At 46.3% G+C, this 279,009-nt stretch overlaps 19 protein-coding genes across 31 annotated transcripts in view; 8 read left to right on the top strand and 11 right to left on the bottom strand.

Annotated features, from left to right (window-relative positions):
• Positions 1-8,649, top strand: part of LOC115782391 (carbohydrate sulfotransferase 8-like) — a 66,781-nt gene extending 58,132 nt beyond the window's left edge. For both annotated transcript variants that reach the window (XM_030732574.1, XM_030732573.1), the window contains exons 3-4: positions 4,830-4,870; positions 5,400-8,649. In XM_030732574.1, the coding sequence (XP_030588434.1) occupies positions 4,830-4,870; positions 5,400-6,428 (1,070 nt within the window). In that variant the 3' untranslated portion in view covers positions 6,429-8,649. The remainder of the gene's footprint in view (positions 1-4,829; positions 4,871-5,399) is intronic.
• Positions 8,650-11,564: 2,915 nt separating this feature from the next.
• Positions 11,565-19,059, top strand: LOC115781947 (BTB/POZ domain-containing protein kctd15-like). Of its 2 annotated transcripts, XM_030731900.1 has the most exons (6): positions 11,565-11,898; positions 13,943-14,118; positions 16,312-16,456; positions 18,253-18,555; positions 18,701-18,871; positions 18,905-19,059. In XM_030731900.1, the coding sequence occupies exons 1-5, from the start codon at positions 11,872-11,874 to the stop codon at positions 18,860-18,862; spliced, it is 813 nt and encodes a 270-aa protein (XP_030587760.1). In that variant the 5' UTR covers positions 11,565-11,871; the 3' UTR covers positions 18,863-18,871; positions 18,905-19,059. The 2 variants fall into 2 exon arrangements, with proteins under 2 accessions (XP_030587760.1, XP_030587759.1); XM_030731899.1 differs by having other exon boundaries at positions 18,701-19,059.
• A 700-nt stretch (positions 19,060-19,759) lies between these two features.
• On the bottom strand, positions 19,760-43,907 carry LOC115781945 (transcription initiation factor TFIID subunit 4-like). 2 transcript variants are annotated; one of them, XM_030731893.1, is made up of 15 exons: positions 42,113-43,907; positions 39,019-39,185; positions 38,686-38,772; positions 37,934-38,125; positions 37,707-37,829; positions 37,531-37,620; positions 37,253-37,447; positions 35,891-35,954; positions 35,371-35,479; positions 33,118-33,287; positions 32,227-32,357; positions 31,683-31,808; positions 29,773-29,829; positions 27,600-27,716; positions 19,760-21,851 (listed from the first exon to the last, which is right to left on the bottom strand). In XM_030731893.1, exons 1-15 carry the CDS (start codon positions 43,230-43,232, stop codon positions 21,690-21,692), a joined length of 2,910 nt encoding a protein of 969 aa, XP_030587753.1. In that variant the 5' UTR covers positions 43,233-43,907; the 3' UTR covers positions 19,760-21,689. The 2 variants fall into 2 exon arrangements, with proteins under 2 accessions (XP_030587753.1, XP_030587754.1); XM_030731894.1 differs by having other exon boundaries at positions 37,934-38,122.
• Positions 43,879-57,609, top strand: lsm14aa (LSM14A mRNA processing body assembly factor a). 3 transcript variants are annotated; one of them, XM_030731895.1, is made up of 10 exons: positions 43,879-44,197; positions 45,067-45,230; positions 45,855-46,011; positions 47,271-47,363; positions 47,890-48,096; positions 49,407-49,589; positions 49,820-49,985; positions 51,884-51,925; positions 52,016-52,259; positions 55,102-57,609. In XM_030731895.1, the coding sequence occupies exons 1-10, from the start codon at positions 44,077-44,079 to the stop codon at positions 55,123-55,125; spliced, it is 1,401 nt and encodes a 466-aa protein (XP_030587755.1). In that variant the 5' UTR covers positions 43,879-44,076; the 3' UTR covers positions 55,126-57,609. The 3 variants fall into 3 exon arrangements, with proteins under 3 accessions (XP_030587755.1, XP_030587757.1, XP_030587758.1); XM_030731897.1 differs by having other exon boundaries at positions 43,880-44,197; positions 51,887-51,925; XM_030731898.1 differs by lacking the exon at positions 47,271-47,363 and having other exon boundaries at positions 43,882-44,197.
• A 1,359-nt stretch (positions 57,610-58,968) lies between these two features.
• Positions 58,969-68,848, top strand: gpia (glucose-6-phosphate isomerase a). Its single transcript, XM_030731054.1, has 18 exons — positions 58,969-59,213; positions 60,098-60,188; positions 60,428-60,496; positions 62,104-62,223; positions 62,311-62,394; positions 62,473-62,619; positions 63,276-63,347; positions 63,558-63,602; positions 63,961-64,014; positions 64,462-64,522; positions 64,809-64,852; positions 65,300-65,452; positions 66,360-66,489; positions 66,683-66,759; positions 66,891-67,019; positions 67,291-67,366; positions 67,639-67,705; positions 68,485-68,848. The coding sequence occupies exons 1-18, from the start codon at positions 59,095-59,097 to the stop codon at positions 68,606-68,608; spliced, it is 1,662 nt and encodes a 553-aa protein (XP_030586914.1). The 5' UTR covers positions 58,969-59,094; the 3' UTR covers positions 68,609-68,848.
• A 1,999-nt stretch (positions 68,849-70,847) lies between these two features.
• Positions 70,848-78,964, top strand: hsd17b2 (hydroxysteroid (17-beta) dehydrogenase 2). The gene is made up of 4 exons (XM_030730937.1): positions 70,848-71,151; positions 71,762-71,947; positions 76,722-76,859; positions 78,577-78,964. Exons 1-4 carry the CDS (start codon positions 70,848-70,850, stop codon positions 78,927-78,929), a joined length of 981 nt encoding a protein of 326 aa, XP_030586797.1. The 3' UTR covers positions 78,930-78,964.
• Positions 78,909-82,000, bottom strand: mphosph6 (M-phase phosphoprotein 6). Its single transcript, XM_030731766.1, has 5 exons — positions 81,562-82,000; positions 80,694-80,806; positions 80,371-80,461; positions 79,884-79,984; positions 78,909-79,436 (listed from the first exon to the last, which is right to left on the bottom strand). Exons 1-5 carry the CDS (start codon positions 81,607-81,609, stop codon positions 79,313-79,315), a joined length of 477 nt encoding a protein of 158 aa, XP_030587626.1. The 5' UTR covers positions 81,610-82,000; the 3' UTR covers positions 78,909-79,312.
• A 1,392-nt stretch (positions 82,001-83,392) lies between these two features.
• On the bottom strand, positions 83,393-87,051 carry snx20 (sorting nexin 20). Its single transcript, XM_030732098.1, has 3 exons — positions 86,411-87,051; positions 85,695-85,837; positions 83,393-84,181 (listed from the first exon to the last, which is right to left on the bottom strand). Exons 1-3 carry the CDS (start codon positions 86,466-86,468, stop codon positions 83,510-83,512), a joined length of 873 nt encoding a protein of 290 aa, XP_030587958.1. The 5' UTR covers positions 86,469-87,051; the 3' UTR covers positions 83,393-83,509.
• An 843-nt stretch (positions 87,052-87,894) lies between these two features.
• Positions 87,895-91,256, top strand: LOC115782091 (apoptosis facilitator Bcl-2-like protein 14). Its single transcript, XM_030732099.1, has 6 exons — positions 87,895-87,991; positions 90,228-90,369; positions 90,451-90,528; positions 90,671-90,729; positions 90,798-91,058; positions 91,162-91,256. Exons 2-6 carry the CDS (start codon positions 90,234-90,236, stop codon positions 91,183-91,185), a joined length of 558 nt encoding a protein of 185 aa, XP_030587959.1. The 5' UTR covers positions 87,895-87,991; positions 90,228-90,233; the 3' UTR covers positions 91,186-91,256.
• Positions 91,257-99,728: 8,472 nt separating this feature from the next.
• Positions 99,729-108,374, bottom strand: tph2 (tryptophan hydroxylase 2 (tryptophan 5-monooxygenase)). Its single transcript, XM_030730914.1, has 11 exons — positions 108,132-108,374; positions 105,466-105,600; positions 105,186-105,369; positions 104,816-104,916; positions 104,348-104,415; positions 104,072-104,268; positions 103,805-103,940; positions 103,568-103,694; positions 101,734-101,829; positions 101,423-101,556; positions 99,729-101,288 (listed from the first exon to the last, which is right to left on the bottom strand). The coding sequence occupies exons 1-11, from the start codon at positions 108,294-108,296 to the stop codon at positions 101,114-101,116; spliced, it is 1,518 nt and encodes a 505-aa protein (XP_030586774.1). The 5' UTR covers positions 108,297-108,374; the 3' UTR covers positions 99,729-101,113.
• A 4,322-nt stretch (positions 108,375-112,696) lies between these two features.
• tbc1d15 (TBC1 domain family, member 15) lies at positions 112,697-123,063 on the bottom strand. The gene is made up of 17 exons (XM_030730913.1): positions 122,911-123,063; positions 122,220-122,318; positions 121,812-121,886; positions 121,085-121,232; positions 120,601-120,808; positions 118,887-118,989; positions 117,260-117,454; positions 117,001-117,129; positions 115,968-116,071; positions 115,654-115,748; positions 115,410-115,526; positions 115,198-115,298; positions 114,319-114,418; positions 114,141-114,238; positions 113,926-114,042; positions 113,557-113,643; positions 112,697-113,190 (listed from the first exon to the last, which is right to left on the bottom strand). Exons 1-17 carry the CDS (start codon positions 122,932-122,934, stop codon positions 113,011-113,013), a joined length of 1,980 nt encoding a protein of 659 aa, XP_030586773.1. The 5' UTR covers positions 122,935-123,063; the 3' UTR covers positions 112,697-113,010.
• Positions 123,064-126,381: 3,318 nt separating this feature from the next.
• On the bottom strand, positions 126,382-144,222 carry zfc3h1 (zinc finger C3H1-type containing). 3 transcript variants are annotated; one of them, XM_030731370.1, is made up of 36 exons: positions 143,566-144,222; positions 142,190-142,588; positions 141,370-141,492; positions 140,604-140,752; positions 140,069-140,504; positions 139,480-139,691; positions 139,267-139,390; positions 139,098-139,189; positions 138,823-139,014; positions 138,556-138,714; positions 138,248-138,385; positions 137,925-138,043; positions 137,702-137,848; positions 137,256-137,430; positions 136,828-136,956; positions 135,267-135,896; positions 135,047-135,156; positions 134,779-134,910; positions 133,187-133,308; positions 132,877-132,978; positions 132,670-132,798; positions 132,218-132,395; positions 131,950-132,136; positions 131,631-131,819; positions 130,845-131,082; positions 130,652-130,757; positions 130,095-130,293; positions 129,701-129,795; positions 129,512-129,619; positions 129,277-129,381; positions 129,037-129,202; positions 128,703-128,803; positions 128,338-128,439; positions 127,876-127,915; positions 127,707-127,769; positions 126,382-127,195 (listed from the first exon to the last, which is right to left on the bottom strand). In XM_030731370.1, exons 1-36 carry the CDS (start codon positions 144,086-144,088, stop codon positions 127,070-127,072), a joined length of 6,345 nt encoding a protein of 2,114 aa, XP_030587230.1. In that variant the 5' UTR covers positions 144,089-144,222; the 3' UTR covers positions 126,382-127,069. The 3 variants fall into 3 exon arrangements, with proteins under 3 accessions (XP_030587230.1, XP_030587232.1, XP_030587231.1); XM_030731372.1 differs by having other exon boundaries at positions 130,845-131,061; XM_030731371.1 differs by having other exon boundaries at positions 141,370-141,489.
• An 839-nt stretch (positions 144,223-145,061) lies between these two features.
• Positions 145,062-155,335, bottom strand: LOC115781619 (leucine-rich repeat-containing G-protein coupled receptor 5-like). Of its 3 annotated transcripts, none has more exons than XM_030731376.1 (11): positions 155,126-155,335; positions 151,375-151,446; positions 151,199-151,270; positions 148,803-149,018; positions 147,897-147,968; positions 146,632-146,700; positions 146,284-146,355; positions 146,116-146,187; positions 145,975-146,028; positions 145,780-145,832; positions 145,062-145,414 (listed from the first exon to the last, which is right to left on the bottom strand). In XM_030731376.1, the coding sequence occupies exons 1-11, from the start codon at positions 155,302-155,304 to the stop codon at positions 145,194-145,196; spliced, it is 1,152 nt and encodes a 383-aa protein (XP_030587236.1). In that variant the 5' UTR covers positions 155,305-155,335; the 3' UTR covers positions 145,062-145,193. The 3 variants fall into 3 exon arrangements, with proteins under 3 accessions (XP_030587236.1, XP_030587235.1, XP_030587237.1); XM_030731375.1 differs by having other exon boundaries at positions 145,159-145,631; XM_030731377.1 differs by having other exon boundaries at positions 145,159-145,409.
• Positions 155,336-158,621: 3,286 nt separating this feature from the next.
• LOC115782070 (uncharacterized) lies at positions 158,622-162,181 on the bottom strand. Of its 2 annotated transcripts, none has more exons than XM_030732063.1 (11): positions 161,811-162,181; positions 161,434-161,518; positions 161,060-161,212; positions 160,805-160,959; positions 160,576-160,712; positions 160,379-160,469; positions 160,175-160,286; positions 159,870-160,096; positions 159,324-159,495; positions 159,118-159,245; positions 158,622-158,968 (listed from the first exon to the last, which is right to left on the bottom strand). In XM_030732063.1, exons 1-11 carry the CDS (start codon positions 161,868-161,870, stop codon positions 158,651-158,653), a joined length of 1,638 nt encoding a protein of 545 aa, XP_030587923.1. In that variant the 5' UTR covers positions 161,871-162,181; the 3' UTR covers positions 158,622-158,650. The 2 variants fall into 2 exon arrangements, with proteins under 2 accessions (XP_030587923.1, XP_030587924.1); XM_030732064.1 differs by having other exon boundaries at positions 159,118-159,182.
• An 11,526-nt stretch (positions 162,182-173,707) lies between these two features.
• On the top strand, positions 173,708-211,419 carry ptprbl (protein tyrosine phosphatase receptor type B, like). Of its 2 annotated transcripts, none has more exons than XM_030731416.1 (33): positions 173,708-174,099; positions 181,036-183,167; positions 185,024-185,306; positions 188,684-188,977; positions 190,758-191,021; positions 192,491-192,754; positions 192,939-193,202; positions 193,519-193,785; positions 193,891-194,157; positions 197,144-197,407; positions 200,284-200,547; positions 201,023-201,286; positions 201,850-202,113; positions 202,210-202,479; positions 202,708-202,971; positions 203,092-203,358; positions 203,652-203,942; positions 204,026-204,304; positions 204,389-204,538; positions 204,848-205,124; positions 205,347-205,462; positions 205,570-205,675; positions 205,760-205,840; positions 206,646-206,660; positions 206,746-206,827; positions 206,999-207,089; positions 207,174-207,250; positions 207,751-207,885; positions 207,974-208,096; positions 208,209-208,372; positions 209,127-209,262; positions 210,837-210,930; positions 211,060-211,419. In XM_030731416.1, exons 1-32 carry the CDS (start codon positions 174,048-174,050, stop codon positions 210,924-210,926), a joined length of 8,157 nt encoding a protein of 2,718 aa, XP_030587276.1. In that variant the 5' UTR covers positions 173,708-174,047; the 3' UTR covers positions 210,927-210,930; positions 211,060-211,419. The 2 variants fall into 2 exon arrangements, with proteins under 2 accessions (XP_030587276.1, XP_030587275.1); XM_030731415.1 differs by having other exon boundaries at positions 206,643-206,660.
• Positions 211,420-213,510: 2,091 nt separating this feature from the next.
• LOC115781226 (fibroblast growth factor receptor substrate 2-like) lies at positions 213,511-226,427 on the top strand. Its single transcript, XM_030730749.1, is given in 8 exon segments — positions 213,511-213,907; positions 217,687-217,755; positions 217,846-217,937; positions 219,718-219,904; positions 222,015-222,149; positions 222,501-222,664; positions 225,133-225,486; positions 225,488-226,427. Coding segments are annotated over 6 exon segments (1,575 nt in total). The 5' UTR covers positions 213,511-213,907; positions 217,687-217,755; positions 217,846-217,871; the 3' UTR covers positions 226,157-226,427.
• Positions 226,428-231,396: 4,969 nt separating this feature from the next.
• Positions 231,397-243,704, bottom strand: nup160 (nucleoporin 160). The gene is made up of 34 exons (XM_030730743.1): positions 243,575-243,704; positions 243,035-243,143; positions 242,762-242,972; positions 241,172-241,394; positions 240,910-241,100; positions 240,587-240,823; positions 240,403-240,500; positions 240,159-240,243; positions 239,996-240,064; positions 239,824-239,907; positions 239,567-239,737; positions 239,292-239,391; positions 239,044-239,209; positions 238,092-238,225; positions 237,842-238,002; positions 236,906-237,042; positions 236,673-236,743; positions 236,353-236,503; positions 236,169-236,238; positions 235,528-235,626; positions 235,331-235,450; positions 235,110-235,205; positions 234,938-235,032; positions 234,624-234,720; positions 233,459-233,564; positions 233,206-233,366; positions 233,070-233,130; positions 232,696-232,806; positions 232,497-232,620; positions 232,325-232,423; positions 232,072-232,213; positions 231,866-231,991; positions 231,676-231,771; positions 231,397-231,594 (listed from the first exon to the last, which is right to left on the bottom strand). The coding sequence occupies exons 1-34, from the start codon at positions 243,663-243,665 to the stop codon at positions 231,496-231,498; spliced, it is 4,191 nt and encodes a 1,396-aa protein (XP_030586603.1). The 5' UTR covers positions 243,666-243,704; the 3' UTR covers positions 231,397-231,495.
• Positions 243,705-254,734: 11,030 nt separating this feature from the next.
• slc13a1 (solute carrier family 13 member 1) lies at positions 254,735-264,654 on the bottom strand. Its single transcript, XM_030730744.1, has 15 exons — positions 264,522-264,654; positions 263,597-263,725; positions 262,601-262,737; positions 262,318-262,484; positions 262,086-262,125; positions 261,865-261,964; positions 261,601-261,761; positions 261,318-261,437; positions 260,239-260,337; positions 259,382-259,483; positions 259,125-259,216; positions 257,358-257,452; positions 257,030-257,191; positions 255,538-255,675; positions 254,735-255,118 (listed from the first exon to the last, which is right to left on the bottom strand). Exons 1-15 carry the CDS (start codon positions 264,639-264,641, stop codon positions 254,975-254,977), a joined length of 1,806 nt encoding a protein of 601 aa, XP_030586604.1. The 5' UTR covers positions 264,642-264,654; the 3' UTR covers positions 254,735-254,974.
• Positions 264,655-277,611: 12,957 nt separating this feature from the next.
• The window catches only part of LOC115781224 (carboxylesterase 5A-like), a 10,087-nt gene continuing 8,689 nt past the window's right edge, over positions 277,612-279,009 (bottom strand). For both annotated transcript variants that reach the window (XM_030730745.1, XM_030730746.1), the window contains exon 13: positions 277,612-277,947. In XM_030730745.1, coding sequence (XP_030586605.1) covers positions 277,758-277,947 — 190 coding nt within the window. In that variant the 3' untranslated portion in view covers positions 277,612-277,757. The remainder of the gene's footprint in view (positions 277,948-279,009) is intronic.

Below are 279,009 nucleotides of genomic sequence, written 5' to 3'. Positions count from 1 at the left end.
TACTCTTAAGTATCTTAGGAACCACAAGTAAGCCAGCAGTCTGAGAGTGAAGTGCTCTGTTGGGGTGATATGGTACTGTGAGGTCTTTGAGATAAGATGGGGCCTGATTATTCAAGACCTTGTATGTGAGGAGAAGAATTTTAAATTCTATTCTAGATTTAACAGGGAGCCAATAAAGAGAAGCCAATATGGGAGAAATCTGCTCTCTCTTTCTAGTCCCTGTCAGTACTCTAGCTGCAGCATTTTGGATCAGCTGAAGGCTTTTCAGGAAGCTTTTAGGACAGCCTGATAATAATGAATTACAATAATCCAGCCTAGAAGTAATAAATGCATGAATGAGCTTTTCAGCATCACTCTGAGAAAGGATGTTTCTAATTTTAGAAATATTGCGCAAATGCAAAAAAGCGGTCCTACATATTTGTTTAATATGTGCATTGAAGGACATATCCTGGTCAAAAATGACTCCAAGATTTCTCACAGTGTTACTGGAGGCCAAAGTAATGCCATCCAGAGTAAGTATCTGGTTTGACACCATGTTTCTAAGATTTGTGGGGCCGAGTACAAGAACTTCAGTTTGATCTGAATTTAGAAGCAGGAAATTAGAGGTCATCCAGGCCTTAATGTCTTTAAGACATTCCTGCAGTTTAACTAATTGATGTGTGTCATCTGGCTTCATTGATAGATAAAGCTGAGTATCATCTGCATAACAATGAAAATGTATGCAATGCTTTCTAATAATACTGCCTAAGGGAAGCATGTATAATGTAAATAGAATTGGTCCTAGCACAGAACCCTGTGGAACTCCATAATTAACCTTAGTGTGTGAAGAACACTCCCCATTTACATGAACAAATTGGAGTCTATTAGATTTACTGGTCGATCTACGTCCCTACCCTCACCTATGGTGATGACTGATAGAACAATTTCGTGGACACAATCAGTGGAAATGAGCTTCTTCCATCCGGAGGTTGCTACTCTTCCTGCTCAGCTGGTCTCTGAACTCAGGAAATTCTTTCCTAATGAGTTTATGGCCTCAGTCGCTGCTTTTAGATCTGACTGAATAAAACATGAAGTCCCTTTTGGTCCCATTAGAGTCAGAGAGGAGCAGGAAGCAGGCAGGATTTAGGGCGGAGCTACACTGGGCGATAAGTCTCAAATGTACGAGTGAGCGGCATCCCTCAGCTTCTCTGTAAGGTCCATTCCTCACTCATCACATCCGGTTTGAGAGCGCACAGATGATCAAAATGCTTAGCTTGAGATGGTGCTTCAGCTGGTAGGTGACATCACAGCAGCCCTGACCATCATTTATACACAGCCTGTGGTTTAGTATTTTAATATCACACCCCTCTGTTACTTTAGATTTACACCTCACTGCCAATGTTAGTGAGAACTGTGAGCACATTATTAAGTAAAATATGTTTTTGCACAGATATTGGTGAGACGGCCGAGCTCTGCTGTAGAAGATCAACGTCGGAGCTGGTTTGGGTTTTAATTGCTTGGATATTTTCAAAAGAAGCGAACTACAGAGGAAACATAGCCTGTGGGTGCAGATAAATCAAAGAAAAGAATAAAAACAAAAAGAAACAGCTGCTTAACTTTCAGAACAACCTGTGAGAAAGGAATAAAAACAAAACTTAATTTTTTATCGTGTACTCTCAGGAAATGCAAACAGCTGAGTTTAGGCTGCGTTACATAAAAACACAGTGAAACTCAGTCCCGGGTGCTTCCACACAGCTCTGACCTGTACCCTCTGTTAACACTACGACAGAATAAAGATGGCTTCAGGGTCTGAAAAGTGCAGCCTGCACTGAAGTGCCTTAAATATGCATTCTTTCTAATGGCCAGCAGGGGGTGATCCAAGAAGACTTCAGATTGTTTAGAAGTCTATGAGAAAATGAGTCTTCTTCCCACCTGATTTCTGAGTTCAGTAAACCCTTTCCTGATGAGTTTATGGTCTTAGTTGCTGCTTTCAGGTCTGATTGAATAAAACATGCTGTTCATTTTGGAGATTAAACTCCTGTTATAGTCAGAAAGGACAGTAATCTAGGGAATTCTCACTGGCTAACAAGTTTTGTTTAACAGGTCGTAAGTCAATGGATGTGTGGTTTCTTAGTTGGTTTCGACCTTTGCTTGTCAAATTTTATTGGCTAAGTTCATCTTTCATACAGGTGAGTAATCCACCAGGTGTTCAGGTCCTCCAGTGCTGCATGAAGATTTTTGTGTTTGCTCTGCAGAGAACAACACAACATTTGGCTACAATGTTTGAGTCAGAAATAAATAAAAACTGTGAGGTAGACACAGTATGATTTTTTTAAAATGATGCTCGTATTTCTATTAAACTGGTATGGGGATGACATGTTGTCAGTGTCATGCACTGCATTAAAACGCCATCAGAGGGCGATCTCTACTGCTCGACTGTCCAGCTGAGCTCAGTGAGCTGTGAGACGTGATGAGTGTGAGCAGTAGACAAAGGGAAACTACTGTGTGAGTGTTTTGGGTTGATAAACGTGAGTCAGCCAACATGGACACAGCGTGTGTGTTTGTGCGCGTCCTCATGAGGACTCGGATTAGTCACATGTTTGCTCTGTGTGTGTGTGTGTGTGTGCGTGTGACAGTGAGATGCACTCTGGGTAATAAATAACCAGGAGCTGCAGCAGGATGCCACCGCCGCTCACCTTCAGTGTCAGGAAACTGCTGAGAGGCCATCTGGACCTGCCACCGCCGTGTGTGTGTGGACGAGCATTACATGTTGTAGGGACACACACCTGTTCACGCTGTCTCTCTGCAGGGACTCTTATAGGAAACAAAACAACAACAAGTCCTCACAAGGTCAGCCAGTTCAGGGAGAAGGATGGTTTGGAGTTAAAGTTAGTTTAAGATTTGTTTAAATTATGGGTGACGTTGGTTTAAATTTCAGACAGCTCTGCCCTGCGGGGACATTTAGTCCTTAGTTTCACACGAGCTTGGTTCTGGGTCCTAGAAATGTATCACATGACTGAAGGTCTTCACAAAGCAACATAGACATGTATGTGTGTGATGCATGTTCTGGGGAAATTGTGACTTTGAGACAGTATATTAGAGTGTGTGTGTGTGGTTTATTTTGGCCGTTATGAACACACACTCAAACATACCACAAGAAGCTGGTGTGATTTCAAAATAAGATGCCCTCCTGTGTCTGAGACACTGGAGAGTTCAGAGGTCACACCTTTGAAGAAGCAGAGGGGTTTATGGGAAGTGTGCTTTTATTTTTCCAGCAATGTTACCACTGTGTTTGACCAGGTGACACTCACACACACATGCAGACTCACACACGCATGCAGACTCACACATGCATGCAGACTCACACATGCATGCAGACACACGCGCATGCAGACTTACACATGCATGCAGACTCACACATGCATGCAGACACACGCAGAAACCATGTGACTCAGACTGTGGGTGCCCTGGATGGAGGCCTGGGATACGTCCGGCTGTTTCGTTGCAATCACTGAAACTTGAAATACTTCGTGTGCCATCGCTGGTGCCTACAGGTCATGTGATTCATTTATTTTGCAGTATTTCTGAGTGTCTTTGAGACCTGAGCTGAATAAACACGATCAAACCTGAGCACACCGACTATAAAACATCCAAACTCGACTGTTTCCAGGTCCACCGCACAAATGCTCAGGTTAACGGGTTTCTAGCAGGCTCATTCATCCACAGGATGATGAAGGTCACAGCAAATGAGTCACATCATCTTCATCCTCCTCAGAGCATTCAGAGGATGAAGGCAGCGTCACCCTGTGGGAAACTCAAATGTTTCATCAGGAAGCTGAAAAATGAGTTTGTACTGAAGAAGCTGCTGGACCTTGAACTGGATTCAACATTTATCATGCACACTCACACAAACACACACTCACAGAAACACACAAACGCACACTCACACAAACACACACTCACAGAAACACACAAACGCACGCTCACACAAACACACACATGCTCTGAGCTGCTGGCTTTCTGTAATATTTCAGCTCGATGCTGTGAGCTCGTTTCCTGCAGGACGTTCAGCCCATTCAAAAACATCACCACAGTTAAAGTCTCCTCCTTTTTTCTTTCTTATCCTAAAAAACACAAAATAATAATAATAGGCAGCACGGTGGCGCAGTGGTTAGCACTGCTGCCTCACAGTTAGAATACCATCTGGAAGGCCTGGGTTCGATTCCACCTTGGCCCAGGCCTCTCCCTCTCTGTGTGGAGTTTGCATGTTCTCCCCGTGCTTGCGTGGGTTTCCTCCGGGTACTCCGGTTTCCTCCCACATTCCAAAGACATGCACTTACTGGGGTTAGGTTAATTGGCTAATCTAAATTGCCCATAGGTGTGAATGAGAGCATGAATGTGAGTGTGAAAGGTCGTCTGTCCCTCTGTGTTGGCCCTGCAACAGGCTGGCGACCTGTTCAGGGTGTACCCTGCCTCTCGCCCTATGACAGCTGGGATAGGCTCCAGCCCCCCCGCGACCCTTAACAGGATGTGCGGAAGCGAATGGATGGATGGATGGATGGATCCTAAAAAACACAAAATAATCACTTTTTTAGTCAGTTTTATTCTCACACATGCAGCAATGTGTTTTCTAAACCTCTGCTCTGATAAATATGAACCTTTAACCTCCTGATGAATAAATCCATTCATGTGTTATTTATGTGTTTGTCCTTCAGTGTGAAGCTCTGCACTTTCTGAAGGAGCTTCATTAAACAGCTGAAAACTGTGTACGCGTCCACATACTTCTGCTCCTGATAACGCTCTCTCTCTCTCTCTCTCTCTCTCTCTCTCTCTCTCTCTCTCTCTCTCAGGTGTGCAGGTGTTGGAGACTCCCAGGTGGCCCTCAGAGAAGGTAAGTGCAGCTCAGACTCCACTGACAGCTGCACAGCGACACCTGCTGGACTCACACAGCAGCACATCGCTTGTACAGTTCATCTCGTACAGCATTTAAAAAAAAAAAAAAAGGGATAAACAATCAGATAAAGAAGAAGATAAAATAAAGATTAGAGCTCCATCCAGTGTCTACAGCCAGTATTACTACATCTCTGTTCATATCATAGTCCTCTGTGAGATTCATGCATGATTTATATTATAAGTACGAAAGAGCCCATTCTGTTTCAGAACTGTATACAATAAGTTAGTGAATCTCAGTTTTTCCAAAGCTCTGATTTCGGTTGGTGACTCCTGATAAGTGAGCCTCCTGCTGAAACAGCTCCTGTCTACGCACACAAACAGGTTTGCTTGTGTCTGCCATAAAATGGTGCTGACTATAAATAGAGTTTACGTGCAGAAAAAGGTGCAGAGTGCAGGTAACACTCTGCATGATGGGAAATGGTCGCTGGTGAAACACCCTCTGTTTCCTCTGTGTGTGTGTGTTACAGGAAGCAGCATCAAACATTGGTGCAGCAGTCTCTCCTCCTGCACGCCGTCTGCAGCCGTCCTCGTCCTCGCTGTTCTCCGACTCACTGCTTGGCTCCAAACAGCCGCTCACCAAACGCCACAGGAAGCTGCTGCTGAAGAGCAGCGTGGCAGCATCCAGTACCCCCGCGGGCCAAGAGGAGGCGCTGCTGCAGCAGTGGCTGGTGAGGACGCAGAAATCGCGGCGCCGCCTGCTGACTGAAATCTGCACCAAATACCAGCCGGGCGTGGACGGTCAGCCCGTGTCACAGCGGCAGGTGTCACGGATCTACGTGGAGGAGCGGTCCAGGCTGTTGTACTGCGAGGTGCCCAAAGCCGGCTGCTCTAACTGGAAACGGGTGCTGATGGTGCTGGGCGGCAGTGCCAAATCCACACAGGACATTCCCCACGATGTGGCGCATTACGCCAACCACCTTCAACGACTGGACAGATACAGTCACGCCGACATCGCTGAGCGACTGCGCTCCTACACCAAAGTGCTGTTTGTCAGGGAGCCCTTCGAGCGCCTCGTGTCAGCGTTTCGGGACAAGTTTGAGAGCCCCAACTCGTACTACCACCCCGTGTTTGGACGCCCCATCATCTCTAGGTACCGAGCCAACGCCACACGCACCGCGTTGCGCACTGGTACAGGTGTCACCTTCAGGGAGTTCGTGCAGTACCTGCTGGATGTGCGGCGGCCTGTGGGGATGGACATCCACTGGGAGCCGGTGAGCTCGCTGTGTAACCCCTGCCTCCTGCAGTACAACTTCATCGGGAAGTTTGAGAGCCTGGAGCAGGATGCTAACTTCCTGCTGCGCTCCATCGGGGCACCCGCCAACCTCTCGTTCCCAGACTTCAAAGACAGGAACCCCCTGGCAGAGAGGACTTCCTCCAGAATCACACAAAAATATTTTTCACAACTGAACTCCACTGAGAGGCAGAAGGCCTTCGACTTCTACTACATGGACTACCTGATGTTCGGCTACCCGAAGCCTTTCGACGACCTGCACTGAGCCGCCGCCGCACTCAGCTGGTGATGAGGAAGGATCTGGAGGAAGATGTTTTGGATCTTTTAATGTGTCCGAGCGGCCAGTTAAAACCTGAAGAGCAGCTCTGATCCCGCTGCAGACTGAGCGCTGACACATGGGTGGTAATGGTGGTGGGTGATAATCTGTATATTTCAGCTTGTTTTTACCTGTGCAGGTGGAGGTGTAAAAAAGCTTCAGAAATGATCTTTATGTTTGTGTGTCTGTGACCGCCTTCTCTTTAACGACTTCTGTGAAGTTTGTGTTGACTTTTTTCCTCTGATGCCCGTGCTCTGAGACGTTTGAGCCGTTTCCAGCAGAGGGAGGAGCTCCAGGGTTCATACCCAGAAAGCTGAGAGCTGCTCCGAGCGACCAAATTCAAAGCAAATTCTCAGAAATGTCCATTTTTCTAAGATTAAAGCAGGACTCACGTGGATGTGATTCACACTTGAACAGGACGACATCACGCGTCATTAATTTTTAATTCGTAATTTGAGAGAAATTGAACTTCTGAAGCAACGGTGCATACGTCAGCCAATCAAATCACAGTTAGTCAAATGGTCCTGCACGGCCATTAGAGAGGCTGAGATGGTTTGAGCATGTGCAGAGGAGAGAGAGATATACTGAACAAAAAGAGGAAGACCTCAGAGGAGGGTCATGGATGTAGTGTAGGAGGACACGCAGAGGGTTGGGAGGATGGATGGGGGGGATGAAGTCAGATGGTCCACTGTGATGACCCCAAGATCCCAAGAAGAAGATGCAAATATCCTGAGAGAGCAGCTTGGTTCTTTGTGCAGTTCAGCATCGAAAATGTCGAAGTTCACCGTCCTCCACCATCGAGCACTGAAGCGATGCATCCCTGTGAATTACGTCGTAGGACTGAGGAGGGAGCCGCAGAACGACTCCGGGAGCCGCCGGTTTCCTGTGAGCAGCTCACTGAGTTTATTTCTTGCTTTCAGACGATTTGAAAGAGCAGGTCGACCTTCAGGTCCTGCTCGAGTTTCTCCGAGAGCCTCCCTGAACCACTGATGAGCGTCCAGCTCTCAGGAGATTCTGGATGTTTGTGAGCAGAGAATAAAACCTTCCTGACAGGTGAGCAGACAGAGCAGGTGAGCTGGAGCAGTGAGGACAGTCAGCTCAGGTTAGTGCCAAATATGAAACAGAAGATTCCTGCAGGAGAAGAGGAGCAGACGCCGTTTAATGAGCACAATTTGAATGTTTTTAATTCATCAGTGAGTCAGACACAGAAAACAGATCAGCTTGTTTTTCACACCTTTTGTGAAAAATGTGACCAGAACAAACGGATGCGGTTTGATTTTAATAGTTAATCTGAATTTATGACAGGAATTTTAAATTTTCCAGGAAACAGGAAGTGTGAAGTCAGCTACAGAGGAACTGAACTCTGGATTATTTTAATATTTTAACACAGATGAAACCTTAAATCTGAAGGACGCTCAGGCAGGTTCATCCTCACTATCTCCTAATCAGGAGGAGGTCATCTCACCAGCTGCAGGAGGACTCCTGCTAAAGATCAGCTCATTTTAAAGAAAGGATGAATCATGTTTGTGTAATATTTCCCTGTGAGCAGCTCAGCTCGGTCTGATCTGATCTGAACCATTTACGTCACAGTTCATCACTCTGTAACATGGAGGAGGAAGAAATCCCTCTGCAGCCTGAAATTTGAGATGAAGCTGATCCTGGCTCTAACTTTATATCCACTCACAGTAAAAAAGGTATTTTTCGTTCTTTTATGGAAGCTCACAGACTGTATATAAAAATGGCTGTTACACCTGCATTCTTTCCAGTGTCCAGCAGGGGGCGACTCCTCTGGTTTGATTGTATTGAGGGTGAGAAAATGAGCCTCTGACCTCAGTAACACTGACCTGCTGAGTTTCCAGTCTTAGTGGCTAGTTTCAAGTCTTATGGTCCCATCAGAGGCAGAAAGGAGCAGGAAGCAAGGGAGGACCTGAGGGTGTAGTGGCTACGTCCTTCTTTTATATACAGTCTGTGGGGTGGCCTAGTTTAGCGCTGAAGTTTAAACATGTCGGGTTAAAGTCAGAGAGGTGCCTGAGACTGCATCGAGTCCCGTCTAAAGCATGTTTTCCAACAGGAACACAGGAAGTGAGGAGGCGATGCTGTAACCATGTTTGAGGTGATTTTCAGAGACGACCTCGAAGCCTTAACACTGCCATCTCACCTGATGTATTTACTCTGTTTCTGTGAGCACAATAAATGTGTGAAACTCTTTGAAAACCTGGAGGCTCTGCTTTTATTCTGACACATACAGCACGGTTAGGTTGACCTTTGACCCTCATGTTCAGTGTGTTTTAATTTCAGGTCTGTCAGAGAACAGGTGTGAATCCTGTTTATGAAGCTTTTGCCCAAACCAGCAGCTGAGACAGTGGATGCTCCTCAAACTTCACACGCAGTAAATCAGAGTGTTTATGATTTATTGTTATTTGTCTGGCGTCATTAAAACTTATTGAAACTGGAGCTCTTCACCTGAGGCTCAGACTGGATACCTGAGGTCCACCTGCAGCTCTGTGAGAACATCTAGTGGCTACAGCAGGAACTGCAGCTAAATCACTGAAGCAGGTGAGAACACCTGAGCAGCTGCTTTTCCATCAGAGAGACAGATGTTCCTCTTTCTGTTTTTATGAACAGCACCTTCAGTTTACAGTCTGTCTGATCCGGGGCATGAAGAGGTGACCCGGCGCATTTTGTGTTTCATATTTTCTCTCTGAACAAAAGGAGAAAATTCACATGAATTTTCATAAAAACAAAGAAATGCGCTTCAGTCTGAAGACAGTAAAAATATCTGGAACATCTGCACACTGACTCAAATCAGGCCCCAAACAAAAAGGCCTGATTTCATTACAGGTACAAATAAATAAATATTTGTTGCACAAAAATTAATGAGTGAAATTTGAAGTGAGTTTAACACATCTGACTCAGACTGTCACCACCAGGGGGCAGACTTTTACCTGTGTGTGTATACAGATGCTTCCAGATGTTGCTGCTGTAATCACCTTTTCATATTTACTTTTAGCTCCGCCTCCATTTAATCCTCAGAGCTCCTTTACACAGTGCTGTGAGAAAGTAACCGTCCCCCTCGTTAACTCTGATTAAACATGTTTTGGAAAGCTGAGTTCAGCCTCGCTGCCACACTCAGACCTGATCACTGCAGACCTGCTAAATGAAGAAATCCCTTCAATAGAAGCTGTCTGACAAAGTGAAGCTGAAAGATCTCAGAAAGCAGCACATCATCCACGATCTGAAGCAGCAGCTGAGGAACAAAGTCACTGACATCTATCAGTCTGAAAGGGTCACAGAGACATTTCTGAGGCTTTGGGACTCCAGAGAACCACGGTGAGAGCCGTTATCCACACATGGAGAAAACTTGGAACAGTGGGAACCTTCCCAGGAGCGACCAACCTACCAAAATTGCTCCAAGAGCATCGAGAACTCATCCAGGAGGTCACAGAAGAACCCAGAACATCTAAAGAACTGCCAGCCTCACTTGGCTCAGCTAAGGTCAGAGTTCATGATTCAACAATCAGAAAGAGACTGGGCAAAAATGGCCTCCATGGGAGAGCTCCAAGGAGAAAACCACTGCTGACCAACAAGAACACAAAGGCTCGGCTCACATCTGCCAACAAACATCTGGATGATCCCCGAGACTTCTGGGAAAATATTCTGTGGACTGACGAGAGAAGCTGAACTTTCTGGAAGGTTTGAGTCCCGTTACATCTGCAGAAACTAACACAGGGTTTCATAAAGAACACCAACAGTCAGACATGGTGGTGGGAGTGTGATGGTCTGGGGCTGCTTTGCTGTCACTGATGGAACCATGAACTCTGCTACCAGAAGATCCCGGAGGAGAACGTCCGCCCATCAGTTGGAGCCCTGAAGCTCACTCGGGTTATGCAGCAGGACGATGATCAGACACACAGCAGCAGGTCCACCTCTGAATGGCTCAAACTAAATGAAGGTTTTGGAGCGGCCGAGTCAAAGTGTGGACTTAAATCAGACTGAGATGCTTTGACCTTAAACAGGCCGTTCATGCTGGAAAACCCTCCAATGAGGCTGAATTCAAACAATCCTGCAAAGAAGAGTGGGCCAGAGTTCCTCCACAGTGATGAGAAACACTCACTGACAGGTATCACCAACACCTGACTGCAGCTCCTGCTGCTGAGGGTGGACCAGCCAGGTATCAGGTTTAGGGGTGATGACTTCCTCACAGGCAGGTTTGGATAGCTTAGTTCTCTGAATGAATGAAATCATCATTTAAAAACGGTATTCTGTATTTACTCGGGATATCTTTGTCTAATATTAAAATATATTCGATGACCTGAAACATGTGAGTGTGACAAATATGCAAAAGACTAAGAAATCAGGAAGGGACAGATACTTGTTCACAGCGCTGTAACTGACTCGCCTGGTTGAAGGAACTGCAGTAAACGCAGTGAGTCAGTATAAACTGTATGTAACCAGCTCATTTTTATTTACAGTGACAGTCTGAGAATATAAAAAAAGATAAAAATTAATTTGGAAATTTAAACAGCAGCAAACATAAAATCAACATACCCACGGGGAAACCACTGCCCCCTAGTGGTGACCGTTGGAGGTTAGAGGAACTACAAAAAGCACCTTTAATCGTTCAGCATAAGACAAATACAGCAGAATTCTTGGATATGTTCATTATTAAAATGAATGTGACTATAAACCGTGTTTGGGTTGTTTTTACAGCAACACGCTCTTTAAGTCCTCATATTTCATCCTCAGGAGGTTTCTCTGTGATGTCTCTCAAACCTTTCTCCATCAGGCGGCAGCTGATACGGATCCAAGCTCACACGTGTAGTGGAGTACTCCGTTACTCTCAGCTCTGAGTGTCCGTGCCGGATGGAGGTCTCTGTGCGTAAACCCGCGCGCTCTGCAGCTCAAAATGGTTCCCGATGAGCGGAGCGGAGCTTTCCTCTCACAGCAGCACAATAAAGCAGCTCTGTGTGCGCAGCCTCGCGGCGCACATCTCCATCTACCAGTGCGCAATAATTGAAATGGCGCATTTGGCTGCGGGCGGCTGGGGGGGCATAATGCATGACGATAGACGTCATTTGGCTCCGGAGCCGGAGGGATGTTTGATGTTGCTGAAATACAGGAGCTGTCGGGGGGAGGAGAGCGGCCCACACTGCAGGATTTCACCTTCCTCCGCGCGGCTGGCAGGGACGGATCGGGACGCCCTGTAACCTAATCCTGGCCCCCGGGGGGTCTGGAGGGCCCCGGGCGACACTCCTCTCTCAGCCCTCCTCTTTCTGGAGACGCGGACGGACTCGTTTCTCCTCACACTCACACCAGAGGACGCGCAGCGAAGACCAGCCGGGATCTAGAGATCTGAAGCCGTGGGACGGACCTTTCTCTCACGCCGCCCTCCATGTCCTCTGTGTCGGTCTCCTCTCAGGTAAGCACGCTGCGGGGATGCTGGACAGGTGCCTCTTTAAGACTCATTTGCAAAGTTTCAAAGTTTACGACGTGAAAACTAGAAATTCAGACACATTTCTGCCGTTCCGACCAGCTCCACTGCTCAGTCCTCACCGACAGACTCCCATTAAAAAATGCCGGTTTTAAATGTTCCGTGTTACCGGTGACAAACGCAGCTACCACAGAACAAAACGTTATATTTTATGGCAATGCTATAACACGGTGTTTAATTCGGCACAGGTAAATATTTCGAAATTGAAAATGTTTTTAACATAATCGGAACTTTTGCTGGTAGCTCGACTGTTTTTCTGCCATCTTTACCGGCTGATCCGCTGCTTTGGACGAAAGTTATCTCCGTAATTTTGTGGTTAAAGTTAAGATTATTGAAAATCAGCCGCGCTTTACTGAGTCTTCGTATCCAGATTTCACCAAAAGACCGCAACCTGTGGAGAAGAAATCTTTACTCAGGTAAGGAGACACCTGACTTCTTTTGATTAGCGGGGACACGTTAAATGCTGGCTTTTTCTAATGGAGTCTGGCGTGTGGTGGTTGAAGCGAGAGCTCTTCTAACTGGGACTGAAAGCGGTTTGTTTTTTCCGGACCGGACCTTAAAGCTGCATGTGGATTTAAAACACCTGACCTCACGTGCAGGTCACAGGTGAACTCTTTATTTCGCGGTTTGCATTAAAGTGACGGACTGCTCCTTTAAAGACGCGCCTCCTCAGCTGATCTCAGGTCTGATGAGCTGAAAGCTGCAGAGAAAGTGGCGTCTGCGCTGATTCTTGACATTTGAACGCACCAGTTTCCAGTGGACAGACGGGCAGACAGGCAGGCGGCAGGCGGGAGCGGGGGCGGGGGCCGGGTTCTGCGCCGGTGTGACCCGGGGCGGTGCGCCGGCCGCGGGGCGCAGACCGAGCTGCAGCCTCCTGTTCACCTTTCATGCTTCAAAGATCCGCTTCATATCCCAGAGACAGGCAGGGGAGGAGGGGGTTAATCCAGAGTGTGTCCCAGCAGACCCCCAGGTCATCACGTCCTGTGTTTCATCACCCCCACCCCCTCCATAATCCGGCTCAGCTCCATGAATGACAGACTTCAGCCTGAACGCCGCAGTACCGGCCTCAGTTATTAAAATCAAACTGAATAAATCTTTTTAATAAAACCTCTGCTCAGAGATGAAGATGGAGCTGACTACAGAGCTGCCCCCTACCCTGGTACACTAAAGCGGGTATTATACTTTCTCTCCGCCTGGAGTGACGGTCAGGAGGGTACTGAGGATGAACACCGGCCTTCCAGTTTTTTGCTTTTTGTTTCTGACCACAGGGACCTGTCCGCCACTGAGTATGATCAGGGCTTTATAGCTCATTTATTACTACTAAAGCACTTGGTGCTTTAGTAGTAATAAATGAGTGGAGAGCAGTTTCACCACCTAAACACTGGTTGGTGGTGGATCTCCAATCTTATTGTACATCCTATATAATGACAATAAAGGCATTCTATTCTATTCTATTGGAGTTTCTTTTGTAGTCGGTTTGAAAAACAGCAGAAGCAGCCAATCATTGTACAGGCAGTGCACATCAGATTACAGCGTAACTTACAACATAGGGTTTCTGAGGGTTTTGCAGTTACAGCACCTGTGGGGCAGGTTTAACATGACCCTACTGGTCATGTGTGGTACTGCAGTTTGGGGAATAAGGTGCTGGCCATAAGCTGTATATAAAAGATGGAAGTTGTCATTATGCAGCCTTGAGCTGAGCATTTTCATCCACACTACCTTGGTGTAAAAGTTTTAATTTGACCCAGAAGTCGGGGCTTAAAGCGGTGGAACAAAAGAAAAAGCTTATTTCACACAGTTTGAGATAAATGATTATTTTGTACCGTGAATCATGCAAAGCTGCTGAAACGAGTATAATAAGATAACCTGTAGCTTTGTAACCTTAGTTGGACACACCTGGTTAAATCCAGATGAAGCCTTTTCAAAATAAAAAGCATGTCTCTTCTGGATTTTGACCTGTTACTTGTGGCAGGAGGGGCGGAGCATGTCCAGGATGTCTCTGAGTCGCTCACCTGTGTCGCCCATGACTGCCCAGGGCATCCCGTCACCCGCCCAGCTCACCAAGGCCAACGCCCCTGTCCACATCGACGTGGGGGGTCACATGTACACCAGCAGCCTGGCAACGCTCACCAAGTTCCCCGAGTCCAGGTGAGACACATAAGTCAGAACAAGCCAGGAACACCTGGGCTTGTAAATGTGTTTACTGGAGGTGAAAGGCATTCTGGGTCCTTGGGTGAAGATTGTGGGCGGTCCAAGAGGGACCAGAGGACAGTAAGGGGAAAATAGTGGGTGGGGTTCAATAAAGTGTTCGAGCCAATCAGCAGAGCCAGGTTTTGGTGACCTGCAGACATCTGGAGGAGAGCACAGGAAGTGTTCGTAGAGACATAAAGGAGGGTGTCATTGGCACAGTAACAACAGAATATATGCAGTTTCTTTACAGACCAGTTTGTATGGGATTGATTCTGATTTTTAGGGTGTAAAAATGTCACGTATTCATTTCTGCCCTAAAAATCCACAATCGATGCGGCTCTGCTCAAACAAAAATGATAAAGAAACAAAAATGTAGCATTTCTGCACCTCCTGCACCCACTTCAAGCTGTTTGCAGCATCTGTCAGCTTATATAATAATAATTATAACTCTGCAGGATTTTCTATTATTGGTTAAGTCACTGTGAAACAATAAAATACATCTTCTGCCATTTTGTTGCCACATTACCTCATCACCACATCATATGTACCTTTTTTATTTACTAATTTTCATATATGAAGTGCTTTTTTTCATATTTACTGTGTAAATGACAATAAAGGCTTCCAATTATTTATATCTCAAACAGTTAAATGACAGAAATTAAAAACATTTAAAGGAAATTCAAATGAAAATCTAATAAAGGAAGTGACTGAATCCACCCACCTGATCATCCTGAGCCAGGTACATATTGACACAGATCTATGTTAGGGGAACGAGGGTTGGATGGTTTTCCTTCACCTGTTTCTGTCCCTGGCACTTCCTGTTTCTCTAAAAACCTGAACTCGGGTTTCATTTCCCACTTAAAAGAAAGGCTTAAAACAAAAATAATCATAATGTAACATAATAATAATAATACTAGCAATAATAATGAAAGTAATTTAGACTATTATTAAAATTATTAAAAATATGAGAAGCAGAAGAACATGGATGGATGGAGGGTGATACATGTGAATACAAACATGCAGGTGTAGTTTCAGTTTTTTTAATAGGAGTGTAACAGGAAGTTTGACGGTGGCGTCCTCGTTCATCCTCCGCTGAGAGGGAGGCAGAAGAGCTTTAATTGGCTTTTGGAGGACAGAGGAGGTGATGAGGAGGCCTGGAGGGAGGAGGAGGAGGACGAAGAGTCAACTGATTCACCAAGAGAAGAAAAAGCGATTCAGCCTGCAGAGAGGCTCCACAGAAAGCTGACCCCAGGTCAGAAATCCTCCTGCACAGTTTATATGATCCGCCTCACTGAGCACGCTCAGACTCCTCCTCCTCCATCAGCAACACATCATGTTTCAATCAGCCAACTTTATTCGTCCTCTCAGTGACTCACAGCATTTAGAGCAGAGCTTCAAATGAGCGTCCTCCAACACCACACGGCGCCTGTCACTACAAAAACTAATGATCGAGGGCGGATCGATGACATCATCATCACTAATCAGATTCATGTAACACCTTTGATTCAGATGTTCTCCATTAAACACATCAGCACAAGCCCCAGCATGAACCTGTCCTGCTCTTTAAAACCAGTCTGAGTCCAGAGAGATCCCAGTCTGGATCAGAGTTTGGATCTGATCCCAGTCTGGATCCAGTTGTTTCCTTAAACCTGCCTGCTCGGCAGCTTTGCAGCCAGAATCATGATCCGAATGTTGCGTTAAACACATTTGCTTTTCCAAGCTGAGCTCTGTAAGGTCCCTGCAGGCTCCTCCGGTTAGTGTTTTTCTTTTATGGATTCATTTCTGTTGTTGTTGTTCGTGAGTGTGTTTTATGGCAGAGCTGATGGGAAGAAAAAAGAAGAAAATCAAGTTTGAGTTTATTGGATAAAAACAGGATTTTCTACATTTACTGATTAAAAATAAGCCAGAAATGAGGGTTTAAAGTTCAGTTTGTTCCTTTGACAGAAGAAGCTTCTGGTCTCAGAGCAGGTCAGGAGGTCGGTCTGGTGTTTCTGAGTCTCCTGAAACGGTTCCTGAGGTGGAATCGATGTGATCTGGATACATGAGACCAATACAAAACCTGGAACACTGAGACATCATCCTGGCCTCAGTGAAGCCTCAGATCTGCCGTTATTGTTGTTGACCTTTGACCTCTCGTGTTGGTCTCCGCAGGATCAGCCGGCTGTTCAGCGGCGCCGAGCCCATCGTGCTGGACAGTCTGAAGCAGCACTACTTCATCGACAGAGACGGGGACATCTTCCGCTACATCCTCAGCTTTCTGCGCACCTGCAAGCTGCTGCTTCCTGAAGACTTCCAGGTAAGAACCTGCAGCTTCCAGGGACAGGTGAACACCTGCAACCTGTTGTGTGTGAGTTCATGTTTTAGACCAATCAGATTATCTTTAAAGCAGATGTTGGGAAATCCATTAGCAGAGCGTGAGATAACTGCATCCAGCTGAGAAGAAACAAACGTGTGCGCTGTGGCGCCGTTTGTCCACGCAGAGGTTTGTGGGGCTGCACGGAAACCTCAGCAGAAACGTCTGTGCAGAAATCCACAAACCAGAAAGAAGCGCGACGAGACGCTCGCCGTGTCCTCCCTCCTCCTCTGTTCAGAGCGCCCTCGAGCTAAAGGTCACAGGGAATCCTGCAGTATTGATCCTTAATTGGAAACCAGTGGTTTCCTTCAATGTTCAGGGTGTGAACAAACTGAGCACAACAGCGAGACGAGGAGAGAATAATTTCATTTTTGATTTCACTGTTTCTGTGGAAACGGCTTCTGAATGTTTACATTCATGGGCAAAGTTCACAAATTTAAAGTAAGTCACTGTTTTTTGTGAATTATGCCAGAACTGAACAGTTCATCAAAAAAAATTCCTGAGCTGATCGATAATGAGGATGGAGACAGAACAGCCTAACAGAAGATCTTAAACCAGCGTTCTCAGCTCTCTGGGACCATCTGTGGATTCGATCATTCGATCAATAAAACATTAGGAAACTGTTCAAAACTCCAAAAATGTGAAGTGCTGTTTCCGATCGCTTTCCTGCCGAGGAGGGAAACCTTAAAATGTAAAACAGGTGAGCCAGGTGAGCACGCACCTGAATGTCTGAGGAGGAGCTTTGAGCTGCGGGTCAAACGTCTCCGAGTCTTCTAACTCGGACTCGGCAGCGCAGCGCTGACGCTGGCGGCGGCGCAGGCGAGTGTGTGTTTTACTAAATGAAAGCGGGAGGTGTGTGTTTGCAGCATATTGCTTCCCTCTCATCTCTGTGCATGTAGTTAGTGAGAGTTATTCTGCTCAGGATGAGTCAGACGGCCCGCGGACACACCGCCTCTTTAGAAAAACATATCCGCCCCCCCACACTTCCACCAGGAGCAGGAGGAGGAGGAGGAGGAGGAGGAGGAGGAGGCGGCTTTGATACAGCAGGAAGCCTGAGGCAACAAGGGGGAAAAAAAACCTCCATCTGAGTGTCAGAGAGAAAGAGTCAGAACAATGAGAGGGAAAGGAAATAAAGTGTGCTCAGGTTTTCAGAATAAAAGCACCAATAGAGTCAGGAAGTAAAGGTCAGGAGATGCGTTTAGGAAATGAGGGGAAGGAAAGAAAGGGGAGTGGAAGAAAGAAGGAAGAGAGGAAATAAAGAGAAAAAGGAAGGAAAGAGAGGAAGTAAAGAGACAGGACAGAAAGAAGGGAATGAAAGAAAGGAAAAAGGAAGAGGAGGTGGAGAGAAGAGGAAGGAGAAAAAAGAGGAAGAGTGTAAAGAGACCGAAGGTAATGTGGAGCTCCTCTTCCTGCTGCACTTCCTCTCTCTGATTGTGTGGATCAAACCTTCATGTGGAGCTCTTCTGGCCTCCAGCTGTGAAACGCTGATCTGACCGTTTGCAGATGGTCGGGCGGACAGGAAGGCTCAGTCAGATCTAAACCCACACAGGAAACGTGCAATAAGTTCATTTATGACGAGGTCATGTGGTCAGATTGCTGCTGTCCTCGATCTCCTTCAGCTGCCCCCTCTGTGTGGTGCTGCAGCTGGTAGTCTTGTAGGAGCGCTGCAGCGCCACTTGGAGGAGATGGAGGAGAGGAGGCTGATTATTGTCACATGGTCTTGAATTCTCCCCCCTCAGGACTTCCCCCAGCTGTACGAGGAGGCTCGGTACTATCAGCTGACTCCGATGGTCCGCGAGCTGGAGCGCTGGCAGGCGGAACGCGAGGCCCAGCGGGTGGCGCCCTGCGAGTGTCTGGTGGTCCGAGTCACGCCCGACTTGGGCGAGAGGATCGCGCTGAGCGGTGAGAAGGTCCTCATCGAGGAGATCTTCCCCGAGACTGGAGACGTCATGTGCAACTCGGTGAACGCCGGCTGGAACCAGGACCCCACCCACGTCATCCGCTTCCCTCTTAATGGGTACCTGAGGCTCAACTCGGTGCAGGTCAGTCCGCTCGCGTCACAGAACTTTGACACGCTGACCTCACTGTTAGAAACTTTCACCACGTCCTCAGGAAATGAGGAGAGGCAGATTAGTTCTTGCTCAGGTGGCTCTAACGTCTCACCCGAGTCTCCGTGTGTCCCCGCAGGTCCTCGAGCGTCTCTTCTTGAAGGGCTTCGGCATCAAGGCGTCCTGCGGCGGCGGCGTCGACTCGTCCCAGTTCAGCGAGTACGTGCTGTGTCGTGACCTGCGGCACAGCCAGTCCGTCACCAGCACGCCAATCCGTATCAAACAGGAGCCTCTGGACTAAAGCGCAGCAGTGACTGTGTCACCTGTGCACACCTGAGCACAGGTGAAGCTGAGGCCTCAGGAGGCGGAGCTCAGCTGTCCTGTAAATACAGAAAGCTCCATTTTCTAAGTGAACGTGTAATTAGATTTTTTTTATAAAGTGCTGTTTGTACATTTAATGTCTTTGTAGCCCACTCTGTTGTTCTGATAAAAAGAAGCCACACAGAGCTCCGCCCTCTTTCTCGTTTTCTTTATTTCATTTTTTTGCAAAGGTACAAACGACTGTAAAACGGCCTGAAAGGCGTCAGGTGTGAATACAGAATGTAGGAAATATAAATAGTCCCAAAAATGCTGTCCTTCAGGTACAGTTCATAGGGCTCCACGCCATCGCGACAGACGAACATTAAAGCGTTAAAAACCTTCCAGAAACTTTCAAACTGCATTTCAACCACAGAGCTCAACATCCAATCACACGCAGCCGCCGTGAAGAGGAGGAGGAGGATTTCCTGTTTGACCTTCAATAAAAGGGACAGTCCGTCAGTTTAGCTGCTGAGAGTCGCACGTTCAGACCCACCGACTCCAAATGAAACCGCTCGTTATCAACGTCCTCATCTATCAATACATAAACAGGTTTCACATGTTTTCAGAGTATTTACAGTTTGATTAGAGCTGCAGCCAATCAGTGTGATTTATTGATTGTTGGGCCTGATATCAAAGTTTTTCTTCTCTAATAATTTATTAAGAAAAAGCTGCAGATGGTTTTTATTTATTAACTGTAATAAATGTAACAAACTTACTTAGCAGCTGAATTTAAACATGGAGCTCCACCTTCACCATTTATGGCATTAAAAAAAAAAAAAAAGAGAAACTTTTTCGGGGGGGGGGGGGGGGGGGGGGGTCACTGACCTGAGTGACTGAGCAGTTAACGGGATTATTTTTTCATTTCTATTTTTTTAACGGAGTACTGATTACTGGTGAAAATAATCAGCTGGTTAAAATTTTTTTTTTATTTTTTAAGGTCACTAAAACGTGATTTTTTTTTCTTTTTGATCAAAAAGTCAGAAAATGTTCAGTTTGTAAAATCAGGAAACGTTTGAGTGAAATGATGATTCGCTGTTGGACATAACGAACTGACTGAATCTGGAGCAGCAGTTTACGCATGAATTTAAAGCGATGATGTATTTAATAACTAATCGTTTCTGTTTCACGGCTTTGGCAGCTGTTCAGCATTTCTGAGCTGCTGGTTTAAATTTTAAAGACATCTTTGACTTCTTTCTAGACTTTGATGTTTAAAAAAAGAAACTAACCAGCTGACTGTTTGATATTAATTTAATCAAAAATATTATGAGCAGAAAACAAAAGAGCACGATCTCAGATTTGTGTTTACTTGAAGCGGCTTCGATTTGGCGGTGCTGAATGTCCGACTCTCACACAGACGAGGATTCATCAAAACGTTGAACTGTTCCTTTGAGCCTTCGCAGTCCTGACGAACATCGACAATGTGAACAGAAGCTCCTCCCATCACGTGACGTGACAGCTGATCGTGTGACGGCATCAAGCCGATGTATCTGAGCATGATCAGAAATTTTAAAAAACAAAGCGAGGAGCCTGGCGTCCTGAGTGGGCCGACAGGAAATCTAAATGAGAGGTCGGGAAAGATTCGACTCGAAGGCACCTGTTCAGGTACAGCGCTGGAGTCCGGAGGCGCTCAATCATCCTGGCACCTCATCTTACCAAAGAAGCTCAGCATCACGCCACACACTCTTCATTTTAGCTCGCTTTATACCGACGTCACAGGAACACTCCACCTGAAACTGACCTCGGAGATGCTTTACTTTTTTTTCAATTAGCTAATTAATTATATGAGTAATCTCTCTGCCTAAGAGAAGCCGTTAATTAAAGGTTTCTGGGTGAGAGAGAAACCACAGCATCATCTGCAAAGAAAGTGTCAGCTGCCAAACATTCAGAGGATCATTGGAGAAAAAAAAAGGACCTACGATTGAGCCCTGAGGAACTCCACAGAGAGCATCAGTTTTGTTTGGGGATGAAACCCAGAGGCTGAGCTTTGCAAAGAAACAGTTTTTGCTTCAACAAGTAATCTACGAGCATAATTACATGAGATGTTCCTCAGGATGGTTTCATCTGCAAAGAAAATCTCCAAACCAGCTCTTAGAGGTCCAGCTGGCTTGTGGGTAATGGAGGGGACAGACTTAATAAGGCAGTTTAGTTCCTGGTCACAACATGATTTAAAACTTTAAAACAATATTTAGCAGCAGTTTGTTCCACCTGAGTCGCCATCAATGCTGGATTCACTCATAGGGGTGACATCACAGCATGGGCATGGCCACAGCTTTGATAAAAGCAAATGTTTCTAGTTGAATACAGGCCAAGTTTCACGGTGCGTTTGAGACCATATCAACGAACAGCCAAGCACTAAAACCATTTCTGACAGTCAACAACCGAGCCTTAGAGCCAATTAAAATCCAAAACTGTCCGATCAGCTAATTTAGAGCAGCTGTAACCTGTGTGTTTGGATCTGGATTCAGAAGCAGCTACTCAGCTTGGAAACATGCTGCTTTCCTGATGTTTCTCCATGAGTGAGTCCTGATTGGCCTGATCTGAGTGCTTCTGCTGATGGTGGAGTGCTCCTCTAACAGACGCAGAGCCGAGACGTGACGTGCAGTCTAAAACCGGACGAACCGACTTAGACGCCTTTTTCTAAAAATAATTGTAAAAGCAGAGCTGAGCGTTTGGGTGAAAGATTAAAAGGTGCTGCAGGGACTGAAGAAGACCAGAATGGAACACCTCCCCTTGAGGACTGGGGCGAGGATGCGGCGGCAGCTCCCTCTTCACTTCAGCAGAGCCTTGTAGAGTATCAGAGAGCGAGCTGTGGGGCGATCATGCTCCATACAGAAGATTAAGTCCCTGAGGTTAACTCGTGTGATCCGCTGACGGGGCTGCTGGCGGGAGGAGGCGGCCGCGGAGGAGCCGGCGGCCGAGCCCGAGGCCACCTGGAGGAGAGGAGGTGGGAGACAGAGGAGGTGGAGTCAGGTGAGCAGAAAACAGACAAGGAAGAAAAATAACAAGGAGACATCCTGATGAACTAAAGCTGCTTCTTCTGCAGGCTGTACTTATTCTTCTACTTGCTGTGATGGTCACTCTCACCTTCTAAAGAGCAGAGAGGAAAAGGCCTCTGACCTCTAAAATAGTTTCTAATTTTTCTCCTGTTTGGTTAATAATTTGGTCTCAATAAGCGCCTGAATGAGCTTTTTTTTAATGAGGTAATCTTAAGTGTGAGTGTGAGCCAAACACTGAACACAGCATTTCCTCAGAGGAGAACCTGGAAAGGAAATCACCCACACTGCGTTCACAGCAGAAGCTCACAGATGGAGAGTCACCGCCCTGTGTTTGTGTGATCCACCATCCGAGCTCTCCCACGCTGCTTAAATCTCTCACTGAGTCCAGACCTGCAGCAGCATCGCCACACCTTCGTGCGGAGGGTGCGTCGGCAGCTGGAGGTCAGGTGACTCCCAGCCCCGCAGCGACCGCTCAAACCGCTCAGCAGCTGCTGCTCCGACAGGCCCGCCCTCCCCCCGCGGCGCATGAAACAAACAGCTCGCCGCACGCCCCGAGGCCTCTGACAGGAACCGCTGCTGGCAGATAATGCATGTGAATGAGCCGGAGGTGACCCGAGGGGTGGAGATGATGAGAGAGCGCGGCACTGTCGGGCCTGTGGGCGGGGTCTCCGATCCCTGGAACAAAGCCAGTTTAAATGGAGGGATAAGGTGTGTGGCCCAACAGTCGCAGGAATGAACCTTTTCCACTCGTGGAGCCGAAGCTCAGAGGTGGAAACGATCACAGAGAGCTTTTATTTCCTGTCAGAGCAGCGCCTGCAGGCTCAGACAGCACGAGACCATCAGAAACCAGACACACCGCTTCACCTTTCATCACTCCAGGCAGCGAGCGCTGGCTCTCTGCAGCTTTAACAACACTTTTATACAGTTTAAGATCAGCCATTCAGGTGATCTGCACCATGCATGCACTACTGAACAGAGTTCAAGGCCTCTGTACGAAGAGCCAGTTACATTCAAATATCCAAAGAGAGACAAAACAAGACAAAGTTACTACTAAAAGACAAAAACACCTGAAAAAGTCAGCTCAATAACTAAATAACTAAAAAAAAAAACTAACCCCCACAGGCCAAAAAAAAAAAAAAAACCCACCCACAAAAACCTCCACATCCTTCCTAATCCCCTCTGAGGCCTCCTTAAGGAACTTCACTCAGTGAAATTACAGTCAGCAAAATTCACCATCAGATGAGCTGCAGCTCTGCCTCCCCGGAGGAGCACGCTGACCTGGTTACTGAGGCCTGAGCCTGAAACCTGCTCTGAATCTGAGCTCTGCAGAGCCTGCAGGCACAGCTGACTGCAGAGCTCAGGAATGAAGCTCCAGGTCCACACAGGAACCACCACATGACGAGGCCACGCTCCTGCAGGCAGCGCCACGCACACACCTATACAGCACTCACAGCCGGGCTGTAACCATTTGGACTGATGAGTTTTGTATACCGTCACAGTGGGACCAAATGAAATCAGCTTCAGCCACTGTTGATGAATTGGACACAAAATCCCCACAAAGACCCCAAAAGGCCTCAAAAAGATTTAAAAAAAAAAAAAAAAAAATCACTCCAAACAGACAAAAAGACCACCACAGACATGAAGAACCACCACAGACAGACATCAAGCTTTTCCCTCCTCTGTTCTTCATCATCCTGCTGCAGGCTCATCCTAGTTTGATGAGTCCACAGCCTGCTGTTCCAGAGCTGCTCAGCCTCTTTTTACAGCTTTTTAAGGTCTAATCTCTGGTCCTGAGGATGATGGATGCTTTGAACTATCTGGATTTGCTCTGTGATTCTTCTTGGAAAATGAGACGTCTTCCTCCTGGAGAGTCTTCCTCCTGGGATGAAGAAAAGGATCCTGTGGTCTCCTGTGGATGTCAAAGACTTCTGTTTGTCTGAATGGACCAAACTGATGCTCCTGCTCTCTGACGGATCTGTCTGAGGACTTCCTGTTTCATTCAGAGCTCCTTTCATTGTAGGCTGGAGCTTCACAGAAACTTCCAAATACAAAAACACACTTGAAACCATCGGCTTAGCGGACAAAGAAATAATGAAGTTCAGCCTTTGGATTACAGTCAGTGATGTGGGAACGTTGTGAGACGGATCATTGTCCGTCTCACAACGTGTCTCTCCAAACACTGAATCACTGAGATAACACACATCCTACTGTCCATGCCCGGAAGTTTCCTTTGACCTTTACCTCCAGGTCAAGGTCGCTGAGATTCAGATTTTCAGCAGATGCATCTGTTCTCAAGTTATCGTGTTCACAAAATTTTCAGAAAACTTGACCTCTGACCTTGACCCGATTATGGCAAAAATGTAATCAGGTGATCTAGGGGTCACTGGCCATCTTCCATGCAAACTGGGTAGTTTTGCTGTAATATTGTTAACAAGCCAACAGATGAAAACAATACCCAGTTCCTCCCTCGGGGTGTGTGTGTGTGTGTGTGTGTGTGTGTGTGTGTGTGTGTGTGTGTGTGTGTGTGTGTAATAAACTAGTGCCTGAATGCCTCCTGCCCTTTGTGGAGGTGTTAATATTCCCTGGCTTGACAGCAGATTTGTGCACATACAGGACAAAAAGAAATTTCTACCTTTTGCACACAAACGAGCACAAAAAGGTGAGTTCAGCACAGAGAGCAGCCTCCTTCCACACTCTGAGGAACTTCTGGTCCATAAAGTCTGCACAGAGATCCTTCTCCGTGGTGGAGGTACCACTCCCTCTCAGAGACTCGACTGGAAATTTCCACCACAAACTGATTTCTGTTGCAAGCCTTGCTGGCTGCCTCTTCTATCTAATCTGCCCCGGAGCTGCAGCAGTTTGCCCTTCAGCCTCCAACTGCAGGCCCGATCAGGCTTCAGATAGTCCCACCCGCCCTCGCCACCTCGGGGCTGCAGCCTGCTTTGACTACACACCTGCAGAGCCAGAGCTCAGACGACAGCAGGCGACGGCAGCGTTTCACCTGCAGGTTCACCAACAGGAACCCCGATCCACCATCAGACTCTGTGTGTGTGTAAAAATGCTTCCTTTTATTCTGGTTTCTTTGTTTTCCCATAGCACTGTGGTATTCATCAGAAGACCTGAGCAGGTATTACAAACACCGACCCTGCCAGCATCAACAAGCAGAAGCTTTCACCAAACTGAGAAACTGAAGACATTTGTGCCACACAGTGTTTCCATTTGTCTGAGTTCATTTTTCACCTAAGAAATCACATTTTCAGCCTTAGATTACCATAAACTCTGCTAACATCCCCTTGTGATCTTCAGTGTTGGTTTGTAACATCAGACTCTCCCACCAGCAGGTCAGTAAGAGTCCATTTCTGTCCCCTACACCAATGCCCCCCCGGGGGGTCAATTACTGGACCTCAGGGTGATTACAGGAGGTTTTGGCATCTGTAGACATCTGTGTTCAGACATTCATATTACTGCAAGATTTGAATCTTTATGCTAATTGAATGTCATACCAGTGGCACAGCATCACAAAGGTTAAAGGTCGTCTTGCAGGTTGAAGCTTCGTGTCCACATGAGCTGAGAGATCACAAAGCCAAGTTTATCTCAGCTCAGGTTCTACATAACCGTGATCTTAATGTTGTCTTCTCTCCCATAACTGAGCTCATCGAGAGCAGAAAGATCACTGCACAGACTCTATTAATGAATAATAATGTAATAAACGAGTTCAGGTGGCAGGCTCAGTCTCTGTGAGCTACAAACCTGCCAACATTACAGCAGCAGGATGTCAGAGACAAGCAGTTCCTCTGAAGGTCCAATCAGGAGCCTCACTTCCTGAGAAGAGGAGAACGTCTGACAGCTGCAAACTTGCCTGGAAACATCTGGAAGCATCCAGCCCTCCTCTTAATCTCTCGTCCAACTCAGAACCAATTAACTGATTAACCTAACGAGCATGCGTTTGGATGATGGCACCAACACGCAGTTACTAAAACATGAACAGCGCGCATTCATTTATATTCCCATCTCATTCATTGATTTTCTAATGGAATAAATTCCTTTCCGACCTGCAGGGGCCCAGAGCATACCCCTGTGTGACACCCCCCCCCCCCGGTCCCCGAGAGGCGCTTACCGCCAGCTGCTCTGTGTCTGTATGTTAAACGACCCCAGAAATGCTGGATTTCTCTGCAGGGTCTCTGCTTTGTTTGGGACTGCTGGGGGGTGAGCCTCGGGCAGGACGTGAGGGTGAGGGTGGCACCCCACCCCCACACCCCCTCCCCTGTCTCAGTTTATTTCTGCAGAGCTGAAATGTATGGCTGCCCCAGAGGGGGAGGGGGAGGAGGAGGGAGGGGAGTCACACCCTAACAATCCCCTAGGCAAACACTGACCCCCTTCACTCAACTCAGCTCACATTCACAGCCTGGATTAGAGAGTGTGTGTGTGTCTGTGTGTGGTTGATTTTTTTGGGGGGGGTGGGGGGGGGTGTGTGGAGAAGGTCAGGAGTATGTTTGTACACGCATGCATGCACGCGCACACGCACAGATCAGATAAACTGAAGGTGGAGCCAGTTCTCCACTCTGTGCCTTTAAGGTGCCGTTTACACGAGACCGTTTTCATTTTGAAACGGTGTCATTTTGATGCGTTTCGGCCTTGCGTTTACACGACAACGGTGTCGTTTTGATGCGTTTCGCCCTTCTGTTTACACGACAACAGAGTGAAAACGATGTGTTTCAGAAACGGGGTCCAGAGTTGAGCGTTTCAGAAACACACCGGCTTGCGTTTTCGTGTAAACACTTGAAACCGGGGTGATTTGAAAACGCTCGACTCGCACATGCGCACTATGGTTGCGACGGCCAGTTTTTCGCGCACGCGCAAACTGATAAACAGTACTCGCGGATTCACGAGTGCTTCTTATGCTTTTCCTGTGTTTTTACCGTTTTGTAATTCAGCGTTGTGTGCAGCAGCGATCCAACCTCATCATCTGTCCACACAAAACCTCTCACATTGGCCGTTTTGTAAGTAATGAACAATTTGCCGCACTACCTACTGTGTCACTCCACGCATGCGCGTCTTGCGTAAACAAACTGCAAAGAGAAAACCAACGCCAACTTGTGGCCTGGCATGGGAACTACATCGTTTTCATCGTTTCACATGTCCTCGTGTAAACGCGGATCGTTTCTGAAACGCCATCGTGTAAACGAAAGGCTGAAACGCATCAAAACGACACCGTTTCCAGTGAAAACGGCTTCGTGTAAACGGCACCTAAAAGTGCAGAAGAAGAAATTAGAGCTGCAGTTCCTCTGGTGTTCAGCAGGGCGGGAGCAGTGAGTCCGTCCCCATAGACTCCCATATTAAAACTTTCCAGCAGAAATAAACACGTTCACACCCTGATACAGAAACTGCTTTAGTCTCTGGATAATTTCCCCCTTTATAACAGCTGTATGAGGGAGGATGTTTCTGTAAGTCTGGATTAAATTTTGCATCATTATGAGCAGACCTTCCCTCTGCTTAACTTTTAGCCCTCCCTGTTTTTGGTCTAATTTATATGCTGCAGGATAAAAAGCTGAACTAACTCCTGACATCATCATGATGAGTGTTATGATCCTGCTTCTGATCTGCCTGCTGTTTCTCCTGTAAACCTTGAAGTCATGTGACCAGGTGAGGCGCCACAGCCGGATGTTTGCGCAGGTCTCGTACCTCTGTGCCGGCTCCGCCCGGCGAGTCCAGCTTGCGTTTCTTGCGCGGCCCGATGGCGGCGAGCGCCGTGAGGTTGGCATCTCTCTGTCGCATCTGAGCGAGCTCCTGCTGCTGCATCTGTGAGGGAAACAAACGGCACATCAGGACCTGCTGGACCATTTGAAGGTGTCAGAGAAAAAAAATATGTGATGGTGCAACATGAAAACACTGCCATATTGTCCTGCTGGAGTCATCTGAATCAGTGAGCTAACTGGATAATCAGCATACTGTCCCACTCATCATCAAGTCATATTACACACTGCATAAAAATGACAGAAGCACAACAATGATGACAGATGTCACAGTATGGGTGTGAGGAACATGGGAGCATTAAAAAAAAAAAAAAAAGTATAACAATATAACTCAAAATAAAACAATAATGAATACACTGCATGGGCAGAAGCACTGGGCCACACAGTCCCTTCATATCTGAGTTCAGGTGTTCTCAGTCTGATTGATACAGTGTATAAATCCAGCCATGCAGTCTGTTGCTCAGTTCGAGCGTGGTGCGGTTACACGACTCCGCCACTGCAACAGGTCGGTTCATGAACGCTCTTCCCTCCTGGATGTTCCACGATCACGTGGAAGCGTTCAGGAACCACAGCAGCTCAGCCAGGAAATGTCAGACCAGGTAAAGTTACAGAGGAGGGCCTCCAACGCTCTGACTGCCTCCTCTGGCAGTAACATCAGCACAGACGCTGCGTGCCGGGAGCTTCGCGGCTGAGCCGCTGCGTGCAAGCCTTACATCAGCAAGAGTTTGATGGAGTGCTGCAAAGCACGCCGGAGCAGTGGAAATGTGCTCTGTGGAGGGTCTGACAGTCGGGGCTTGGTGAATGCCAGGAGTGCATCACCTGCCTGACTGCCCTGTGCCACGTCTGAAGTTTGGTGGGGGAGGCATAATGATGGGGGGCTGTTTTTGGGGTGGACCTCTTGGTCCCAATACTTCAGCTTACAGAGACATTTTAGACAATTCTCCAGCTTCAACTTTGAGGGAGCAGTTTGGGGAAGAACCTTTCCTGCTCCAGCATGAGTGCATCCCAGTCCACAGGTCCATGAGGAGACTGGCCTGCACAGAGCTCTGACCTCAGCCCCATCTTTGGGATGAAGCAGAATTGAGACTGTGAGCTAGACCCTCTCACCATTTGAAAGGCGGGACCAACTCCATGTTAAAGTCCCTGGACTTAGGATGGGATGCAATAAAAAACTCCTGCAGGAGTCACATGCTGGTGGCCCGATACTTCTGCACAGACAGCGAGTTATCACTGATCTCCATGAGTCTGAAGGAAACTGAAATCTGTCAGGCAGCTTCTGCAGGAAAACTCAATGAGATGTGACAGGAGATGTGATCTGAGGCAACACCTCTCCCGTCTCATTAACGAGCCGTAAGGTTAATCAAACAGGAAAGGCGCGTGGCGAGCACGCACGCACACACGTTTTACCCCTACGAGGTACCTTTGCCTCCTCAGTAGGATTTTCTGCCCCCAGTTTAAAGTTTATGTCACACAAACAAGAAAAACATGGACTCAGATTGGAATGAGCCGGCAGTGAAACACTTCATGTTAGGATTTCACCTGGAAAAGCCCTGCGGAGCGACCTGCTCTTCCTGCTACACATTATGGTCATTTTATTTCAGCTCTTCTCATATCGCTCCTTCATAAAGCCACAGTGAGTCCAGGTACATCCACCTGTTTGAGTGCTTCCAGGAGCTCAAATCAAAGGAAATCATTTTGTTTGCTCCTCCTAAACTTGTGACACTTCTTCACCTGGATGAGACTTTCTAATAATAAAACATAATGTGAAGTCTGACTGTCTCCTGGCAGGTGTAACATACCATTTAATTTGATGCTAATGGCATTTATAGGACAGTGGGAATGATGAACTATGAAGTTAAACTGATTTTTACACTTTATAATGTCAAATGAAGACAGAGACACAGACAGACAGGCAGACAGACAGAGACACAGACAGACAGAGACACAGACAGACAGACAGACAGACAGACAGACAGACAGACAGACAGAGACACAGACAGACAGACACAGACAGACACAGACAGACAGACACAGACAGACAGACAGAGACACAGACAGACAGGCAGACAGAGACAGACAGGTGGGCAGGCAGACAGACGTACCTCTTTAGCTTTCTGTTTGAGTCGAGCCTGTTCAGGATCTTCTTGTCTGGCGCGACTCTGGAAGTAAAAGCACAGATCAGTCGTCTGGATTAATCGGCTCACCTTTAGTCAGACACCTGCTCACAGCCGGGATTTCCCCCTTTGTGAACTGACAGGTGATGTTAGGATGCTTTGGGCTTAACTTAACAAAAAGGTGGATAACACCATGGAGGGTGGTGTGATACTGATATTTTCAGCCTTGTTGTTTGGGTTTTGTTAATTTTCTTCTCATTTCATCACACAAAGACACTGATGGGTCACATCATGACAGCTGCGTCCATCTTTTACATACAGTCTGCAGAATTAAAGGTAATAAAACTCCAAACATCTTCCTGCTTACGGCTGCACTCAGCCTGTGACTGAAACACTGACTCAACTCATCCAAATAATTCTGTTTTCCTTTATTTAAAACTCTGACTGCTGTTCTTTCAAAATAAAGCGTACAATCTAGAGAGGGTAAAGCAGCATCGAGCGGGCAGCTTATTGTTCGGCGTCACCGCGTCAATGATGTCCTGTGAAACATCAAGCAATTAGCAGAGAAAGAGACTCCCGAGGGGAAGACATGCTGCATTAAAGCAGGGATAATTACAGAAATGACCTTTTAAAGATGCCATTAGACCCACTAACAAAGGACACCTTTAAATGGGAACCAGCAGTTTTCTGAAAGCTCTAAGCAGGAACCAGGACTGCAAACCGAGGCAGCTTCACTGTACTCTGTGATGGTTTAAGTTCATGCTTTAGTTTGGACTTCCTGCAGCAAGCACACCTGAAACTAAACCTGTCTGCACTTTGAATCGCCCACTACACTCCGCAAGGGTTCAACCTCGCTGCAAATAAAGCTTAAGAGCCTCCTCTTTCTTTTTGGCAGCACATACACTGTTTTAGAAACCTGTGAGTCAGCATCTGCTTCAAACTGTCTGCTTTAGATGTGAACTCCTACTTCTGATTGGTGGAAACACTGAGCCAGGATAAAGCTGGCCAATAAAAAAAATAAAAATAAAAAAATCACCTGACACAGTCTGCACTGGACTGACCGAGCCATCGGGTCAATGTGATTTTCTGCCATACTGTATTTTAAGAACGTGAACGTCCATACCCGGGGGCATTTTGGTGAGGAATTTGCATAAGAAGTGATAACCTGTAAAAATCTTTTCAGGAGAAAAGGTTTTTTTAAGCAGGCCTTATCTTTTCATTAAACATTACACTTGGAGCTCCACAGGGCTCTGATCTTGGTCCTCTGCTGTTTGATATCTACAAAAAGACAAATATCTGAACACTATCACGCAGGCGACGCATCGATTTCTGCTCTCAGAATTGTCCCGATGGCCCTAAAAGTTTGAAATCTTAGTTCAGTTGCTACCAAACGTCAGAGCACTGCGGCAGAGTCTAAAATGCAAAAAGCTTCAGCTGCCCACCCAAACTTTTAATCACCATACAAGTGGAAAATGAAGAACTTCCTTCCTGTTTTTCAATGGCTCATTTGGAGCTCTGATGATTTATTAGTTGTACTTGGTTCCAAATTGCCAGCTTTACTTTCCAAATTAACTCCTGTCCAACTAAGAGTGAAACACGAGATGAGCTCAGGATCCAGAGCAGGCCCAAAAAGGACATATAGCAGGAAGCTAGCTCTTTTTAAACCCCATGGCTTTATGTCATTAGTTCGATTTCTTTTGAAACAAAACTTTAAAGAAACTTTAAACTAAACCTGATTCAATTTTAACAGATAAATGTATTTGATTTAAGAACCAATCCCAAAGGATTTTATCTCGGAGACTTCACACGGCGCCTGCCTGTGTCTGTACGTATCGTTGGTCTGTAAAACCTTTATTTCCTGATCATCTGAAGTCCTGTCGTGTTTCTGCTCTGCGTACCTTGGCGGCCTTCAGCAGGATCTCTCTCTCTTGCTCGTCTTTCCTCTGTTTCTCCAAACGCTCCAGTTGCTCAAAGAAACGCAGCTGAGAGCGAACGTCTGACGTCTGCTCGTGACGCTCTTCATCCTGATGGAAGACGAGTGGAGAAGAGGAGAAGGGGGTGGAGACAGAAGGGTGAGGAGAGGAAACACCGCAGTTAAACACTGCTTAAAGTCAGCTCACAGGTTCCTGCTGTCCGTGGCTGTTCATCCTTTCATAAGTGAAACTGAGACAGCATTTCTACTCTCACAGGACCAGACTGCATTCAAATATCTGCTAATTTAACACCAGCCTGCACGGAGGCGACCACGCAATCATGAACTTACAGCTAAATATTTACAGAGCAGCTGATGATAAACACCATTAAAACAGCTTCTAACACTTTGACGTCCTTCCTCATAATCAGCAACAAACTGTGCAGAACATCCATGGAAAGATGCTGAAACAGCCAGACGCCGGCTCAGTGAGCGATTTAAACGAAGGTGACGTGTGCGTGCGTTCTTACCTTCCCGCCGTCCGTGCGGTGCTGAGCGATGACTGAAACCTTTTCCAGCAGGGTGCGCAGCCTGGACTGCGTGGCGTGGGAAATGAGGTTCACTACTTCCGGCGGGACCTCCGTCACACCGAACTTCTTAGCTGAGGACGAGAAAACACACAAACCGTTAAGACAGGAAGTGATACTCTGCTTCAGCCCGTCCAGGGCTGACTGACAGGAGCGCGTTCTTCTCCTGAGCTGCAGCTGATTGGACAAAGGCCTCCTGTGGGCGGGCCGCTCCTGCACATGCCATCACATTCATTTTAAGTGTTTCACAGGTTTGCAGCAGCCTCGTGACAAACCGATGCCGCGGATCTCGAAATGCATCACCGCGCTACAGGAGTGCAACACGCTGGACATGAAGCACGTGGAGGTGAACTAGCCATGTCTGCTGGCCTCCAGCACCAGGTTGTTTTCTTTAGGATGATGACCTGAAAGCCCTGGCTGCTTTTTCTGGTGAGTGTTTCCTTTATGAGCTCCTCTTCAGCACTGGGGCTCTCCTTCTGTCCTTGGACTAATTTTAGACTCCTCTCTGCGTCCTTCCACTAAAAACAGGCAGAAACACCGGAGGCGAGTCTGACTTTGGATGAGTGACGAGCAGACAGCCATCAGAGAGACGCGAGAGGAAGACACTGAAGAGCTGTAAAGGCAGAGGAGTAGGAGGAGACCCACAGACTGACTGACCTGAACTTTTATAGAGTTATGAGGCTGAAGGATAAACAAAGTGCCCTGTGCAGAGTTTTAGACATTAAAACCTCCACTATTAAAGCAGACTGTAGGGTAACATAAACCCTCAGACCTCCTCTGACAGCCTGAGTTGGATTTCTGTGTGCAGGACTCGGGGTCACTAAACAGACAGACCTGTGTCAAGGATGCGGCGGAGCAGCAGGCCAGTCGGCAGGAAGGACTCGTCTTTACACGAGCGGATCTTCGTACCCACGAGCTCAGAGCTGGTGGCGAGGATTCGGGCGTTCTCCTCGTTGAGGTTGACGCCGGCCATCGAAGCCACATCATTGATGTCGTCGTCATCTCTGCGGGTTAAGAAAAGGAAACGTCAGGGAGAATTTAAAAGGACCGCCATCCTTACACATCACAGCCAGCCTGAGACGCCTGCAGTCATTCAGTTTTTCCTCTTAAAGGAGAAGTAACACATCAGAGTTCAGTCTCAGGAAAATAATGCAAAGATATTTCCTGTTTATCTTTTATCTTAAAGTGCACATTTTTAATGAACTCTCTAATTTTTATTTCTGTTCATTAAAATGTGTTTTTAAATTCAGGTTTCATTCATGATGGTAACCCTGCTGTGCTGACACACACTGCCCCCTCCTGGTTCATCTATGAACTACACGTCCAACACTAAAGCCTCAATGCCTCTGTGTCAGGTCTTTGCGGGGCTTCCGTACATAACCGTAACCCCCCCCCAAACCCTGCACGGTGATCGCACTCCTTCAGGGCTGCGTCAACCCGATGTGTGGTTACAATTCTCGAGAGGTTCGCGTGAGGTTACGGCGTAGGGTTCACAGGGGATTACGTAACTAGGCCCCTTAAAGACCCGACTAAGTCTAAATCAGGCAGAACTGGTCACCAGTACAAACCAGTTTCTGTTTACTGGTTGCTTCATGTGCTGAGCTGTGGTAGGGTCAGGGTATCACCTCTGTTTGCAGAGCAGCTCTTAGTGCCCTCAGCCAAAGTGAGTCATTATGACCCCTCTGTTTTTGTTTTCCCGTTTTTTTTTTTTTTCTTCTTCTATCAAGTGAAGACAGACAGGAAATGGGGAAATCAGCGACAGGCCAGGACTCGAACCTGCCCCGCCCACGCTGCACCGCGGAATATGCATGTGGTCGCCTGCTCTACCACTGAGCCACCCGTGTGCCCATTGTGACCCCTGTGAACCCAATCAGGAAAAAAAATCAGGTCGCTGGACTCCCCCATCAAAATAAAGTGGAATATTTAAAGGAGTTCAGAAGAAAAATATTATTCCCACCAAATCCGTTTCTCATAATTAAAACACTTTGGACTTCTCGTCATTTGGACTTTGAGAATTCCAGGTCACTGCTTTCAGTTTTCTTTCTCTGATGAAGTCACATGATGAAGGATACGGGGTCATTCCATCTCCGTTCATCCCTCTGAACATCTCAGATTAGCCTGAAATGACTTCTGAGGAAAAACTACACTTCTTAACATCAATTATAGAACATTTCAGCTCCCTGCTGTCCTTCGTTTTCACAAAAAAAAAAAAAAAATCCTGTAAGGGATGAATGGGGGACATTTCTGTAGCCTCATTTTTTTGAGTGGCCATTTTAAATGTAAAAATATTCTGAGCCTTATATCTGAGAAAGTGAAGCTCAGATCTCAGCTCCAACCTGCCAGCTGTGGTTTCTACTGAGCTCCAAAGCTGCTACCACAGATCACACCTCCTTCATAATCACTGAGCTCCTCTCCTCAGAGTCCACAGGAGCAGATATTCACCCTCAAACACCTGAAGCTCCACCAGCTGAAGTGATGACAGCAGGAGCTGAAGCTTTGAAGGGTTTCTGTTCAGAGGTGGATCTTCAACCTTTTTCAGGCTAATCTGAGATGGTCGGGTGGTGGGAGGACCTCGGGTGACTTTTTTTTTTTTTTAATGAATATCACCTGTGTTCTGACCGTTACCCTTCAGCTGCAGGTGAGAGGACCCACAACCATCCTCAGCAAAAGTTTTCAATTTCAGTCTTATACACTCACTAGAGTGAGCGTATAAGAGCCTTTACTGCACTCTGTTTTAGAACTGATTTTAATATCTGGTTTTTGGACCCCGCGGGGCCTCCGTACGCCGTTTGTACCTTCAGCTGCAGGAACATCTGACTGGATCCTATCAGGTTTTCTCCAGCATGAGTTTAACCATCATTTTATTTCATTTCTGCTTCTTTTATCTGTTTTATTTTTTATAAGGTTATTATAAGGTTACATCATTTCATTGCTCGACCATTTCTACTAGTCACCCTGGTTTCAAATGATCAGTCTCATTATTTCTAATTCCCCTGCTTGTGCCCCTCTTCAGTGTCACGGCCGCTCCTCCGCTTTGTGCTTTATAAATAAAGTTTTGCTTACTTTGACCGGGCAAATCAAACTCACCTGAACGTGCCGCCCCCCGGGTCACTCAGCTTCTTCTGATTGGCCTGAGCTGCCAGGTTCACAGGACTTTTGCTGATGATGGTCGTGGGTCCTCTCACCTGCAGCGTAGCTGAACAGAGAAGAAAAAACAAACATCACAGGTGACTTTCATTAAAATTAAAAAAAAAAAGAAAGATCACCTGAGATCCTCCCACCAGATGTGAAACAGGTCCTTTAAAGGCTGATAAAGCTGCTACCTGCTGCCATCTGGTGGTGAAGCTCAGCAGCTCACAGTCACTGAAGCTTTGCAGAGCTTGAACAGGTCAGATCGTAGGTATTGGGACAGTTACACCTCATTTTAAACATGCTGACACTCCATTAGAGATTTAATCTGAGCACAGAGAGAGCTGTGTGGGAGGCTCAACCCTTTAAAACAAAAGTAAGTGGACACTCAGTGACTGCAGGAGCTCTGCAGGAGCCCCCAGCGGCACGCTAACTTAATATTTACAATTAATCGGCTCGTTAAATGGCCATCACTCACCCGGAGGTCTGAAGACAACAGGTGCACGAGGCTGCATGGTCTGCACTCCAGGTCTGCACACAGGCTGCAGGAAAGAGAGGCTCATCATCATCATCATCATCATCCCAAAGAGAAGGTTTATCCTCAGATACATCATTTTCTGCATCAGATGAAATCCTGGACTAACGGCACAGATGCACCAGGGTACGACTTCCCTCCGCATCAGCGAGTCCGCTCAGATTCGAGCATTTGTTTCTCTACACGACAACAAGCGCCACGCTCGTGGTTACCTGCTGGGAAGCCTCCACCTGCCTGCGAGCTCCAGGCGAGGAGGGGACCTTGGACTCAGGCCTCTTTCCCACCAACAGGGAGCCGGTGCCTTTATTTGAACCGTTAGGCGGGTTTTCCATCACGGAAGCACTTGATGCTCGGCCGAAAAACAGGTTCAACTCCACAAGCTAGCTGGTCTCAAACCAAGAACGCGTGATGAAAGTGGCAGAGGGGCGTGACTGCCGTCTCAACATCAAGTTTTCTACCATATTACATGTGTATTACATGAGAAAAGCGAAGCGATTTTCACGGCTGTGAATTAGGTTGGGCTCTAAGGCTGAAGTTGCTGCTTTGTATCAGTTCATATCACAGATAAAAGGACACAAAGTGCGTACTTGCTGTCTTGCTCTAATCGCTGTCTGTGTTTCCCTTTGTGCTGCACACAGATGCTGCAGTAGTTTGGTTTGGACCCTAAAACGTGTTTGCAGCATGAGAAAGGGGAGCGTGTTCTCCCACGTTTGTGCGCTTCGACTTCCCTGTCCAGACGAGGACCCGCCCACACTCATACGTAAAGGAGCAGTTCACAGAAACGCGGTGGGAACGCGGGCCCGTTCTTAAGCGGTTCATTGGGAACAGCGCGTGAACCGGCTCCTCGGCGGTGGGAAAGTAGCATCAGTGGTTAAATGAGCTCCTTTTTCACTAAAACTAAGACTAAAAAACTAAAAGAAGCATGTTTATTGAAGTTGATCACATTTACAAACTCCAGCATTTCCTGCTCCGACCTGTGGGGACATTTCCTAAATATTAGGGTTAGGGTTAGGTACCCAGTTATCTGCCCTGCAGAAAGGCTGTGTCATGAAGACTACAACCCAATCTAATCGCTTAAAAGGTTAAAGGTCAGAAAATGGATCAAAGTGGGATAATAATCTGTGAAAGTTCTCCTCTTTCTCCATCCACTGAGGAGCGTGTGAGGAGCATCCACCCCTGTTTTTACTTCACTCTCTCTTTACTTGGTTTAAAGTTTTCTGATTGGTCTCCTGTCTCTCGTATTTTTGTTGACCTTTAACCTGTGACATGTACAAACACCTGAACTGTGAAGGAGATTTTTCATACCAGAGCTGCCGTGCTCGCGATGGGTGGGTTCAGACGGACGGTGGTGCCGGCCGGGCTGATGGGCAGCCGCGGCCTGATGGCGGCGGTGGCGACGGAGCTGGGGGCGGCCACAGGGGTTGCTGAGGTGCTGGGGGGGACTGTCATCAGAGACTGCTGGCTGTTGAGCAGAGTCTGCCGCAGGGCAGGGAGGCTTTTCTGTGGAGACACGCACGTTTAACACTGTACTAACAGTTGCAGTACTAGTAATAATAGTAGTCCTAAAGGTAGTACAGCGGTACCTTGAGGAAGGGGATGAGGTAGGGCTGCGGGGAGGACTTCAGCTCAGCCTGCAGCCGAGTGGTGAATTCCTCAGGCTCGATCTTGGCATCCTGAACACAAGAACACATGATCACATGACCACACAGCTCCATTCAGACAACAGTGAAGCAGAGGAAGAGGACGACGAAGAACTTACGAGCAGGTCCTGCACCAGGGCCTTCACATTCTTAGAGGTATCTGGGGAGGGGGAGTTATGAGATGCCAGCTTGATGAGCGTGGCGAGGAAGTTCTTGCATTTCTTCACGTTTTCTTGCATCTCCTGTTGAGGATGACAGAACATCAGAGAGGAAGTTCTCGCTCGTCACAGAAACATTTCATCTCATCCTGAAAAAAGAACTCATGTCTGAATACACCCGAACCCACCTGGGACACCACAGTGACTCTGGAGGCGGCCGAAGGGGTGGGTGCGGATGTGGCGCCAGTCAGGGGGGTGGACGGCACGCCGGCAGGCTTGGCGACAGGCGTCCCCCCCGCCGCGATCACCGTCGTCGGCTTCTGGGGGGTCGTCATCTTTACCGACACCGTAGCACCTCCAGGCGCCACTGCGAGGGTCTTCTGGAAAACAGCAGCAGATGGAGACGCCACATCGGTTACATCACTGCCATCAGACTTTTTTTTACTCATCAAACAGGTTTTCATCCCACGATAGACTTTTGACCTCACCAAAAAGACTCTGCTCACATAATCTCAACATAAAGATTTCGTGTTATCTTGAACCTCGTGTCGAGGATGAAAATCTGACTCTTCATCTCATAATCATGTATTGCATCTGCTGGAGGACCATCATGATGCTGATGCTCAGCAGAGGTTTTAAAGCTCCGTGAGCTGCAGTGTGAACACAGAGCTCTCAGCTGTGTAGACCTATCGTGATTTTAAACCTTTCTCTGGCTGTCAGGACTCGTGATGCGTGCTCATATGTGGAAGCAGCTGCTTCCAAGCTGTGACTTTTAAAAAGAGATTTAGGTCTAAACTCTTTAAGAACACAAATTAAAATACTGTTGTTCTTCATCATGTCCAGTGAAGAACAATGAGACCATAGCGTGTGACGTACAGCTGCGCGCTCCTCTAAAATAAAACTCAGGTGTCACATGGTGTGGTGCAGACAGGAAACAGACCTGCACTGCGGTGGTGGTGGAGGGAGGCTGAATCATTCTGGTCTGAGCAGGCGTGGCCAGGCGTACCGTCTGAGGCGTACCCGGCACCTGCAGACAGTGAGGAGGAAAACACACCATCAGGTAACAGCAGCTTTATTGTGGCGAGCAAGAAGGACTCACGGGATGAGCTCCTAGACCAATTAAAAATTTAAAAAGGACTTTAATTCACCTGTGTGTGTGTCTCAGTGAGAATTAAAGATTTTTAAATAATTAAAGCCCACTCCAAACCTTTAAAAGGGGAAGGGGCTTTACCTTATTCAGTGTCGCCCTGCAGTCTGTGGGCAGTGAACTTACCGTGGTGGCGGTGCTGACCCGGATTGTGGCGCCGGCTGTCGGCGTCGCTGGTCTCTGCGTGATGTTGGTCACTGTCTGGCTCTGCTGTGTCTTGCCCTGAGCCTGAGCCAGGACCTGCTGGTGGACCAATACCAGCTGGCCTGTCTCAGTCCGGACCAGAACCATACCTGCAGGAGGAGGAGGAGGAGGAGGAGGAGGAGGAAAGGTGAGCTCAGACTGAAGGTTTGAACTGTTCACTGCTTCTGTACAGTGAACACATGCAGGTGAGTGACAGCGGGACCTCAAAGTAATATTTTTATGATTTTCTGGTCCTGGCATCTCATTGAGCCACTGAGTGGCTGCTGGAGGTAAGGCAGCAAAAATATTCTAAATAAAAGGTCACACTTTAACTTCTACTGATGAACTTCACGCTGAGAATGCAGAGACTTCCTGAAGTCTCTGCAGCCACAATCAGAGCTGCTGAAATCTCCGAAAGCTAAAGAAAGCACCTTCGGAGCTTCCTACATTACCTCCTTTAGCAGAGGAGACACTGGCGCATCCTTCATGAAAGAAGAGGAGATAATTACATCCCATAATTCATGGCAACACACTAAAAAGTCAATGAGGAGGTGTCCGTGAAGTTACGGTATGAGCTACAGTTACGATGGACCTACAGCGTAGAGTCAACCAGTCAGCTTCCCTCTCTCTAAACATTTGGCGTAAAGAGGCCTCCACGGAGGAAGTGACCAGCGGCATCCAGAGCCCAACCGGAGACGACAGAAACGCAACAACATGACAGCAGCCAGTGAAAACCAAAATCACCAACCCTCTGAGGGCTGGAGGCCAAAACACTCCCAAAGCCAAACAGGCCTGGGTCCCAACAACATCTGAGTATGCTCCTGATGAAATGCTGGAGGATCTCCTCCAATTGCATCAACGCCTTCCAAGAGCTAAGACAGGCACTGTCCTGCACCAGCAGAAGGTCTGACAGGGAGTCTGAGGAGTTCCTCCTGGTACCTAAGGCAGTCAGGGTAACAGGTTGAGGTCTGTGTGACCCTCCTAGGAAAAGCCTCCTCAGATCATCACCGACCCCCTGCCAAACAAGTCATATTACATGATGCTGCAGGCATCATGACATTCGCCACAGCTTCTTCTTCAGTGAACCTGCTCTCACCTGTGACAAGAACCAATGAATGGACAGTGCATTTTCACTAAGCTGATAAAGTTCCAGTGGAGCCTGATATTTCCTCACACTTCACAGTTCTAGGCTGGACTATTGTAATTCATTATTATCAGGCTGTCCTAAAAGCTCCCTGAAAAGCCTTCAGCTGATCCAAAATGCTGCAGCTAGAGTACTGACAGGGACTAGAAAGAGAGAGCAGATTTCTCCCATATTGGCTTCTCTTCATTGGCTCCCTGTTAAATCTAGAATAGAATTTAAAATTCTTCTCCTCACATACAAGGTCTGAATAATCAGGCACCACCTTATCTCAAAGACTTCATAGTCCCATATCACCCCAACAGAGCACTTCACTCTCAGACTGCTGGCTTACTTGTGGTTCCTAGGAGACTTAAGAGTAGAATGGGAGGCAGAGCCTTCAGCTTTCAGGCCCCTCTTCTGTGGAACCAGCTTCCAGCTTGGATTCGGGAGACAGACACCCTCTCTATTTTTAAGATTAGGCTTAAAACTTTCCTTTATGATAAAGCTTATAGTTAGGGCTGGATCAGGTGACCCTGAACCCTCCCTTAGTTATGCTGCTATAGGCCTAGTCTGCTGGGGGGTTCCCATAATGCACTGTTTCTTTTCATTCACCTTATTTACTCAGTTTATACCCCACTCTGTATTTAATCATTAATTATTATTAATCTCTGTCTCTCTTCCACAGTGTGTCTTTTGTCCTGTCTCTCTCCCCCCTCAGCAGATGACCCCCCCTCCCTGAGCCTGGTTCTGCTGGAGGTTTCTTCCTGTTAAAGGTTTTTCCTTCCCACTGTCACCAAGTGCTGCTCATAGGGGGTCGTTTTGACTGTTGGGTTTTCTCTGTAATTATTGTAGGGTCTTTACCCACAATACACAGCACTTTGAGGCGACTGATGTTGCAATTTGGCGCTATGTAAATAAAACTGAATTGAACAGAACATCATCTTCATCAGAGAGGAAACAGGTGATTGACTCTCGTACTGATCAGGACTCGATATCTGCAGATACCTGCAGCACGCTGGAAGACATGGATCAACGAGTCCCTTGTCTTAAACTTTGCTCCCGAGAAGCTTAGAGTACATTTGAAGTTCTCTTTGCATCAGAGGATCATCGCTGCAGCTCAGTCACATGACAGACGTCCCAAAGTCAAGGTAAAAACTGCTTCTTCAATTTCTTCATTAGCATCATCACATTTCCCTAATTTTAACATCTGATTCTTCACTTTGTGTCTCAGGTTTGACCTTTGACTTCTAACCCAAACAAAGCTGGAAATCACACAGTCAATCAATTGTTCTCAATAATCTGCCGATTATTGTCACATGATCCTGGGAAACAGAAAGTAGTCCAGGGAACTATGATTTAATTAACAAACTGATAATCTCCCTGCCAATCAGCTTACTGATAATCTTTTAGGTTCAATTCTCAGTTTAAAGAACAAAAACATTTAAAGTTCAGTCTGCAGAAATGCAACTAACAATATCTGCATTATTGATTGTTTACTACCCATATTTAATCAAGTCAGCGCATAAAGGGCCAATGCGATGCCTTCAAACACCTTCTGTGGTTTCCTTTGACCAAAAGTTCTGATTAGTCGATTAACCAGGCAGAAAACTGATCAGTTGATTGGTTCACGCCCAGTCTTCATTTGGTGGGAAGTTATGAAATAATCAGCAGATGATCACTAATGGAACAGCATGAGCTCTGCCTTAAAATTAATCCGTTTTTGGTGACACAGGAAAGCAAACAGCTCATAAATTAGTAAACTACTGATGAATGTGTTTCTGTCAACTAATCAATCGTTCAGCTGAAAACCTGCTGATGGTGCAACATCTGTAAGGCCTTCTGTTAGTGACCAGGACAGACCCGGGCCATCTGGTGACCTGTGGGGTCACCTGATGTGTGTGTGCGTGTTCTTACCTGGGGGAATGGTGAAGCCCTGGGGCAGCTGGATGGTGGCTTGTTGCTGGGGCCGGACAGCCAGCGAAGACTGCGGGGCGGTCGCCCGGGTGGCGTTGGCCACCAGGCCGGGTCTCTGCTGCTGGATGGAGGTGGCCACCACAGCGGGGCCCGGCGGCCTCACCACCGCCACGGCCGGCTGGGACACCCCGTTAACAGCGGGCTTGGCCCCGGCGGAGGGCGACGTGCTGGTCCCGGTCTGAGGGTGGCTGATGGGGGACTGGGCCGGAGGGGGGGTCCCGGTCAGGATGACTGAGCTTCCGGCGGCGGGCTGGCTGGGCACGAGCACCTTGGCGTGCATCAGAGGGCTGCTGTGGTTCACGACCTGAGAGGTGGAGGCGGAGGGGGCCGCCGACGGGGCGCCCTGCGGGTCGAGCCCGTTCTGGGCCACGCTAGTCACCGGGCTGGGGAGCCTCTGCAGGGTCGCGGAGGGAGAGCCCCCGGAGGTCTGAGGTACAGGAAAGCCGGGCTGCGAAGAAACTGAGGCGACGATCGCGGAGCCTGCCCCGGTGGGCGGAGGAACACCCGGAGAGTTCATCAACTTCGCGGCTCCGGTGCCGCCGTTCAAACTTTGTAATCCAGGGGGAGAGCTTCTGACCGCCTCCGCCGCGGGAACCGTGGCGGCGCCGGGAGCCGCGCTCGGACCCAGGACCGCAACACGGGAGAAGCTAGCGACGGCAGCTTGAGCGCTCAGAGGTCCCGGTCCGGGTGAACCGGCGGGCGGAGGCGTTCCGACCGTGTGTAGGCTGGCTCCCGCGGTGACCGCGGCGCCGGCGGGCACGGCGGAGGTAGACGAGGTGAGCGGTTTGCCGGAGAGCGACTCGTTCGCGACGGGCTCCGGTGTCAGCCCCGCTCCGGGATGCCCTTGTTGCGGCTGCTCCGCGGACTCCGCTCCGCGCACTTTCCCTGAGAAGTGGCCCGCGGCGGGCGGAGCCGCGTCCCGTTTCCCGACGGAAAAAGGAGCCGTAGGAGGCTTTCGGTCGCCCAGCTGAGACTCCAGAGAACCGACCAGGTCGCTCACCGCCTTCTCGTCCACCTCATTGAAGAGCATGTCCTCCAGTGGGTCGGAGGCTCCCGCCATCTTTGATGCTGGACCGTTGTGCAAATCGTATTTTAGAATGTACGCATGCGCCGAGGATCCGGCTCGCTTCCGAGCATAGAAATAGAAGAGGCAGGTTTTCCATCAGCGCCACGGCTCTTTGTGTACAGGTGAGTGTGCAGGTGAGAGCAGAGTCCAGGCACACACAACTTTATTGAAACACAGATGGTTAAATCCAGCCTCCACGCTACATAGCCGATGCCAAAGTTATCTAAATGGAACTTGTAAAGAACAAAAGTGGAGTAAAAACAAAGATTTCTTTCTTCATGAAAGGAGCCGCACCGCTCCAGGTCAGATTTCACATAAAAATCAGATTTGTCAATAATCTGATCAGAACGTCTTGCTGATTTTATTCCGCAGGGAGCTGAAATGGTTCGGATCAGGAGGAGCTTCCTGGAGGTCCAGCTGAGAGGGACCCGGGTTGGAAATATCCGACCTGGGAACACTCCCCAGCGGAGAGTTGCAGATGGAGGAGGGGCAATGAAGAATAAATAAAAAACAGAAAGGCAATCAAAGAATATTGAGTTTACTTTAAATGGACGCTGATAGAGCAGCGCTATTGTTCCTGATCAGAGGAGCAGCGTCGGTCTCTTCTGTCCTCCACAGATCTACAGCTGACCGAGCTGTGAAATCTCGCGATGATGTGAAGTCTCGTTAGCCCCCGCGCGCAGAGCCTCGGATGGAGGAGGTGGTAGCCATGTTGTAGCTGCGGAACGCCACAGAGTCAGCAGACGCAGAGGCCCCGGAGGACCGTTTCTGCTTCTCACGCGGCTCACAGCAGTTGCCCGTTCGTTTCTCCGCGAGCAGCGCCCAGTCACAGAGCACCATGAGCGGCGGGACGCCCTACCTGGGCAGCAAGATCAGCCTGATCTCCAAGGCCGAGATCCGCTACGAAGGCATCCTCTACACCATCGACACCGAGAACTCGACGGTGGCGCTGGCTAAAGGTACGGCCGGCCGGCCCAGCCGAGGGCACGCTACCGCCCTCTGAGCGGTTTAAGCTCTATTAGTGTGATCGAGCTGCGGCTGCGCAGTGTTAGCCGAGCTTAGCACACCGAGCTAAAACCCAGCGTAATACAGCGTTATCTCGGCTAACGAGCTAACGTTACCAGCAGCATATTTAGCTGAGTTGTGCCTGCAGTGACTGCACGGGAGGCTAAAAGGCGGCTAAACTGCGCTGTGTGCAGGTACAGCAACAGGTGACCCAGCTAACCGGCTAACGTTAGCCAGGAGGAGGCGGGGGCAGCTGACAGCAGTCCAGCTTCCGGTCAGCTTCACCTGCTCCTAGGGCTGTCTGACATCACCGAGTGTGCGTCATAGCCCGCTCTGGGCGGAGCTTGGGCAGGTGGCGTACAGGGTCACGTGGTTTTATGATGTGACGTCATATCAGCAGGAAGTACAAAGCTTTATTATGGTCAGTGTGTGATGCAGGGGTAGGAGGCGGGGTCACGTGACCTGACGTAGGCGGAGGAATAACTGACAAACCCCCTCACTCACACAGGCATCAGGATTTATCCCCATCACACTCACACACGCACCAGGCTTTGAAATCGTCTCTCACACAGTGTGAGGATGGTGTTTTTCCTCGGAGTATCCAAGCCCTCAGCTGGTTATTCCGGGTTCTTTCCCAGCTGGGGCGGGTTTTCTGGTCCCAAGGAGCTCCCAGAGGAGATGCTGAACCGTGTTGGAGCGTTACTCTGAGCTCACCTTGACTGCTGCTTTGCCTCTGATTGGCTGTTTGGGGGTTTTAGGTGTCAGCACCCAGCTCTTTGACCCGTGATTCTAACGCAGTGTTCTGTTTCCTCCTCCCCAACAGTTCGCTCCTTCGGCACAGAGGACCGCCCCACTGACCGGCCCATTCCACCTCGAGATGATACCTTCGAGTACATCATCTTCAGAGGCAGCGACATCAAGGACCTGACAGTGTGTGAGCCACCCAAACCCACCTGCTCGCTGCCCCAGGACCCGGCCATCGTCCAGGTACGTCTTCCTGTCATTCTGTTTTCTTTTGTTTCTGCTGAGGAAAATAGGGCGTTAGGTGTTTGGTTTATGGATCATCAGGTAGGACTTGGGTTCCTCTGATCTGAGGGTTCTGTTCCTGATCTGATCCACTTCCTGCTAGTTTTACTTTGTAATATTATTTCCTGATTTCCTGACGGTTTCACTCAGACAAATGCTTCCTGTGTTGTAGCAGCAAAAATCAAACAGTGACCCTCCAAATACAGATGAACATGTAAAAATGTAAACTAATGCTATCAGTGTATAAATATAGTATTTAGTATAGTATTATCTTAAGAGGGTTTTCATGAGTGTGTGATTAGGCGAAGGCTGCCCGTGGATGAAATCAGCTTCATTAGTGCCATAAGTGAGACTTCCTGCACAGAAATGTTTCATAATGAACGGGCTGCTGGAAATCTCTTCGACCTTCTGTTAGTCTGGTCTGTGTCTCACAGGGCTTTTACTGTGAAAGGAGGGTACAGGATCGGGTTTCCTGTGGAGATCGGGCCGCAGCATTTGTTCTCGTGTTTTAACATTTGTGTTCTGTGAGAAATGAAACGAAGAGCTGATCTAACCATTAACATCTTTCTCCTCGTTCTTCTTCAGTCGTCAATGAGCTCCAGCTCTTCGTCCGCCGCCGCCGCACCGACCCCGTTCCAGTCCGCCGGTTCCTACGGCCTCTTCAGCCGAGCCCCGGTTTCCGCCTACAGCCAGTTCAGCAGCAGCACGCTGGTGTCGCCACAGCTCGGATCTGTCAGCGTGGGTAAGCACGGGCCGCTTTCTTGCCGGGCATGAAATCCAAGGGTTCGGAGTCTGTCTGTGACTCTCGTACCACGTAACTCATGCAACAGGAAGTGAGGAGGGGTGGTTTGTGGCGGCGGCGGGACTCTGAACCGTCGAGCCTCCACTTCCTGCTCCACATGGTATCCGCTCAGCGGTGACAGGCTGTGCCCATCGGAGCCCCTGAAGTCGGTGACAGAGGAATAAATGATAAAATCTGAGCTGTGATCATAAAGTTGATGTTTGGAGAGTGGTGACAGCTTTTTATTCCTGCGTGGCGTTCGTGTCACAGTCGCCGAACGTAATCGTTATGACATCATAGACACTTTACCAACAGAGGGTGGATGTTTGGTACCTTTTCAAGCTTTCACAGCTTCCAACCCCGTTCCGTCCGGTTATGTCATCGTTTATAATAACTAATAATTTATTATTATTAGTCCTTTTTTTTTTTTTTTTTTTTTTTTTTTTTTTTTTTTTTTTTTTGGAAAAATCTTGATCTTATTTTTCCTTATTCTACTTTATTTCTATGATTTTCTTAGTTTTAGTTTTATTATTAGAATTTTTAATGTAATTTTAAACATACTTTGGTGTATTACTTTTATCTATGTATTATCAGGGGTTTACATTCTGAAAGATTCCTGGTTTGATCCCGAGAGGAGACACAGATCCATGTGTGGTCATGTCAGGAAGGACATCCAGGCAACGAGGGAACAGAATTATGTTTTTTAACTAATGTTGTTCCCTTTTTATTTTGTTTCATTTATATTTCATGATTTTTTTAATTTTATTTTATATATTTGAGGTTTGACTGTTATGTGTTTTTTTTTTTTTTTTCCTGTATCCATGTGACTGATGATTAAAGATTTGCGTTATTATCTGATGAAGAGCAGGCTGACAGATCTTTGTCAGATACACGAGTTCAGACATCAGCAGAAGATCCCGTGCTGTGTTTGGGGTCACTGGCTAAGACTCGCTGCCATCTGCGAGACTGAAAAATCTCATTTTAGAAACAAGAAGCAGGAAAACCGACGTGACCGGCAGACGAGCTGCGCTGAATCGATCGACTCTGAAACCTGCTCGTTTGATCAGTTTGGGCTCTGCAGCGATCTGGGTCGAGCTGGGTTTGCAGATGGTTCTCGTTAGCTAATTGGCGGTATCAGCACAGCCCCGGCCGTCACGCAGGTTTTCCTCTACCTGAGCTCGGTCAGTCACCGCTCTGTTCCTGCTCTTCCTCCCATACAGGACGCACGGCGCCTTCGTTTGTGAGCAACACGAGCGCCACCTCCGCTGTTGGCTCTGCCCTCCCCCCTGACTCAGGGTCTCTGGGGATCGAAGGTAAAGCTCTGGACACAGACTCAAAAGGGGATTACTGGCCCTGTTCACACCTGGAGAGGTCATGTGATCACAGCTGGGAGCTCTCAGTGCCCGGAGGACGAGATAAGCTGAACTCCAGCAGACGTGTGTGTTTTTAAAGTACTGTCAAGGATGAACACAGCTTTATTTCACCAACAGAGCAGGTCGGTGTTCCTGATTTGTTCCCACCTGAGCTCAGAGCTTCCACCTGTGATCAGGTCACATGATGCACGTGAAATCCAGCTGTGAACAGGATCTCACACCTGTGTGTGCTCACCTGAGTGGCTCAAATGAAATCCACTAACACACTTTAACTTTGTCTTTTCTCCATGTCTGAGTCTCAGTGACTTCCTGTCCTCCTGCAGGGTTTGCAGCAGGAAGTCAGGAACGCTCACTGCACGTCCTCCTCGACCGCTGTGATACGGCTTCTAGTCGGTGTGATTATTGACGAGTGATTGGCCATGAGGGGCGTGCAGCACTAACTGTGATCTGTGTCCCGGTTCTGCAGGCCGAACCAGCCCCAGCAGCCTGGACCCTCTGAGGAAGAGTCCCGTCCTGGACCAGGTGATCCCCGGCACCTCCTCTGCTGCCACCGCTACCACCGTTCCAGCCCCCGGCCTAGGACGCAGGAGCCCCACCCACGGTCGCACAGCCGCCTCAGGACAGAGCAGCCAGAAGGTTCAGCACGTGCAGGACAGCGTAGACACCAGGAGGGGTGAGACTGTGAGAGCGGCCTAGTCTGTGTTTACAGCATTAGCCGAGCCAATCAGAGCACTGAGGTCTGTCCTCACGGCGTCTTAAAGTTTCCTGTCAGTGAGCAGTTTTTTATTATTTTAACATTACTACTGTCCTAAAATGAGACCCGACCTTCCTCCACAAATGCCTTTTATCACCTTCTGTTAAACACAGCAGCGTTTTTCAGCACTAAACAGGCCTTTATGGCAGGCCAACACCACAGTCGTCCCTGAAGGGTTAAATCCAAACGTTCCTGTTACACTGATCGTGTTAACTAAACGGTTAACCCTTTATTACCTACCATAGAACAAGTCTTTACATTTTCATATGCTGTAGTGCCATTTTTTAAAAAGTACAATCTTTATATACCAAATTCTAATATGTATGTAAGAAGTCCATAGTAACTAAGTAGCATAAAAGTGCACTAACCCACTAGAAATTTTATAATGTCATAGCTGTATGCCCCAAAATTTTGCGCAAAAGCCTTTCAGACCACAGAAAATTAATTTTGAGTGTTAATAAGGAAATTGGAGAAAGATACAGGGGAAGACACGCGGGCAAATCGGCGACGGGCTGGGGCTCGAACCCGCGCCGCCCACACCGCAAGGTGGCATATGCATGCGGTCGCCTGCTCCATCACTGAGCCACCCGGGCACCCAACTGTGATGTTTTTATGTGATTTCTGCAAACAGCACTCTGGGAAACATTGAATGTGTGCAACTGTAACTCCTCCGGCTTTATGTGCAAAAAGAATTATTGCTCGCTTACTTGGTTGCAGTTCTACCAGCATTACAGAACAGATCTGTGAATGGGAGCGTGGGCACTGCCGCCGCTCATAAAGGGTTAAAGTCTTTTGGTGATTTTTGTTCACAGACGTCCAGAAAGGCTCCAAACCGGAGAGCGAGCAGGCGCAGGCCAACAGCAGTAAACGCTCCGCAGGTTAACTCCTCCCCCGACCATCGTCAAGCTGCATGCCGCTCTGCTTTCCTTTCAGACGAGGGGGGGGGGGGGGGGGGGGGGGGGGAGTGTCACACCCACCTTCTGCTAGTGTGTGTGGACTCGGTGCCGAGTCGAGTGTCACCTGACTTCCTGCTCCCTCCATGTCTGATTGCTAACATGTGACACCACGCTGCTCACCTCCAAACGAGCTCGTCTGCCATCGTGGATGTGTGCCTCAGTTTACAACCTCATGTTTTTGCCATTTCGTGTCATTTTTTTTTTTTTTGCTCCTCACTTCCTCTTAAATCCTTTTTGCTACCTCACACTCCTCCTTTTTCCTCTGTCGCTCAGCTGCTGCTGGCGCTCCACCTAACCGGCGCGGCCGAGGAGGAGGTCATCGCGGCAGAGGACGCTTCAGCGTGCGCCGAGACGGCCCCATGAAGTTCGAGAAGGACTTTGACTTTGAGAGCGCCAACGCCCAGTTCAACAAGGAGGAGATCGACCGCGAGTTCCAGAGCAAGCTGAAGCTCAAAGGTTTGTACCGGAGAGGACTCGAAGGTTCACGGGGACGCATCGGGTAAAAATGACGCCGCTGGATGAGCACGCTCTTAGCAGGGCTGCACCTGAGCGCGGCCTGAAATACGCCAGGCTGATTCTTCAGACGTTTTTGATCATTTTTCTGGCTGAAAAAGGTTAAATACGGTATGATATACATAAGCTGAGCTCCACTCTGTCTCCTCTGCTGTGTTTTTGTGATCTCGTAGATGAGAAGTCAGAAAAGGCGCTGAACGGCGAGGATAAAGGCGACTCTGGTGTGGAAACTCAGAACAGCGAGGGCAACGCCGACGACGAGAGCGACCCGCTTGGCCCGAACTGCTACTACGACAAATCCAAGTCCTTCTTCGACAACATCTCCTGCGACGACACAAGGTACAAGTGTACAGAGCACCGTCAGACTGCGTATGGGTGTGGCTTCTCTAAACTGATGATGAGGGTCATTAATGAACCTGATAAACAGGAATTACACAGACAGTCACTCATGTTGTTTCTGGAAGGCATTCAAAAATGCACATTTTACAGATATCACAGACATTGCATTACATCACCACCTGATGCGTTTGTGACACGGGGCCGGGTGTACGCCTGTGTCTGCGGCTCCTCTTCCTGCGGATTTAAAAGCTTTTACTTTGAATCTGCTGGAGTGGGGTAGATTAAACCTGCTTAAAGAGAGGCACATATTTTTTCCTTTAGTCTGGAAGGTCAAACCCTCTTTAACGTGAGCAGAACCCTGAGGTGAACTCCTCCATGTTGGGCTGCAGCTGCTGGTAATCTCGGTTCTCTAACCAGAAGCTGCAGCAGGTGGAGGGCAGGTCTGAGTGAAGCACTGCAGGGGAACAGACTGAACTGTCTCAGGTGGATGAATGGGCAGCCGTCAGTCTGTGTGTGGCGTCGCTGTTAAAGCTTCAAACTCTGATCAGCTGTTTCTGGTTCTGAGACCTCCTGATCGATGCCAGTGTCAGATCAATAATCTGCACTCCTCACTGTCAGGACTCTAAAATGATTTTTAAAAAAAACATGTAAGAATATGAAATTAGTGAGCTCTGTTAGTAAAAATTAAAGGTGAGTAGGATCAAGTGTGAGTTTCTCCTGCTCTCATGGAGGAGCAGAGACGTTCCTCCTGTTCCACTGATTGTGTCGGGTCGTGGTTGCGGCTCTCTCCCGCTGCTCCTCTTACCAGGCGGAAGTGAGACCAATGAAAGCAAGTGCACCTTGATAGTAATTCCACACTTTATAAAAACTCACTGGAGATGAGCAGGTTTCGTTTCCAGGATTTATTTAAGCACAAAGTTAAACAAAGCACAAGAAAGCAAAAAGCCCTCCCGGGAGTGTGTGCCTTTGGAGCCGTTACAAAGGAGATAGGAAGAGCAAAAAGTGCGCTAAAAGGAGCCAAATAGAGCCAAAAAGAAAAAGCCCTCTCCCAACTTTGCCTCTGCCCTTTATCACCCAAACTCGCACCTCCCCCTGCTGTTATCAGGAACAATGGGCATAGAAGGATGCTCCCAATCCACTATGAGTTTGATCCTCAAGCAGTGGCTCCAACACTGTTATCTGGGCTGTCATAAACAAACAACTTTTCCCACGTGAAAACACCTCCCACCAGAGCACTTCTATCCATATTTTCACATTACTAGAAACACTTTTAGGGCGGTCTTATCTCAATACACAATTTCTCCCTTACATTAATACAGTAGCTCAGGAGGGACTTCAACTCCCCTTTTCAGGACACACACTCCCCGCTACCAGACCTTCACTCTGGCAATACTGTGTCAAAAGTGCACTGTGTACAAAGGTGAGCCTCTAAATATGAATGAGTGCAGTACTACCAGTGGAAAAAACCCAAGGACCGGGCTTAGGAGGCCTCAGTCCTTCCCACTCACCTAAAGCATGCAGTGTTCCAGTGTGTTAGTGACAATATAAGTGGCAAATAATATATAATGTGACCATTAATCCAGTGTGTGTGATTGATATATGTGACAAATAATATATATAGTGTGACCATTAATCCAGTGTGTGTGATTGATATATGTGACAAATAATATATATAATGTGACCATTAATCCAGTGTGTGTGATTGATATATGTAACATTACATGATATAAAAAATATTGATAGAAAATACTGATGTCGAATGATAAAAATACACCACAATTGTATGAATTCAGCTACAGACGCATGATGTTGCAGTAGGAATGAATGAAGGCTCGTCCTCGTAGCTCCTGCCTCCTGTAATGACTGAATGAACTGAAGTAAATCTGTTTTCTGTCCAGCAGGAAGACAAACGACAAGTCTGGAGGTTCGGGGTTCCTGAGGTGAGCTGCTTTAACCTTTGCCCTGAGCACTTCCTGTCGATAGTGTGTTGGTTTACTCTCCCTCACCGCCTTCTCTTTGTCCTCCCGCAGGGAGCGGAGGCAGACGTGGGCAGAGGAGAGGCGGATGAACGCTGAAACCTTTGGTATCCCGCTGCGTCAGAGCCGAGGACGTGGAGGCTACCGCGGCCGTGGCGGCATGGGCTACCGCGGAGGTCGGGGTCGCCCGGCCAGCCGAGGCTCCTTCGGTCCGCCGCAGGGAGGCGGCGGCGGCTACAGGGGAGGATACAGAGGAAACCAGGCCGGCCGGGAGTTTGCCGACCTGTCGGCATACAGGGTGAAGTCAAGTTTTAATGTTTTTAACTTGTGGTCACAAAGCAGGACGAACAGAACTCAGAGGGAATATCAGAGTGTAGGACTCCGACTCTTTAAATGTATTTATTTTTGTAGGAAGGAGTTGGTGATGCGTCACAGCACGGCCTGCAGAGTCTGGGCTGCTCTGCAGCACAAAGCATTACAGCAACACTGGGAGATTCAAGTTCCTAAATTGGTACATACTCCCTTATTATCAGACTGACGATGGTGTCCTGATGATGGCTGTGGACACAGGTGGAAAACGTGTTTTGCAGATGAAGGAAACGAGACTCGCCTCTCTGAAGTTGTACACATTCAGCCTGAGCTGAATCTAACTCAGTGTGGGGTAATACTTCTTCTCCTGGACTGGCGGCTCCCAAAGACCTTATTGTTTTTGGTGGTTCGTGGTTCAATCCCCAGCTCCTGAAGTATCCTTGGGCAAAATATTGAACCCTAAGAAACACAGAGGCATATACCCGTGTTTGTTTGTGTGGATGCAGCAGTGTAAATAGTGCTGTAATGTAAATCCTGGGAGATGGCAGAGAGCAGTAAGCGTGGGTCAAAGAGCTGGGCGGCACAGCGCTGCACCGGTCACCTCACAGCAACAAGGTTCCAGCTTTGAACCTACCCAGGCCTCTTTCCCACCAACAGGGTTCCGGTGCCAGCATTTGAACCATTCAGCGGTTTTTCCACCGGAACGCTCTCGGTGCTCGGCCGAAAAACGGGTTCAACTCGGTTCCCGCAAACTAGCTGGTCTCAAACCAAGAACGCGGCAGAGGGGCGTGACTCTGCCGACTCAACATCAAGTTTTCTACCATATTACATATGTATTACAGGAGAAAAGAGAAGCGATTTTCACGGCTGTGGATTAGGTTGGGCTCTAAGGCTGAACTTGCTTCTCTGTATCAGTTCATATCACAGATAAAAGGACACAAAGTGCGTACTTGTCGTCTTTGCTCTAATCGCTGTCTGTTTCCCTCTGTGCTGCACACAGATGCTGCAGTAGTTTGGTTTGGACACTAAAACGTATTTGCAGCACAGGAAGGGGAGCGTGTTCTCCCACGTTTGTGCGCTTCGGCTTCCGTGTCCAGACGAGGCCCCGCCCACACTCATACGTAAAGGAGCGGTTCACAGAAACGCGGTGGGAACGCGGGCCCGTTCTTAAGCGTTTCGCTGTTTCATTGAAACCGGCACGAGCACTGACACCTCGGTGGTGGAAAAGTATTACCAAAGACCTGCCTGTCAGGTTCACTGGTGACTCTAAAGTGGCTGTAGGTGTGACGGTTACCTGTCTGTGTTGGCCTCTTTAAAAGGATAGATGTGACAGGTGTTTTCTGAGGAGGTTTTGTGCATAAAATGCTTGAATTTCACTGAAGGTGACGGGAATAAACTGGCACCTGATGGATGCTGTGTGCGTCATCGTGCTATCAGAGGGGTAAATCCACTGTGTAGCTGCATCATCGGACCACTGCACCAAAATGACATGAGCAGTTACAGTTGTTTTTGTTTACTTGAAACAAAAAAGCTCTGAAGACATCCTGAAGTTATAAATGTGACCTGCTCATAATCAAACTCATATAAATCAACAGTAAAACCTCTGAAATTTACCTGGTACCTAAAACTGTATCCTAAGATGGAGAAGATCCACTTTTGAAAGCTTTTCAGTTTCTGCTGCACTACAGGTGGTTTTAAAAGGCCCGCACAGACAGGACAAAAGGCACAGACTGCAGCACCGACCCGCTCAGGATCCAGTTTGAGGTCTGCAGGTCCGGATCTCTAAACCTCTGAGGAGCCTGACCACAGCAGCAGTTACACTTGAGTTTACCTGCCGGGCCTAACGGCACAGGGGTAGTGCGATGGCCCGATCGTCGGGACCGCAAGATTACGGAGCACAGCGAGGGCAGGGGGCGGGTCTCAGCACGTTCTGGGGATTTAACTGTGGTCTCCCTCCCGCTCTCCTTCATCCTCCATGTATGGAGGTTTTCTCACTTCGAAGGTTGAAGGTCGTCTTCACTGCATGGAGATCATGTCCAGAAAAAACAAATTGGTAGATAAGAGGCTGTGACTCCTGTGACAGTCACCGCCGTCACGGCTCGTAGACCGTGGCGGGAAAGAGGGAGACCAGACGAGAAGGTGACCTAGAAAGCTGAAGGGTCGGGAGGTCGGTGTCTGATTCAGACTTCTGCTCTGAGTCTGTGTAGAGCTGTGGCGTACCCTGCATAAGTGACCTACATGGCCGGTATTCATTCCTGCAGGTGCATTGTGGGCTAATGTGTCCTGATGTTTTAGACGTGGTGCCGGCCAACAGAAACAAATAAAACACTGGGACTTTGTTCCCTCCTGTTCCTCAGTTTTGTTCTTCGTTCAGCACCTCACATCCACTCCTAAGTTTCAGCAGTCTCCCATCTGAGAGTCCTTATATCGATGCTGTGATTATCATTCCTCACACTGAGACGCTGATTGGATTTATCAATGAGAAAATAACAAACACTGCAGCAAAAAGTAGCCAGAAATGCACGGGAGAACCATCTGTGCTGAGCAGGCCGATCACAATCGTAGGGTGCTGCTTCGACCTGACGTGTAGTTGCATTCATAGGGAGGTGCACGTAGGTTAGAGTGCAGGCTTCCTGCTGAAGCATAATTCCCCAGGAAAGCTTGCACGGATGAGCAGCGGGGTGTCAGAGCCGGTGCCTGCAACTGCAGGAAGGAGGAGCAGAAGCTATACCTGTGATACCGCAGTACTGATGCACTTTGATGTTAAAGTCTGAGATGATGCTCGTCTCTTTGCGCTAATCTTGGTGTATTTGTTCCTGTTTTTCTTGCAGAAGGACAACAAAGTGGCGGCGTAGTCCCAGCGGGTGGAGTCCTCTGCACAGAGGTGGAGCTTCTTCACGCTTCAGAGGAAGACAAATAGTTGTGGTTGCTATTTTGTTGATGAAAATAATGAAGATTGTCTACTAGTTGTATATTTGTCACCAGCACTGGGGTAGACTGCTTGAATGCAACGTAACTTTCCATATCTGTCGGCGGCAGCGGCGAGAAACCCTCGCAGGCGGCTGAGTTGAATATTGGCGAGGCGTTTCCCCGACGCTGTCTGTGATTACCGACTGATGCTCGCTGACGTAGCTTTACCGGGGATGTGGGTTTAGACTTTCCTGTAACTTCAGCGCCAAAATGGCCGCCAGCTCACTCTCACCTTTGTAACATGTATTTTTCTACTGCCGCGTAGACTTCCTGCGTCCTGTCGCGTAGTCAGCCTGCTCGCCCTCACACGTTGTGACGTCCTCTCCTCGGACTCGCTGTTTCTCCATGTTTCCTTCGATTTGTGGCGTAGCTTTGGCGTTTCCTCACTCGGTGTCATGTTCTAACGTTGGCATCGCCGCTAGCGTGCATACTGCACCCATTTTTTCTGGTAGTTTTTAACTCCCGGCTCACACTAACTGAAAGGTCATAGGTCACATTTCTGTCGCTGTTTCGTTTTTTTCTTGTCGTTTTTTTGAGTTTGAGGCTCTGCAGGACTCACATATACGGAAGACATTTAATGCTTAAATTAAACTCAAAAACCGTATGCATGTATTTTTTCTCATGTGCACTGGCTGTCAGAGTTAAATGAACATTCAGTTCAAGATTTAACATAACGGCACAGTAAAAAAACAAAAAATTTCGGTTTTAAGATTCAGAAGAAATATTAAAGCAAAATTAGGTGATTTTATGTTTTCCTGGACATGTTTACAGTCATGGCTAAAGTTTAAAAAAAAATTAATTCATTAAGAATGAAATAAAATAAACAAAGACCAATGGCCCCAGAACAAAACCCTTCACAATTAGAAATGAATTTTTTTTTTTTTTTTTTTAAATTGACATCTGGCACATTGATGCACACAGGAGTTTGTATGGCTACTTTTATTTTTCAGGTGTCTAAGTTCAGGATGATTTCTTATTAGATTCTGAGAAATAAAAAACAGGAAAAAATTCCCCCAAAATGGAAAGATTCAAAATACGTAATTAAAAACACAGTAATGCATACCACAGGGGACACACGCACATGCAAAAAAAAGCTTAAATTTGGCACTATATGTCAAATAAATATGGAAGATTTTCAAATGAAAGAAACCTCATGTAAATGGTTTTATTCCTTCTTTTTTGTGGGTGTATTCACAATAGTAATAGTTCAGGAAAAAGTGCTATAAAATTGTCCTAAATTCTGCACATTAATCCTTAAACAGAAATTTCACTTTAGTTGATTTAGAGAACTGAAACTGCATTTGTTTGCCGTCATGAACTGAAGCAGTAAATACATCAGAGTGCTGTAATGAGCTCTAAATTATTCCAACTAATTGTTTTATTAGGTTCTGACACATCAAAAGCACCCACAGGAAAAAATGAATATGGATTTAACTTCATTGGAAATGTTTTTTGTTTGTGTTTTAATTTTGGCATTTAAGGTCTTCCGTAGTTGAGGGCGTTTTGCACTTTTCTCCGATGTGATTCCACTCATTGTAAACTCATTCATACACTAAATAAGTCTGCTCTAAATTTACCATGAAACTCAAACCTGAAGCCACTGGCGTCCCGCCGCACTGCAGGAAGTGATGTCGAGTAGAGTAGAACACGAGCTCACTGTAGCATCGTAGGTTAGCAATATTCAAACTCTGGATCTGAGGCTGCAAAGGAGTCGGCGCTGCCGGGTTTTTGGTGGAGCGGGAAAAACTGAAGGCGTTTCCTGTGAATGAGTCCTGAGGTTTATTCGGCTGACGAAGGCATTGATGCTGATAACTGACTCCGCCCCTCACAGGAGGGGGTGTGGTTTGACCTCAGAGCTGCAGCAGAACATAAATTCAGGGTGATTTTTTTCTTTTTGGTAAATTAAAGTCAGATTCCAGCTTCAGATCCAAAGATTTTTTTTTTTTTTTTTTCAGTTAACTCGGCGTCGCCTTGATTTGAAGTTTTATTTTTGCCGCTGTAATCGGACCAAAAAGTCGATTAATTTGGAGAATAAAACTTGTTGATTTAAAAACCTGCTGATTCAGCCAGCGTCCAGTCACAGATCAGACATAAACAGGAAGTGAGAAATTTTGGACTGTATTTTGTTGAGTGACTCGCTTTTCTTCCGAATGTGGTGGAGGTCGGTACGGGAGCACATCAGGGCCATTGAACGCGTGAAGGAACGGAGCTGGATGAACTTTTGGTGACCTGCCGAGGGCCCTGATGGGCCTCCGTAGATTGGGAGCTGCAGTTTGTGTTTGGAGTGATTCGACACACCATCAAACTCTTAAATAAATTGGATTTTTAATGACGCACAATGATACGCAAAATAAAATGAACACACTGAAGTGTCAGTTTCCTCATTTTGTCTCCTAAAGGTCAAATGTGAATGTCCTCTGGGTGGGTGGGTCTGCTGCACAGGTAAATTCAGAACAGTAAAACCACTAAAATCCAGTAGAAACAGAAAAGGTGTGCCTGTTCTCAGGTGCTGCTTGTATCCTGGGAGAAGTTCTGAAGTTTTCACTTCTAAAGGGAAGAACCAAAGTCTTCATCAGTAAAAATTTAATATAACGAAAGCAGGGTGGGATTTTGGAACGGGACCTTCTACGGGTTCTCCTGTTCTATCAGACACACCTCAGAGAACCTTTAGTCTCAGGAACTAAGCATTTCCTGCACATCTCTGGCTGGCTGACACCGTACCTACTAATATTCAGCTTATATTTTAATACATCAGGATCTCCACCAGTCAGCCACATTTTACTTCAAAGACTTCTGAACATGCAGGAGGTAAAAGTTTCCTCTAGCTGAGCTCCAGAGTTAAAGATCATGAGGGAGCTGGTGTTTTAGATGTGTGAAAAGGTGATGGCAGAGTTTGTGAACTCCACCCTGCGATCATCCAGAGGTTCATTGTGGTTGAAAGTGCAGATGTTTGGCTGGTCGTCCACGGTCTTGTGAAGAGCTGAAGGAGGTTCCTCTGAGCCGACAGCCTCAGAGGGCTCAGGTAGAGGGTGCTCCTCGTGTGAGCTCCAGGTGTGGAAAAAGTGTTTAACTGGGATTTGGATCACGATTCCATCGAGGTTAGCTTAGAATAAAAGGTTCTTTAAGAGGGTGGGGCCTGTGGGCACGTTAATCCAACCCTGCTCAGAGCTCCACGTCACGTTCAGGCTGAGCTGGGTCTAATAGATGTGGGTGGTACAAGTGGAGTAAATGAAGGATGAAGGTGGTGTTTGCTTCTTCATCTCTGAATTCTCATCCACAGGTTTATGGGTGATGGCAGCACAGCGCCTCAGCAGGTTTTAATTCTGAAAAAATAAAAACACACACCTACGCTTGGGTGTATGTTCTACAGGCTCAGGTTCTGTACCACAGGCCCTGGAGTTTGAGGGTTCTGACTGTACACAGTCCCGGCTTACATAAAATAGGACGTACATGAAATCAGCTGCTGTATTCTTTATTTTTATTTTTTGTTAAATAAAAATGTCTATGGAGACCACAAGTATTTTATAGTTATTTTCAGTATAAGTAATTTAAATAATACATTTAAATTTTTTATTTATGTAGGAAAATCTGGCTCTGTCGTGTGTATAATAGTGGCACTCTTCGCCTTCCATACAGCAGCCCTGCAGCCTGTGTGGACGTGACCGCTCAGAGCTGTGGGCGGAGCTACGGCGGCGCGTTCTGTGCTGTGATTGGCTTCTTCCTCCGTGGTGCTCCCGTCCTCCTCCTCCTCCTGTCCCCGCTGTCAGTCAGTCCAGCGCCGGCCACGGAGGTTCGAGTGTCACCGGCAACGTCCGCACCGTCTGCAGCACTGAGAACCGAGCACCGCCGCCATCATGGCTCTGACAGCCGACGCAAACTTCCAGAAGCTGCGGCAGTGGCACGAAGCGAACGGCGCAAGCCTCAACATGAGGGCCATGTTCGAGTCCGACAGGGAGCGCTTCAGCACGTTCAGGTGAGGGGGCCGCGGGGCTCGGGGCTCGGTCCGCCCGGTTATCGATTTCCCTTCACGGACTTCGTCACCTCCAAGGTCAACGCTCCGCTCTGCGCGTTTCCGGTTTAGCCTGGCACTGACAGGCCTCCGTGCTCCTGTCCACGCACAACCTCCCCTTCCCGGTACCGGGCCTCGAAACCCGCAGACAGGGGGGCCGGGCCCCGGCGCGTCCCTCCACTAACGAGACGGGCTAACGTTAGCTGCTGTGCTAAAATCGCGGCTTCTATTATCGGACAGGCTGAAGGGATTTCCCGTTTGTAAGGAACCTGCGCACGTGTTTATCAAACGTTCACTCAGACACCACGAGCGGGGCACAGGTGTGTCTTTTACCTCAGTATTACGTTTACTTAGTTATCTGACACTCCGCTGACTCTGACTGCGCGGCTGTCCGATAATGTAAGCATGTGAAGCGGATTCCGCGGACGGAAAGCGGGCACCGGAGGCTGTCTGCGGCTACGTGTGCTGCGACACATCCGCACAGATTGCGGAAGCCGCAGAGAACAAGGTGTGAGTCATAGTGGGAGTAGGGTCCGTGCTCCTCCGTGGGGAACCTCCGCAGAAATTAAACGTGACTCCATCCAGGAGAAGCTGCTGTACTCACATCTGAGGAGGCTTTGAATGCTGAAGACTGGCTGCAGGGTTTTAGTGCGGCTGAGCTTCAGCAGAGGTCCTCCTCAGCTTTCAGATGTTTAGCACATGAACGGTTGCACCTCTTTACTCTTTGAACATTTGTTGCTGATCTTTCATTTTTTGTTCAGGTTTTGCGTTGTTGCTTTATTGTTCACCAGCCTGTCAGTGAAACCTGGTTTAAATAAAGGTGATATTTTTTCTGTGCCTGCTGACAGCACGACTCTGCAGACTGACGATGGTGACATCTTGATCGACTACTCCAAGAATCTGATCAACCAGGATGTCATGGCCATGCTCGTGGCCCTGGTGAGAACCCGTCCTTTATTCTGAAGAATGAGCTGTGAGGTTCAGGTAAAGGTGAAGGGAGGTGCCGTGCCTTATCTGCTGGAGAAACTCTGCTCCCAGCTTCAGTGAAACAGGAAGATTTCAGCACTTTATTTTGAAAGAAAACCGTTGAGCCACAGCGTTGTGTTGACATGTGACCACTTCCTGGTGAAGAAATTTGCTGCATGAGGTCACCCGACCCTTCTGTTTTCTGTGTCCAGGCCAAGTCTCGGGGTGTGGAGGAGGCGCGGGAGAAGATGTTTTCTGGAGAGAAGATCAACTTCACCGAGGTAACTCTCCCTCACATGTTCAAGTAGAAACTGGGGGGACCGTTGGTCACGTGACCGCTGTGGTTCGGTTTGACTCGCTGAGACTGGTTTGAGTGAGCGTCACATCTGGGCCTGTGCTATAGAGCAGGTTCAGCTGATCCAGGTAAGCTCTGAGGGATCTTCAGAGCTTCCCTGATCTGATCTTCAGAACTGCTTTTCACAGATCTGATTGGTCAGCAGGTTGCAGTTTTGTACCTGTTGATCTGGAACAGAGCAGGGCTGCAGCATTAGTTACCATGGTGATGCTTAAAGCTCAGATATAACCACGAATCCTGCTTCACAGCACAAAACGTGAACACGCCGTACCTTCAGTCTCACATCTGAAACCGAGCAGCCAGAACTAACAAAGATGAAATATTAATACCAAACTGAGACCCGCCGGGTGCATTCGGCATCTCTGCAGCAGAGGACACATCCCTGCAGAGCTCTGAGGATGAGGAGCGTCTGCTCCTCGCTTCCTCTCGACAGGCTGCAGCTTCAGTCACGTCTCCACCCGTGGAGGTCTGAAATCACCCACACACTCAAATGCACCACGATGGCTATTATTTTGGTTTAGCCTCAGACGACTCTTTATCATCCCCCATGTGATCGCCACTCAGTCTCCATGATGGCTGAGTGCTGCTGAGTCACTCACTCACACACACACACACACACAGACTGATGAGCGAGCTGATCTGAAATCTGATGGATAATAATCGAGTATTTCACAAATGTGCAGGCAGTTAGTTTGGACTCAGCTGGAGTCTCCTGCTCTGAGACTAAAACCAGGATTCAAACCCAGACTGACTGACCTGAGGTCAGCAGCTACCAACAGGTGTGCTGTTCTAGGATCAGATGTTAACGCTTGCAGAGTAATAACATAAATTTTAAACTGCAGCCAGCAGGTAAGATGAAGGAATAAAGCTGCGTCTGAGAATCTGTTTTTCTCACTGATGATCACAGAAACCTCAGACGCTCCTGCTGTCAGAGCTCTGAGGGAGCGATCTGATTGGTCAGTAATGCATCTGGTACCATGGTGATGTACCCTGCTAAGAAGAAAACCCAGGGTTAAGCCTGAAGTTACCTGAGTAACATGAAGGCTTCAGGTAACCCGGGCTAAAAGTAATGATTCGATCACCTGCTGCTGGGGCTCCAGGTGACCATCAGAAACGGTCACGTGTCAGCGTCGCGGTTAACCCGCCATGTTCAGTGTTTCTCGCTTTACTGTAGTCTCGTTTCTGTTTTCGTGACTACTTCCTGTAAACCTGACCCAGTTTAAGCAGCGCTGGTTAGTCTGACCTTCAGCCGCTGTAGGTGCTTCATCCTTCATTCGCCTGATTGTTGGAAGTGTGCAGCCTGTTTCTGACACTCAGCATTCCAGGCAGTCGGGATCATTTTAAAAATAATAAAATCATTTCAGACCAGGAATCGGTTAATTTTTGTACTCCGTTTATGCAGCGTTACATGCATTTTATTTTGAAAGTTACCCTTGACAGCACTTATGCGTAGCTTCCTGCCTGAGCTCCTGTCTGCTCTTTGGTGTGTGTGTGTGTGTGTGTGTGTGTGTGTGTGTGTGTGTGTACTCACAGGGCCGTGCCGTACTCCATGTCGCTCTGAGGAATCGCTCCAACACACCGGTCCTTGTCGATGGCAAAGACGTGATGCCAGAGGTCAACAGAGTTCTGGACAAGATGAAGGCCTTCTGTCAGGTGTGTGTGTGTGTGTGTGTGTGTGTGTGTGTGTGTGTGTGTTCTCTGTGTGTGTGACACGTTGTGACCTTTGCGTCATGTTTACAGAGAGTTCGCAGCGGTGATTGGAAAGGCTTCAGTGGGAAGAGCATCACGGACGTGGTGAACATCGGCATCGGAGGCTCCGACCTGGTGAGTGACCTCTGACCTCTCGTACACGCTTCAGCTTTCAGCGGTCATGTGACTGTGTGGGTGTCGTGCTGCATTCAGGGACCTCTGATGGTGACCGAGGCTCTGAAGCCGTACTCGGCCGGAGGACCAAATGTGTGGTTTGTCTCCAACATCGACGGGACTCATATGGCCAAGACCCTGGCCCAGCTGAACCCGGAGACCACGCTCTTCATCATCGCCTCCAAGGTTTAAACACACACACACACACACACTTCTGTGTCTGTGAGCATGCTCAGTGACTCGTGGCGTTCCCTCGGTGCGTCTCTGTTAGACTGGAAACGCTCCGTTTGTTGCTGGTTTTTGTTTCTCTTTCATACGTTTTTGGACGTTTTTAGAGAGTCTCGGTTGTTTTTGATGTTTTGGGTAGTTTGATTCTTTTGGACAGATCTCCCAGGAATGGTGGGGCACAGGTTGGGAACAGTTTAGGGATTTATGGTCCATTTTTTTAAAAAGGTAATGGGCACTTTGGGAATGTTTTGCAGTTGTTTTGGGGGCCTTGCCTTATTTTGAGACATAAGGAGGTTTTGGACTGAGGTGAGGACCTGTTCTTAGACCTTTTTGAGGAGTGTTTTGGACCTGCTGTCAGGGACAGGTGGATCTGTCTGTCTCTGGTCTAATGCATTCTCCCTGCTTAGCTTTGCATAAGCCTGAATATAACCTGACCCCTTGAATGGTGTTTAGCTGCTAAAAATGTTCCCCTCAGAGTGTGAAGTCAGAAACAGTTCAATTGGTTCATTTCAGTTCTGTCCTTTCTGGGCCTTCGATAAGGGTCGTGTGACCTGATATTTGACTCTGAGCGGCTGCTGTGTTTCTCAGTCTGGCTTCTGTTTGACCTTTTTCAGACCTTCACCACCCAGGAGACCATCACCAACGCCGAGTCTGCCAAAGACTGGTTCCTGCAGACGGCCGGTGATGTGAGTAGACATAAACCTGCAGGCTAACGGGCTGATCTGCTGCAGGCGGTGAAGAAGAGCCTCAATCTGTTTACTGTCAGGGATGGGAGATGAAAGCAGCAGCAGCTCTGAAACACATGCAGATACTTTAAAATGGAGGTCAGGCAGGGTCAAGGTTCAGGGTTGGCTGGTGATCACCTTCATGGGCTTCTCTCCTCTCATCCTCCACAGAAATCTGCTGTGGCCAAACACTTCGTGGCTCTGTCCACCAACGCAGTAAGTATCCAACACACACAGATTGATTAAAGTAACCCGATTAGCTCGTGATCAGCTGGATCGACGCCGCGGACGTTGCTGATGTCCGGTTATTTTCCACAGTTGTGTTCCTGCATCAGAAACGACAGTTTGAACAGGACTCGTTCTCCTGCAGCTCAGCTGAGCTCAGTACACGAGTCACAGCAGTCTCCCACAGTCTGCGTTTGACTCTTTGTTCCTGCTGTGCAGACACGTTTACCTCAAAGCTCCAGTTAGATCAGATTACACCAATAATCCCTTCATCAGATTATCTGCCTGCATGTTTAAATCAGAGGCATTCCTAAAAACACCCCCTCTTCATCTCCCTCCTCCTCTTCAGGCCAAGGTGAAGGACTTCGGCATCGACACGGCGAACATGTTCGAGTTCTGGGACGTAAGTGCGCCTGTTACTGTGATGATGATGATGAAGTCACATGCTGTGTGTGGCTCTGTGAATGCAGCATGTGACCCGGATGGTTTTCAGCGGCAGTTTGGTGACGTTTTTGCTGAAGTAACGAAGTTGCGCGTTCCTCTGGGGTATCCGGTTTTTGGGGGGTTGATGCTGCTGGCTCTCAGTGGGCTGCAGATTATTTTGGCTCACAGATGGTTCGTTTTTAATTTAACTTTATAGATTTTGCCATCGATCGCACACCTGTCGCCGGTTCCCGTCGGTGAGGTGAGCTCGTGGTTAACGCCGCCGTCCTGCCGCTGAAAACAAACTGAAAGCAGCTCGGTACAAACTCGCTGCTGCCGGTTGATGCTTTTATTTTGATGAACTGCTACCCTGCCTGTGCTCTGATTGGTGGAGTGACTGTGTGATGTCGTGTTTGCTCGTCCTCAGTGGGTCGGAGGTCGTTACTCACTGTGGTCGGCCATCGGTCTGTCCATCGCTCTGCACGTAGGTACGTCTGCTGTGATCGATCACCTTTGCTCTAACCGGGTATGGATTGCTGAATCATTGATTAACAATGATTACTGGTGCCCAGCTCTCATAGAAGATTATTCTGAACTGAGAATCATGCAAAGCTGCTCTGCACTGTTGGCACTCAGAGCTTTATCAGCCTCTGGTCTTCTGTTTGCGCTGATTTAAACTGTAGAAATGAGCAGCCGGCGTGGCTGCATGATTCCAGTTAACCGTCTGCACCATCGTTACTGTGATTAAAGTCTGATTTGTTTTCTCTGTTTCAGGCTTTGAAAACTTCGAGCAGCTTCTTGCAGGAGCTCACTGGATGGTACGAGAGCTTCTCTTTTTTCCCTTTAACCTCCTTGTTTGAACGAGTTTCCAGCTCTGAACAAAAAGTGATTTCAACACGTATTATTTGAGCCGGCTCGCTGTTGTGTCACACTGTGAAATACCTTCACGTTTCCTGCTGAGTGACTGAACAGGAAACTTTCACAACTCAGGTCTGATGATAGACGAGAGAATAGTGCTGTTTACTTAAGAGCCACACAGACGGGCGCCAGATTAATGTTTGTGTGTCTGCACATGCTCCGTGCAGTCATGTCAGAAAAACAGGAAACGAGAAAGAAAATCAGAAACAAACCTGTGACGCTGAGTTTTACAGGTACAGACACTCTGCTGACTGCAGGTAAAGACCTCACCTGGAGACAGCATGGTGACTGAACCCTGACAGCAGCAACGTGAACCTAAACCACCTCCTCCTTCTTCTCTTCTCCAGGACAACCATTTCCGCAGCACCCCCCTGGAGCAGAATGCTCCCGTGCTGCTTGCCGTCCTCGGCGTCTGGTACATCAACTTCTTCCAGGCCGAGACTCACGCCATGCTGCCCTACGACCAGTACATGCACCGCTTCGCCGCCTACTTCCAGCAGGTCAGTGACATGGGGAAGGGAGGGGCACCATCTGTTCACAGGGAGGAGGGAGAGGACAGCAAACGCTGCGCTGTGTAAAGCCGGCTGCAGCATCACATGATGGCAAACAAAAAAAAGGAGCCAAAGCTCAAAAATAACACCTCGCCGTTCCTCCTGTCGGGGGGGGGGCTGATGTCAGGGTGGAGCTCCTGATCCCTGTGTCACTTCCTGTCCCAGTAGATGGTGTTAGAGACCACCATTAGATGTCTGTTGCTGTGTATCATGTGGAGCCCACATTGAAAACATCACACATCTGTTGATGCGCCTCACACAAAGCTGATTTTTCTCTGGCTCGCTGTCACTACGCACACGTCAAAGGTGAAGGTGGGTCAGACAACAACTTCCTGCGCTGCGGTGAATTAAAATTCATCAAGCTCTAGCATCAGCAGCATCTTTAGTCTAAGTAGAGCCTCTGGAGCATCTGGACGTTACTTGCATGCACCAGATTTCATGTATGTGAAATGCAGCTTCAGGCGAAATCTCCTGAGGGGTCGAGTTCAGGCTTCAGAGCGGAGTGATCGATCACCTGCTCAGGTTCTGCTCACAGTTACCTGACACCTTCAGCTTTGAGGTTAGTCTTCAGCAGCTCAGAGAGGAACCAGAGGAGAACGTCACCTGAGGTGCAAAGATAATGGCGATGAGCATCGATTGATTGTTTAACCAAAAATATCCACAGTAATAAACGTAACTGAGGAGAGCGGCGCAGTAACATTCACGGCCACCGCTCTCTGAGAAGGTACGAGAACCTCCTGACGGAGGGTCTTCAGGTATCATGGAGCAGATCATCAGAGTGCAGCGCGACGGTGGGGCGGGGTTTTTGGGTTCCTGATGAATTTCAGTGCCGATGACTCATATGTTTGGTCTTCAGGGCGACATGGAGTCCAATGGGAAGTACATCACCAAAGATGGCGCCCGTGTCAACTACCACACCGGACCAATTGTGTGGGGCGAGCCAGGGACCAACGGGCAGCACGCCTTCTACCAGCTCATCCACCAAGGTGACGCTCCACATGCTCACTGGTTTACACTGGTTTTAGTTTGTTTCCGGCCTGAGAGAAGTTGGAACTCGTTTAATCAACTCCAAAATTTAATGCTTTCATTTTTGGGAATTTTCAGCCTGTGATAAATAACCAGTTGATGAATAATCAGGACCATATGAGGTCAGAGGTTAACCAACTCCTTCCTTCTCAGGTACTCGTATGATTCCTGCTGACTTCCTCATTCCTGCTCAGTCTCAGCATCCAATCAGAAACAACCTCCACCACAAGGTACCGCCCACTCTGCACCTCTGGTGACTGTTAACAGGTTAACTGATCAGGCATCAATCAGAAAAACTGATAGCCAGGGAAGCGCACCTGGATGAGGTAAACCTCTCACAGATGATGTGTGGTCTCTGCAGATCCTGGCAGCAAACTTCCTGGCTCAGACCGAAGCTCTGATGAAGGGAAAGACTCCAGACGAGGCCCGTAAAGAGCTGGAGGCCGCCGGCATGACGGGAGACGCTCTGGAGAAGCTGCTGCCTCACAAAGTAAGAGCAGTGCACACCTGGAAACACCTGTAACGGTGGTCCATCCAGGACACTGAGGCTGGTTTAGTTTAGAAGAGCTCCTGCGTTAGAGCATGGGCCCACATCTGTCCACATCTGCAGGACCATTCAGTTTTCTTCACACTGCTCATAGGAAGGTGCTGGAAGGACAGTAGAAGCAGAGGAATGCAGTAGAAGAAACAGCAGCAGTCAGGTGACCTTTATTTAAACATGGTCAGGTTTAAATAAAGTTTTTCTTGTCTTCTGTTCGCAGGTTTTTCTGGGGAACAAACCAAGCAACTCGATTGTCTTCAAGAAGCTCACCCCGTTCATACTGGGAGCACTGGTCGGTGAGTACTGGCAGCTTTAACTTATTTACAGTGTCACCATCAGACAGGAAGTACACACACAAAAGGTAAATGTGCCGCTGGGGGTGGAGTCACTATAAGTGATCTCAGTTTATTGTAAACTTAAGCTGCACTAATAAAGTCAGGTTAAGACGTCTCCTTTCAGACCAGAGGAAAAAAAACTGCCAAGCTTCTGTTAGAGGAGGCGGAGTCTGAGACAGCTGAGGAGGAGGCGGAGTCTAATACAGTTGCTCTCATTTGGTCTCTTCTTTCAGCCATGTATGAACACAAGATCTTCGTCCAGGGCGTCATGTGGGACATCAACAGCTACGACCAGTGGGGGTGAGTCACAGTGGGGCTTCCAGGTTTAGGCTTTCTTGTTCTTGATGGATGTGCTGGATATCAGATCCGAGAAGCTCCGAGGCCGAGTAACAACAACCTGTTTCCTCTTATTTCTGTGTTTCTTCAGCTCAGTGGTATGAATGGGCCTCCTTAGATTCATTATTTTTATTTCGATTTTTTCAAACTTTCCCCCCCCCCCCCAATTCACCTTAAATTCCATTCCTGTATTGCTTGATCTACTGGCACAAATGGCCTTCCATACAATTTTTCTTTTTTTTATATAAATTTGTTTTTACTCTGTTACCACTCTTCATTGACACCATTAGGACCACCATATGGAAGGGTTAATTTAAATCAAAGTTGAATTTTTTTTTTTCTGTAATGATGTCTAGTTTCCAAATTCCTTTTTTTTTTTAATTCAAATATTTAAATATTCATTGTTTTTTTGTTTTTTTTTTTTTATTAAAATAATTCACTGGCACTAATGGGCCTCCTAATTGCTTCTCCTTAAAAAAAATTTTTTTTGAACGACTTTCCATATGCTGTGTACGCGTCTAATTTGAGTGTGTGTGTGTGTGTGTGTGCGTATATAAGAATTTTTTTATTTATAATTAAACTGTTGCTTTGCTTACATTAATGGCCTTCCATACAGTTTCTCTTTAAAAAACTTTTTAAATTTTAGTCTCAGCTGTTGCTGTAGTCTGGCATTGACATTGCCATATGACATTGTGTTGCTGCATAAAGTTGCGTTGCTGACCCGGCCTTTCTTCCTGTTGCAGGGTGGAGCTTGGGAAGCAGCTCGCCAAGAAGATCGAGCCGGAGCTGAAGGACGACTCGGAGGTGACCTCCCACGACTCGTCCACCAACGGCCTCATCAACTTCCTGAAGAAGAACTTCGCCTGAACCCCGAGCCCATGTTAGACGACGTCATCCTCCACCCTGATTGGTTGAATGATGTTTGTCTTGATATGCGCTGTGAGCACTTCCTGTCTGTGATCTGCGTGCTAACGAGTCTTCGTGTGTAGATGTGTCCATCCTGAAGGAGCGGTCGATGTCCCGTAAAACGTGCACATTTGTGTAGGTGACCTTACCCCCACGCTTAGTGAGCTGACATTCAAAATAAAAGCCCATTTGTCACCGATACTGTTTGTTTTGGGTTTTTTTTGGGGGGTTGATATGAATGATAAATGGATCGGTTCTTATAGATCGCTTCTCTGCTCTACTTTGTTTGCACACATTCATAAAACCACTTCTTTCTACATCTGAGTGCTTTCTAATGTTCACACTCTGAACACAAGGAGCAACGCAGGGTTCACTATGTTGCCCAAGGATACTTTGGCACAGACTGGAGCAGCCAGGGATGGAACCATCAACCTTCTGATTAGTAAATGACAGGCTCCAGCTCCTGAGCCACAGCCTCCTCGATGTTTGTTACACTTTTTCAGCATTATGATATAAAGTTCATATCAGCAGTTTGAGGCAGTCAGCTGTGATTATTGGTCTTTTGTCAGAACTGTTGGCAGTGAATCAGTTTTATATCCAGGAATAAAAACAGATCTTTACAGTAAACCTGCTGAGCCTCTTCCTATTTCTGTACTGCTGTACCTGTCCAGCACAAATAAACTGTAGAACACACCTGCTGGCAGGAGTTCAACATACTTGTGTGCAGGTGGCTCAGGGTGGGCAGGGCCTGCTGGGACTGGCCCGTCCTGCTCAGACTCAGGCAGACAGTTGGAGGATGGAGGTGTGGGCGGCAGCAGTGGTGGCTCTCTACATCTTCACCGTGGCGTGGAAGCTCAGAGAAGTGTGGCACATGGGCGTCAGGTGCAACGGGGCCAATGCGTTTGCTGTCACTGCTCTTGCTTTGGCCCTTGTCCTGGGTGGGGGGGCCTCTTTGCAACTCACCGTGTGTCCAGATTTCTATGGGGGGGCGCTGTTAGGCTGCAGCCTCGCTTTGATGTTTGGGATGGAGAGACGGGAAAAGCTGCTGCTACCGTCTGGCAGAGCCGTGCTGGTAACAGGTGAGGAACAGGTAACGCACACACCTAACGTGCATCAGCTTTCATACTGACGGTACTGATTTTACACACCTGCTCTGATCCTGTCAGCAGTGCATATGCACCTCAGGTGGTTCAGGTTCTTCAGGTAAATCAAAACAAGCCTCTGGGTGCTTTCATTGAAACAGTGACTCAAAGAATCCTGAATCTGTAAATGGAGCAAGGTGTTTGACTTCCAACAAAAATATATTTCAAACGTTTTCTGGGGAATTCAGCAAACTTTACACCTGCATCAAATTTAAACAGGTGAGTTACAGAAACATCCTCCCCTCTACAGTGGGTTTGAAGGGGGAACTTGGCTGCAGATACCGAAGCAGTTTTTCCATCAGGCTGTAATCATGTTTATTTCTGCTGGAAAGTTTCAACATGGGAGTCTATGGGGACTGACTCACTGTGGCACCTCTGCTGGACTGCAGAGGAACTGCAGCTTTGGAGGCTGATGTGATGAAAGGACCTGAGACAGACCGACTCTTCCTTCCCTAATCTACATGTGGCTTTGCTAATAAAGACTAATGTTGGAGCTGCTCCTTTCTAGACTGTGCTGGCTGCTGTCGGGTGACGCTTCTTTAAGATAAAGAATGATTTTAAATTAAGGGACTCAGCAATCATTTAATCTTGTGTGTATGCTGTGGGCTTTTTGAAGAGCCCCCCCCCCAAACAAATACGTCACTTCGCTGACCACAAAAATTGGAAATGAAGCTTCAGAAAAGTAGAGTTCACACCACAAGTGCATTAGAGTTCATAAGTGTGCCTAATAAACTGGCTGCCGTGCAGGGTCACGGCGCTGCACGAACAAGTTGTTTCAGCTTCAGTGAGCATCAGACTGGAAGAGCAGGAAGCGGCGCCAGGATCAGATTTCTGATAACAGCGGTTTATCCTCAGGATGACTCAGCTCCAGCTCAGCAGCCCAACAAAGTCGCCGTCAGGTGTGCAGGGGTGTCTCCGGGGATTAGAAAAACCACCTGGGGTGGGGATCCACCAGAAGCTCCTCTGAGAGATAAAAACCAAATCCATCACACAGACTCAGTCTGACATCATTAAACATGAAGAGGTTAAACAGCTGGAGAGGCCGGAGATGAGAACAGATGAGAACCTTAGGTTGGAAACACATAATCACACCCCCGCCACGCCCTGCAGGGCGCTGTTTTTGTGAACATGGCTGTTTCTCCTGTGCAGGCTGTGATTCGGGATTTGGGCGCGCTCTGGCGGTCGCACTCAGTCAGCAAGGCCTGACGGTGTTTGCCGGCGTGTTGGACGAGAACGGAACCGGAGCTCGGCAGCTTACTGAGCGAGGAGGCGACAAACTGAAGGTGCTGCAGCTCGATGTCACCAACAGCTCACAGACAGAAGCAGCGCATCGCCACATTCACACCTGGGTCGGTGACGCAGGTGAGACTTACTTTCCAGGGCGGGGCGTTTCTGACCCAGCTCCTGTGCGCCCACGGACACTATTGTGTTAGATTCAGGGCCGGTAAATGACGAGCGGATCAATAATCAGTACTTATCTGTCAGAACCTGATGGGCTTAAAATAAAGCTCAGAGACTGATAGCGGAGGGGGGGGATTAGTGTTGTTTCCACCACAGACTGTATAGAAAAGATGGAGGTAGCCACTGTGCCAACACTGACTCCACCGTAGCAATGCTGGTGTTTTGAAACCTGATGAGATCAGTGAGGGGGGGGAGCTGAGAAATTCTGCAGAATGTCAATCACCATTTAGCCCCGCCTACTTTAATGGGACCTTCGAGTTTAATCAATTAGACATTAACATCACCAGGAAATCAGTCGTCGCCCCCTGCTGGACATTAGAAAGAATGCAGGCTTAAGGCGCTACCTCCATCTTTTGTGTACAGTCTACCGCAGACAGACAACGCTGTGGGATTTCGTGACATCACAGTTCCTTTTTTTAAAACACTTATGTCCTAAAAACAAACCTGCTGATTGGTGGAACTGTGGGTAAATGTTTGCCGGTTTGGTTCTGGTTCTGGTCGGTCTCTGCAGGTCTGTGGGGGCTGGTGAACAATGCGGGAGTCCTGCAGTTCCCCGCCGACAGCGAGCTGCAGCCGCTCGCGGCCTCCAGACGCTCCATGGACGTAAACTTCCTGGCTGCGGTCCACCTGTGCCAGGTATTCCTGCCTATGCTGCGAAAGGCTCGAGGACGCATCGTCAACGTGTCCAGCATGGCAGGTAGGTTCAGGACAGGTGGGTTCAGGCGTCCGCAGGTTTGCGCACGCGCTGCTTTTAATGAGTTAAAGGCTTCTGGTGTTTCCTGCTCTCATGAACACCAGGATTTGTTTTTCCTGCCGGGATCAAACCTATGGAGGACCAAAACTGACATAATCAGAAATAAAAGCAGAAATATATATATAGTGTATATATCTTGTTTTTCCTTTTCCTTATACATGCGTTTTCATCAAGAAATGTATAAATTTTCTTTTTCCTTTTCCTTACACATGCATTTTCATCAGGAAATGTATATATTTGTTTTGCCTTTTCCTTATACAAGCCTTTGTTCTTTTTACATTTCCTCGTCCGCTTTTCCTTTACCACATGTATTTCTGCCTGCTCTTTTTCCTTTTCCGTATGCATTTCTGCCTCATTATGCAAATGAGGAGGGTTGTCTTCTTGCTCCAGCTCCTCTACTATTGGTCAATAAACAGGAAGGAGCAGGATCCATGTGCAGATCGATTGTGCATGCCTGCGCCTTTGGCCATATGTCTATGGCCATGGAGTTTACACAGTCTAATATGGTTTTAGGATATGCTATGACATGCAGACAAGTTTTCACGAACAACACGTTCACAACTGGACAAAGGCTACAAATTCTTCATTGAACATTGAACACAGGTACGTGTCTTTGTCTTTTCTAGCTGTTAATTAATAGACTAGGATAGCATTAGTCAATTTGTTTGCTAGCTAACATTACGTGACCTTTCTGTTTTGCAAATAGAACATCTTTAGGCTCTAATCTTGATTAGATCCTTATAGTATAGACTAGGGTTGCCGCCCGTCACGAAAAATACGCAATCGTTTGTTATTTGGAAGTTAAATGTGGTTTCCCGGTGCTGCCTGAGCGTCCTGCAGTTTCGGTTGCCTACAGACAGACACCTGCGCATTTTTTTACTGTCCACCCGCTACTGCACCACGTCCTAAGAAATTAAACTCTTGCAAAGATACAGACGTGAGTAGGAAGACGCTCATCCCAGGCTGAACAGCTTCAGCGAGGATGAAAGGCGCACAGTGAGCCGTCTGATGTCAGGAGATAAACACTGCAGACCAGGGTTATTATAGTTAACGAAAACGAACGAAATAACGAAAACTGAAATTGAAAAAACATTGTCGTTAACTGAAATAAATAAAAACTATAATTAAAAGGAAAAAACGATAACTAATTAAAACTGAATTGTGAGTTTACAAAACTAACTAAAACTAACTGAAATTATCGATAAACTGACTTTCATTTTAAGCCTTGTGGATTGATATGAAATCATTGTTTCCGCTCTCGGAGTTTAAGCTGGGAGCGCCACAGGACAACTGTGTGAGTGCGCATGTGCGTGCGCTCACCGCGCTGGTCCGCAAAGTAATTGCTGCGGTCTGCCGAGAAAGCGGCAGAGTCCCGTATGGAGGTTCTTTGAGTACAAACACCTGCACACGACCACAAGGTAATAACACACACAATCCAGCTACACAAGCATAAATGCGGACATGAGGTCGGCAACTTCTGTAGGTTGTGTACAGAGGCCGCAAAGACCCTGCAGGTTTAATTAGCAGCATCTAACCAAGCTAGCTCCTAAACAGAAGCAGCTTCAGGTGGTGAGAACATCAGGATGCAGATGGATTTGAGCTTTGACTCCTTCAAAGAGTTTGTTTTTGTTTAACACCACATGTAGGCGTTATTAATCTGCTGCACTGATGCTGAAGTTTATTGTGGAGTTTATTGTAGAATTTATTGAGTTTGGGAATTCATGTTTTTCTTTGTTTCTCCCTGTTGATGTTCATGTGTGTCCTTAATATTACACAAATTTAGCATGTAGTTCTGCTGTCTTGTGAACAGCTGGTTGTTGAATATATTTCTTTAAACTGTATCTTTTGTCAAGTTTTCATTACACAATAGTCACTTTTGCGCCTTGAATCTTGCACCTGATTAGGTATGAAAATACTAAAACTAATACTGAAACTAACTGAAACTAACTAAAACTAAGCATGAAACCAAAAATAAAAACTAATAAAAACGAGCAAAACCACTCTGAAAACTAATTAAAACTAACTGAATTAGAGAAAAAAAAGTAAAAACTAACTAAAACTAAACTATAATGTAAAATCCAAAACTATTATAACCCTGCTGCAGACAAATAAGAACCTAGAAGACCCAGGCAGCAGTCACATTCATTCATCCCCCAGTCATCTAAATGGCTATTTGAAGAACAAGTTATGCTAATAGATTAACAGTAAAAAAATAAATATTGTCAAAACATATATATAAGCCCCCAGCTATTCAAAGATGGTAATGCATTTCTAACATAAGAGTGAATAGTATGTATGTAATAGTATGTACTGCTTTTCATATATGCCCTCTATATTATCTTTATAATAAAATTTTACTATTAAAATTTGCAGCAGCTTGAACTATTAAAGGAGTTATTTTTGCATTACAAACATGTACAGGGAGGTGATTAGTCTGACCGTCATAGTTTGCAAGGTCACATGACATAATGAAATCTATGTTAAAATTGACATATCTCACTTTGCAGGTCCTCTTCCAGATCCTCACATCATGGCCAGCAGGGAGAAACCGAAGGACACACGTCCACAGCCAGGGATATGCAAGCTGCTGCATGGAGTTGAAGGGGATGAGGAGCTGATCCTCTCAGTGAGACAGAGACTTGATCATTTCTATCATGACATCTACATGGATGTCTTCTTAAGTTGAAAACCCTGAGAAATTTATTTAGTTTAATGTTGAAATGCAATTGATATGCCTTTCATAAATACATTTTCTCTGCCAATGCAAAATGGACCTAAATTGTGTATGTACTAATATATATATTTTTTACCATCACTGCTCCATGTACAGTGTTTAATATAATTAATAAATGTTTGCAAGAAACTGCCACAAACCTTGTTTCTTTGTTCCACAATGGAAGCTTTAATTTGAGCATTTTTTCTCCTCCATGTGCTCCATTGCCAAATGTGTAAAATGTACAAAAATATGCAATTTAAATGTAAAAGATGTACATATGCATATCACTCAAGACAAGCTATTTACAAAACATTTTACAGAATTCTTCACATCAATTCATTCATTAATAGCTATTTTTTTTAAAAAGCACAGGTTAGATGTACAGAGAGATTTGATTTCCAACACAGCTGCTTGCAGTAATGAATGTTCATCCAAGAAGTGTGAGTTGTAGGGAGGCTCTGACCTGGTTTGTCTCCTTTCAGACACTGTCACACACTGTCCTCCTCCACAAAGGATTTTAAAACTTGGCCCTCATCTCTCCTGATCGCTCTCCTTCAGACACGTATTTCTGTGTCCACTGGAAAATCGTGGAAACTCAAATACCACTAGTTTTTTGTTCGTTATTGGAACAGCATGGCACACTGTAGTAACATCTTGATGACTGACATGCTTGTTAGGTGGGCTGCTGCTGAGAAAGATGGACACAAGAAGAAGGCAAAAAGAAAATTATGAATCACATCAGAACATGGAAATGGTTTGACATATAGCTTTCAGGTCAATATTTAAAACACTATTCTAAACAACAGTGTTGGAAGATGTCACTGAATTTTACATTAATATAGAAAGTAAACCTTTTAACATTACAGCACTGACAGGCAGCAGTATATATTTTAGCTACCTGTGGCTAAAGTTGATGTTAGCTTACTTTCCAATCAGAGATTGTTTCTTTTATACGCAGATACAGAATGATAAAATGACAATGCTGGATAACATTACCACGGCTAACTAACAAGTAAATACTGTTATTGTTAACCTTACCTTTCGCTATATCATAAAGATGATGAGCATCCGTGAATTTTCCAGGTCTTGTCTCAGACAATTGCAGAAGAATTCAGTCACCTTGCTAGCTTAACTGAAAGCAATACTGTCAGTGATGACTATTTATTGTTTAGTGTAGATATTTTTGAATGAGAGGCTACTGCGTTTAGCTGCAGACATGGATAATGAAGCTGACCCATTAGTTCTCCAGATTTTGGAGGAGGTGGCGTGTCGCTTGCACAAGTCTGTACCACACAAGAACTGCTGGGAGACCTGGATATTTGCTGCCCGCTGATGCCTTGGAGTCGTTTTTGCTTGCGAGTGTGTCAGTTACGGATATTGCCGAACTTTTCGGGGCTGCTAAACTGAAGTCAAAGGCGCAGGCATGCACAATCGATCTGCACATGGATCCTGCTCCTTCCTGTTTATTGACCAATAGTAGAGGAGCTGGAGCAAGAAGACAACCCTCCTCATTTGCATAATGAGGCAGAAATGCATACGGAAAAGGAAAAAGAGCAGGCAGAAATACATGTGGTAAAGGGAAAGCGGACGAGGAAATGTAAAAAGAACAAAGGCTTGTATAAGGAAAAGGCAAAACAAATATATACATTTCCTGATGAAAACGCATGTGTAAGGAAAAGGAAAAAGAAAATTTATACATTTCTTGATGAAAACGCATGTGTAAGGAAAAGGAAAAAGAAAATATATACATTTCTTGATGAAAACGCATGTGTAAGGAAAAGGAAAAAGAAAATTTATATATTTCTTGATGAAAACGCGTGTATAAGGAAAAGGAAAAACAAGATATATACACTATATATATATTTCTGCTTTTATTTCTGATTATGTCAGTTTTGGTCCTCCATACAAACCAGCGACCTTGTGCTTGTTAGACTAATGAAAGTGGTTAAAGCAGCAGTATACCGGCGCTTCCTGTCTGAGCGCTCTCGGTCTCTCCTGCAGGTGAGGTGCCCATGCCCGGGCTCGGAGTTTACGGCGCGTCGAAGGCCGCGCTTGGCCTCTTCTCCGGAGTCCTGCGGCTGGAGCTGGCCGCGTGGGGAGTCAAGGTGGCCTTAATCCAGCCTGCAGGCTTCAGGACGAGTAAGTCTGAGTTTGATCACAAGACACTGACACGTCTGTGACCTCAAAGGCAGGAAGAGCCCGCGCTCTGACAGGCACAGGTAACGCAGGTGTTTGACGGACTGAACAGGTGTAATTATTTATTATTAACACTCACACCGTTATTCTGACCCATTTTATTTTTAGGATTATTTTACTTTGTATTTCTCTACATTAAAAATCACATTTTTTTATATCAACCTGAACTCCAAAAAGCTGGAGAATGTAAACAACAGGATGCAAATCTCATAAAAACCAGATTTAAACATAGAAAACAAGCTCAAAGTGAGAAAATGAACCATTTTAAAAGAAATCTGAGCTCATGGTGAATTTGATGGCAGCGACGGTCTAAGAGCCGCAAAAAGGTTCTAAAGAGAACATTTTAGAACTCATGAGCTTCACAGGCAGCAGGTCAGTAACATGGCTGAATAATAATGTTCCTCACTGTGAACATCTCATCTGTAATCTCCCCATTGTGGGATCAATAAAGTATCATCATCTCATGATCTACAGTAACCTCATCATCACAAGATTCAGAGAAATGTGTGTGCAGGGACGAGGCTGGATGTCTGTGCCCCTCAGGCAGCACTGCAGTAAAAACAGGCCTGTTCCTGTCCTGGACATCACTGCATGGCCTCAGAACACTTCCAGAAATCACTGACCTCAGCTCAGCGTGCCGTCCACAGGCACAGCTTAAAGAAGCCACATGTGAACATGATCCAGAAACAGCGCTCTCTGAGCCAAAGCTCACTTAAAATGGACTGCGGCAAAGTGGAAACTGTTCTGAGGTCAGATTAATCCAATCATGGACTAAAGAGCAGAGGGACCATCGGGCTGTTCTCAGGTCAGAGCCTGCATCTCTGATGGTATTGGGGGGGGGGGGGTTCAGAGCAGCATGTGCTCCCTGAGACGTCTTCTTCAGGGAAGGCCTTCATGTTTCAGCAGGATGACGCTGAACTGCATCCAGCAGCTATTCCAGCAGCACAGCTTCACAGCAGAAGAGTCTGAGCTGAACCGGCCTGCAGTCCGGACCTTTGACCAGCAGCTGCTCTCCTCAGTTCCAGATGTTTACGGACTGATGTTAAAGGAAGAGCGGATGCTGCACAGCTGGAAACACGGACCTGTAACAGCTTTAGAGATGAGCTGCTGGGCTCATTTTCCTAAAGTGGTTCATCTCCTCAGTTTGTTTCTGTGAATGAAATCTGGATTTATGAGATTCCGTTTTCATTATTTTACAGAGAACTGAAGTTTTTGGAAATGAAGCTGAATTTATTGTGAACTCTCCTTTTAATTTGATGAGCAGCTGCCTCAAGGTGCTCATCAAAGGGAACATTTTATTTTTTGCATTTGTAATTGAAACATGACTTTATTTACTGGTTTCTCCACAGAAACATTCTAAAAGTCATTTATCCCGACTAAAATAGTTCTTTTTGAATATTTTCAGTCATTTTCTGATGTTTTAAAACTTCATTATTATTTTTATTTAAAATGTTGAGTTATTGATCCGACTTTAAATGTAGTCATTCTCAAAGACACACTTTAATTCTCATATTGATATTCAGAGTTATTAATAAAATTGTTTTCATTTTATTTTTATATTCAATCATTTTCCATTATTGATTGATTTCTGTTGAACAAAAATCAATAATGGAGGAGCTGAGTCGAAGCTTCGCGGTGTCTGATCTCTTCCTGTTTTCAGATATCTTCGGGAGCAGTGAGTCCGCCGCTCGCCTCAGAGACGAGCTCGTCGCCACCGTGACCCCTGAAGCCAGAGAGGATTATGGGGAGGCGTACATCTCATCCCTGCCGGGCAGGCTGGCCCGCATGTCCCAGCAGTCGGCCGAGGATCTGTCTCCCGTGGTGGACGACTTTTGTCACGCTCTACTGTCGACCCGGCCCAGACCGCTGTACACCCCCGGACAGATGGGCTGGCTGCTGCCGTTCCTCCACCGCTGCTGCCCCACTGCCGCGTTCGACGCCATCGCCGGCCGCCTCTTTAAACACACCGACTGTCGGCCGGCAGGACTCCAAAGCCCGCAGTCTCTAACTTAAACAGGATTCAAACGCTCTGAAATAAATGCAGTCTGACCTCAGCTGTGTCTCCATCTTTTATATACAGCCTGTGTTCCTGGAAGATGTTTTTGCAGGACGCCCTGTCTGAATTAACCTTCATCTCTGCTTCATCACGAGGAGAAAACAGGTGCAGCAGGCAACAGGTGATTTTAACATTCTTTATGATCATCATCAAAAAACCAAACAACAGGTAACAAAAATGCAGCTCACAGGAGCTCCGAAACTCTGCTCACATCTGAAGTCCTGTGAGCTCCGAGGAGGGTCGCTCCTCCTCCGAGTTAAAAGCAGGATGTATAACATCCAGAGAACTGCTGCTCCACGGCAGCCACAAACATCTAAAAACATCTCTGACAGGAACATCGTCAGTCCTGAGGCTTCACAAACGCTCTCTTCCCGTCATTCTGGTTCTCGTCGTCTGCCTCCAGCGCCGCTCGCTCTCGCTTCTTTGCGAACTTTTTCTTCATGCTTCCGACTAAACTCTCATACCTGGGGAGAAAAAGCACAGATCCTCCTGAACTTTCGCACTCAGGTATCTGCTCACCAAAATTATCTAAACCAGTTAGAAACCAGTTCCAGGACCACTTCAACACCCCCCCCACCCCCGCCCCCCATATCCACAGCGTCTCAGCCTCGCCTCTCCAACCCGCTCAACCTGAGCTGTCCCTCTGATGCATCCCGGTCACTCCCAGTGACAATCTGAGCATCTGGGTTTGGGGGATGTGTGTACTGACACTGTGTGTGTGTGTGTGTGTGTGCGTGCGTGCGTGCGTGCGTGCGTGCGTGCGTGCGTGCGTGTGCTCCTGATCAAAGAAACTAACCTGAAACGAGTGAACTCTCAGACTGACCTGCAGCATCATCAGCTGTATTTCTAACATGAAGAACAGCTGAAAACAGCGTCAGAGGAAAAACAAACTCTCCGTTTTCAGACTGTACCTCAGAGCCATTTCTTCATCTGTGACATCCGTCTGCATCCGGCTCAGGTCCTCCTCTTCCTCCTCCTCTTCCTCCCTGGGGTTCATCAGAGCCATCAGCTTCTGCAGAGACAGGTTTTCACTCGAGTTACAGCGGCGCTTCAAACACCGAAACAAACTGAGCCGAGGAGCCGCCCGAGTACAGAAACACTGATTCCTCAGTATCTGAAACCTCAGCACCCCCTCAGTATGCCCCCGGGCATACAGGCTAATGCGTCATTTTTATTATTATTATCATCATTATTAATAGAATCTTAAAGTTGGAATTGAATGAATGAACTGCTGTCTGTGAGGTTTCACATTTACCATCAGATATGACATTTATTGCTCAGATTTGACTCTTCCTGTTTGGTGGAGGAACTGCTGCGGGGGCGGGGCTCAGAATTAAAACAGGAAGTAAACAGATGCAGACAATAAACATAGATGGAGCAAAATGAAGTCAGACGCACCTCGACTTCAGGATTGAACCCTTTGAAGGAGAGACGGCCGTACTTCAGATCCTCACAGGGAACAAAACTCTTCTCTTCTATGATCAGGTTCCTGAAAGAGCACAAGCACCACAATATTAGGAACACCTCCAGAGTAACTCATTATCAGCCTCCATCATTAGATGACCTCTGACCTTAAAACAAAGTTCACTGCCTGTTCAACTCAGTACATAAAACTGCTTGTTTAGCAGACAGCTACATGAAGGAAAAGTCTTTGAGGACCCCAGGAGCTCAGGTGATCCGAGGAACACAGTCAAAGTGGGCGAAGCCTGAACGGTACCTACTCTTTAGCTTTGAGCTCGGGCAAGTCCAGGAACCAGTGCTCGTCACTGATGATCCTCCGCTCGTCTTCTTCCAGCTGCTTCTTCGTCTCTGCATCCAGACGCCTCTGCATGAACTGTGGAGACACACGCACGTTAGGCCACCTTCATCTGATGTTTCTGTGGTGTTTGAACCACAGTGTGCTTCTCCGCCTGCTCTGATGGATGAGATCTTCTGTGGCGGGCCTCAGCTCACAGCTTCCCACTAAAGCTTCTGCAGAAACTCTCAAATCTTCCACACCTGCAGACTAAACGTTTGGATAGATGAATATTACCAAACTTCCTGGTTCGGCCTCTCAGGGCCTCAAACCAGCAACCTGCAGCTTACCGTCTCAGTCTGCACGTCATATCCGGCCTTGATCCCTTTTATAAAGTTTGAATTTCAGGCGTCACAGCCATACCTGAGTATCCCCGCCTGTTCAATTTAACATCACGTGACAAATTTTTTTTTTTTTTTTTAAGAACTGATCTTTAACTTTTCAAACTGGCACACTTCATTTTTTAATCACCCGGATCAGCTGCGGTTCAAGTCTGCACTCGCAAACTGATCCCATCCATTGATTACAACACTCATTAATACCAGAGGACCATCCTTTTATTAACTCAGCTACAGGCCGAATTACACTCTGGATCCAGCGCTACACGAACGTAATAACAATCAGCATCTATATGTGATTTTAAGCTTTCGCTATGGCAGAAAACTTTAAACTGAGATTTCAGCGAGGAGTTTTGCGCCGGCGCATTACGAAGCTAGCGTTCTGCTAGCTAATGGCTGCTAGCTGTCCTCGCGTGTCCATAAGCACGTCCGTTTCAAACAAACCACCTCACTCACCTTCATGCGCAGCAGGTTTTTGGACAGTTTCACCGAGTCGCCCTCCATCTGTACCCCGATAACAACGCGACTGAACAGCCGGAGGGAGCGTTGGTATCGCTACTAACACAAGCTAACGCCACGCTAAACACAGACAGAAACAGCCGAGAGCCGAGCTGCCTGCACAACCACACAGCCCTAGTAATCGAGCTCTGATATCACTGATGTCCAGCACGGATTTTCTGTTTCATCAATAATGCTTTAAGGCATCGATATCTGTATCTTATCAATCAAACATTAATGGTGATCTGCGCATTTCCAGCTTCCAATTCTTGGCCTCTCAGTAGATTGTGTTTGAGTTCAAACACTCACAGAGGGCAGCTTTTCCTGCTCCCTGTTCAGGTAAACACACCACGAGGCTGAGGAGCATCTCTGAACTGCTCCTTCAGCCTTTCCTCCGGCTGCAGGTCCCTGTTTTTGTGTTAGTTTACTTCCTTTTCAAACTGACTTAACAGTTTCTTTCAGTGTTGCCAGATCTTGCGACAGAAACAAGCAACCAGCTCTATGAAAACAAGCCCAAAAGAAGCCCAACTGGCAACCCACAACATTGTGTAAAACTGAGGCCGATTTTAAACAGTATAGCTCTATAGTAGTATAGCTCACTTCTTTGTTTTGTCTCATTGTGTTTTGAAGCAGTAAAACCAATGGTTCTTAGCCTCATGGAAGAGAAGGGTGCACAGTTGGTTTTTTTTTTTTTGTGTGTGTGTGTGTGTGTGTGTGTTGAACTAAATCAGCATGGTGAGCACATATTTCACACTTGCAAAATCTGGGGAATGCCTTTGGTACGTCTCCCATTAGGACTGCAGCTACTTTCAGAGGTGTATGCAGACACAATTTTTTTTTTGGGGGGGGGGGGGGGGGGGGGGCAGGAGCACAGGGGTGCCTAATCAGCGCCGTTCCTCTGTTACTGATCATTTCATATGCACAGCTGTTAAATACAGAAAATGCGACTAGAGAAATAATTTCGCCGCATCGTGTTGGCGCCCCTATGCATGCATATAGTGTATATCCACTTTTAGCGCCACTGTCTCCCATCGGAGCTCGGATCCATTCTGTAAGTGCGCTCTCTTTCTCCCACTCTTTATTATATTTTTTCTATATTTCCCCCGCTTACTGGAGCTCATTCTTGCGCTGCCTCCTCACTCTGGGCTGTTATGAGTGTTTGTTTGGGTGTACGCCCGGTCAACTTGGGCAGGAGCGATAAACAGGAAACGGGGGCTTGGAAGGGACAAACTACCTACCACTCGTTTTTTTGCTTTATTATAGGGCGCCGAGAGATATTCAAGGAGTTTCACTCGGAAAGAAAGTCAAGCCCAAATAAGCAACTCCACGTTCAAAAACAAGCCCAAAAAACCGCAACCCGCGACTCACGAGATTTGCAAGCGACTTTAGAAAAAAACAAGCCCAAAGTCGCTTATAATAAGCGGACTTGGCAACACTGGTTTCTTTGCCAGAGCAATCACCAGCCTGAACTCGCACACTCACCTACTGTGTGCAATACCCACGTCTCTGTGCGATATTATATTATTCATACTGAACAACATCTATCACCCCTATATTGTATAATATCCAACATTCATTCACCAAGTGCAATACTCACCATCTTCATTATATGTATCTACTTATTTTTATTTTTTACGGTGTATATATTTTTATACATTCTGTTTTATCCTGGTTTAACTCGCTCTGGGCCTGTATGCAGCCCGTGATAATAACGTTTTTATATCATCATACATCAGGCACAGGAGCCAGAACACTTTTTAAATACTTTATTAAAGGATAGTAGTGCAAAACTTTGATTCACTGCAAGAGATTTGCGTGGTGTTACGCCCCCCGCTGACGGCTGACCTCTCCGCTCACCTCCTCTTCTGCTCTCTCTCTGTCAGCTCTGGTCTCAGCCTCCTCCTCCTCAGATGAACTCCTGGATCACCACCTCCTTAAGGGAGCAGGAGGACGCCTCTCCACGCTCGGCGTCTCTCAGAGCTGTCAGCTCCTCTTGCAGCTGAGCCACAGGACGGCCCAGCTGGTATCCCAGGTCCACCAACAGCTCCAGCAGTGGCGGTCTGTAACGCTTCAGTCCATAGCGTCTCACCGGAGGTAGCGCTCTCTGAGCGATGGGGAACGCCCGCTCTGGTTCGTCCAGGTCCCGGTAGCAGACAGCGAGGGCGGCGAGGGTCGGTACGAGGAGGGTGGGCTTCTGCCACGGTAACAGCTTCTCCTGGATGTCCAGCACTGTTTGCAGCAGCTCTAGGGCCGCCCGGAACTGCCCCGCCCGCAGCAGGCCGTGGGCCCGCCGCTGCTCCTGCTCGGTGAAGAACGCTGAGAAGTGAGGGCAGTGTCTGACGCAGCGCGTGGCGTACAGCTTCGCCAGGTAGTCCTGCAGCCCCAGGCGCCGCTCCGAGATGCTCTCCGGGGAGAAATTCCCCGTCAGCAGTTTGCGGGGCAGAAGCACCTCCTCCAGCTCCTCGTTAAACTCCTCCAGCAGTTGGTGGTGGAAACGGGAGAAGTCGCTGTAGCGGCGCTCCACCGAAACACGGCGGGAATCGAAACTGCCAGAGCGCATCACCACGACCTCATAGAGCTGGGAACAAACAGGAAGTCAGCGTTAGAGTCTGGAGGGATCAGGGGGAGTCAGGTCCACATTTACCCAGGGCCCAAAATCCATAAGTCCACCCCTGACAGCCTAAAGGTCAAAGGTCAAGCAGATTCTTCGTCTACAAAGAATCATGACGTTTTCACCCTAAAGTCTAAACTAAACCAGGAGAAGATAAAACAGTCAGTCAGAGAGCTGCTCAGGTGTTTTCAGTCTGCAGACATTTGTACTGTTTGAACTTCGCTTTCATGCAGAGGCTGGACAAAAAAAAGGAGAACAGGCACAGAGAGCATGGACCTCGGATATGGAAGGAGATCTCCACCGTGACAGCAGCTCTTTACCCCATGAAACCCTGCAGGTTTGTGTGTGTGTGTCTGTGTGTGTTTTTAACCTCACACCTGCTCTGTTAGTTCAATTCAGTTTTATTTATAATCACAACAGTCACAGCTTTCATGGTTTACAGTGCAGGTGGAGACGCTGCTGAGGTCAGCCTTCGCTCCCTGTATTCACTCTGCTGCTACTCTCACTGCTGCCACTCCTCTTGGATTGTATGTAGTGTGGTGCTGCTCGACAGGTGAACACTGTGCAGGCATCTTTTCTCTGATGAGTTTGAATCTCTGAGGCGAGTTTCAAACTACAGCTTCAGCTACCACTACAGCAACAAACAGAAGCACAGCATCAGCTGTTTGTTATCTCTGGGCCACCGTAGGCGTGCAGGAAGTTTCAGGTGTCAGTTGGAATAATTATTTCCTTTGTTCTCTTTTTGCCAACACGTGATGGAACGGTTTAAAATACATGTTTGCACATCACAGGGTCGGGTTACCACCAGTGATCCGCTGGACCTCACTTCAGCTGCTTTACTGAATAAGGCTGCAGTTTAACTGTAGTTTCACCTGGTTTAAGAAGATAAGCTCCAGTGGACACATCTGACCATCACAGGTGGGGTCCAATAAAAAGGCTGGAAGGCTGCTGGGACTGACACAGCAGGCTGAAGTAAACAGAACCAGCAAGTGTAAAGGTGAGTGCAGACAGGTGTGTTAAAGCTGGTCAGTTTACTTAGATTACTTATTAGCTAAAATATGTCCTCATAAAGACCGCATGACCCAGAGTGCAATTTTTCTGTTTACTGCTCAAACAACCACTCCTCCTCCTCAGGTTAAAACTCACCTTTCCTGAACCTGAGCTGCTGCTTAGAAATGTTTAAAGGTGAGCCATTCTGCCCCTCAGCTTCCCGTGTCTGAAACAAGCTGCTTCACCCCCCCCCCAATACTTTCTTCTGATTGGCTGGGCCTCACAAACAGAAGATCTATCACCTCTCTGACATCACAGAGCCAAGAGTGTGAAAAACAGTGGTAAACTGAGTGTTTGGAGCAGGAGATACATGAAGAAGCAGTTGGGTCATCTCTGAGAAGATGTTTGTGAATGGATTCAACCACTGGGTGGCGCTACACTGAGTGAAGGAAGCATATAATACAGGTGCCGGTGTGTTTCGGTGTCTCACCACATATTTATGCACAGTGTGCTCAACAATCCGAGTCGAGGGGATTTCAAACAGCAGCCTGACGGGTCGCTCTCGCTGCTTCACCGCCCTCCAGTTCTGCTGAAGCTCTTTAGTGGTTAAACTGGAACAGCTGGGAGACTCCTCTGAAACACAGGAAATCATGCATTTAACAAACTGAGCATCGACCTGTGGGACTGTCCTCCCGTGTCAAGGGGCGTGGCCTCTTTGACTGACAGGTGGATGGCTGAGCATGCTGCTTTAGCAGCTGCAAGCCACTTTGAAACCCGCATCCACTCCAGCTCGTCTTTTCATTGTTCCTGATGTAATCACAGGCTAAAAACATTAAATATCTGACATAATAAAGCTAATAAAGTGTTTTTCATGTCGAGTTTCCATAAAGCTTGATGGATTCACTGCTTCAGACCTCTCTGCTGTTCAGGTAATTGATCAGTGACACACTGGACAGATTCTCAGGCAGCTTCTGAACCGTTTGTGGAAGATTCGCTTCAGCATTTCAGACATGATGGTTTCTTCTGTGAATCTAAAGTATGAGTTTCTTGTCTGAGTTCAGGTGTTTTTGCTCCTGAGCTTCATGTTTTACTGAACAGAGAGAAGAAGGGCTCTCACTACATGCTGAACTGCCCCTTTAGCAGAAAAGGAAGGAGGGTTAAAAAGGTGAAAGAGGACAGGACTACATGATAAAACAAGAGTAGAACCTGGAGTCTTTGTTTCCATCTCAGTCAGGTCTTCAGCTCCCCTCTGTGGTTCTGCCATCAGGTCCAAACAGCTGATCCGAGACCAGAGAAGCTCAGTTATCCTCCTGATGTTCACTCAGTGATGTGCAGCTGTGTTTTCAAGCTTTTCTTCATTATTTTTGACTGTTGTTCATCTTGCAGAGATAAAAGCTGTCAGTGTGGCTCCTGCAGGTCAGTGAGAGGTTAAAAAGCTCCAGCAGCCCTTCAGAGTGCCCCTACAATATGCAGAAGAACATGTAGCCGTTTTGCGTGCTGACAGACGAGTGCAGGCAGGAGGAAGTTGACTTGGGGGGGGAAGTGAAAGCAAAGAGAAGTATGTGGTAAACTGTGTGGGAGAGAGGCACTTGTTTTACAGCTCTAGGAGCAGCAGGCGGGTGGGGTTAACCAGCTGAAGGCGGCGTGTGTGCTTCACATGAAGCTCCTCAGTGGGAGGCACTCTCAAAGCTTTAATGTCCACCTTAAGGTGAGCACAAGGGCAGGGAGGAGCTTAAAGGTCAGAGGTAACAGTCTCATGTGGAGACATTTTACGCCACCCACAATCAACGCACTCATTTGCCACTTTATTAGGTACACTGTCATTTCAAACTCCACCCAGTAACACAGTGCTGTTCTAAAAATAAACTTTTAGTAATTTAACTTTATTTCCATCAGGTCAGGGTGCTTCATTCTGTAAGGAGATCAGACAATGTTAGAGAGAAGCCACAGATGACCCTGTGAGCGGTTGGTGACAGTGGGGAGGAAGAACTTGATTTTAACAGCAAGAAACCTCCAACAGAACCAGGATCAGGAGATTAGAGGTCATCCACTTTAGCTCACAAGCAGCACAGTCCTCTACATAATAGCAGCTGGCCTTTGACCTAGAGCAGGGTTCTTAGAGTGAACTAAAACTAAACTAAAAATAAATCCATCCACTCTCTTCCGCTTTACTTTTCAGGGTCACGGATGGGGGTGGGTGGCCGGGTGCTGGAGCCTAGAGGCAGCCGGGTACACCCTGTACAGGTCCCCAGCCTGCCACAGGGTAACACAGAGACAGACAACCATTCACACCTATGGGCAATTTAGAGTCACCAATGAACCTAACCCCACTAACTGCATGTCTTTGGACTGTGGGAGTAAACCCACGCAGACACTGGGAGAACATGCGCACTCCACACACAGAGGCCCGGGTGGTTTGAAAGGTGGATTCGAACTCAGACCTTCTTGCTGTGAGGCAACAGTGCTAACCACCGCGCCACCTGCTGCCTAAAAATAAAACGACGTGGAAAAAATAAACATTTTAGTAACTGAAATAAAAATGAAAACTAGACTTCAGAAAAAGATGAAAACTGATCGCAGAACTAAAATAGTTTAATTAGCTCCACCTTCCCGCTGCTTTTTTCGGGTCGCAGCATGAGGAAGCAGATCGGCTGTTCTTTAGCGACAGGAAACTGAAAGTGAAACTGGTCGCTGCTTCACCCGGTTCACCTCCGATCTGATCCCTGCAGGCACTTTGAGCGGACGCTGAACCTTCACTCCTCAGCCTCCGCTTGTCTCCTGCAGACGGTGAGTCGGGATGGCGAGCTTTACTTTTACACTTACCTGCCCGATAACCTGTAATAACGTCGGGGACAGTATAAGACACGTCAGAGGTTCCCTGCAGCTGTTTTCTAGCTGTGTGGAAGTTTTTCGGTGATGAAGCTGATCCGCGGTGGTGCTGGAGGACTCTGATGAAGTTTCACTGCTGATACACCGTCAGAGGTCCTCTGAGAAAAGTTTAAATTCAAATTTAAAGGACCTCCCAGGTCAGACAAGCGTCACCTGTGACTGTCTATAAATTTGATCTAAAGAGCTTTTTGTCAAGCAGCTGATCTCTGGAGCTGTGGTTGGAGAACAGGTTGTTGTTGTTTGCTTTTTAATTCATTTATTTGTATTTTTAGTATAAAGCCCGTTGGTCGTAAATGTGCTGTATTAATCAAATTTACGTGCTTAGCATCTTCATGTGTGCGCTGTCCCGTGAGATGAGTCAGCACTGTGTGGAGCGATGGCGTCCTCTGGGGCTCTGAAAGCGGACTGATGATGCCGGGGTGCCGGTGTTGTGCCAAAAAGTGATCGTCTGCCAGAAAGTGATTTTTGATGTTTCTGTGTGCTTTTATGTGTAATGTATTTGCTCATATTGGTGAATAGAGTGTAGTCAATAAGATTTATAAAGGGCTTAGATATAAAATGAAGAAATGACCTGTTATTCAAGTATGTTTATGACTCTGAGTTATTGCACGTACATTATAATAAATCCAGTCCTCTTTGGTCACTGAAAATATCTTTATAGAGTGTAATGTCATATTTGTTCTGATTTCTGCTGCCCTCTTGGCCAGATTTCTCTTTAAAAATCTGGCCAATCGCAGTTTTTACCCTGATAAATAAAGAATATATAAAAGTCTCTGCCAAAAACTGATTGCAGCGTCTACCTTGTGACAGACATGTTGTTTCTTACTCAAAATGACTTGATATCATTCACGAGAGAAATGTTTGACATATTTTTCACAGATTATAGGTCAGCAAGTCATTTACAACAGTTTAAATATGGGCAATCATTTTCTGGCGATCATTTTCTGGCGATCACTTTCTGGCAGACGATCACTTTTTGGCACAACACCGGCTCTGATGGATCATCATTCGTGTTGCTGATGTTTTTCTTTTTCAGCACTGGCACAATGATGACTTTAAGCCCTTAAATGTCTATTTTTAAACCTGAAATGTTTCCTATAATGGCCTCTAGCTTTTCAGTCTTCTCAGGAGCTGCTGTGTTGGTGTGGTGAGGATGATGGAAAGCTGTGTGAAATGTTGGTCTGCGTTTCACTTTAGAGGCTTTTCTCAGTGGATGATGGCAGATTTCAAACCTTTAAAATATTTCCTCATGTCCAAACTACAGCTTGGTCGCTCAAGAGTTCAACCGTACTGCATGAACTCCTTCTGCCTATGTTCTGCATCAGAACTCCCTGCAAAGGTGAGAGCTGAAGCTTCTTGTTCCAACTTGTCGACCTGCAGGCCTGTATCGAGGCTCTGAAGAAATGTTGTTTGTTAGCTTTGCATGAATCAGTTTGATTGGATCACATGAGCCTGCAGGAGGACAACTTGAGACTGAGCTTCAGGTCAGTTTATTGCATTTGTACAGAGAAAAGCTGGTGCAGCAATCAGGAAACAAGAGGAAGTTCAGTAGAATACAGTAAGTACAGCATAGAGTAAGATAAAGTCAATGTGGTAAATAAGTGAGTTCATTATGAGTCTTATTACTGATGAGAGCTCAGAGACAAGCAGCAGATTTAGTGGTTCGAACTCAGAGATGCCGGTATGGCGATCAAACAGACCGCTGGAAGGGTCGGTGAGGTCACAGCAGGTGATGTCACACCCATGCTGGATGCAGCTGGGTGCTGAAAGTGCTCTCAGCACCCAGCTTTTACCAAACTCGTTCAGTTCATGATGCCCTCTGAGCGTTACAGCAGGAATAAATACCCTAACAGGCTTCAGAGTGCAGCCTGAGCACTGAACCTGCAGCACAGACAGATGCTGCTGAGCAGATTTACTCTGATGAAAATCTGTTTCATCGACCATTATGAACCCTCTCAATGACCCTGCACAGGCTAACAACATTCATTAAACACATACCAAACTCGCAAACACGGCTTTTTCACTCTGACTGGTTTTATGCAGAACCAGGATCAGCTGATGTTGGATCTCTGAAGCTTCCTGTGGAGGACGGGCTTCTGAATGTGGATGACTTCTTCTCTTTGTCTCTAAGCAGCAGAAAATGGCGAGCAGAGGAGCCAAAGATGATGCAGGAAGCAGTGAGGTGTTCCAGCTGCTGAAAAAGTACTGCAACAAGAGGTCAAAGCAGGTGGTATCTGAGCAGTTCATGCTCTGCTCCGTGAAACGTGTTTCTTCAGGTTGGTTATGGAAATGACTTGTTCTCACAGGAGATCCGTCTTATTTGGCTCGTCTCATTGACTTGTTGGTTTGTTCCTCAGCTGAGCCTTCCACCTATGATGTCGTGCATAACAGGATGTTCCGTTGCTCAGAAATGAGCGCTCAAGCAAACATGGATGGTGAGTCTCCAAAGCTACAGCAGGAAGTTCCCGTGAAGCATGCTGATATTTAATTGGAGGAAAACAAACTGAGTCACATGGTGAGGATGTTTGAATGCTTTTGATTCAGTCACGTTTTAACGAGGGTCTCGCTGTGCTGCAGACATCGTTCAGAGACTGGTGGAGCTGATCAAAGCGCAGGGAGACTACATCGACAAGAAGGTGTGTTTAATACGTAGATGCATCCAGCAGATCAGCACAGTACTAAACACCAGTGTGTTTCTGCGCAGATCAAAGACAGCATAGACCTCCAGGACCTGAACTACAACATGTTTAAGAAGCTGACCTCCAGCGTGCAGAACCTGGTTATCCAGACAGACCAGGCAGAAGCCTCGGAGGTTCAGATTCAGAGGCAGAAGATCGCTTTGGCCTTCGAGGTGACCAGCAGGCTGTCATCCTTAAATATTGTCCACCAAAGGAGGTTGCTGAGCTTTGGAGCACAATACATCGAGGAGAGCCACTCTGCCTGGGTCGAGCAGCACGGGGGCTGGGTGAGGCTGGCATTAGCAGGGCTAAAATTAAAACTGTCACTGATGTTAATGTTATTTCTGTGATTTAAAATTAATTCTGGGTGTGTCGTCTCTCTCTGTCCAGGCTGAAGCTTTCAGCGTTGACTGAGCTGCACGGACCTCCACAGAATCTCCAGGTGGAGGTCACCATGCTGTGAATTCCTAAATATTTGAGCCAACTGTTATATTTTTTTGTATAAATAGAATTTTTTTAATGAACTTTTTAAATAAAAACTCAAATGCTGACTCGGTGAGGGTTCTCTGAGAGTCTTTGTGTATGAAGCTGACTGTAAAATCCCAGAATCTCACTCAGCAAACTGAAGCTCCGCCTTCTTGGACGTTCTGTTAGTCCCATGAAGCTGCAGCAGCCATATTATTGGTCAGATAATTGCATTAAAAATGCTCCAAAAGGCTCCAACAGCACAAACACAGTCCAGGAGTCCAGTTCAGGGACTCCAGTTAGCTGAGGTGAAGCCTAGCAGACAGCTAGCAGCTACAGCCGCCTGTGTCACCATCCGCCTGTCAGTCAGAGAGGCCACACCCCTAATGCAAAATTTAAGCCTTAATCTAATTTAAACAGATGAGTTATAGAAACATCCTCCCCCGTACAGCTGTTATGAAGGGGGAAACTATCCACAGAGACTAAAGCAGTTTCTGTATCAGCTGTAAACATGTTTATTTCTGCTGGAAAGTTTTAACATGGGAGTCTATGGGGACTGATTCACGGGCTGCCGCCCTGCTGGACGGCAGAGGAACTGCAGGTTTTGGTGCCTTAGAGCTGCCTGGTAGAGACCAAAAGCAGAGTTAAAACAGGTAAGACTCACCAGGTGGGTGATCATACTGTTTACAGCTGAAGGACCAAGAATCGAATACTGGGGAACACCTCGAGATTTACAGATGCTTAAAATGGATAAATGACCTTAGATGCTAGCTACAGGTGCATGCTTTTAATCCAGGCTGTGATCTGTTACTACCTTACCTTACGAAGTCAGCAGGTGAAAACAAAATGATTCAGAGTGGAAAAATAAGGAATCTCAAGTGGACGTTAGAGGAGCGAGGACGAGCGCTGTTCTGTCAGCCTGTATTTCCAGTTCACTGAAACGAAATCTCAGAGGTGGAAAACACTAAAACACTTCAGTTTCACAAATAAAAAAACTACCATCTGTACTGTACCAACAAAATTGTCCTTAGTTTCAGTTTGGGGTGAATTTTGTCAGTGTTTATGAGTCACGTCTACCATTTAAATGATTTTTACAACTCTTTGACGCACCAGAGGCCAAACTGTCAGAAACAGGGTCAATTTAAAGGAAGCACCTGCCAGTTTAAACTGCACCTGTGAACACTGAGAATAAACAAGCTGAAAGGAGGTGACCCACTAACTGAAAACAACAATATTAGGTCAAAAATACACAACATATCTATCCACACAAACCACAGTCAGTGAGACACACCTGACGTGGAGTGTGTCTCTGTTTCTTTGGTCTTGTGTATCCTAAAGGGCACTAAACAAAGTTTACAGGTTGCATCTGAAAGAGCATATATATATACCTGTTTTTAACGACTTGGTTAAGAATGCTCAAAACGATTATTTTACAGTCCTTATTTCATCTAGTAAGCAAAACTCTCAAATCTTGTTGGATTTCATCAACTCAGCGGTATCGCCTACATCTCCACATACAGTATACCCGTTTTTTCAAAATAAGACTGTGATGCCTCAATTATTTTGTGAAAAAAAAAAAGTTGGAGCAAGCATTTCTCCTCCATCTGGCCTTCCTTTTGATGTCTTGCAACATGCAATGGAGCTTGTATCTTTCTTAAAGACGCATAACATTTTTGATAAATTTGAACCAGGTTAACATAAAATGTATTCGATTGAAAGTTACAAATGATTGATGGTTGCAGATGGTGGTGATTGCTCTGTGTTGGAGATTAGCCCAGCGTTTGATAGAGTGAGTATTCCTGGTCTGCACTGGACTGGTTCTCTTCATATCTTTGTTTTTTTGCATTTTTGGCCACAGCGGCTTTTATTGACCGCCCGCACCGCAACGTGGCATATGTATGTGGTTGCCGGGTTCACCACTAAGCCACCCAGGCGCCCCGTCTCTTCATATCTTACTGACAGTTTTTCAGTCTGTGTCTGATAAAGCAACATTGTCCTGTGGGGTTCCTCAGCGTTCATCTTTGGGACTTATTTTCTTTTCTCCATATTTGCTGCCACTCACTCTAACTGGCAATTTTGATAACATTTCTTACCATTTTTATGCTGATAACTTTCAGCTGTGTTACTCTTTGTGCTTTCTACACTTTCCTTTTGACTGACTGTTTATCGACTATTAAGGATTGGCTAGCTATCCATTGGGTCTTTATGTTCTTCTGTAACCGTCTGTGAGCAGCCTGGTGTTGCACTGGAAAGTTCTCTGGATGCTCACGTTAAGCGGTTGACTCATTATTCTTGTTTCTTTCTGAGGAATATTACTAAACTGAGATGGAAATCATTTATGCTTTCATTTCATCTTGTTTAGATTCCTGTAATTCTGCTTATCTGTCTTAACAAAACGTCTTTAAATTGGCTTCAAACTGTTCAAACTAGTGTCAAAAGGTGTGAGACCCCCCCCCGCCCGCCCTGCTTATCTCGATCCAAGAGTGCAACAAAGGACTGAACATTCAGCCATCTTATGGTTAGAGTAACACAGAGCACTATAACAAAGTGTATCTGTATGTGATTTTGCTAATAGTTAATCAATTCTAATCATATTAATTCTAATCGGGTATAAATCTAATCAGTGTAATGAGAAAATATAAATTAGTGAAGATGAGCTGTGCTGATCTGTGTGTGGAGATGAAAAGAGGAAGTGCAGGGAGCCCTGTTTAGGCAGAGAGTGTGATACAGGAAAGTCCTGAATGTACTAATAGGAAAGTCTGCAAGTTTAAATTGTGTAACTGTGACAGCAAAGGAAACCTTGTGGATAAGTGTTACATCTCTTCAGTGGTTCTTACAGGTTACTGCTGGCCTTAAAATGAACAGATCCCTGTGGCCTGTTCCTTTCCTGGCCACTGAAGTGTAACCTAGACAAAATGACCAAAGACGAGGACCGCAGAGGCAAACCGCCATTAATGGGTGTCCCTGAAGAGTCACTCAGAGGAAGTCTGAATATAAAAACCTTTTTGTAACAGGTCTGTTTTATTTATACAGCACATTTAAACAACAGAATCTGACCCAAAGTGCTTGAAAGACGGCACATTTACGCCCCAGCTCTGCAAAAAAAAAAAAAAAAAAAAAAAAACAGTTTCAAAAGTATCGGCCACGCTGGCCCCGTGGTATCGGATCAATGCCCACATCTGCAGGATCAGTGGTAGCAGCTGCACTGTGGGTGGGTCTCGCCTTTATTCTTCACTCTGCTGACACCGAGGCCACGTTCACATGCTGCTCTTTCCACAGAGCTGCTTTATGTTTCACTTCCTATGAATTAAATTCTGTATTATAGACCTTTGTCTGTGAAAAGTGCTATTCAAATATATTATTGTTATTATTATTGTTGTCATTGTTATTATTATCATGATCATTGTTATTATTAAAGGAGATAAGAAAGGAAGCAGACAGACTTCTACCATCACAGCTCGGTCGCTCTAAAATCATCACATTTTCAGAACGTTTGAATCAGGATCTGTACTGTGGGAGTACTTCCTGTTTACAACATCAGAAAAATGAAAGTCCCACATTTCAGCACACACTAATAAAAAAACTTCACACTGCAAAAAGACAAAATTACTGAATGGTACATGTATTTCACTATAATCCAAAATGAAACCTGTTGAAACCTTTAAAATACTTTAACTTTATATTCTGGGTCAAAAAAAATGAAGAAAAATGCCATTTTCATTTCATCACTTTCTAAACATGCTCATTGGCCTGAAGAAGTCACATAATTCAGGCTAAGTTTAAAAAACACAGATGAATAAAGACACAAAGATACTGATGCAAAATATTTCGTACGTAAAAACAAATATAGCAAAACAATTAAGAGCAATGCCGGTGGGATCAGTAGCTCATTTCAGGTGAGTTGTCCTGACAGGCCAAGCTGCAGTGTCCACCCTAACCCTCATACCTGCTTCAGCAGCAGGATCAGGTACTCTGTATGCCAACTGCTGGAATGAATGCTACAGGAATTGTAATTTATGAAAATGCTGTATTGTTCATTTTTTAATTCATCCATCCATTCACTTCCACTTATCCTTTTCAGGGTCGCGAGTAAATTTACCAGTTCAGGTAAATTAACTTTTATTTATATATCCCCAAATCACAACAACAGTTGCCTCAAGATGCTTTATATTGTAAAGACCCCACAATAACTACAGAGAAAACCCAACAGTCAAAACGACCCCCTATGAGCAGCACTTGGTGACAGTGGGAAGGAAAAACTCCCTTTAACAGGAAGAAACCTCCATCAGAACCAGGCTCAGGGAGGGGGGTCATCTGCTGAGGGGGGGAGAGACAGGACAAAAGACACACTGGGGAAGAGAGAGAGAGATTAATAATAACTAATGATTAAATACAGAGTGGGATATAAACAGAGAAAAAAGAGGTGAATGAAAAGTAACAATGCATTATGGGAACCCCCCAGCAGCCTAGGCCTATAGCAGCATAACTAAGGGAGGGTTCAGGGTCTCCTGATCCAGCCCTAACTATAAGCTTGATCAAAAAGGAAAGTTTTAAGCCTAATCTTAAAAATAGAGAGGGTGTCTGTCTCCTGAATCCAAGCTGGGAGCTGGTTCCACAGAAGAGGCGCCTGAAAGCTGAAGGCTCTGCCTCCCATTCTACTCTTAAGTATCCTAGGAACCACAAGTAAGCCAGCAGTCTGAGAGAGAAGTGCTCTGTTGGGGTGATATGGTACTATGAGGTCTTTGAGATAAGATGGTGCCTGATTATTCAGACCTTGTAGGTGAGGAGAAGGATTTTAAATTCTATTCTAGATTTAACAGGGAGCCAATGAAGAGAAGCCAATATGGGAGAAATCTGCTCTCTCTTTCTAGTCCCTGTCAGTACTCTAGCTGCAGCATTTTGGATCAGCTGAAGGCTTTTCAGGGAGCTTTTAGGACAGCCTGATAATAATGAATTACAATAGTCCACCCTAGAAGTAATAAATGCATGAATTAGCTTTTCAGCATCAGTCTGCTCAGGACCTCAGACTGGGCTGAAGGTTCACCTTCCAACAAGATAATGACACTAAGCACACAGCTAAAATAACAAAGGAGCGGCTTCAGGACAACTCTGTGACCATTCTTGACTGGCCCAGCCAGAGCCCTGACCTAAATCCAACTGAGCATCTCTGGAGAGACCTGAAAATGGCTGTCCACCAACGTTCACCATCCAACCAGATGGAACTGGAGAGGATCTGCAAGGAAGAATGGCAGAGGATCCCAAATCCAGGTGTGGAAAACTTGCTGCATCATTCCCAAGAAGACTCATGGCTGTACTCGCTCAAAAGGTGCTTCTACTCAATGCTGAGCAAAGAGTCTGAATACTTATGACCATGTGATATTTCAGTTTTTTTTTTTTTAATAACTTTGCAAAAATTTCTACATTTCTGTTTTTTTCTGTCAGATGGGGTGCTGAGTGTACATTAATGAGAAATAAAATGAAATTTTTTAGCCAATGGCTGCAATGAAACAAAGAGTGAAAAATTTAAAGGGGTCTGAATACTTTCCGTAACCATGGTACAACACATTTGCATTTACCCATTCATACAAGCAGTTCCATCTGAATCTAAACGAAGTGCTCACTGTCTAACATTCACACACATTCATACTCCAACGCTTGTGTTGGAGAACAACTTGGGGTTCAGTATCTTCCCCAAGGATACTTTTGCATGCAGCCCAGAGCAGCCAGGAACCGAACCGCCAACCTTCTGATTAGTAGGTGACCTGCTCTACATCCTGAGCCACACCCACCCATATTTGTTTAATATGTGCATTGAAGAACATATCCTGGTCAAAAATGACTCCAAGATTTCTCACAGTGTTACTGGAGGCCAAAGTAATGCCATCCAGAGTAAGTATCTGGTTTGACACCATGTTTCTAAGATTTGTGGGGCCGAGTACAAGAACTTCAGTTTGATCTGAATTTAGAAGCAGGAAATTAGAGGTCATCCAGGCCTTAATGTCTTTAAGACATTCCTGCAGTTTAACTAATTGATGTGTATCATCTGGCTTCATAGATAGGTAAAGCTCTGCATAACAATGAAAATGTATGCAATGCTTTCTAATAATACTGCCTAAGGGAAGCATGTATAATGTAAATAAAATTGGTCCTAGCACAGAACCCTGTGGAACTCCATGATTAACCTTAGTGTCTGAAGAAGACTCCTGAATCATCAGACTCATCCAGGGCAATGTGCATATCTATAAAGTTGGTCTGGAAAATGAAAAATATGCATCATTTAACAAAATTGTTTTCTCAGAATTATATTTGATATGTGAAGCTAAAATTTCACCGCAATTATTATATAAGTCTACATTTTAAACTATTTTAAACTATAACTTTTAAGCAAATCAGAGATGGTCGAGCGGAAGGGCCACGATAATCTGAGATGGAATGATGATGGACTGGGGACTGGGGACAAAGTCAAATGCCTTCTCCAAGCCCACAAAGTGCATGTAGACTGGATGGGCAAACTCCCACGCACACTTAAATATCCTCAAGAGGATAAAGAGCCGGTCCAGTGTTCTGTGACCAGGATGAAAACCACATTATTTGTCTTGAATCTGAGGTTCAACTAACAGATGGACACTCTGAGCAGCAGCCTCAGCAATGGAGGTGCAGAACATGGTCCATTTGAACTTGTCCTCAGCCTCCCTCGGAATGCTGTTGATGTTCTGTTGGAGGTGGGAGTGGGGGCCTCTGCCAGGTGTTCCCAGCACACCCTTACTATACGTTTAGGTGCACCGGGTCTGTCCATTATCTTCCCCCGCCACCTGATCCAACTCACCACCAGCTCAGCTCCTTTCTTCACTTGAGTGTCCAGAACATATGGCCGCAGATCTGATGATATGATTACAAAATCGATCATTGACCTGCGACCTAGGGTTACCTGGTGCCACGTGCACTTATGGACATCCTTATGTTCAAACGTGGTGTTCATTGTGGACAGTCTGTGGTTTACACAGAAGTCCAATAACAAAACACCACTTGGGTTCAGATCAGGCAGGCCGTTCCCCAGCCCGAAGTCACATGGAAACAACCCTCTCGTCCTCCAGTGAAAACTCCAATGCACCAGCAGCAAGCCAAGGGGATACAAGAAGACCCACCCCAGCTCACCGCCTCTCACCGAGGGCAACTCCAGACTGGAACAGAGTCCAGCCCCTCTCCAGGTGCCTGGTTCCAGAGCCCAGGCTATGAACTGAGGTGAGCCTGACTATATCTAGCCGGTATCTCTCGACCTCACGCACTAGCTCAGGCTCCTTTCTTGCCAGAGAAGTGACATTCCATGTCCCAGTAGCCAGCCTCACCAGCTGGGGATTGGTCTGACAGGGCCTCCGCCCTTGGCTGGTACCTGATACACATTGCACCCAATCCCTACAACACCTCCTGTGGGTGGTGGGCCTACAGGAGGGCGGGCCCATGTCTTCTTTTTGGGCTGGTGGGCACCACGGGGCACCAGACGCTCTCCCTCAAGCTCCCAGGTCCGGCTCCAGGGTGGGGCCCTGGTAACCTTATCCCAGGCAGGGTAAACTACTCTCTTGATGCATTTTTCATAGGGGTCGTTGGAATTGCTCTTTGTCTGGCCTCTCACCCAGGACCAATTTGGGAGACCCAGCAGTTTGCTTCAAAGGTGATAAGATGTCCAGAAAAAGATGTCCTCTCCAAATGTGGTCTAACAGCTCCCGAACTCCTCTGCAAACAACTCAGACAAGCAGCCGAACCAAACCCAGAGCCTTCTTACATGCTCAGTGCTGCAAGGAAGAAGGCCAGTGCAGCTGGATGTTATGTGGCTGTCAAACGTTACATGAAAAACTAAACAAAGACATGAAGGAGCAGCTCCACGTGATGAAGACATCTGTACAACTTTCACTTCTCATCCAAATGAAGTGTGAAGCTGAAACATTCAGGTTCTAATCAGAAATGACTTGACAAAACAACTTTCACCTCTGACTTTTCAAAGAGATTTAGCAGATCTGACCTAGAAACCATGACCATGGACATCTGCTGCTCCTGGACCACTGCTCTCAGTTAGGCTGGTCTAACAGCTCAGCTTCCTACCCAGATTAAAAAAACAGAAGATACAGACTGAAGTTTATGCCGTGTCGCTTTCCTATGTGTTGGTGGAAGGTGGGTGTCAGAGGAGTTAATGTTCAGTCTGAAAACAGGAGAGAACCTGAAGTGAAGACACAGCAGTGTCAGCACACCATAATGTTGGACTAAAAGAGCTTCAGCTTCCTTTATATGCTCATTGTTTCCTCAACAAGGGAGACAGGAAACAGCTGTCCTTCCTTAATGCCTGACCCGCAACCTGCAGCTTTTTTTAAAGGTAGATAAATCCACCTGTCGGACCACCTCTGTCCTACATTCAGCTCTCCCTGTGCAGGTGTGATGTTCTCACTGCAGACCAAAACCAAATGAAGACACAGACATCTGCTGCAGGACAAACACTCAGGAGCTTTAATGGTTCATCGTTTACAGGCGTGTACAGAAGCAAACACAGCAGCACCTCAAGCTCAGTCTTCCTCATCTTCATCTCAGCCTCAGTGAGATCACATGATTCACTGAAACTCAGAGATGTTCAGTCGCATCACATCAATACCTGAAGCTCGTCAGAGGGCAGCACCTCCAAACTGTTCAAACTGAGCATTCGTGCCAAACACGAGGGGAAGTTTTCACACAGTGACATCACAAACGAAGCGTACGCAGTGATGCAACATAAAGAGAGGCGAATCCGCTTTGATGCAATCTTTGAATTTAATCAGCTGATCCTGCTGACAGGAAGCTCAGAGGGACGTGAGAGGAGTCACTGGACTTCCTCCTCCTCGTCCAGTTGACTTTCAGGAGCGAATAAGGATTCACGTTTTCTCTCCTTGTTTGAGCGGACGACGTCACATGTTGCTGAACTAAACTGTGGATCTGTCACTTTGCTTTGGTCGTACTGCCTACAGAGCGCCGCGGCCGCCTGTGCAGTTTGGCGCCAAAGTGAAGGAGAAGCTAAAATCTAGCGAAACCAAATAACCAATACCCAAAAAAATCATTTTTCCATTGAACAACAGCTGACTGGTGCGCTTTTGTTGATGTTACAGTTCAAAAATCCAAACTGAAAGACAGGTGAATGGATTAAAAATGTTTAGTTTGGAAAAGCCGGCTGTTAACTCTAGTCTCTGTACGTGGAGAAGACGGTGTGGCCACCTACTATCTTCGTCTATTCTACATTGAGACAACACCAACTTCCCTCTGTCAGGAATGCCCGTGTTCAAACTCTGGAGTGACATGTGGGCGTGAATGCTGCATAAGGCAAGGTGAAAGATTAACTTGTGGTTAGTGTGAACGCAGCTTTGGAGGGGAGTCTGATGGGCCTAAGGGTTGTAAAAAACCCACTGCTGACCGACTGGATGAACGCTTTGACCTCACTGGTCACGCTGCACCGTGATCTGGAGCTTCTGTCATCAAACTCAATGCTGGGAAACAGTTTGGTTGAACTTGAATGTAGTTTCAGGGAGATGGAGCTGGAGGAAGGTCCCCAAAAATGCTCCTGTAGATGGTTTCGTGTATTCCTGTGGATTCACACTGTCCTGCATCTGCCTTCATGAGGTAACATCTGCAGCTGCCTGTCTGAACAGGGTCTCACTGACGCCTGAACTGGTTGGTAAATCATCGGTGAAGGATTCATGAAGCTGTGATACAGACTATGACCCATTATGAGAGCTGATACCTTCCTGTGGTTGCTACACTCGACTCAGAGGCATAGATGGATGTGTGATGGTGGCTGATGTCCTGTAGAAGCATCGTGGTGTGTCACCGACCAATCGGTGCTCACAGGGGAAGTGGGTCAGCTTCAGATGCCCATGTAAGTGTTCATCTTCCCCAGGGCATCACACACGGTGGTGAGGTCACTGCGCAGGTCCTGCACCACGTCCTCAATGCTGCGCGTGTCTTTGAGCAGGTCGACGCTCTGAGTGTACGGGTTGTAGTACACCGAGAATGGACGCTTTATCGTCTTTGCAAACTCCCTGTGGGACAGGAAGCATGTACAGGAAGTCACAATACACTCGGTCCAGATGGGAATTTAATTCCTGTTCAATACTTTAAGATACTGGTTTAACCACGATGCATTCAGGAACCACTCTGCTGCTGCTGCACTTACCTCATCTTCTCCTTGGCCTCCTCAAAGCTCTCCGACACAAAGTAGACCTCCTGGAAGGTGGTGATGAGACACTCCTGGTTACAGGTCGTCTTTGGGTCAAACATCTTCACGCACGCCTTTTCTGACAGGGCGTGCTGGGAAAAATATCAAGTCACCGGTTAGTGAGCTCACAGAAAAGTCACTGGAGAAGATCACTTCCATCATATGTGTGTGTGTGTGTGTGTGTGTGTGTGTGTGTGTGTGTGTGTGTGTGTGTGTGTGTGTGTGTGTGTGTGTGTGTGTGTGTGTGTGTGTGTGTGTGTGTGTGTTACCCTCAGCTCTCCGATAGATGACAGTAAACCGGCTCCATAAGCTCTCAGCTGACCGTCCTGTTTGCACAGTCCAAACTCAATGGTGAAGAAATAACACTGAAACACAGGAGGTTTGATCAGTTATTGATCAGTTACTGATCTCTTCAAAAAGGATTTTGTAGAGCTCTTAGGTCTGGGGGTCCTCCTATAACCTAATGTCCAAACGTTAAAGAGATACCCGCTGAAGTTCAAATGAGATGGTACTTTTGTGTAATACCAGTATGTACCACAAGATGGCAGAGTGAGCACCTTTAAAGGTGACCTGCTCATTTCCAGCTACATGTTTTTATTCTGAAATCCTTCTTCATCTGATCCTGCCCCTCCCTGAGCCTGGATCAGCCGGAGGTTTCTTCCTCTTAAACGGGAATTTTTCCCTCCCACTGTTGCCAAGTGCCAGCAGGGGTCGTTTTGATTGTTGGGGTTTCTCTGTGTTATTGTAGGGTCTTTACCCACAATATAAAGCATCTTGAGGCGACTGTTGTTATTTGGCACTATATGAATAAAATTGAATAGAAGCTCTGAACAGCAGGTGGGCAGGGCCTCTGTCCCATCACTATGACATCACGGAGATCCAAGAGAATAAAAAAGTGTTTAGAGCTCCTCTCATCATCATTGTTTCCGTTTTCCAGGTGTGCTCAGTTACAGTGCTGCAAAGTAACCGAGTACATTTACTCTATTACTTTATCAGAGCAGATCCACTTTAATGCGACAGCACACTGAAAAGATGTGAAACATGATTTATTGATGATTCAAAATGTTCTTGTAGCGCCACCATCAGGTGATGCTTCATCATGAAATAAGGTGAGAATCAGACTCACCACTACCCACCAGGAACCACGCCCTGACCTTTAACCTTTTCACACGTCACTTATAGCTTGACTCATGCCTCACTCAGTCTGGTGATGTCACCTTAAAGTTAGGGTGAACCCACAGTGAGGATGATGAGGATGAAGGAGAGGGCACGCTGAGGGCTGTAATGATCACTCCGACCTTCAGAGGGCGTGACCACATGTTCAGTATTAAAACTATGGAGGACAGAAAGGGCCAAAACTAAATGACAAAACTAATTAATTTAAAAATAGCATTAAAATCACCAAAATGAAACATCATTGTAGAAAACAAATTTCTAAAATCAACCCCAAAATTATAATCCTATTTTAATTTGCGTCTATTTTTTTAGTTTATTTACTTTCCTGTTTAATATTAACAGTGTGTATTTATTTATGTATTTTCTTTAATTCCTGCAGTAATTTATTCATGATTAAACATTTTAAAATTTCTGTGTTTTAATCTCTGTATTTGATTTGCTTTTCACCCCCCCGTTACTTTTATTTATTTCAGTTCAGCCAAAAGATGAGACTTTGCAAACTAAAGAAAAAAGGAAGTGCAGAAATGGAAAGGCTTTGAGAAAACAAAAAGAAAATAATACAGAATAATTAATGAAGCCATGACTAGATTAAAAAATGGAAATTTAAGGGAAAAAAAGAAGAAAAACATACAGGAAAATATATAAAATAAAAGCAAATAAAAGTAAATGAAATCAGAAAATGGTGCATTTTATAAATGAATACATAAATAATAATGAATACATAATACTGTGTAAAATTATTCCTAAAATATGTTTGGAATTTTAAGGGCATAAACTTTGTTATTATCTTTAATATTACAGAGTGATTTTTTTTTGTTCTTGTTAATTTTAACTTATTTGGAGCTTCAGTCTTCCGTATTGCTCCCACACAGCTGAAGCCCCTCAGAGTCTCACTGTGACCGATGGTGTGCAGCAGCGGACACTCACTGTGGCAAGTTTCTGAACATCCTCGTCAGACGCTCCCAGCGAGGCCAGACCGATCTCCTGGGAGAACTGGGCGAACTTTGGATCAGCCAGCAGGGGGACGTGACCCAGCAGCTCGTGACACGTATCTCTGAGAGCAGGAGGAGCAAGATCACAGGTGAGAGGTGAGGTGAGGTGAGGTGAGGTGAGGTGAGGTGAGGTGAGGTGAGGTGAGGTGAGGTGAGGTGAAGGGGTACTCACGGCTCAGGGGTGTAGAGGGGGTCGGTGCTGTGGCGGACGTACTGAGTGCAGTTAAACACTCTGTAGGCCAAACCAGCCAGGAAGTCTCTGGGGGACAGGTAACCTGCCACCGGTCGAACAGTGAAGCCAGAGCGTTCTGAAACACACCGGAAGTGAGGTCATCAACACGTTTAGCTCTGGCACATCCCTAGCCGTCTGAGCAGTGATATTACACAGCCTTTAAAGGTCGTCTACCTGAATCCAGGTGAGCCAGTCAGTGATACAGACCTCTGAGGAAGAGCGAGACGTCCTCCAGCTGGGGGATGTTGTCCTCTCTGTAGCCGCAGTGTTTGGTGAGCAGCGGCAGGTTCTTCAGGTATTCTTTGCAGGCGTGAGTCGGGTACAGTTTGGTCAGCTCTCTGAACACCACCCCCCACGTCCTTACCTCCTCCTCGGTGTACTCGATGCGAGGGATGGGCTGCCCGCTGGGAGGAGGAGGAAACAGATCTTCTGTCACAAACATGTCAGAGGTTAACATGAGCACACAGAGACAAGCATACTTACAACTTATAATTCATGGCCACTTCCACAAAGTACTTCCTGCGCTGGCGATAAACGTTGTCTTTAAATCCCTGACAGGAAGGAAGAAGACAGAGTCAGAGTAAAAAACACATCCCATGATGCTCGGGAGTTTGGGGAGTCAAATAAAAGGCGGGATATTTAGCCGAGCTCCTCGTGCCTCGAGTGTAGGAGGACCCCTGATCTCATCGTCATATCATCGTCCTCTAAAGCAGTTACAACACGTGAACGACACCTGTCACATCATTCGATATTGTGCCTGTCAGCTGTCTTTATCACTGCATTCAACTGACTTTTATTCATCTTCAGCTCTTCACGTTTAACTTTGTGAAAATTTACTTTGTTGTGGTTGTAAAAGCTTTGATTTGTTTGCTTGTTGCGTGAAGCTCTTTGGGCTGCAGACGTGTTTTTAAAAGGGCTTTATGAATAAAGTGGAACTGAAACGAGGCTCACAGGATGGTCAGCGTCCAGCTCGGATCCGTACATCAAGACTCTGTGAGAGCACTGATCCAACTCGGAGATCTTCATGGGAAACCAGGGAACCTCGTCGTCATCTGAGAAGAACACGGAGAAACAGCACAATGTTCAGATGTTTTGTTTCTGTGTTGGTCTGTCAATAAAGTTTTTACATTTGGATTTGAACTTTAAATCAAACCCCCAGGACTGCAGTTCCTCTAATGTCCACTAGAGGGTACCACAGTGGGTCAGGCTGTTACTGTGTAAGTGAAGTAAATAATATCACAAACTGAGTGAAATCAGCTGATAAATACTATGAACTCCAGAAGTCCAGGTGTGTGTTACGTGTATGTGAGTGTGCTCATACCTGCTTCAGCACACCACACGTGTACGGGCGTGTTGAAGGACATGATGTTGACGTGGTCTTTGAGATGCTGCAGCAGCTCGTTGAACTCCTTCTTGCTGCAGCTGCAGTCTGCAAAGATCTCCACCTCGTTAGGAACTCGCTTCGACATCCGAGACTCGATGTGGTTCAGGTTCACGTGCTTCTCCTGCAGGAGGAGGTGAGGACAAAGAAAGGGTGAAGGGTGGAGGAGGGAAAGGGGGTACAGGTCTGAACGTGGGTCTGTTTCTGGGGACTTCCTGACCTGGAACAGTCTGAGAGCTTTGACCAGACAGCCGACCTCGTTCTTCAGAGAAAACACCACTGCCGTTTTCCCAGAATCCTCTGCGCCCTCTTTATCCGGCCTCTCGTTGATAGGACAGAAGGACGGACGCCTTGACTAACAGAAACAAACATGGTAAAGACCAGGATGGGGGGTTAGTGAAGTAACTCTGGGTGGGTCAGGGTCAGGACACAGTGAAGTTCTCAGTTCTCAGAAAAAGCAACATTGACTCGGTGCTGGGGGGCCTCATTAGCCACTCCCACTTGAAGGTACTGCAGGTGGGCTGCATATGTTACTGCCACTTTATACTTGAGGAAGTGACAGTGAGTCAGCCTTCAGTCCATGAAATAAACAGCAGCAGCATCTTGTTCCTGAAGCTCCAGGTTCAAACTGAAGCTCTGATCAATAATCTTCTCAAACACTGAGCTGATATCACCTGTGTGCTCCTACCAAAGCTGGGCTGCAGAGGTATGAAAACCATTCAAATCATTTTAATAAAGATGAAGGTTTTCAGCAGATACAGTCACGCTGAATGAAACAGGTTTAACGAGCCTGAACTCAAGGAGCAGAGGGAGTGAAGGTGGATGAGTTTAAATACCTGGGGTCAACCAGCAAAAGAGGGGTGAAGAAGAGAGTGCAGGCAGGGTGGAGCAGGTGGAGACGAGTGTCAGGGGTGATCTGAGACAAAAGGAGAGCAGCCAGAGTGAAAGGGAAGGTTTCCAGGATGGCAGTGAGACCTGATGGATGGTTTGGAGATGGTGGCACTGACACAAAGACAGGAGGCAGAGCTGGAGATGCTCAGATCTTCACTGGGGGTGAGCAGGATGGACAGGATTAGAAATGAGACCATCGGAGGGACAGCTCAGAGTCAGAGAGGCTGAGGTGGTTTGGACATGTGAAGAGGAGGGAGGGTGGAGATACTGGACAAAGGAGGATGAAGATGGAGCTGCTGAGCAGGAGGAAAAGAAGAAGGAAATTCATGGATGTAGTGAAGGAGGACATGGAGAGGGTTGGTGTGACAGGAGGATGCTGGGATAGGGGGAGATGGTGGCAGATGGTCCTCTGTAGCACCCCTAAAGGGAGCAGCTGGAAGAAGTAGAAGAAGACATTAGTAGGATTTTAGGTTTGCACTTTTACCGGGGAGTGGGCTGATGTGCTTCCAGGTGTGTGCCGCTGTTGAATTTTCCATATTTCTTTTTGGCTCGTTGCCTTTTCCCAGCCTGCTACTGCCACTGTCAGTTAATTTAAATTCTGCCTGCAGGAGGTCAGCTGATTTTTCTTTACTTTGAACACATTTTTCTGAGAATATTTGACTTTTATTAGAGTATTTTTCCACTGGGTACACTGAATAAACCAAAGGATCAGACCATCGTCCACTGCTGATGATGGATGGATGGTAACACAAACACTCGGCTGCTATCAGTCCCATCAGAGTCCATGTGATAAGCCAGGCTTAATAAAGGTGTGGCGCTGTGCTGTGTTATCTGATGCCGCCGGCAGTAAATTTCCTCTGAGCTGCTGTTTAAACACACGCAGCAGCCTCTGACAGCTGTTAGCGAGCTGCTGCTGATGGACCTGCATGGACAAACAGCCGCAGGTCTCCGTTCCTGAGAAACATCACGGAGAACAAAGAGCAGAACATTCACTGAAGGACTTTAACTGCAAAGGACGATACAGAAAATGCACAACTGTGTCCTCTGTTATCACTGTGTCTCTGCAGCCTCTGAGCATTTCATGAGTCGGCGCTGATGGATTTTTACCTTCAGTCTGCTTCTCTGAGCGCGGCCTGCAAGGCTGCATGCAGGTAAAATTTAACAGTTAACCTGAGGGCCTCAGACAAGAGAGCCGGTCAGCTGACCTCTTAAACATGCCCCAAATACAACAATTCATATTTCTGATTTAATCTGCTCCTAAGTTCACTTCATTTGGTTATTTCCCCCATCTATGGCTGCATATTCTTTAATTTTCAGTTTTATTCATAAATTCATTCTTCTGCACTATAAATGTATACATTTATCTTTTTATTTTAGAGATTTTCTGTTACTAGACAGAAACAAATCACAGTTTGTGGAAGTAAATAGAGAGAAAAGCAGAATGCAACAGGAACAAAATCATACAGAGATAAATACTGAAATAAAAAGAATAAATAAATAAAACTCAACCAGAATAAATACAAAAATCAGAAATATTCATTTACGTCCAATCTTATAAATTAATTAATTCCTAGCTTTTTAAAATTGTGGTGCATTTATTGATTTATTAGTTTTGGCACTTTTGGTCCTCCATAACTAAAACTACTGCAGTTATTGAACTGATCGCTCTGCTTCTGTCAGGAGAAATAAAGACTGATTGATCTGTTTCTGCTGCCTGAATGACGCGCTGAGCTGCCTTGCTCAGAGGGTCCTCGCTCTAATCTTCATCACTTCTTGATTAGTTTTGCTGATCAGAAGCTTTAAATTACATTTGCAGCAAAAGTTAAAAAAATATGTTTTCTTAAAAAGTTTTTGACTCGGATTATTTTCTACTGATCATCAATCAATAAAGTCCTGACAGCTACAGTACTCGAGTACATGTACTCGGTTACTCAGACAGATGTAAGCCTAAGAGGAGCCACAGAGAGGAGGAGGAGGATGAAGAGCAGTCCTCACCATCTGACCCCCGGTGTGCCGCTGCCGCTGCTGCTGGTGGTCGAACATGGCCGAGTCCAGCGACAGCCCCCGCCGGGACCAGTACTTACTGGAGAACATCATCATCGCGGGCTGCATCTTGGGCACGGGCTCTGGGTCGTCCTTCATCACGTGGCCCGACGCCATGGGGAACCAGTGGGTGTATGAGTACCAGGACTCCAGCCTGCCGCTCTGCTGATGCCGCTCAGAAGGAGGAGGAGGAGGAGGCTGCTGCTGAGGCTGGGGGAGCTGTGAGCAGCGGCCCGCCCGCCTCCTCAGAAATACTCCCGCAGGAGGGAGGGAGGAGGAGAAGCTCCACCCACATGGAGACACACGGGACAGCATGACGTCTCATCATCAGAGCTCACACGCGCGCACGCGCACGGAGCTGTGAGCAGCTCAGCACGAGCAGAAGATTCGAGGATCTGCTGAGTGAACGAAGGAGAACGCAGGTGTGTCAATGACACAGTAAAACACCTTTTATCGGGTGGCCACGCCCCCTGGCTGCAACCTGAGTGATTTCCTGCTGATGTTTACCTGAGCATCATGCGACAAGAAGGACTCATCAAAGAAGTGAAGAACTAGTAACCAGGCTTGATCATGTGATCAGGGTGGAGCCACACAGGTTTGCCAGGTGTGACCTGGTCAGGTCATTAGGAGCCCAGACAGGAGGCACTTCCTCTTATTTGGCCCTGGAAAGTTTAAAGGAGGTGCTGAATAAGCAGGTGTGAAGCCAGAGGAAAACACCTGGAGCAGGAATCCACCTCAGCTCATTTCCCTGTCTCACCTGCATGGGGGCGATCGTCATCCTGGTTCCTGCTCTCTCACACGTTAATTACCTTCCTGTGCACTCATCAATCCTGCTCCTGTGGCCCAATCACAGCTGGTCCTCACCCACAGAAACTCATCATGTGATCAATAATGAAACTGATCATGTTTGGTGATTGGTTCCTTTCACAGGAGCCTTCTCCTGATCAGCTGATAACGTCCTGACCCCATGACCCCTACTTAGAAATCTGACATTTGAAAGCTGATGAAGCACCTGACGTCATTTTATGGTTTCCTCCTCAGACTCACTGACGGATGGAGGCTGGAGAGCAGCCTCCTCCTCTATTAAACCTGTGCGGGGGGGTGGGGGCTGATGGACGGCTGATGGTCGGCTGATAAATGATGGCGGCGGCAGTTATCGGCGGCGTGCTGAGACAATTTCCTGCCATGCAGGAAATGAAAGAAGCATCAGGCATCAGGAGGAGCTGCAGCTGCTTTGTTCCTGCTCTGAAGCAGCTTCATGAGCTGATACCTTCATCCTCCTCCTCCTCCTCCTCTGATTGGAGATATTTGGTGTTGAAGGCGAAGAGGAGGAGTGGGGGCGAGAGGGGACATCCATCAGTCACATGAAAGCAGCTGAGGTGACATTTGGAGGAAACAGGAGGAGCCGTGACATTTATGAATGGAAGATGAATCAAATCATTTCCTCATGTTAATGGAAGCAGAGCTGAGCTGGGTGGAGGTGCTGCCCACGGCTCCACCGCCCCTCCCACTCTGTTTACAGGTGCAGCTCAGACCTGCGGGAGCGTGGACGTTTTCCTCCTGCTGCTCTGACCATAACCGCTGAACTCCAGAAATAATTCAAACATAAACTTCACTCGTTGTCTGAGCACAGCAGGTCAGCCCCAAAGACTGTATATGAAGATGGACGGTGCCACCATAACACCCAGTAGCTAAAGAAGTCGTGTTTTTAGTTTTCATCGTCACCTCCTGACAGCCATCAGGTGACCTGTGACCTTTCCAGGGTTAGGTTTGGTTAAAGCGACGGCTTCAGGGAGCGAGTTAAATCTGATCAGCAGTTTAATACAAAATGCTGTGAAGTGATTTCAGTTTTCATGATGTCCTGATGCCACAGAGATAAAGTTTCAATCAGGTTTCTCTCCCAGGGAAGAAAATGTGATAATTTTCCCTCTGAGATGGAGAACGATGAAGGAACCTGAGCAGGTGAAGACTGATGCTCAGCATCTTCTGATAAAGCAGAAATACTGACCTTACCTGTAATGCATTCATTTCAGATTTTTGAATGAGGTGTCAGATCTGTGTATGATGCTGAAGTTCTGATAATCTCATGGTATAACTACCACCAGTGTGGCGACTGAGTGTGAAGAGAAGTGGCTGCACCTGAGAGGTGGGTGTGGCCACAGGTAAAAAGGCTGCTGTTTCTTCACCGCCGTGCAAGTTTGTTGGGTCATTTTGGTTTTTGCATCCTTCAAAACCCTGCACACATTTACCATCATCCACGCGCAGCATGCACTGATGCCCGACGTGAACGCCTCACTGCACGGTTACTTAAACTGGTCTCCTGAACCAAACGTCCAGTTTATAGTGATAAACTGTGGTCTCCATGGTTACTGATGGGTCAGGTCCTGTAAGTCTGCAGCGCTCCATCCTGAACTGAGACTTATGGATGGAGGCAGAACTATCAGGGAGAAGCTTCCTGGAGGTTTTTATTTCACGCTGACCTTTGAATGAGAAGATGAGATGGTTCAGTAACAGGATGTCTGCTCATGTTCTTCGATCAGGATTTATTATTTTTAGGACAGGATAAACTTTGCATTGTTCTTTTTCTGCTGATGTAATGACAGCTGATGTCTGTGTGCACCAGGGACAATAAAGCTCATCTATGACAAGAATTTAGATTTTTTTTTTAAAGAAAAATAAATATTTCAAACTTTTTGAGAGCTTTGAGGTTCAATTCAATTCAATTCAATTCAATTTTATTTATATAGCGCCAAATCACAACAAACTGTCGCCTCAAGGCGCTTTGTATTGTGGGTAAAGACCCTACAATAATACAGAGAAACCCAACAGTCAAAACGACCCCCTATGAGCAAGCACTTGGCGACAGTGGAAAGGAAAAACTCCCTTTTAACAGGAAGAAACCTCCAGCAGAACCAGGCTCAGGGAGGGGCAGTCATCTGCCGCGACCGGTTGGGCTGAGGGGAGAGAAAGACATGCTGTGGAAGAGAGCCAGAGATTAATATCAATTAATGATTAAATGCAGAGTGGAGTATAAACAAAGTAAATAAGGTGAATGAGAAACAGTGCATTATGTGAACCCCCCAGCAGACTAGGCCTATAGCAGCATAACTAAGGGAGGGTTCAGGGTCACCTGATCCAGCCCTAACTATAAGCTTTATCATAAAGGAAAGTTTTAAGCCTAATCTTAAAAATAGAGAGGGTGTCTGTCTCCCGAATCCAAGCTGGAAGCTGGTTCCACAGAAGAGGGGCCTGAAAGCTGAAGGCTCTGCCTCCCATTCTACTCTTAAGTATCCGAGGAACCACAAGTAAGCCAGCAGTCTGAGAGCGAAGTGCTCTGTTGGGGTGATATGGTACTATGAGGTCTTTGAGATAAGATGGTGCCTGATTATTCAAGACCTTGTATGTGAGGAGAAGAATTTTAAATTCTATTCTAGATTTAACAGGGAGCCAATGAAGAGAAGCCAATATGGGAGAAATCTGCTCTCTCTTTCTAGTCCCTGTCAGTACTCTAGCTGCAGCATTTTGGATCAGCTGAAGGCTTTTCAGGGAGCTTTTAGGACAGCCTGATAATAATGAATTACAATAATCCAGCCTAGAAGTAATAAATGCATGAATGAGCTTTTCAGCATCACTCTGAGAAAGGATGTTTCTAATTTTAGAAATATTGCGCAAATGCAAAAAAGCGGTCCTACATATTTGTTTAATATGTGCATTGAAGGACATATCCTGGTCAAAAATGACTCCAAGATTTCTCACAGTGTTACTGGAGGCCAAAGTAATGCCATCCAGAGTAAGTATCTGGTTAGACACCATGTTTCTAAGATTTGTGGGGCCGAGAACAAGAATTTCAGTTTTATCTGAATTTAGAAGCAGGAAATTAGAGGTCATCCAGGCCTTAATGTCTTTAAGACATTCCTGCAGTTTAACTAATTGATGTGTGTCATCTGGCTTCATTGATAGGTAAAGCTGAGTATCATCTGCATAACAATGAAAATTGATGCAGTGCTTTCTAATAATACTGCCTAAGGGAAGCATGTATAATGTAAATAAAATTGGTCCTAGCACAGAACCCTGTGGAACTCCATAATTAGGTTCCTGATGACATATCAAACAACAATTTAACTGTGTGTGTGTGTGTGTGTGTGGTCCAGATGTTCCAGCTGTGGTAACAGTTGAGACACTGTGCTCACGTTGCAGGAAACAAACTTTATTTCTTTGGTTTGTTCGCCGTCGTCATGGAGACAGAAGCTGATGAAGTGGACTCTTTAATCTGATCTCAGTACAGAGAAAAATCTCAGTGAGCTGACAGGAAGAAGAAAACAGACACTTCCTGTCAGCGAATAATGCGAGCTCCGTAATTCAGCAAATCTGTAGAAACATTTTCAGCACACCTGGCAGAGAAGGAGCTCCTCCCTCTGTCACTGCACAGCCAATCAAGGCTCATGTGGGCGGAGCTTTCAGCATCCAAAGCCTCATTCAGACACAGCATCAAACCACAGCTCAGCTTTTTTTTTCTCTTTTTTTTTTTTAAATTAAATGCACAAAGCCAAACAGCTGCTCCTCATCTTCAATGTTTAGAAACAGGTTTAGGTTCTGTGATGTCACTCAGGAGGAGGAGCCAACATGAGACTGAGCAGTCACATGTTCACATCCTCCTGCTCCTCATTGGTCTGAATGAGGCTTCAGAGACAAGCAGACGAGGAATGACTGGATCAGACACCATATGGTACAAGAAGTTACAAAAATAAGATTTTCAATAATCTTTTTACACGCCTGTGTGGGCGGGGTGTATGTGTGGCTCCACCCACACTTAGTCCATCTCCACTCTTCACTACGATATGAAGGCCACTCCGCAGCTCTGCTCGCTGCTGCTTTCTCTCAAGTGTCCATTGGAGACCGCGTCCCCCCGCCGAGCCGCTCCTGGAGCCGCGGCCGATCCACAATCCGTCGAATCTGAGCGGCGAGACTCATCGTCGAAGCCCAAGATGACGGCGACAGAGCGAGGAAGGTCCTGAGGAGGAGCAGAGAGATCGGGGTGAGGGTCTGAGGAACCAAATGCCGAGTGAAAAACATTCATCTCCTGCTTTGATGAAGCAGGAGTGGATCTCCATCAGGCAGGATATGCTGCTGATATCCAGCAGAAGTCATGAAGTCAGTGACACTCTGCACACATTTGATTTATCAGCCAATTAAAGCCTTTGGCTTTTTAGGCCCCGCCCTGAAAAGCTAACTCTCCACAGCAATTCAGCAGTGAGGGGGAGGAGGCCCTGAGAGCTGAAGGAGCACCTTCATCAGGTAAGCTAAAAGCTCCTCAGCCTCCTTTAATCAGCACCCCCTCACCCCCCCCCTCTGACCTTCTACACCCTGCTGAACTCACCTTGCAGCTCCTGATCTGCAGACAGATGCCCTCAGCTTTCTGCAGGATCTCCTCGATGTCCAGTTTCATCGAGAGCTCGTTGATGTGCTGACACACACAAACACACATACACACACACACAGTCAGTCTGATTGCTGTTTCTTCTTCTCTCTATAATAACATCACTAATAAACTGACAGGAAGTGCTAATTAAAGGTTAATTAAGCAGCTATTAGGCAGTAAAGCTCCAGCCTTTTCCTGTGTGGGAATATTTGGTTTGTGAAGCAGCTTCAGATGAAGTTTAAATGTGATGTTTAGAAAAGATTCACAGATCAACTGAGTTCTCCTGAATATCCAGAAGTCCCAGCATTCAGCGTGAGGTGACCTCACCTTGAGGATCTCGTTGAAGCCGTAGTTTTCCTCCATGATCTTCTGCTTCTCTGAGTCCAGGATGGCGCAGCAGACCAGCAGGTGGAAGTTCTCACAGGGTAGCCCGGTCCACATCACCTGAAGGGGCAAACTACATGTCAGACCACAGGAAGAACCAGACCCATTAGACCCATGGAGGACATGCAGACAGCCTCATCTCCTGGGGAGGCACTGACCTCCCAGAGCCGCAGCACGTCCACGAAGCTGAGCTCTCTCTTAAACCTGATGAGCAGCCAGCGGAAGCAGAAGTACAGATATCCTGAATCCTGAGACTCTGAGACACAAACACACAGGAGTCATTCAGAGGCTGCCGGCAAACACGGCAAACACACGGAGCGCCGCGAGCTCTCATACCGAGGTAGTTCCAGAAGGCCAGGTCGAGCAGTCTGAGCAGCGTGCTGAGCTGGATCAGCTGAGTCTTCATGCCCTGCATCTGCTCCTCAAAGTTGGTGTGCTACAGGACAGAAAGACAGAGGGTGCATCACTCCACAGCTGCACGTCAAAACCATTCATGACACTTTAAATGAAGTTCAGCAGCAAAGCTCTGGATAAAAATGTGTTTTCATCTCAGAGAGCACAGAAAAACTGAAGTCTTCTCACTGAGTTCCATCAAACGTATTTTTATTAATATGAAATGAAAACCCGACATCTGAAACACACGGCCGGCTTCACCGCCTTCAACCGCCAACACGTCCGCTGCTGCTTTTACGCCACATTTTAATCCATTTCCTGTTTTCTGTGGTGACGACCCTCAGACGTGTCTCCTAATGAACAGCTCACCTAATAAAGGAAGTGAGCTCACCTGCTCAGGAGCCTATATAAGCTGGTTTCCCTCCAGTCCCTCTGCTCGGTTTTTGCTGTGATTGCTGCAGTGATTTGAGCCTCGACTGCTCGTCTTTCCGACTCGTGGTTAATAAATTTGGACCCTGAGTCGCCGTTTTTCTGCAGCACGTTGAAATGAACTTTCTGCCAACCCATGTAAACGTTAAAAAACACTCAGTGCCATCTTCATGGTTAATGACCTGGATTCATCTCTTTAACCACCTGTTCCTAATAAAGCGGCCATCGCCTGACCACAAACAAACCAGCTGCTGATGGAGTGCAGAACAATCTGGGTTTCAGGTAGCATGAAGGACTGCAGGCTGGAGGTCCAGGACCTGCTCACTGTTCCTGCCCCATGACCTTCTAACCACAGGCACAGCAACCCTCTCACAGCTCCTCAAGTAAACTCACCATCTGGTCCATGAAGGCCACAAAGCACCAGAAGGCATCCACCTCGTTCTCCATGACATAGAGGATGGGTGAGAGCAGGTCACTCATCCCCTGAACGTAACCTGCAGGAAGCACACACACAGCTCAGGTCAGGAAACAGGAAGCGTCCAGACTGAGAAGCAGGAAGTCCTCCTTTAATGTGTGAAGATGAAGTATTCCTGCGTGTTCCTCACCCAGGTCGAAGTCGTACATGCAGTAGGTCATGAGGATGTCGTGCAGCAGGACCAGGCCCGGGTTGTCGATGCCTTCGTAGAAGCGGTTCGTTCTGTCTGTTCGGTTCACGTCTTTCTCTGAGAGCAAAGAAACAAATGGGCATCATCACATGACCTTTAACCACTGAGAGCTTTATGAGCTAATAGAAGAAAAAAAAAAAAAAAAAAAAAAAAAAAGTCGTGTTGCGTTCAGGTTCCTGCTCACCGATCAGACTCCTGTAGTCTCTCAGTCTGGAGTTCCGCCTCTCCTGCTCCTCACTCACTGATTTCCACTGCAGCTTCATCCTGAAGTATTCGTCACTGCCAGACACACACACACACACACACACACACACACAGTGTTGTTTCAGTAAGTAGAACACTCCAACAGCTGATTTCCTTCTTCTGAAATTTGTCTACAACTTTAATTCTTTAATAAGCAAAATAAAACTGCACATCAAAGAAGCTGTGAGCTGAGATATGATGAATCAGCGTGACGGGGCCCTGAGGTGTGCGTGACGCCTGATGTGTCCTTCATACATTTTTTCTCTCTGCAGAGTCTTCCTCTCCTCGTGCGTGCTCTCCCAGGGAAAATAACCCAGCAGGAACTTCCAGGCCTCCTTCCTCACAGCGTGATACAGACCCTGCAGAAGACACACAAACACGTCAGGGCGTGACCTCTGCTGCTGAGGATTGTGGGAAATGAAGGCATAACACTTCATCCTTGCTGATGTTGAAGAGTCAGCTGATTGGCTTAACAGGTATGAACATCGACTGTGCCAGTGCTCAGCGAACAGTCAGTTTACCGTAGCGCTGTCCTCCTATCATAAAGCTGCGAGTCAGACCGACACACTGAACCAGGAAGTAACACCATCAATAGCAGAGGCTTTGTGATATGCTGCTCATATCAGGTTCTATAATTTAGGGATTATTTTTCCTTTGGTACTTGTGTTAAACAGAAATCCTGATTTTTCCATATGAGAAATCTCAGTAAACTGAGCTCTACAGTTTCTAAACAGGAGCAGGAGATGCTTCTGTTTTCTTCACCCAGTAAATACATCCTGGATGATGCTGCTTTTCAGCTGCTGACTAGATCCAATAGATGGTCCCCATCACCCCATGGGTCCCTGAGCATCCAGGATCCAGTTTAAAAAACCCTCACCTGCACTCAGGCTGCTTCCTGTGTGGCCAAGCTTATTCGAAGTCAAATAATCAAAAATTCCCGTTTGCTCTGAGCACCTGTCTGAGGACACGCGGTGGTGGAGTCCATGAATCGCTCTGCTGCTCACCTGAAGTCTGCTGAACATCTAAAACTGTAGTTACAACATCTGTGCACTCCTGGTTTAAAGCTATTCGGCTCATTTCCAGCAACACATTCTTGTTCTAACAGAGCAGCTTTGCATGATTCACTGCTGAAAATAATCCTTTATGTGATGCTAGGCCTGGTGCACCCCAGTCTGAAACAAGCTGCTTTAACATGTTTAAAATGGATGAAGATGCTGCAGATGAGCTCTGCTTCATCCTCTGCACATCTCTAACACACACACACACACACACACACACGTGTACGTGCCCCTTTGAAGATGGCGTGTTTCAGGTCTTGGACGTCCTTCATCCTCCCGTCTGGATCCTGGTGTCTGGCCCAGTCGTCTGCAGACAGCGGTGCCTTCCTGCTTACCTCAGGCCTTACTCCCAGATCAATCTGACGGGGTCAAAGGTGAAGGAGAAAGTGTATCACAAATCTGACACCAGCACCTGGATGTGTGCCTAAAAACAGTCCATCACGTTCACTTCAGACCCCCGACTGTCAGGACTAACGAGCTCCGCCTCACCCTGGTGATGACCTCGAAGCCCGGCTCCTCCTGCTGGTTGATCTCCAGCCCCGGGATGATCTCGCCCAGCAGGTCTGCCACCTCCTCTGGGGGGCGCTGCTGCTGCTCTTCTGTCCCCCGCAGGGCGTCGAATAGGTAGTTTGTGACTTTGGAGAAGCCGCCCAGCGTGGTGACATACGGGTCCCGTTTGAACTTCTGCAGGAGAAACGCAGAGCTGAACAGCTGATCACAGATCAATAAATCACTGAACACAGTGACACATCTGTGCGTGACACATGAAAGACGACATGATAGATCCCAGGAAGTGAAGTTTGTGTGGTGCAGCTTGATCAATACGTGTCTGTGTGAATTGGAACACCTTCGGTCACAGCGTTGGAGTTATGACGTTAACAGACGCTGAAAATGTGACGAGAAAAACAAACCTGATAAATAATGTTTTCATGTCAGTAAACACTCCAACAGTAAATATTTAGAAAATGGGATTTTAAAAAAATTATTTAAAAAAAAGAGAAAGTCATGTGATCCATCCAAATTAAAACATGAATATATCTGAGAAAAGTGCTGCTGGGGTTAGGCCATCTTCAGCTCAGGTAAGAGCTGCAGCTCAGAACGAGAACACGCCCACTGAGTCTCGGATTTCTAAAGTTTACAAAAAGGAGCCTTTAAAGCCTGAAGTCCTTTTTAACGCACAGCAGCTTCTAGAGCAGGGCTCCAGGTCTCCAGGCCTCGAGCTCCAGTGTCCTGCAGGTTTTAGATGTGTCCCTGATCCAACACACCTGAATCAAATGGCTGAATTACCTCCTCAGTATGCAGTCAAGTTCTCCAGAGTCCTGCTAATGACTTCTGTATTTGACTCAGGTGTGTTGAAGCAGACACATCTAAAACCTGCAGGACACCGGAGCTCGAGGCCTGGAGTTGAAGAGCCCTGTTCTAGAGGACCATCGGTGTGTGACGATCACCTCAGAGGGCCGTGACTACAAAGTGAGATTAATATGTTAGCGAGCTGTGTCATGACAGTGGCTCATTTTACCTGCTAAATCACCATGGTAACTGATGCTGAACACCTCACCTGGTCAGGAGCAGGTGATGTCAGCATAAATCAGCTGGAAGCGTTTACATCCAGCGTGTTCTCAGAGTGATGCAGACTCTGCTGGGAGCTCGTTTCTATGAGCAGCTCGTTACTGAACGAAGCTGTGAGGTCACAGCAGCTCAGACTGAACCTGCACGGATTCATGTGCTGACGCAGGAGAAACCTAAACGTTGTTCTGCTCGATTCTGACCTGCTGCTGAGTGTCTGCTGGAAACAGACACACACCAAGATCACCTGCTCATACCTGCTCAGTCACATTAATCTCACTCTGATCTGCGACAGACTGAAGCGATTTCCACGGCTCCTTCATCAGGCTGTGGGACCAGAAGCTTTAATGAGTTTAAAGTCTCAGAGTCACCTTAGAAATAAGAGAGCGACTCAGATACACAATCATTCACTGCAGTTCAGATCTTTGTTTTACAGCTGTGTGTGTGTGTGTAATTCATGCTCATCTCTAAATGCAGTTCGAGCATCCAGACAGCAGCAGGACACTGAGTGAGACAGAGATGCAGTAAAGATCAGGCATCAGCGTCTTACGTGAATCAGGCCGAAGTTGTTGTCGTCCAGAAGGTTCTCGAAGGACTGGGACAGAGCTTTGTTTGGAGTGCTGACCAGAAGACACGTGTTATCGCCTGGAGCCCTGCAAACAGGAAACATGTGACCTGACTAACAGCTGAGAGGGTGAATGTGAGCTTTCTGATAACAAATGTGTGCTTATTAGTTGGCGGTGATTCAGAGACCAGAGAAAGCGAGGCCTCTTTGGTGTGTGCAGATTCTATCAGCCAATCAGCAGCCGGCACACGGGCAGGACGTCAGAGGACTTCATTACGAAGCCTGATAAGAACTTTAATAACGGCTATCTGCCCTCCGCCTCACCCGATATTTGGATCAGAGAGACGGAAAACGCCGCCGCATGCATGTGGGAATCATCGATTAGCATATAAATGACCCGAGTGAGCGGCGCCCATCCTGCCCCCCCAAGAGGAAAAATAGAAGAGGGAAGGATTTATACGTCTGCCTCACTGAGTAAGACAATTCATTCAAATGCTTCTGTGAAACAAACCAACAATTTTATTGATAATGAACACAATCTGGATCAGAGCTGATGGAGCTTCAGCCCCCCCCCCCCCAATTCAGATGGTTCAAACTGAGACACCACCACCACCACCACCACCTCTCCTGCTGCAGCTCACACTGACAAACAGGATTTTAAAACTAGATCTTTAAAGCCCCCCACATGAGTCATTACACACAGACAGACACACAAACACAGACAGAGACACAGACAGACACAGACAGAGACACAGACAGACAGAGACAGAGACACAGACAGAGACACAGACAGAGACACAGACAGAGACACAGAGAGACACAGACAGAGACAGACACACAGACAGACACACAGACAGACACACAGACAGACACACAGACAGACACACAGACAGACACACAGACACACAGACAGACACACAGACAGACACACAGACAGACACACAGACAGACCTTCCTGATTTTTAAATTTGAGATTAATGTTTGTCGTGTGGGGGATATTTAAGAAACTTCTCACAGATCCTTGCACACCTGCACAGTAACAGAGGAGTCTGGCAGTGAAGGATCTCCACCTCACCGTGCTGCAGGAATTGTACCCGTGACCCTCAGACCTCTTTGCCTGGTGGGGTCTCATCAGGCAAAGAGGTCCCATAGGAGCAGCCAAACTAAGAACGATTCAAAAACCGAAAAGCAGATCGGACGGGTACGAGCTGTACTACCCAAAAATAAAAGGAGTCAGCTCATGCGGTTCAGCATCCAATGAGGATGCACCCAGAACGCCCGGGACACCAAGCTAGGAGGAGAACCCGGGCCCAGAATCACCTGGAGATTCCCCAGGAGAAACCTTTGCTGCCACCATGACCTTCATGACTTCAGATAACAGGAAGAAAACAGGACGTCGTGACGTTCCTACAAACTGAAGTCTGCTCTGCGGTGGTTTGAGCAGCTCGACTCTTAGATCTGAAGAGCTCCTGCCGGCTCTCCACCTTTAACGTTGACTCTTCACCCGGGTTTGTTCCCCACGCTCACACGGAAAATTCCGTGTGACGCTCCGTCTGATTGGAGCTGCACATTTACCCCCAACATGAAGTGTGTATTCTTTGGCGTGTCTTTTCCTTCAGTCTAACCGACGCCAACACGATGAAGACCACAGCTCACCTTCACCTGACCTCACAGTTAAACCGACTGCGCTGGGACTCACTCGGTGAGCAGAGCGAATCTCCTCAGGCTGTCCAGGAACGCTCTGCTGCCGCCCTGGTGGAAGTGCAGATGTGGCAAAGGGGTGGAGGCGTCCTTCAGCTGGAGGATGAGGAAGGTCCACCCCTCCTCCCTCACTGTGATGGAGCGGAGGTCGCTGACGCTGAAGCTGAACGCCCAGCGGCTCTTCTCGTGGCTGGTGTTCAGAGAGCCTGGGAGACAGGATGCAGACAAAAAAAAAAAAAAACAAAACACATGGATTTCAAAATAAAAGCAGACACAAACACCACAACGAGACCAGCACAGAGAGACTCCACAGAGAAGATTGGCTCATCTGAGGACTGACAGATTCTTCAGGACCTGCAGATCCGGTCTGACAGCTCGAGGCGCCGCTGCAGTTTAAAGTATTAAAAACCTTAAATCGCTGTCATCTCTGAGCCACATAAGTCCAACAGGCCAAGCAGGTTAGCAGGTAAAAACACACTCACCTTCAGCATTGGAGCTCCGCCTCTTCCTGAATGACACGGCGTTCACCATGTCCCACTCAGTCTCGTAGCTCAGCTGGGTCTCCAGCAGCTGCTGAGACTGAGGGCGGTCCCCCGGACACTGGGCCCACCCCACCACCGAGCTGGAGTCCTACACACAGACACAGAGACACACACACACAGAGACACACAGAGACACACACACACACACACAGAGACACACACACACACACGCAGTTAAGTAAATTTTTGAACATGATTTCTTGTCTGGATCTTTCATTTTGTTCATGTGGAATTTTTGCATAAAGTTACTTTTCCTAAAATGTGATTAATCTTTTTTATTTTATTATAATTCATTTTTCCATCACAGACTGTTTTTAATAATCAGTTTTTTTTTTTATATTTTTGGAAAATTGTACCAATATTTAATCTGATGTTTCTGATGCTTCATTTGTTTTCTTGGAAATTTTATGTTTTTTAAAAAAAAAAAAAATCAACACTTTACATCAATATTATATTACCATTTAATATTTGTTTTTCTTTTCCTGATCATTCCCAAATCTTTTTGGACATGTTATCATTATTTTACTGAATACTTGTTGAGGGCTTTTTTTGTGTAATAAATTTTATTTTGCTGCTGCAGGGGTTCAGCTGGAATCAAATAAGGAAACTGAATTTATTTATAATTGATCAGAGTCAATTTAAACTTTATTGAGCAGGCAGGACAAACCTTTCCAGCACACAGCATGTTTGAGGGGTCTACGGTGTCCTCCAGAGGTCTGTACTCCACCACGATCTCAGCGTCCTGAGGAGCACACACATCGAGGTCATCAGTCACAATCAATCAATCCATCTGTCCAATAACGGTGAACATTCACATCAGTGTTCAGGAAGAAGTGAAATTCTGCTATGATCACCATGTTGATCTATAGATCAATAACAGTAGAAGACAAGCGCTGCCTCACTGTCCTGTGATCACCCTCAATGTCCCGTACCCATTGGCTGACCAATCAATCTGATTATTCCGCTCATAAACCTCAAATGCGCTGCTGGTCCTTCCATCCAAGAAGCTCTCAAAGACATTCATCGAACAGACTGATTAATCGATCCCTGTGCGTGTTGGGACTTGGTGCTTTACCTTGTCAAGGATCCGGAGGGATCCTGAAACCAGGAAGTCTGGTTCGATATCTTCATCGCTGCCGGGATGGAGGAAGACTCCCTCATGTTCAAAGATGACCTGTGGAGCAGAGTCAGAGTGAGGTCAGCTGAATCTCTGAGGGATCGATACAGCAGGCAGGAAGCCTGATCACAGATTACATCGATCTGTGTTCGATGATATCTGAGGTCTCGTGAGATTGGGGGAAAACAGCCTGCTGGTACACCTGTTCACACCTATTCCGCCAACAGTCAATACTCCTGACAAGACACTGACCTCAAACACGGAGACCTGAGGCGGTCACCTGAAGTTCACCTGTGTGCCCGGTAGCATGCTGCATGCTTGCTTAGACCTGTCTGACCCCCGTTAACCCCCCGGTCCTCATTCCTCCAACCCCCGCTACTGTCTGCTGGGAGCACCCGACCCCAGAGCGTCCGCACCAAGGCGCACATTTCAGGCCGGGAGAGGCGCACAGAGGCCGGCTGAGAGCCGCCTCCTCAGGCTGCTGCCTACGCCGCCAGCTGCGGCTGAAGTCGGTGTAGCTCAGTGGCTAAAGCAGCTCACCGAGTGGCGGCGGCGCGGAGCGGGGGGGCTCTCAGCCTGGCTCGGGCCCCCCAGCCCCGCACCGGAGCGGGCCTCCCGCCGGATCACGGAGACGCGGGCGTGTTTTTACCTTGGGCGAAGGCTCCGTCGCCATGTCTTTGCTCTCCCTCCCGGTGACGACTGCACCTCACGTGACGGCCAACCTCCAAAACACTGCCGACAGCTCAGCTTCCGGTTTAAAAAGGTCGGCTTCCGGTTAAAACCCCGCCCATTTTGGTGGGTCAGCTGACATAAACAAACAATTTTCAATAAAAAATAAATTAAAAATCTAATAAAAATCAACGAATCAATATATGTGAGCTTATCGTGAAACTGCGATAAAAGTAAAACAACAAATGGGTAAATGTCAGTTTACAGCGTTTTCTTGTATTTATATCGTAGAGTAAAAACGTATGCGCGTTGCTATGGTAACAATTGATAACCAATGACACTGTTCACAGCAGAACTGAAACCTGAGCCTTCATGTCCGGATGTTCCGCAGGAGAAGAGCCCGCGAGACCTTCACAAGGTGTTCAGAGATCCTTCATCTCACCTGGGGTCCAGGAAGCAGGTGTAGCTCCAGCTCTGAGTTTAACCCTGAGCTGAGTCAGTTACCATGGTACCCTGACCTGGTAGGTTATACCCATCAAACTCTGAGCGTCTCTGTGACTCCTCCCCTCCTGCTGCACCTGAACCACCTGGACCCAGTATGCAAGTGTAGCAAACGTCTCTCTGCCTCCTATTGGCTTTAGACACAGAACACACTGATCAGTGATCAATGATGGATCATCGGTCGTGTTATAAAAGGTCACTGATGGAAAAATGTCTGATCCTGGAGATGATGTGAATGTTTGAGTGAAGATGAGGCTGAAATGATTTTAAGACTTGAAAATTGAACTAAATGTATTTAAATGCATCAACATTTTGAAAGTTCTGGTGTCTCAAATTCAGAGTATGAATCTCTACATATTTTCCACTGAAAATCATGTAAATCAGTCTCAGTGGGCTGACCCAAAACTGGAACGGTGATTGACCTCTGACCTTTAACAGTAACCCAGTGAAACATCTCTGCTGGGGCTGTCAGAGAGTTGTCATCCATCAGTGAAGCTGATCTCAGATCAGATTAGAAACTCTTAAACTGGAACATTAAAGCAGTTTTTCTCTGATCTCATGAAGCATTTTTATCCAGTCATGGCAGAAATAATCAAATTTTCCATTCCAATAAATAAATAAAGGGAGCCAGATTAAATTTTACTGAATAATAACTGAAACAATGAAATGATCATAAACTGCAGGTGAACCAGTTTTCATTTAATCATAAACTGACCTGAGGTCAGCACTGCTGCTGTAATATTAGAGCTCTGTCAGTAAACTGGCTCTGATGTTTCTGCAGCTGAATCAGGTGATGATGATGATGACAGAGAGACCAAGCTCATTAAAAATCACTCTTTTCTTCCCTCCTGTTTCTAAGATGAATATCTCAGTCACCATGCTGTGAAGCTCATCTGCTCTGGAACAGGTGAGGTTCCAGATTAGAGATCACCAGGTATGAAATCACCACCTGCTGACCAATCAGGTCATCAGAAAATAGCATCACCGTTCCTGGAAGATCCCTCAGACCTCTGCCGGGAAAGCTGAAGTCTAAAGTCTCTGTTTCCCGATGAGTGTCAGGAAGAATCAGATTCTTTATTCTCTGATTTTTTTTCCCCATTGGCAGCAATTTTTTATTGTTCTGTAAGTGTTCATACCTGATCCTAAAACAGGAAAGCTGCACTGTACTCAGTGACCTTTGATCAAACCTATCTGTACACTGAGCCTATGTTTGAATTCTGCTTTATATGTAACATTTAAGAAGAAGAATAACTTTATTGATCCCAGAGGGAAATTCAGCCTGATATTTCATCTGCTATTTGTATGAGAACTGAAAAACCTGAAGGCTGTGGGTACGAATGATTTCCTGTCTCTGTTTGACAGCAGAGTCTTCTGATGTTTTTGTTTCATAAAGATGTTATAAAGTAATCAGAGTTGTGCAGGATGGCTTTTCCCTGACAGTGACATGTGCAGGATTGCACCATCTCTGGTTCACAAACAAAGCCAGAGCAAAAACTTTCTTCTTGTCACCAGCTTTAGCATCTCTGTCTGAGAGGGTGAAACCTGGTAGATCCACATTAGAGTCGAAGATGTTTTGATTCAAACATGTTTCAGTAAAATTCATTAGACTGAACTCATGGTCTGCTTTCTGAGTCTTAACCAATATCTGCAGCTGATCACTTTTGCTGGGCGTTTTTTTTTTTGCTTTGGTTTGCTCTGAAACCCTCAAACAGCAGCGAGTCTGCAGCTGAGAGGATAAAAACTAAAGCCATCAGCAGCAGGTGATGTTCAGAATGTCTGTTTAAAATCAGCTGGAAGCGCCACGTTTTCCCCGAGTCTCTTATGTCCAGCGTGTTCTCAGAGTGATGCAGACTCTGCTGGGAGCACGTTTCTATGAGCAGCTCTGAATGAAGCTGTGAAGTTACAGCAGCTCAGACTGAACGTGCACGGATTCATGTGCCGATGCAGGAAGAGTCTAAATGTTGCTCTGCTTGAGTCTAACCTGCTGCTGAGTGTCCGCTGGAAACACAGACACACACACCAACATCACCCGTTTTCCCATCTGTGCGAGAAATCAGCAGTTTTCTTCTGCTGTCCTGCATGTTACTGTCATAGTTTAATGCTCTTTATTGACTTTTAATCACTATGGGATAATATCTCTGGTGGAGGCAGCACAGGGATCATCTTCTGTGGAAGAAAAGTCATATAACCTGTGAAATAGCCCTTTTAGATTGGTCCAATCCTGCCAGCCCCGCCCTTTTCAGGTGAAACCAACCAGCTTCATTTTAATCTTGATGACCAGTGTTGGAGTAAGAGGATCCAGATGAGGGAAAGATACCCTGGGTATGCTGTGCAGGGCCCAGGACTGATGTGGAGATGATTGCTCTTTAAAGTTCTTCTGTTCCAGCTGGATTTGAACCCTGGTAGAACACACAGGAACGTCTCTTTGGCTTTGACAGGTGTGCTCAGCGTACACAGCTGGATGCAGCTGCTATGGAGGAGCTCGGTGGACTTCATTTCAGGATTAAACCGTCTGTCTTTAATGCGTGACAGTGTTTAGAGCGAGGACATTAAATCATGTACCTATACACTCACATTTCAAATTAAAAGTCTTTAGACATGATAAAATCCTCAAAAACTTTGAAATATGACCAAAAGGAAAAGCTGTTAGCTCATCTGGTGCGCCAAACTTTAAAACATCTTCCAGCCTTTAAATGTTTATTTTGAAAGTCATTCTAAAAGGTCTTAAGTTATCTTCAAATACATTAAAAATATATATATATATATTCAAATGAAGGCACCAACAAATCTGTTCAGCTTATTTTATGGCCGTCCTCTTCGGGCACTTTATGCTGAAAGGCGAACACACCTGTGAGCTCAGACAGGTGGTTTGAAGCCACAGGTGAGACACCTTCAGGGTAAACTCAAAGTGATCGATATGAGATATGATTGATTTGCATATGAATCACTTCCTGGCTTTCTGATGGGAAGCGCCTGCAGGAGGAAATGAGACGCAGACACAGTGAAGAGCCGCAGACGTTCATATTTTAGAAAATAATTTAATAACATGAATGTAAAAAACACCAGTGGCAGGGCGTGCGTCTCCTCTGCGTGCTAATACTCTTTAATCAGCTGATTGACAAAAGAAAAACACATTGCACATGAGCAGAGTCTCAAAGGGGAGGTCCGTGGCCCCGCGGCGGGCCAGCAGGGGCCGCGCTCGGTCCAGTCTCTGTGTCCGGGGCTCGCTCGCTCTCACACTCACTCAGCCAAACAGAAAAAAGGCCGCGTCGCCTCATCAATACTCAGTTTGTTTAACTAAACAGTCCACAGACAGACGGCGATGGCAGCATCCTCTAAACACACACACGGGGGGGGTCAAACACACCCTCACCACCCCCTCCCCCCTCCCGAGCCCTCCCCATCAGGTAAATGAGATAAAAGGGAGGGAAATGACTCCAACTGAAAGGTGAGAGGAACTAAAGAAAGGTGATGAAGAGTGAGGGCGGCACTCAGCTCTCGATACTTACACTCACACCGAGGAGCTCCCGGAGGGGGCGGAGCTTCAGGAGCCGGGGAGGGGGGACGTCTGGCTTACCTCGTCTGCTCTCACTCAGTCACCTACAGCCTCTCATTAGTTCTATTATTGATCAGTCCGATCAGCCGTCCTCAGCGAGCGACGGGCCGACTCCCCCGCTCACGCTCACCCCCGCCTGCTGACAGCAGTCCCACAGCCGCCGCAGGCGCTCCGAGGCCCCGCTTTCTGCTGCCTCCAACAGCAGCCGCTGCAGGGGGGGGGGGACAGAGGGGGAGGCAAACAGAGAGGGAGGGAATGGGGAGGGGGGGGCAGAGATGAAGGGAGCGGAAACATGCAAGAGGGGGAGGAGAGGGAGGGGAGGAAGGGGCAGGTGAACATGCTGTATACAGGTGAGTGAAACAGTTTATAGTCACATGGTGGGAGGATCAACGCGAGGCCATGCACACCAGCTGATCAGCACGAGCCAATCAGAGCAGGCCGATCGACACGTGCCGCCTCCCTCAGTGTGCAGTAAAGCTGAACTCAGATCTGATTTACCAGGTTCACACACACACATTCTGACCAATCAGGTTCCAGCACTTTTTCTCTTCCAGTCCATGTGAGTCCAGATTTTTCAGGACCACATGGACCCCCCTGGTTCAGATCTGAGAGCAGCTGTCCAATCACAGCTCCTGTAACATGATGTCAGCCGCAGACAGGAAGTCAGCGAGTGTCTGTGTGTGTGTGTGTGTGTGTGTGTCTGTCTGTGCGTGCATTACATGTTTCCACAGGGCAGCACTCAGTGGGAGATTCTGCAGGGCCTGCTGGAACAGGAGACACACCTGAAACACAACAAGGATGGACTCAAAGGGGGCGGAGACAGACATCACTGAGGGCTCTACAAGGCTCCGCCCTCTTTTTGCTTTGATTAAGTTGCCTCAGACTCACCTCAGCTCGCTCCTTTAGCACCTCCTCCACGGCGATGGCTCTGCGTGCGCAAACACACCCACGCACACACACACACAATTATCAGGCTGCAGTAATCGCATGGGTCATTTGGAGCCAATCAACATTTGGGGGGGGGGGGTCAGAGGTCATTGTGGGAGTTTGCATTATTTTCTGCTCAAATCTTTGAAATGTACACAGTGAATTTCGGACTTCACGAGCTGAGATTCTCAAAGCTCAAAGGCACTTCAGAGGAGTTAAACAGCTCGTTGACTGCAGAAGATCAAAGCTGATTCTTCTCCGCGTGGAGATCTTTGGAGAACCAGATCATTATTTTTAATGGAACCAGAGGTGAACGCACAGCTGTCTGTGAAGTGCAGCCGGCTTCAGATTTGCTCTTTTCAAAGGGCTCAACTATGTCCGAGCCACTCGAGGTAAGTAAATCGGACTGCAGGAGTCACTCACATCTTCCAGCTGGACAAACACTTCGGAGCATTACTCGTCAGCATCCGAGCCTGGAACTTCAGGTGCTCCAAGTTCCCATCCAGCCACTCCTGATGCAGCAACCTGGGCAGCAACACAGGAAACAAAAACACTGACAGAACCATCAGAAACACAGCAGAGTGTCTGAGGGCTAAATCCAGACTCCTGCAGGGCTGACATCACTGGTGTGGGCGGAGCTAAACATTCCCTGTGATTTAAATTTAAACCTGCTTTAAGATGATGTCTGAAAAACAGGAAGCCAAGTTATTATACAGCTGATCAGTGGATTCAAACCAATGAACAGACAGGTGCCCACCTGCTCTGTGTGTGTGTGTGTGTGTGTGTACCTGAGGCCCAGCTCAGTGTTGTTTGGCATGGTGTAGCACAGTCTCTCCAAGACCAGTGCATGCTGGGATGGCGGCAGGCAGCTCAGGTAAAGGGCGACCACCTGAGGAGGGAAATCAATATCAGCACCCTGTGCTTGGACTACAGAACTGCTGTCACTGAGCAAGGCAGCAAGCACCTTTAAAGCAGAGCTTTCAGCTTTTTAGATGACTGCCTTTAGTTTGACATTTCTTTCATTTTGTCACTTTTTGTGCTAGTTTGTAATTATAGTGAAGAAGCAGTGAGGAACATGCAGACACTATGACACTCTAGTAGCCAGACTAGACTCTGTCTTACCTTGTTGTGGAAGCGGTAGCAGCTCCAAAACTCTGCGGGGTTGAAGGGAACCTCGAGTCTTGAGGGGACGGTGTTGAGGCAGCGCTGCACCAGGTCTGAGAACATCCTGGACTGAGAGGAGGCTGCGGTGGCGCGGGCCTGTGGGCTGCAGCTGAACGTCAGGTAGCTGCAGAGAGAGGAAAACGGTGAGCGGCCAAGATGTGAGGTCAGAGCAGACGTACCTGCAGCAGGTAAACTCACTCCATCCACAGCCTGTGAAGATCCTCCAGCTGCGTGACCGATCCCAGGGCTTGCTCAAACGCCTCCACCGTGTCCTCCACGGAGCCGTGCAGCCACTGCCACCGACTGCAATGATGACAAGCACATTAACCAGAGCACCCGAGCACGCCGAGTCACCTGTTTTCATCACATCAACAGTATGACGGACATTTCTGAGTTGCCACAGAGGATGAAAAACTAACTGAAAGAAACAGACCAGTGAACCAGGTGGAGGAAGGACGTCTGCTGTCCGAGCTGCTCCTGAAGCTCCTTCTTGATGACAGGACCTCTTAGCAGCTCCTCGGAGAAAAAGCCCAGGATGTGCCTGAGGGGAGGAAAAACAGACTTCAGCTGCCTGTACGACTGTTCTGATTACAACAGCGAGAACGGAGGAAGCAAGACGTACCGCAACACGTCCACGGGCTGCTTCTGACTCTGCTCGTCCTCACACAGCGACAGGACGAAGCCTCTGAACAGAGGAGCGATGGCACTCGGCTTCTCCTGTGGAGACACAAACAGGGTCCACAGTGAAGCTGAATCAGTCACTTTTAATGACCCAGTGGAAGGTGTGCATGTGAGAAGCTGCTCCTTGTACTTCCAGAAACACAGCGACAGATATTAAACTTTATTTATATGGAATCTTTAAAGGCTGCGACTAACTGGCACAGAAAGCCAAAGAAATGAGATAAAGTTAAGGTCAATCTGACACTGACTGATGCTCCAGTCACCAGAACTGCAGCGTTTCATTAAAGAGGCCCACGGTGCACATGTGACGGCCGCCGTCTCGGGACCGAGCTCACCTGAGTCATGAGGAACTTGCAGGAGTGGTAGAAGACCTCTGCATTGTGGGGGCACTCTGCCAGAGCATGGAGCCACATGCTGACCGCAAGGTCACCGTTGCCACTGTGGAGGTGGAGGTCAGCCAGAGCATCTCGCAGAGCGCACGACTCAGGACAAGAATCGAGCAGAGACTTGCACAGAGCGACACCCTCATCATACCTGCACACAGAAAAACATCACGTCAGTCTTTGGTGACAATGAAGTCGCCTTCATTTGATCTCTTGATGCTATTTCAGGAGAAATGCTGCATCAAAACCAAACATTACAGTTAAGTTCAGTGAGTACAAACATGAGCCCTCCATCAGCTCTTCATTTATCAGCTTAACTCACTGTTTATCAGGGTTACTGTTTAAAAAAACAAACTCCAAACTCTGTCAGCTGTTACACAATCACAGAGCCGGTGGGCAGTGATCTCTGACAAACAGCCAAATACTTCCTGGCAGTGTGTCGCTTCAAATGGCCATCCCAGCCCCTCCCTGAGTGACATAAGCTGTGATGACAGCAGCAGCGAGCTCACCTCTGCAGCAGCCTGTACAGGAAGATGAGGTTTGTGTGCAGAGGAAGGCAGGCCAGCGTCCTCTCACTGTCAGTCACGCACTGCTCGCTGCACTGAAGGATGGCATCTGAGAGGAAACAATCACACAATCAGAGGGAAAACAGAGCCAGGGCGGTGAGAAACCCGTCTGTCCGGCCGGGTCGTGATCCCATACCTTGGAAGAGAGCGACGAGAATGTCGGTAGGCGTGCTGATGTCCCGCGCCGTGCTCCAGGGCAGCAGGAACGGCTCCCTGCTGACCAGGCGGGACGGGCCCGACTCCGCGGGGTCGTACAGGCTCGCCGGCAGCCGGTCGAACTCAGTCAGGTGGATGTAGGAGAGCCAGAGCAGCGCCCGGTCAGCAGGCGTCAGGTGTTCGGCGATGCTCCGGTCCTGAGGACATTTCAGAGCACTCTGAGAGGATAAATACAAAGAGAGGGGAGGCACTCAGGAAACAGAGATCATGTTTGGAGTGTGCTAGTCAGCCCCGCCCTCTGGTCTACAGGAAATCTGTGGGGTGTATGTGTGTGTGTGAGATGGAGGGCAGAAACCAATAGCCAACCAACAGCTTGGCTGCACGCCACTGTCAAAGCTGCAAACATTAGCATCCCTCCCACACCTGCCAAAACCTTTCAGTTTTCACTTCCTCTGACACATCCTGCTGACCAAAATCTCCTTCTGCCATCTCGGCTCAGGCCGAGTTTGAGCTTTCAGGGAGAAAACACACTGCTGTAAAGGGCGGTGCTTCAACAAGAGCTTCATAGTGACAATAAAGGCTAAAATCTATTTGTTTTACCCTCATCTAGTTTATAGAACTGTTGGAAGACAACAGCTTCATTGAAATGAAAGCTCCAGGATGAGGTTTTTAAACCTTTTCAAAGACCCCTGAGGGGACTACACCTGTGAATCTGAGCTTAATAAATCAATACAAACCAGCCCGCTAACCTAAAGTCATATCTCACCTGCAGGATGGCGAGCGCGCTCTCCAGCCGGCCCGTGAAAAGGCTCAGCTGGATTCTGTAGAGCAGCGCTTCCATCAGCTGGAAGGACAGTTTCTCCGTGATTCCAGAAGACGCCTCGGCAAGAAGGAACTGCAGCAGACGGTCACACACGTAGTCCTTCCCTTCGAATGAGCTCTCCAGGTTCAGGTACTGAGGAGCAGAGGTCAGAGGTCACAGCAGCTTCATTAATCCATGGTGGTCTTTCTGACGTTTTACCTTCTGTTGTGATTTGGAAGTTTATAAATGAAACTGCTCTGGTAAAGAGGGCTCGAGGACTTACGTTCCACCACACTCGGTAGCTGGGGGCGTGCTCCACCGCCATCTCGCACATCTCCTGCACCTCCTCGCGGCTGCCCCGCCTGGAGAACAGGGACAGGTAGTGGCTCCACACCTCGGGGTTGTCGCAGTTACTCTCCAGAGCGCGGGACAGCGTGTTGAGAGCGGCTTCCAAACACTCTGCTGCAGAGCTGCAGAGGACAGGCCACAGGTTTAAGTTCACAGGGGGAGGAGCTTCCCAGCACAGATCAGCAGGTTGTGGAGGGACTTACGTCTCACTCTGATTGAGGTATCTGAAGGCGAGTTTGATCCACAGCTGAGTGTCTCGAGGACTCTCCAAGACGCTGGCCTCCAGGTTTGATATGTCGTCCGTCTCACTGATGAAATAGCGCTTGTCCTCGGAGGTGACGCATACGTCCAGAGCAAAGAGGCTGGTCTGAGCGCCATCATCTGGACACACAGAGACAGACCATGAGGTGGTTATCTGCAGCTGATCAAAGACCAGAAAGGACAGACCACGCTACAGGAACATCCCTCAGATGCTCTCGCAGCTTGCCTCAGACTCCCGTCAACATCAAACAGCAAACTTCCCTGAAATATCCTGACATCATTTTGAGGCTGTACCCCCCACCCTGACTGAGCTCCTCGTCTGTCAGCTGTGCATCCACAGAGATCAATCAGCCCTCACAGAGGATGAAAGCTGCTGTTTTCCACATTTACTCACCTCTGCCAGGTGTCGTGTGACCAGTCGCCACCCCTTCACCCTCGCTGTCATCTTTGGCGCCGAGGATGCTCTGTGTCGATGGCTTCAGCCTCCATCTCCTCATGTCCTTGTAGGTGGTGTAGGGCGGGACTGAAGAACGAGGGGACAGGTGAGAAGTGTGGAAGCGGCTCCTGTGACGAGCAGAACGTTACGGGAACGTTTACCTACCGTGGTGCTTGCTTTCATTCACTTTGCTGACGAGGAGGACGGCCTTCTGATCGATCCCCATCCGGTCCTTGTTGGTGCCAAACAGCTTCTTCATGTACTTCTCTGCAAACACAAACACATGGTCCTGAATGGCCACCTGTTTCTTAGAGGGAGCAGTCCAACGTTTCACCGTCACGTCTGTGTGGTGAAGCTGCAGCGCTGTCCTGTGACAGACGCGCTGCTGGATCACAATTACAGCTGAGGAGGAGGAGGAGTCACTGCACACCTGAGCAAGTCTCAACCAATCACGAGCCGTTTCTTTTAGACGTACCTGTGGCGGCACCGATGTCCTCGTCCGAGCTGCTCTCAGAGCAGCCGATCAGCGACAGATCGTAGGACAGGATATCCTGGAAGAGCTGATTCCCGCTCAGAGTGCAGTTCCTCATGTGCTGCCTGCAGTGGGAGACACAGCAAACATTAAACAGGAAGAGGAAATGCCAAGTTAACAGGCCATGTTCTCTCAATACAGGAACACTGAGACGTACAGATAATAAACTCAGGCATGTAACCTGCACTCAGGTGCACTTCCTGTTTCTCTCTGTGCTGCGTCCTCGCCGTTACTGTCACGGTAACAGCTGGAGGACACGTCACACAAACAAGCTGCTGCCAAACCTCAACCAGATCGTCTGTTTGTATCTCCAAGCCTTTGTTTCACTGACACGTGAGTATGTGGTTTCGTGCTGGTGTTACGTCACATCCATCAGCGACTCATTTCCTGCTTCATTCCAACTGGATGCAGGACTGGAAAATGCTTGAAAATTAGGGGAATTCCAGCATCTTCTACACTGCCCACAGTGGGGATTTACACACTGAGCTGGAGAACCGTGTTATGCTCTAGTTTCGCTCTTCTGTGTCTTACAAACCCAGCAGCTGATCTCACTGCTAAGAGATCGAGCCTGAAGCTCGTCTTTGGACTCTCAGATTTCACCTCACTAACACGTCACTGGCACTGCCGTTTGTCTCACTTGATGATGTTTCATATCTGTAAGAGCTTCAGGTGTTGTCCAGGTTGGACGTCAGCCCCCCCCCCTCTGCAGCGGTGTAACATTGAAGGTTATCTGACTGCTGCGACTATGTGAGAATCTGCTGGTTAAATTCTAGCTGTGGTCAGATGTTTCCACTGATCACGGCCGTGATCGTACAGCGTACATCTCTAATGACTCAAAAACAAGTTTGAATTTATTTGGGATTTTCTCGGATCCATGTGGGATCAAAAATACCCCCCCCACTAATATCTGGTCAAATGTCTCCTAGCAAGTTGCACCTGAATCAGATGCTTTTGGTAGCCATCAACAAGCTTCTGGCATAATCCTGGCTGGATATTTGACCGCTCTTCTTGGCAGAGTTCATTTAAATCGATTGGTTCCTGGCACAGACGCTGCTTTGGGAAAGTCATTCCAGAAGCTTAGTGTCATCCTGCTTTATCCGTTCCTAAATCAGTCCTAACTGAGTTTGGGATCATTGTCCTGCTGGAACACCCAACTCTGTCCAAGTTTCAATCGTCTAGCTGCTGATCTGAGGTGAAGTTGAAGCGTTTGGAGGTGGTCCTCCTCCTTCATTATTCCGTCCACTTTATACAATGTACCAGCACCACTGGCAGCAGAGCCTGATGCTGCCACCACCATGGCTGACAGCTGGTACAGTGTTCTTAGGTCTGAAAGCCTGACCTTTACTCCTCCAAACGTCAGGAACATTAGCGCTGTTACAGGAAGCCTACGAACGCTGACATATTTGCCGGCGATATCGACCAGGGTTATAAACCTCAAATTACCGTCCATGGTGACTGTATGGAAACTTCTGACCACAGCTGCACGTGCAACCCTGAACTTTGGCCTGGTCTTCACAGTCATTCTACAAACTCACCATCTGCAGCCATCGTCGTTGCACGTTCCTGTGAGGTCGAAGCGGCAGAAACATTTCTTTGGTTCAATGGCGTTGCTGTACGTCACAGAGCTCAGAGATAACTTCTCCTTGGTCCTGTAGTAAGGGCTGAACCTGACAGGGAGGACATGAGTTCACAGATCTGTGAGCAGGTCTGACCACAGTGACGAGATCAGGAGCTCTTTGGGAATAATTCATCATAATGCTGAGACACTTATTTTGACAGCTGCTCTTAGTATGAGGAAGCTACCTGTAAGACCTGAAGACCAGCAGAGGGCTGTGATACGGTCCAAAGGGAACAGGCCTCAGCTCCGAGCTGCCTGATTGACTCGTGCCCGTCTCCACCTCAGCTGAAAACACCTGGACAGAATTGTGAACACAGATACACATATATCATGTACTTTGATCATCATCAAAAAAGACCTCTGGGACCTTCAGCTGCTCTTTCACCCCGGACAGGTTCTGCTCACCTGTGCAGTAGGTGTGGAGTCCACATCCTCCCCCAGCACCTGCAGCTCTGTCAGCAGCAGCTCTCCCAGTGGCCCCTTCTGCTGGTACTGCCGCTTCAGTGCATCCACGTCCAGCCCTGCACACATCTCAGCAGGAAGTTCTGAGCTTGCTGCGCTGCCGGACAATGCTTTTGCCAGCTTGGTGGTGGCAGTGCCACTGACGTCTTTAGGTGAAACAGAGCTCATGGCGTCCAGGTGGGGCTTGGTGAAGGAGGAGCTGGACTGGCGGAAGGAGGATCGGCGGCTGCCTTTGGCCACAGCGGCGGGTGCGGGTTCTGGCTCTGGCTCGTGGTCTTCGGCCTCTGCGGTGTCCTCGCTGTCCAGTGTGAGTTTGTCCTGGGAGAGGTCGTGCAGAGAAGGCTGCGGCAGCTGGATCTGCGGGTCTGGAGGGGTGGCAGCTCGTGACAGCGGCTCCGGGGGAAGCTCTGACGGGACGCCCTTGTTTCGAAGCGCCTGCGCCTCCTTCAGCTTCTGGATCTTCAGTGCATACTCAGACTCGAGCTGCTGCAGTCGCTGCTTCTGAGCGATAAGCTCGGCAAAGTGACGCTCGGAACCACGGGGAGCTGCGTCACGCCGCTGCAGCTTACTGACCTGGAAAGGAAAGGGTTCAACAGGTTAAACACACCCATCCTAAAAACGGGTCCTCCTCTTCCTCCTTCAGAGCGTTACAACTGCAAACCCCTCTGAAACCCTACAGCGTAACCTAGGCTGTGAGGAGCTGTGAGCAGAAACGTCCTCCCTGTAATGAGTCTGAGTAAACCTGAGGAACCTGAGGAACTGTGACTTTAATTTAAATGAATTGTGGGCTTTAGCTGCCCTTACAGTCTCAGTCCTTTTATTTAACCCTCCTGCGCTTAGGCTCTACCTGTACAGGTGCTTCTTGATAAAGAGACCTACCTGTATAGGGTTTAATAATAGTAATGAAGTTAGTTTAAACCGCCTCCCACACCTGCTGTGAAGCTTTCACCACAGAGAAGACAGAACTGCTTTATTTTAGCTTTCTGGTCTCACAGCAGCTAATAACTGTTAGCTAACAAACTTCCGCTAAGCCTGAGTCCCAACGTGGAGCTGCTGCAGCAGCTTCAACCGCTCCAACCATCCATGCTAGAGGTGGAGAGCTTCTCCTGGACCTAACCACTAGACCAACAAAGGAGACTCAGCAAATCCAGGAGGCATTGGTCTCCTTAGTTAACTGACAAAAGCCAGCTAAACCTGTTCTAATAACTGATCAGTGATCAGTCATTACCTGTCAGGTTAAATCCTTTAAACTAGATTCTGAGCCACCTTAAAGCAACTTCTATGAAAAGAAAAAAAAAAAAAAATCAGTTTTTTACCCACAAACTGATTATTGAGTCTTTAAAAGTTTGTTTATTCATTTCCACTTTTCCCTGTTCCTCTGTGTACAGCAGATCAGGATTACCAAGGGTCATAAATAAGTAAATATAGACATAAATAAGGATCTGTGTGAGGACGCCGTGTGCTGTGAGACCTGTAGGGTCCACAGAGAAACAGGAAGTCTCACCTGAGTCTGGCTGGAGTCTGCTCGCCGTTTGGGCGCTCTGCCGGAGGCCAGCTGAGCCTGAAGCAGCTCCTGTTCCAACCGCACCGCCACCGTCTTCTTCATGGAGACCCGCTGCTCAACCCGGTGGACCTGCAGGAGGCGGTCAAACAGAGAACAGAAGAAGATGAGTCCAAAACAGCGACGAGGCGTCTGAGCTTCACCTCGGTGCCTCTAAACCTTCTGACTGAACAGGTAATACACCACCTGGAGACTCACCCCTTGCTTCAGTAAAGTCACAAACTGAAGGTGTTTTCTAAAGACTCTCAGACTGCAGTAACTCCAGCTGAGAGTTTGACCTGAGCAGCTTTTCCAGCAGGACTTTCTTGTGGCTTTAACACACCTGTTGGAGTTTGTGTACGCAGCAGCAAGTTAAAGCGAGGTGAGAGTACCTGCTCGCAGAGCTTCCTGAGGAGCATCTTGTTGGCACTGACGATCCTCTCCGACGCCTGCAGCTGCTCCCTCAGTTTGGCCACTTTGGCCTCGGCAGCCTTCAGAGACTCGGTCTTCTTGAGCTCCTGCTGCAGCAGGTGTCTGAGGACGGCCTCGTCTCTCTGCAGCAGCTCCCTGAGGGACAGAAGACACCAACGATCACTTTGCTCCACAGCTACAGGACAAAAGTGGCTTTATTTCAGTTTATCGAGGCCGGATTTTGAAGAATTTTCTCTGATTCTGGATTCATGAAACTTGTTCTGAAAAACATCTTGTGTGTTTAAAGCAGCAGAATTCAGCTTCATGCTGCCTCTGTGCTCCTGCTGAAGCCTGACCTCAGCCTGAAGCTCGTTTGCTTCAGTCTTAACGCTGACTCCAAGCTCGCAGGTGTGTTTTCAGGTCTCACCTGTGTTTGCTGAGCTTCTGCTCGGCCTCGCTCAGTTTCAGCTCTGCAGATGGTTTCAGGGAAGAATCGACAGACTCAGGAGGGGCGGGCGATCCGGAGCTGCGAGGACTTGGATTCTGTTCCTTCATCATCCTCTGCTTCTCCCTGCTGTGAGCACACGGACATCAGCCAGGGTTTTATAGCAGCTGTGTGTGCGTGTGTGTGTGAGAGATCATGTTAGTACCTGGCGATTTCCTCTTTGAGCAGGCGGTACTCGGCTTTCTTGGCTTCAGGCAGAGCCTCTGGAGTTCGGACAGGGTTGTTCTCCTTCTCACAGCCTGACGCTCCTTTAGGCTTCGCCGCCTGAAAGACATCCGTGGGTCAGTGAACCTGACAGGAAGCTCGGAGTCATCGGGACACATTACAGCTGCACGTCAACCCAAAGTAAGCTGAAACTTTAATGCTGGACTTTAATGAATGTAATCAATCTGCTGACATGTTAAAAAAAAAAAATCCTCTTTTTTGAATCTTCGCTCAGCAGCTTCCAGTGAAGGTGAATGCACTGACCTCCACCGTCCTCCGGGCCTCTTTGATCATGAACTCCAGACCTCCAAACACCGCCTGTGACGAGCTGCAGGCGTCCGTGTCCGAGTCGCTGTCGTCGGAGTCGTTGAGAGAAACCACCACCGACTTGTGTCTGGGTAGCTGGACAGACAGGTGAGATGCAGGTGAGAGGCAGCAAACTGATCCTGGAGCTGCTTTCATGGCTGCGCTGTTTATAACATCTGACTGAAGGAGCAGCTGAGGCTCCATCTTTGAATCTAAGCTCCAGGTATGCTGGTGTTCAGACAAACGGCGCACAGCGAGCTTCTTACCACAAGCGGCGCTCTGACGGCGAGGTGCCCTCTGGCAACCTTGCTGAGGCGTGGCTGAGGCACTGTGTTCAGACTGACTGTGCTCAGGTTTCCTCTGGTTGGAGGCGGAAGATCTGTGGGAGGAGGGCCGCTCGGAGAAGGAGGACCGCTGGAGCTCTTCTGCAGAGAGGAGGAGAAATCATTATCATCATCATCATCATCATCATCAGGAGCACAGGTAGAGGGAGAAACGTGATGTCATCACATGACATGAGATCAAGAACAGACCTCTGAGGCTGCCACCCGTTTGTTGGCCATTGACATCAGGCAGGTCTCCCTGAGCAGCATCTCCTCCTCCTCCTCCTCATCAGCAAATGGAGGTTTGGGGGGAGGCTCCAGCTCATCTGGGGGAGGCGGGAGGGGAGGAGGTGGGGGAGGAACAGCAGAGAGCAGGGGGGGCAGGAAGGGCTGAGAGAAATCCTGAGGGGCGGAGAGAGAGACAGACATCAGCGAGCTCCTCAGAAAGTAACTGTGGTGATGAAGAGGAGAGAGGAGGGGCGTACCATTCCAAAAGGAGCGGTGTCAGCACCAAATGCGTGAGGGAAACACGCTACTTCCTCCACAGACAGCAGGTTGTTGTGTGTTGGTGACGGCACTGAAAGACAGACGGAACAAGTTTAAACAGGAAACAGGAAGTAAAAGGCGGGTCAGGTTCACCTCCCGCTCCCTCACCTGGCGAGCCCGTCTCGCTGTCCGTGTCCATTGCCACCTCGTCGTAGTTGTCATACTGGTAGAGGTTCCCTGAGGCGTCCAGGCCTGGCTTGCCTGCAGACTTGCGGTGGTCCTGGTCCCTGGACTGAACGCAGACACAGGTGAGTCGACACAGGTGAGTCAGCGCAGGTGAGTCAGGTGAACACACCTGAGTGTGAGGATACGGCACCTTACCTTACTGCGCATCCTCTTCCTCCCGCCCACCAGTTTCATGAAGCGGTTGTACTGCTCGTCCTGGTTGGACAGGTCGCGGATTCGCCGGATCTCATCTTCCCGCTTGCGCCGCTCCTCCTCCTCCTGCCGCCGCTTCTCCTCCTGCTCCCTCTGCTGCTGCAGCTTCCACGTCCTCACCTGCTGCTTTCTGAATGCCTGCTTTGCCACCGAACCTATGAGACACATTTATGGACATCAGAGAGTGTCAAACAGGTGAGCTCTTTACAGAGGTGTGTCTAACTGGGAGCCAATCAGAGGTTCATTAAGAAAACTGTGCACTCATGTGGTCCCTTCAGACCTGCTGAAGATGACGAGATGTGAAATCAGGGGGAAACTATTAAGTTAAGCTCTACTGAGGTCAGCCGACTCAACAATCCCTAAACCCCATCAGAGGTAATCGATCAATCAGAGCCAACAGGTGCTTCGATAAGCTTTCTGCTTCAGCTTCTGAGCATGCTCACATTATTGGAGGCGTTTGAGTTTTTTTTTTTCCCCTTCAAATTGTGAAACGTGGTCTTCATGTAGACAAGAGCTGAACCACCTGCCTCACCTGGACTGATCTTCTTAGTGATGCGAGCCTTTCCTGGAGTCCGGCCCCTCTCCAGCGGGGGTTTGGGTCCAGCTTTGGGAGTCAGTTTAGGTCGCTCTCTCTCTGGGACTCTCTCTCTGTCCCTGTCCGGAGGTCTGGGCCCAGCCTTGGTCCTGTCACGGTCCCTGTCCTGAGGTTTGGACCTGGTTCTGCTCCTCTCTATAGCAGCAGCAGCAGCAGTGGCAGAGGAGGTGGACCTGGTGGTGACCCTCTGCCTGGTGGGCGGAGCGGCCGCGGGGCCCGGGTTCTTCTCCTGGGCGGCTTTAGTGATGCGGTCTTTGCTCTTCCTCATCACCTGCTGCTCCTTCTGCTGCCACTTCTTACTGGCTGACTGCAGAGCGAGGAGACGCAGCTGCAGCTCTGACAGCTCCTCCTCCTCCACCACCTTCCCCACGGCCTGATGGCACACAAACAAGATCCCAGATGACGGAAACTGAATGCCATCAAAACAAAGGAATGAACCTTTTACCCAGAGGAAGCAGCAGCTCAGCCTCACCTTGTCAGGAGAGTCCTCGCTGGAAGCCGATGACTCGCTGCGACACGCCTGTGGCGGTTTCTCCTGCTCCTCCGTGCTGCTCTGATCACACGGCCCCTCCTCTGTGGGTTTTCCTTGTTCTTCTCCTGCAGCTCGCGGTTCTCCTTCACCTGTTCACACATTGCACAGGAAGTGAAAACACTGCTCCATACGTATATAAACCTTCAGCTTCCACCCAAAAAATAAGAATTATTTTAAAGGTGACCTGTTCTGCTCATTTACGCTTCCATGTTTTTATTCTTGGACTTTACAGCAGCTTTGCTTGATGCACAGTTTAAAATAATCCTTCTTTGCCTTATTCTGGCCCTTAAAAGTCTAAACCTCATGTTACAGCAATGAATTATGAGCGCGTCAAACACATGTAACCCTTTCATACTGTCGTATGTTACAGCTCTTTTTTTAAAGTGGGACCTCTCTGCTTCTGAGGACCTCCACTGACTGCAGACGGGGAGTGTTCTCCTGGTCTGTGTATTTTAGTTTAGCTTAGTTTGGTCGAGCATGTCTCTTTAGTTTGGTGTGTTGTCACTATTAGGAATCAGGCAGCGCCACCCGGTGGGAGGAGAAAAGGCCTCGTTCACCCTGTATGAGTAATTTGCCTCCAGCTGATTAGACAACTATTGCAGAGCTAATAAACCTCTGGTTCGGGGACCAGGCACGGACTCTGCAGCAGAAGGAAATATCCTTTCAGTGGACAGATCAGTGACTCTGCAGCTTTGGTTCAGTTTACCGTCTGCTGAGGTCGTGTTAGTTCGCTCACTGCTGCTCTCGCATGTCCTCTCTTTGGCCTCTTTGGCAGCTTTTCCTTCTGGTTCTGCTCCATCATCCGTGATTGGCTGATCTCCTTCACCTGCTGACACACAGAACAGGACGCTCTAAAAAACACAGTGCTTCACACAGGAAACAGGAAGTGATTTCTGACAGGCTAAGTGAAAACACGACTCAGCGGCAGTCCTGCTGAAGTGGACCGGCTCTTCTCGTTTCCTGTCATACAGCTCCCGCCTCGATGCTTACGTTAAAGTTTCTGATAACGAGCTCAGTGTATGTGCAGTGATCCCTGTGAGCCCAGAGCTCAGGCTGCGACTGGACCTGCCTACAAGTAGCTGAACTTTATCACAGCTTCTGCTACTCTTGGATTTCTATGATGTCATAGAGAAGTGAAAGAAGGCCCGCCCACCTGTTCACATCTTTTAATTACCAGTGCCTGCACAGGCATGTCAGATAAAAAAAGGATTATTAGAGATCAACTCCCGCTCAACCAATAAACCAAAGGTTTTATGTAATTAAGCTGGTTGAGGTGAACTCTCAGGACTGCATTTTACACTCACTAGTTTCTCTCCTCTGCTCTCTGTTTCACCGCCTCTCCTGGCACAGAGCAGAGCAGAGCTCAAATCAACAGTCTAAGCTAACAGCTGATTTTTTTCTTTGAGAGAGGCCAGCAGATAAAAAAGGGTCCACAGCTGGGATGTGAAACTAAACCTTTGGATCATGAGCCAAACACCAACAGCAACCTCTCTTCAGAGAAGCCACCTCACAGTGGCTAAACCTACCTCCATCTGGCTCCGCCCACTTCCTCTGCAGCTCATCCAGGTCGGCCGGCGTGGGGAGTTTCTGACGAAGCGGTTTGATGTTGAAGGCCTGGAACACTTTCTTCCTCTCCAGCTCGGACGCCGCCTCCGCTGCTGCTCCTGGACTCAGAGCTGATTCCGGTTCAGGTCTGGTGTCTGTTAGAGCGGCGGCGGCGGCGGCGGCACGGTCCACCGCGTCATCCCCGACGGGCGACGTCTGTGGCTCCAGGGCCATCGTCTCCTCTTTGCGGATGCACTCGAGTTCGATCTGGATCTGTTTGTACTTGGACAGCAGATCCTCGAAGGACTCGTCAACACTGTTCTCTGGTCTGGAAACGCTGTGAGCTCCTTTCCTGAGCCGGTTCCTGCCGAGAGGTTTCTCTGAGGCCCGCGTTAAAGAACACTGATCAATACCACCGAGCATCCATCAATCACTCTGATTACTGTTTCATTTATTTATTAAGATTTATCACAGTTTGTCTTAAAAATATTTTAAATGTCTGCTGTGTTCAAAAATATCTCAAAGTAGAATTTCCCAAAGTATTTATGAAATCTGACAGAAATAAAAACTCAAATACCAAAATACTATCATCAGGTTTAGATTTTTTTTTGTAGAAAACTATAAATGTGTAAAAAAGGTCAAAATAATAAAATGTAAAAATATAAACAAATACATAATTAAACTCTCCCAAACACGATTTAAAAAGAATACAAAAAAACTTAATAAGTTAGAGAGTCTGAGAAATTTCCCGTAAAAGAAGCAATATGACGATATTGATCACATGCGGAGGTTTTCGTATGACCAATTTATCATGTTATTGATCAGTCAGTAAAAACCTCTGAAAATTAAGCAAATGTTTTTAATGCTCAATCATTTTAGATAGCAGGGTGTGATTTCAGGAGCTTATTATTCCAGTTATATCAGCTGATGATCTGATTAATGATTTTTGGGTTTTCACTGCTGTCTCATGGACACAATCAATCAATCAATCACCGATCATATACAGAGCCGGAGGGGCCACATAGCGGCTTTATTCCCGCTACCAAACCCGATCTGCTGCTGCGGTCGCGTCTCGATAAGCATCAATGAGGACAGCTGCAGCTGACAGGAAGTTCTGCGTCATCACCGTGCAGGTTTCGTTTCCTGCTGTCACACGCCCGCCCGCGCGTGCGTGTGTACGCACACCTGCTGAGGTGTGAACCCTTGAAACTGTCGAAGCACGTCATAGAAAACCGACTGATCAATAAACTGCTGATTTTAAACTAAAGCTTGTGATCAGGTCCTCACGGGTCCCCGGGGCGCCCTAATTCAATCAGCTTCCCCGGGGGATTTCCACGTTACTCAGCAGAAAGGATACGCTTCCTCGCGGGAGAGCTGTGACTCTCTCCGGGCAGGTACCGACCGGGAGGAGCCCGGCTGTTTCCCCCCCGGCCGCCCCGGCTCCAGCTCCCGGGTCCTCCGTTCGGCATGCCGCGGTGCCTGAATCGTCCCAGTGCGCCGTGGCTCCGCTCCCAGAAACTGGACCGCGGGCTGGGCTCCCCGTGCGAACCGAGCCCCGGCGGCTGCGGCAGTGGCGGAGGAGAGGGAGGCCGGTCGGGCCCGCTCGGTCCGCACTGCTGCCGGTGAGGAGGGGGGAACGGCCCGTGAGGTCCGAGGTTGTACGGCATGAGGTGGCGGAACTCTGGCGGCGGGTGGCTCAGGTGTGGCGGCATGCTGTGCGGGTGCTGGTGCGGTTTTCGTGGACGAGGAGCTCCACCGCGGGGCCTGCTACCATCCCCCCGCCGCGGCGGCGCTCTCTCCTCAGTTTCATCATCGCAGATCTCTCCGTCTTCTAGCTCACCGTCCTCCGCGGGGGATCGGTTCGGAGCGTTTAGATCCATGTTAAGGTGACCGCGGTAACCGTCTCCAGCTACCGGCCGGCGGTGAACTCAGTGGCGGGTCGTGGCGCTCATTCCGCGGCCGTAACGCAGCTTCGTGGAGGATCCCTCCGCTCTGACCGTTAGCTCTGTGCTAGCTCCGCGGCTATCACCAACTACTGCGATAAAACGCGAGACTTCGCAGGACTGGATGCAGCCCATATTAGGAAAGCATGGCTTTTCTTTCCGGCCGGAAGGCGTGACCTCCGCTGACGTCCTGCGTGTCGTCCTTATTTTATTAATCATTTTATTGTTTGCTTTTATTTGTTGGTTTCATTGTTAGTTTTTCTTTATTATTTTAGTTTGTTTTTATGGTTCGTCAGTTTGTTACTGACCCGCTGTGATTTGGAGCAAAAAGCGCTCCTATAGTTTCAGCTAATTCTCTTCTTACATCATTAATTTTAAACAAAAGTGAGAAAACCGAGACTGAACCTGCATAACTTCAAAAATATCCATATATATCAAAGAAGACTGGAGAGAAATGAAGGCGTGAGCTAGCATGCAGCAAATATTAAACAGCAGCTGCTGCTCTGATTAAACCCTATCCTGTCTCATTAACTCTGCAGTCAGCTCAGCCCTCTGTGTCACATCACATCACTCTGTTATCTGAACTGCAGCAGCTCAGCTTCCCTCTCTGTGTTTCTGTGAGTGAAGCTGTCCACAGCATCAAGATCAGCTCTGATCACCATCTTATTGTGTAGAGTGAATTTGGAGGAAATTTTCCCTTCAGCTCCCTGGTGGAAACGTTTCATCTCCTCTAAACCACTGTGATCCCACCGTCTGCACCAACACAGACACACTAACAGGTGAAGTAATAAAGTGAGACTGGCTTCTTTGTTAAGGAAAGGTTCTTTTTATTAGCGCTGCAGTGACTCTGAGTCTTTGCACACACGTAAGGAGAAAACAGAACAAATCTCAATTCTGTACATGCAGTTTTTACAGCTGCTGACATTAAAAATAAAGATAGGTGAGACCTGCTTCCGGAAGGTCTTTCTCATCCCATTTTAAGGCGAGTTTCTCTAAGTGAACCACGTATCATGAATTCAATATTAACTCACAACAGAAAAAATCAAATACAGAGCTGCAGAATGAAGAAAAGAAAATGACTGAAATTCAGTTTCAAATAAACTGGACTGCAGCTGATGCTGATGTATTTCAGCCTACAAGCCTGCAGGCCGCGACCTGAAACCCGCCACCATCGTGATGAGGACGCACACCTCAAAGCAGAAGAACAGGAAGCTGCTGATCCCAGAGACCATCTCCAGGTTGGATCCCCAGAAACCATCTGTGCTAAGGACAATGGAACCACAGAGAGCTGTGAGAAGGTGAAACCAGACGAGGACGGCGAGGAGACACAGTGAGGAGGAGGAGGAGGAGGAAGGTGTAAGAACTGAAGAGAGGAGCAGGAAGGAGAGCAGGACCAGCAGGTTGAGGAGGACAGAGATAAAGAAGATGAAGGATATGTTGAAGTGGAGCAGGTAGTCTTCGTGGGTGGTTCTGGGTGGAGCTGCAGGTGGACACAAATCAGGAAGGTGGCCTCTATCAATTAATCAATAAAACTTCAGTTCTACATTTTAAGGAACAGGTGAAACAGAGACAGGTGAAGCAGCGACAGATGAAAGAGGGACAGGTTGATGTGACTCAGTGCTTCTTACAGCTGCTCGATGGCTCCACAGACTGATCACACAGAGGAACGACGTCCAGCATCCTGAAACGAACATAAGACACACCTGTAACCTGGCTGTGCTTTCTGGTTCCTTTACCTATCTGTGTGCTGCTGTTGGTGAGGCTTCAGAGAGCTTCTTAAAGTTTTAGAGTTTCAGTGGGCAGTGGATGTAAAAAGGACTCACGGTGTTTCCTTCCTGCGCTCAGTGAAGTGTGAGAAGATGCTTCCCCTCCGAGATCTGACAGGACAAACACAGCACAGTTTTATGATAAATCTACCAATGAGTTCAGAGCAGTGATGCTGACATGAAACCATGGTGACGTACAGACTTAGCGGGTCAGAGAGCAGGCGGAGGGGCAAGTGACCCACAGTGTGAACAGGATTGTTCCGGATGTTTCTGTCAGAATGAAAAATGAAAACAAAGTTTCACTGCCAGCCTGAAATGCTTTGGTATGACAGCTGAAAATGGTTGTGACTGATCTGATGGGCCCACATGGAGAGGAGCGACGGGTTTCCGGTGAAGGCGTTTTCTGGGAGGACTGGGATGTAGTTGTTCTGCAGGTTTCTGCAGGAAAACATTCAACAGTTTTTAAATCAGAGCCAGAAACATCATGCAGAAATCCCAGTGTGGAAAAACTGTTCATGAATGTAAGGTCCCAGCAGGAGCTTTAACAGGGGAAACAGACAGTATCCAAATACATTCATATAAGTCATATTTGATTCTGCTCACTGAGCCGCTGACATACCAGGCCAGGTCTTAGAGCAGCAACAGGCTGCTTACTAGCTGAATACCATGTAAATATGTGTTATGTTGTGAGTGTGTGTGTGTGTGTGCTCTCACAGATCTCTCAGGTGGCTCAGATGTCTGATGGCTGCAGGAAATCTGTCGATCCTGTTGAAGCTCAGATCTCTGCAAAGGCACAAAACATCACAACTGATCCACACTGAACCTGCAGACAAAGCTGAGGCCGTAAAAACTCATCTTCAAAAACAACAGAACACCCAAAGATAAGATGAGCTGCACTGCTGATCTATGCGCAGTGTCCTGAGCAGCTGGATGTTGAAGCACCAACATTATGCAGACAAACCCCAGATTGATACCATGCTCCTGTTGCTGAAGATGCAGATGGATGGATGGATGGATGGATGGATGGATGGATGGATGGATGGTGGTTGATGGATCAATGTGGTGATTCTGTTTATGTTAATGTTGAATAGAGTATGGATGGATGGATGAGTGAGATGTCAGATAAATTAAATGCTGAGTTGAAGTAAAGCAGCTCTGAACTGTTTGCTCCTTGTGTGTCGAGTCAGTTTCGAATTGAATCGGTTTGGCTTGAAGCTTGTTTCCAAAATAAGAAAACAATTACATTTTCCAGTTAAAGTGCATGCTGGCTCTACTTCTGTAATTTTCTGTAATTCATTCTGCTGATAGGGAGCTCCTCAGATTTGAAGCGTTGCAGTAAACTTTATTTTAATGAAGGGACCTCAGAGCCTTTGATGAAATAAGGTGGGGCTTCTCTGCTGAGGGAAACAAAGAGACCGCAGGCCGATCTATCTCCTGCAGCGCCACATTCTAACAACCAGCCAAATGCATTTATGCTGTAAAGACACCACAGTGAAGCGTCACACAGACACGCTGATAACAAACACCGAGGCTGGGACGCACATTAAATTCACATCCATCTGCTTCAGTTCAAAAGGCACATCTGAACATTTAAGCATTTATGGGACATAAATACATTAAAACTCAGGCTGCAGTCGCAGCAGAGCTTCTGTTAATTATTTGGCTTCCAGCAGGAGGAGCTGCTGTGGCAAACACCAAGTATGTACCAGACAAATACCAGATAAAAAAACGGCTTCATACCAGGCAGATGAATAACAACCAAGTATCAAATAATGACCAAGTATATACCAGGGATAATAAATACTGGGTTAAAAAAGTAAATACCAGGATAATATTATGTTAATACCAGGTAAATGCCAGGGGGAAAAACTGCTGAAAAATGATGCATAACAAACAAACATGTGATACATACCAGGTAAAAACCAGTTGATGCAGATAAAATAAATATCTATATCTGTATGACATAAAATCTAACTTACAGCATCTCCAGATTCTTCAGTCCATCGAAGGACCTCCTTCCCACAGAGTGGATACGGTTCCCATGGAGATGTCTTTTAGAAAAGAAGCAGGAGTTGTGGAAAGAGAGATGTATTTATAATGTGAGGATGTGAAAATTTGACATCCACCAAAGAACAATTTTATTTGATGTTTATCATTGGTAATTTGATGGGGATGGGGGAGGCAGCAGAAGGAGCCTCTTGTTGCTTATGGAGTAGGAGGGAGGAGCTGGAAACCAGAAGGAGGAGATGGGCAGTGACTCAGCCACCACTGCTGACCCCCCCCATCGAGAAGGTGTTAAGGCTGAGGGTCAAAACACCCAATGAATGATGGTTACCGCCTGATGACATCAACTCCTTCTGGCCAGGTGAATGAAGGTGAAGATGTATTTGTAATTTTATCAGAGATCACCTGTCAGTGAAACCACCTGAGGGAGTGTACATGTGCTTTGTTCCTGTGTTCAGACCCACGTCTTCAGTGAAGATCACTAAGATACATGCTTTATTGTGGTTAGGGGGGCATCATAGTTATAGTAACAAACAATATCAGTTTTATGTACTTATATTGTGTTAGCTCTACGTGCTGTACTGAGTATACTTGTGTATACAGTAAGGAGCACCTCTGCAAAGACCCACAGGTCTGTTAAGATTCCTTAATCTCAGATCATTATTTCAGTTGTGTTGTGCTCACGCTTTGATCCTTGTTGATGTGCGATTTGGTTTCCACTGTTTAAAGTTTAGCTGTTAACATACCGCCATGACTGAGACTCCCGCTCGGTGTTCATGCTCATGTTTGCTCAGATTTTAATAAAACCAGTGTAACACATGGAGCACAGGAACGTGCAAATGTGATTTCAGGAGATCTGGTCGTGCATGTGAGTTACTCACAGCACCAGCAGCTGATCGAGGGAGGCGAAGGCTCGGTCAGGGACGTGGCTGATGGTGTTGAGGGCGAGACTGAGAGCCTGCAACTGTGTCAGAGCCCTCAGAGCAGCGACAGGAACCTCTGTCAGGACGTTTTCATCCAACCACAGGTGACACAGAGAAGACAGGCCTCTGAAGGAGGCAGCTGGCAGGCGGGACAGGAAGTTAGCATCCAGTCGGCTGGCAGGGGAAACAAAACATGTAATGAATCAGTTCTGAGCTGTTTCATTTGTGTTAGCTGTGGTTATTTTTCAGGTGTTGTTGTTATCCTTCAGTGCAGAATAAAGCAGGAGGATGCTGTCGTCATGTGAGGTTTTACCTTTCTGGTCTACAGACTCCAAAACCGCACTGAGCTGAAATCTGGTATATGTGTTCTCTTCAAAGATGAGCACCGTGATGTTCATATTCCTGGATGTTTAGTACCCTTTGTTACACTTTGGCTGTTTTTATCTGAAGTGGAGAGTAAACAGCATGGGTGCTAATGCTATGATAATATATGCTGATGATATGCAACCTCCTTCTCATGTCTGATTGGCTTAGCCTAATCTTTTGATCATGGTGTACTGTGCGATTGGCTATACCTACTTGACCATTATGCAGAAAATGGGGATTCTCCATGTCTATCAGCTGACCTCGGTCCCTGAACAGCTGGCAGGAGCTGATAGTGAGAAACTTCAGTCTGTTTATAGGAACATCACTTCCGGGCTCCAGCCTGATTGGTTAGCCTGTGATGCCAACTTCTGATTGGCTGAGCATTGTCTAACATGTAGGTCAGGGATGACTCATGGCCATAAATGGTACAGACTATGACTCATCATTGAGCAATATTAAAGCCATACCTCCTGCTCAGCAATATTGCTCACATGTAAACAACATGGCCTCAACCAAGGCGTCCAAATGAGGGCAGAATATTTTTGTAGAAGGTAACAGACGTCTGATGTGATGTTATCCTGACCTCTGCATTTATTTTATATTTTCATTAATCGCGGGAGGATATCACCATCAGTGACGGGGTCTTGTTTTTCAGTTGGTGTGATTTTTCCAGTTGTTACTTTTTAGCTGTTGCTTTTTTGTTTTTGTTTATTTATTTATTAATTTTCTGTTATCACCTCTGCCGAGGAGGTTCTTTGTCGTTCTGTGTGTAAACACAGCTCAAACAGTTTTGAATGAATTCTGATAAAAGTTTATGGGGAGCAGAAACTATGATTCTGACCATTGTGCTGCGTATTGTCAACATACAGAAAGTACCATATAAAGATTTCAAATATCATGTCACATTTGACCTCAGTTATTCATGTCAGTTATTTACAGATCAGCCCCTATTATCCATTAGTTACTCCTACACGTGTGTAATCAGAGTAAACGTGTGTCACGCTGCCCTGATCTGATTCTTACTGCACTTCAAACTAAATCAATGATACTGTTTCCCTTCAAAGGGAGTGCTGCCCATAGAGGGCGCCGTGTTGGTGCAGGTTGGCGCTCTCGCAGTGCTTCTTGTTTTTCAGTGGTTTTTGCGATTTTTCCGTTGTTGTTATTTTTCTGTTGTTGCTTTATATTCATACAGACGCACAGCTGTGTGTTTCTTCTGGGTCGATCAGGGAGGTCTGTGCATTCTTTGGCTGCATGGTAGTAATTTCTGGTGTCGACAGGCTGTGGGGGCTCTGCTGTCTCACAAAGGCTGCTGCTCCCACCACAAACACACAGCTCTCCTCCTCCTCCTCCTCCACCTCCTCCTCAGAGGTGCTAAGTGTGGCTGCAGCAGTGAGAAACGTCTGGCTGTGACTCACACTTCAGAAAAGCTGTAACTGTTTCCATGTGAAAGCAATCAGAGGGAAACACCTGAGCGGCAGACAAACAGCCGCAGCTTCTCTTTACTGACAGCGTGAAGCAGAGCGATGAAGAGGAGCAGGAGCTGATTCCCACCTGTCTCACCTGCTGCTGTTGTGATTTGGTGCTATGTGAATAAAACTGAGTGGAAGTGGAACATGTGAGTCTCTTACAGTCGGGAACAGCAGCTTTATAAACTTTCAGGAGGACGTCAGGCTGTGTGAGTTACATTTTCTTCTCTATTAATATCAGCTCGTCATTTCTATATTTATTCAAATGTGTGATCAAATGTTTTGAAAGCTGTTTGAGAGTTTTGGTGTTTCTCAGTCGTCTCTCTTCTTTTTCTGAGGTTTGGGGAAACTGCTTCTTCAGACTGATCTAGGACATGAGAATTAAACCAAATCTTTCTAAACCCTGGGTCAGTCTGCACTGAACCCTTCCTGCTGTGAGGTGTTGTGCCTCAAAGGTCAAAGGTCAGTTGCTGAGGGGTTTAATGCTGGGTGAAGGTTTCATGGGTGAAGTTGAGGACTCACAGCGATCTGAGCTTCTTCAGGTTGTGGAACGCCTCGGAGGAAACTCTCCTCAGACGGTTGTTGTGCAGAAACCTGAAGGCAGAGATCAGCCCAGGTCATCATTCAGCAGGTAAAGAGCTCACCTCAGGTCTGAGCTGCTGAGCAGAAGCTGGACCGGGTGGAGGCGGTGTACTCACAGCTCACGGAGGCGGTGCAGACGGGCGAAGTCGTGGGCCGACAGCTCCGTCAGCTCATTCCCGCTCAGATCTCTGAAACCCAGAGTCAGTGAAAGGTTTTTATTCATGCAGCTGCTCAGAAAATAAAAACCTCACAGTAATCACCGGCCTTCTGAGCGGGGTGGTGTGCTCTGAGGTTCTGCCCTCTTACCCCTGACAGGTGGTTCTTATTTGTGGTTTGTACCTTACAGAGAGCAGACTGAAGCTCTGCTCAGGGTTTTTTTTACCTGAATGTAACCAAATTAACTCAGAGAAGGAGAAGTGTGTGCAGGGCTGCTCAGTAAGTGGTTTTATACATTTGTAAAAGACTTTTCTGGTCTCACTCTGATGCTCACGTGTCTTCAGACTGGAGCTCAGCAAAGATTTGAACCCAGAAGAAAACTTTTTACAGGTTTCATTTTTTTTTTTTCATTTTTGACATTTTTGCCTTCAGCTCAGTTTTGTTTTTACTGCCTTAAAATGCTAATGTTTGATTCATTAACTATTATATATTTTTATATCTATTACAAACTGTGAGTATCAGTCAAGTCTGAATAAGCAGATGAACCACAGGCTGCTAAAATAATGCTTATTATTTGAGTTATTGTTGGAAGCAGGTGAAGTTGTTTCTTTCCAGAACAGGTTTGTTTTTATTCATTTGTTTTAGTCTGAGATCATCTGAATTCAATAGTTTCCACTGAACAATGAACCATCAGCCCTCAGACACGGTCAGTCTCCTGATGTGGAGGAACCTTTTTGGCCCTCAGAGGTTAGCTCCTCCGAGGCCTCGGGTTTATAGACTGCAGGACTTTTTACGAAGCTTCACAGGAACATCTGAGACCTGTCGACCTTCAGCAGCTCCTCCTCTGAACAAACTGCTCTCATATTTAAACTCTGTTTCGTGTGCAAAACAGTTTCTGCGCATTTACAAGAAATCCTGGAAAACTGAACTAAACCGCAAACATCCCGGAGACGTCATCACGAGGATTTATGGAAATGTTTGCAGTTCCTCATAAAATCTGAAACTATGACTAAAACCTGAAACTCCAAAAACAGCAGAGACACTCGTCTGTGCTGAGATGAAAACTTGTAAAATGAAAACGAATAAAAATCCCGAATAACTCTGATCATTGTTCTTCCAGTTTTTATGGGAACTCATTATGAGTTTAATCTAACTTTTTATTTTGTTTGTGCGGTTTTTAAAGATGATAATTCACATTAATTTAATGCCATGTACCAAAGTAAGAGAGCTCTACATATTTTACAATAAATGCACTTTAAACAACATCAGTTTGGACATTTTTATACGAAATAAACTCATAAGATTCTTTTAAGTAGTTTTTGTGCGCAATATTTAGATTTTAATGGATGTAAACTTCAGCCTCACGTTTCTAATTTCCTGCAGGAGTCACGGTGGTCTGTTAAACGTAAACCTTTAAACTCCTGAAACAACATCACACATGCACAGCAATCAGAGTGTGAACACAGCAGGCCTGAAGCAAAGACCCACGCTTTAAAGTCGCCGTGGGAGCGCGGAAACAGGAGCGCTCTGCAGTCATCTCTCTGTTCTCCAAATTTAAAGGTCCCAGAATGACAGAATATTAAACCATGATGACGTGGAGGCTGCAAACGCAGCGTGGGCATAATAATTCATAAGGTGTGAGAGATAAAATCATTTCTCGGAGGACAGACTGAAGCAGAAACTCTGATCAGGGTGAATTCATGAAATGATTTCATTTTCATGCTGAGCTCAAAAAAAAAAAAAAGAAAGAAAAGTTGAGGCTCAGATGTGTTGGAGTTAATTTTTACGTCCTGACTAAAAACAGCTGATGGATTTTAAACGCTTTGTATTTTCAGTCCTTCTCGTGGAAAATCCACTCGTGTCCTCGTTTTTTTTTTTCTCGTTTTAACTGAATAACTACGGAAACTTGAATTTGAGCTGTCTCAGCTTTACTCAGCAGGGTTTTCTTCATTCACGGGAATAAAAAAAGCTCTGAAAGTTTCACTGAAGTCGTTTCTGAGAGTTTGGAGGAAACGAGTTCACAGGTCTGAAGCTCGGCGGCTCCTCTTTCCACCATTATTAACATTTAAAGCTTTTAAGGAGCTAAAAACGGATCGATCACATAATCCAGTCTCGGTGTTGATCCGGGTCAAACCTTCAGTTTGTTTTAGGATTTTGGATCCAGAAAAGCTGGATTATTCTGATCCCGGGAGAAGAGGGTGAATTTCAGGAGCAAAATATAAAAAAACTATCCTAAACTGCACGTGCATCATGCAGTGCATTAATACGCACTCATTTTTAATTTGGACCCGATTTGTTTAAACATGCAGCAATAAATGAGATGAAGCGGATCAGTGTGCCTGTTAAACCTGTCCAAAAACACACAAAATAAGCCCACAAATGATTTCCAATATTAAACAAATATTATTAAAATGTGCCTTTCATTTCTCACTGATGATAACACCGTTTTCCCGCTCGGAGCCTCAGTCAGACGCTCTGCGGGAGGATGTGCGGGTCCTCGGCAGGAGGAGCTGATGCTGAGCTGCAGCCTCAAACCGTCGCAAACACAGATTTCTGATTTTTACCTTCTTTCTGTTCATTTTTCTGTTCAGGATATTCATTGTTTAAAACATGTAATAAACAAACGTAAAGCTTATCGATTTGATTTTTTATTTTCAGTCTTTTCAAATAAAAAACTAAAGGCGACCCCGCGCCATTCTCTCTTCAGTTTATATTATAATATTTAGTTCCATTTAAAAAACACTTCTTATCTGGATTTGATGATCGTGAAAATCAGAGTAATCGAGTCTGATTACTCTCAGATGAAAAATAAAACGGATTTGGTGATTCTGGACAGGAAAAACTGGGTCCAAACCTCTTTATTATTAACGGTTATGAAGAGCGGGGCCTGAGGCTCAGACCAGCTCCGCACCAACACTTATTTCTCATATGCATGAAGTCCACTGTGAGCCACTGAAGACGCTTTAAATAGCAAATATTAAAAAAACAAAAAATTTCCTTTAATAAGTATTATGAATATTATCGGTGGATGAAAATCCTGCACACAATCCTGACCTTTAAAAGTCCACAGATACTTCAAATTAGAGAAGTATGTTCAGGAGCTGCAGGAAGCTCCGCGGCGTTCAGCTCAGGTTAAATCATCTCAGCTTTTCCCGTTAATCGATCAGAAATAAGAAGCGGCCAATCCAGACCGAGCACGTGCACGCATTTATTATAATAAAGTAATAAATAATTAAGTACTTTATTTATGATTTTAATATGATTTTAAAGTACACATACTTTTTCTACAGCGTGTCTGATTCAGGATATTCATTATTCTCATAGAGAAAGAACCAGGAGCTCAAACTGAAGCCATATTTCTCCTTCACAGGGACGACTGCAATTTAATTTTAATCTTCCAGGTGAATGTGGGAGTTTCACAAAGTCTCAACTTTCTCCATATATATATATATATATATGTATATATATATATATATATATATATATATATATATATATATATATATATATATATATATACACATGTCTGAATTTATGTTGAAGGTTTTTGCAGCTGCAAGAAAATCCAGACGCGGAGGAAATCCAACAAAATATGAAGTGTGAGCAGTTTGAATCTGCGGCTTCAAATTAAATTAAAACTGAGTGTTTGAACGCGCGTCTGCAGGTTCATATTAAAGGTTAATGAGCAGCAGGAGGAGGTGAAAAACTCACAGAGAGGAGGTGACGCTGCTCAGCTCGGCGGGCACGGATCTCAGGCCCACCTCCACGCAGGTGACACGCTGCGACTTCTGGACATCTTCACAATTGCAGGGAGGGGGACAGGTGCTCCGAGCCCACCCACCACCTGTCAGGAGCAGGGAGGTCAAAGTCTGGAGCAGCAGGAGCATCATTCCCGCTGAGGAGGAAAAGAAGAAGGATCTGCTGAGGGAGTCCAAGCGGTTCACTTCAGTCTCACAAACGGGAGGGAGGGACTTTAACCTGAGCTGCACCTCCTGCTGGTGTCTGCAGGTCACTGCAGAGGGAGGAGAGGGGAGGGGTTTGGAGGTGTGTGAAGCTGTTTGTAGTTCAAATTCTCACATCTAAACACATCAGTTTGTTTCTGGTTCAGAAGCTCCTTCTTGCTGGGTAGGTCACGGCCTCATGTGCCTCCTCCTCTTCATCTCTTCCAGTTCAATTCAATTCATCCATACATTTTCTTCTGCTTATCCTTTGTGCTGGTGCCAATCCCAGATGTCATAGGGTGAGAGGCAGGGTCAATTCAATACAATTTTATTTATGTAGCACCAAATCACAACCCCTCCACACAGTAAAAAACAAAGTGTCAATTTAACACCTATAGAGTTGAATTTAACTCCGTTTCAGATAACATTTGGTCCCACTCGAAAATAGTGTAAAATGTACTCTATGGCCAGTGTCAAATTTTCAGAGTTAATTTTACTCATTTTAGTGTCAAAATCAACAAGTCAGTGAGTCAAATTATTTAACACTATTGTTGTTTTACACTCTTCAGAGTAATACTGTTATTTTTATGGAGTTAATTTTACACTAAATTTACTTAAAAATGTACACTTTATTGTGTTGTTTTTTTTTCCCCTTTCTTGTTTTGTTTTTTTTACACATATACCATATAATGCTAAAATTTAGCATTATATGGCTTTTATAAAATCTACCAATCACAATAATCACAAAGTTATAAGTTCACAGTGACAACATTTATTCAACTTTATGATCCAGTGCCATAATTACTTTAACAGTGTCAGTTTAATCATCTTCAAAACAATGTTCACCAAAGATAGCAATATGGGACAACAAAGAGAGCAGTGTCATTTGCTTCATATGACATTTGTATGGCAAAGGGCTTCGGATAACATAGATGGTTGACATCAAACACAACAAAACCTTGCATCATTTTAGTAACTTCATAAGCATGAAAATGTTCATGAAAAGTTACTGTACATAAAGGCAATGTAAGCAGCAACAATTTGTCTTTAACTATGAACACAGACTTGATCTGGTAAAAGACAGGCATTTCAGATTCAACTTTGCCACAAATAACCAGATGAGGACAGTAAATAAATCCACTGTGTTTTGCCCAGTTCACTTTCATAACTTGAACCTCACGAGACACTTGCACTGCCTCAGAAATGTCAGAACCTCCTTTTACCATGTTTAAAGATACCATTTTCCCTGGTCCAATGTCCAATCGATTAAAAGTTGATGAAGCTTGCCAAACATGTGCCATATAATTTTGATGTTTTTTAGCGAGTGTTTTCGTAATGTTTTTAAAAGACTTTAATTGTTTCTTAAAAAAATTGTGTTTACCTTCATAGCGCATGCACCAGCTATGAAGTACAGGGCCAATTTTCTGAATGCACCTAGGATAATGGATGAGAAAATGGTGCTTTGGTAAAAGTTTTTTCTGTGGATACAACTTTTTAAACAGTTTGTGATGATCCACAATCAAATGTTTTAAATATACACAGAGACCTTGGGTTAACATTGGAGAAAGAACAATATTTACAATTTGTAGTAGTAAAAGGAGGAGGCGCCAGTGTGGATTATCAGATGTTACCAGATCTCCAAACATGAGAGGAACATTCTTCAGCAAGCACCATGATTGAACTGCATTTAGTCCCAGATCATTCGATTCTCCACATAAATTCACAGCCACTGGCCTGTTGTTCCTCTCCATGAATCCATAGTCAAAAGTTAGTATTCTCAAATTCAGTTCCTCCAATGTAATGTGTTCTTTAAAATACTCAAACAAAATTTTCAACTCGTACTGGCCAATACCTTCAAAAATGTCGTGCATCACATCAACTGAGAAGTTTTCAGTTGTGTGAAAAAACATAAGTGAATTTAAAATACATGAACGCTTCACACCAAAAATATGAGGAAGAGAGGGATTGTAAGCCATTTCTTGGCAGTGTGCAGTGTGCATTTCTTTGGTGCGCAGCACTATTTTGGAAGAATCTTCGGAGAATTCTGTTTGGAAGTCATCTTTTTCAGCCAAACAGAACCTGCAACAATACCTTGCACTGAAAGACTCAACCAGACCAAACAAGCTATGTAGGCCTAAATTATCCCCAGTCACCTGCACAATACTCCCATGAACATGGCAACCGTACAGTGGAATAAAAATTCCATCAGTTTCCAAAACTCTAATGTCTCTAACAATAGGTGCAAGAATTTCACTAAAGCCATACCGTTTAACATCTTGTGCATGAAACAAGGCACAAAGGTGTATGTTAGCTAAAAGAGAATTCCATTTTGGAGAGAAGTTACGTAATGTAAAATATATTGCACCCAATTTGTAAATACCTCGTTTGGAACCAAGAGGGTTTGCTACCTCAAAATCATCATAAAACATCTGGATCTGCACTGAGTGCTTTTCAGTTGAAAACAAAGGATGACCCTTAAAAAAAGATCCATCATAAATATCTTTAAGTGTTGAGTCATCAAAAGTTGAGCTTTTCAACATTTCAGTAGAATATGGACTTTTAAATATAGACTCCAAAGTAGATAGAATTGGAACATACATGAACTTGTCTTGAACTACAACCTGATCATATGTTCCCGTCTTCTTATTTCGTCTAGTGTCAAATCTTGATCCAATTACACATTCAATTGGTTTTACAGTTTCCCACTTGCCTGACAAAAATTTAGATCTTTTGTATTCCGAGTTAAGAATTGTGAAAGGATTCTCAAGTTCTTCAAAACATGCTTCAACTTTCTTGCACATTACAGTGTCTCTTTCACTGCTAAATACATTCTTTATTACAGTTTCTTTAGCGTGATGTTGGATGTCTTTTACAATCTCTTCCATGGAAATCACAACAGAATTCACCAAACTTTGGCCAACACCTGCAGCCTCCATATCTGAAATTACTGATGCACAACTATTTACAATGTTTGTTGAAGATAAAGCTGTGTCAGCCTCTAAAGATTCAGTCACCATTTCAACATCTCTGGCATCTCTTGTGTCCAGAACATTTTTGTAAGGTGAAAACTCCCCATCTTCTACAGATTCAAATAAACCACTAAGATGACATCTATTTAGATGCTTTTTAAAACCAGAAAAGCTACCAAAAGGACGTGAGCATCCTACTTGACCACATTTAATATGGAGAGTCCTGCCAGAACAAAGACCATGGATTAGTTTAAGGTGCTTAACAAGGCTGTTTGGTGCATCACTGTCACATTTGCAGATAAAACACTTCATTGTTTGATGTCACACTAATGGAGCGTTCTTGCTCTCAACTCTGCAACTCTGGGTGTTTCCTTTGTTTCTCCAACATCTATGTTGTAAACAGTTGTTTGGAGAAAGGTGAAGAAGTTGGTCAAGGGAGCACTGTATGATGTACCAAACACATAATGGGCCTTAAAGAGCTCATCAAGAGCTCCAACTGAACATGTTGCCTTACATGGAATAGCATAGTTGTCAATCACAATGAAGAATGCGTGAATACTGCTTTGGATGGATCCCTGGGCCAGGAGGTAGGGCTGGGTACGTTGCGTGATTTTGTCAAGATGCTGCTGTACACTGGTTCCAACCTACATAAAAAAAAAATATATATAAAAACATGACAAAAGTATTTAGTGACAAATTTCTGAATGAAGATCAGACAGAATCAAATTTTGAATTGTAAAAATGAAGAGACTGAATTATGCATTTTTATCTTTAAACAACTGTTTAGCAGTACCTTTAGAAATCTGATGAGGTGATCCACTGCTTGAGATGCAGACATCTTACCCGGCCTCTTTCGTCCTTGTGCAGATGGTGGTAGCAGATGCAGCAGAAGCAAAATAGCAGACATGTCACTATCCCAACCTACAGACCAACAGCTTCAGGTTACAGTCATCCCACTAACATATAAATTTGTCACAATTACCTAGAGGACCAACATACCATTCTCAGCTTCAGCATCCAACTCTGCATTCCGCAATAAATCCAAGAGCTCAGTGGTGGGTACCAGGCCATGGCTTTCCTTTATAACCTTGGATTTGAGACTGGTGGGCCACTTCTCCAAAAATCTGTTGGCAGTGCCTTCACCAAACAGGAGTCTGAAATCTTGTTTTATCTGAAATGCATAAATAAAAGCATTTCACACAGTGATAAGATGTAAATGGCCTGTACTTGTATAGTGCTTTATGAAGTCCAGAGGACCCCAAAGTGATTTACACCACATTTAGTCATTTACATGCTGATGGTGGTGAGCTACATTGTACCCACAGTTGCACAAGGGAAGACTGACATAAGCAATGCTGCCATGTGCTTGTGCCACCAGGCTTTCTGAACACCACCAGCAGGCAAGGCAGGTGAAGTGTCTTGCCCAAGGACATAACAATTTAGAAAGAGTTGTGGTTCAAACTGGTAATACACAGGTTACAGGACAAACTCCAATGACTGTTGCCACTGAATATTTTAGTAGTGTAAGAGATAAAGCTGTCTTACCAGTCCTGGTGTGTCCAGAAACCGTGGAAAGACAGAGAAGACAGTTGCTGCTTTCTTTTCATCATTGACCATTGAATGACGGTAATGGAAGGTAGCCTTCATCTTCTCACGGACAGTGTCATCATCAGCAGAGTGTTTCAAAACAGCAATAGCTGCTTCCACTTCCTCATCTGACAGCACTTTGTCAGCAGTGAAAACCCTGGATTGACCATGGCCTGGTCCACCACCTTAAAAAAAAAAAAAGTTTCTAACTCCCAGCCAGATTTTACATTACTTTACATATACTCACTATTGAGAAAACTTACTTTTTGGAGATTTGCTACCTGAGGCACCCCTTTCCTCTGCAGTTTTTCTTTGAATGGTCTTTAAACGCCATGCAAGGTATCCTGAACCGCTCTCTGGATCATAGTAATGCTCCTATGTCAATAAATACAAGCAGACTTACCATTCCATAAACATCTTTGAAGGTAAATATATATGCTTAATGTTGCTGAGACCCTTTTACTTACATATCCATGTTTTGAAAATGGGTCTTCCAGATAGGGAAATAAGGCAACGATCTGAGCATACATCACTCTGATGCTTTTAGGAGGGGATGATCTGATATATGATCAAACAATGAGTCACTAAACTGACGTTTGAAAAAATAATGAAAAACAATTCAAAACCAAAATGTTTCTTTATAGCCTAAGTGTATGATTCTTACCCATGTGCTTCTGTCATTGCAGCTGTAAGGATGTTTATCATCTGTCTTCTGGTTGCATCTGTCAAGCATTTAGTTCTTGCATACTCTTGTATGATACGCTCACCACCAGGCTTTGTTGTCAAGATTTTTTCAATCAACTTCAATTTCAAAGAAAAAAATTTTTTAAAACTCTTGAACCACTAAACCTAGAAAGTACATAAACAATGCTAAATTAAATGTAATAACTTACCGCTTGTGCCTCATAATTTATGTGACATGGCCTTTTAGGTTGACTTCCTTCAGCAGTGGCTTCTTCTTCTGATGGGTCACACATTGTGAAATTCAGAATGATTGTATCATCAGATGTGACTGAAGATGAAGATGATGATGATGATAGAACAGCACCTGCAAAAAGTAAAGCAACAGCCTGTTTAGGAGAACTCTAATGCTCCCAAACCAGCTTCTAAATTAAATATAAATACATCGGTGAATTGTTAGTGATTACCAGGATTTTCTTTGTTGCTCAACATAACTCGAAAGGTTCCAGGTGACTGATTCACTATTTCTTCAAAAACATCTACATCAACTTCTGTATCAGACTGGTCATACACCTTCAGATCCTGCTGTCTGCCTTCTGGAATGTTAAATTTCAGGCACACTAAAGCAGAAAGAAATATTAAAGAAGTGAAAATGAAAACATTCACTGCTGATAAATAAAGGGTGAAATAAGTAGAGTAACCCAACTAATTTTACAAAATGCCAGTGAGTTCAATCCAGTACATTTTAATACATGTTAATGCAAAGAAAAAAAATACTTCATGCAAGATGGGTTTCTTATGCAAGAAAAAAGTAGTGAGATTATTTTACTAGCATACTAACCTTCTCTCACGAATGCATCAAATGTTAGGTCAGAAAGTTTCACGTACTTCTGCTCCCCACTAAACAAAACACGCAGTAGCATGGTCTGTTCGAAAAAAAGAATAACAAAAATAAACAACCACGACAGACACATTTTAATAGTTAATTTATGTGCTTCAAAGGTAATGCCATTTGAAAACTGAGTTAATATTCCCAATACACTTGAACATAATCTGTACAAGCAGTATGGCGCCTATTAGCTGCTACAGCCATGGTGCTAACCATGCTAACATGACTCGGTGGGTGCTACGACCCCGGAGTACCCACGGAATCTGGGCCTATGGCATAAGGCACAGTGATTAATACTATTACAATTTATAACAGTTACGTATTCTTACCTTGACAGCCTTCAGAAAAAAACTGAGCAAATATTTTGAGGTGGACAACTTGTCTAGCATAGGGCTATCCCTCGGCTCTCACCCTAACACAATACAACTTTCTCCAAACGGGTACAAAAATGAGGAGACATGGAGGCGGTTTTTCACCACTAACAAACTAAGCCATGGTGCCAAAAACCATTTGCCAAGCTAGTACTCACGCATAATAGTTGCGAACATATTTAATTGATAACAACAGAAGCTATAATATCGTTCTTCATCACAATTAATATTAAAATAAGTTAGTAAGTTAATAACACCGGATTGTTGAAAGTTACTTAATTTTTATGTAGCACAACTCCGTTCAGAATCCAAAATGGAAGTAGCCGTCTCACGAACTTCAGAAAACTGGTGCTTCGTCTTCTTTCTTCCTCCTCCCCCTCCTCTTTGCGGTTGCCAAAAATCTTTACTGGCGCATTATTGACACTTGACAGAGTAAAAAGTTTCACTGCGTGAATGTAGCATTTTACTCTGACTTTTAACTCCAATGTCAGAGCCGATTTACACTCCATATAGTTATAAATACTCTATTTAGATTAAATTAGGTTTACACTGAAATATTAACACCACATTTTTTACTGTGCAGCAGCCTAGGCCTATAGCAGCATAACTAAGGGAGAGTTCAGGGTCACCTGATCCAGCCCTAACTATAAGCTTGATCATAAAGGAAAGTTTTAAGCCTAATCTTAAAAATAGAGAGGGTGTCTGTCTCCTGAATCCAAGCTGGGAGCTGGTTCCACAGAAGAGGGGCCTGAAAGCTGAAGGCTCTGCCTCCCATTCTACTCTTAAGTATCCTAGGAACCACAAGTAAGCCAGCAGTCTGAGAGCGAAGTGCTCTGTTGGGGTGATATGGGACTATGAGGTCTTTGAGATAAGATGGGGCCTGATTATTCAAGACCTTGTAGGTGAGGAGAAGGATTTTAAATTCTATTCTAGATTTAACAGGGAGCCAATGAAGAGAAGCCAATATGGGAGAAATCTGCTCTCTCTTTCTAGTCCGTGTCAGTACTCTAGCTGCAGCATTTTGGATCAGCTGAAGGCTTTTCAGGGAGCTTTTAGGACAGCCTGATAATAATGAATTACAATAATCCAGCCTAGAAGTAATAAATGCATAAATATTTTAGAAATATTGCACAAATGCAAAAAAGGGGTCCTACATATTGTTTAATATGTGCATTGAAGGACATATCCTGGTCAAAAATGACTCCAAGATTTCTCACAGTGTTACTGGAGGCCAAAGTAATGCCATCCAGAGTAAGTATCTGGTTTGACACCATGTTTCTAAGATTTGTGGGGCCGAGTACAAGAACTTCAGTTTGATCTGAATTTAGAAGCAGGAAATTAGAGGTCATCCAGGCCTTAATGTCTTTAAGACATTCCTGCAGTTTAACTAATTGATGTGTGTCATCTGGCTTCATTGATAGATAAAGCTGAGTATCATCTGCATAACGATGAAAATTGATGCAGTGCTTTCTAATAATACTGCCTAAGGGAAGCATGTATAATGTAAATAAAATTGGTCCTAGCACAGAACCCTGTGGAACTCCATAATTAACCTTAGTGTGTGAAGAAGACTCCCCATTTACATGAACAAATTGGAGTCTATGAGATAAATAGGATTCAAACCACTGCAGTGCAGTACCTTTAATACCTATAGTATGCTCTAATCTCTGTAATAAAATGTTATGGTCAACAGTATCAAAAGCTGCACTGAGGTCCAACAGGACAAGAACAGAGATGAGTCCACTGTCAGAGGCTCTAAGAAGATCATTTGTAACCTTCACTAATGCTGTTTCTGTACTGTGATGAATTCTGAAACCTGACTGAAACTCTTCAAATAAACCATTCCTCTGCAGATGATCAGTTAGCTGTTTTACAACTACTCTTTCAAGAATCTTTGAGAGAAAAGGAAGGTTGGAGATTGGCCTATAATTAGCTAAGACAGCTGGGTCAAGTGATGGCTTTTTAAGTAGAGGTTTAATTACAGCCATCTTGAAGGCCTGTGGTACACAGCCAACTAATAAAGACTGATTGATCATTTTTAAGATTGAAGCATCAATAATTGGAAAGACTTCTTTGAACAGTCTAGTAGGAATGGGATCTAACAAACATGTTGCTGGTTTGGAGGAAGTAACTATTGAAGTTAACTCTGAAAGACCAACTGGAGCCAAAGAGTCTAAACAAATACCAGCAGTGCTGAAAGCAGCCGAACATGAAGATCAATCTTTGAGATGGTTATGAATAATTTTTTCTCGAATGTCTAAAATTTTATTTGTAAAGAAATCCATGAAGTCACTACTAGTTAACGTGAAAGGAATACTCGGCTCTACAGAGCTCTGACTCTTTGTCAGCCTGGCTACAGTGCTGAAAACAAACCTGGGGTTGTTCTTATTTTCTTCAATTAATGATGAATAGTAAGATGTCCTAGCTTTACGGAGGGCTTTTTTATAGAGCAGACCTGGTTGGAGATGCTTCCCACCTGACCAGTTTGGGCTCAGGACATGTACATTTCAGGAAGCGAGGAATTTATTATTTTTTTTAATAACAACTTTATTTATCAGTTTGTACAAACAATAAGGCATATGAAATGACATTGATGATTACACAATTAAAGGCTCCGGTGTAGTGGAAAAACAACAACAACAAAAATAAACAAAATCACAATCAATAAACAAAAGAATTCACAGAAAGAAAAGAAAAAAATAACATTAAAAAGGGCAACTTAGAACTTAGCAATGTCAGGGCTTTTCTTGTAACTTATATTCTTCAGCAATACCAAATATCATTTTAGCTCTTGTATTTTTCATCTTTTTAAGGGCTTTTATATATGATAGAAAACCATTGAAAAAAGCATGGAAATTAGGGGTAACTTTCATAAACTTGGAGTGATATAAATATGCTTTCTCTAGAACCAAAATGGTGTTTATTAAAAAGTCATGTTTTTCATCGTCCATAATAAGACCATAAATGATGTCCTTTTGGCAGAACTCTTGTAGCTGAAACAGCCAATCATAAATGTCAAGCCACAAAGCTTCAGAAAACATACAACGAACAAACAGATGATCAGTAGATTCAATATCGTTGTCACAGAATATACAACAGTTTGTTTCAAAGACAAATGGCTGGTGCAAACAGTCACTGGACAGATGGATTCCATTCCAATTCTTAAAATGAATTTCTTTTGCCTTTGGAGCCACAAGGAATTCAAAATATTTAGCATGAATTGAGTTTTTAGGAAATATCTGAGAAATTGAGTTATTATAGGACTGAGTAGGATATAAGGTGTAGCAGAATAAGTTTTTTGTTTGGGTTTGAAATTTCAGTAAAGTCACAGTTTCCAATTAGTATTAATGGAAGCTGAGGAGAGACCGGAGTGGAGGCTGTTAACGATCCTCTAATTAAGCTCAAAACCGCATCAGGAATTGCTTTGGTTATAGTTCTAAATGTCTTAGCATTACAAAGATTACAATATTTAAGGCAGAAATCATTATAGGATAGGATGCATCCAAAATTGTCCGCTAAGTGAATTGTTGACCAAATACCTTTATCTAGCCATTCCTCGTTGCACAGCAATTTACCTCTGATAGTAACGTTATTCCAGATCAGTGTATTGTGGGGGGTGAAATTATGATTATAGAGAAGTTTCTAATACAAAAGGACCTGCTGGTGAAAAAGAGATAATTTAATAGGGAGTCTCTGGATTGAGAAATCACATTGAAGTAGTAATTCGATGCCACGCAGCCTCTTAAAGATTTCTCTGGGAATGTGGAACCAAAGATTATCAGAGTTTTAAAATGATTTTAGCCAATTAATCTTCAGAGTCCCATTCATAAAAGCAAAGTCAATGGCTTGTAGGCCTCCTTCCTTATATTCTTTGATTAAAAGTACTTTTTTGATACAGTGGGCTTTCCTTCTCCAGATGCAAAGTTAACCTGACTGATCTTTCTAATTGCTCTTTTAGAGACTGCCATTGAATATGCTGCTAGATGCATCGTGAAATACTTTCCATTTTAGTTAAAAAAAATTCCACCTAGCAGGCTAATATCCTGTGATAACCAAGAGTTAAGTTTAGACTGGCAGTTATCTATTATTTTCCATATGTTCATATTTTCTCTTTTAGCAGAGTCATTGGATATATGAATTCCTAAATATTTCACAGTCAATTTTATGGGTATACCAAATGCCTCTGTTTAATGAGTTGGATGGATAGACATTAACTCACACTTATTCAAACTGAATTTTAAGCCTGAAACTTTAGAGAATATATCCATTAATTTAAATTCTTCTGGACTTCTATAATGTGTTTCATAAAGATCGTTGTATCATCAGCAAGCTGGCTAATAATTATTATGGATTATGACATCCAGTGGAGCAACATTCGAGTTTTTAATAACTACCCAGAGCATTTAAGAGAGAAGGTGACAGCGGACAGCCTTGTTTCTGGTAGGAAAAATAAACTGTTTGCATTTTAATAGAGAGATTTAATTTATATAATTTAACAAAATTTAGAGCCAAAGCTTAAAAGTTTTAAATAATGAAAAATAACCTGATGCTCAGTTGAGTCAAAGGCTTTGTAGAAGTCAAGGAATAAAATAAAGCCATCATCCTTTATTAAATGGTTGTAATCTAATAGGTCAAGTACTAAGCATATATTATTATGAATAGATCTATTCTTCATAAAGTTTGATTGAGAATCACTTATCATTTTATTCAAATTTATTTTGAGCCTGTTTGTATAAGTGAGGGCTAAAATTTTATATTCAGTGTTCAATAAGGTTATTGGTCTGAGGTTATCCAAAACTTTCTGGTCTTTATCAGGTTTAGGGATCAGAGAAATCCCACCTTGTTTCAGAGTTGGGGGAACACCATATTCTCTGTGGCTTCTTTGACCATATGAAAGAGAGTCAAATGAAAAGAATGCTCTCATATGTTAATTATTATAGATATTATAGAGTTATCAGATATTACGTTAACAATAAAGATTTTATGCCCTCTTCAAATTCTTGGGATTTTATGAGCTGGAATTAAATTTCCAGTATACTTTGTTGTTGCTACGAGCGTCAGAGGGTTTTACTGTTGATCTGTGAGAGGCGCTGCTGACATACAACAATCTGAATCAAGGCCCGTCACACAGACAGAAATTAACCAAAAGTCTATTTTAGATTTGGTTACGTATTTGGCTTAAACCAAGAGTATTGCTTAGTATTAGGATAACTGAGATCCCAGGGATCAAGCAAGTTATGAGATCCACAAAAGTCAGAAGGAGCAGGGTTAACAGAGCTGGACAGACTGGAGGGTGCCTATCCAGACCTTCATCATAGACCATATTATAATCTCCTCCTATAACAGTACATGCAGAGGGACAGGAAAGCTCAAGGTTTTCAATATTCTCAGATATATCTAGCAATAAATTTTTGTTTTGGCCTTTGGCGTTAAATCGTATATATTTAGTAGAATACAGTAATGCTGATCCAGTTTCAAAACACAAATTAACCAATGACCATTCATACTGGATTTAGTGGTTACAACATTACCAGGAGAATTAGAAAATAAAATATCTGATGATCAAAGAGAATTTTATCTCCCCATTGGTTTATCCAGAATTTTTCATCTTCCGGTTTAGAATGAGTTTCTTTCAAAAAAAATGAAATGAGCCTCCTCATCCTTGCAAAACAAAAACATAGATTTTATTTTGGTGATGTCTCTTAAGCCCCTGACATTAAGTGAAATACAACTAAAACAAATATTCATAACGTAGAAAGTTAGAAAACGTTAAAATCCTAATAATTATCCAACAATAGCTACAAAAGGAAGCGAGGAATCTTCCTGAGGAAAACTGCAGCCAGTGAGCTCTCCCACTTTTCCCAAATGTCTGCATGTTCCCGTTTCTCTGGTCAGACAGCGCCTCCTGCTAGCAGAAGTTTCAGTCACATTTGTGTTTACAGGGAATCTTCCTGGTCAGCATCAGGTGCTGCTTCTGACTGTGGGTAATCTCATTTTTTGCTGCAGGTTTGGATGTTTTTTGCAGGTTTGTGGCTTTTTTGAGCTGGCTGGAAGTTAGCTTTAACCTCTTCATGTCCACCAGGTCGATTTAGGGTTCGAGTCACATCTGCACAACTGGAAATCTTCTAACAGAAGAGCTGTGAGACTGAAATAATTCTTCCACTCTGGGCTGAAAGTGGTTCACTGGAGACCTGCTGGATGTTCAGAGCTTAACTGTCCTTCATCTGTAGACATCTATAGACGCTCTCTAACAAGACTAAAGTGGATATACACTGCATGCCCAAAAAAAGTCGCCACCTGGATTTAACTAAGCAAATAGGTACGAGCCTCCTATTGGATAATTACTGCATGGGCGATTATCTTTCAACTGGGAACAAGTTATTTAACCCCAACTGGTGCAATGAGATTTCTTAAACAACCATGTTGAAAGACACATCGCCTGGTCGTGGAAAAGATGTCAGTCTGTTTGAGAAGGGTCAAATCATTGGCATGCATCAAACAGAGAAAACATCTGACGAGATTGCAGAAACTACTGAAATTGGGTTAAGAACCGTCGAACGCATTATTAAAAACTGGAAGGATAGTGGGGACCCATCGTCTTCGAGGAAGAAATGTGGCCGGAAAAAAAATCCTGAATGATCGTGATCAGTGATCACTTAAACGTTTGGTGAAATCAAATCGAAGGAAAACAACAGCAGCACTCAGGGCTGTGTTTAATAGTGAAAGTAAGAGCATTTCTGTCATGGTCCTAGGCTGGTGGTCCAGTGTTTTATGTTACGCTTGTGTGGTTCTGTTTTGTTGTGGGGTCTCTGTTTCTGTCTCTCTGTGTTCTGTTCCTGTTATCCCTCTGTGTTAGTATCCCCAGGTGTCAAGCCGGTGTGTACTATGTTAGGTTATTTCCTGTTTTATTTTGGTAGGTCTTTGGTCTGTGTGCTTTGGGTTTAGTGTTGCTTCCTGTGTTTCCCTCCCAGCTGTTTCCCATTTGCCCATTACCTGCTGTGTATATATTGTCTGTGTTTTCACTTTGTTCTCGTGGTGTCGTCAGTTAACTTTAGTCGTTACTTCTGTCGTGTGTTCTGCAGCTGTGTGCTTTACGTCTAATTCCGGGTTTACTTTAAGTTTATGTTATGTTGCCAAGTCACGTTATTAAAGCCTTGGATTTCAAGTGAGCTGCTTGCCTCATGAGTCCTGCCTTTGGGTCCTCTGCCTTGCCTGCCACAGCCAACCCCGACAATTTCCACACACACAATGAGAAGGGAACTCAAGGGACTGGGACTGAACAGCTGTGTAGCCTTAAGAAAACCACTAATCAGAGAGGCTAACCGGGAAAAAAAAGGGTTCAGTTTGCATAAAGAGGGAGCATAAAGATTGGACTCTGGAGCAATGGAAGAAGGTCATGTGGTCTGATGAGTCCAGATTCACCTGTTCCAGAGTGATGGGTGCATCAGGGTAAGAAGAGAGGCAGGTGCAGTGATGCTCCCATCATGCCTAGTGCCTACTGTACAAGCCTGTGGGGGCAGTGCTGTGATCTGGGGTTGCTGCAGTTGGTCAGGTCTAGGTTCAGCAACATTATGTGCTCACAGAATGAGGTCAGCTGACTACCTGAATATACTGAATGACCAGGTTATTCTATCAATGGATCTTTTCTTCCCTGATGGCACGGGCATATTCCAAGATGACAATTCCAGGATTCATCAGGCTGGAATTGTGAAAGAGTGGTTCTGGAAGCATGAGACATCATTTTCACACATGGATTGGCCTCCACAGAGTCCAGACCTCAACCCCATTGAGAATCTTTGGGATGTGCTGGAGAAGACTTTGTGCAGTGGTCAGAATCTTCCATCATCACTGCAAGATCTTGGTGAAAAATTAATGCAACACTGGATGGAAATAAATCTTGTGACATTGCAGAAGCTTATCGAAACAATGCCACAGTGAATGCACGCTGTAATTAAAGCTAAAGGCGGTTTAACTAAATATTAGTTTGTGACTTTTTTTTTTTGGCAGCGCCCTTTTTTTTGGCCAGGCAGTATATTACTGACTGTATATCAGATGATCAGAGATCTCTGAGCAGGAGTGGAGTCACCTGCTTTCACCGGGACTCACCTGGTCTCACCTGGTCCTTCCTGTTTCTCCACCTTCACAGCTCCTCTGAATAAAAACAGAGAGGCCCGCTGTCATAAACCTCGCCCTCTCCATCCTTCACTGCAAGTCAATTCTGTGTTCAGGAAGCTTCGTCTTCCTCTATAATCAGCCACTTCCTCCACCAATCAGCGAGGACCTTGGCTGCGGGCCCAGACCCTGACCTCTGACCTCTGCGAGGACAGACGCACGAGGACGTGTTAACTCTGTGCCAGCCCTGCAGGTTCAAACGTCCTCACGGAGACGATGAAATGAAGGCGTTGGATCCTGTTTTCGTGGGCTCAAAGACGTCAGCAGGGAACACAAAATCTTTCATGCCAGCGTCTCCTCGTTTAATATTTCCACATCAGGCCATCTCTGACAGCTGGATTCCTCCAGCTGTGCTTTCAGTCTCTCAGTCCGTTTTTAAACGTGCTGCATGTGCGGCAGGTTTTTACTCCTAAAACAGAGATCATAAACCAAGCAGGCCAAAGTCCAAGAGCACATTTTATTATTTCATATTCTGTAACATCAAAGTCACTTAGATCACCTTTACTCTCCATTCTGATGCTCAGTTTAAACTTCAGCAGGTCGCCTTCACCGTGTGTATGTGTCTAAATGTATTGAGCCGTTGCTGTGTAATTGACTGACTGGTTATTTGTGTTAATGAGCAGTTAAGCAGGTGTACCTAATAAAGTGGCAGGTGTGTGTGCGTTGAGCTGCTGCTGCTGGACTCCTGACTGCTTCTCAGAAGCATGCTCTCGTTTTTACCTGTAGGGGCAGGTTATCTGTGCCCCTCACGGCTCCGACATCAGCAGCTTTCAGTGATTCCACGTTCCTGATTGGCTCTTACAGCCGACCAGGTGTTCTCAGTCCAGGCTCCAAACACAGGAATCGCCCCTCTTCAGATTATTGAGTACAGACGAGGTGGGAAGTCACGAAGTACAAATACTTCGTTACTGTACTTAAGTAGATTTTTCAGGTATCTGTACTTTACTTGAGTATTTATTTTTCTGACAACTTTTTACTCCCCACATTTTTACACAAATATCTGAACTTTCTATTTCTTACATTACTCGTTACTTAAGGTTTAACACCTGAAGGCCTTCAAACATCAAACCGATCTGAACTTAAGTGGAGGAACTTTAACAGATGAGGGACACTCGCATACAAAGAGTTGAAACCATATCATTTATGTATCATTTATAGCGCCGTGCTCAGGGGTTACAGCCGGTACTGCAGCATCTTAGCGCTACTGACGAGCAGCGGAAACGCAGGGAGTAACGTGTTGCAGGTAAGTTCAAATACAACGTTTCTAAATGCTCAACAAATATCAGCAAACACACAAAGTGTGTGCAGTTTGTCACACAGTGTCTGCTAGCTAAAAGCAAAGCTGCTGTATTTGCATGGAGAGCAAAGACAGAGAAGTGGAGGCAGGAGAGGAAGAAGAGAGGTTAGATTTAAAGGACTGCTCAGTGACATTTGATTAACTGGAATTTTAAAGCTTACATTTTAAAAAATCAGATCTCGGATCTGTATATGATGTAAAGTTATGATTTTTCATATCGTGAAACGTCCTGTAAAACAAACTGAAGTACACTAACTTTGTTATTGAGTTTAGTGCAGGATAAACAGGTCAGTTTGCTGTACTGTGGTCAGTTTACAGGGAAGCTCAGTGTTCATGGTCAGAGTTACAGGTTACATCACTGCAGCAGAGATGAGTCTGAATTTAATCCGATGAAGCTGAGATTCATTGACTGAATTCAGCCTTTATTCCAGCTGCATGCTGTCAGTATGTCTGTGTGGTTTGGACAGTGATGTGGGGTGGTAGTGCTGACTGTGTGCGTGCGTTGGTGTGTGTATTGGGGCTAGATTCATCTTAATTTACTATTGTGCACTGTATTTTAGTAATCATTTTTATCACTCATATTTTTATTATTTTATTATTTATTGTCTGAGGCACCTAAAAGGAATGCATTTTAAATTTCGTTGTGCAACTTCTGTGTACAATGACAATAAAGATTCTGATTGACTGATTGACTGATTGATATACAGACAGTTACTGTGAGTGCAGAGGAGGGGAATGAGCCAAGAGGGCTCCTATAATACTGGGTTACATCTGGTTGAATTCAGCTGTGTAAATCCACAGCAGCAAAAAAAAAAAACCTACTGGAGCTACAATAGAAATTATTGTGAGTCCTGATAATTTTCCCCACGCTGAGACAATACAGCGATCTTAGGGTTCGTCCACCCGCTGAATCCCACTGTAACCTCTGACTGCGCTCATTTCCTGTTCAGGTGAGGCAGACTCATCCACTCATGTTCTACATAACAGTGTTCAAGCTCAGTGCATTCATTAGAATTTAGATTGAAATTAAGTTTGTATTATCATGTAATAATATTGTTTTATTAATACATTATTATAGCATGAGGTTCAGTTAGCTTTACACAGAAATAGCTGGTAGAAATGTCCTCCAAAGATACTTTTACTTTCTTACTTTGAGTACATTTCAGAGCCTTTTTCACTTTTACTTGAGTAAAGAAGTTGAATCAGTACTTCAAATTTTACCAGAGTATTTTCAACACAAGTGTCTGTACTTCTACTTAAGTACAGCATGTCTGTACTTTAACACAGGAAGGAAGAAAACCTGGGACACACATAGACAATGACTATCAAAATAAAACAGGAAGTGAGCTCAACAGAGAGAAAAACAAGTAAAACGTGAACATTAGAAATCCGCGATTTCTAAGGAATTATTCTCTCTGTCAGAGATTACAAGACAAGAAGAAGTGTTAAAAATGTAATCAGATTACTCTGTGAAGCAGCTGCCGGTTTGTTGGACTCTGATTGGACGAGAGCAGGAGCCGTTCAGATGAGTTTAAATTAAACTCATCATCTCACTGTGACCACAGAGACACGGCAGGCAGGATGTTCAGGGTGAAGGATGAGATCTTCCCTTCCCTCCTCTTCCTCCTCTTCCTCCCATCCAGGACAGGATGTCAGTGGGAGAGAGGAGGACTGATTTAGCACTGTGTGCCACTAAAGGAGCATTACATCTGAAGATAAGAGCAGGAAGGAGAGGGTCAGAGTGTAAAGAGCATGCTCAGTGTGCAGTTTCCACAGTAAATACAACACTGAACAGAAATATTCCTGAAAACAGGAATGCTGGGAATTAGTCTTTAAAAAGGCACAAAACAAGCTGAAATAGCCACAGTGATCACAGAAATCCAGACCGATTGAACGAAGAGCAAACCGGAGCTAACGTCCTGTCAGAAAACCGCTGTGGTCTCAGAGCACTGTCTCTAAACTTCCTCTCAGGCTGGACTCAGACATTCCTCTGAGGATGATGAAAAAGTGTCACTCAGTAAGAGAAGGCACCACCAGGAGAGAGGAGGACTAAAACCAACACAACCCCAAACGTGGTGTTATCTCCACCCAGTGTGAGGCTCCTAACCTCAGCGAGGAGACCTCTGGATTGGGAAGTTCCTTTACTAAAACCGCGACCTCACCGATCCTTCAGAAACACCTGAGCCTCAACTAAACCAGCAGCACACCACAAAACTATCAAAACTCCAAAGTTTGACTCACTGATGTGTTTGTGGGAGGGGCTACAGCAAGAAAATGAGCAATGATTGGCTGATGGCACAGCAAAACTTTGCATCACCTGAATAAAGCCTCTGAGCTTTCACTCTGTGGTCTGTATCTCCTCTGAGCCAAGCTAAAATCAGGCAGTAAACCTCAGTGTTTGTGTGATCTGAAAAAAAAAGCTGATGTGTATTTTTTATGAACTCTCTTTGGATCGTTGACCCTCCCTGATTCGTGTCCCACATCGTCTGTAAACTTTAAGTCTTCATTGATCTGCCGCTGCGTGTTTTCTCCTCCAGCTTTACTCGAACTCTGAACATCTGGGATGTCCTCTGGTATTTCCGACGGCAGCGGCACCAACAACTCCTTCGCTCTGAAACAATTGAATAGAAGGAAGCGCTGCTCGCTGACTTTTTCCTCCCACAGAGACACACTTCCCTTCAGCCCTTCAGTCGAGCTCGAGTGAGGCTGGAGGACGCAGGAGGAACATGGAGGTCCCGCTCCTGCTTTTCTTTCTGCTCTGGAGATCCAGCTGTGTGCGTGAGTACATAGAGCTGATGTGTGGGATCGGGATGAGGGAAGCTTTAGTATCAGGAAATAATGAGCTTGTTTGATTTGACAGATTTCAGAGCAGGAACAAAAATACGAGCTCACAGGTGTGAAGCGGTGAAACTGAGAGTCTGATTGAATCATAACATCCTCAGAATCACTTTAATAAGCTATTATACATCATAACATTAGTTTGTCTGTTTATTTATTTGAAACTCAGGCTTCTACACATCCCAGCATGCACTGCATTAAAGTTGAGATGAAATCATGAGATAAACTGGGAGTTTAAGGTGGACTGGGCTCAAAGATCCTTCGATAACCTGTGAACCATGAATAACATTTCAATAATCAAAACACAAACAGTTAAACTGATGAATGTAAAGTTTGTGGATGTTTTTACCGCCTTCGTGTCGATGTCTTATCTCTTGTTTCTGGTTCTGTTTGAATCCTTAAAAATATGACGGGCAGAGTCACAGACTGTACGTGGAAGATGGACGTAGCCCCGTGACACCACCCGTCAGGTTTATCTGCTCTGGCTTTCAAGCCTCGACTTTAGAGCAGCTGAAGTGCGCAGGTGTACAGAGGAGAAGTTTTGTCTCTGGTGTGACGGCAAAATGTGGATTTTTCTCTGTTTACACACAAATCAGCAGCCGTGAGACCAAAAATCAGCGTCACAAACACGAAGGAGCCATTTCACAAACTGAGACTGAGCCGGGCTGGCGGATGTACACGTTAGAAGGGAAATAGTTCCTACATGAAACTGCTCCAGCAAGGCCTCAGAGATCTGCATGGATAAAAATCACTGCAGGCCAGAGGACAGTTCACAGAAAACTCTTACATAAATGCTACATGATGAGGTCATTGGCTAGATGTGGAAAAAACAAAACATTTAGTTCATTAAAATAAAAACAAAAACCAGGCTTTTGAAAAAAATTTAAACAAGCTAAAATTACTTTAAGTTGGAAAACTGAAATAAAAATGTGGAGGAAGTCTCCTTAGTTTGAGTCAGTTTGGTAGAAATAGAATAGAATAGAATAGAAATCCCTTTATTTGTCCCACAATGGGGAAATTTCAGTGTAGTAGCGGCAAGCTATTGTACACAATAGATACTAGAAACACAATAAGAAAACACAATAAGAAAGTATGAAAAGATAAAAGTAAATAAGAAAATATAAACACAGAATATACAAATAAAAAACTGTATACACTATGTACAGTATAGACAATATAGACAATATAGAGATTGTGATCAGTATAGACAATATAGACAATGTGACCAATCAAATGTCAGCAGTGTAGATGTGTACATAGTAGACCCCCTCATGTCTGGGAGCAGTGCTGGTTAAAAAGTCTCACTGCTGCAGGCAGGAAGGACCTGCGATAGCGCTCTCTCGAACATTTGGGGTGCAGCAGTCTGTCACTGATGGAGCTCCTCAAGGCTGTCACAGTTCCATACATGGGGTGGGAGTCATTTGACAGCATAGAGTACAACCTTCTTGTCATCCTCCTCTCCGTCACCACCTCCACAGTGTCCAGTGTAAAGTGAAATGAGCGAGCGCGCTCAGGAAACCAACTGAAGCTACACCAAAATCAAAAAGTCAGAACAAAAGGAAAATCAAATTAGAAAATACAAAAGTGTAAGAACTGCTGGGGCTTACATGAAGACACCTCCACCCTGCTTTCATGGAGCTTCAGGCGTGAGCATGTGGAGGCTTCAGACACGTTTACAGAAAGATCAGCTGCTCTCGTTTGGAGCCGAGCCAGGGAAGCATCTATGAAGAGTTTGGGGTATTTCGATTGAGAGAAGATGCACTGAACGGCCCGGGGTGGATTCGAACCCAGGCCTCTGCAACGTGCGGGTGACCTGCTGAACCCAGCGAGCCATGCCAGCTTATACCAGAGAGCCAGCTGGAGTCACAGCTGGATGAAGTTAAACCCACAGATGTAGTTTGGACTTTGGTGCCGTGCAGGTCCAGCTGCACCTGTGGCTCTTTGACAGTTTGAATTTTACAGGCCTCCCACCTGTAAGCAGCTAATATTGTGTCCGTGACATCCTGAAAACAGGACGTCTCCACCCACACGTCGCTGAAGCCTACACGCAGGAGCCTCATTGGCTGCTGCTTTCAGTGGACTGATGCAGCTAAACTGCAGCCATATTGCTCAGATGTATCAGGCCTCCTAATGCATGCATGTGTGGAGGCAGGGGTAACAGGGGTATTCAAAAACTTCCATGAAAACAATGGTGCGCAGCTCTGCAGGCCCATATGCAGGTTTCCTGTAACTGTCAGTGACCAGAGAGGCATTATTTATGCATTTAAATGTATTGTATTCCTCGGGCAGGCGTCAGTGTGTGTGCAGGTAGCTGGAATCACCTTCAGCTCGCTTACTGTAACTAAAGGCATCCCCAGGGTTCAGCTCTAGGCCCACTGTTATAAATTTTATTGATAAGCGCTGCTGGTCATGATATCACTAATGAAGCAAACCTTCACCTGCTCCTAACCAATCAACTTTTCACCCAGCACAGCACAACCTGTGTGATTTAAAACATGAAATCCAAACACAGAGCCTTTCATGTTCAGTCCACGGCTCTGAGGCTCAGTTAGTGTCTCAGCATAAGTGACTTATGACTTTTACACCTCACGTTCAGCAAGTGGTGAGAAAACTTAGACTGAACCTGGGTTAGAATCAAGCCCCGTCCCATCTTCAAGACAAGAAAGAGACTTGTTGGTTGCACCTTCATGCTGTGCTGGATTATGGTGATACTTTTTTATGTACTAAGGTTTATTACAAACCTTAAAGCTTTCACCCACCACTGTACCTTTGGCTGGTCTGCTTCATCATTTCCTACATACTCAGTCGCTGGCATATTCTTAGTTATAAGGCTTTTTTTGGTCTGCTCCCACCTGACGTATAACAGACACCCTGTGGTGGTAGAGTGGGTGTGGGAAATTATTGTCCTCTGTCCAGAGACTCACTCCTTATCAGCTGTAGTTTAGTGTAGTTAATTTGTGTATTTTAGTGTATATTTGTGTGTTCTAGTTATACAACTCCATTAACTGTACTCTGACCTTCTTGGCCAGGCTGAAAGAGTTTGATTTAACCAAATTAATTAAAAAGATTTAGGACTGAAATATATCACAGAACATCTTTGTGATAAACCTTCATCACAGCTTCTTAGGTTTAACCTTTCTTTCATCAGAGCCTCAAAAAGAAGCAGAAACTTTGGTATTTTATAAAGAAAAGAGGGGCAGAGGCCAGAGTCTGAGATATCCACCTGTTTCTGTATCTGTGGAGTTCAGTCTGAGCTAAACTGCTGTTTCATGTGGTCTCTATGGTTCATGTTGCAGTCATGCTGCAGCTCAGCCTCCCCTCTGGGCCACCGCGGTCAAGTGAAAAAGCAGAACCGGACGCAGCTCTGCAGGTGAATGGTCACGGTTGGCGGATCGCAGAAGGTTAAATTTGGTCGTTGTCTCCGCGGTTCATTTACATGATCTGCTCAGTTTCAGGAAGTGAGAACGTGTTCAGAAAGATAAAGAGAATGTGGCTGCTGCCCACCAAAAGAAGAATTTAACATGCACATGTCAGAGGTAGCTGGACCACAAAGTGCTGGAGTCGACAAGTGACGGTTTCTGCCATGAAAAACAGAATATGAATACTGTGTTACTGTGGGAGTGTGTGTGAGAGTGTCCTGTACCAGTTCATTTTGTGTGCCGGTGAGAACAGCGATGGCCTTTTATGAGTTTGGGCTGAGTTTTCAGTGACCTGCAGCGTCCGTTTGAGGACGGGAGATCAAACAGGTGACAGCAGTCTTCTACGATGTGTCGGGCTCTGGAAAGGTAGCGTGGCCGTGATGTATCCTGGAGAGCCGGTGATGTTTTTGGGCTGTGCTGATGACCTTGTGTAGAGCTTAGCACACTGAGTCAGTATGTTAACATACACTTCCTGCTGTGGAGCGGTAAAAGTCACCAACAGCGCTACTCAGGGGTCGTTTTTCTCAGGTAGTGCAGCCGTTGCTGTCTGATATGTGGGTTCCCAGGAATCTGAAGCTGTGGAAGATTTTTTTTCTCCTGCTTTTGTGAAGAATCTTTATTATTTGATAGTCAAAAAATAGAAGATGACATTTTTCCAAATAAGCACTCTGATTTTTGTGCTCATAAATAATCTCTATGATCTGTCATCCATAGACTTAAAAGCAAATTAGCCTCATTCTTCAGCTCTGTGAAGGTTGTAAAGGTCCCTGCGGTGCTTCCACTGGCCGATAAACTGTTTCTAATGGTGTTTATGCACCTCCTGTAAGTGTGTGACCAGGGTCTCAGGAGGAAGTCATACTCAGAAACACTTTAAACCTGTAGACTCTGCCACATTTATGTCCCCAGTCGTCTGGATATACACCACATGACGAAAAAAAAAAAATCATATCTGCTTTGATGACACCACCTTTCCCTGTGGCATCATTTTCATACGCTTATTTCATCCAGAGCCACATTAATTTTTGACCAAGCTGTGATGATGGGAGAATCAGACTGCTGAAATCTTCACCAGCACATCCCAAAGACCCTCAGTGGGATTCAGGTCTGGACTCAGGAGGTTAATTCATGTTTGAAAATGTTCCATGAAACAGTCTTTCCCAGATTAAGCCCCATGAATCCATCATCACCAGGGAATATGCCCATACCAATATGGAAGAAACACTGCATTTATGGGAAAACCTGGTCATTCAGTGCAACATGTTTATTAGACCCCATTCCTACTAGACTGTCCTTCCATTAATTGATGCTTCTATCTTAAAAATGATCAATCAGTCTTTATTAGTTGGCTATGTACCACAGACCTTCAAGGTGGCTGTAATTAAACCTCTACTTAAAAAGCCATCACTGACCCAGCTGTCTTAGCTAAATATAGGCCAATCTCCAACCTTCCTTTTCTCTCAAAGACTCTTGAAAGAGTAGTTGTAAAACAGCTAACTGATCATCTGCAGAGGAACGGTTTATTTGAAGAGTTTCAGTCAGGTTTCAGAATTCATCACAGTACAGAAACAGCATTAGTGAAGGTTACCAATGATCTTCTTACAGCCTCTGACAGTGGACTCATCTCTGTTCTTGTCCTGTTGGACCTCAGTGCAGCTTTGATACTGTTGACCATAACATTTTATTACACAGATTAGAGCATACTATAGGTATTAAAGGTACTGCACTGCAGTGGTTTGAATCATATTTATCTCATAGACTCCAATTTGTTCATGTAAATGGGGAGTCTTCTTCACACACTAAGGTTAATTATGGAGTTCCACAGGGTTCTGTGCTAGGACCAATTTTATTTACATTATACATGCTTCCCTTAGGCAGTATTATTAGAAAGCATTGCATACATTTTCATTGTTATGCAGATGATACTCAGCTTTATCTATTTATGAAGCCAGATGACACACATCAATTAATTAAACTGCAGGAATGTCTTAAAGACATTAAGGCCTGGATGACCTCTAATTTCCTGCTTCTAAATTCAGATCAAACTGAAGTTCTTGTACTCGGCCCCACAAATCTTAGAAACATGGTGTCAAACCAGATACTTACTCTGGATGGCATTACTTTGGCCTCCAGTAACACTGTGAGAAATCTTGGAGTCATTTTTGACCAGGATATGTCCTTCAATGCACATATTAAACAAATATGTAGGACCGCTTTTTTGCATTTGTGCAATATTTCTAAAATTAGAAACATCCTTTCTCAGAGTGATGCTGAAAAGCTAATTGATGCATTTATTACTTCTAGGCTGGACTATTGTAATTCATTATTATCAGGCTGTCCTAAAAGCTCCCTGAAAAGCCTTCAGCTGATCCAAAATGCTGCAGCTAGAGTACTGACAGGGACTAGAAAGAGAGAGCAGATTTCTCCCATATTGGCTTCTCTTCATCGGCTCCCTGTTAAATCTAGAATAGAATTTAAAATCCTTCTCCTCACACACAAGGTCTTGAATAATCAGGCCCCATCTTATCTCAAAGACCTCACAGTACCATATCACCCCAACAGAGCACTTCTCTCTCAGACTGCTGGCTTACTTGTGGTTCCTAGGATACTTAAGAGTAGAATGGGAGGCAGAGCCTTCAGCTTTCAGGCCCCTCTTCTGTGGAACCAGCTCCCAGCTTGGATTCGGGAGACAGACACCCTCTCTATTTTTAAGATTAGGCTTAAAACTTTCCTTTATGATCAAGCTTATAGTTAGGGCTGGATCAGGTGACCCTGAACCCTCCCTTAGTTATGCTGCTATAGGCCTAGGCTGCTGGAGGGTTCCCATAATGCACTGTTTCTTTTTCATTCACCTTATTTACTCAGTTTATCCTCCACTCTGTGTTTAATCATTAGTTATTATTAATCTCTGTCTCTCCCCCCTCAGCAGCCGACCCCCCCTCCCTGAGCCTGGTTCTGCTGGAGGTTTCTTCCTGTTAAAGGGAGTTTTTCCTTCCCACTGTCACCAAGTGCTGCTCATAGGGGGTCATTTTGACTGTTGGGTTTTCTCTTGACTGATGTTGTGATTTGGTGCTATGAAAATAAAACTGAATTGAATTGTAAAGTCAAAAAAGCAACAGAAAATCCATAGAAATCCACAGGTTGGATAACTGGCTAAACTGACAAGATTTAAACACAGCCAGGAAAAAACGAGACAGAGGCACACACAATCAACACAATCACAGGATAGGAAGTAAAATTCAAATTCAGGCACAAGAGACACTATCAAAGTAAAACAGGAAATAACAGAGGCATAGAACACAATGTGTGCCTCGACAGGTTGTGTGGAACTTTAGAGTCTTTGATTTTATTCATTTTACGGTCTTTAAGTTGAGGATTATCTCATGAATTCACTGATGTGAGCAGGTGACATGATAGAGTTCTCACAGTATGTTCTCACAGCTTTTCTTCTTTCTTTCAGACACATCTCCAAGCTCCTCCATCTATTCTTCATCTACACCGCCAGACCTCAATGACCCCGCCCACACTGTCAGGAGTCCTCAAAACACTGTGATGGACAATCTGTTATCTAATACAGAACCGACCCAGAGAAACGCCTCCAACATCCACAGTTCAACCACTGATGGAGCTTCACCACCCATGAACATCACCAAACATCTACCTGCACATTTAGATCCAGATGCTTCCCCACCAGTCACTCACCTGTCCGATTTAAATGGCTCATCTGGCACAGCTGCGTCTAGCACTGACCAATCAGATGCATCGGAGAGCTCATCACTTAGAGGTGACCACCTGTTCAGGTCTGAGGCTGCCACGGCATCGTATGGCTCATCATCTTCTGTGACTGGAAACCAGTCCGAGTCGACCGGAGGTGGAGGCGTGACGCTGGGTTCCTCACAGGTGAGCACACGTGGAGCAACAGACATCACACCTGAGGTCTCTTCTGCAGGTGGATCTACACACCAAACATCTGGAACACATTCAGACAGCACCGCCTCAGCTCCACCCACCACCGCTTCTCCACCATCTGCATCCAGCACAGGCACACATTCATCAGTCAGGACCCACAGCCAGACGCCGCCCACAGACACAGGCTCCACCCTTCATCCAAATACCTCGGACAGTCTGACTGAAGGAGCAACACTAACAGGTGAGGAGGTGTCTGCAAGCAGCGCCTCAGCTCCATCAGGCCCACTGAGTCCAACAAACGCCAGCACCACAGCGGCTGTAACTACACCCTCTACAAGCAGCATAACAGTCCCTGTTGCATCTACAACCATCAAAACCACACCTCCTACAACTGCCAGTACCATCACACCCACCACAGCCACAGAGACTGCAGCCACGGCATCCATAACAACCCCCACAACAACACCAGCAACCACACCCACAACCATCACATCTCCAGCTACAATGACCACCATGACATCCATCATTAAAACCACCACCCGTACCGCCACACCCGCGTCAACTGCAGAAACCACATCCACAACCATCACACCACCTCCAGCCACAATCACCAAAACCACGCTGTCCACTGCTCCCAGTACCAGTTCCCCCGCTACAGCTGCAGATACTACAACCATCAGAAGCGTCATAACAACCTCCGGTACAACTACCCCACCTACATCTGCCACAGCAGCTCCCACTACAACTACCCCACCTACATCTGCCACAGCAGCTCCCACTACAACTACCCCACCTACATCTGCCACAGCAGCTCCCACTACAACCACCCCACCTACATCTGCCACAGCAGCTCCCGCTACAACTACCCCACCTACATCTGCCACAGCAGCTCCCGCTACAACTACCCCACCTACATCTGCCACAGCAGCTCCCACTACAACCACTCCACCTACATCTGCCACAGCAGCTCCCACTACAACCACTCCACCTACATCTGCCACAGCAGCTCCCACTACAACCACTCCACCTACATCTGCCACAGCAGCTCCCACTACAACCACTCCACCTACATCTGCCACAGCAGCTCCCACTACAACCACTCCACCTACATCTGCCACAGCAGCTCCCACTACAACCACTCCACCTACATCTGCCACAGCAGCTCCCACTACAACCACTCCACCTACATCTGCCACAGCAGCTCCCACTACAACTACCCCACCTACAGCTGCCACAGCAGCTCCCACTACAACTACCCCACCTACAGCTGCCACAGCAGCTCCCGCTACAACCACCCCACCTACATCTGCCACAGCAGCTCCCGCTACAACCACCCCACCTACATTGGCCACAGCAGCTCCCGCTACAACCACCCCACCTACATCTGCCACAGCAGCTCCCGCTATAACTACTCCACCTACATCTGCCACAGCAGCTCCCGCTACAACTACCCCACCTACATCTGCCACAGCAGCTCCCGCTACAACCACCCCACCTACAGCTGCCACAGCAGCTCCCGCTACAACCACCCCACCTACAGCTGCCACAGCAGCTCCTTTTATAACCACCCAAACCACACCGACCACAACTGGCAGTACTCCGACCCCTGCAGCAACAGCCACAACTCCTCCAGCAACAACCATGCTTCAAACCACCACGACCAAGCTCACCTCCACCACACCTGTAAGTACCCCATCTCCATTTGATGCTGTCTGATTTTAGGAGAACCCAAAATATTAAAGCACACCTGTCTTCATACCTGCTTAAAATGGTCTTCATGTCATAAGAGAGGTCATCGGGATCCTTAAGCTGGAACATCACCATTCCAGCTGAGGCGTCTTTTCGTTATGTGGTGGTTGGTGTTGGTTAGTTTTGGTGAACTCCAGATAAGAAGATGATCAGTTGTTCTCAGTTTATTCTCCTTGATTTTAAACAGTGTGTTTCCTGGTCATATGAAGAAGCTCAGCTTTCAGTGTCAGTGTGAAGAGGTTCAGTTTCCTGTGGGTTGTTTGTTCTGGTGCTGAACAAGAGCCAAACCATCGCTCTCACAGAGCGATGGTGAACTGATATCATTTTGTTCTGTGGTTTCTAGGCTACTGTTCAAACTGTCAGGGTCAAATAGTGGAGACTAATTACTCAGTTAATCAGTATGAGAAATAAACAGTAGATGCAGGATGGTGTGGATGAGAAACACACCTGACCTTTACCTGTGTGGTCTGGTTGGAGATGATTCAGGTTGAAGGTTTGATCCTGTTTGCAGTGAAGAAAATGATAAAGTAGAATAATTGTCAGGTTTCCTTAAAGAGCAAATTTCAGAACAGCAGAAATGAGAAAACAGGAAACTTTAGATTAAAACCGTGTGTGTACAACATAAATCAGACCTCAGACTTTGAATTAAAGATTAAACTTTGATGCTGCTCCTCTTTGTTAATGTTCCTCTACAATTAGAGCGAGTCTCTGATGTGAGGCTGCTTCCTGATTGGATAATTCTAATTCAGCCATAACAAAAGGCATCTCTGCTGGTAGTAATGGAGCTCAGTTTGATGCTAAAGGTCGCAGAGAAAGTCCAAGGCAGGCAGGAAGGAAAGCAGGGCGGGGTGTGCAGAGCTGCCTGCTTCTGTTCGCTGAGGGAAAGTTTAAAGATCGATGGACCACCGAGAGAAAAGACTCGGTTTGAGAAGAATCACACAGGATCACGATGCAGGAGAAAGTAGTTCCAGATCATTTCAGTCTCTGGAGCTGATGGATGGAGGAAACGTCCAGCTCCTCTCCTGGATCGAGCTCCATCAGCTGAAGGACAGAAGCTCCGACTCATGTTTGTAACTCTCCATCCTCAGCATGTCAGAGGAGGCACATCAGGTGTATTTTTTATTGACTGAACAGAGTTAAATCAGTGATGCTCAGATGTGCCGCAACATGTTTGATTTTTGGATTCTTTTGGGGCGTAAAGAAGGTGAGTTACTGGATTCAGCTTAATTGATCTACATCCACTTTCTGCTGTAAGGCAGGGACCGTACAGTACAGAGGGAAGTCTAACAGTCATATGATCCCCTGCGGGCGGCACACGGTGACAGCGAGAAAGAAGAACTTCCTTTCAACAGGAAGAGACCTCCGAGAGAACCAGATGCAGGGAGGGGCAGAGACACAGGCACGAACCAGAGCAGTCAGAGCGATGTGCTCCACATTTGCTACGATGATAATGATGGTACCTGATCGTTCAGGACTTTGGGCCCCCACTCACTTTTCTGAGAGTGTGATGTGACTGAATTAAAGCATCTTTCTCAGCAGCTTCATATGCGGTGGTTTACACATTCACCTTACAGGAGGAGACGTGAACGCCTCTGGGTTTGGTTCACAAAGGACAGCCAGTGTAAAAAAACATCTGCCAAATCAAACAGGAGGAGTTACCTGCTTTTGAATAAGAGAGCAGCTGAAAGTGGCTTTTAAATGATTTTTTTTTTGTGCTTCACAAACACTCTGAAATGTGAAACAGCACCATGTGACCCTGACTGACTTCTTTCTGTGACCTCCTGATCCAGGTCCAGACCTCCGAGAGTCCCCTGTGCTCCGCAGACCTGAAGCAGACCAGCTCCAGCTCGGACTTCGTTGTGGTGAAGGTAACCTCGGCCAGTCTGTCCTGTAACTTTAGCCTGTTCATCGGGCCAGAAGTACAGGCTAAAGTTACAGGCCACTGTGAGCCTGATGGAGAGACCAGCAGCAACACCATCTGTAATATAACTGGGCTCCAACCTGGGACTCTGTACCAGCTGACAGCGATTTCCAGGAAGGATGGAAAGAGGAGCCACGGGGCAGTGCAAACAGGTAGGAACACACCTGAAGAGTGATGCTACAGTACAGCATCGGCAGGTACCTGCTGAGTGCTTCATGTAGCTAACTCTGCTTTTATTTGATTAATTCATCAGACAGCAGCCATGTGTGCGCCTCGAAATCAATAAACCTCCTTAGATTATTAATTATTGATATGTTTTAGAGTTAGCTGTTCACACATTAATTTTTGAAGAGGCGGGGGTGCATGCTTAGATACAGTAGAGCTTGTGTTTGTTCACTTTTACCTGAGACTGACATCTTCAAACCTCAGCCAATAAAAACAGCATTTCCACAAACAATCAAATTAAAAACATTCCAACTTGCAATTTCAATGCTTAAATATTACTGGAAAACATTAGTGCTTCCTTTTATTATTATAAATATTTTTTTTTTAATCATACCTAAACTAACCCTAACCTGAGCTTCCCCCACATCTGAGCCTCTGATCTGATCCAGGATCTGCTGCTACACAAATGGAGGAAGTGGCTGAGAGCAGGAGAGGAGGGTGGGGAGGGTATTTAGGGGGTGTTCTGGAAACAAACACTTGAGATGAGGTGAAGACCATTGTTGGAGAGCTCCGTGTTTCTGTGTTTATCAGGAACTTCATGTAACGAGCAGCTGCAGCTGCTTTGGGGTTTTTTGGTTTTATCTCAACGTTAAAGTGATGAAACGTTCTTCTCAGTCATTGTCCAGATTAATATGTTCACATCAGGATGCTAACTCTCAGACTGACAGCTCACAGCAAATCACATCGGAGCGTTTTCTCTGCTGCAGTTTGACCACAACCGTTCGTGTAAAGGTGGAGTCAGATATCGCTCACTGTGCCTCCGTCTGGTAGTTTCTGTCAGTGTCTCTGAGTAAACCGAGACCTTCTGGGATCGTTAGAACTGTTGGGAAGTTTCTGGAAGTTGGAATTCGTGCTGTGAGGGTTGGGCGCTTTGTCCTTGGAGTGTTGCTGGCCTTCCAACAGGAAGCAGTGAAGTCTGCTCAGGGAGGAAACCATTATGAAGTACGGTCCAGAGTTCGGGACTGGGGGGGTCGTTCTCGTCATCCTGCCCCACCTAGTCTATTTTTTTTCAGTTTCCTGTGTGGACTCATGCTGGCTCAGTGAAAACCCTCTCATTCTTTTAGCAGCTCAAACAAGCTTATGGGCCTCCTCCATTGTCTCTGCTGCAGCATAAATGCAACTACAACAAGCTGTGGTGTGCTGCCTGGTTCATGTCTCAAACACAATGCTAACGGGTATTTCAGGATAAGATAAGAAGGATGAAACTTTGAATTCTTTGAACAGATCTGGATGCAGCTCTTTTAATAACATCATTTGCATATGACCTTCTGCAAATCAATTATCATCCCTTAGCCGCCCCCCCAATGCATAGTATTTCCATAGAAGACTCTGCCTTTCTTATCAGCGACTCGTAGCAGAGCCAGTTGCCATCTTCCACATGTCTTTTTTTCCTGTGCTCGTGGATTTCCTTCATCTTCTTCAGCATGCAAGGCTGGACTAGAACACTTCAGCTTCAGAAGAATTGCCATCTTGGGACATACGCTGCTTACGGTAACAAAGAAAAACAAGTACTCTCGCGTTTACAGAATTTCAGTATCGGTTCTGGTGGCATCCCTGCAACCAACCCAAATCACAATCCCCAAACCTGACCCCCACCACAACCTCAGTACCAGCCCAAACTACAACCCCCCCAGGCCTAACCTGACCCGAACCATGATCCTCAACCACAGTCCCCAACCTGTGTCAACCCAATCCAAATTTGTACTCCTCCTACCTCAACCCAAATCTCAATCCTGACTCCAGTCTGTACCAAAAACTCAACCTATCCACGAACGCGAGTCCAAATCAAACTCTCAGTCTCAACCCCAAGCACCATCTGTTGTCAGAACCCAACCCTAACCCATCCCTAAACACAATTCCTCCTACCCCAGGCTGTTCCCCAAACTCATCCTAAACCTGTGTCCCCCCTTAAACCACTGCCTGAACTAATCTAAAGTGATCCTGAATGAAATGTCTTCACTTCAGCAGTTGTACCACAGAACCAAAGCTGCTAACAGCTGCTGCTCATTGTTTTATTTTGAAAAACAACTCTCTGATGATCACTTCATTTCAAGAATCAAGAATCAAGAATCAAGAATGCCTTTATTAGTCCCACAAATGGGGAAATTGCAGTTAACAGAACATCCATCCAAACATAAACATAACACAGACAGGGGGGACAGATGTCTGAGGTCATGCAACCGTTTCACAACGGCGCTACCTTTAGCAGAGAGACAGAAAGAGATACCTTGGGATAGTTAGGTTCAAAAAATCATCTCATACTGTGTTCATAAAGAACACCTTACGAGGTTCCAAAAAACACCTCAGCAAAAGCATATTTGCACATATAAAGCCGGGATAGCAGTATGGTGGGTAGGGTCAGGGTCAGGAGGAGATGCAGACGGAGACGAGAGGGTGGGGGCATTGTGGAGCCCAGATGCCAGCTCCCAGCCAAACAGTTTGCTGATAGTGATGGAAGTTCATCAGCGGCCTTGGTACACCAGATCCAGCTTCACAAATCACAGAGAGGGCTGAGGGGGATAGCGGCCTTCACACATAGTTCTGGAGAGATATGATTGCCAGCCAAGGCCGGCTAGGGAGCCGAATTCTGATAATGCAGATGTTGTTTTGGAACAGGCTGCTTGTTTTTTTCAACAGCCTTCAGTCTCACTGGGAAACCATTCAATAAATCCAATAATCCAAATTCATTAGTTACCGTCCTCACTGTGCAGAACCGTACCTTATCTCCAGATCGAACCCCTCTCACCTGCTACTCCCCAAGTCTACGGCTCAGGTTCATCAGGCTTTGAGTCTGAGTCTGTACCATTCTGGTCAGCCCATCCACCTGGGTCGGCAGCCTCTGCAGATGTCGAACTGCCGTCCAGGTTTTCTTGATTTCTCGGTAAATCAGGTATCCTCCAAGCCCAAACAGAAAAGATACCGCTACCAGATAGCCAAATATGTAAGCGTCTTCCACGTCTTCCACCTCGAGGGCCGAGAAGCACACAGGTCTCCACGAGCTCCAAGAGTCGATGACGTATCCAACCGGGTCTGTTCCACTCGGACACGCAGGCTCCCCTTTCCCAGATCTCGTAGTGGAAAAAATTCGATCAATGGTCTTGAAGGCCCAGTTTGCCAAATCCATATTGCTCTCAATGTTATTCTTATTCGAACAGTGTGCAAGAGACGCTCTCACAGCAAGCAGCAAGCAGGAAAGATAGGGAGGGCAGGGAGAGAGATAGAATGCGACCGTCCCCGTCAGAGGCTGGAGCAAGAACAAAATAAAACAGTGCAGGTGTACTCTGACTGTCCTCTTCTGTTTCAGACCCAGTCGGCCCAGCTCATTTGGACGTCCAGCTGGGCCAGGGTCAGGCTATTTATAAGAGTCTGTCTGCGGTTATGAGGGTGTCCTGGCCTCCCTCTGCTGGCCATGTGGACTGGTACAATGTGACTCTGGAGGACATGAGCAGCGGATCCCAGCAGAGCACCAGAATCATGGGCTCTGCAGCCCCCCAGGCTGAATTTAACTCCCTGATCCCCGGGACGCTGTACAAAGTCAGTGTGGTGGCTTCAGCTGGGAACAGGAGCGCCACACCTGTCCACACAATGACAACTACAGGTGAGCTACAACACCTCCAGCCTTCTCACCTGTGAATCTCTTCATGTGATAACAGACTGACTCCTGTTATAAAACTGTAATTTGATCTCATTCAGATGAAGACACAGTTTGATTGGTTATGTCGTGCTGGCCCTTTAAATACACACAAAGGGTTAAAAACATGATCAGAATGTATCTGACCGGCTGAGGGCCGGGCCCTGCGCAACATACCCAGGGTATGTTTCCATTGCCCGGACTCTCTGACCCTAACATCAGCGATCAGTATAAACATGAAGCTGGTTATCAGCTCTCTAAGGTAACCCAGGGTTTCACCTGCATGTTCACCTGAAGGGGGCGAGGCTGGCAGCATCTGGCCAATCTCAAAGGGCTGTTCACGAGTCATATGATTTTTCTTCCACAGAAAATGTTCCCTGTGCCACCTCCACCAGAAATATTATCCCATGGTGATTAAAAATCGATAAAGAGCATTAAATTATGACAGTAACATGCAGGACAGCAGAAGAACGCTGCAGAAACTGGTTAATCTGCTGGTTTCTGGCACAGACGGGAAAACAAAGATCTGAACTGCAGTGAATGATTGTGTGTCTGAGTCGCTCTCTTATTTCTAAGGTGACTCTGAGATTACTCATTAAAGCTTCCTGTCCCGCAGCCTGATGAAGGAGCCGTGGAAATCGTTTCAGTCTGTCTCAGATCACCGTGAGATTAATGTGACTGAACAGGTATGAACAGGTGATCTTGGTGTGTATTTGTTTCCAGCAGAGACTCAGCAGCAGGTCAGAATCGAGCAGAACAACATTTAGACATTTCCTGCATCAGCACATGAATCCGTGCAGGCTCAGTCTGAGCTGCTGTGACCTCACAGCTTCATTCAGAGCTTTCAGTAACGAGCTGCTCATATAAAACATATCCCCCCAGCAGGGAGTCTGCATCACTGAGAACTGGCTGTGAAGAAAAGACTCTCCCAGCTGGTTTTAAACTGACACTCTGAGCATCACCTGATGCTGACAGCTTTAGTTTTTTATCCTATCAGCTGCAGACTCGCTGCAGTTTGAGGGTTTCAGAGGAAAGATTAAATAATAATAAATATTTTAGGATCAGAGTTGAACAGAACAATAAAACTGTTGTAAAATTGTTTGCTGCCAGCTGAGGTAAAAATCAAGGAATAAAACTGTATTTATTCCTGAGGTTCATCAGGGAAACAAAAAACTTCAGACCCTCCTCTCCCAGGAACGGTGACGCTATTTTCTGGAGCTCTGATTGGTCAGTAGGAGGTGATTTCGTATCTGCTCGTCTCTAATCTGGAATTTCACCTGCTCTGGAGCACCTGAGGTTTGCAGCACAAGTTATCATGGCGATTTAGCCCGATAAGAAGCGAGTCACCTGCGTGGTACAGAAAACCTGGGGTTAACCCTGAGGTTTCCTGGATAAGACACAATCCTGCTGATCCAGCCTCTGATTACATCATTAATAATAGCAATGCAGTTAAAAACTGTTTGACAAAAAGCTTTAAAAGGGAACCAAACTGAAACTGAAACTGATTCAGCACTTAAATAAAAATCCAGGAAGTTCAAATAAAGAGAGTAATAAAAAAAATCAGCAGCAAATTTAAGGTATAAATTTAGAGAGTGGATAACCATTTATCCTGATCGCCATGTCAGGGTAAGAGAGTCCAGAGAAGGGAGAGATACCCTGGCTATGCTGAACTCACTTTGTAGTGCAGGGCCTGAGACCTCTCACAGCTCCACCACACCTCCGTAATACCCCTGTCTCCATCTCACAGCTCCCTCCCCAGTGGACGGCCTACAGGTGGCTTCCTTATCCTCGCACAGCCTCAGTGTGTCCTGGCGGATCAGCTCGGGCCGGGTGGAGAAATTCAGGGTTCTGCTGATGGATCAGGACAGGCTTCTGCTGAAGAACATCACTCTGAAGAACAGCAGCACCTCAGTGGAGCTGGAAGGCTTGCAGCCTGGGACCCGCTACACCATCACAGTGGTAACAGAGGCGGTCGGCCTGCAGAGCGCCGCCTCCACAGAGGCTGTAACAGGTAATGAAACCACTGATCTTTGTGTTAATGTGTCTTTATGATGTGACGTCCTGCGCGGTGAGCTGGAGATAAACACGCGTTTCTTTGCCTTCATAATTCTCTAAAATGCTGACAAATACCATATAAAACTGGACTGTGTGAGCACTGATATTAATTCAGATTTAAAGATTACAGCTTTATTTCCAACCACTGACTTCATGATGTAAATATGGAATTCTTTGAACATCCATCCAAGAAATACCAAGAAACTGGCTGATAAAAATAACCTGCATTACAAACGCTCAGCTTTGGTTCAAAGGTCAAAATCCGCCCACATCTGAATGTGGTTGGTTCCTGAACACCTCCACAAAGTCCTCTGATGTTTAGATCCAAATAGCACCATGTGGCCCCGACCCCGAAGACCCCAGAAACCCCAGAGACCCCAGAGACCCCAGAGACCCCATCTTTTCACCACTTTCACCACCACTTTTCATCTCTATGCTGTTCTGCTGATTGATGGGAGGAACCTGGAGTGTGCACGTCTTTTTTTAAAGGTGCACGTCAAACTTGAAAAATGAACAGAAGTGAAGATGTTTATTGGACGGGACCGAGCAGAGCAGAGAGGACGTCAGCAGAGTTAAAACAAAACAGCTCAAATATTTTCAGCTGATGGGACTTATTTTTCCATTCAGCTTTCCCGCTGAATAAGTTCACACTTTAACTATAAGTCAGCATCATAAGTCTGTGAAATAGCTCAAGGATATCACAGAAATATTTGTGTCAGCAGAACTTGTCTAAAGCATGAAGTTTACAAAATGTCATGGTTTCCTTTCCTGAGAGCGTGAGATGAGCTGCGTCGCCCTGCAGCTCTGTTGTTCTTTCCAGTAACAGCGTCTCACTCAGCCAGGATATTTCAGGCCGTTCTCTCCCCACGCCCTTCCTCTGTCTGCAGCTGGTCACCTCACCCAGGCTCTTCATCACTTCAGTAAATCTGTTCACACCTGGCACAGACTCTCCACCCACACGACATTAAATAAAAACCCACAGAATTAACTTTAGTGCTTCAGAAACTCTGCTGGTAGTGTCCAGGTAAACAGGTGAACCAGCTTATAATGATCAGGTGAAACAGGAAGAGGAGGAGACAACAGTGTTGGCAGATATGCTCTCAATTGTGCAAAAGACATGTTTGTTTCCTGTTGTTTACAGACAAGTTATTTTTGTTAAATATTAATGTGGCAGAGGACGCCGACAGCCAATGAGGCGTGTTGTTTTTGACAAGTGGTATACACTGGTGGGCGTGAATAAAGTTTTCCCTCTCGCGGGAAGTTGGTTCAAGTCTGGGAAAACTAATGGCTGGTGTGTTTTTGTTCCTCCGTAATGATCGTCGGTAAAGTCTAGGCTTCCATGCCAGGATCTCTGCGCATCTTGTCTCTGCTAACAAACAGTATAAACATGAGTCTAACATGTGCCTTCCTCCTCCTCTTCTTCAGTCCCAGCAGCTGTGACAGATCTGCTCCTCGAAAACAACAATAGCTCAGACAGTCTGCGGGCCTCCTGGCACCCACCTGAAGGAGGAGTGGAGTCCTACTTAGTGACCCTGAGAGCTCTGGGATCTGCCCCCCAGCAGCACCACCTTCCCCCCAACATTACCCAGAGGGTGTTTGATGGTCTGACCCCCGGACGGAGCTACGAGGTGTCAGTCAGCTCCTCAGCAGGAGGTCAGAGCACCGAGAGCAGGAGCACGGGGAGGACAGGTGAGAGAGCAGATTCAGAGGGAGTTACAGGTGCATGCCATTACTTCAGGTGGAGGCCAGAACGCTGGAATCGAAGCTGACGTGCAATCTGTGGTGGCCTCGAGCTTTTCTGTTGCTCTTTGGTTGGTGTTTTAGAAATTCTTACGTGTTTCTCTTTTCCACCCTCTGTCTCGTGGTGTTTCAGTGCCTGACCAGGTGTCGGCGCTCTCCATGTCAGGTGATGCTCGAACACTGCGGCTCAGCTGGTCGCCTCCCAGAGGAGACTGGGAGAACTACAACGTCCTCCTGAGGAACGGCTCGGCGGTTCTGGCGAACGACACCGTCGGTAGGGAGAGCAGACAGCACACCTTCTCCGTCCTCGGCCTGGTCCCGGGACGACTCTACAGCGCAGAGGTCACAGTTCACAGCGGCATGCTGGGTAACGCGGCGCGCTGCAGCGTGCGGCTGGGTCAGTGCACAGTCCTGCTTCCGTCCTTTCCCGCGCAAAGCGCAGTCTGAACCTGCAGACTCTTTCATTTTATTTTGTTACTGCATTCACCACTCAGTGTTTTTTCTGTATGTATTGTAGTTTTTATTTTGATATTTACTGTTTAGTGTGCACTTATTCTATTGTTTATTACTTATCCTATTTCTTTTATTTATTACTTATCTTTTTTTTGACTGCTAGAGCAGCTGTTTTGAGTAGCCCACTGAATCTCGTTGTGTATCCAGTGGCAATAAAGCTTGAATCGTGAATGATGTTGTTGACCTGACCCCCCCCGCAGCGCCGCGGCCCGTGCAGCAGCTGCTCGTCCGTCAGGCTGATGAAACGTCGCTGAGCGTCCTGTGGACTCGGCCGCTCGGACAGTGGGATGGCTTCACGGTGGTCCTTCGGCGGGCAACCGCCGCCGCTGTCGTAGCTCAGAGGGTCCTCAGCTGGGAGGCCAAAGGGTACACTTTCAACAGCCTCACACCTGGAGGCCGGTACATTGTTACCGTGACAACCAACAGTGGGAACCTGAGCAGCTCCGCTTCTGTGACAGCACGGACCAGTATGTCACAGCGACGATGATGATACCCTGCAGCAGAAATGAAGTCAAACTGATGTGAGTAATAGCACCCCTGACAGAGTGTTATGGTTGTTCCTGTCCCCACAGCTCCGGCTCAGGTCAGCGGGCTGCAGCTCTCCAACCTCGGAAGCACCGACAGCCTGCAGGCGCGGTGGGAACCAGCCTCCGGACATCTGGACTCCTACCAGGTCCTGCTGGTCTACGACAGCAGTGTCATCAAGAACGAGAGCGTGATGGCCAATACCAGCAGTGTCAACTTCCAGGCTCTAAGACCAGGAGCTCTGTACCGGGTGGTGGTTACCACAGTCAGAGCCGGACACGTGTCCAGACAGATGGTGGCTGAGGGACGCACCGGTAAGAAACCTGAGCGAGCATCAGCAGTCAGTCATTTCAGTCAGAACAGACAGAAACAGCATGAAAGGAGGACCCGGGTTGCAAAGAGGCTTGCAGAGGCAGCACAAAGAACTTAAACAACACGCTAATGGTGTGTGAGATTATAGGCTATAGGATGTGTAGAAGGGAATCAGCTGAGCCATCAGCTGGTAGAGGCTGGCACAGAGGTCAGCTGATCTGCCAGGACTGAGCTGGACCTGTGACCTACCTGAGCTTTGAGATCCTCATCTGGATCTCTAACACCTGCTTCAGTAAACCAACGATGACACGTCCGTGAGTCAGCCCAGCTGCATGTTTCTCACAGGGTTTTTGGAGCCTGGCCCTGTAGTTGGCATCACCCTGGTGGGTTTTACACAGAAAATGATCTCTGTATGAAACAAAAGTTTAGGATACCTGTATGTTCAGGAAATGACTATAGAGGAGAGGATCCAGTTCAAATCCAGAGCTTTACTGAGGTTACACATTCATAGGGATTTTAAACAATCCATGAGAGGAGCAGGCAAAAGGCCAGACCAAAAAAACCCAGAAAGATCGTACATGAGGAAGGCAAACCAGGACTGGTCAACGAGGGCAGTAACGAGAGCGCACCTGACAGTAACCTGGAGGTGACTGAGACCAGGTGTGGATGAAACCTGGTGGTAAACAGATGTCACTGGAGTGCAGGACAAACTTAACATGAAATGAAAATCCTTTCCAAAAATTAGCGTTTTAAGAGCAAATGCTTAAGTAAGACTAACATTAGACTATAAATGAACTAGATCATGATCACATGACCACTAAGCTCCTGCGTCCTGTGTGATGACGTCTTCAAAGCTTCAGCGCTCAGAGCGGGTACTTCCTGTTGTCTGTCTAAAGCTCGTGTTCACCGCGACCAAAACCACGTTCTACAAGCATGTCTGTGCAGACTCTCAGTCATCCAGCTCGTGGTAGCCTAATGTGAGTCAAAGGCAGCTGATGGGGAGTCCCAGGCATTTACCATTCAGTGGGGAGGTCACCTGGGAGGAGGTCGCCGACACACATGTCGGGACATCTTTGTGGGTTGAGGTGAGTTATGTGCCCCGGGTCCCAGCAGCTCTGACTCCGCACGTTCAACACAGCCGCAGCTTCCAGCGAGGACAACATGCTCATTTATTCCCGAGTATTCCTGAACTAATGCGAGGAATCCTGCTGCTGCAGCCGAAGGAAGAAAACTGTTCCAGCTAATCAATATTATTAATATTACTGCTCATCATTGAGACCCATGTTCTCTGTATTATTGAAGGGTCTTTACCTCACAGTGTAAAGAACCTGCTATATAAATAAAACTGAACTGAATATTAATAAAATCCTTCGCAGCGTTTATGATCCACTTAACTGGATGAAAATAAATGAAGGCATCTGAAGGTGGATATGGGACATAATAATAATATTGATTATAAAAGAATCTGTTGAATCGTGTGTAGCTGTGCGCAGTTTGTTTCAGCTTCTGCTCTGAGACGACACACTCATCCTGTGTGTGCGTGTGTGTGTGTGTGTGTGTGTGTGTTCGTTCAACTGAAAGCAGGATATTATTGAAAAGCAGGAATTCAAGAGGAATTTTCAGGAAGTGTTGACGACAACAACGACACAAAAGAAGCTGAAGGTCACTCAGAGAGAGACTTCCTGTCAGGGCGGGGCTTCATTGTTCTTCGCTGTGCTGGCGGCCGTTGTGTAACTCACAGAAGACTTTATGAAGAGCACATAACGTGCAGCGCGTGAAGAATAATTTCATCCTTCAAACAGATGAAAATAAACAGACAGAAACAGCAGCTGATACACATGAACCGCGTTCAGACATCCGTTCTCCCTCCCAGCTGATTTTGGTGCAGAGATGTGCACAGGACAAAATCTGCTCCTTTCAAGCAGAAACTTTATTAAACATTTATTAAAAGTCATGAAATCATATAACTAGCAAACGGGCTCAGAACTGAGCTCCTGGAGTTTCAGACATGCGCAGAAACAGGGACACAGGTGCAGTTTACACCAATGTAGGGTCGACTGCTGGACCGCACAGTAACCATGTGAACCTCTGAGGGCCAAAAAGCTCCATGTATGGATGGGGGCAGCACAGAGGTGTAGCACTGCTGCTTCACAGCAGAAAGGTTCTGGGTTCCTCCTGTGTGGTGTCTGCATGTTCTCCCTGCACCTGCCAGGGTTCTCCCCAGGGTTCCAAAGACACGCACGTTTGGTTGACTGGAGATTGGTTGATCGTCCTGTGATAGACTGGTGACTTGACCACGTTTTGCCCCAGCTGGGATCGACGCCAACACCACCATGTGGAAGAAAATGGATGGCTGGTGCTTCTAATTTGGTCACAGGTGTGAATGTGAGGTGGATGAAGCTTTGAGCACTCAATCCTAGAAGATGTATAGAAATGTGCTCTGTTTCCAAAGCTATGAATAAAGAAGACTATCAAACAAATTACTGTGTACTGAGCTTTGGACCTTTTACCGTTATCAGGAGTCCAGAATTGTCCCTCAGTCAGAGGATGCTGCTCCACAGACAAGAGACAGACACCCTCTCTATTTTTAAAATTAGGCTTAAAACTTTCCTTTTTAATCAAGCTTATAGTTAGGGCTGGATCAGGTGACCCTGAACCCTCCTTAGTTAGGCTGCAGTAGGCCTAGGCTGCTGGGGTGTTCCCATGATGCAATAAGAGCTTTATCCTCCACTCACCTCCCTAGTTGGTGTTTTGTCGTGCTTGTTGGTGTCTCTATGTTTTGCTTCTCTAAGTCCTTTGCTCTCAGAGGACTGTTTATTTGTTTCTCTGATATATTTTCAGATAAATAATCTTGAACTAGATTATCAGACTGTTTCCAGGTGAAGTTGCTGTGAAAGCCTCACAGAGATGATCAGCAGCTGGATCAGTGATGTTTGCGTGTTCAGGAACAGCTTTTACCCTGACTCCTCCCTCTTCCTCCCCCCTCAGTGCCGGCTGCGGTGAGTGATGTCAGGGTCAGTAACAACGGACGCACGGACTTCCTCAGTGTGTCATGGAGTCAGGCTGCAGGTGAGGTGGACAGTTACCTGGTGACCTTGAGTGACCGGGAGAGGACCCTTCACACTCTCGCCGTGTCCAAGTCGAGCCCCGCATGCGTCTTCAACTCACTGGTGTCCGGACGCCTCTACAACATCTCCATCACCACCTCCAGCGGCCCCTACCAAAACCACACCTTCATCCAGGAGAGAACCCGTATGTACACCACTCACAGCATCACCTAGTTAGCAAAAAAAGAAAACTTTTTTGTTCAGCCAGTGGGAAAACAGATCAAAAATATCAGCTTCTAGCTTGTGATTGGGTGTGAAGCCTGTCTGCAAAGCACTAAAAGATCAAGCATTCAGAGACATAACCTGCTCGAACTCATGCATGCACTGATTACTCCCACCAGCCCACCATAATACAGCAGGTTCCCTCAGGCTTTGATCTCCTTTGAAGACAAATCTGACTGGTATTGATGATAGTCCTACTGACCATTCAAAGCACTTAAACCAGCCACATTCATGCAGCACTCATTTCTGTGCACTTTAAGCACTTTACCTAATGTTTATGTTGGTGCTTGCGGTTCAGTACTGTCACAGCAGGTGGGTCTCTTTAATACACCGGGCTCTCTTTTTCTTCGCTTGGCTGTGATGAAGGAAAGGTTTCTGGGATCTGCTGTCTCCCGTGGACCTCCATACAACAGAGTTTCTGTCTGATTTCTCTTTTTATCTGATTTAGTGCTCAGTTCAGATAAAATCATTATAGTGGGTGATTTTAACATCCATGTAGATGCTGAGAATGACAGCCTCAACACTGCATTTAATCTATTGTTAGATTCAATTGGCTTCTCTCAAAATGTAAAGGAGCCCACCCACCACTTTAATCATACTCTGGATCTTGTCCTGACATATAACATAGAAACTGAAGACTTAACAGTATTCCCTGAAAGCCCCCTCCCTCCTTCATTATTATGCTCTTCAGTGCCAACACAGTACAGAGCAGCTACCTAAACTCTGCTCCCAGTGAGGTCGATTATCTCGTCAATAGTTTTACATCCTCACTGCGTATAACTTTGGATACTGTGGCTCCTCTGAAAAGGAAAGCTTCAAATCAGAAGTGCCTGACTCCGTGGTATAATTCACAAACGCACAGCTTAAAGCAGATAACCCGAAAGCTGGAGAGGGAATGGCGTCTCACTAAATTAGAAGATGCTCATTTAGCCTGGAAAAAGAGTTTGTTGCTCTATAAAAAAGCCCTCCGTAAAGCTAGGACATCTTACTACTCATCATTAATTGAAGAAAATAAGAACAACCCCAGGTTTGTTTTCAGCACTGTAGCCAGGCTGACAAAGAGTCAGAGCTCTGTAGAGCCGAGTATTCCCTTCACGTTAACTAGTAGTGACTTCATGGATTTCTTTACAAATAAAATTTTAGACATTCGAGAAAAAATTATTCATAACCATCTCAAAGATTGATCTTCATGTTCGGCTGCTTTCAGCACTGCTGGTATTTGTTTAGACTCTTTTGCTCCAGTTGGTCTTTCAGAGTTAACTTCAATAGTTACTTCCTCCAAACCAGCAACATGTTTATTAGATCCCATTCCTACTAGACTGTTCAAAGAAGTCTTTCCAATTATTGATGCTTCAATCTTAAAAATGATCAATCAGTCTTTATTAGTTGGCTATGTACCACAGGCCTTCAGGTGGCTGTAATTAAACCTCTGCTTAAAAAGCCATCACTTGACCCAGCTGTCTTAGCTAATTATAGGCCAATCTCCAACCTTCCTTTTCTCTCAAAGACTCTTGAAAGAGTAGTTGTAAAACAGCTAACTGATCATCTGCAGAGGAACGGTTTATTTGAAGAGTTTCAGTCAGGTTTCAGAATTCATCACAGTACAGAAACAGCATTAGTGAAGGTTACAAATGATCTTCTTAGAGCCTCTGACAGTGGACTCATCTCTGTTCTTGTCCTGTTGGACCTCAGTGCAGCTTTTGATACTGTTGACCATAACATTTTATTACAGAGATTAGAGCTTGCTATAGGTATTAAAGGTACTGCACTGCAGTGGTTTGAATCATATTTATCTCATAGACTCCAATTTGTTCATGTAAATGGGGAGTCTTCTTCACACACTAAGATTAATTATGGAGTTCCACAGGGTTCTGTGCTAGGACCAATTTTATTTACATTATACATGCTTCCCTTAGGCAGTATTATTAGAAAGCATTGCATCAATTTTCATTGTTATGCAGATGATACTCGGCTTTATCTATCAATGAAGCCAGATGACACACATCAATTAGTTAAACTGCAGGAATGTCTTAAAGACATTAAGGCCTGGATGACCTCTAATTTCCTGCTTCTAAATTCAGATCAAACTGAAGTTCTTGTTCTCGGCCCCACAAATCTTAGAAACATGGTGTCTAACCAGATACTTACTCTGGATGGCATTACTTTGGCCTCCAGTAACACTGTGAGAAATCTTGGAGTCATTTCAGGAGACAGACACCCTCTCTATTTTTAAGATTAGGCTTAAAACTTTCCTTTATGATCAAGCTTATAGTTAGGGCTGGATCAGGTGACCCTGAACCCTCCCTTATTGATGCTGCTATAGGCCTAGGCTGCTGAAGGGGTTCCCATAATGCACTGTTTCTTTTTCATTCACCTCTTTTTACTCTGTTTATACGTCACTCTGTGTTTAATCATTAGTTATTATTAATCTCTGTGTGCCTGTTCATTTAAGGAAAATAATGGAAGGCCACGCCTGTCAGCTCTTGAGTCTAAGAGCTGTTTCATGTGACTCCATCAAAAATGGGGGCTACGTTGTAAAGTTTCCTAAATTGTTTTCTGGGTGTGAGTACCATCAAATTAAAGTCTGCACTTTTTGGACAGTTACTTCAGTTTTAACTATCACTCTAAAATGTTAAACAGCAAAAATAATAAAAACGGTGTCAGTGTCCAAATCTATATGGACCTGAATATTCACATGTATCTATTGTAGGTATTTTGAATGAAACACACTAAACAGTGATGTCTTGCAGACTCGATTTTAGTAGTGTTAACAGTTTTTTTTGGATTATCCTCCATCAGAGCCATCGAAGGTCCAGAGCCCCACAGCGACCCACAATGCCTCGGACGACTACCTGAAGGTGTACTGGCGTCACGCTGCCGGAGACTTCGACCTGTACCAGGTGTTCATCAAACACAGCAACGTGTTCCTGCAGAACAAGACGGTGCCGAAGACGGAGCACACGTGTGTGTTCACCAGCCTGGTGCCCGGCAGGCTCTATACGGTGCTGGTGACCACGTGGAGCGGGAAATACGAAGCTATCGCCTCCACCCACGGCAGCACATGTGAGTGACCTCTGACCCCAGTCAGGCTCATAAGCTCATGAGCATGAACACAGTTAGTAAAGCAGATGAGACGTATCAGGATACGGTGAGGTCAGTGGGTGATCAACTGATCGGTGTGAAGTAAAAAGAAAGTTTCGTTTTTCCAGAAATAAGCAGTGAAGAACTGGAGTTAGTCTGATCATCCGCTGCTCTTTCACATCGAAAGGAGCTAGCTGAGGTGTTTCAGTTCATCTGGGAGGAGACCTGGGAGGGATAATATCCCTCAGCTGGTCTGGGAACACCTCTGTGTCCCCCCATAAGAGGAACTGGCCTCGGGTCTGCTATGTGTGGATGGAAATAAATTGCACATATACAACTTCCTTACATCGGATTCGTGTATTTTGCTTGTTTTACTTCTCTCTCATTTTACATGACATATTGAGATGTCGGAATAAAGCTTTGTAGACTAACTGTGGGTCATGTCCCGTCCTGTCAGTCCCGGCGGCAGTGCGTTCCCTTACTCTGGCTGGGCGGGGCACCGAGGACCTGCGGGTGACGTGGTCGGCAGCTCCGGGTGACGTGGATCACTACGAGGTGCAGCTGCTGTTCAGCGACATGAAGGTGTTTCCTCCCATCACTCTGGGCAGCGGCGTGAGGGAGTACGTCCTGTCGTCGCTCATGCCTGGACGGCGCTACAAGATCATAGTTTCTACCTACAGCGGGACCAATCAGAAGGCCCAGTTCATAGAGGGACGCACAGGTCAGAGGTCACAGAGGTCTTCTGCTTCTAAACATAAAGATACATAATGCAGCACACCGTGTTCAATAAGGAAAATCTTGGTAACACTTTAACTTAACAGGTCCAGTTATTGTCAGGAGTCTTCTCTCTGAACTTCCTGAACATCAGGTACTGCTTAGTTGTAGAGTCCTGCACTTTCAGGTAAATGATGTATCAGGTGAATCCATAATCTGATGCCAGTCTCCATCAGTTTGTAGAAAAATAAACAGAAACCTGCTTTTGTGAGTCTTTACTAATAACTGATATTTCTGCTGCTTGTTGGTTGAGCTGCAGTTCCTCTGCTGTTACTCAGAGAAACATCTCCTCCTCTAAATCATAGATAAAATGATCCAGATTACCACGAGGCCCCCCCAAGAAGGTTTATGGCTGCCCATTAAAATCAGAGACAGCTGGCACACAGCTCCATCTGAAACCTTTCAGTTTCCCTGTCTCTGCTTTTGTGGACGTGAACGTCATTAAACCTTGAAGCAAAGAACAAGGAATCGCTGTAGCTCGGAAGCGCTTGAACCTTTATCATCTTTCAGTTCCCAGTAAAGTGAAGAACATCCACGTCAGCAACAGTGGAGACAGCAGCAGTCTGAAGGTGAGCTGGACTCCCGGTCCAGGCGACGTGGACGGATTCTCCGTGTTTCTGTACAGAGAGAGCCGACAGCTGAGCGTCCGAAACGTCCTCAAACACCAGAACGAGGTGACGTTCGGCTCCCTGCAGCCGGGCCAGATGTACACCATCATGGTTCAGTCTATGAGCGGAGAGCTGCTGAACAACAACACTGTCACAGGGCGCACAGGTTGGTATATACACCACCCTACACTGAATATACACCACACTGTAGCACAGATCACCTGCTTCTTACTGTGGTCTGTATCATCCTTGTGTCTCTCAGTCCCCTCTGCAGTGACGGGGCTCCAGGTGGACTCCCTCCACTCCACCTGTAGTCTCCAGGTGAGCTGGCAGGAGGCTCTGGGCGTGGCTGATGGATATGTCCTGCAAGTTCTGGATGAAAGAGGCAGTCTGTTGAGAAACGCCTCTCGGCCCTTTGGACACACCCAGCACCAGTTTGACGGCCTCATCCCAGGAAAGAAGTATCGAGTCCTGGTCCAGACTACCAGCGGCGGGGTCCACAGCGTTGGTGTCATCGCTGAGGCTCGGACAAGTAAGCCTTCCTGTTTCTCACTTTGAATGTCATGGAGGGAAAAACTTGATGTTTTCCAGATTTTACAGGCAAGGCAGAATATTTTGAGAAAATATTTAGTTGGAAAAAAAAACAAATAACTTGACTTACAGTCCCTCACAGCACTGTGAGCAGGACACTCAGTAGGACCGAGTAAATTTAAGTAAAGCCAAGGTTAAAAGAGACGCTCTTCTCTCGTCACTCTGTCAGACCCGGCCGTGGTCACCAGTCTGACCGTCTCGGCAAACACCACCACCAGCCTGTCCTTCCATTGGTCTCCACCAGAGGGAGACTTTCAGCTGTATGAAGTTTTTCTGTATGATGGTGACGACCGGCTCCAGGAGAAAAAGCGAGTCCAGTCCAACAGTCAGCAATACTCCTTCCAGGGTCTCAGACCTGGAGCTCCTTACAAGATGTTGATCCGGATCCACAGCGGAGACCAGACCAACCCGACCTCCATTGGTGCCAGGACAGGTGGGACCAGCTGGGCTTCTAGTGTACACAGTCATTTAGTGGGAAATATACTGTATATTATCCTTTCTGAACCTGAACGGTGAACCTGCAGGCTGTATCCGTGACTGTGTTTCTCTTCAGTTCCGGCAGTCGTGGCGTTCCTGAAGGCTCAGAGTGGAAACCAGTCTGACTCTCTGTGGGTGAACTGGGAGCGTGGCGATGGCGATCTGAGTGGATATCAGCTGTATCTCTACAACCCCAACGGCTCTCAGCAGGCCGTACATCAGGTGGGCTCAGAAGCCACGGAGTTCGTCTTCTCGGGCCTCGTACCGGGTCGCCTGTACCGAGCCGAGGTGCTGAGCCAGAGCGGCGAGCTCAGCAACAGGGCGAGCACGCTGGGCCGGACAGGTGAGACGCACCATCACATTGTTACTGTTAGAGCTCAGTGAGGACGAAACCAGGAGTCACAGATATTCAGACAGCAGATTCAGTGCCAAGAAAAAGCACTTCTCCAGTCTTACAGCGCAGTGAGGAGAGTTTATCAGTGCAGCACTTTTCAGTAACAACACAAAGTCACACGAGACGCTACAGGCATGAAGTCCAGATGCAGGAAGATAATAAGCTAAAACAGAATAAGACACATGAATCTGTATAGTTCATGATGGGACATCAGACCAACAGCAAATCCTTTCCCTCCTCAGCTCCCAAACCACCAGCCTCCATGTTGTTCAGGGGGGTGACCAACACCTCCCTGGAGATCACATGGAGTGGCCCCGTGGATTCCGACTACGACGACTTTGACCTGCAGTGGACTCCTCGGGACCGACTGTCCATCATCAATCCGTACCACAGCCGGACCTCCGGCAGCCGCATCCTCAGGGGGATGTTCCCCGGACGACGCTATAACTTCAGCCTCCGCACCGTCAGTGGGGCCACAGAGTCCGGGGCCACGCCCACCTACAGCACAGCCATCCACAACAGCATCCGCACCAGTAGGTGGCAGCAGATCACTTACATTCTGATTAAAACCAGCATGTAATGTGATTTTATCCTGTTATGTCGCTTTCTGCTGCAGAGCCAGAGAGAGTCCACAGCCTCCACTGCCGCCCTCAGAGTTCCACCTCCATCTCTTGCTCCTGGGCAACCCCACAGACTGACTACGACTCCTATACCATCGAGTGTCTCCACAAGGACTCCCACACCCTGATCTACTCCAGACTTATCGGACGGGACTCCACCAGCTACATCATCACCCAGCTGGAGCCTCACAAACACTACACGGTCTCTGTGAAGGTCATCTCTTATGGGACGACCAGTGAGGAGGCTCAGGACAATGTGGTCACCATGATCGACCGTAAGGCCGGGCAGAAGTTAACATATCCATAGTGTGAGGGAGGGTGTAGTTAAACGTGCTATCATCCTGTTGTGTCTCCTGCAGGTCCTCCCATGCCTCCCACCAGCACCCGGATCAGTGAGCAGTCTGCTGTGGTCACCAAGTCCTCCATCTCTTTCCAGTTTAACTGCAGCTGGTTCAGTGACGTCAATGGAGCTGTCAAGTACTTCACCGTGGTGGTGACCGAGTCCAAAGGTGAGCAGGATGGGCACGAGGCCGGTTTACTGCATATCCATCTGTGCACATCACTGATTGGTTGATCCTCCTGAACAGTAATTCCTCTTGGACCTCCACCCTGTTGTTCTGATCCTGTCTGAAGATCTGACCTGACTTCACCTGGTGTTACTGGTCTTAAATTGTCTTTTATTAAAATGCTGTCATGACTTCTGTGACTAACAGACATCATTCCCTCCAAAATTCCCTCAGAAAATGAAGTCCCCAGCTTTTGGGATAAGTAATGGATGGATTGAACCTGACCTTGAATCTTCTGGCCTGTTTCTAAAGGTGTTGGCACCATCCAGCCGGAGCAGCAGCACCCGCTGCCCTCCTACCTGGACTACACCTCCAACAGCTCCATCAGGTCCTACCAGACCAGCTACTTCCCCAGCTCGTGCACTGAGAGCCCTGACAGCACCACCCACAGCTTTAACATCAGTTTGGGGAGTGGGATGGACTTGCTAGGGGGTGCCTGTGATTCCAGAAGTTTACACAGGGACCCAGAGTCCAGAGGAGACCTGAACCACTTCTGCGATGGACCCCTGAAGCCAAAGACTACCTACAGGTACTGAAAAATCCTCAGGTTGAATGTCAGGTAGTCGACTTAGTGTCCACGTCCTCCAAACTGGAACCCTCCAGGTCTGTAGGCTGACCTGAGATCTGGAGCCTTAATGATCTGTTTTAGAAACACTCCAGCATCTCTGAGCCTTTCAGCTCCTCCTTTTACTTCAATGTTACCACCAAGGTCAGTTGTTGTTGCATGAATCACCTGTGTTTGTGTCTCCAGGATCAGCGTCCGAGCGTTCACTCAACTGTTCGATGACGATGATGCGAAGGACTCGAGCGTCTCGTCTCCTCTGTTTACTGACACCTACCTGTCGCAGCCCATCGTCACTGAGGCCGGTGAGAACAAACCTGAGCTCAGATTAAAGTACACCTCAGGTTAAGGTGGGAGGAGGAGGTGCAGGTAAACCCTCAGGAAAGTGTTACAGTTGTGTTTCCTCCTGCAGAGCCTCTGAGTGGCGTCATTGAAGGAGTGAGTGCTGGACTCTTCCTCATTGCTGTGATTGTGGGAATCACCGCTCTGTTTGTCTGCAGGCACAGAGCTCGCAAAGTGTGAGTATCCAAGGACACACCTGGCCAACAGGTACACCTGCTTAGCTTAGTTTAGGTTAAACAGTGCTGCTGTGTTTCCATCAGGGAGGAGGAGAGGCCCGAGGTCAGGATAAATATGAGGCGCGAGAGAGCAGCAGCTGCAGGGAACCAGCTGGGGGTCAGAGGGTAAGAAATCAATAACCCTCAGGTATGGTCGCACAGTGACTCAGCTTTTGTAAGTCTGGCTCTGTACAACACAACAAATTTTAAATGAATATTCAAAGTGCAGACTCTCACATTACATTCTCAAATTTAATCTATTAGAATCTTTTTATACTGATGGACGTGCATGTCCTCTAAAACCCACCAGGGGGTCCTGCAGCACCTTCAGCCCCCTACTTCTCACAACCTTGAATAAATCTGAATCATTGAGTTGAAGGTATCACAGACAGCCTCAGCACTACTCCAGACCCAGTACTGTTACTCTTACTTACTGTGACCGAGTACTTTTACTTCAGAGGAACATCTGAATACTGCATGTGTCATGAGCTGAGGTGGGAAATGCTGAAAGTGGACCAAAATGCAGACTTTAAGGTGAAGTGGCCTAAACAGAACACTGACCTTTATTTAGAAGAAATGGCAAAGCTGAACAACTGAGGGAACCGGTCCAAAAAGAGAAACGTGGAACATGCAGGAGGGTGTAAGTACACACAGGAGGGTGACGAGACAAGGAAGGAAAACTAGATACAGGAGACAAATGTTATAAAGAAAAGCAGGAAGTGAACATGCAGAGCATAGGCAGCTGGACTTAAGAGGTGACCAGAGCTTATGAAAAACAAACTAAGCAGTAGAAATACAGACTAAAGAAAAACAAGGAATCAAAGAGAATATTTTTAATAAGAAGTCCAAGAGCTCCAGAATCCCGGGTTAAGACCCGGGACCATGACAGCTTGAACTCTGACGTCTCTCTCTGCTCTTTGCTCCCCAGCAGCCGTCGGATCTCCAGGTGAGCCATTCCTTCACACTTCTTTGGTTCATCTTTAACCTTTGGGACTTTTTTCTCGTGTTAAACATTTTGTTTTCTCCCGCAGTCCCATTAAAATCGTCAACTTTGAGCCTCACTACAGCAAACTGCAGGCTGACTCCAACTACCTGCTGTCAGAGGAGTACGAGGTCAGCGATCAGCCACCATTTATCCATCAATAAAGCCTGTCACACCCCTCACTGCTGATGCTTTAACAGCCTTGAAGCTGGTGATGGATGTTACATCTTTAAGAGTGTTGAAGTTGTGTCTTTGTTCATCTTTTTGTGAATCCCTCCTGATGGTTACTGTCTCCCCAACAGGATCTGAAGGACGTTGGTCGTAATCAGCCTCTGGACTCAGCTCTGCTGCCGGAGAACCGTGGGAAGAACCGATACAATAACATCCTGGCCTGTGAGTCACGTCCCCACAGATGGAATAAAAGCTGGCTCACCAGGCTGCCGACGCTCTGCGTCTAACTGTATTTCTCTTATTCAGACGACTCAACGAGGGTCAAGCTGTCCTACATCGATGACGACCCCTGCTCCGATTACATCAATGCCAGCTACATCCCAGTAAGACACCAGTACAGACTGTAGACACTGAAAGGGAATTTTTTTTATGTCCAGTTAGCTTCAGTCAAAGTACAGTAAATGGTGAAAGCCTCTGCAGTGCACCTTAGTTTGGACTTGGTTGATTTTTGAAAAGGTCCTGGGCGTGGCTTTGGACTTGGTTCAGCCTCGATTCGGACCTGATTTTTTAATTGATTTCGGACAGTCTGCCAAGCTGACAAATGTCATAACAATCGCCAAAAGCTGTGAGGTAGGACATAAAGTCGAAAGCCAGTCGGGTTTTGTGCTGACTGTAGAGCTCGGTTGTATTAACATGAGCACACATGGCTTTGTTACAAAGACTGACTTAGTAGTTAAGACCTGCTGATGAACCATGAACTTGTCAGGAAAAGGTTTACTGAGGTCAGAGATCAGGTGAGCATTAGGATCATTTTCTCATAGTCTTTTATCCAATCAACCTCAGCGGCTGTCTGAGCATCAGCATTCACACTGTCTGTTTTCAGGGTAATAACTTCCGGCGGGAGTACATCGCCACACAGGGTCCCCTGCCAGGAACTAAGGATGACTTCTGGAAGATGGTTTGGGAGCAGAACGTACACAATGTGGTGATGGTCACCCAGTGTGTGGAGAAAGGAAGGGTGGGTACCAGAAAGACAGAAACATCATATAAAACTAAGGTGACCTCATTATTTTGAGACAGTGAGGTTTTCCTCCTCCTCCTTCCAGGTGAAATGCGATCACTACTGGCCGTTCGATCAGGATCCTCTGTACTACGGAGACCTGATCGTACAGATGCTGTCAGAGTCGGTTCTGCCCGAGTGGACGATCCGAGAGTTCAGCATCTACAGCGTACGTTTCAGCGATGGTTCATCAGCTGTTAACCAAACACTCGCTTTATTTTTACTCTTCAAAGAACCCAGAAGATGATCCCAGGTCAGTTTACTGTACCTGTGTGTTTCAGGAGGAGCAGCTCGGCTTCAGCCGCCTGGTTCGTCAGTTTCACTACACGGTGTGGCCGGACCATGGCGTCCCAGAGACCACTCAGTCCCTCATCCAGTTTGTCCGAACTGTCCGGGACTACGTCAACAGGACTCCAGGATCTGGACCCACTGTAGTCCACTGCAGGTACATCATCCTTCCTTAAAGGGTAAAACTTTGATAGGTTCAGATCATTTTAATAACTCAGAGAACAAACACACAACTCTTTTCAAACTTGCGCAAGGAGGAGAGATCCGTTCCTTGAACTCAGCTTGTGGCTGAGCGGAAGTTATCTGTCCTGAAGGACGGCTTCCTGCGCAGCGCTTTTATTCGGACTTTCACAATAAGATCACGTGGGTTACACCAAACGCAGTTTACAGCATGTAATAAACAACATTCTTGGCTTTTTCCTTACCATATATGGTAGTAAGTATACTGTGGAATGTGCATGTAACATGGCGTATATGAGACACGTATCCTATGTTTGTTCTCTGCAGGCTGAAAACAGCCTGCAGAGAACTACAACTTCCTTTGTTAGAAATGTCACCACGTGTTTCCATTTCAAACATAAAAACAACAGTATCATATGTACATAAAACAACTTATAGAAAATAAACAAACAGAAGATATGATAATTCATAATAAACAGAATGGAATTTATACCATAATTCCAACAACTTTCAGAGTGATGAACCACTAATTTCATAGAATGTCAAACTATATAATGTATCGTAGCCAGATTTCAACAAATGACAGCTTTTAAGAAACTGCTTCATTTGTGTTTGTCATGATTAATATCAGCAAGCTTTTAGCTGCTCTGTGTGATGAAGTGGCAGTCCTGCTCTGTGTGCGTGCTTGTTAAATTAAGTGTTTTTTGACTGGACTTTGGTGCATTTGTCAGTGCTGGCGTGGGCCGGACGGGGACTTTCATCGTCCTGGATCGAGTGCTGCAGCAGATGGACGCCAAAGACACGGTGGATATCTACGGTGCCGTGTTTGACCTGCGACTCCACCGATCACACATGGTGCAGACTGAGGTAGGGCCAATGCATCATGGGAGCAAATGTTTGTGTGCTGTTAGGCAGCAGCAGCACGACCTCCAGGCTTCTGACCAGCCCTTCTTTTTCTATCTGCTATCAGAAGATTTAGCCATGAATCAGCCATGTTTGTAACCAGTTCTGATGGCTGACCTTTGACCTCTGAGAGTTCAGCACTGGAACTGCATTCTCATGGTCTCGGGGGGGTTTCTTTAGTGTTGTATTTTGGGCCTCTGCTTCCTGTTCTCATTATTTCCTGTTTATTCGTGTCTCGTGTTTTGCTTTGAGTTGATGGTCTCGCTCGTGTCCAGCTGGCGCTCGCCGGCACCCCCCCGCCGTCGCTGTGTTGTCTGTTGTCTTGCTTGAATCGGGGTTTGTTCTGGTATCGCAGGTGACTTTGCTCCTCTGTGTTGGTGGACTTGTGAGCAGGAAACCTCTGCTCTTCACTGAAACGTGACTTCAGCTCCACAGATGGATCCACTGGGAAAGTGAACCTGTTAGTGTGTAAAAATGATCCTCTGATTTATTGATCATCTGCCTCTACAGAGGGATTATTTACTGTGAATCATTTACAATGAGCCAGCTGGAGCTGCAGATTGCTTCCTGTCCTCCCACTGATACTCAGTCAAGCGACATTTGTGATGAAATGCATGCTGGGAGATGAAGTTTCCTTTGCTGTGAGTGCTGCATGTTGACACAGCTCTGTCTTATTTGGTAGCTGCTGACCTTTGGGACATGTTAGGCAGTTTGATTCGAACCCCACCCTCTGATGTTTCTCTTTTAATGACTTATTTGTTCTACTATGTGTTTTATTGTTGAGTTTTGGGGCTTTGCTGTAACACCTCCCTCAGTGTACCTGTTGCACCTTTATTAGCGTGATAATAGCTAATATGCAGGTAATGTGGGCGAGGCTACAGAAAAACACCTGAAGCTTTATTGTACCTGAGCCAGAAAGGTCATGTGACCTCTCCTCAGCCTCAGAGCTGCGAGGTTTTCATGCTGAACCGAAACTAAAACGTTTTATTGGCAAATGAAATGTTTGTCACGTTCTCCTTTATTCAGGCTTTCTGGAGTCAAATGAAGCTCATTAGATAATAAACTGTTATTTATTAACAGTTTATTATTGTGTTTCTTCTATAACCCTTTGACAGTGTCGCTGTCACAGTCATTAAATAGTTAACATTCATAATCAACAGTCGTCAATAGCCGTTTGAACTAGGGATCTCCTGTTTACGAGACAGGTGTTTAACCGGCTAAGCCACAGTGCCCGCCCCCATGCAGGAGAACCATGAAGTGGCCCAGAAAACATGGAATGGAAAAGATGAAATATACCAGACATGATTTAGTCAGCCTGATTGGTTAATCTTTGTTTGTGCTGTAAAATCTGTGCCTGACAAACAGCTGAAGGCGCTCAATCGAATCTAAACACTGAATCCATTCCCGAAGCTGCTGGGCTCAGCCTGAAGTCATAAACTAATGTGAGAATAAACTCCTGTAATTCTGTAATCTGCGCTCTCAGGCTAAAAATTAAATCGTGTAATCTGAGCCGCGACTCGCCTGCTGCCTCTCCACAGGTGCAGTACGCATACCTGCATCAGTGCGTCAGAGATGTCCTCAGAGCCAGGAAGCTACGCAGCGAGCAGGAGGGCATGCTCCGGATGTGAGCCAGTGAGTCATCAATGACCAGTTTATTCATCCTAACCATCAGATTATTAATCCTCTCCCACCAACACTGACCCTCAGATCACTCACAGATTACTGATAGATTATTGATAGATTATTAATCCTCTCCCACAGACGCTGACCCTGACCATAACGATTGTACTGACAGCTGAGCCGTTGCCGAGCTCTCCAGAGAAACGTGTCCATTTATTTTTCTACAGTGTTCATATGTCACAGAGAAATGTTTATAACTTTAATTTGTTCTAATTTATGTTCAGCTGTGTGATTCTGTCTGTATAGATTATCTATAGATTATCTGTTTTATTATCTCCTGTGTGTTTGATCTGCTGGCATGTCAGCTCAAGTTTCTTCAGGTAGCGTTTCTGTCGTCCTGCTGTTATCTCTGTCATGGATCACATGATGGTTACCTGTACTCGTACCTGTACTCTTCTGTATGTGAGCAGCTTATTAAACACACAGCACAAAAATAACAAATCTCTCTCATTATTCATCCTGAAACAACCCCCCCGATCACTGAGCAAACATTTCAACACATCTGAACTCTGACAAATGAGCATAAAGCCTATAAAATGAAAGAAATCTTTATTTCCTTGCTGTTTCACTATGAATTATGTGATTAATCATCTCCTCCCTTTTCATAAAGGATGCTCCAGTGTCTGCTGTGCTCATGGAGGTAATCTAGGAAGCACTGAAGCTCCTGTCCTCTGCATTTAGAGGATCCAAAGAGCATTCATATTTCTGTTTAACCACATTCGAAGCCCATTAACTCAGTCACACCTTCTGTCTTCTATATCAACAGCTCCTCGCCTGTCACGCAGCTTTTTTCTATCAGGCTGATGTCTGATCACCTCTTCTCCACCGACACAGTGCCGTAAAGACTGCACCGTCCTGGAACTAGGACCGGTCTTTCTGGATGGGAACAAGTGGTTCTGGATCTAGACTAGGCACCGGTACTGCGCTGGTGGGGAATGGGGCTCTGACAGGAGGGGCTGTGGAGACTCGGAGTCCTTCTCGCAGCAGATAAGCCCGGATCGAAACTCTTCCAAAATAAGATTCACAAAGCTAAATCTAAACGCCTTCCTCAAACAGATTTAATTTTGGGATTATTTGATCCCAGAAACCTGGTTTGCTCTAATCATCACAAAAAAGTATTCTTCCTGTCTCAGCTTTTCACAATAAAAGCCCCAGATAACAAGAGGAAACTTGTAAAAAAAAAATTGCAGAAGGATGTTGAAGGCATTTATTGTAAGAATATGGTGCTAATATGGTGCTAATGAGACAGAAGATGTTTTCCTTAATAAATAAACATAAATAAATAGTGTCTAACTCTGGCAGAGTGTAAAAACAAAGATTGATTTAATGATTTATTAAAGAATCAATATTTTAATCATTTCGGTCTTTTACAATATAATCAAAATAAACAGAAAATTAGTTTTAAATTATTAAATTTACTATAAATATCATTATTAGTAATAATGCTAGACTAAACACCTTTTTATTTCGCTTAAGAACCTTTAATTCAAACTCGGACCACAGAAATGATCAGAAGGATGACCTGTACCTGCCGTGAACCTGCAGCTCCTCAGGTGTGAGGAGGCGACGTGCAGGAGAACCGTTCGAACAGCTTTCCTCTCCGAAAGGCGCCACCGGGACTCGAACCCACAATCTCCTGTCTACCAGCCAGAGCACCTGCAGCTCACAGCGGCCTGGACTTGCACCTGAGGCAGGTGACTGTATATGAAGGATGGATGCAGCCAAGGTAACATCTCACCTTTGAAGCCTTGTGTTGATCACAGTCTCCATTTTAGTGATTTGAACCCAGATGTGATGAGGGAGGGACAGATGCTGTGCCTCGTCAGTCGCAGAAAGCCCCACCCTAAACCCTCCCCTGCTTCCTGTTCCTTTGTGACTCCGATGAGACCAACATGAGCTTCAGGTGTCATTCAGTCAGACCTGAAAGCACGACTGAGACGTGAACTCTGAGCAGAGTCAGCTGAGCAGAAGCATCATTTCCTCATAGTATCAGGGGAGTCGCCCCCTGCTGGTCCTCAGACGGAACGCAGCTTTAAGAAGCTCTTTGGATGAAACCTGAGCTTGCGGTTCCGTAGGGGGCGCTCGTGTTTTCCAGAAAAAAAATCAGCTTCAGTGAGGAAAACTCCAGGAACTTTTGTTCCAGATTCCTTCTAGGATAAAAGGTGTGTTAGCTGCTCAGAGCCTTCCCCCCCCCAGAGCCTCGGCTGAACTGCAGCCACTTTATAAGGGATTACCAGAAGACATTGTCTGACCTTTGACCTTATCCAAAGGTCAAAGGTCAGACAATTTCTTCTGTCTCCTAAACACACATAGTTTAGGAGAGTTTTCAGGACATTTGATCACTTTCAGTGCTACTCGGGAGTGTGTCTGTGTGTTTGTCTGTGTCTGCGTGTATTTCTCTTAGTTAGTGTGTGTGTGTGTTTGTGTGTGTGTGTGTATGTGTGTGTGTGTGTGTGTGTTTTGGTTTCAGTGTATCTCGCGGGGAGAGGCCCCGGCTGTCCCAAACTCCAGTGGCTGCGCATGCGCCTTGCGGCGGCTCTCCACATCGAGGCTGTGAAGTGTCGGAAGTTTGTCGGAGTGAGGCCGAGCGGAGGACGCGGCGAGCGGACCAAAGAGTGTTTAAAAGGCGGAAAAAGTGCGTGAGGACGTGCGGTGGGAGTCCGCAGAGCAGCCCGAAGGCCCGTCGATGGATTTGGGCTGCTTCCCGCTGGTTGATCGGCACGGACAGCGGCGTTAGCGGCGGCTGGAAGAAGTTGTAATTGTTTTTTGGCGCTCAGCGGCGGAGAGGAAAGATGGAGGATCTGCGGCTGTAGCCGCGGCTAACGCTAGGTACCCCAGCGTCTTCTCGGCCCCAATCCGAACTTCCGTGCGGCCCCCGAGGGCGTCCCGCAGGTTTGGATGCTCCGATCGGACACGGTGAAGGAGCCTCGTAAGTATACTTCTTTATACTGGGCTGTTTTGTCGGTTGTTTGTGGGGCCGAGCGGGCGGAGTGCGTCGGTGTGTAGCTCGGAGCTAATTAGCTGAAATCACTGTTAGCTCTTTGAGGTTAGCTCCGTGCTGCTAGCTGCCATTACACCCACACACTGAAGTTAGTCAGCCCGACAAAGTTCAGCCAGAGCGGGGAGAGAGCGGCCCGGGCCCACGGGCCGGAGGGGTCCGACCAGGAGCGGACACCGAGCCCCGGGTGGAGAGAGAGAGAAATACGGCCCACACTCACACACACACACACTGTGGTAAAGTTATAACTTAGTGTTTTCACCCCCCCACACGCACACACTCTCTCAGAAACACACACTGTGGTAAAGTTGTAACTCAGTGTTTTCAGCACCCCCCTCACACACACACACACACACACACACACACACACAGACTGTGATTCCAGACTAAAAGCACAGAAATTCAGTGATCAGGCTGCTTTCTTTCAGTTAGTGATCAATAAATCAATCAGGGATTAAATCAATAACTGAGGGCCAGTTCCATGTTATCAGAATAAATAGTGAGATTTAATTATTTCTGTACTAAAAAGTTGAGCTGATTTATTCTCTAGTAGTCTGTCAGGTATTTTATTAATTGATCAGCTGTTCCAAAGAACTTTCTTCAGTTTCATCAATAATATTAAATCTGATCAGAAAAACAGTTTAACCCCCCAACACAAAATTATTGTATTTATTTATTGGTAAAGCAGCATATAATTATCTGATCAATTAAATCAAAGTTTCTGTGGTTATTTCATTATTGGTCAGCAGAGGATTATTGGTTATTGATATATTCAAACAAATGAACACTGTCATATATTTTTTAAATAAACGATCAGAAATCTATCAAAAATGATTAGTAATCACGGTTTCCGTCCGCTGTCACGTTCATGAAAATACAAACTGGTTGATCGATGAATCGATCAACTCTGGGTTGATGTTTACAATCCTCTGTTTGTTTGTTTTTGAGTTTCAGGTGAACAAATAAAACTTTATTCAGACTGATGCTGCGGATAAATATGGGTGATATCAGTCAGATCAATGGCAGCCTGTCTTAAACTGTTCAAGTTTCTAATCAATAAATATTTAAAAAGGTGGGAAACAAACAGTTTAGTTTACATTCAAACATTAACTGGTATCGATGATCAATCATTTGATTAATTTCCTGATTGGAACCAGCTGCCGTTTACACAGAAGCACTGATTAATCAGATAATTGATTAAAAAATTTTTAATGCTTAAATTTCTTTGGACTTTTGGTCATAAAAAGTCTGAAATGTCTCGAGCTTTGAAAGATTCTTGTCATTTAAACGTTTGTATTGATCGAATGCTGTCAGATTAAAGGAAAAACCAGTGTGACGCGTCTGATGATGGGGTGCACTGAGGTCAGGTGACGTCATTGTCTTCATGGTTTTCTCCATCACCGTGGTGATTCCCTGACTCTCCACCAGACTCCGTTCACAGAAACGGGCGTTTTATCTGAGAGCAGGTGAGCCGCGGGTCTCCTGCTGCCGTGATCGGTCAGTCGGGCTGTGTTATTGTGAGACTCTGAGGTTTTTCCAGGGTTAGTTTGGATCGCAGATGATTCAGCAACATAGTTGCTGAATGTGAGCAGAAATTTGGGTTTCCTGTCTGGTAGATTCTCTGTTTTTCTGAATGGACTCTGGCAGCTTTGAGAAGATTTATTACATGTAGTTTTAACATGAAGTTCGAGGGGAAACTCCAGACTGCTGGTTCTTAATCGGTGGATCGATGTATTAATGTCAGGATATTGATGTGGCCCCGAGCCCTGCTCTGGTTTACACACTGTGGCTTTAAAGGGGTTCATTTAATCTACAGACGGAGTAAAGTGTTGTTCCCTGCAGAGTTTCACACTCAAAGCTTCAAATAAAAATATAAAAGTATAAAAATCAGCTGAAGATGGAAGCATTGCACACCATCACAGAGAAATTCAATAAAACAAATCATTAATATATATTTTAAATTGAGCCTGAAGCGCTCCATGTGTAATTTAATCCACAGCACACTCGGGTTCAACCAGACCTCCCAATCCAGACCTTGAACTGCTTTCCCGTAGCTCCCAGTAAGTCTGCAAAAAATACGACCTTAATCTGAGAGTTAGAAAACTAAACAAACAGCTGGCAGATGAATTATGATAATTACTTTTAAATTGACAGGTTTTCTCATTTAAAAGTCCAATTAAAATCAATAAATGAATCACTTCTTTGGTAATCTGATTAAAGCAAAGACCAAAAAGAGGAGCCACTTTTATTCAGGGGACGTGCTGAACTCCAGTTTTTCTTTCATATTTGCTACTTTAAACCCACATTTTCCTCTGGATTCACCTTACAGGTGATTTCAGCCTGAACACCGTTCGGATCATCAGCTGCTTCATTATGGCAGAAACACTCAAGTCACTGCAATCAGTGGTTCAGCTTTAATCAATGAACAGATATCAGCTGATCAGGAACATTGATCTGAATACTGGTGGTGTGTTTTCCTGTTTTAGCTCCTTTATAGATTTTTAAACAGTTATTTATGTGTAAAATCACATTAGGCCTGATCAGATGCTCGACAGACCTCAGCGTTAGAGTTTTTGTCTTTAAAAACGTGAAATCCTGGTGGGATCAGTTTAAAATTCAGTTTACTACTTCTTGTCACAGGGCAGTGCTGCCTCCTGGAGGCTGTGTAACATCTCAAACAGTTAATCAGCTGGTTATCTACCACAGGAGAAAACAGCAGTTTAAACATTTTCTCAGCTTTCAGAAACCGTTAGAATTTTCCCAATAGGACGAACAGTCGTGAAATTACGGTAATTCAAAGTGATCGGGCGTCTCAGCGGTGATGCGCTCTGTGTTAATCAGCTGTTCACGGCAGGTAAGGGCAGGTAACAGGTGTATCTGTTTTTTAAAAAAGGTCAAATGTCCTCATCGTAAGACTGGACAGAAGAAATGAGGAAGAGCTGGACCACGGTCAGTGAACCCATGGTGTCAGGGATCAACAATGGTCAGTGACTGGTGATAGATCACCAGTCAAGGCAGTCTTTATACATACAGACACAAAAAAATATATTTCTTCTTTCCCTTCAATAATGCCTTAAATTAATATCATTTTTCTGGGTTTGATGTCACACCAATTCTAATTCTCCGCATACAACTGTGAGCGTGAAGTTAAGGCGTGTGTGTGTGTGTGTGTGTGTGTGTGTGTGTGTGTGTGTGTGTGTGTGTGTGTGTGTGTGTGTGTGTGTGTGTGTGTGTGTGTGGCAACAGTGATCCATCATCATGAGAGAGCCGGAGGAGGATGTGTGACTGCAGGCTGAGCTTTAACTCCGAGCGTTTGCAGAGACGCTCGTTTATGTCGTCTCCTTAATGTTTTTCATCAGGAGCTTTATTGGTGAAAAATGTCATGACTAAATAACTTAATAGCTTAGTCGCTAATTAAGGTCAATTAAATCAGTCAACATGCATACGTGAGAAATGAATGAGTGGATTATGAAGCAAATCACCCAACCCCAATAATCAATAATGTTTAATGATAAACTTCACCTGTACGACCAAATTTCTGACCTGAAAAACAATAATTATGTGGAGCCAAACCCAGTGAAATTGTTAATGATGTGTGGACATGTTGGAGGGCTGTTTGTTTCCAGATTAAGATGATCTACTATTGAAATTGTCTCTTTAAATCTTATATTTTGGGTGTACTGAGCCTTTAACTGGTGTTTCCTGTGCAGAGCTGCTGTTCCTGTTTGACCCCTGACGGCTCTGAGGATGGAAGCAGGGCTACTGGAGGCAGGATCTAGGTGAGTCCACCAATCAGAGAGCAGTGTGCGCACCGTCAGGGTGCTCTGATGTTTCCTCATGCGCTCTTCTGCTTCTTCTCCTCGGTGCAGACATCAGATGGTGCTCTGAAGAAGCCATGGGTAGCTGCCTAAGCTGTCCAGAGAAAGAGTCGATTCCAGATAATCATCAGAGTAAATTTAAGGTGAGTTCCTGTCCCGGCCTGTCTCACCTGTCCGCCCACATGCCCCGTCGCTCGCTCAGTATTCACAGACTTTCTGGTGCATCTCCACGTGAGAGCAGCTCATTGGTGAGCAGGTTGGGTTGTGGGTGGAGCCTCGGCCCAGGTGTGTGCTGGGAAATGAGTCACAGATCAGCTGATCCCAGTGAGGAAATCTCTATGAACTAAGGTGAATTTTGAAGTTGTCGTGGTTTCAGGTCACATTGCTCACGTGAAATTATAATTTTAATGTCATTTGGTGTCATTTAGAGCAGAAAAATCAAACATGACTCAAAAACATGATCAGCAGGCAGAACATTAGATCAGCTTCATTTATCCCCAAACTGGAAGAAGGTCTGCGTAGGTTCTCAGTCATCCAGGAGGTGGTGGTCTTAAGCAGGTGGTGGTCTGAGGTGACTGTTGCTGTGAGTTGGCGCTAAATAAAACTGAACTGATCAGAAGTAAAAACAATTGGATCAGAACATTTTATCATCATCACACGGCTGAATCTTAGAGGAGCTTCAGTCTGCGGAGATGCTTTTGGTTCGTTCTCAGGCTTAAACTAGGAGATTCAGGGCGTGGAGGCGAGATGTTCATCACAGGTTTAAGATGGAGTCACGAGTAGATGCTTGTTTGGTTCAGAACACAACGCAGTACAGTAATCCCTCACTTATCGCAGGTGTTGCGTTCCAGGACCACGCGCGATAAGTGAAAATCCGCGAAGTAGGGACGCTATATTTATTTTAATACTTATACATTATTTTAGTAGTTATACACTATTTTAAGTTTTTATAAACCCTCCCCACACAGTTATACACCAAATATATACATTACTGTACAACATGTACTACGCATGTGAAGAACGAGTACCGCAAAAACCCACGAAACAGCGAAAATAACGCGGTAAATGTTTTACACTAATATTGATTGAAAACCTGCGAAACAGCGAGTGTTTTCTGCCAGAGTGCATTTCTATTAAACTCAGTCAGGATTAAGATTCACTGATCCAGTTTTTCCCAAACCTTTTCTTCAGGTATCTGCTCATATTGATCAATATTAGAGATGATCAATAAACACAGGGACACTGGGGATCCTCCTCTATGTAAGGAAGCATCAGGCTCCACTGACACATCATGTCTGTAAAATAATAAAAACATCCAAGAATAATTTGAAACTGTGGGTGGGTGGATGGGTCGGTGGGTTGGAGGGTGGATGGGTCAGTGGGTGGATGGGTGGGTGGATGGGTTGGTGGGTCGGAGGGTGGGTGGGTCGGTGGGTCAGTGGGTGGGTGGGTTGGAGGATGGATGGGTCGGTGGGTTGGTGGGTCGGAGGGTGGGTGGATGGGTTGGAGGGTGGGTGGATGGGTGGATGGGTTGGTGGGTCGGAGGGTGGGTGGGTCGGTGGGTCAGTGGGTGGGTCGGTGGGTTGGAGGGTGGATGGGTCGGAGGGTGGATGGGTCGGAGGGTGGATGGGTCGGTGGGTAGATGGGTTGGTGGGTCGGTGGGTGGATGGGTTGGAGGGTGGGTGGGTCCGTGGGTTGGTGGGTGGGTTGGAGCTCAGTGTGAGTGCTGATGTTAGTTTCTCCTCAGAGAGGAGCAGTCAGGAGAAAATGCCACGTTACTCTAATAAAGGCATCAGTCTGTTGTCATGGAAACCCTACTCAGCTCTCTGACTCAGCCGTTTTCTGATTCCGATTTTGACGCGGTGCAGCTTAGCCTAACAGGGTTAAAGGTCAGAGGTCATCATGCTCTCTCTGTGCTGTCAGGTGATCAATGTGGACGACGATGGGAACGAGCTGGGCTCAGGCGTGATGGAGCTCACCGACGCCGAGCTCGTCCTCCACACCCATCGCCGTGATGACGTCAGGTGGCCTTACCTGTGCCTGCGCCGCTATGGCTACGACTCTAACTTGTTCTCGTTCGAGAGCGGCCGCCGCTGCCAGACGGGCCAAGGTAAGAGCCCGATGAGCCTGTGAGATCACCACAGGATCTTGTGTGTGTTTTTTAAAAAAAAATAAATAAATAAAATTTTAAGGTGTTTCCGGTTTCTGATCCCTACCTTGCTTTGTTTGGATCCTGGCTGTCAGGAGAGGGTGTAGGTGGGGTCAGTAAGTCAGGTGGCCCGGTAAGTCTCGGCAGAACCTCCTTCATCCCAACACGACCCCCAGTGCTGTGGTTATCAATCAGTATTGATCAGCTGTCAGTGAGTGGATTGTGGATCAATACCTGCCTGCAGCGTGTGTGTCTGTCCTCCACCTGGCTCTGGTTCTGGTTCCTGTAAGGATCTCTGGGTCCCGCACAACAACTGTGGCACCAAAATGACTCTGTGTTTTTTCAGATCAGTACAAAATAATAAGTCTGACAGTTCAGCGAGTACCGTATTTTTCGGACTATACGTCGCTCCGGAGTATAGGTCGCACCAGCCAAAAAATGCATAATAAAGAAGAAAAAAACATATATAGGTCGCACCGGACTATAAGTCGCACTTTTTTTTGGGGGGGGGGGTTGATAGAATCCGAGACTCAGAGCACAAATTCCATCTTGAACGGCAATTTAAAATAATAATGGATTAAAGAACAGGACGAACACGGTTACACCTACGTTATGCTAACGTAGCACATTCAGCTACATGACGCACAACGAACACGTGTTCGGTATTGTAACGTTGTAAACACACTTCCAAAGTCGGCGATATTCACAACAAAGGTCGTCTTTATTAACAGAAAAACGGCTGCTGTAGGCCACAGCCACGCCAACCACAACTACAACAGCGGAACAGCAACACACACACAGGCAAGCTCTCGGTCTTTTTCTCTCTCTCCATGCTGCCTTCACGAACCTCCCGAACAGTCCGAAATCCCACAACATCAACACGCTCTCTAACTAAGAGAATCGCTACAGTATGTTAACGTAACATTAAGTTATTCAGATAACCATAGCATAAAGAACATACTAACAAGTTAACCAAACCATCAATCCATTGAATTCTTCATCCTCGGTGTCACTTCTAAACAATTCCGTACACTCCGTAGACGAAGCGCCGCTTCCTCTTCTGTGTCGCGTTAGTCAGACTCGTCGTCAGCTGCAGTTCCAATTATTCCAGCCTTTCTGAATCCCAACAGGATGGTTTGTCACTGAAGCCCATGTTTTCTTGATCCATCCAATGACTTCCAGGAAAGTTGGGTGGCGCATTCTCCCAGTTGCCGTTAAGCTGTGCTCTCCATCCATCATCCACTGCGCCCACAGGTTACGCAAGACTGCCTTAAAGCTGCAGTTCACGGAGATGTCAAGTGGCTGGAGTATTTTGGTTCATGTGTTATAAATGTCACATATACGTCGCTCCGGAGTATAGGTCGCACCCCCAGCCAAACTATGAAAAAAAGTGCGACTTATACTCCGGAAAATACGGTAGTTATTTGACCTAAATTCACTTTGGCTACTCTCACAGATCAGATTTTTCTGCACATGCTCAGTTGTTACATCGTTAATCCAGAGCAGCAATGCGATCAGTGTCCCTGGCTCCGCCCACCACAGTGCTGAACGTTGTGCTAATTCACGGAAAAACCATTTCCCTCCATCTTCAATAGTGACATCACTCAGCTCAAACCTCCACCCTGCAGCACCTATTCATTTTTCCTGGCTGCTGATTGGCTCATTGAGCAGGAAGCTGTCTGTGTTTTCAGAGATGAGACCGATCCTGTCTGATGCCTCCCTCTTTCTGCTTCCTGTGGGTGAGGCTGCAGCCATCAGGGAGTGTAGTTAGATGTTTTATATGGGTGGTCCTTGTCAGATTTACCTGTGAGAGTTAGAGCCTCATTGATTTAGCAGCACAGTGACAAGATTACCTGTTATTGATCTCACCTGTGAGTGGTCTTAATGTTGTGGTTGTCAGTGAACCCTCGAGTGTGCCTCCACCCGTAAGCTCTGCCTCCTCCCAGACTCACCTGTCTGAGCCCTGTTTGATTCTTCTGAAATCAAACTGTCTCCTGTAGTTTGTCCTTTTGTGTTTCTGCTTGAACCCAGGTGTGTGTGCTCATTTTTACCCTCTCTCTCCCACTTTCAGGTATCTTTGCCTTTAAGTGTTCTCGTGCTGAGGAGATCTTCAATATGCTGCAGGAGGTGATGCACAGCCACAGCATCAGCGTAGTGGAGGAAGCTGTACTCGAACCCAGCCACCAGGCGGCGCTCACACCTGCAGGTAAACGTATCTAACGGCAGCCAATGAGAGCAAAGGGTACAACTGACATGTGGGGAGGGAAACAGAGGGTTACCTACAGCTATAGGGTGAATCTCTACATATGTGGGTGGGGCCACTTCCTGTTGGAAGCTGCAGTCAGGTGTTGAATGGAGTCCATCTGGTGGTGGGTGTGATCAGTGATTGGATGGACGCGCAGATACTTGAATAAATTAAATCCTTTAATATGAATGCGGCTTCCAGCTGTATTTTTACCTGGACAGGTGAAGTTTACAGGTGCAGGTCACGCAGTTTTCATCCTGCTGTTTGCTCACTAAACTCCTCCCCTCTCTCACCCCCCCCCTTCCCCCGCAGCTCTGGGGTACTCTGTGCCATCTGTGCCGAATGGGGTCACCCGGATCCCCTCTGTGGGAGAGGCTCCGTCTCACCCCTCCAGCCGTCACCCATCTGTGGCGAGCACCCGACTGCCGTCGGTAGGGGAGGAGTCCACGCACCCTCTGCTGGTGGCTGACGAAGCGGTAAGACTCACTTGTGATCTTTGGCATCCTGAGCGGGACTTCCTGCTCTGTTTGTACTCACTCTGCCCTGTGTCGTTTGAGCATGTCTACAATGAACCCGTACAGGAAACGGTTCTATGCACAAGTGGAGCGGGCTTCTTCCTGTCCCTGCCTTTTACAACAAAAGCCCCAGACTGCTGATGAGTTGAATCTTAACACAAAGTCTGCCTGCCCGCCAACTCCTTCCAAAGAGTCAGGGGTAACCTGTTAAACCTGGCACACAGATACATCTCAGGCCCACCTTACAGTGGTGTGAAAAAGTGTTTGCCCCCTGCCTCATTTCCTGTTTTTTTGCATGTTTGTCACACTTAAGTGTTTCGGAACATCAAACCAATTTAAACAATAGTCAAGGACAACACAAGTAAACACAAAATGCAAGTTGTAAATGAAGGTGTTTATTAGTAAAGGTGAAAAAAAATCCAAACCATCATGGCCCTGTGTGAAAAAGTGATTGCCCCCTAAACCTAATAACTGGTGGAGCCACCCTTAGCAGCAACAACTGCCACCAAGTGTCTGCGATAACTTGCAATGAGGCTTTTACAGCGTTCTGGAGGAATTTTGGCCCACTCATCTTTGCAGAATTGTCCTAATTCAGTTACATTAGAGGGTTTTCGAGCATGAACGGCCTTTTTAAGGTTGTACCACAACATCTCAATAGGATTCAGGTCAGGACTTTGGCTAGGCCACTCCAAAGTCTTCATTTTGTTTTTCTTCAGCCATTCAGTGGTGGACTTGCTGGTGTGTTTAGGATCATTGTCCTGCTGCAGAACCCAAGTACATTTAAGCTTGAGTACACGAACAGATGGTCTGACATTCTCCCTCAGGATCTCTTGGTAGACAGCAGAATTCATAGTTCCATTTATCACAGCAAGTCTTCCAGGTCCTGATGCAGCAAAACAGCCCCAGACCATCACACTACCACCACCATATTTTACTGTTGGTATAATGTTCTTTTTCTGAAATGCAGTGTTCCTTTTACGCCAGATGTAATGGGACACACACCTTCCAAAGAGTTCCACTTTTGTCTCATCGGTCCACAGAATGTTGTCCCAAAAGTCTTGGGGATCATCAAGATGTGTTTTGGAAAAATTGAGATGAGCTTTAATGTTTCTTTTGCTCAGCAGTGGTTTTCTTCTTGGAACTCTGCCATGCAGGCCATTTTTGCTCAGTCTTTTTCTGATGGTGGAGGCATGAACGCTGACCTTAACTGAGGCAAGTGAGGCCTGCAGTTCTTTGGACGTTGTTGTGGGGTCTTTTGTAACCTCTTGGATGAGTCGTCGCTGCGCCCTTGGGGTAATTTTGGGCGGCCGGCCACTCCTGGGAAGGTTCATCTCTGTTCCATGTCTTCGCCATTTGTGGATAATGGCTCTCACTGTGGTTCGCTGGATTCCCAAAGCTTTGGAAATGGCTTTATAACCCTTTCCAGACTGATAGATTTCAATTACTTTCTTTCTCAATTGCTCCTGAATTTCTTTGGATCTCGGCATGATGTGTAGCTTTCAAGGATCTTCTGGTGGACCTTACTGTGTCAGGCAGCTCCTATTTAAGTGATGTCTTGATTGGGAACAGGTGTGGCAATAATCAGGCCTAGGTGTGGCTAGGGAAATTGAACTCAGGTGTGAAAAACCACAGTTATAGTATGTTTTAACAAGGGGGGGCAATCACTTTTTCACACAGGGCCATGATGGTTTGGATTTTATTTCACCTTTACTAATAAACACCTTCATTTACAACTTGCATTTTGTGTTTACGTGTGTTGTCCTTGACTATTGTTTAAATTGGTTTGATGTTCCGAAACACTTAAGTGTGACAAACATGCAAAAAAACAGGAAATGAGGCAGGGGGCAAACACTTTTTCACACCACTGTATATCGCAGGTAACAGAGGGTGCCTGCGATGGAAGAAACTGATTAAGGATGTCTCTGTAGAACTGATCAGAAACCTGTCAATCACATCAATCTGTAGTGCTGGTCTTGGGTAACAGTAGCTTCCTTCATTTTAATCAAACATCTGTAAGAAAATGTTTACTTTTAACCTGCAGCGCTAACAGAAAGAACCAATCAGGTTTCAGATCAGGTAGACACGTGTGACCTTCACATCTGTTACTTAAAGCATTTCAGGAAAACACTCCTCACAGATCACCTGGGGGACCAGTCTGATGACTAAGTGTGTCACACCTCACCTGTTAGCTTCACCTGCAGAATGTGGACTGGACTTGATTTTCTCCTAAAAGATTTAAGTCAGGTTGAGTCCAAACAAACAGGTGAGGGGTCTGACACACCTGGACAGTCAGGTGATCTTTGAGTAGTTCCAGATGTGGTTTGTTCTCCTTGTTTCTCTGAAGCTTTAAATCATTTTAAAGTTAATCTGCAGAATGACCCTTTAATGACCTTGTTAAGTCACATGACCTGCTCTCTCTCTGTTCACAGGTGCACACCTATGTGAACACCACAGGTCTCCTGGAGGAGCAGCCGAGCCCGCTGACCGTCACCACCCCGCTGGAGAGCCCCACCTCTCCGCAGTCCCAGTGTCCGCCAACACCTCCGCCACCTCCGAGGATCCGCGGGGAGCCGGCGGCGCCGCCCACCCCAGCAGAGCCTCAGGTGCTGCTGGAGCCTCAGGGCGTACGTTTCGTGCTGGGCCCCACCCCTGTTCAGAGGCAGCTGATGGAGCGGCGGCAGAAGGAGCTGAAGGATGCCGCCGAGCCCCAAGAGACTAACGGCCACGGCGAGGTCCCTGCCGAGCCCGAACCTGCTCCCCCTCACTCCAACGGCTCCTCAGCTCCTCGCCGCCACCGCCCGCCCCCCCCTCACCCCCGACCTGCAGAATGTCAACAACTCGGCCCAGCGGCGCACGGCCCTGTTGGACTACGAGAACCTTCCGGCGCTGCCGCCCGTGTGGGAGGCGAGGAAGCCGAGCACCGAGGACGAGGAGAAGAGCTGCGGCGGCCCCAAGACGCCGTCGCTCAATGGCTACAACCACCACGCCCACCACCACCTGCACCACTCCTACTCCCACCCACTGTCCGCCGCGCTGGAGCCCTCGCACAACTACGTCAACACAGAGAACGTGACGGCGCCGCTCAGCGCCCACCGGCCCGACACAGCCCGCCGCCGCACAGACGGACCCACCATCTTCAACTTCGACTTCCGCCGGCCGCTGCGGGCGGGCCACGCCGAGCCGCCCAAGACGCTCAACTACATTGAGGTGGAGATGGACGGCAGCGCCGGGAACAAAGGCGTCTCGGACGGCAGCAACCCCCACACACCGCGTACCCCCTCCTCCCCGATGCCCCCCACCACCCCCACTCGCCGCACCGAACTCTATGCCCTCATCGACATCGAGCGCACCGCCGCCATGTCCAACCTACAGAAGGCGCGGCCGCGGGACGACGGCACGTCACGCAAGACGAGGCACAACAGCACGGAGCTGCCCACCAAGAGCACAGTGTGACTTCCTGTTCTTACTTGGGGTTCCACGCCGAGCTGCACACGGACTCCACGAGCCGGAGACTTCCTGCAGACAAACTGATGATGTAATACCTCTGCTGGAGGCGGCGTGCTGATGATGTAATAGACTTCCTTATATGGTACAAATCAGTATTACTGAACAAAGCATTCCATTTAGCCTTTTATACGAGTCACTACGTGCTGCTGTAAGTCACTTATGTTCTACATGTACAGTAGATGTGCCACAATAAAAGTCTGGTTTTATTTCTATTGCAGAGGAGTTGTTTGTTTATCCAGGGATGGAGCCTGCTCAGGAAGGGGGAGGAGTCTGTTTAATGCATGTTTAAATGTCTGAACTGAGGTTTCTGGCTTTAAAGATGAACCAAAGAGAGAAGTGGCAGTGCTCTCGGTGTATTTCTGTGCACCTCCACAGAGGCTTTTAGATCCACATGTGACTGATGTGCAGACTTTCAGCTTTAATTCAACACGTTTAACTAAAATCCTGCATTAACTGTTCAGGCAGTTGCTTTTAATTCTGTATTTATGTTAGTTTGCTCTGTTAAATTTGATGTTCTGAAATTCCTGAACAGGTGAAGTACAACTTTAATTAAATCCCTCAAATTAAAAGTCTGCCCTTCAGTTACATCCTGACACTTTGATTTAAAATCTTCTGTGAAGGAATATAAAAAACTTTGTCCAGAAACTGGTCGTCATCACATGATGCTCCCTTTGATCTGTGACAAACTGAAGCGATTTCCACGTCTCAGGAAGCTGTAATGTGTTTAAAGTCAGTCGCCTTAGAAATGAGCAGCAGCGACTCTCAAAATCATTCACTGCAGTGCCAGAAACCAGCAGATTAACCAGTTTCTGCTTATTTTACTGGGATTTAGTTCTTTATAGATTCATCAGTGCTATTAAATTTTATTTATATAGCATCAAATCACAACAGTTGCTTCAAGATGTTTTATATTGTAAAGACCCAACGATCAGATCATTTTGTGCAGAGATTTCATGTGACTCATGAAACACCGCTTTGTATGTGAGCGTGCTCAGAGCACCTGCCTTAATATTGAGCACAGTCATTAGCAGGACTCTGGAGAACTTGACTGCAGACTGAGGAGGTAATTCAGCCATTTGATTCAGTTGTGTTGGATCAGGGACCCATCTAAAACCTGCAGGACACTGGGTCACGAGGTTCAGAGGCTGTGCTGTCACTGAGCGCTCAGACGTCTTCATCTGTCACACCTGTAATTCAGTTCATCACGGTGAACACCTGACTTCAGAGATTTGTATGATGAAGCAGGATTTCATGCTGTTACAGATGGGGTGGAACAATTCTAAAACTTTATTGCTCTGTAAGAGTTAACGTCTGATCCTGGAACAGCACACCTGCTTGTAGCTGCTGACCTCACAATTTGAACCCCAGCTGACTCCAAACTAACTGCACATTCATGAAATTTTATAATCCATCAGATTCTCTGACAGTGATCAGCTCGCTCAGTCAGCTTTCTCAAGACTACCGTGACCTGGATAGGGACCGCAGTGCCGGTGTTGTGCCATAAAGTGATCCCAATGTTTGTGTGTTTTTATGTCTTTGCTTATATTGGTAAACAGAGTGCAGTCAGCATGCTTTATGAAGGGCTTATATATAAAATGCAGAAATAACCTGTTTTTCAACAATCTTTAGGAGTCTGTGTTATTGTACCTACATTATAATCAGTCCAGAGCTTTTTGGCCTCTTCAAATATCTTTATAGATCTGTGATGTTATATTTGTTGTGATTTCTGCAGCTTTCTGAGACAGATTTATATTTAAAAACACATTTTTAATGTCAGACAGTTTTTACCTTCATAAAAAACCAAATATATAAAAGTCACAAAAAGTGATCACAGCTTCTACCTTGTGATAGAAATGCTGTTTCTCACTCACAGTGACCTGATATCATTCAGAATATAGGTCAGCAAGTCATTTACAGCCGTTTAAATACAGGCGATCATTTTTTTTTGGCAAATACCGAAAATTGTTTTTTTTGGCAGGCTGTCACTTTTTGGCACAACACCGGCCTGAGGCATAGGCGACATATACGGCTGCATAGGGTCCCCTGACCACCAGGGGGCCCCCAAGCTCACCCACATTTTATTTTATACACATGCCAGTGTGCTAAAACAAGAGAGACTATTCCAACTGTCCAGATTTGTACACTTGTAACAACACTCATTTAATGAGTAGGCTACACTGACCTCCTGTGTCAGCTGGCATCCACATCAGCAGCTGTGACCTGATGGTCCCTCAGTTTCGGTCATTTGTGGATGAAGCTCCAAAACAGAAATGTGAGAGAAAGGAGCTGTCCCTCTGAGACAGAGAGGAGGGAAAGGAGACGATTAGAGGATGAAAAAGACAAAGGTATGTTTCCGTGAGCAATCAGCAATCATCCTCAGTGTGTTACTAATATATGTTTTACTTGGATCTTACTGTTGTGGTCCTGGGTTTATGAGCCAGTGTTTTTAGATTTAGGACTTTGATTTTTCTTTTTCTATTGTTCTATTGTTTTGTTGTTAATGTTACAGTTTGATTCCTAGTTTATTGTGTTTTTGTAGTGTTTAAGTTTGTACTTTTTTAATTCCGGGTTGGTGTCTTTGTTTCTGTCCTCAGGCTTCTTCGTTTAGTTTTCTGAGATATGTTCTTGGCCGTTGTTCACTTTCTATTGAATCCTGTTCTCAGGCTTCCTGTGTTCCCGGCTCTGTTTGGTGTTTTATTGTTTCTGGTTCAGTCCTGGTCTCTGTTCCCTGTGCTGTAGTTCAAGGCCTCCTCTTGTGTCTAGTTATGATCTTATAACAGCATAATAACATATTTCTCGCACTTCTTGTAGCACTGAGCCCAATTGATGACCACTTGTGTTCAATATTATTCTCAGCAAATCTGTATGTTGAATAATTATTTGCATATTACAATTGACTTATTTACCAGTGTGTAATTAGGCCATTTGCATAGTTATGCAAAAATATATATCTTTTGGATGAAAACAGTCCGACATGTCGAAAAGCAGGTCAAACACCCTAAATCACATATTTCCTATGCCTATGTTCTCTACTGGATATGACATACAGTGATACTTGTCCCACCCTCCTCAGTGTCATGGAAATAACAGTTTTACCATGTGTATCATACTGATACTCAGCTGTACCTATCTATGAAGCCAGATGATGCACATTGAGTTAAACTGCAGGAATGTCTTAAAGACATTAAGGCCTGGATGACCTCTAATTTCCTGCTTCTAAATTCAGATCAAACTGAAGTTCTTGTACTCGGCCCCACAAATCTTAGAAACATGGTGTCAAACCAGATACTTACTCTGGATGGCATTACTTTGGCCTCCAGTAACACTGTGAGAAATCTTGGAGTCATTTTTGACCAGGATATGTCCTTCAATGCACATATTAAACAAATATGTAGGACCGCTTTTTTGCATTTGCGCAATATTTCTAAAATTAGAAACATCCTTTCTCAGACTGATGCTGAAAAGCTAATTGATGCATTTATTACTTCTAGGCTGGACTACTGTAAAAAATCCTACTCCTCACGGCTACAAGGTCTTGAATAATCAGGCAGGCGGTGAAATGACCTCTGTTTTCAAAGAGGGGAACTTCCCAAAGTCTGACCTGCATCGACCCTCCGCTCAGTGTCCTCCTCAGTCATGCTGGTTACCACGATCACTGCAGAAGCGCTAAGCCGAATAATTACACTGAGCTCGTCCTGCAATAACTTACCGGTGACACCGGTAGGTCCTTTTTTTTTGTTTTTCTCTGTCAAATTGTATGAATTTGTGTAACTTGTAGTATTAGTGTATCAGTAGAATTCAGCTGAGGGCGCAGCGACTTGGCCGGATGGGCCCGGACCCCTGAAGCCATTCAAAGGGCTGACGCTGCAACCTGTGACCCGCACACTGCGCAGCCACGAGGACTCCTACTGTCAATAAATAAAACAAACTAAAAACAACAAACAAACATGAAAAACCACGCCCATTAATTACAGGAGATCAACAATTCTCGTGACAGGTGAGTTTTTGAATTATTATTCCCACTGAGGCCCCAGGTGTAAATATCTCATAAACAGCAGGAGAAATGCTGCAGGTTCAAAGCCTCAGACTGAGTAAAACATCACGGCGCAAATAAAGTTCAGGAAAGCGTGTTCCCGGTTCAGAGGTCTCTCAGCGGAGGATGACGTGTGTGCTCAGATTCATAAAGGTAAGCGTGACAATAAAGCGTAACACTCTGACAGCTTCTAGCTTTGTTTGACAAACCTGAAGCCACAAAGCTTAAAAATCAACCAAACACATCCATTTCTCCCCAAGGCTGGCAAACGAAGCCCAAAAGCACGTGTGTGGTTATCACAATAAACACAGCAGTCTTTTAGCTTTTATTTTGTAAACTGATTTATTTTATGTTCCAGCAACTGAAACAGAGAAAAAAGTATTTGCTGACGCACTCCGTTCACTGCAGTCTAACAGTCTCCTTGTTCCTCCAAAACATGTGCTGATCATAATTGGTAGGTATAATCAGCAGCTTTGTTTAGACGTGTGCAGTCTGTGTCACTGTTTCATTGAACGGCATTAGCATTATAGAGGAGGTTAGTAAAGGTGACCCCATCACCCTCTGCATGAGACCGTGGGTGAGCTGAGAAGCACCTTCAGAGACTGAAACATCCTCGCGCTTTCACAGCTCATTCATCCCAGCAGCAGTTAGACTGTACAACACATCATGAGTCGCTTTACCTCCACTGCCATCACTTTATGCATACAGTGTACCTTTACATATAGTACACATACATTTTATTTATTTCAAACCCACCCATAATGCATATTGTGTACGCTGTATACAAATTACCAGCTACAAATACATAAATCTCTATATAGTATTTTGATGTGTGTGTATTGATATATTTTATGTGTATAGTGTTCTCCATTTCATTTCATCCTTCTCGGTACTTGAGCTGCTAAAATAGGCAAATTTTCCCATTAAAATTTAGCTCATCTTATATGAAGATGTGGCGATAACAAAAGTGGCCAGCAGGTGTCACTGTGGAGATGGGCTTCAGATTGTTTGGAAGCTTGAATACAATCCCGGCACAAATGCCTCGCTTTGCCCATCACCAGAGGACTCTGGGCTCGTGTTTCCTCCTGGGTGTGAATGTAACACCTGTAACCGTCACATGATTGTTCATTCTGACTGACGAGTGAGACTCAGGGAAAGTTAGAAAATACTTTAATTCAATCACATTTACAGCTGAAAAACACGATGGTACAAAATTAACTATAAAAATATATACACGTCTCCCCTCGCCACCTCAATTGGCGTGCCAGCTCTGTGCAGTGAGCCTCCGTCTGCTCATCAGCTCCACGGCACGGTGGTACTCGTTCAGTTTGTCTCGAACTTTGTCATAAAGCTGAAAAATACAAGGCGCAAAAGCTTCAGATCACATGTTCGATTCCCGCTTTACTCACACAGGAAACAGGAAGTAACTCACAGCACTCTGCGTCTGCGTCTCGTTCAGCGCCTGCAGCAGCTGGTCGATGGACGTGTACGGCAGCCACGCCGGGGGAGACGTGGCCGAGAGCGGCCGCTGAAACCACAGAAGAAAAAAAAAAAAAAAGCTGTTAAAACTCCACCAAAAGACGCCACCATCTTCCACACGTCACATGTGGTGTGACCTTTACCTCAATTCCAAAGTACTGGTGACCCCGCCCCAGGACGGCATCCACGTACTCCAACACAAGTTCTGCCGCCGCCTCCAGGAGGTCAAAGTTCAGGAAGAGGCGCAGCATAGACGGAGCGTCCACACACTGAAGCAAACAAAGAGGCATGATGGGAAAAATAAACGCCAACTGTAACCCCACCCACTCCTCACAGGCCGAGCTCTCACCTTGTAGGCTCTGACCAGCCAATCGGGCAGAGGGATGCCGTGTGACAGCAGCTTGTGAATGACATACCGGTGATGCTGCCCGCTGGTGGAAGGGTACCTGTCCAGGTAGGAGGCAAGGAGACGCCACGCTTCATCTGCAGCACTGAGAACAGAAGAACATTAGACACAGGGCCATGGGGTCCACTTTGTACCTGCTTCAGTCAGGTAAACCCGGGTATATTTATCAATCAACCAGCAATTACTGGAACCACACCTAGACTCTTTGGTGTTCACAACTGACAGCTGATTAGCAGCCAACCAGCCCCAGGCTTCATTCTGAGACTCCTCCCCCCCAAGCTGCAGCTTGATGCACCTGAACACAAACAGAGCGAAGTAAACAAACATGTAAACAAGAGTGTCACTGAGGTGTGCGGCGGTGGACCTACTTGAAGGCGAGTCCCTCAAAGACGGGCGTCAAGCTCAGGCTGAAGGTCTGACTCAGAGTCAGAGCTGAGTCAAAGAGACCCGTCTGGACCAGTAAGACCAGCAGTTCTGCTGCAGAGGCCCCGCCTACACAGAGAGTCACCTGATCAGCCACTTCCTGTGCAAACCCATGTGTAATCCGATATGTAGGCGCTAGCGTACCTGCGATTGCGGCAGACGGTGGGTGGTGCTGGGCGAGAGTGAGGCGGCTGCGGGAAAGGATGTACTCCTTCTCCAAGTCTCTGAGCTCCAGGATGTCCACCTGACGTTTGACTGAACAGGAAGCAGAGCGAGGGTTACAGCAGCTCGCCACCAGTGGGCCTGAACTGAAACCCGATCTATTCTGAAAACAGTGCCACTTCCTGTCGCGGCGGTAGCTGCGTGTATGTTACGGTGACCTCTGAGTTCATGACTGTTAGAGGGTCATTTCTTCTTCTGTTTTTAATCCCAGCCAGACACTTGAAGAAAGTTTGATGTTAATGTGGTCACCTGAGCTGTGTGTGTGTGTGTCTCTCAGAGTTTTACTGATGGGTCACCTGGTTCAGCAGGAAACTCTCCGTCAGAGTTTCTCTTTGGAGACGCACCTGGACGCTCGTACTGCAAAACAAAACACACGAATGGGCAGGTGACACTCAGACTGAGTCAGATGTGTGTGTGCGTGCGCGTGCATACCGTTGCCCCAGAGACCGGCTGGACGATCCAGGCGTACTCCGGCCTGATGAGGCGCAGACAGTTGAGAGCAGCCAGGTAACAGTTCACCTGTTTCTGAAGGCCGAGGCGAGTCCGGACTTCCCGACCGAGACGCATCCCAAACTCGAACATCACCGTCCCCGCTGAGCGTGCGCGCGCACACACAAACACACGTTACATACTGAACACACATGATGGAGGCCTCTGTGTTTGCGTGCGCGAGTGTGATTCTGACCTTTGCGGTAGTTGTGGCGAGCGATGTGGAAGGCGTACAGCAGCTCGTAGTAGTTGTGCGTGAGCAGGTCGAGTCCCCGGGCCCGAGACTCGATGATGCTGACGACCTGAAAGCGAGTCAGAGGTCAGCACAGGGTTAACCTCTCCTTGTTTAAGGAACAGAGTGAGGTAGAAATGTCCCCACACAGCACCCATACACATGCTCAGGGTACTGAATCCTGTTAATCAGTGTTAATGACTAACTTTAGAAATAACTTCAAGAAAAGTTCACAGTTAGAATATTAAAGCCAGCTTCTTTTACATGATTACTTTTCCATAATGTTAATTCTGTTCAGATCAGTTATTTATGGTGTTTGTTATCCATGCATCCAACTTCTGCCACTTATCCAGGGCTGGGCTGTGGGGGAGCAGGCTAAGCACAGAAGCCCTCCCCCAGCTCCTCCCGGTATACTGAGGCGTTCCCAGGCCAGAAGTGAGATGTAATCTCTCCAGGATGTCCTAGAGCTGCCCGGGGCCTCCTCCTAGTAGGACATGCCTGGAACACCTCCCTCCCGAGATGTCCAGCTGGTTCCTTTCTATGTGGAGGAGTAGCGGCTCTACTCTGAGCTCCTCCTGAATGACCAACCTCCTCACCCCATCTCTAAGAAAGTCCAACCATCCTTCAGAGGAACTTCATTTCTGCCACTTATGTCCATCATCTCATTCTTTTGGTCCCTACACTGAGCACGGGGTCACAGATGAGGGTGGGAACATAGATCATCAGCTTCACCTTCTCACACAGCATCATCGTCATCACTGCAGATGCTGCGCCGATCCACCCGTCCATCTCACGCTTCCCTCCACCCTCGTTAATGAGGTACTTAAACTCCTGCACTTGGGGCAGCAACTCGTCCCTGAGCTGGAGAGAGCACTCCACCCTCTTCCAGCCGAGGACCATGGTCTCAGACTCGGAGGTGCCCGTCCTCTTCCTGTTTTTTTTACTGGTGGATTCTAAAGTATATTTCACCATACAATCACAAATATCTGTAAAAGTATCAAATCTCACTCATAAAAATCTGATGAAAATTGACTTCAAGAATTTACACCCTTGTTATTACTGCTGTTGCTGCACGACAGGCTCAAAAGGTCAAAATGTTACCCATGAGGAGGTCAGAGGTCATGCTTACCTCGTCATGCAGGTTGACATACGGGAAGTTGACCAAATCCTGAAGCTGGGAGCGTTCGCACAGCACCACCACCAGCTGACGGAGGCAGTCCAACTGCCTGAGAGAGAGAGACAGGAAACACTGAATGACACCTGACCTGACCCCTCACCTGTGACCTCAGCACGAATGTTTCCTTTGCTTCACATAAACGCCGAGCTGAGTCTGAGCACCCAGTCATGTCTGAAAGGGGCTTCAAATGTCACTGTTAAGAGAGTTTACTTTTACCTGTGACAGGTAAATGGTGTGTGTGTGTGTGTGTGTGTGTGTGTTCGTACATGCTGCCGTCGGGGTTCTGGGTCAGAGCTTCGTACGCCTCGCTGTTGTGTCCCAGGTCCAGATGATGTTTGAACACCCGCGTCCACAGAGCCGCCTGGACAGAAATATCAGATCAGTTTACATGCCCACAGCACGCCGGCAGACTGCTGCTGTCAGACCGCCGCCTCTCACCTGACTGCTGACATCACCAACAGCCTCCGTTATGGCCAGAGTGGCGAGCTGGATGACGAGCTCAGGAAGGCCGACGTCCTCCAGCAGCCGGAGCACCTGAGAGGAAACACACACGTGTTAAAACATGTCACAGCGCTACTTCCTGTCCCTATCAGCTTTCTAAACATCTGCATCAGGTGGAACTGGACCGTGACGATGACCTCAGAGTCTCCGCCCCCTACCTTGCTGTAGTACTGCAATCGAGGTGTAGCAGCAGCGTCTTCATCCTCGCTGCCAGTCAGCCTCATCAGAAACTCCTCCTTCTCCACCTCGGTCGCCGCCTCCTGGAAGCACCGAAGAGCCTGACAGAGAAACACAGGAAGTGAGATCATAGCAAGCAACTCTGCCTGGATGTGATGAGGTTACCACGGTGACCCACCTTCTGGCCTTCACCATTGGCGAGGTAACACTGAGCCAGCATGAAGCGACAGGAGCCGATGTTCACCTGACACCACGGGCCAATCAGGCGCACGTACTCCTGCAGATGGAGAACACAAAGATGAAGGGCAGGTGAGCCGGGGGGGGGGTATATTATTTGTATTATGTATGTAAATTTTTTTTATATATATATATATATATATATATATATATATATATATATCCATCCTTTGGCTTTTTGTGGGTGGGCTCATTGATTACAGATGTGGGCGGAGCCAAAACAGGTCACATGCCTCTCTCACCGATATACCATTGATTGTTTATTCTTTGATTTCCAGCAGAAGCATAAATCTCTGGACCTTTTAATGATATGGATTTTAAAAGAACCTTCGGCCACTCTAAAGAGAAAGCGTCAGAACGAGGAGGCAGGAACATCAGATCCTGGGAGATGTACGGTCAGATCGCACCGTTTCAAACTAACGAGTTATTCATTTAGGACGAATTAAAATGAGCTGAATGATTATTTTGGAATTAAAACCTGTAACGAGTCTCTTCCAAACACCGAGTATGAACCAGGGCTTCACAGTGAGAAAGGAGTGCTTTATGGTCACATGACTGAGGAGGAAGAAGGTGAAGACTGACCTGCAGCTGAGTGTACTGACAGTTGGCCAGCAGACACTCTGGGAACTGGAAGCCGGGGTTACTGGGCCAACTGGGGAGACCAGTTAAGGGAGAACAGGAAGAAAACAGGAAGTAAAAACTACAGAGTCAGTGAGTCTTCGCTTTAACATGAAGAGGAGCCTGATGAAGGCACGATGAAGGATACAGCAGCTGTGCGAGCAGCTGCACCACACTGGAGATCATGTTGGTCCAGACGAGCAGAGAGCTGCTCTGCTGTTCCAAGAACATCTGAGAGACGATCAACCTGCGAGCTGCCGTCTGATAGAAGAGCTCCACGACTGTCTGAGGGTTCAGAGCTGCAGAGGGCAGTAAACACACACACACACACACACACACACACACCCACACACACACAGTCTGTGACTTATGAAGAGAACCAGCCTGAAGACGTTATTCTGTTTCTTCAGATCATCAGAAATAAAAACTACATGCTGTGAAAACAACTTTAAGTTCAGAGCATCTCACCTGATCTTCCAGGGGACATGGTGGGCGTGTCCGACAGCTCCAACACGGTGAGGTGCTGCAGGTTTGCATCTCTGAAACATCAGAACAGGAAGTGATCAGCATGTCTGTTACGGACACGTGAAGATGACCTCAAACACATCAAAATTAAATCAGGGAGGGTTTTTATTCTGGTTACAGATCTGTGAATACTTCAGGTTCAACCGTGTACAAATACTGTGTGTATTTGTACTCACATGGTGTTGATGGGAACAGAGGAGGCGAGGTTCTGACTGACATGTTTCAGAAGGTGATAGGAGGACAGAAGGTGAGAGGTCCGAGGAATCAGGTCCTGCTGGAGCTGCAGCAGCTGAGCTCCTCCACCCAGAAACACCTGGACGGACACACACACACACACACACACACACACACACACACACACACACACACACACACACACACACACACACACACACACACACACACACACACACACACACACGTGAGAACCCGCCCTGTTCAGCTGAAGCCATCTGGCTCATAAAACACATTCAAGGAGGGAAACAATGGATCCCGTTGGCATGATTTAGCACTTGGAGGAGGAGGAACTGTTGTTGGTGAGAAGCTCTCAGATGTTTCTGGCAGCTGGTCATCAGGTTGAGCAGCGATTTTCCCTTCTCTTTGCAGATCTTCCTCCTGAAGGTTTCCTAGCCTGCTGCTTGGAAGCATGAAGCTTGTATCAATGCATTTTCACATGACGGAGGTCCTCGTCCCTCAGCCGTGTGACGACAGGATGGTGCCACATCAGGATCTTCAGGTAAAAACTCCAGGTGAGTCTGAATCTGGGTCTTCATTGCAGTCACACTAACACCTTAATATGTTACCAGAGATTTTCTTGGCAACTGATCGTAGCTGCTTGGAGATCATCAAGAAGATCCTCCTGTGAACCTCTGAGGTCATCCCTCACTCTTCTTATGCAGGGATGAGATCTGAACCTGGACTGAGGCTGACTTCCTGTTAAACCGAGTTCTTCCTTCCTACCATCACCAAGTGCTGCTTAAAGGGGATCGTCTGGTTTGTGGGTTTCTCTCTGATATCTCACAATATAAAGTACACTGCTGCTAAAGGGTTGGTGCCAACATGTTTCTCTCTTATACAAACGTGTGTGTGTGTGTGTGTATGCGCGCACATACGTTGTCTCCGAAGCGTAGGTACAGTTTCTGCAGGATCAGCAGGTCTCTGCAGAACAGCGCTCTGGTCATGGCCATGTGACAGACGGCCTGACAGACGACAGAGACCGCCGTGCTGCTGCCGTACAGCTGAGACAGGCTGATCCTGACGTTCAGGCTCTGACCTGCAAGACAAGGCACAGGGCACACTGAAGCTCCGCGGCCTGACAGCCAGGTCACAAGGCATGAGTTTTAGTCGCTGAAAGCTTCCTACCAGGTGCCATGGGTCCATCTGCAGCGACCTCCGCGTCGGTCTCCAGGTCCATCTCCCTCAGCAGGACCGTCATGGCCGCCATCGGGTTCCTGACGTCCTGCAGTTTGTTCTGGACGTCCACGATTACGTTATCACTGCAGGAGATGAGACCCCACGTCTTTAAATCGTAACCAGATCACCTGGATTTTTTTTACCGCTTGTCTGTTTTCACTATTTATTATCAGAAACCAATTTATCGACCAATCGAAAGGAACCCCGACTAATTCAACCTGCTATCCTCTGAAGGTCCACACCGACTAACACAAGCTGAAACAGTCAAGGGAGAAACGAGGGAGGAGATGTTAGTCTGCACGGCTTTGAGCAGGAAAATACTCATGGACTCATCGCCCGCATCTACGTTCTCAGCTCTTCTCTCCTGATCATCCTGAAGTACCAACAGGAAGGATGAGAAATATCAGACGGGCTTCTCCTAAGTTCCTGAAGCCGTTTCACCTGAAGGCTCCAGACGCTGTTAAAAACCAAAGGCATCGACAGTCTGCCAGTTACAACTGAAGCTCAAAGTGACCTTTCACCTTCTAACTAACCAGAACCCCCCCACACACTAACCCAACATTAAACCTCCAATGATGAAGCTGCTCAGTGCTCAAAGGAAAGAAAAGCTAAACTCACAGAAAACCAAAGGCTGAAGTTCTTCTGTGGATATTTGAGTTTGCATTAACTTTAGTCAGAAATTCAGCGACATAAAGATGACTGAGGGGTCTCTGAGTTCTCTGTATCTGCATGTACACCTGAGCTCCCGCTCACCTGTTTCACCTTTAACAGGATTTATGATCAGGAAGCTATTCATTCATAAAGAACTTAAAGGTTCAGGACATCCCTGCTAAGTAAAATCAACCAGGTGTGAGTGCAGGTTACACGATCATGTGTGTGTGCTGCGGGTCACGTGACCGACCTGTCGTTACACAGCAGGTTCTCCAGAACGAGCTCGGCCGCTCTCTCAGGCGCCTGCAGGTACTCGAGAGCTTTCTCCATCTCGTAAGCCATCTCTGCCGAGACGGAGTCGCTGACGAGCCGCAGGCACTGAATCAGCTGCAGGACGTCCCGCGCCACCTCTGGGTCTGACGGTGCAGGTGAGTACAGGTGAGCATCAGGGCAGACAGGTATCATCACCACAAACTAACACGCTTCCTGTCTCTTTACCTTCAGTGATGGGTGTCTCCTCTTCTGAGAGGAGGTACTGGTCATAGGAGAGGTACAGATGATCCACGGCAAAGCACGGCAGCAGGAATGACACGAAGCCCTGAAACAACAGCAGGATGAAGACAAGTTTCCCCTTCATCACATTGATAAACCAACAGCTGCAGGTGCTCAGATTCTTTCTGAGGAAACATCTGCTGCGTGTGAACCTCAAACAGCTGGACTGAACACACAGTAAACAGGTGCAAGACAGCACCCCCTGCAGGTCGTGCGCTCACCTTCCGGAGCAGACAGACCATCCCAGTATGCTGGCTCACAGTCAGACCCAGAGGAGACGACTGGACCTCCTGGTACTGCAGACAGCACGAGTAGAACCGGGACCAGAACTCCACCTGCAGCTGACGGTACTCCTCCTGAGAAAACTCAAACTCTGTGACGCTGCTCTGCAGCTGCAGGAGGACGAAACAGGAGACGAAGCTTTTTAAAGATATCTGAAACCTGCTGCTTCAGTCGGGCTCTGCTATTTCTGCGTTACCTCACTCTCCACGGCCAGCGTCACCTCCTTCTTCAGAGCTTCCCAGGACAGGTCAGAGATCCTCTCAGAGCCTCGACGGAAGATCTAAGTGTGGCCACAAACACGTCAAATCAACCAACCAACCAACCAACCAATCAAATCAAATCAATCCGATAAACAGGCAGGTTCTCACCTGCAGTGCTTTCACGATGGCCGAGGCTGTGAAGCGAAGAGGAGAGAAAAGAACCTCAAGGTACGTCTCCTGTCAGGGGGTCAGAGGTCACATGATCAGTACTTTCTGTTCATTTAAACAGCACTCTGGTTACAGGTCTGATACTGGTCTGCACTGGTCTCACCCGGGGGTCCAGGTCCACTCCAATGTGTACTTCCTCTTCAGGTGGAGGCTGAACAAACACCTGGTTCCACTGAGCTGCTGTGTTGCTGTGAAACAGTCAACATGTCAGATGATTGATGGAAACACGTGGAGAATGTCAGCGCAGGGTTCTGAGTTGGGCTGAGAATTTCACCGGTTCGCTACGACCACAATCAGCAAGCATGCCCGGCTGATCCTCTGATACCACCCGCAGCGTTTGTACTTACTGCTCAAAGCTGATGTATTTGACCACAGTGCTGTTGGAGTCGTCCACCCACAGAGCCCAAACGTCTGAGGAGGTCAGAGTGAAGTCCACCAGCATCTCCTGATCACAGAGAGAGGCTCAGAATGTAGGAAACACACCAAAAAACAAAAATACTACCTCACCTGCCTAACTCCGCCCACGTTTACCTGTGTGCTGAACAGCGAGGAGATGTGCTCGAGGCTGTAGCGGTTGTTGTCGGTGGCGACCAGCTGCAGCACAGTGAACTGCCCCCTCTGAGGAACGGCGAGGTAGACGCACACGCACAGGCCCGTGGTGGAGGAGAACGCCAGGCGCAGGCGGTGACCGTGACCCGGCACGCGCTTCACACCTTTACAGGCCGGCATGTACTCCAACATGTCTGCCTCCAGCAGGCAGGCCTGCTCCTGAGGGGGTGGAGCAAAGTCACGTCAGCATGCCGCGATTCAAGCATTAAGCATCAATGATGTGTGAGTGTGTGTGATGTCAGCACCCTGAGTGACCACATGCGCAGCCGGTGGTCCTGACAGAGGGCAAAGATGAAGGAATCTTCCTCCAGCTCCCGGACGGCGAGACTGAGCGCGAGGTCGGCCGGGCTCTGCTCACCACGGATTGCTGTGGGCATCCACCCAGACAGCCGCTGCATCACGGAGCTCCTCTTCAGCTCCAGCACCGACACGCCGCCTGCGAACGACGAGGACACGTCTTACAATCGGCATCGCCGTGTGCACGATTAAACAGAAACTCATCCTCACCCTGAGAGTCGGGCGGTGGCAGCGTGACCACCGTGATGCCTCCTGCGGGCGAGGCCAGAGCGAAGTGAGCATCTCCGTGGTAACTGAGCCAGGCAGCCGAAGTGCCGGGACTCGCCGAGGTTCCCGCTGAGCTGGGGATGAGGGCGCTGTAGGCGGGGTCCTGCAGGCTCAGCTTCCCCATGTCGGTGAAAATCGACTGCATGTGCAGCTCTGTGACCAGCTCCTACACACACACACACACACACACACACACACACACACACACACACACACACGAGTGAGGAATGTTTTCACGGTCCAGAAGCCCCACCTCCCCGCTGTGAGAGTTTTCACTCTTGAAGTCTCTGTGAAGTTTAACCTGAAATCTAACACCGAGTCACCTGTTTAAGCTGCTCCAGGTTTTCTGTTCCACAAAGAGAGTTAACTTAAACTGTGCCTCAGTGGTGACAGACACTGGGAACTTAACCTGCTGGCTGGCAGGTGTTCCCTCTGACTCCTCCCCTGCTGCTGCACCTGAACTACTCTGTTTCATTTCATTGTTCAGGAAGTTGCTGTCAGAGCTCAGAGAACTCATCTGCACGAGTTTCTGCAAATGCACAGTTTACACATCGTCTTGTTTGTCACAGCATCAAAGGACAAATGTGTCCATAATCGGCTCTTCTCTTTCTCCCTGCTGACATTGTTTACATAACTTAGTTCTATTGGAAGGAACGACCAATCACAGGCTAGTTTGGTCTTCCCGGGTTTAGATCAAATTTGTGCATCTGTGCGTTTGATTGGATGTTTTCCTAACTTGCCCCGCCCTTTCACAAAATTAAATAAGTTGTGATTAGATTCCATCCCCGCCAAGCATTTGTCTCATTTTCATTCGTTGATGAAAGCGTCAATTAATTTCGTTATCGTTTTCATCATTTTAGGTAGTTTTTATTTAGTTATCGTCTCGTTATCGTCACGTAAAAAAGGTTCGTCGATGAAAACTATGACGAAAATATTTCGTCAATGAAATTAACACTGACAGATGTTAGTTTGTTACGAAAGCTTTAATACTGATCAGTCATCAATATATACGGGCAGAGACAGCAATTTCCTTAGTGATTATCAGCTCAGAATCAGATCTCTACTCTCATCTGGACAGTAGTGCAGCTGATTGTAATCTGATTACATTTACTGTACATTACAGCACTGATGGATAAACATGTCACAGCTGGATCTTGGTATCTGAAGATGAGGCTGAGATGACCTTCAGGCTGATTACACTCATTAAATGATGTCAAACAGAGTTTTAAAGGTTCAGAAAAATCAGCTCCAGCCCCTCGACCCAGGACTTTGTTGCCATGATAACTAATCTCTCAGGTTCTGATTGGTTTCTCTAGATTTGAACCTTCAGGTCGGATCTCCTACATTTGGGAATCAAAGGTTAAAGTCGATGTTCTGACTCATCTGAACATGTTCTGTTTGAGCGCCGTCTTATCTGCGGCGAAGCTCCCATCAATCAATAACCTCCCACTCTATCCTCTGTGGTGTTCTGCAGCTGGTGGTCCCGGTTCTCCACCTGCTGCAGAACACCACAGGTCGCTGCCGGGTACTCACGCTGCGGTACATGCGCGTCGGATGGGGCAGCAGCAGCCTGTGGACGCTCTGATTGGTGGAGATGAGGATGACAACATTGCTGAGCGTCTCCTGGATGGTGACTCCTCCGGGGAGAACGGTGCAGTGAGTGAACCGTAGTTTGACAGCGTTGTTTAGGAGGTTGGTGTCCAGAGACTGCTCCACCAGCACCACCGAGTCCCCGGACGTGGACCTGCGCGAGTCATAGCGTTAGCTGAGGTCACCTGAGAACACCTGAGATCACCGGATACCCACCAGTAGATGAATCTGTTGCTGGTGACAGACAGTAGCTTCCCGCTCTCCTCATAGTGGAACGCTCCGGCGCTGTCAGGAAACTTCAGGCTGCCAGGTGGAGCGCTCACCCCTACACAGGTGAGAGAGAACAGGTGAGTCCTGTTTGAATAGGTCATTGATCTGCAGCTGTCCGAGACTCTGATTATCTGGATATCAAGCAGCACAGACACATTTGGCTGCAGGCAAAGATCACGTGATATGTGTGCGCGTTCCCGTCAGACGTCTGCCTGACAGCTGAGAGACCAGGTGAGCTGCAGGTGAGCGGCTAACAGAGCTGGCTGACACTAAACAGACAAAGGAGGATTTATGAGCTCACCAGCCTAGCAGCGAGCTCACCTGCTCAGGTTAGAGTCCGGAAATATAAACAAAAAACAGAAACACCTCCAGGCCGCGCGCGGCTAACAGGAAGCTAGCAGGCTAACGCCGGCATTAAGGGCCTGTTGGCTCCCTGTTAGCCGCGGTCAGCGCGCCGCAGAAGCGCGGATGTCGCGCAGGTGTTACCCAGGTTCACGGTGACCTCCCGCAGCCGCCGCTCGGCTTCTCTCTCGAACCCGCAGATCTCGATGAAGCTGCGCTCCAACGCCGCCGCCATCTTGTCCTCGTGCCCCTGTGGCCGCGCGCCGCGCTTTCAAACCTGCTTCCGCCTCCGTTCTTCTTCTATTGTTCATTGATGGCCACCCACGAGGCGCATCGGCGCCACCTGCCGGAGGACGTCAGCATGAAAACAGGAGTGTCCATATATCCGACCGCGCGGAGAATCCGTGAGTTCAGGTGTTGTCCGTGTCTCAGGTCTGTGCTGCGACCCACCAGAGCGCCGAAACTTCCAGCTGGGCCCGTTTAAACCCGATGAATCTGCTCATACAGACGGATCAGGGCTCTAATAACACACATTTAGTGTACTTCACTTTGTTTTCCAGGACATATGAAAAATCATAAAATCATTGTGTGTGTGTGTGTGTGTGTGTATATATATATATATATGATTTAAAAATGGGGACATTACAACTAAGCTTTAAATGTCCAGTTTATTAGGTGTCACTGAGCAGTCCTCTCCTCTCCTCTTCATGGTTATCATGGAAACAACAAGAAGATGAAATCACTGGTTGACGTCCACAAAGAAGAGAGGCAGACAAACCTTAAACTTCACCTCTGAGCTGCTGAAGCTTAGAGACCCACTCAGCTTTGGTCTGGTTTGAGGTAAATGTCCAGACTCGGGACAGCATCACACTGCTGACTCCTGCATCCTTTAACCAGGGCTTTAATAACTTCTTAAAAAGATAAAACATCCCAGATAGAAAATATTCAATTTTTGACTTTGGTGTTTACATTTGGCTCATGCTGTACCACTACTGTTGACCTATAACGCTGCTGCTGGCAGCTTGTTTCAGTAGAGGATAGGTGGTGTGCCATCAGTGACAGTAGCTCAGTGGAAAAGAAGGATGGAGAATGCCCTTCATTTACTAACACTTAGAAATCCTGCTGCCTGCAGCATCAATAAAATGTTGTTCAGGTTTTTTCTATGTTGTCAGAAGTATAATTATTGCAAATTTTGTGATATAATTTTAAGGCTATACTTCTGGTTGTAACTGAATGGAAGACTTGACCTTCCATTCTCAGTATTTGACCTTTTTTTGAGACCCCTGAGACTTTAAGGCCATTCATGGTCCTATTGTGACAGTAACCCATTGTGTTTCATGTTATAATAAGCCCTGTACCAGCCTGCAGTTGTTGGCATGGGGCCACCTCCTTTGTTGGCAAACACACTTCCTGTGCACAGGACAGTCTCATGAATCACTACACATTTTTTGTTTGGGTGTAGTCACAAGATTGTTGGCGCTCATTTCTGCAGTGGTGGTGTGGATGGTGGAGGTTTCCAAGGACATTTGACTGAAGAAAGGGTGATGTCTGTTCCACGAAGTTTCTTCTGTCAGGAGTGCCCGGCTTTCTGAGCCTTCAAGAGCCCCCATTAATGTTCAGTAGGGTTGAGGCCATGTGTTTGTGGAGAAGAGCTCATGAGTCATCACTCCTTGGGGGATGTGTCTGTGCTGCAGTGTGAGTCCTGCCCACAAAGAACAAACAGAAGGTGCTGCTGCTCCTCCTGGTTCATCCGGCTGCTCTTCAACTACAGCCTCCAGATATTTTCAGCACCACTATAGCTTTGAATGGAGAGAGTGGCATCATGCTCTCTCCTGCTGGCCTTCCTCCACACACTAACACACCACTAATCTCCTGCTTAGATTCATCATTGGACTTTTTCCATTAACCACTGTGAAATGTCTCCCAAGGGTTTGGCCTCATTTCCCATCTTTAATAGTGGTTTAGAAAGGCTAGCTGTCCACACAGACCACTGCTGGACAGCCTTCTTTTTTCATGACTTTTGTTCTTTATTTAATAAATTCTCTATCTTTGAACACATTCCTTTTCCTTGGTTAATCTTCTGACAGCGAGCTCACGTTTGGCTGGCCCCTGCTCCCCTCCTCCTCTAAAAACACACAACCACATAGTGACATCCAACATGCACACACACATTCTGCCCCTCCAGGAAGCATGGACAGAGGGACGAGTCTCAATCATGATCAAAGGTACTATAAAGCTCTTATTTTCAGTGTGTGCTGCACGACTCACGCAGGGAAGCCAGAGCAACATGCCCCTGAACCTCTCCCACCCCCAGGGGAAAAAAAAAGATCAGCTGAGCAAAAAAAACAAACCAAAATCGAAGCACCGTTCATCAGTCTCAGCCTGACTTTATGCACCAAAATAATTAAAATAATAATAACAAATCAGCTTTCTCTGTCATACAGACGCAGCATCACGGAGCATCGATTCAGTGCGTGACTTTAAGGTCTCAGGCCACTAAGCTGTTCTCACAGGCATTCCTGAACAATACTCAGCCTCACTTCAGGTGAGAACCAATACCCAACATGGGAATTCCCTGACCCACAATCCTCTGCAATGTGAGAGGGTAAATTTTCAGTGTTCCCATTAATGTGCCTACCAGGATGTCTCAGTTTCCAAAACAAAGGCAGTGAGTGCATTCTTATGATCTTCACCTTTCACACTTTGTATGTGTTGGAAAGAAGGCTGCTTCACTTTCCTCCTCTTCTTTTACACAATGACACCCACTCTGTTACTGTAACCACATTCATAATTTTACAACTTCCACAGTGTTTTAAAGCAATTCCCCACAACTGTTAATGAAGTTTTCTGGTTCTTACTCATACTTAGCTTTAGGCTTGTTATAACTGTTTATAGTGTCGCTATGCTATCTGACTTATTTACTGTCTGTGGAAACTGTGGAATTTCCTCTAGGTTTATTACTGTTTGGTGGTTTGAATACCAGGAATTAGTAATGACCAGTGTTGGGAGTACTCAGATTGCTTTTTAAAAATTTTTATTGTTTTTTTCACTATAAGGAGTAATTTACAGTTCTGATGTCCCAGTGTACCAGATGTAATGCACTATTCAAAGACTGCTATGTGCACATTGCTCATATCTGATAACCTCTGGTGACGCGGGAAAAATCTGCATTCTCTGGTCAGTGGTTGAAATCGGCAGAAACAGGGCGTTGCACCAAAAACCTCCTTGTGATTGCTTTGGTCTTTAGCAGATTGCTGCAGTTGCTCATAGCTTGCATGGAAGACAATGAGAAAAAGTGCAACACAAACCAGAAATGGAGACTGTTGGGCATCAGAGTAACGTCGCACCTTTTGAAATGTGTCCATTTCCAGTGTGCATCACACTGGAGTTGGTAGTTGGTGAGTTGGTGAGTGTTTGCAGACAAGTCAAGTCTTTGCATGCAAACTTCAGGCAACTGTGGCAACCTGCCAGCAACTAAAGTAGTCTCAAGAACATTTCTGGTGCAGCACTGTATACCTGTTTGCAACCAGTGTCGCACTGCAACAGCCACCAACCAGTCACAACCAGGCAGGCATGTAACCAGTAAAAATGATGGTCAGCCAGTGTGTAAGTGCTTATTTGAAGGCGACAGGATGTGGCTGCAAAAAGATTTCCGGTCCTGTGTTAGTCTATGGGGAAAAAGACTCTAAACTTTTTTTTTTCTGCTGAGTTCGTAGGCTCAGTTGCCCATTTGCCCCAGTTAGATGTGTTATATAAACCTGATCTAACAGCAGAGGTACGGCAGCAGAGAGCGACGGCTGAACTGCACGATCACGCGTTCAGCTGATGTGTGACGTGCAGACGTGGCTGATGGCAGATCAGTGAAGGTGGAGAATCTCAGCTGCACTCCAGATAGGATCTCCTCACCACAGGCAACAATCTCAGCACAACTCTGAATAATGTTCTCAAACCACAACATCCACCATGAAACTAGATTTGTAAAATATTAATGTAATACAAATGCAATGCAGAGATCACACAGAACAGCAGCCTGTTCAGCACTGATACCTGCAACACCTGTAACAATAAAATCATACCAGACACATTATTGTTATGTCTCTCAAGAGTCCTGAAAATGTCCTGTTCACCATCTGAAATCAGGCAGTTGGAAAAAACAAACGGGCCTAGTTTGACCACCTGGGGGCAGTAGACCAACACCAAAATAAGATTAGACATGAAGGTTGTGAATGTAGCTGCTGCACATGCAGGACTCTGCGACCAAAGGGGGTCCTTGGGCTGCACAGTGCCATTGCTTCTAAAATACTGGAATTCAATTATTTTGAAAATGATTGTAAAATTGTCATAGGTCAATCATATGTCATCACGGCATAGCCTCTAAGTCTGGTGCAAAACCGTCAGTCTGACAGGCAAGAAGAGGAACGCAGTGTTACCGGCACGGATGGACACAGTCTGACTTTTCCTGCTGAGGAAAACGGTCCCTGAAGGGAGAATGGTCCTTTTTGTTCATGATTAGAGTTTAACAGAAAACATACCATTTCATAACATTAAACACATGAAAACACAATTTTAAACCATCTTTTTACTCTTTTCATTTAATCAGAGAGTTGCACCACATCACATTTTGGGGTTTTACATACAAAAATCTAAACAAATGAAGTTTTAGACAATAAATTCCTGCAAGCCTGAATCAGTTATTTTAAATAGAAATGATGCACTCAGATACAAAAACATGCATGTCACATCAATGATCCATATATAAAGCATGCCAAAATATTTTAAAAATATAAACTCCACCCTTAAAAGCCCCTAACCCTACATTATTATTTAAGCTGGAGTTTATAATCCCTGTGATCTGTACTGCTGCTGGTTTGAACCTGCAAGAACTTGAGCACTAAAATCTCTCAACTGGCCTCCCACAGCATTAAACTGTCAGGACTCGAGGAGGAAGAGGACACACAAGCGGTGGCTGATGAAAGCAAGGTGCAAGTTTATTTACAGTGATTGATAAAGGTGCAAAGACAAGGGGGTCCAGGAAGGCGAGGGGGGAGGCGGCTGAAGCGGGTCGAGAGGCTGAAGGAATTCCCAGGTGGTGAGGGGCCAGCTGTGGTACGGCGTGGAGCGGCGGGTTGACGAAAAGCCGGGGTTTCCGAAAGGACGAGCAGGAACTGACACGGGGATCTGAAAAAGGAGCGAACACGAAGAGCAGGTAAGTAATATACATCCACGAAAGCGAGAGTCACACCAGAGAGCCGGTACTAACTGAGAAGTAGTCAATGATCCAGCGAAGAGTGATGGTCTGCTGGCAGCTTAAAAAGACCCTGCCTGATGGCTTGATCCGTAGCAGGTGTGGTGATCTCCGCCCTAGGGAGGCGGAGACACCGGAACCTCCGCTGTGGCCCGCAGGACAAACACACATGTATACAGACACACACACACGCAGACCCTCCCCCTAGGTTATGACAGTACCCCCTCCTCAACGGGAGCCTCCTGGCGACCGAAACTTCTCGGGATGGCGCCGCCGGAACTCCCGCACCATGGCCGCATCCAGAATGTTAGCTCGGGACACCCAGGATCGCTCTTCGGGACCGTAGCCCTCCCAGTCCACCAAGAACTGATAACCCCGCCCCCGACGGCGGGCGTCCATAATGCGACGGACGGTGTAGATCCGCTGGCCATCGAGAAAACGGGCAGGAGGAGGTGAGGCAGCTGGAGGGCACAAAGGACTGGTGGCAACAGGCTTAAGTTGGGAGACATGGAAGACGTTATGGATGCGCATGGTACGAGGGAGTTTGAGGCGGACAGACACAGGGTTAACGATGGAGTCGATCTCGAAGGGCCCCAGGAAGGTGGGGGCCAGTTTCCTAGACTCGGCACGGACTGGAACATTTTTCGTGGAGAGCCATACCTTTTGGCCTGGTTGGTAGTCCGGCGCAGGGGTCCGATGGCGATCAGCGATGCGTTTGTTTTGCTCCTTCGTCCGAAGCAGAGCTGCGCGGGTGGACCTCCATAGCCGGCGACAGCGGCGAAGGTGATGCTGGACGGAGGGAATGGTGAGATCCTCCTCGATGGCAGGGAGGAGTGGCGGTTGGAAACCCAAGGAGGCCTCGAAGGGGGACACCCCTGTGGCGGAGGAGGAGAGAGAGTTATGTGCATACTCAACCCACGCCAAGTGGGAACTCCAGGTGGCCTGATTGGTGGACGCCACGCATCGTAATGCTGCCTCCAACTCCTGGTTGGCCCGTTCCGTCTGCCCATTTGTCTGGGGATGATAACCAGAGGAGAGGCTCACCTTGGCTCCGAGAGATGTACAGAACTCCTTCCAGACCTGAGATGTGAACTGGGGCCCCCGATCCGACACGATGTCTTCAGGAATCCCATGGAGCCGAAAAACGTGGGTGGTGAGAAGCCGGGCCGTCTCCAAGGCGGAGGGGAGCTTGGGTAGCGCAACGAAGTGGGTGGCCTTGGAAAACCGGTCGATAATGGTCAGGACCACGGTGTTTCCTTCAGAGGGAGGAAGTCCTGTGACGAAGTCCAGAGCTATGTGAGACCACGGTCGCTTAGGGGTGGGTAAGGGCCGGAGGAGACCTGATGGAGGTGACAGAGAAGGTTTATTTTGTGCACAAATGCTGCATGCTGCCACGTACTCACGGGTATCCTTAATCAATGTAGGCCACCAGAAATAACGCTGGAGGAAGGCCACAGTGCGATTGGCCCCGGGATGGCACGTGAATTTGGCTGCGTGTCCCCATTGCAGTACGCGGCTTCGCACTCGAGAGGGAACATAAAGGCGGTTGGGGGGTCCCGTCCCAGGATCTGGTTCAGTCCGTAGAGCTGCCTGAATGGCGGATTCGATCTCCCAGGTGATGGCTCCAATGACGCAAGAGGGAGGCAAGACAAACTCTGGCTGCGAGGAGGAGTCCGTGGAGCTGAACTGTCGGGACAGAGCGTCGGGCTTGACATTCCGTGACCCAGGTCTATAAGAGATAGTAAAGTTAAATCGGGTAAAAAACAAGGCCCACCTGGCCTGCCGGGGTTTCAAACGTCTGGCGGTTCGCAGATAGGCCAGGTTCTTGTGATCAGTCCAGACCAAGAAGGGATGCGTCGCGCCCTCCAGCCAGTGCCGCCATTCCTCCAAGGCTAGTTTGATGGCCAGCAGCTCCCGGTCCCCTACGTCGTAATTCCGTTCTGCCGGGGAGAGGCGGCGAGAGAAGAAGGCGCAGGGTCGGAGGCTACCCATGGACTGTTGGGACAACACTGCCCCTACCCCCACGTCGGACGCGTCCACCTCCACGACGAATGAGTTGGATAGGTCAGGTTGGATGAGGATGGGTGCGGAGGCAAACCGACCCTTCAGGAGCGCGAAAGCCTCTGCAGCGGCGGGGGTCCATCTGAAAGGAATCTTGGGAGAGGTGAGAGAGGTCAGAGCATGGGTGATGGAGCTGTAATCTTTAATGAAGCGGCGGTAGAAATTGGCGAAGCCCAGAAAACGCTGCAGCTGTTTCCGATCCGCTGGCTCGGGCCAATCCAGGACCGCTTGTACCTTAACTGGGTCCGCCTTGATCTGCCCTTTACCAATAATGTATCCCAAGAACGCCGTGGACTCCACATGAAACTCGCACTTCTCCCCCTTCACGAACAGACGATTCTCCAGTAACCGCTGCAACACCTGCCGCACATGTCCCTGATGCTCCTGTAATGAGGATGAGAAGATCAAAATATCATCGAGATAGACAAACACAAAATGATTGATGAAGTCCCGGAGTATGTCGTTTACGAGGGCCTGGAACACAGCTGGCGCGTTGGTTAGGCCGAAGGGCATGACAAGATACTCGAAGTGGCCGAGGTGAGTGTTGAAGGCAGTCTTCCACTCGTCTCCCTGCCGGATCCGGACGAGATGGTAAGCGTTCCGGAGATCCAGTTTGGTGAAGATGGCTGCCCCCTGCAGGAGCTCAAAGGCAGAGGTGAGAAGTGGCAAAGGATATTTGTTGCGCACAGTGATTTCGTTCAGACCGCGGTAGTCAATACAGGGCCGGAGGGTCTTGTCCTTCTTGGCCACGAAGAAAAACCCTGCGCCCATGGGAGAGGTGGAGGGTCGAATCAGACCGGACGCCCGAGCTTCGGTGATATATTTTTCCATGGCATCCCGTTCCTGCGGAGAGATGCTGTAGAGGCGGCTGGAGGGGTAGGGCGCCCCCGGGATGAGGTCGATGGCGCAGTCGTAAGGCCGGTGGGGAGGCAGGGAAACAGCCCGGTCCTTATTGAATACTTCAGCGAGGTCGTGATAGATCGAGGGGACGCCGGACAGGTCAGGTGGGGTCCCCTCCCCCAAATCGGTGGACCGAGGGAGAGAGGGAGTTGCGGATCTGAGGCAGCGCTGGTGGCACCGCTCACTCCAACCCGAGATGCTGCGATTCGCCCAGTTAATCTGTGGATTGTGCAGTTGCAACCAGGGAAAGCCGAGGACGATGGGCGTCTGTGCAGAGTCAAACAGGTAAAAGGAGAGCCGTTCAGAGTGATTACCCGACAGAGTCACAGAAAGCGGTTGGGTCTTGTGAGTGATTTCAGAAAGCTTGGCGCCGTCCAGAGCGGAGACCAGGAGAGGCGTGGGTAGCGCTGTGGATGGAACACCCCACTGCTGGGCGAGGGCACGGTCCATGAGATTTTTCTCAGCTCCGGAATCGAGGAGTGCCAAGACTGTGTGACTGCCTGATGGAAGATTTATCCTTGTCTGAAGCGTGAATCTGGGCAGGGAGGAGCATGCGTTAGCTTGACCCGCCAGTATCCCCACCATTACTGACGGGCGCGGTCTTTTGGGCAAACAGGGCATGACGCGATGTAGTGGCCCTTTTTGCCACAGTAGATGCACTCCCCCGCCTCCCATCTCCGTCGTCGCTCAGAGAGAGACAGCCGTGCGCGGCCGAGTTGCATGGGTTGCTCCTCCGCGCCGCAAGGGGGCGCCGTAGCCGAGCTGTCGTCCGCTAGGAGGCTCCTCCGGTCCGCGGAAACCGCCCGGCGAGGGGCATGCTGGGAGTTGTAGTTCCTCGGAGTCCGTCGTGCTCTCAGGCGGTCATCTACATGGATACACAATGAAATCACGGCCTCCAAGGACTGAGGCAAATCCCTAGTGGCAAGTTCATACTTGAGATCATCATTAATATTGTTCAGGAATACTCCCCTGAGCGCCTTTTCCTCCCAGCCGGCCTCCTCCGCGAGGATCCGGAAATCCACGGAGAAATCCGCCATGCTCTGTTGTCCCTGCCGCAGGCTGAGCAACTTCTGGGATGCGGATTCGGGGCTGGTGCCTTTATCAAACACCTCCTTAAATCGAGACAAGAACGCAGGGAAAGACAGATCGGGGTTTCCCCGTAACACAGCGTGCCCCCACTCTAATGCTCTACCGCGGAACAGATTGACCATAAAACCAATCTTTGCACAATCAGAAGCGTAGGCATTTCTCTGTTGCCGGAAAACGAGGGAACATTGGGTGAGGAAACCTCCACATTTCCCTAACTCACCGCGGAACACCTCCGGGATGGGCAGGGCTTTCTCCAACGCTACGGCGGGCTCGGTCGCGGAAGCCAAACCAGCCGGCGGATCTGTCGGCGGAGGGGATAAATCCTGGTGACGGGGCGTAGCGGATGACATGGTGGATTCCAACATACCTCGGAGATCGGCGAGCTGTTGGGTGGCTGCGCCCAGCTGACTGGAAACCAGACGGAGCATATGGTCGTGACGCTGGAGGGTTTCCTCTTGAATAGCCAGGGCCCGATGAACCGGATCAGCGTCCGCGGTGTCCGGTTTTGGCTGGATCATTCTGTCAGGACTCGAGGAGGAAGAGGACACACAAGCGGTGGCTGATGAAAGCAAGGTGCAAGTTTATTTACAGTGATTGATAAAGGTGCAAAGACAAGGGGGTCCAGGAAGGCGAGGGGGGAGGCGGCTGAAGCGGGTCGAGAGGCTGAAGGAATTCCCAGGTGGTGAGGGGCCAGCTGTGGTACGGCGTGGAGCGGCGGGTTGACGAAAAGCCGGGGTTTCCGAAAGGACGAGCAGGAACTGACACGGGGATCTGAAAAAGGAGCGAACACGAAGAGCAGGTAAGTAATATACATCCACGAAAGCGAGAGTCACACCAGAGAGCCGGTACTAACTGAGAAGTAGTCAATGATCCAGCGAAGAGTGATGGTCTGCTGGCAGCTTAAAAAGACCCTGCCTGATGGCTTGATCCGTAGCAGGTGTGGTGATCTCCGCCCTAGGGAGGCGGAGACACCGGAACCTCCGCTGTGGCCCGCAGGACAAACACACATGTATACAGACACACACACACGCAGACCCTCCCCCTAGGTTATGACATAAACACTCTCAGCCCATTAAATGGCTCTTATCAACACTTATCAGTCCAGTAAATAATGGCTAGAAGGCGCCCTTTTGACCCTTCCCACAGCCCAGGAGGTGTCGTGCAGTTTTTTTAATCTGCGGCTGTGCTTCAGAAAAATAAGTGCTTAACCGAAGTGACAGGAGGGTGTCCTTTGGTATCTGGGCCCTGACGGGTTATGGCTTTAGAGAAATGGGTCCATTGCTCGCATTATTACTGACATCGGCCCTCCAACATCCTGCAGATGTTTGATACCAATGCCAAAGGACACTTTATGAGTAACTGGGAGACACGGGTGGCATCTGACAAATCTGCATTACATTACACCCCCAGGATGGCCTTTTACCCTCTATAACTACATGACAAATCATGACTTCCCTCTGTGGCTTCCAGCTCCTGGCCCTTTAACTCAAACTAAAGCCATCAGTCTTTTAAAAACAAGAGTTTATTATAAGTTGTTTTAACTGTCCTGTTTGGTGTTGTTTATTGATGATTGAAGTCTGAAGAAGAAAGACATCCTGGTAATTTAACAGTTGATTCATGTAACAAACAGAGGCCTCATCAGCATGTGGAAGAACCACACACAGCCACAGCAGCCTGGCTCCTCCTCATGCTGCTCACCAGCTTGGTCACACACTGCTGTGGGCCAGCATCGCAGTCTTCGACCAGCAACCATCCAACCCCAATAACAACACCAAACAGAGTCAGCAGCAGAATCAGCTGTTTGGCATTTTCAGAGAAGATCTGACAAGTTTTTCACGGGTGCAGCCGACATCCTCAACTCTGCTGCTCAACCCACAAACGCATTTTCTTTACAAATGTGGCTCCGTTTAAGGAGAATAAACAGGCTTTCCAACAATATAAGATTTATTGCCAATAAACACAGTACAACACAGAAATAATCAAACACATTTCCTTACTTTTTGTGCTAAGTTTATACATTGGCACCTATGTATAGAGAGACCGCCAGCAGGAAAACAGGGGCACCTAAATGTTAACCTGCTGGTGGAGAGGAAGCAGTAACACCACCACAGAACAATGAATACATTCTTTTAGCTTTGGGTGAGATAAAGCACATTAACCCATTTCTGGAGAGTGGCACTGAGGAGCCTCTTTTGTGTCTCCTGAGGATCCTGAATCTGACCATCGAAAACCACGCCCAGGTCCGCTCATCAAGGCACGGTGGAGTTGAAGGTGGGGAGGGTTGGTGCCCAGTCCGGGTACGTATCCAGAGAGAATAAAGGAACTCCCCACGCGGCCACGGCCAGTAGGACGGCGAGGACTCCAATCATGTTGACGCCAAGCCCCGCTTTCACCTGCAGCGGTCGTGATGGGACAAGGATAAGTGTAATATAGATGTTTGTGCGTTACAGCCAGGGTGGCAGGGTGGCTGTAGCTCAGTAGATAGAGCAGGTCACCTATTGGAAGGTCAGCGGTTCGATTCCTGGCTACTCCAGGCTACATGCCAATGTATCCTTGGGCAAGATACTTAACCCCAAGTTGCTCTCCGACGCAACCGTCAGAGTGTGAATGTGTGTGAATGTTAGATAATTAAAGCACTTAGCTTAGTTAATATTGGAAGTGCTTGTATGAATGGTTGTGCATGGGTAAATGTAAAACGTGTTGTATAAGTGCTTTGAGTGTCAGACTGAGTAGAAAAGTGCTATATAAGAACTAGTCCATTTACCATACAGTTACTGAAAATCACCCTCTGTGCTCCTTTTACAGAACTCACCATATCTATGATGGTGATGTGTCCATAGGCGTACACGACAGCGTTGGGCGGGTTGGACACTGGCAGCAGGAAGGAGAAGGATGTGCACAGGGTGGCAGGAATCAGGATGTACAAAGGGTTGACGTGTATGGCCTCAGCCTGAAGCAAGAGCAATCTCACATAAATATTTTTATCATCAGTGAAATAATAATCATTACATACACATTAGTGTCACTGATGCTTCATTCATTCTTTACAGCAGCTGAAAAAGATTCAAAAGAAAAAGACTGTACATAAATGATGGACATAGCCAACCTGACACCACCCATTTGTCTGGAACTGCATTTTCAAGCTTCAGTGTTAGCATTTTGACTGCTGCTATGTTGGTTTTTTGGAACCAGAGGTTACCACATCTGGATGAGAGAGAGTGGAGAGCTCAGTTACCAGCTCATGGTGGCAAACTAGGTTAGCTAACTCCATGGGTGCAACACACAGATGCGTATGTCAGGTAATTAGCACTAAGAGACTAACTAAAAACAAAAATGAACATTCAAATATTATTTGTCAGATACTTCTAGTGGGTGTGCATTGTAACAGGCAGTTAAGAGCATGAAATACTACTAAACTGACCCCAGACCATCGCTCAGAGTCTGGAGTCTGAGAGTCCCAAACTGCCTGCACCCGGGCTGCCTGAATCTGGACCTGAACTCATGCCTGAGATTCCCAGGCTGCCCAAGTCGAAGGATCTCGCCCTCCTTGTCCTCTAGAGGTACTCCTTTGTTGCCAACCCCCTGAAGGTCATGGCCATTGCTGGCCACCTGCCAAGTGCCGGCATCGATCCATGTCACCTGAGGGTCTCAGCTGCTCTGGTTGGCCTCCTGAACTTTTTGTCTCAGCTGGCCAGCATCCAGAGTTGCTCCATTTTGGCCTTCCGGTCGGTTCCCTGAACTGCTTTGCCTTTGCAACTGGCCTCCTAGCCGGCCCCCAGATTTGCTTAATCCTCACGGCTGGGCAGGCCCCCAACCATTTTTGTTTTTAGACTCATGCTCTTGAGCCACCCATTTTTTTTTTTTTTTGTGGTCTTGAGCAACAGTTCTCCAGCTTTTAGAAGGTCTTTCAAAGTCTTTTCTATCAAGGCAAAGTTTCAGTCAGTGGGGTCAGTGACTGTGCAAGTAATCTCTATGAGCCAAAGGCCCAGACTGCTTTAAACACTCAGACTCAAAAAGTTTTTTCTATTCTTGGATCTGTATGGTGTCAGCAGCTTATCCCTTACATGGTTTGTTTGTGAGGTGCAGCCAATCAGAAGAAAGTAGACCTAAAGGGAGGGAGGGGATTTAAAGCAGCTTGTTTCAAGCAGACCATGAACTGAGGCACTCCTCCACAGGACAGTGTAAGATAAATAAAGATTACTGTGAACCATCTGGGCTACGCTAATAAAGTCTAAGAATAAAATATTGAGCTGAAAATGATCAGAAAAGATTATCTGACATGGATTATAAAACACTGAACTAACCAGAGGAGAGAGAATAGGGAGGAAGATGGTAATGGTGGCGGCGTTGCTGGCCACCTCTGTTAGCGTGGTGACAATGATGCAGGCAATTGCGACTGTGGCCAAGACTGGCAGTTCGCCCAGAGGTGTCATCAGCCTCGCCACCCACAGCGACAGACCTGACTCCTGCAGACAGAGAGCAGATTTTCAAGCATGTAGCAGGTTTGTCTTTTTAGTCAATTGAAGGGTCCATTTTTTCAAATTAAGAGGAGATGAATTTTTTGGTTCTACCTCAGACTGAAAACAGTCAGAGGTAGCAGGAAGTAGTTTCAGAAAGCCACACACAACCTACCTCTGCACCTTTAGCAAGTGCGAAGCCTCCACCAACCAGCAGGGCAACCTGCCACGGCATGGAGACCTGAAACTCTTTCCAGGAGATCATGGCTTCTAAATTGCGAGAGAAAAGCAAATTTACAGGGACTGATGGTGCTAAAAAAAAAGACCTGACAGGATGGTCAGAACCTCTCTGAGGTTTAAATGAGTATTTTTAGATATTCTAAACCTTTCAGTAATGACGTGGTGCTAGCCAGTGGATGGATGTCCCCCCCAAACTCCTGAGGTTCATTTCACAATGAGATGAAGGGGACTGTCTGGTACCACGGCTCATCCTCGGACCCCTGTCCAATTAAGAACAGGGTAAAGCAAGGATGTGTGCTCACTGTGGCGCTTTTCTGCATCTGTTTCTCGTTTCTGCTCCACCGTGCCTTCAAGTATTCTGACGATGGAGTCTTCCTCAATGCCAGACGTGATGGAAACCTCTTCGTCTTGGCCTGCCTCTGTGCAAAGACCAGGGTCCAGTAAGTTCTGATACATGAGCTGCTGCTTGCAGACTGCCGCCCTGACCGCTCACACAGTGGAAGCCCTACGACGCCTTATTTCCAGTTTCACTGGTGCCTGCACAGAGTTTGGTCTGACCATCAGCCTAAGGAGGACCAACATCACGGTCCAAGATGTCACCAGCACTCCCCGCTTCTCCATCGGTGACCGTACCCTTGAAGTGGTGGAGAATTTCACCTCGGCTCCACCATCTCCAGGAACCGCTCCTTGGACGTTGAACTGAGCACCAGGATTGTTAAGGCATCCTCAGCAATGGCTCGCCTGTCAAAGAGAGTGTAGGACAGCTCCATGTTGACTACCAGCACCAAGATGATAGAGTATCAGGCCTGTGTACTGTGAATTCTTCTCTATGGAAGTGAAAAATGAAACCTATACTTTTGCCCCGAGCTTTTTCGCCCTCCTCACCCAATGTCGACTGTCCTGGCTCAGCCAGGTAAGCCGTATGAACGCCGGCCACATTACCAAAGATGTGCCACTGGCTCCAGACCTTTAGGAAGGCCCGTCCTTCGAAGATGTTTGCGAACGCATCCTCAGGGGAGACAATATCAACCCAGCGAACCTGGAGGCCATGGCAGCTGACCGCGACAGCTCACTGCGACAGCTGGTGTCTCGCCATCAGGACCAGAGTCCAGGCAGCAGAGAAGGAGAGTGGAGCAGTGTGAGGAGACCGTGCAGATGGCCCAGGGCTGGTTTGACAACCATGGAGACAAACCACGACTGCTCCACCCGCCGCTCCAGGATCGGCCTGTACAGCCATAGCAGACGCTGCAACTCAACAACAGACTGACTGGGTGCTTTTCCATCGTCTTTCTACTGACGGCAGGATGCCAATAAAAACCTTTCAGTGCAAATGTAAGCAGCAGCTTAAAAATTTTATATATATAAAAGCTTAATATGTACAGGAAGTAGTAACCAAAGCTGTCAGATAAATGTAGTGGAGGGAAAAAGCATGAAGAAAAACGAAAACTGAGCATCCTAGGGGACTTACAGTTGACCCATTATGCTGATTTCCATGTTTTTATTCCTGGACTAATAGAACAATTTTGCACGATTCACAATTAAAAATAATCCTTATTTATCTCATACTAGTCTGTTCATGGTATGCCTGAAACAAGCTTTTAAAGATAACTTTCTTCTCATAAAGCGTTTGAGCCTCCTTTTTATTAAGATATTATGCTGTCCTTAAACATCCCACTAACCTACCCACAGCCCATGTATTTACCATATTTTTTGGAGGGTCCGTGTGCAGGCACGATGAAGAAGAGGACACCCAGCAGCAGAGCCACGGTGGCATCGGTGACGTAGTTCGATTTACTGCTCAGCACAAAAACAGAAAAAGGTGGAAATTAAAATGACATTAAATTTAAATTCTGTCTTATCTTATGGAAAAAAAAAAAATCCGGACTTTACGATCACACCTCGTTTGAGGGACTGAGTTTGAATAATTTCCAAGAAAATATAAAAAGAAATGTGACTCACTGAGGGAAGAGTGAAGCCCAGCCTGGAATAAAACCTGGAGACCTGGTCAACCACAGCAACACCATCACCACAAAAACCACCCCAGTGAAGATCTCCTGAGAACTGCACAGAGGGAACGGATGAATGGGTGAGTGGTGAATGAAAAGCAAATGCATGAAAACTGACCATCAAAATTATTGCAAAATGTATAAATACATGAATGAAAATCCATGACTTGCCATACATGCTATGAAGGAAGCTTTGGACAAGCTTTCTGGAGCGCCTTAGTCATTCTGGCCCAAAACGGGGTAAATATTTTTCTTCTGCTAATTTTTATCATGCTTCGTGATAGAAGCAGTTGAGACAATAGATAAATAGTTTATTTTATTTAATGGGTTTCAGCTTTAGCAAAACACACTGTGAGTATTAGGGACACCACAACACCAGGAACCACTTTACAGCTCCTGATTTCAGGCATGAGGCCAGCAGCTGCCTCCTGACTTCTTCAACCTCCCACCAGCTGCTTCTTCACACACAGAAGTTTACCTCTGCTTCTAAAGTCTTGTTATAAACTGGAAACGGCCGCCATCAAAGGAGTGTGACCTGTATCAACCGGTCTCACCAAGACGGATAAATCACACCAAAACAATCTCAATCATTCATCTCAAAGGGCATGACGGGGGGGCAGGAAAATTAGATTTTGGGGTGAAGTTTGAAGCATTAATGAGCTGACTGAGAGTGACTGAATGAATGTATGAGTGAACACCCTGATGAATGACCATATGGCTGAAGAGATGAACGGGCATATTAATGCCTGACTGCAGTAATGACCACAGGAATGAATACATGATCAATCTGATGAATAGATGAGCGATCACCTCATGGCTCCCAGCTTCTTGTACTCGTCTTCTATCACCTTTTTCGCTGCCTTCTCGCCCTCAGACTGCTCACCATGACACCGCCACAGGAACCTGAAGCTGTGTGAGACAGCGTGTGTGTGTGTGTGTGTGTGTGTGTGTGTGTGTGTGTGTGTGTGTGTGTGTGTGTGTGTGTGTGTGTGTGTGACAGAGAGAGAGATGAGTGCACACAGAGAGGTTACATTTTTTAAAGCACCAAGGATGTGTCCACACTGAGCTTAAAAGCACTGACTACATAATGAAGAAATAATTCTGTAGTTACAAAGTTATGAAAAGGTATAAATTATAATTAAGTTCTTCAAATATTCCATGTGTCTGATTTTGATTTTAATCTTACTGGATGTGACGGGAAGGTTTCTGTTTGCTTGGATCTCTTTGGATTCAGGAGTCAGACACTCTCTGTCTTTAAGATCAGAATTTAAATTTTCCACTTTGATAAAGCTCGTAATTACGGCCGGATCAGGTGACCCGAACCTTCCCTTGGTTGTGCTGCTGGGAGGACCTCCCATAATGCACTGCAGTTCGTGTTTGTGCTGGTCTGTCTCTGTTTCCCTCATCTCCTGTCCTCCCTTTATCACCAAGTGCTTACTCATAGAGGACCGGCTGGTTGTCAGGACCCTCTCTAATATTGTTTGGTCTTTATCTTACAGTTTAAAGCACTCTGAGAGGACTGCTGCTGTGAGCTAGTATTATATAAGTAACCTTTAAATGAACTGAAAGGTTCAGGCAGGCCATTCAGATAAGCTGATCTCACTGCTAGCAGAGAACAAGTTAGAGCTTGAGAACAACCCTGCCGAGCTGAATCACGCAGTCTGTTCATGACATTCTTAAAAAATCACAAAAGGATACAACAACCAGTTCATCACTGCAGCCTGCTACATAAATTCACAAATGACAGGAAATGGGATGATACCTGTACTGATCATTGAAACATGAGGTAAAGCTGATGATGTAGAATAACTAATGAAAGAAAGCCAGACAGTGTGACACACAGAGAGCAGCAAGGATAGAAAGATAACAGGTGATATGCTGATACTCACTCTGAGCCAATGAAGAGCCAATACAGCCACAGCCACGTCAGCAGCAGCATGATCACGCTGACGGGCAGGCACAACAGGAGCCAGTTCCCAAAGTTAATGCAGTTGCAGTCTGGGTAAACCCTGAATGCAAACACAGACTCAATTATTTAAAAACATGATGCGCATGGCAACTTTATATTGTAGGAAATATCAGTCCCACTGATACTTTCCAGGAGCTGGTATTTTCTACTCCCCTGTCTCTGTCTCATTAACATACACTGAATGTATCTCGTGAGACACTCACTGGTTGAGGTACTCAGAGAATATGAGGTTTGGAGAGGTTCCTGGCAGCGTGGTGATGCCACCAATGTTGGATGAGTAGGCGATGCCAAGGCACATGGCTTTGCACAGCATCCGGTCCTGTTTACGCCTCCTGTGGAGAGCCGTGGGTGCGTGCTGTGCAGCCTGCATGACAAAGAGAAATAAATCAAATGGAAGCAGCGTTAGTGGCAGCAGCAGAACATCTGTGTGAGTACCAGAACAAAAGTCACGTCAGAAGCTTTATTACGTTTTTGTTCACCGCTTCCTGCACCTCATCTGCTGCAGGCTGCGACACCATTTGTATCTGAACAGAAGTTTCTTTAGGGACGTCTGGCTGCTTGCTGTCACTGAGAGTCAGAGGAACAAGGCATTAAAGTGCTCTGCATGCACTGCAGAAGCAAAAACTAAGGGCAGCAGCATTTCTGAAGGGATCAGTGAACATCAGTGAACTTTAGAGAATTCACAGACCTCCGAGTTTCTTTAACCTCTTCGGGACCGTTGGAGATTTCTGCAAAAACAGAAAACATACTTTGGTCAGAGTCACAGGTTCCATCCTCAAAATCTCACACTTCTGATCATATTTGTGTTGTTGACCACTACATTTGATCTTTTTTTGAGAAAAAGTGTGTGAGTGTGTGTGTGTGTGTGTGCGCGTGCACTCTTATGTATAAAATCCAAAGCAAACTCTTAGTCTCGGTACCATCCAGCTGCAGGTTGGGGTTGTCTTCACCAGCATACCCTTCTTCCTTTGCCTTCAGGATCTGCTGGAGGACAGCTTCCACGATGGGCATCACCATGGTAACAGCAGAGGTATTTTGGACCCACATTGAGAGGAAGGCACAGCCGGACATGAAGCCCAACATCAACCTGAAGGCAACAGCAGTGAGTTCAAAAAGGAACGTCTGTCCACACCACACAGGTCTGATGGCTGTGAGGAGCTTTCACACATAATAGATCAACAGTGGAGAAAAAAAGATGCTCACCACGCAGGGCTGACTCCCACCAAGGTGACGAGCCTCAGGGCGATCCTGCGGTGGAGGCCCCACTTCTCGATGGATGTGGCGAGGCAGATGACGCCCACAAGCAGGAAGTGGAAGTCTTTAAAATACTCCTTTGCCACCTGGGGGAGAAATAGGATTTTAGAAGAGAATAAGCAAATGCAGAGAAATTAAATGAGAAGCGTTTTAAAGTCCATTTTCAAATGTAAATTTGCGGCCAATGCAAGAAGAAAATGCTTCTGCTGGGAATGAACAAGTAACAGATAAATAAAAAACAATAATAATCACACACTGGTAAATATTCTACTAAACTAAAATGAGTTTATAGTGTAGTGGTTTACATATTCACCCAATAAGCAAAGGTGCCCTGGTTTGATTCCAGGAGGAGACACAAATGCCTCTGGGGCTGTGTGTAAAAATCTGAGACATCAAATATGGAGAGCTGCCTGCTGTGGCGACCCCGCTAAATATGGGAGGAGCCTTAAGATGCTTTTTAAATAAAAAACAAACACTTAAACTAACCCTGAGGCATCATTTCAATAATCTAATTTCTTTACTGTAAATCAGGTTAACTAACTTTCTGGATTTTCATAAACGAACCAGCATTTGATGACAGGTCGTCTTTAAAGGGGCTGCGCTGAGGCTCAGGATAAACAATCAGTCTTTTTTATTGCAACAGTGAAGAGGGAGAAAATGAAGGAGAAAGACGTGCAGCAAAGGGCCACATTGTTATTATTCTGAACTGTAAATCATGCAGAGCAAGAGTCCAAGAATAAAAAATATGGCTCTGGAAGTGAGAAGAATCAGGCTCCTTTAATATTTGTACTGTGGAAAAAAGCAGGAATATTCTGAACAGCTCAGGTGAGGTGAGTGCCAAAGTTTATCCTTTCACACGTGTGGGCGCAAGCAAACGGGCACTTTACACAAAACAGCCCAGAACAGTGTGAACGGCTCTGACTGCTGACGGCGAGCAGGACTCACACCGGAGGACGTCATGATGCCACACAGGGGGAAGAGGATGGCGGGCAGCATGGCAGTCATGGAGAGTGGAATCACCTCCGTTACCCAGTATACCGCCATCAGCAGCAACACAAAGGCACATGCTGCCTCCTGAAGACACACACACACACACACACACACACACACACACACACACACACACCACACACACACACACACACACACAGAGAGAGTCATTAACAGAGTTAAATGCAGTGTCTTCCTTTGCGTTCCCAGTTTTGTGGATTTGGTTTGCTGCTTCATTTCATGGACTCACACTGACCTCAATAAAGGTTTGGTTTTTGTATACACCTGTCTGGGTCTCAGTCTGGGTCCTTACCTGCAATTCTGGACAAGTTTCCCTAAAAACTTTCCTGTGCTCTGTACCAACGATGTAAGAACAAACAGTGACTGGTGTGCTGCAGGTTTGCTCTGCTTTTCTTTTTGGACTGCAGAAGCTTTTCAAGTCATTTTTTAGCTTAAATGATTAAAAACTTTGAACTGTCTTTTTGTGTTTTCATTTTATGAGTATATAAACATTATTTATAGACACTTCAGAGAAAAGGCTCCAGGATCTGGTTGCTCTGTGCACACAGCTCTGTTGGGGGTGTTTACAGTGAGGTGAAAACGGGCTCTGGGTGGAAAAATCCTCCACGACTGAACACAGCTGCTGCAGGAAAGCAAATAAAGATCAAAAACTCTACAAACAGCTTCCTGCTGAAATTATGGAGACCAAATCATAAAGTTTATGTGCTGGACAATCAGAACCAGCAGTGGCAACATCTTTCATATTATACAAATAATTTGAAGAATAGGAAGAAGACGAACGGGTGGACAGACGGATGGATGTGATCCATTTGAAAACACTGATTAATGCATCTGAAATTGGGGATATTTGTGCACACACCTTTGTTTCGATGACCAGAGGAAGTGGGAGCAGCAGCAGCGGCGTGAGGATGATCAGGAGAACGCTGTGATAGTTCCACAGTCCTCTGCTCAGCCTGTTCTGCATCCTCTTCTCTCCCATTCTTTTCGGTTCTCCCGCTGGTTCCTGCTGCGACCCTGCAGTTATTGGGCAGTGATATGTGAGAGATGGTAATGATTGACAGCCACTGTGAGAGGCTGGAAACCAGATTCAGGAAGTCCTCGAACTACTGGAGGCTGCTTTTATATGTTCTTGATCAAGAACAAAAGCTCATTAGTAATCATTAGCTCATTAGTTATCTGTGCACTAACACAAAGGTGAGACTGTGATGTGACTGCATTTCAAAAGGACAGTATTAGTATTCGACCCAATCCTGCATTTCTGCAGAATTATAAATGTGTTCAAATCTAAAATCATTTTTCATACTTACAGAAAGCCGACCAGAGGATGTAACAAATCATATGTATGTATCCACGGTGTGTGCTCCATGTAATGTGCTGTTCTACTGACACTACCAGGAAAACAGCCCATGCACATCCTCAGCAGGTCCAAAATATCAAATCAAAGAAAAGAATGAACAATTCACTGCAGAAATGCAATGTTCTTATTTATGTAATAATATCAGACTGAGGGGGAGCAGGTCTGTGCAGCACTCACATATTCATCTTCATCATGTCAGGATACATTTAATTACAATGCACATAGCAAACACACACACAGATGTCAGCGAGTAATATGATGCTGTATGTGTACACGGCACTGCTCACTCTTCTGCACAATGCTGCTTCACTTACTGGAATTATTGTGTATTTATTTTTTTTATCTTGACCTTGGTGTGAAACATTTTGTCCAGAAAACTGATATTAAAAATGTCATCTCGCAACTTTTATGATCCTCATTAGATAAAAAAGGGTACGAAGCACAATTATGTAATTACATGGTGGCTGGTCAGAAATAATTTAATAGCAGGAAAAAGTACAGTGTGTATTTGTGCGTCCTGAAAAATGATTATCTCACTGTGTAAAGGTTCATCAGCATTTTCTCTGAACCCACGGCAGCATGACACGACACCTGGTCTCACCTGAGAATTCCAAGGACTTCTGGTATCTTTTAACTTGTTATCTTGGATCCCTCAGAGGGCCATTAAAGTTTAGCTGAGTTTATAGTCTGTTACCTTTGACCCATGACTAATGACTAAACAAAATTCATGAAAAAAACCCAAACTTACCAGATGGGATGTGTGCCAGCCTTAAAGGACCCACACCACACCACTTCATGAGTTATTATTAAGAGACTTTTCCAATTTTACTGTACAAAAGTCTTGAGTTGCCCCTTATTTCTTTAGTGCTCTTTGTCACGCATTCTCGGCCCGGTCCGTGTACCTGACCATTTTCAGGGGGATGTTTTTGTTTGTAAAGCCTCTGAACTCTGAATACTCTCTGTGCAACAAGAAGGAGACTCCTTCAGAACTATTAGCTGGAGACTTCGCATATCTCAGCGTGGTGTGCAGTGTGTGCTTGAAGAATCTGAAGAGAATGGACACGTGGAGGACAGAAGCAGAAATGTGAGACCTAAAAGAGGAACAAATCAACAAATCCAGCAGAGACCTGACAGGACCTGAGAGATGCATCCAGACCTTCAGCTGATGGTAAATGGTAAGAGTTCACATTCCTCCTATCGGGGTGGCTGTAGCTCAGGAGGTAGAGCAGGTCACCTACAAATCGGAAGGTCGGCGGCTTGATTCCTGGCTGCTCCGAGCCGCATGCCAAAGTATCCTTGGGCAAGATACTGAACCCCAAGTTACTCTCCCACACAAGCGTTGAAGTACGAATGTGAGTGAAAGTTAGACAATAAAAGCCCTTAGCTTAGATACAGATGGAAGTGCTTGTGTGAATGGGTAAACGTAAACGTGTTGTATAAGCGCTTTGAGTGCTCGGACAGAGTAGAAAAGTGCTATATAAGAACTAGTCCATTTACCATCCTCTCAGAGTCCTGGATTTGGGTCCACATCCTGCCTGCCTCACTGCCATCTCCTCACAGTGTGAATGTTATGCGAATCAGAACCAGGAGTGAAAGAACACAAGATTTACTTTAGATTTAAAATGTTTAGCAAGCTTACAGGAAACATGAAAATAAACTGCAGTGTTTGTGACTGATCTGAGGCCTGTGGTGTCATTGGCATACTTGCCTATCACCTTTGTGATGGGCTTGGTCCAGGCTCTTTGTCATGGCAGGCACATGACTGAAGTGACGTCAAGCTTGTGCATGTTAGTGTTTGGTCTGGAGGAACATTGTGTCTGAACATACACACAGAGGACGGAGAGCTTTTGAAACAGCTGCAGTATTAGAAAATTTGCAGAGCACCTTCATTTAGAGGCTAAATGTGTCCATTTTATACAAAACTAGGGATGGCATGATACCACTTTTTTATGTCCGATACCGATACCGATATTTTACATTTGGATATCGGCCGATACCGATATAAATCCGATATTTAAAATTGATCCAGGCATTTAAAAACATTAAAAAAAAAGAAAAAAGAAAGAAGTCAACAGTCTCTCACACAACAAAATCAAAGTCTTTTAGTTGTCCCACATACAAGACTAAGGACCAGGGCGGGCAGAGCTTTTTAGGCAGTGGCACCAAAGCTCTGGAACTGTTTACCACTCCAGCTCCATTTAGCTGACTCTGTGGCATCAATTAAAAAATAGTTGAAAACTTTTCTGTTTAACCAGGCTTTCTGGTTTCTGACTTTATTTTTATTCTTTTCTTTTAATATGGTAATGTTATTGTGTTTTTAACATAGTGTTTTCTGGGGGTGGGGGGGTGATATTGTGTTTTAATTATTGTACAGCACTTTTCTGTCTGTGAAAAACGCTATATAAATAAACTTTACTTACAACAATAACTATCACCTGAATCCTGTTGCTTCTGTGTGAGAAGGTGATGCTTATGGCATGTTGCAAATTTCATTAGGGCTGCAACTATCGATTATTTTAGCAATTGTGTATTCTATTTATATTGATTACCCAAGTACCTGGATAAGAAATACTTTTTTTCATATTAACAGTTCATCTGCATATTTTAACTTCCGTACTGCAGTTTTTCCCTGTGTGAAACAAACAGGGTGGATGGAGCAGCTACAAAGTTCTCTTTTCTTCACTTACTGATCAGGTGGTTGATGAAGGACCTCCAGATGTTTCCCAGTAAAGGTTTAATGAGGTTACAGGGACGAAAAGGCTTCTTTTGGACACTAGAAAACATTTCCTTCTGCTCCATCTGAGCGCGCCGGCTCTGCCTCTTTCCGCTTGTGCAGACAGACTGCACATAAATCAGCTGATTGCTGCTGTTGCGTCATCAGTGTTCAGTGAAAATCTAGGGGTTGCGTGAGCGCAATCTGGTAATGCTTTATATTTACAAGCATTCTCCTAAATACGTTTCTACTGCAGGTCTATATTTAGTCACTAATCAGGGATTAAAGTATCAAAAATATTTTGACGGGGAAGGGGTTCTTCCGGTACCGGACGGTCACCAGTGCTAATAGCTGCGCTCGCTAGCAGTATGTCCAGGAGCTGAAGTAGAGAAAGAAATAACAGCTGATTCTCAGCACAGCGAGCACAACATACAAACAAACAAACAAGGCAGAGAGCGGTGGAGGCGGAAAAACATGTCAGCGATGATCGCTCAGTGTCAAAGGGAATCCGTCGCAGCGACGGAGGATCTGAGGGGGTTGTTTTCTATCTCCTGATCCCCCACTCCATTCCAGTAGGTGGTGGTAATGCAGCTCTAAGCTGGTTTGGTCAACCGCAAACCCACAAGAAGAAGAAGACGACCGAGCCCTGTAATGCAGCTAATGTGAGCGAAACGTTATTTAGTGTATCGGATTACATTTTTTTATTTCTTTCCGATATCCGATCCAGTAATTTAGGCCAGTATCGGACCGATACCGATACTGAATATCGGATCGGCGCATCCCTATACAAAACTAAACACAATACGAGCACATCGAAGCCAGAACACTGAGCCGGTGCTGTGCTGTAAAGATTCTGCAGAAGCTATAAATAAATAACATATTATAGCACGACAATGTAAGATAACCAAGGAATTATTTTAAAAAATCATGTATTTTACATGTGTTAGTCTGAGGAACCAGGGACATAATGACACCCAGGAACTTAAGGAAATTTCTGGCAGGATCTTCTTCTTTTTTGTGTGTCTGCACTGATGAAATGAGAGATCATCAAAGTTCTTAGAAGCCTGTTTTTTAGCTCCAGGTAAGGAACTCTGCAGCTTATAAACCTGGGACAAGAAGGGGAAACCTGGGAAACCTAAACGCTTCTGATCCCAAATATCTGGCCACTGCCTCCAGATTCTGGATATCCATGTGCAGATTTCTGTCTAAAGACATTAAGATTAGGATTCAGAGCTAGAGCGCTGAGTCAGGGTTCTTTCTACAGAAAATTGATGTGTGAGGTGAGAACTCTGCGTATCGTTACATGTACGGACTGTGGATCTCATCTTTGGGCAGCAGTTTGTAGTTCCAGGGGCTCCACTCTTTCTGGTGATCCCAGCGTTGCAGATGTCGCTGCTGGTACTGAGGGTGCAGACTTCCTGTCTGCACGTCCTGCATCTGAAGGATGAAGATGTCAGGATTTGGGATTCTGCATGATAGGAATGCCACAGCAAACTGCACAGGAAACAAAAGGAATTCTGTTGGGCTACACTGTCTCCAGATAAGAGAATGAAATCAGTGGAGCAGTGACAGCAGTTCACCTGCAGCAGGAAGTGGAGGTTGGCTTCCTTGTTGAGCCGCTGTGTTGCTGAGTCTGGCGCAGCACGTAATGAAGTCAGTCATGTCTGTCTTCAGTGGGAGGGATTCTGGGGAACGTGGGGCAGATTTTCCATTATACATATGAACTTATATTAGAGTGTGCTAAAGATATGAGACCAGGAGGACTGTTTGTGCAGCCTTAGGACTTTGCCACCACAGGATTGAACCAAATCCACAATATCAGGGTCAGCTGACACTCCTGCTTCAGAAGACAAAACTATTTCTGTGAAGCTGCATTGTTCATGTAGTATTATAAGTAGTATAATTTAGTATCTTCAGGTCAGGAAAGTTGATGTGTATGTATGAAAAGGGTGCAACCAAGGGCAGACTTTTATTTTGAAGGGTAGTGCCTTTTTGTGTTATATGTCATAGATTTGCCACATTTTAAGTATTATTTAAAAGTGGATTCAGGGTGCAGTAGATCGTTTTGTATGAAACTGTAAAGCAACATGATCTAATACTATACTAACTAACAAGTACAAAACTTAAAAATCTTATCCAAGAAGTGGAACTCTTGAGATTAAGAATCTCTTTTGTGATGGTGTCCTGGGCCAAGATGGATATCATTAACTTTTCTCTGCTTTTCCAATGAAGACAGATACCAAAGTTCTCAGAGAAACATGCCCCGCCCATGTTTGAACCCAGTACCCTCCTGCTGTAAAGTAGCAGTGCTAACCTCGGTTTAAGGATTAATTATGTTACCAACTGTTTCTTCCACTTGTTTTTGTTAAAAATTGAACAGGATGACTTTAGAATGCTGTTAGTTGTTGAAGAGCTGTGTGTGTGTGTGTGTGTGTGTGTGTGTGTGTGTGTGTGTGTGTGTGTGTGTGTGTGTGTGTGTATGGATCTGGTTGACACTGAGGGACAGCACTCTTGGATAGCGCAACATTAAAAAGCATACCAGGCCTCTGAGAACACAAACTGAAGTGGTGGCAGTGGCGCAGTGGGTAGGTGCTCGCTTCACAACCGGAGGATTGCTGGTTCGAGTCCCCATCTGTCCCACATTGCCTAAGTGTGAATGTGGTTGTCGGAGGGGCTGCAGGTGCCAAATTGGCAGCCAACTGGCAGACTGCCCTGGGGCAGCTGTGGCTACATTAGTAGCTTATCACCACCAAGTATAGGTGCAAATAAATAGTGCATGGATGGTACTGTCTTTAAGTACCATGAAAAGCCCTATATAAGTCTAAGACATTATTATTATCAGAAAAAGCACACACATCCAGAGGAGTAAAACAGGGTGCTGGGACAGAAAGCATTCGTAGAGCAGAAAATACAGTCTGCACACCTAAGGAGCTCCTTAGGTGTGCAGACTGTATTTTCTGCATTATTATTTCTCCCATAAACTTCTATAAAACCAGAAGTGTTTTTTTTCAACCAGAAGAAACGCCCTCTGCTGGCCATGACAAATAATGCAGGTTTAACGCACTTCATTGCCTCAGAAATCAGAGCACTTGAGTGTTTTCCAGCCTGACCCCATCACAGCGCAGCTGCTAAGCTCACAGACTTCATTGGTAAAAACTTCTAGTGATTAAAATCATTGTGACCACATTCCCACTACTAAGATGTGGTCACAAGCAGCAGTGCAGATAGGAAATTATAGAGGTCATAGGTCACAAACCAACGATAACTCAGTGTACAACATATCTTTATAAAACATTATACCTGAATTAGTTATGGTTTAGTGAGGCTATGCAAAGCTAAGACGTTATTTGGAAGATGAATTTCTATCTGTGCTCACTCTTTAGAACATTATGGGTTTTTCCTGTGAGACACGATTTGAAGTTTGGAAAAATATTCCTGGTATGAATAAAGATCTCCATTCCAGGCACTGAGAAAGTTTCTGATGATTTTAAAATAGTTCTTCGTAGAGGTGTATTCCAGGAAGAGGAATACACAGCTCGGTCTTCATAAAATCATAAACACAGTAAACAGATCTTCTCCAGGTCTGACTCAGTTATCCGATAACCCAGAACACTCGTTTCTTGGAAGTTAAAGTATTTTAGAATTCATGACCTGTGTATCAGAACCTTCTGTTCTTATCCATGTTGTTTCCTGGAAAGCTGTGCATCTTCAGTGGAAGACATCAGACTGAACATTCCTCAGACCTAATTTATTCATATTTGAACTGATCTTAAATGTGGGCAGCTGTGAAGGAGTTTGGCACATTTTCAGTTTGGCTGCCAATTAGACTTTGCTTCCTGGCTATCAGTGGAGTTAAATGGTAGGAACTGAAAATCCACACTTGCCCTTTCAGGATCTTGGAATTATTTAGGACGTATGAGATTGTGTGTCTCAGTGAACAAGTCATGTTTTAGAAAATCTTCAGACCAGAAGACTGACTGTTATTGAACCGTACATTGTTATCAACACAGTGAAGTATCAGGATTAGCTTTATTAGGTGGTTTTGCCATGTAACACTGTGGCTGACAGGTATGAGGACCCTAATGCAGGACTCTGTAGAGAGGCTTTAACTTAATCTTCAGCTTTATTGCTGGAAAACTGCAGAACTGGACTGAAGCCAGCAGAACAAAATACAACCTCACAAGAATTCTGAGCACACAGGGAAACTACAACAAGGACAAAGGCCAAACATAGACAATGAATACACAAGGGATAATGAGGGGATCAGAGCCAGAAGGGAAAACAGGTGAACAACAAAAGACTAACGAGATAAAGGAAGTAAAACAAAACAAAGAGCACAGGGAAGAGGAGACTAGCAAAATAAAACAGGAAGTGAATAACAGGAACACAGACTTGGCACAGGAGGGAGGGACACTGAGGGAAACGAAACATAACCAGGAACAAAACTCAGAAAGCTAAACTAATGAGGCCTGAAAATACAAATACACTAAAACTAAGAACATAACCCAGAAAAGAACAGTCCAAAACCCATGGACCCAGGACAGGTTTCTGTGCTGTGAAGATGGATGGATGGATTCAATTCAATTCAATTATATTTATATAACGCCAAATCACAACAAACTATCGCCTCAAGGCGCTTTGTATTGTGGGTAAAGACCCTACAATAATACAGAGAAAACCCAACAGTCAAAATGACCCCCTATGAGCAGCACTTGGCGACAGTGGAAAGGAAAAACTCCTTTTTAACAGGAAGAAACCTCCATCAGAACCAGGCTCAGGGAGGGGGGGGTCATCTGCCGCGACCGGTTGGGCTGAGGGGAGAGAAAGACATGCTGTGGAAGAGAGCCAGAGATTAATATCAATTAATGATTAAATGCAGAGTGGAGTATAAACAAAGTAAATAAGGTGAATGAAAAGAAACAGTGCATTATGGGAACCCCCCAGCAGCCTAGGCCTATAGCAGCATAACTAAGGGGTGGTTCAGGGTCACCTGATCCAGCCCTAACTATAAGCTTGATCATAAAGGAAAGTTTTAAGCCTAATCTTAAAAATAGAGAGGGTGTCTGTCTCCTGAATCCAAGCTGGAAGCTGGTTCCACAGAAGAGGGGCCTGAAAGCTGAAGGCTCTGCCTCCCATTCTACTCTTAAGTATCCTAGGAACCACAAGTAAGCCAGCAGTCTGAGAGTGAAGTGCTCTGTTGGGGTGATATGGGACTATGAGGTCGTTGAGATAAGATGGGGCCTGATTATTCAAGACCTTGTATGTGAGGAGAAGGATTTTAAATTCTATTCTAGATTTAACAGGGAGCCAATGAAGAGAAGCCAATATGGGAGAAATCTGCTCTCTCTTTCTAGTCCCTGTCAGTACTCTAGCTGCAGCATTTTGGATCAGCTGAAGGCTTTTCAGGGAGCTTTTAGGACAGCCTGATAATAATGAATTACAATAGTCCAGCCTAGAAGTAATAAATGCATCAATTAGCTTTTCAGCATCACTCTGAGAAAGGATGTTTCTAATTTTAGAAATATTGCACAAATGCAAAAAAGCGGTCCTACATATTTGTTTAATATGTGCATTGAAGGACATATCCTGGTCAAAAATGACTCCAAGATTTGTCACAGTGTTACTGGAGGCCAAAGTAATGCCATCCAGAGTAAGTATCTGGTTTGACACCATGTTTCTAAGATTTGTGGGGCCGAGTACAAGAACTTCAGTTTGATCTGAATTTAGAAGCAGGAAATTAGAGGTCATCCAGGCCTTAATGTCTTTAAGACATTCCTGCAGTTTAATTAATTGATGTGTGTCATCTGGCTTCATAAATAGATAAAGCTGAGTATCATCTGCATAACAATGAAAATTGATGCAGTGCTTTCTAATAATACTGCCTAAGGGAAGCATGTATAATGTAAATAAAATTGGTCCTAGCACAGAACCCTGTGGAACTCCATAATTAACCTTAGTGTGTGAAGAAGACTCCCCATTTACATGAACAAATTGGAGTCTATGAGATAAATATGATTCAAACCACTGCAGTGCAGTACCTTTAATACCTACAGCAAGCTCTAATCTCTGTAATAAAATGTTATGGTCAACAGTGTCAAAGCTGCACTGAGGTCCAACAGGACAAGAACAGAGATGAGTCCACTGTCAGAGGCTGTAAGAAGATCATTGGTAACCTTCACTAATGCTGTTTCTGTACTGTGATGAATTCTGAAACCTGACTGAAACTCTTCAAATAAACCGTTCCTCTGCAGATGATCAGTTAGCTGTTTTACAACTACTCTTTCAAGAATCTTTGAGAGAAAAGGAAGGTTGGAGATTGGCCTATAATTAGCTAAGACAGCTGGGTCAGTGATGGCTTTTTAAGTAGAGGTTTAATTACAGCCACCTTGAAGGTCTGTGGTACACAGCCAACTAATAAAGACTGATTGATCATTTTTAAGATTGAAGCATCAATAATTGGAAAGACTTCTTTGAACAGTCTAGTAGGAATGGGATCTAATAAACATGTTGCTGGTTTGGAGGAAGTAACTATTGAAGTTAACTCTGAAAGATCAACTGGAGCCAAAGAGTCTAAACAAATACCAGCAGTGCTGAAAGCAGCCGAACATGAAGATCAATCTTTGAGATGGTTATGAATCATTTTTTTCTCTAATGTCTAAAATTTTATTTGTAAAGAAATCCATGAAGTCACTACTAGTTAAAGTGAAAGGAATACTCGACTCTACAGAGCTCTGACTCTTTGTCAGCCTGGCTACAGTGCTGAAAACAAACCTGGGGTTGTTCTTATTTTCTTCAATTAATGATGAATAGTAACATGTCCTACAGTAGCTTTACGGAGGGCTTTTTATAGAGCAACAAACTCTTTTTCCAGGCTAAATGAGCATCTTCTAATTTAGTGAGACGCCATTCCCTCTCCAGTTTCGGGTTATCTGCTTTAAGCTGTGCGTTTGTGAATTATACCACGGAGTCAGGCACTTCTGATTTGAAGCTTTCCTTTTCAGAGGAGCCACAGTATCCAAAGTTATACGCAGTGAGGATGTAAAACTATTGACGAGATAATCGACCTCACTGGGAGCAGAGTTTAGGTAGCTGCTCTGCACTGTGTTGGCACTGAAGAGCATAACAATGAAGGAATTAGATCCTTAAACTTAGTTACAGCACTTTCAGAAAGACTTCTACTGTAATAAAACTTATTCCCCACTGCTGTGTAATCCATTAAAGTAAATGTAAATGTTACTAAGAAATGATCAGACAGGAGGGGGCTTTCAGGGAATACTGTTAAGTCTTCAGTTTCTATGCCATATGTCAGGACAAGATCCAGAGTATGATTAAAGTGGTGGGTGGGCTCCTTTACATTTTGAGAGAAGCCAATTGAATCTAACAATAGATTAAATGCAGTGTTGAGGCTGTCATTCTCAGCATCTACATGGATGTTAAAATCCCCCACTATAATGATTTTATCTGAACTGAGCACTAAATCAGATAAAAAGTCTGAGAAATCAGACCGAAACTCTGAGTAAGGACCAGGTGGATGATAGATAATAACAAATAAAACAGATTTTTGAGTTTCCCAATTAGGATGGACAAGACTAAGAGTCAGGCTTTCAAAAGAATGAAAACTTTGTCTGGGTCTTTGATTAATTAATAAGCTGGAATTGAAGATTGCTGCTACTCCTCCTCCTCGACCTGTGCTTCGAGCACTCTGACAGTTACTGTGACTCGGGGGTGTTGATTCATTTAAACTAACATATTCATCCTGCTGTAACCAGGTTTCTGTAAGGCACAATAAATCAATATATTGATCAATTATTAAATTATTTACTAACAGGGACTTGGAAGAGAGAGACCTAATGTTTAATAATCCACATTTAATTGTTTTATTCTTTGGTGCAGTTGACGAAGCTATATTAATTATTGTTTTTTAATTTTTATGCTTAAATAGTTAGTTTCTGATCAATAGGTTAATAATCATGGTAGTATAATTGGGTTGACATGTTTTATTATTTATTCAATGAATAAAATGACAATTGCTTAAAAGTAAACTGCAGGAAATTGATTAATAAGCAGTGGCTGAAGCAAATAATAGAAAATTAAATAAATACATTAGATAGAGAGCAGATGGATGGGAGACTAGTGGTGGGAGGACCAACTTCACGGCCTATGGAAGAATATGTTTATCTTATCCTTGAAGGTTTTCCCACAGTATGTGCAGGAGAGTGAGTAGATGTCACCAGGTCTGTCCTGTTACTAAGCTGGATGAAACTGCCTTGTAATGATTAGGGAAACATCAGAGCAGGAAGTGCTTCTTTTACAGGGCTTTTATCGCTGATGGAAGAAACCTGAGCCATGAGAGACAGCCACTGGATGGACCAAGGACGAAGGCCAAACCGCAGCTCACCGTATCTGTTTTGCTTCTAGATAGTGCTTAAAGCATTAAGTGTTATATTTAGTCTAGAATCTTTGCTCTGTGGGGAGGGGAGCCGCCTATCAACCTACACCAGTAAGAGGAGCACTACCGTAGTTACAGTGAAAAGCCAGGGTTAACCCTGAAGTTACCCACTGAGCCCCTAATCCTGCATCATAGTGTAGGCCTCTTTTTAACATAAAAAGAAAGATACCACATTTTTCCTTTTCCATTTTTTGTCAATGATGTTTTGTTTTAATGGAGTTCCTCCCATCCATCAGGACTGTTCACACCCCTGCCTCCTTACTGAACAGCTGTCTCCTTACTGAACTTACTGAACTCTGCCTCCCAACACCACCACCCTTCTTTCTCTTCTCTCCATCATATCAGCCAGCACTCTCCCTGCCTGTCGTAGTCTCTGCATTTCAAGTCTGAACTCTGCCTTTCCTTCTCCTTCCATCAGCCTCCCCCTCTTTGCTCTTCCTTGGTCATCAGTTTCCACCAGAAGCCTGTTGGTCAACAGCACCAGAGGTGATTGTTGTTAACTTGGGTCCTGTGTGGATATCCCCATTTACCAGGAGTTCACTGGTTGTGCAGTTTAAAAACATGTAGCCAACTCCAAACTTACCCGGCATCAGCCAGTTTAGCCTGCTCCCACTTCAGTAGCCACATTCGGTTCAATCAACCACGGCTGCACAGCTCAAATGAACACTGAATGTTAAAGGAGGACGTTTGAACCCAGGAGGAACTCATAACCCTCAGTACTGAGTCGCTTTGATGTTGTTTTGCATATCTTTAGTCATAGATTGTGGTTTTGTATCTGAGGGCGTCTCGCATCCTTTTGTGGTTGGTTTGTGTCTCATTGTGGTTAGTTTGTAATTTTTTGTGGGGTGATTGTTTTTATTGTGTCTGTTTGTGGTTTGTTTCTGTTTTTTGTGGGTTTCTGCTTCTCATTTTTGTTTTCTGTCTTCTCGCAGTCATTCTGCACCTTGTTGCAGGTATTCGCTTTCAGTGAAGAAATATTACTTGTAACATAAAAGTGGGGCTCTGATCTTTGCCCAGCAGCAGCTTCAGTACTTCAGCTGAAGTCTCAGTCAGCATTACTCAGCTTTCTGTGTAGAGTAAATGTTTGATTTTGATATTGTCCTCATAAAGTTATGTGGCTGGAATTTTACCATGTGCAGGAAAATACCCGGTGAACTAGATTCATTGGCCCTAGAGCTGTAACCATCAACTGAACTGAATAGTTAACCTTCTTATACATGATAGCATCTTAAATTATGAGTGGCACACTTCAGTGCTTCTTTATGGGCAATAAATCAGGTCCATAACTGAAATGACCTGATAATGCAAATCCATTTTCTTGTCCTGATGCCATAAAATGTGTCTTTTAAACTCAACTGTGTGGTTTCTTTTTGCTTTTGTGCATCAACAAACCATCATCTTTTTTCAACAACAGACAACTTTTTTAATTAAGGGATTTTTTTTTATTACAGTTATGTAACAAACCACATGGAATTAAAGAAACCAAGTGAATCTATTCTGAAACAGAGATAAAGGAGTCCCTGCAGTAAGTAACACTGCATGTCTGTAACTCTAAAATGTGGACAAACAATACTCCTCAGTTTCCAGGCATCAGCTTGGCTGCTGCTTCGAACTCTTGGAGCTTCTGCGGGAGGGTGACAGTAGCAAAGTGGACCCTGTTGTTCTTCAGTTTCTCCTTCACAGTCTGAGTCAGGCCCAGCTCCATGTACTGCTGCTTCTGCCTGTCATACGGAGGCCAGCTGACCAGACCGGGACCGTTGGGAGAGCTGGGGAGGCATTCAGACAGTCAGGTTGGATAAGCACAGCACAGCACTGCATGCTTGCTGCTGATTCATTCTGCAGAAATAATATCTGTTTACATATATATATATTTTCATTTGTGTGTTGCATACACAATCTTTGCTACTGCAACAAGAAATGTTGCTGCATTTTATTTATATTCACCTGTTAGCAAAAGCACTCACAGCTGATGCTAATTAAACTGATTACCCATTACAGCCATACCTACCAAGGGGTTGGCTGTAGTAGTCATTAAATGCACAGTGAGTTCTTGAAGCTGATGCGTTGGAAGCAGAAAATTTAAGATAAGATAGACTTCATTCATCCAGCAGCTGGGAAAATCTTGATTGAATCTGGGGCCTCATAGGTGCACTTAAGCACTGAGCTATGCCCCCTGAAAACCCATAAGGTATCCTGGATCAGATTGTATGTTTGCAGCAGTTTGTGATTTAAGCGCACAGTGTGGCAAACTGACTTTCCCCAATTAAAATGATGTTTATCTCTCACTCTCCTTATGTTCACTTGAACACTATTTGAGAATCTTTCATGGCACTTATGGTAACATTACATACTCTCATTAACTTAATACTTACGTATGCACGTAAAAATGTTCTTACCCTGCTCAGAAAATAAGTGCACATGCAAAATTACTGTCGCAGCAGCCAGTTTTGTTCGTATGTTAGTGAATCACAATCATTCTAAACTAGCTAAGCTGATGCTCATTAAAAATAGAGGTTAAAGCCTAAAACTCTCGATTCAGCATTTTATTTTCTTTACATCCAATAAGTATATTTTTTAAATTATAATCCAGAACTTTAATGAATAAATAAATGTATGTATATTCAAAACCCACAGCTGTCACCATAGGACACCTGCTCTGAGCTGCTTTTGTGGGATGAGAGGAACCTCAAAGATTTCAGGCATGCGCTTTTAACACTGTGGCTCCTCATTATGCAAAATATTGTCCTTCCAGTTAATATGAAAATCAGGTCCTTGCTCATCATTTCATATGAAACTGCATGTTTGTTTCTTGTTGTTGCTTGGGAGCA

This window comes from Archocentrus centrarchus, chromosome 6 (genome assembly GCF_007364275.1).
Source record: "Archocentrus centrarchus isolate MPI-CPG fArcCen1 chromosome 6, fArcCen1, whole genome shotgun sequence".
NCBI lineage: Eukaryota > Metazoa > Chordata > Actinopteri > Cichliformes > Cichlidae > Archocentrus > Archocentrus centrarchus.
This window is presented reverse-complemented; position numbering and strand designations above follow the sequence as displayed.

Coding starts and splice junctions, on each gene's coding strand:
- LOC115782091 (XM_030732099.1), top strand. CDS start 90,234: ATGGCGAGCAGAGGAGCCAAAGATGATGCAGGAAGCAGTGAGGTGTTC. Junction 90,730..90,797: donor GAGACTACATCGACAAGAAG/GTGTGTTTAATA, acceptor GTTTCTGCGCAG/ATCAAAGACAGCATAGACCT. Junction 91,059..91,161: donor TCGAGCAGCACGGGGGCTGG/GTGAGGCTGGCA, acceptor CTCTCTGTCCAG/GCTGAAGCTTTCAGCGTTGA.
- tbc1d15 (XM_030730913.1), bottom strand. CDS start 122,934: ATGGCGACGGAGCCTTCGCCCAAG. Junction 121,887..122,219: donor CCCTCCGGATCCTTGACAAG/GTAAAGCACCAA, acceptor TGTGCTCCTCAG/GACGCTGAGATCGTGGTGGA. Junction 121,233..121,811: donor ACATGCTGTGTGCTGGAAAG/GTTTGTCCTGCC, acceptor GTCTGTGTGTAG/GACTCCAGCTCGGTGGTGGG.
- zfc3h1 (XM_030731370.1), bottom strand. CDS start 144,088: ATGGATCTAAACGCTCCGAACCGATCCCCCGCGGAGGACGGTGAGCTA. Junction 139,692..140,068: donor CACTAAGAAGATCAGTCCAG/GTGAGGCAGGTG, acceptor TGTGTCTCATAG/GTTCGGTGGCAAAGCAGGCA. Junction 132,137..132,217: donor TACCTCAATCAGAGTGAGAC/GTAAGTCCCTCC, acceptor TGTCCTCTGCAG/CTCTGCAGCAGAGTGTTTGG.
- ptprbl (XM_030731415.1), top strand. CDS start 174,048: ATGGAGGTCCCGCTCCTGCTTTTCTTTCTGCTCTGGAGATCCAGCTGT. Junction 191,022..192,490: donor CTCCACAGAGGCTGTAACAG/GTAATGAAACCA, acceptor CCTCTTCTTCAG/TCCCAGCAGCTGTGACAGAT. Junction 207,251..207,750: donor TCAATGCCAGCTACATCCCA/GTAAGACACCAG, acceptor GTCTGTTTTCAG/GGTAATAACTTCCGGCGGGA.
- LOC115781945 (XM_030731893.1), bottom strand. CDS start 43,232: ATGGCGGGAGCCTCCGACCCACTGGAGGACATGCTCTTCAATGAGGTG. Junction 38,126..38,685: donor CCACCACCACCGCAGTGCAG/GTCTGTTTCCTG, acceptor GCTGTTTTCCAG/AAGACCCTCGCAGTGGCGCC. Junction 31,809..32,226: donor ACCGCACGGACGGCGGGAAG/GTAAGAACGCAC, acceptor GTCTTCCATCAG/GATGAAGAGCGTCACGAGCA.
- LOC115782070 (XM_030732063.1), bottom strand. CDS start 161,870: ATGCTAGACAAGTTGTCCACCTCAAAATATTTGCTCAGTTTTTTTCTG. Junction 161,213..161,433: donor TGATGCATTCGTGAGAGAAG/GTTAGTATGCTA, acceptor TTTCTGCTTTAG/TGTGCCTGAAATTTAACATT. Junction 160,960..161,059: donor GAGCAACAAAGAAAATCCTG/GTAATCACTAAC, acceptor TACTTTTTGCAG/GTGCTGTTCTATCATCATCA.
- gpia (XM_030731054.1), top strand. CDS start 59,095: ATGGCTCTGACAGCCGACGCAAACTTCCAGAAGCTGCGGCAGTGGCAC. Junction 67,020..67,290: donor AGAAGCTGCTGCCTCACAAA/GTAAGAGCAGTG, acceptor TTCTGTTCGCAG/GTTTTTCTGGGGAACAAACC. Junction 67,367..67,638: donor CATACTGGGAGCACTGGTCG/GTGAGTACTGGC, acceptor CTCTTCTTTCAG/CCATGTATGAACACAAGATC.
- lsm14aa (XM_030731895.1), top strand. CDS start 44,077: ATGAGCGGCGGGACGCCCTACCTGGGCAGCAAGATCAGCCTGATCTCC. Junction 44,198..45,066: donor GACGGTGGCGCTGGCTAAAG/GTACGGCCGGCC, acceptor CCTCCCCAACAG/TTCGCTCCTTCGGCACAGAG. Junction 47,364..47,889: donor AGGGTCTCTGGGGATCGAAG/GTAAAGCTCTGG, acceptor CCGGTTCTGCAG/GCCGAACCAGCCCCAGCAGC.
- tph2 (XM_030730914.1), bottom strand. CDS start 108,296: ATGGCGTCGGGCCACGTGATGAAGGACGACCCAGAGCCCGTGCCCAAG. Junction 104,917..105,185: donor CGTGTGGTGTGCTGAAGCAG/GTATGAGCACAC, acceptor TGTTCTTCTCAG/ATGACGACGAGGTTCCCTGG. Junction 104,416..104,815: donor AGCTGGACGCTGACCATCCT/GTGAGCCTCGTT, acceptor CCTTCCTGTCAG/GGATTTAAAGACAACGTTTA.
- LOC115781947 (XM_030731900.1), top strand. CDS start 11,872: ATGTCCTCTGTGTCGGTCTCCTCTCAG. Junction 16,457..18,252: donor TGCTTCCTGAAGACTTCCAG/GTAAGAACCTGC, acceptor CTCCCCCCTCAG/GACTTCCCCCAGCTGTACGA. Junction 18,556..18,700: donor TGAGGCTCAACTCGGTGCAG/GTCAGTCCGCTC, acceptor GTGTCCCCGCAG/GTCCTCGAGCGTCTCTTCTT.
- hsd17b2 (XM_030730937.1), top strand. CDS start 70,848: ATGAGAACCTTAGGTTGGAAACACATAATCACACCCCCGCCACGCCCT. Junction 71,948..76,721: donor CAACGTGTCCAGCATGGCAG/GTAGGTTCAGGA, acceptor TCTCTCCTGCAG/GTGAGGTGCCCATGCCCGGG. Junction 76,860..78,576: donor GCCTGCAGGCTTCAGGACGA/GTAAGTCTGAGT, acceptor TCCTGTTTTCAG/ATATCTTCGGGAGCAGTGAG.
- slc13a1 (XM_030730744.1), bottom strand. CDS start 264,641: ATGGGAGAGAAGAGGATGCAGAACAGGCTGAGCAGAGGACTGTGGAAC. Junction 261,762..261,864: donor AGGAAGCGGTGAACAAAAAC/GTAATAAAGCTT, acceptor TTTGTCATGCAG/GCTGCACAGCACGCACCCAC. Junction 257,192..257,357: donor CACTTGCTAAAGGTGCAGAG/GTAGGTTGTGTG, acceptor CTCTGTCTGCAG/GAGTCAGGTCTGTCGCTGTG.
- LOC115781619 (XM_030731375.1), bottom strand. CDS start 155,304: ATGATGCTCCTGCTGCTCCAGACTTTGACCTCCCTGCTCCTGACAGGT. Junction 146,356..146,631: donor CTGAGCCACCTGAGAGATCT/GTGAGAGCACAC, acceptor GTTTTCCTGCAG/AAACCTGCAGAACAACTACA. Junction 146,029..146,115: donor CTCTCTGACCCGCTAAGTCT/GTACGTCACCAT, acceptor TTGTCCTGTCAG/ATCTCGGAGGGGAAGCATCT.
- mphosph6 (XM_030731766.1), bottom strand. CDS start 81,609: ATGGAGGGCGACTCGGTGAAACTGTCCAAAAACCTGCTGCGCATGAAG. Junction 80,807..81,561: donor AAAACCTGCTGCGCATGAAG/GTGAGTGAGGTG, acceptor GTGTCTCCACAG/TTCATGCAGAGGCGTCTGGA. Junction 79,985..80,370: donor GGTTCAATCCTGAAGTCGAG/GTGCGTCTGACT, acceptor CTGTCTCTGCAG/AAGCTGATGGCTCTGATGAA.
- snx20 (XM_030732098.1), bottom strand. CDS start 86,468: ATGGCAGAACCACAGAGGGGAGCTGAAGACCTGACTGAGATGGAAACA. Junction 85,838..86,410: donor GATGGAAACAAAGACTCCAG/GTTCTACTCTTG, acceptor CCTGTGTTTCAG/AGGAGTCTCCCAGCTGTTCC. Junction 84,182..85,694: donor ACACTGTGCATAAATATGTG/GTGAGACACCGA, acceptor GTTTGTTCCCAG/CTCTATGAGGTCGTGGTGAT.
- nup160 (XM_030730743.1), bottom strand. CDS start 243,665: ATGGCGGCGGCGTTGGAGCGCAGCTTCATCGAGATCTGCGGGTTCGAG. Junction 242,973..243,034: donor AGCAACAGATTCATCTACTG/GTGGGTATCCGG, acceptor TGACTCGCGCAG/GTCCACGTCCGGGGACTCGG. Junction 233,367..233,458: donor TCGCCACAACTACCGCAAAG/GTCAGAATCACA, acceptor GCGCACGCTCAG/CGGGGACGGTGATGTTCGAG.